The sequence below is a fragment of the Carettochelys insculpta genome, chromosome 9, assembly GCF_033958435.1.
Source record: "Carettochelys insculpta isolate YL-2023 chromosome 9, ASM3395843v1, whole genome shotgun sequence".
Classification (NCBI taxonomy): Eukaryota; Metazoa; Chordata; order Testudines; family Carettochelyidae; genus Carettochelys; species Carettochelys insculpta.
Window position 1 is genome coordinate 33,622,018 of NC_134145.1, and position 229,356 is coordinate 33,851,373.

Below are 229,356 nucleotides of genomic sequence, written 5' to 3' on the forward strand. Positions count from 1 at the left end.
AAAATGTAAATGCACAAAGAAATTGCTCACTTTCTCATTTAATACATCAATTGGACAACAAATATTGTGCTTACCTTTCAGTGTATTATATATGGAGCTGTATAACCAAGTCATTGTCTGCATTAAAATTAATTTGTACTTACTTTGCTAGTGCTTTTTGTGTAGGCTGTTGTAAAACCAGTGAACTGATGTACCCCGGGAAGACCTCAGCGTATCCCCCAGGATACGTGTACCCCTGATTGAGAACCTCTGGGCTAGAACATGTAATCTCTGCTCTGAATAATTGTTGGAGGAGTGAGGAGTTCAAATATGGCTAGATTAAATATCTAGTGGCCTGTTTTTAAAAGAAGTTTTTCTTTTTGAAATCCATCTTGGATTACACCTCGTGGAGGAAGTATGGAGGAGGCACAGGGGGCCAGGGAAGAGGCATGGTTCTGTTGAAGCTGAGCCTGCCCCATAGCATGTAATAATCACCAAAACAATTTAATTAGCATAACCTGGGTAACCCTTTATTTTGCTGTGATTTTCCCCTCTTCATCCCTCCACCCCACAAAAAATAAACCAGCAGCAACCTCTTATCCAAATACCTCTCAAGCTTAACACCACTTCCGTGCCCATCCACTCCCCATCTATCCCTGAACAGAGCCTTGGAGTATGGGCCCAAGATGTCACCTAGCCCACCCAACCATGGAGTCCGTTCCATCTCAGTGTCTAGTTCCTGCTCGTCTGCTCTTTCTGTGTCAAGGTTCTCCACCACGGAAATCAGCAGGTTGAAAAAAACCAACCATTCCACCCCAAGTGTGTCATGCATGAAAATGATGCTTGGTAATGCCTTGAGGATAGAGCCCGGTGCAAGTATTTATAGAAGGGGGCAGGTGGATGGAGAGTTCATGCACATGCCATGGGCATCCATTGCCTTGCAGTCGGCATCCTGAAGGTTTTTTAAATTCCTTTCAGATATGGGCTAGCCATGTATGCAGTCCTCTCCTCCACCAGCCTCTTTTAGATATGTTTATAAGTACATCTTCCAAAATCCTGCTTCTTGATATACTGAAACCAAAGGGCAACCTCTAGTCTGGTGTGATCTTCTGGCCGTCTTGCAGCTCTCTGGATGCCATCTTCTTGTGGAGTTTAGCTGAGCTCTGCAGAAAATGAAGCCAGCTCTGCGGAATCAGGGGGGTTAAGTGCTAACAAATTACATATAAACTGTGGCCTCTGGGTCATGGGAGGCAAGTGAGAAATGAGCAGAGAATAGAACTAGAAAAATACAGCTCCCAAGGAGGCATCTGAGGGTTAGCAGAACTCAAGCAATGCAACGTAGGCTTCAGCTGTGTCTATATACAGGGTAAGAGTTAAAGCGTGCCCTAAAGCAAAACTAGGACTGTAATCCACACCCCCAGAAGAGTGTGTAAGACCAGGTTCACAGCACGTACAGGCCTAGGTTGAGGGCTGTGTGCGTGAATGGTAAGAGAGGCTGAAACCCACTAAGAACCTGGCTTAAGTTTGCAGTGAAGTTATAGTCTGAGAGATGCAACTTTAGGATCACATTTTGCCAATGGCAATAGACTTGCCTCTAGGCCGGGGGTGGGCAAAAGCCAGATCCAGCTGATTAGCAGATACATATTTACAGCCAATTGCGTGTTTTCAGCTGCCCCTCCCCCCAGCTTGTTCCATCTGCAGCTGAGCTGCTCCTAGGATACTCTTGCTAGCTGTGCAGGGGGTGCGGGAGGAGAGGGTCATGCTGAAGTCAGCATGTTCCCCAGTATCCCATCTCTGCACGGTAGGGAGTGGGGAGAACGAGACACAGTGAAGCTGCTCCAGGCTGAAGCATAGATGATAAATGACTCACTCAGGAGTGCAGGACAGATTTCTCTTAGAGACAGAGGGTGGCTTCTCTCAGAAACTTACCCAGCAGCAGCCAGCACACATGCTGTGTGGCACAAGTATTGGAGGGGTAGCCGTGTTAGTCTGGATCTGTAACAGCAACGAAGGGTCCTGTGGCACCTTATAGACTAACAGAAAAGTTTTGAGCATCTGCATCTGATGAAGTGAGTCTGTGCTCACGAAAGCTCATGCTCAAAACTTTTCTGTTAGTCTGTGTGGCACAGTCACACATACCCAGTCTGTGCCACACCCACATAGTCACTGGCACATATGAACTGCAGCACACAATCTATGTCACATACTCTGTCTCTTGCACACAAGGTGTTTCTCTTTCTTATGCTCTCTTTGTATCTCTCTCTGTAGCACCCCCCAGCTCAAACCCTACTGCCCAAGGCCCTGCCCTTTCTAGGGGCCCCAGGTCCAGCCCGCAACAGTAGCCCCTCTGTGAAAATTATTGCCCACCCCTGCTCCAGGCTGTCCGTACCATTTGCTCTTTTATGGAACTTATGCCTTGGTTTTACCAAGTGGTAGCACACAAATATATTTGCTGGTGGTTTTACTGCTATGTGCACTGTTTATTTCAGTACTTGCTTCTGAAAGCGTTTCATACAAGCTTTTTGGACATGTCAGAATAAGCTACAGATTGAGATACTCTGGCAACCAACAAGACCACAGCTTTCTCCCACTTTCCCAGTTCTTGCATGCATAGGCTGATCAATGCCTTGGTTAAAAAGCATCATGCAATGCAGGAGGAAATCTGTCAACAAAAGAATGGATGGGGCAGTGACGAGGTTAAGGCAGTGGTGGGCCATCTGGGATCTGAGGGCTGCCTATGGCCCATCAGGGTTCTATGTGTGCCCCATGAGATATTTTCTTTACTGTTGACCGTGCACAGGGTTACCAGATTCTGGTGGTTGCCAGCTGTGTATGTTCATTCCTACCGGTATTACTAAAGTGACATGCACACAAAGCAAGGACACCTGAAGTGAGGTGCGTGCTCATTGCACACGTCGACTGTCAAAGCAATGTACTCCCTCTGTACCCAATCAAAGCGCCTGGCACACCCCTTCAGATTCTAGGTACACAAGTGCAGTTAGCAAAATTACTCTCCCCTCGGAGTTATGACAATCATGTGGTCCATTGAGATGAAAGAGGGCCACACATGCAGCCACTTGCTAGTGTAGGGTGCCCATCACTGGGCTAACCAACAGGTCTCCTGTGCTGTGAACAAGTAAGTGCAACATTTTAGATTCAAGTGAATCCCTTCAAGATTTATCCTTTTTTCCACTGAATTGATATCAGCCAGTTCTGTCCACCCCCTGCTTAGACATTGCAAATCAAATACACAAGATGGGTTACTTTTAAATAAACAAAAATTCTGCCCATACTGCTGCACCTTGTTGGCCTCAGAGCATACATAGTGCTGTGTGTAGGATGATGCGGCTCAAGACTCTTTACTACACTTGCAACTGGTTTAACAATAACTTTGACAACTACCAAAAAAAAATGCGCCCTGAAACCAAACCCTTGCTGGCATTCAAAGCATCCCTGTCGATCTACTATCACACAGTCTCTGCCCACCCCTGTCTTGACACGCACAGCGTTGCCCATTTTTATGCTGAAGTGCTGCTGCTGTGGTCCCAAATAACCACCTTAGCCTGGCCAGATTGTCCCCAAATGTTTATCCCTAATTGGAGGACCCTTCGGTGAGGACACCCTACTCCAAGCATGCATGCCTCTGCTATGACAGGAGAGAGAACAGTGGCTTTTCATAGCCATGTTAGTTCAGCCTACAACACTACCAAACTGCCATGTCTTCAAATTGCGTGCACCTGCACCTTCATGAGGCATCTCGATCTCGTTAAGCAACCATGTCTGACAAAGCAGTCATGGGCTTGGACACTCCCCTATCAATCATTTCATGAGCTAACCAAAAACAGGCTATTGTTATTCCAACCATGTCCACACAGGGAGCTGCACTGTTATAATTACTGTAGGGTAATTGTACTACTATTGTAATGCCGGTAAATTTCTCCATGTGGCCGAGGACTAATAGAGACCACTCTTGACTATCAATGAAGAAGTTCTGTTGGTCCTGAAAAAAGGACTTCAGTATCATTGTAGGTATGTGTCAATGACTACACCTGCGCTGGGAGTGTCTCCATACAGGTTTCTCAGAGTTTCTGCTCTTTTGCCTTACTGGACAGTATTATTAAGCAGAATAGTTGACCCGCAAAAACAATTTATTTTTTTTTTTGGAGAAGAGCATCAGCCCTTTTTGTCCTGCTGTTCGAACAGCCAGTGCCCCTCTCCTCTTCCCTAGCATGAGTGAGAACCTGGGCCACAGGAGTGAGGAGCGGATGCCACGCCTAGAGTCTGAATCTCCCTGGTCAGTGAGAGTTTTTACTAAAGCAATGTGGAACCACTTCAAGCACAGTCTGACCTTCTGGTTCAGTTATTTTGATGGCTGCCTGTTAGCTCCATGACTACCCCATGAGGGCTTAAAGAAACAACCCACCGCCTTGGAGAGCTGTCTTTGTGGGGAGTTACAACAAGTGGCACACAATGAGGGCGTGTTCTGTAGTGCTCTCATTCTCCATGAGCTTGCAATCCTTACCATTTACTTCAGTGACTCCTTAGAATCATTTAGGAGTATGGTTCCATTCACCGCTGTGCATAGGGTTAGCTGATCTGATTGGCTTAGTGTGTAACTCTAAAATGTCATTCCAAAGGGGACATTAAATATTGAAAACACTGAATCATCTTGTCTTTGGTACGTCTTAAGTTTCCGTCAGTGGCAGATGGTGTATAAGGCAGAGCCAGGCACATTGTAAAACCCTGTCTACTTCTCAGTCAGCATGTCTCTGCCACCTGACAGCCAATCCTTCTCTGCCTTCACTGATTAGAGTCAGAGGAAGTAGGGTGTGCCTTCTGTTGGCAGAGACAAAGTACTAATGCGAGAGAAACTTTTTTCTTTGTGACATTTCCTTTCAAACAGAAGGGTCCTCCTCCCCCCATAAGTAAAGTTCTAGCAGTGGACTTAATATCCCCAACAAAGGTATTGCAAATGCAACCAAGCATTCAACTTTATGCAGCATTTCAGCAGATGTCCTGCACTAAGGACTCTGAAAAGCACCCATCCTGTGATACCATGGTTCTGATGCTGCCTTGTAGGTACTGTCCTTTGCCCTGGAAGCTTCAGGGTTTGTTTTTCCATGAAGTATCGGAGGAGTAGCCATGTTAGTCTGGATCTGTAACAGCAATGAAGGGTCCTGTGGTACCTTATAGACTAACAGAAAAGTTTAACGAAAGCTCATGCTCAAAACTTTTGTGTTAGTCTATAAGGTGCCCCAGGACCCTTCGTTGCTTTTTTCATGAAGTGACACGATATACTATGAAAGCAACTACAGGGCAAACTCCTGTAAAGTCCAAAGCTTGGTAGGGAGCATAGCAATCAACTAGTCTGATAATGTATATGATACACACCACAGAACTTCCCTCTAAATAATCCCAGAGCAGATGGCTTAGAAGAACATCCAATCTTAATTCAAAAATTGCCAGTGATGGAAAATCTGCTGCAACATTTGCAATGTTATTCCATTGGCCAATTACCCTCACTATTAAAAATGTACACCGTATTTCCAGTCTGACTTCGTCTAGCTTCAGCTTCCAGCCACTGGATCACATTACATGTTGCTCTGCGAGACTGAAGAGTAACTTTGGTTCCCCAGGTAAGATCTTTGAGGGCACATTGACACTTCAAAAGAAGACCTGTGACACAGAGTCCTAGAACTGACTTGAGTTCACACTGCAGGGCTGAAAATAACCAAATAGCCATTTGGGCTTAGACTGAAACCTGTGATGGGGAAGGGCATTGGAACCCAGGGCTCTAGCCCAACCATCTACACGGCTACTTTTAGCCCCTCAGCAAGAGCCACCGCTCTGAGACTCTGTCTTGGGGTGTTTTGGTTGGGTTGGGCCTTTCTTAATTTGAAGGGTAATTTACCTATAGGCTAAGCAAGTTACCCCTTCACCTTCTCTTTGTAAAGCTAAATACATTACAGTCCTTGAGTCTGTCACTATAAGGCATGTTTTATAATCTTTAAATCATTGCTAAGGCTTTTCTCTAAACCCCCTTCCACTTTATCACCCTCCTTGAAATGTGAACAACAGAAGCACAGTAGTAGTCACTGCAGCACCAAATATAGAGGTAAAATAACCCTTCAGCTCCTACTTAAGACTGCCTTGTGTGTACTTTCACAAAGTGGCATTATGCTGTTGATCTGAATATCCATGGTGACAGTCACATGTGTCTCAGAACCATTGATTTCCAGCGTATTGTCCCCCATCCTGTCAGTAGGGCCTACATGTGCTGTTCCTTAGGGTTACCATAGAAAAAAAGAGAATACCCCTGAGAGGGAGTATATATGTGTCAGTATTTACCAGCTCACCTTGTATTAAAGTATACATAGTACATCAATACAACATGAGTTGGTAGATACAGATAGAGCTACACTCCTTCTCAGGGGTGTCCTCTTATTTGAAAGGTCAAATATGGTAGCCTTACTGTTCCTAAATATGTACATTCACATTCAACCATATTAAACCATATTTGTTGTCTTCCAGGTCATTGTTAAAGATGTCAAATGGCAAGGGGCCAGGAACTCAACCTTGTGGGACCCAAGTGGAAGCACACCACTTGATGATGATTCTTTTAACAGTTACTTTTTGGGAGGCCTCATGCTTAACCAGCTTTTAATCCTTGTAATGGGTCCCCTATTAATTATATATGTCTGGCTTTTTAATCCAAATATGAGCTACCACGTCAAATGCCTTACAGAAGCTGAAGTGTTTTACATCAACACTATGACCTCTGTAAGTCAAATCTGCATTTGCACCTCTGAGAGAACATACAATTAAAGAATTCTAGTAAAGACCAAAATAAAAGCTCACGTTGCCCCAGAGTTGTTCTGAGGGATATGTGAGCAGGGTAATCACTTGCAGCTATCCCATTCAATAGCTAAAGCCCTTGGGGGACCGGGGCAATAGCACCAGAGTAGCATTTCTAGAGTCCTAGACATAGATTAAATATAAAAGTGACAGGAACTTGCTGAAGAAATTGGCACTCTCCTGCTTGATTGTCTCACATCCACTAAAGACAAGCGAGCTTGGCCAATCTTATTCTATGCCCTTCGGGCTCTTCTGCAGTGAAAAATTAGTGACATTCCCCCATTGGTGCTTTAGCTCTTGTGCAGCCTCACCTATGCTAGCAATGGTTAAGAGCCCTAATGGAGACTGGCCATCAGCATTTTAATTACAATGTTATCTTGACCTAGCAGCCAAGTGCATCCTCCCACCAACTTTGTAACCAGGGCCAAACCTGCAAAAGTCAGCAATATACTTAAGAAAGCTGCTAGTGCAACAAGTGTAACACATGAGGTGCATCTGCATTTTTCCCAATCAGTGTTTTTGGTGCCATGGCTCTGGGCTTGCTGACATCAAGATGTACAGCTCCTGCCGCATGCACCTGAGGCATTTCCTTTGCACGCTTGCTCCTTTATAATAATAAAGTGTCCTTATAACGTGGGTCACTTCACAGTGAAGTGAACACTTAGTCCTTAGAAGTCATTACATTACCCACTCATGTAACTGGCCTTTACGCTTTAAGCAGAAGCTTTGATTATTATGTTTCCAAGTTTTGCCTGATCTCCAGGTGCTGCTCCCTTGGCTCATTACAACCCACAGTGAATCAGAGCCAGCTGTGAAGGTGTTACAAAATTAAATGATATTAGGCTGCATGAAATATGCTGTGACTGGAGTGCCGTAGCAGCAGCTGTCCTGCAATTCCTCCAACTCAGTCAGAACGAATGAACAGCCACAAATGAGAGAATTAGATAAAATCCTATTACTAGGTTTTAACTGCTTCAATCATGATGATCTTTCCCATCATTAATCGTGCCTTTTTGTTCTGCTTAGCTGTTTATGGGAGTGTTTTCAAATCAGGGTGATATAATAAAACAATATAATGGTTAAGAAAAAAAGATTAGTAAAAGTATCTAAGAAGCCAGAGCCACTTTGTTTACAGGTGGCAACTAAGCGCTGATTCATCCAAGGTATTTTATGGCAGCCATATGCTGGGCATGTGTGTATCTCACCTTTCATGTACATATGATAACGTTTCCTAATCAGGGTCTGAGACTAACCAGGATTTTCCGTAAACTTTTCAGTGCAGCAAACACCACCTCACGGTCAGAGGGAAAGCATTTCAGACATTTGTGATTTAACAGTAAAGCACAGAATAAATAGCTATAGTTCAATACCAAGCGTCACACAATAAACTCTTTCATATCCATCATTCTGTCATCTGGAACTCTCAACGAACTGGCATTTTAACCATACATAAATTTTAATTACGTTTTCCATAAGTACAATACAGTGAAAGTAAATAAAATGAAATACAACAAACAGTATAAATTTACAGCATACAATACTACTGTAGTTGGTAAATAAAGTACTCCGCATACATTTCTGTTTTTTCTTAATCTCTAACCTTGTTTTTACGTCGTGTTATGCATTGCTAGGTATACATTCCTATTCTCCAGAATATTTGAATGTCTGGAAACCTCCCAGTCACAGGGTTGCCTGATATGAAACACTTTATTGTTTCAGCAGTGTCAATCTGCTACTCTGTAAGTGTAGAAGTTATACTCTGTCTATATAAATGTGCATAAGAGGTTGTAACCCGGAAGACCCAAGTTGGAAAGTAACCTCAGGATTCCCATGGCTAATGGAGGCTGGAAGGAAGATTCACACTGATGACCTGCTTTGGAAGTAGAAGATTGGTATGTGATGGAGATATTAGGACAACATAATTGTGACCATTGAAAAGTGACCAGTGAACAGTGGTGCGCACACAGTTAGATGTGTAGACCAGGGTGGCCAACACATGGCCCATGCGCCAGAATCCAGCCCATGGAGCCTTTTCATACAGCCTGCAGAGCTGGCAACAGTGCCATTTTGCAAGCCGTCTGGGCAATCTGAGCAACATGTGGCTCTGGATGCTGTCGCTGCTGACTCCTCCTCCAGCTCCCTGCCCTGCCTTCCTGCTCTGAAAGAGTAGAACTCAATGTAATTGGTTTAATGGCTGGCAGGAGGGATCTGGCCATTAAACCAGTTGAATTGAGTCTTGTTATTTCAGTGTGGCAGGGCAGACAGCCACATGCTGTACATGGGGGAAGGGAGGGCTGGGGGAGTTGTGCAGCCATGGTGAGGAGGAGATGGCGGCCTGGTGAAGGTGCACTGTGGGGGCCAGCAGCATGCGGAGCTCCTTTGTGAGGTAAATTAATCCTGGGCTTGGGGCTGCAAGGAGTTAAGCCTGGGGGTCTGGAGGCAGTTTGGTGCTGTGAGGTGTTAAGCCTGGTGATTGCAGGCACAGATTTGGGGCTCAGAGGGTTTAAGCCTTGGGATGCAGTGGGGTTGGGGTTGGGGCTATTTGTGTTCGGACCCTGGAACATGCAAAAACTTGCCATGTGGCCCACCCCCATGAAAAAAGGTTGGCCACCCCGCTGTGTGTGGCCAGAAAAGGAGGGTGAACCTAAAAACTGATGTTCAACATAGATTCATACAAAACATTTGGAAAGGCATTAGATGAAGTCTCTGGTGTATCACAGTGGTTATCTAATAGTAAAATACAGTGCTCTTCTTCTAGAAAAAAAGGTGGTTGAACTCAGGGCCCAAGCTGCCCCCTGTGGGGGACCCAACCATCCCCTGGGGTCTCCAAGCTTCCCCCTGGTGGCTTAATCACCACCAAGGGGGCCCAAATAGCCCCTCTGGTGGCTTAACTGACCCACACACAGAGCTCAAGCCACATATCCCATGCAGGGCCCAAACAGTCCCATGATGGGCCTGAGCTGCCGCCTGGCAGCTTAACCACCCCCCTGGGGGGAGGGGAGCCCAAACGCTCCACAGCAGCTAATCTGCCCACCAGAGGGGCCAAGCTACTCCCCCATGTGGGGCCCAAGCTGTCTCTCCCCCCCAGCAACATAACTGCACCCGGAGGCGGGGTCCAACCTCCTCCCCAGGCTTACCCCTCCTGCAACCCCCAGCTTACCCCGCTGCACAGCCCCTGAGCCACCCTTACCTCTGGTGCCTTGCCCTGCCTCCTTCACATGACTGCCGGCATTTCAGGAGAGGAGGGAGTGGAGGAGTCAGCAAAGGCCACTCTGTCCTGAGCTGCAAATGGCTCTTAAAGAGCCAGCTGAAGTTTGGACACAGCTGCCCAGCCAGCTTCTAAAAAAACGTCCTGGAATACCGTTCCAGGGTGTTCTGGCAGAAGAAAAGCTCTGGTAAAATATACACAAGATGGCAACATGTGGTAACAGCCTGACCTTGTCTGCCTGCAATCCCCACCCTATTGGCAGATGAAGGTCTTGCTGAAAAACAACATTGTGGGGTTTTTTTCTTACTCATTGAGGATTCCAGTGGCCTGTTTCCCAACCTGGGTGTAAGGGAGTGACTCTTTAGAGAGAGGGACTTAGCGTGTGAGCTGACCAGAGCAACCAAACCTGGGCTGGCTTTTATGTTTGATACTGAGCTATGAGTTAACTTTGCCCAGCATAAGGCTTATGCATCATCAAAGTCACACTTAAACCCAATGTGTTAGGTGGCTTTATCTACAGACACAGCTACAGGCCAAGGGTTAGATCCACAAAGGGAGTTAGGCAACTCAGTGCCTGACTTTTAGGTGCCTAGTCACCCAATGGCTTCCACCACCTCAGGTGCTCCAGTTCCCCCAGAATGCACAGGCAGAGATAAGTGCCTAAGAACGGGCAAAGAGGCTGAGTGAAGAGCCATCCAAACTAGCCAATAGGAACTGCTGAGGCAAAGGGTGTGGCTTAGGGTACTTAGCTGCCTAAGTCCAGGCTCCGGAGGGCGGGGGGCACTTACCTAAGCACCTTTTCAAGAACACCAAAGGAGGAGCTGCCTTTTCTACCCCTATATAATTTTGGCTTGGGGGAGGCACATAGACAGGGGCAGAGGCAAAGGGGGGACACTGTCTTGGGGCTCAGTGATTGTAAAGGGCCAAGGGCTCTCAGACATTGCCGCTGCTGCTGCAGCAGTGGCTGGAGCCCCAGGCTCTCCAGATCCCTACCAGAAACCTGGGTCTGTTTCATCAGAAAACCATCAACCAGCATAGTCTGTCAAGCTCTCAGGTGGAACCCTCAAGGAAAACGCAACTGAGGAAGACCTCGGACAATGTGGAGAAGGTCTACTGAGATTGAAGGACAACAACTGGGGTACTCCTGGGGCCAGCTAGAAGTTTTGTCCCAAGGCAGAGTGAAGTGGAGGAGACTTGTAGATGACATAGACTCCACACAGAGTACAAGGGTTAAGTGGTAGTAGTAGTGGATCCCTGGGTTGCCTGGGGGATGCTAACTGGCAAGTCTGTCGGTTCCACTGCCCAGAGGTAAGAGTGTTCACCCAGGATGTGAGAAGCCCACATTCTATAACCTCTCTGCCAGAGTCAGATGAGGCACTTGAGTTTGAGTCTCTGCCTTCCACTGCAAGTAGAATTGCTTCACCATAAGAAATTGAGCAAGGCCCATTCCACAGAGCCCAGGAGCACACATGTGAGAGGTGGCCAACCCAAGGTCAAGAGCCTTTACCACTTCAAGCAGAAGGAGGAATTGAACCCCAGTAACCCACCTCTCCCAGGGAGGGCTCTACCCAACTGGCTCAAAGTTATAAGAAGAGGAGATCATGGCTTCCAGCTGTTTTGTGTAGGTTTAGGCAGACTGACCATGGAGAGAAGTTGGGGGACAGACCACTTCAGGCGTGAGAGGGGCTCCTCAACTTAAGTGGCTGTGTGCATACTCACCACCAGATTTTTAGACATCTTGGGGTCTTTACCAGCAGCAGTGCAGGTGGCAGCTCAGCAATGTTTTAAGGATTTCAGCAGTGCTTAAAAGTTGGACTTAGGCACCTCACTGCCATGCCAGGCCTAAGCTCCTTATGAATCTAGTCACAAGGGTCCTAGGAATGCCCAGGCACTCAGCTACTATAGCAATGAGAACTGACTTCAGTGGACTAACATCATATTTGAAGCCGGCCGTGAAAGTCTAGTCTGTGTTAATTATAAATTCAAGCTCTGCTCTTAGCCAAAGACAATGGCCAAACTCCCCTTGACAAATGAAAACAAGCAGGTGCCCTAAACATATATTTCATTTGGGAATCTTTATTTAACAAGGTGTCTCATCTTTGCCATAAAGAGATTTTTTCAAATAAGGACTTTTCTGTACCCGTTTTTCCCCATAACAACTTCAAATTCTGGATTTACAATGTCTCTAAATGAAAAGTTCAGAGCATTAAGCTGTAATTTGCCTCTTTGTGGCATTTTTGCTTATTATACATTTTCACAAGTTGGAAGTGTCTTACTGTGAGCTGCCGTTTCTGTGGTGAGCATTTCAGAACACTGAAAAGGAGTAACCTTACAGATAGAATATCTTTGAGCAACACTAGGTCATATACATGTCATCTCCGCTAGTTACACATTTTCACAATCCTCCCAAGCTATGCCTTAAAAAAGACAACCAATCTCTGATGTCTCTTGTTTTTCTTCTACAACCACAAACGTGCCCTCTTCAAAAACTCAATCTCAAAATACTAAACAGTCAAGCTGAGCGTCAAACCACATACCCCAAGCAGTGCTGCAAGAAAACAATCACTTTTGAAAGAAGAAAAAAAAGAGAGAAGAAATCAAATTATTTCCAAAGAATGAATCTGAATAATGTTTAGCTTTCAGTGCGTAGCCTTCTGTATTAAGAAAGAGGGACAAGATGAATGAAGTAATGTCTTTTATTGGAGCAACTTCCATTGGTGAAAGAGACAAGCTTTTAAGTTATATTTGGAGCCATGTATAACTTGAAACTGTGTCTCTTTCGCCAACAAAGGTGGATCCATTAAAAGATATTTAAAGGAAACAATTCAGCTACAACACTGTAATAAGGAATTGAGTGAAATTGATAAGACATTTTCCTGCACTTTAACATGGCTTCAACACAATGTATCTATTTCATTTATATGCCCAATGTGCTCTATGCAAACAGAAATAGCCTGAATTTGGCAGAACTGGTTTTTGTCTGTTTGTTTTACTATTTAGGGCCAAAACTGGCACTCACGGAACCCAAGTTCAGAGGGGACAGGCTAGGACTCTTGGTTATAAAACTTTTCATGTGCAGTAACCAATTTTTTGCTTTACTTCATGTATTCTGAGCATTTGTAAGTAAGGCAAATTCCTTCCCATCTTGCAGTTGTGCAGAGCCCCAAGACCCAGCAGAACCTATGTAGTTCTGCTACAATGTGGGGCAGGCAGGACTCCTGATAATCTAACCTGTGCCTGCTTCAATGGAGCTGCCTGTATGCAACTGTCCAGCAACATTTTGGGGAGAAGGGTAGGACATGTGGGAATCCACTGGCTTGTGCTGCACTAGCCTAGCATACAGCTGCTGCGGTAGTCCAACCTCCAGGTGCAGTAGTGGCTATGGAGGGACTAGAGCTCAATGCAAGAAGATTCCTTCCCTCTCTCTGTCCCATACGCCCCACTCAGGGCTTCATCTGTGAAAGTATTTAGGTACCTAAATCTTTGTTTTAGGCTCTCCTGATGGACAAAACATCTGCTGACCCCACAGGTCCCTAAATTAAAAGGGTTAAGAGTCCCCCCTAGATGCCTGTGTTTCCATTTCTGGGCAGGCACGCTGCTACCTTACTCTAGGTATCTAGAACCAGTCTCCCATCTCTATCCCAGAGCAATCTATGCCCTGGGAGAAGGTAGGTGTTTGCAAAGGGGGCCCAATCAGAGGGCCCTTACTAGATGTGGTTCCGCTAAAGTCCAGCGGCTGGAGGTAATGCTGGTAATGTTGTCATCTGTTTTTGTAACTTTTAGGTCAGACTCAGATGGATTGCTGGAGACAGGTTTGAATTGCCTCTGCTGAGTGAGAAGAAGAAAGGATTTAAACAGGGGTCTCTCTCTCTCTCTTCAGAGTTCTGCTGTAAAGTCTGAGCTGGAGGGGTTGTGGAGTCCTCCTTTAATCTCTCCTGCTGAAGCTACAGCCTAGGTCTCCTACTTCCCAGGTGGGTCTATCCTCTACACGTGTTCTGTTGATACTTTTTAAAAGTCTGTGGCATACTTAAAAACAATACTACAAAAATGCACATTTAACAGCCTTGAAAGTTCTGTGTCAATATAAACCATACAGGAGCCTACTACACATATTTTCAAATATGCACTGAAGGAAAGAATCTAATTAACCTTTGACTAATCTGCTAAATCAGGAGAATCATCAATACCTAATATCTCATCAGCCAATAAAAGCTGGGAGCTGATATTTTTGGATATAGCCTTCAGGTTTCATTTGGAACTTCAACTGTTTTTTTCTTACCCTCATGTAATTCACTAATGCTAGTTTCTGGGTGAGCCTAAGCTGTTTCGTTATCATTCATGTTTCATTATCAAAATTCTAAACTAGATTTTATTTCTAGTTCACCCCAAGTTAACAATCACCACTAGGAAAGAGAGAAAGTCCCTGAAATAAAGCTGACAAAGCCACCTGCCTTGCTTTGCAAGCACAGAACAGAGTGCGAGAACAGTTTTAGGCTTATATCTTCACACCCTTACTTCTTCTGAAACCATAGAAAAAGAAGTTCACTAGACACTTGCCACTTGTAACACAAACTCACAGTGTCAAAGCAATCAAGCTAAGCTCCTAATAGCTCCACCAGATTATTTTCAAACTTCACACACCAGCGGTTGTACATCAGAAGTTATACAAATATATAAAGTTTCTTCTTCTGCTACCTAAATTACTATTAAGCTTGTTTTAAGAACAGCTTGGAATCATAACAGATAAAGCAATGCTCCTATTAAAAGCTGGACAATATTTTTGAAATGCATGTTTTTATATCAGAAAAAGAAGAGTCAGTTCATGCAGAAAATTTCACAGGAAAGGGTTGGGTTCGACAAGTTTTTTGACTCAGGATTTTTTTTTAAGTTTTGGAGGTGTCAAAAAGTGTTGACATTGTCTAACTGAAAAATTCTAGTTTAGAGTGACTTTTTCAAAATGTAAGCTAATCATAGTGAAAACTAGCAGAAATGGTTGAAACTCAAAAGAAGCATTTTGATTGACACAAACCCAAAAAAAATAATAAAAAAATGAGGAGCTGGTTTCAGATGAAGTTTGTCCTTATTTGGGATTGGAATTGTTTTTTAAATAATCTTGTATTTTTTATGGAATGGGCAAACTGTTTCCCACCATGTGCTGATATACTTCACCTGCTACATAATCTTATATATTAAATGGGCTTGTTCATAGATTTATTTCAAACCTGTTGCTTTGCAAGATCCAAAGAGATTCTGCCTTTCTGTGCGATATTGTCACCTGGCTTTCCTGCTTTTAATTTTTACATGCAGGAACTTACTTAGCTGGTATTTCCCTCTAACTGTCCAGGAAGTTTCAAAAGCAATTTTTCCTTCAAAAGTTGCAAGTCTATAGTGGTAAATAACAGCTGTACTCTATCACCATTTTGATACTGTGCAGAACGAGTCACTGATACATGTACATTATGCCAGTGTTTTAAGTGTTGCTCTTGCTTAATGCTAATCTCACAGCCTCAGTCAATCATCCTCTAATGACAGTTATTCACCTTCAGCTTAATGAGCTGTTTGAGTTTGGAGAACTGATTTCAAATGCAAATAACGGGTCCTCCTTCTCTTGACAGCTCTCAAAGCATTCTTCAAAGGTGAGCAGTATTGAACCCATGCCACAGAAAAGGAAAGTGAGAGGCAGAATTTAAATGACACATCCAAGCACATGGAGTAAGTCAGAGGTAAAGTCAGATCCCAGGACTCCTGGCTCCCTGACTAATCCTCAGTCTCCTGACTAACCCTGCCTCCCTTCCCTTTAATGAACCTATAAGGGACAGTTTATAGCTGTTGCTAATAACAGAACCTTTTACTTATGTGTTTAGGCATTGAGACTTCACGTGAAAGGTGCATTTAAAGTTCAAAGCATAAAAAGATTTCATTTTGCTGATGTATTCAGATATATTTTCATTAAGATGTGTGTTCAGTTTGAACCAGTTGTATAATGTAATGAACTAGTTCCTATTCTGCCCAGGGTGACAGATAAAACCAGAGGTGCAGCTGGGCACATTGTCTGCTACTGGTGTCAAATAGCTTAGTCTTGATGTCAGTAATTGATATTGTAGGCTTGGTCCTGCACCTAATACAAACGTTGCTTTAGCCAAACTGGGTCAGATTTTCCAACGCACTCAGAGCAAGATTTTCAACAGCTCTGCCCCCACAATTGGTGCTTGGATTTTTGATAGTGCTCAGCTCACAATTAGCCCTATGAACCAGGGCTAGATTTTCAAAAAGTGCCCAGGAGTGAGCAGCCTCTGCCTGATTTTTCACGAGCACTAGGCATGTTTGTACAGAGGCCTTTTGAAAAAGTGGCCTCTTGTTTCAGTGCCTAAATGAAAGCCAACTGCTAGAAAATATAATACTTCGGTCTCTTTGAAATCTGGGCCCCTGTCAATCTCTCTCTGTGTATCTCACTATTTATATAATACGTTTCAATTCTATACAGGTATCTCAGAAAATCAGAGGTAGCACAGAATCATAATACAATGGGTATTCAAGCTGTAGGTTAGAGAATTTTTGGAAAATAACACGTGAAAAGAAATAGTTATTAAATCACAGTGGTCCACTTTTATTTGGCTTTCTGAACTGCAGAGAGTTTGCACAAATGCCAGGATTTGACAATTAACATCATAATGGCTTAAGCATCTGTCCTCTCCTGAGAGCAGCAATAAATAAGCAATAAATAATACAGCCGAAACACAGAACGTCACTTTAGCTCTTTCCAGGACAGAAGCATTGGAAACATGTCTTTTTGACCCAAATGCTTATTCTGAGGTCTTCATTAGTAGGATTTCCAGTAAAATAGCCACAGGCTAAAAAGCACTTAATCTGACTATTGCATTAGGCTTGAGTTCCCCTAAAACCGCATGTAGGCACAGCTTTGAGTGCTAACACAGGAGAAGTTGTCCACATAAACTTCAAGTGGAAATTATATAGGGTGCCATCTAACACTATCTAAGGCTGACTACATCCTGGACTGTAAGACTGTTAAAGCTCTGCTTTAATACTGCCTACAAGATTTGCATGACTATTCTGTTCCACCTGTAAGAGTGTAAAATTCACATGACACAATCCCTCCCTAGAAAGCCATCATTCACTGTAAATTGTCACACCCATAATCAGACTTTGCACTGGTAAAGGTTTTCCACACTTCTGCTAAGTGCATCTTCTCACAGTTGTGAGTTTTACAGCTTACTTTGGAGGTTTCCTCTGTTTGCAGCTGTGGCCATGCCTTCTCTTACTAGAACCAGCTGTAGGCAATGCAGGGCCCATTTAATTCAAGATTCTAGTGCTGCAAAGAACCTCTACAGTGCTAAGTAGCTCTCATGTACACATAGTTGATTAAATCTTTGTAAAGTGACTAAGTGATTAGCAGATTACAAATAACCAAAGATCACATTTGAGACACGGATCTTAAAATAGCCTCTCTGTTACCTGGATGACTTTACTGGAAGACTGTGCATCTCATAATGTTCACAGGCCAAATAGTCCTCTTCTAAAATGGCTTGCACAATTTTCCATTGTTTCCAAATTTTCCACAAATGCACGGCAACTAAGCCTTGATGGGGAAGGACGAGGATGTTTCTCAATGTTTAAATGTGAGTTGGATAGTGGGGAAATTGATCAGGGGCCTCATCCTGCATTTCTTCTTCAATATAACCCTGACTTAGCAAAGCATTTAAAGGTGTGCTTTGTCATTTTAAGTATGCAGGTAGTCCCATCAAAGACAGAGTGCTCGTGTGCTGGGATGAAGAGAGAGAGAGTTGGAATTAATTATCAAAATTGCTGGGTCAGGGACAGGCTTTCCAGAATGGGCCCTAATTGGTTATGACAGCCAGAGATAAGTAAGCATAGCGCTAACCACTCAGATCATGCCCGCTACTTAAACCATCAGCCATGATAAAATCTGCTGCCTTTTTCACTACACGCCTCCCAGCTTCTGGGGAAATAGAAAACAAACCGGGGTTTGTTCTTGCTGTTTTTGTTTTGTTTTTGTTTTACTGTGAAGCCCTGATTCATCTCCAGAGAAGTCCCCTCCTGTACACTGAATAAGACAGGCGATCTGTGGAAAATATAATGTGTGGTCATGTAATTAGAGGCTTGTCACTAGGGGGGGCCTGAATTCTGGCATATCCCAACTTTGAGCACTTAACTTGGCAATCTTAATGATCCATTAACATGGTTTTCACTTAATTTTTGTTTTTAAAAGAGCAAAGGACACATTCCATCATGTGGCATCGTATTGACACCTGCCTAGATCACCAACAAGATGGGACCCTTTAGAGCCACCACCCAACTGTTAGCTCATGTGTGGAGGAGTAGCTGATAACAGCAATAGGTGGATAAGCTCGGTGGGCCAGCATTAGAGCAGAGAATGTTCTCTGGTAGGCTGTGTCACCAGGAGCATTTTAAGATCAGGGCTTCACAACTGTTTCTGCAAATTCTTTGGGGAATATTGACTTGGAAATCCACCGGACTGAAAATATTTGGTTTGTACCAGATGTGTCGCATGTACAGCTTTGAAACATTAGCTAAAGGAGTGATTTGAGAAAATAAAAGTGCACAGCTGACTTGTTTACTTTCCAAAGGTGTTTGCTTTGAGCGGAGTCTGAAAAGTGAACATGGAAGTTTTAACAACTGTGCTGCACAATGAAATGCAGAATGAGCATGTGGAAGGGAAGGGAATGGTTTTTTGGGTGCATAGATCAATAAAGCAGGAAGTCAGTAAATGGGGTGCTCTGTGTAATTACATTGCTATAGCATCTGGCCATTAGTAATAGTGAGGGATACTTTGGACTTTTGAGTGCTTTTGTTTTCCGCATGAACTTGAGCCATGACTCATCCGAGTCTGTACATTTTACTCACTGAAGATCAACTGTCAGATGGTTCAGAAGTTATCTATGCTCACTCTTAGGGTCAGATTTCAAAGAGTGCTCAACACTCACAACTGGAGGGGGGGTTAGTTTTCAAGTGAACTCAGCAGCCCTCAGCTCATTTGGAAACTAGCAGCAGGTTCTTGGTCCTAAATACAATAATTCTTTCAACCACAGCTACAAGCGTTCTCTCCTCTACTTACCTTGCCTGATTTGGGTAAATAGAGGACACAAGACCAGTAATGGTAAAAACCTGTAAATAAGGAACACCCACCCTGTACCAGAGAGAGAAATGGGAAGGAGTGGAAAAGCGGTTTGAGAACTCAAAAGCTGTTTTTAGATGAGTAGCTATTCCCTTGTATCTATTCTCTCCCACCAAGATTATCATTTGAGTGTGGTTTTGGCACCTTTACAATTAGCATTGCATTATGGGGACAGAAGAGGGGGAAAAAACCAACAGGAAATAAGCCAAAAGAAATCAGCTTCAGTTGCATTTGAGAACATAGAGTCAGAGTTGTTGGTTTGTGTGTGGGTGGGTGGGTGGATGCATTCTTTTTGGGGGGGGGGGGGTCTAATTAACTTTTAGGCGGGGTTTGTGTTTCACTGGGGGCAGAAGGCAGACATCTGCAGGAATTTTTTTTTTCACATTCCAGTCAGGCAAGTACTTATGAAATTTGAAAAAAAAGAAAAAACCCGGGGAAGGGGGAGAAGCATGAGTGGGTCATGTCCTGCCTCCCCCCCCCTTCACAGGAAAAGTCCCAACAAGCTCAAAATGTCTTACTTGAGTAAAGGGAGTAGGACTTGGCCCCGTCTAGCGATTAGTTTAAATACTAGCTGGAAGTAAGTTCAAAACAGGACAAACTTAACCCAGAAGGGTAAAAACAAACTAAAACTTCTGTTTTTAAAAACCACCTTTAGAAGAAAACAGAATATTTCCTAAGACTGCTTCCTCATTGAACGACCTCATTAGTAATCTCCTATGAAGTGCTTCAGAAAGTAGAAGAAAGAGACTTAGGCTTAGGTTTTGAAGTAATCACAGATAAATACTTTCGTATCACTGTGATCTGTATCAGATACACCATAGTACACAGCCAAGTATGAGTCCCATCACTTCCAGTGAGATAGGAACCCTTCACCAGAGTGCCACAGACTCTTCCATCCTCGTCAGTTCTGAAGAACTGTGCTGGCAGTTTCAGGTGTTACAGCTTCCCTGTTTATGAGGCATAGCTGTCATCTCCATTTTTTCAACTGAGTTGCAAGAGCTGTCAGCTCCTTGCCCCAAACCTAATACCCAGGCTGGCCAATGGCGGGGATGGGAGGGGCATAGGGAGCAGTTGGGTCCGGGGCTCTGACTGCCACCTCCGCTGCAGCCCAAGCCCTTGAGATTGTCCCGTGGTCCAGCAGTTGGTGTGCTCGAGAGCCCCTTGCCACACACTCTGGCTGGGGTTGGCGCTGAGCTGTCCAGGCAGTGCTGAGGCTGGCTTCTTCAGCTTCCTCTTTCACCAGAGACCACACCTCCTTCAGGGGTGTGGAGCTGGCCTCCCCAAACGCACATTTCCCAGGGGCCCAACAATCCCGTTAGCTGTCCTTCTGACACCTGATGCAGTCACACCATGGGGCTGGCCTTTTCTTCCTAGCCAGTGAAGGAATGCAGCACTGCGTACAATTCAGTCCAGAATGAGCTACATACATCTTGTCAGCTTCAGGCTGTGACTCCAGCAGCTTTTTCTGGAGTCACAATCTAGTGTCTAACTCCTGAAGCCTTTAGCTATAACTTTTACTGGGACTGATCCTGCGAGAGTCACCTGCAGTTCCCACGGAACTCAGAGGGAATTGTGGGTTGACTTGCTTGGGATTTTTGCCCAACCCAGCTGTGAGCAAGGAATTAAAGGTTTGTCCCCTGGAGGCCATGGAACTGTTCTCTTTTCCTAACACAGTCTCTCTATCGTCAGGTTGAGCCAGTCAACAGCAATGTGCAGATTTGCCACCTAGCACTAGAACTAGGGTTTGTTTGCTTTTATGTTGGTGAAGGCTCGTAGCACCTCATAGGTCTGTGAGCCCCAAATTTTTTACAGTCATACCCCCCTTAGCCTTACCCTTATCCCTGCACATACACACATACACGCAGACGCACATGCACACGCACATGCACACACCCTCCTGAGATCGGTCTAGCAGCTGAGCTGGAGCAACCAGTGGGAGAGGACAGCAAAGACAAGGGCCGGAGAGGGGGGGTGCCAAATGCGGGGGAGGGCTTGGAGCTGAGCCGTGGCCAGGGGGTGTGGCAGAGCAGAGTAGAGGACAAAGCTGGGCTGGTCCATACCATCTGCAAAATTTGTAAATATTCTGACCAGACTTTTTCATAGACAATAGTTGTGCAGCATTCAATGTGACTGGACTATGTTTTTATGGCACCAAGACAGAAGATGGTATGAATATTCATTAACCCTTAGTATCGCTACTGCTAAAGAGACACATTTTATTCTATTTATTTTATGCTATTTCGGAGCCGCCCCCCCGCCAAAAAAAATTTTGCAGTACACCGGGCATTAAAAGGAGAATATTTTTGCCCTTTATACATCCAGAGCCATGTAAAACAGCCTTAGTGTAACTGAGAATCAGGCCCATTTCACTCTTGTTTGTGGTGACCAAATATTGTTATGGTGGAAGATGGATAAAGCTTGTTGAAGCTGGTGACCACAAGTGCCACCTATCTGTCAGGATAATTATAAGACGCAGTTAAGTTATTTCTGGTATATGATAGATGAAAGAAGAGGAAACCTCCCCCAAAACCCTGGCTCCATTTCAGGCCAGTTTGGAGCTGGGCCATGTGGACAGAGGTGCTTCACTAGAGGTTGGATACAAATGGAGGCCCTGAGTATAGCTTGGTGAAGCCGTAAGGATGTGAGCAGAAGCAGCCATAGAAAGCACAGAAGCCGAGCTTGCAAGAGAAAGGAAAGGACAACTTGCAGCAAGACCCTGAGGGACAGCTGGGAGAGAAAGCTTTTGGGTAGCATGCTGTCTGGGAAAAGAGGCTTAGAATAGAGAGCTGAGAATCTAGCTGCAGTTGTTTGATTCCTGCTGTGTTCAGGGGAATCAAGACGTTGTACTTTTTTTGTAACCAAGCAGGATTGCATTGAAGAAATCTGATTCCATCACCAACTTCTCTCCAAAATGGTAAGAACCCAGAAGATCCCAGATATAGGCTAATGGCTCAGGTTAAAAGGGTCAGTATTGACACCAAGGGCCTCACTTACACTGGCTGAACACTGGCAGAACTCCTTTGTGTTCAGCTGTATTACTGCCCATTTACACTGGTTTAAATGAGAGGTGAATGAGGCCCAAAGGCCACATAACCTAGCTTACATCTGACGTTTGGTCTATATTTCGTGACCAAATTCATTTGTGAGAATGGCCCCAATAGCTGACATTTTCATAGCAACGGATTCATATTGTATTTATGGCGGTTTCTTAAACAGATACCTCATAATTCATTTAGTCTAAGTCAGGTTACTATCAGTAGATCAAAGTAGCTTCACCCCTATGCTATCAACTGCCAAATCAGGGCATTAGATTGCAAACCCTTTAGGGCAGGAACTGTGTCTTCAACTGGCTTTTTAAGACGCTGACCCCAACAGGGCCATGAGTCTGACTGAGGCCTTTGGCCATCACTGAAATATAAACAAGACTAATACATATGATGTTAAGGTCTGGAAATTAGTAAGAATATCTAGCTGTAAGACACATTCTGGTGGCTACAGCAATTAAACTGTACTGCACGGAAGAATTGCTCAAACCTGACATTTCAACAACTGAACACATATCCAAAATGGCCAGTGGAAAAAAAGCCACAATGAAACCAAACCACAACAATCTCAAAAGGGAGAAGTATTAGCCAGAACACCTCTCTTCTGTGAATTGGGCATTCTGTGAATCAATAAGTTACACCAATCAGAGGTAATCAGAAAATAATGGGCAAAATGATAAGGGACAGAAGTTGCTCCATTGCATGGAATATAGACATAAGGACAAATGTAAGGAAAAATTCCTTCCATGACAGGAAGATGACAATTCTATTCCATTCCCTGCAAGAGTGTGTGATGCAATTTAGATTGGGGAAACTGGGAAGGAAGTGCACATTGGAACATAGCACCACTTAACTGGAATCAAAGAGAGCTAACAAACTGACAACTAAGCAAACACTCTCTCTGCTGGCCACAAAATCAATCCAGAGATTGCCAAACCCATAGGAAACGACATGCAAACGAGTCCCCACACTTTTAACTGTACCCAACTTCTTCTTTAAAACATGCACAAATAAACTGACTCCTACCACAGACTGGCTCACTTGGCCATAAATTTCAAGTGATGAAAAAAAAAGCGCTCAGGAATAGACCTTGTTATATGCAGCTAAAATTAAAATTAAGGTTAAAATAAATCTGCCATGATACCACTACAGGACTATCTGCAGGATGATATGTTGGCACAGCCAAAGCTTTATTTTACTGACTAACAAAATAGCTATAGCTGCTGGCATCACTCATATAATTTGTTATTACAGGTTGAACTTCTCTAATCCAGAATTCTCTTGCCTGACAAACTCAGTAATCCGACATGATTTTAGTTAGCCGAACAACCACTTATCATAGGTGCGGCCGAGTTTCCCATGGTTCCATAAAGTTTGTCCTGCCTCTCCAGTGTCCTGTGCTGCTATTTAGATGTAATTTACCCCTAAATGTCTTCTAAGAGCCCAGTAAGCAGTGAAAGGGTTGGTAATGTGCTAGAAAATATTGACATCCCGTTGTCCAGCAAATTTTTTTGTCAGATAGAGAGGGTGCCGGATGAGAGAGGTTCTACCTGTAGTACTATTATTATTGCCCCCAAAAGTCCTTGACACGATCAGGCCCCATTGTGTTAGATACCGCACAGGTAGGAAGACATTGTTCTCGGCCCTCCACAATGCTCTGTTTAGCTTCAGACTGTAATGCGTCACTTTTGAATACTACCCAGTGTAATATTACCATGCTCTGGCCTAAATTACTTGCCAGACTGCCAGTGTTTATGATAAACATCACGCTACCACGCATAATGCATTGGTTCAAAGAACCCTGTTTGGAACAGGCTACCTGAAGCAGCTTCGTTTTCTTAATTTTCCTCTTCCCCTTATCCCAAACCCTGGGATCGGGTGGTCATGCCAGCATCCACCATCTCTGTCTGTCGAAGGCAGCGCTAAGGTCCACTTGCTTATTTGAGGCAATCCATTCATTGCTTCCTCAGTTTTCCTCTGGGTTTCTTTTCTACCACCCACTGCTGCTGTGATAGCTTCATGAGATGTCTTCAATCAGATTCTGCACATGTCCTAACCAGACATGTCTCATGTCACATGCCTGAAGGCATCAAAGCTAACATCTCTATCAGCCAGGCTTCTGTACCATAGACCATTGCAGGGTGCACACCATTCTTCTGTACACTTAGGCTCTCCAACTCAGTAGCGTATGTTTGTCATACAGAACCCCTGAGATGTCATTCCATACTCTTCCAGCACTCCCCAGTCTAGACGGTATCTCATGTTCAAGGTCGCCATCTGCCATAACTCTCCTATGAAGGTATGTGACTGGATCCACCCACATTAGTCTGACTCCATTAATGTCTATGTCCAGTTTCCTGTGGCACTTTTATTGACCATATGAGCTCCTTGTCATCCTATGCCATCTTAGCTGGTCCCATCGCTAGTTTACTGGTTCTGTCTTACATCATCGGCATATAGCAGTTTCTTGTCTTCTCCCCCTGGGCTCTTCCTACTGATTCAGTTAATGAATGTGACAAAGAGCAGCATACGTAAGGCTCGATGCCTTGCTCTTCAAAGAGCCTTGTCATTCCAAAATACGTTTTGTTCACTATTTTAGGTGAGCTATACAGAATTATTAAAGTATTATTACATAATGAAATAATTATGTATTTAAATAAGTTTACATATTAATAAATTAATAATGAGTTTATAACAATACATTTATGAATAAATAATAATAACTTTAGTATCTGAACTGTTAAATTCCCCAGAGTTATTAAAACCTTAGCTACAACTTGATTTTCTTAATATTCATTCTACTTTTTATATCTTCCTTTCTTCTTGTGGCTCTTTTTCCCCCCCAAGTCCCAAAATAAATACCCCTTTGTTTCAGTTTCAGTTTCAGATGCAGAGACAAAAGACAGAGAAGCAGAGATGACAATGTAACAAGTGCGGGAGTCAACAGGCAAGGATTTAAATGACTTGGAAGATGACGGGCCAGATCCTGAGCTAGTGAAAAATCAGTATGGCCTAACTGGTATATTGACTACTACACTAACTGAGAATATGACCCACACCATCAACTTCACTGATGTCTGAATGTGATTACTTGAATCGTTTCACAGACATGCGTATGCTTTCTTCTAAAGCAGGTGTTTCCAAACCAACAGCCTCAGTTGAGCTTCGCCACTTTTTTCCTCTTTCAGCCACTCAGCAATCTCAGGGTTTTTTTTCCCAAATACATTGGCACCCAGCTGCCCCCTTGTTGCATATCAGTTCCGTTAGGCTATATTTATGGATTTAATCATTGTGAAAACAAATCAAAATGAGAGAAAGAAAAAAATGTAAAAAAAAACCAACTTATATCCTATATCATCCCTGAGAATTGCAATTTCAAAATCTAACTGCTAGCATCAAGGCAACCAGGGCAGTGTGCCAGGTAGGATAGATGACACACAAGTAGATGGTCTGTCTATGTACCATTCACGCGTCAGAAGCTGAGTGAGACAATTTGCAGGGGTGGGGAGTTTAAGAGAGGGAGAATTCATAATGTCCCGCCTTACTTTCTAGCATCTTCCTTCATTTACTTATATTATTGTATCATCTTCATTACAAAACACTAGCTCAGGCAAGACTGAGACTACAGGAACAATCACATACAAAAAATGCTTTGCTTTCACCATTCTGGAAAGATTGTTTGGGTGGTACAGTGGTTTGAGCGTTGGCCTGCTAGCCCTGGGATTATTAGTTCAGTTGGAGATGGGGCCATTTAGGGATCTGGGGCAAATAGATTGTTGAAAAAGGCTGGTGCTTGGTTCTGCCAAGAGGGCAGGGGGCTGGACTTGATGACCTCCCGAGGTCCCTTCCAGTTCTATGAGGCGTGTGTATAACTCCAAGTTAATCTTTGTTAGTCTATGCAATGTAGCTCAAACAAGGTGTGGCAGGCAGTTTTATGATCCTTAAAGCTTTTGTTTCCCCCCACCCCACCAACTTTTATACTCGCATTATTTACATCCAATATATTTTATATACAGCCAGATGCTGTGAGAAAGACCCGTCAGATGAGCTGAGATTTATGGCCTGATTTTTAAAGATATGTGGGCACCTACTGCTGCAGGTAAGCACCCAGTTAGATTTTCAAAAGCATCTGAATTTTTAGGCACCTAAATATCTTTTTAAAATCGAACCCCTTCTCCTTGTGCTGCTTACAGTGCAGTTATTGTAGACAAGGTCTTGTTTGAGTTGTTCTGCTGCTCACATTGACCCAAACGCCTTGCATAACGGGAATAAGGACCATTTGCTTGATGGAAAATGACTAAATTTGCCAATTCTTGACACTCAAAAGCCACCTTACTAAGGATCAAGATTTGTAAGTCACACAGGATTTTGGTCTTACTAGCATCTGACCATGGATCAGGCCTCACTATTGAAAAATCCATCAGGATGTTACTTGTGTGCTCTTCCCCTAGGCAAGTACTTAAGTATGTCATAAATCACATTGACTTGAGAGCAATTTATGCATGTTTGATGCTTAGAGCCCTGCCTGGATACAAAAGTGTGGATCCACATCTGATCCACATCCACGAGGCTCAACTCATCACCTGACCTGCAACCTGGGGACCAGATTTCACTTGCCCCTGCACAGCAAAGCACCTGGAGGAAAGTGGGTCAGGAGCATGGATGATGAGCAAGTAGAGGGCAAGGAAGAGGCAGGCAGCACAAAATCAGAGAGTGGGGTACGAGGCAGTAGGGGGGTGGGACTTGGGGATGGGGAAGAGGCAGCATCATTGCAATCTCCAGCCCCACAAAGCCTGGTGCTCCCCCGCTTGGAGCAGGGCAGCTCACTGCTTTGATGAGAGCACTCCTCCTCGCCCAGGCATGAGACGCCTCCCCCATGCGTGCTCACAACTGTACTAGCCAGCAGCACACTGCAGGTAACACATGTCCCCAAGTGGGACCCAGCGTCAGAGCTCCCGGAGGTCAGTGCTTGCCAGGTGGGGGATGGCAGGGGGGGAAATAGGCAGGGCTAGCACTCGGCCTCTCCTGCAGGGAGATTTAGAGCCTCTTGCATCCCACACCTGCTGGCAGTGCAGGCACCTGCCCGGGCTGTCGTGCGCCTCCTGCTGGTACCTGGCAGAGGAGTGAGGAGTTGGGGAGACCCAACGCTAGCTGCAGTTATGAAGCAGGTGTCCACAGATATGCAGGGCTCTCCTAATGCTTTCCTGAATCACAGCCAAAAGCAGAACCTCGCAGAGACGTTATTTGCTCTTGACCAATTAAATCAAGGCTAAGACCCAACCTCAAAAACAAGGGCCTGATCCATTTCTGGTGTGACTTTATTGCAATCAATGAGGCTATCCCAGGAATGGCTTTGGGCCATACAACTCATAAGGCGTTGTGTTCATGTTTTTCGTATTTTAGAAACTCATTGTCTTAAATCAGGAAGAAACAAAAAAGATGGAGAGCATCAATATATCAGCAGAGTACTGAGCACTCAGCTTTTGTTACTCTAAGCAAAGTTCAACTTTCAAACCTATTGCTACTCAGGTCCTGCAAGGTTTTAATGAGTATTTATTTAGGGAATCCCCAAACCCCTCCCCTCAGCTCAAAAGCAAGTTTTGTTGGAGTCAGGCCCAAGATTTGGAAGAGCTGACCTTCTACTTACATGAGTGAAAATAAAATAAGCCTATTTTCTTCTGTTTTAGCCATACTAGAAAACATAGATGCTGCTTGTGTATTTTAACTTCAAGCTATCGAAGACATCAGGGTGGAACCCAATAAAAGTTTCTTCATTTCCTCCTGAATTAGTTGATCCTGTTAACTGATTTGGTTAAAGCAGTTTAACCTCCAAATAACTTAACACACTTAACTCACTTCACACAGCTTTGGGTGGCTAATTATAAGTCAAATAACTTCCCAGAAATAAGTATTTTTACAGCAGAGGTGGGTTTCTTTTTCACTCAGCTGTTTCGTCCATGTTTTTTAAATCAATCAGATAAATTCACCTTGTTTTTAACGGCTTGAAGCCTGATAGCTCCGCACATTCGATAAGTAATTTAATCATCACTGGTGTGGATGCATACAAACACAAATTAACTCCTGAAAGGCTTAGTTTTCCCTTAGACCGCTCTGTCTTTCCACTTTGATGCAGTCACAGAGCTTCACCAACTGGCTAGCTGGAGGTGTTATTAAAAATTTACAGTGAGTAACAAAGGTGTGCGCTGGTGTCTCCTCTTACCCTTTCTACTGTTACGCAGGCAGACAAAAGGTATGGAACCCGCTTCGTAAATAATAAATCATGTAATATGCATAATACATTTTTAATGGAGGTAATAACATTAAAACAGGTATTTGCAATCTTCACATTTACACTGTAACAGTGTCAGTAATCTGTTCTGATTCCTCACCATTTAGATTAAAACTATTTTTGCCCATTTGTTTCAAATAGCTAACTTTGAAATTGTCATTCTTTATGGAGCTGAGCCTGCACTTCTTTGAAATCAAGAGCAGAGCTCGTACTGGCTTCCCTGGTAAAGGATGTTGCGTTTTTATGCAGAGTAAAGAGGGAATTTGTCACTCTTACTGATCCTGGGTGACCTTGTTCAGTCTGAACTTGGTCTTTCACAGGGAAAACCTGCCCCAGTTTCAGTGGGCAGTACACCTGAGTAAAGACTAAATATGAACTTCTAGATGTGGATCATTGGTTGCTGGAAATTTTAAACAGCAACTTATGTTTAATCAGTTAATTGTGTTTCCTTTTGAAAAGCACCCAACCCCCACCCAGAATTTTCTAGGCCCTTGAGTCTGTCAGAATTGACCTTCTTACTGCTCTACCAGGCTATGCCAGTAGTGGGTCAACACTGGTCCCTTGCTAGCTGTTGTTCAGTTAATGCTCCTGCATGCCAGTTTAACACTGCAGCCTGTTATACAAAACTTCACATTTCCTATCAAGGAAAGTGCTGAAGGTTCAGGCTGCCAGAAGCACTGGGGAGCTCTAAAGTGCTTTAACTGGAGTCAGCTTTCGGGTGATGTGCATCTACTCAGGAGTGAAAAGAACTTGTCTGAAGAGAGGCTCTGTAGCACATTTCTGCTGGATCTGCACTCTGGTATCAGCGAGGGAGTCCTCTCTGGGGATTCCCTCCTCAGTATTCCAGCCTCCAGTCTGCTTATGGTTTTGCCTGTAAAGCCAAATGAAAATATTTCCTTGTCACCTGCCTCCTGCCGACACCTCACCCCTCATAGCCTCATCTCTTACTAGTGATGTCTGTAGCATTCCCTGGACCATGCCCCTAGACCCTGTATGCCATGCGTCTTCTTTTTCTCAGCCTTCAAATGCCTTCCCAAAATGCACTTTTCCTCTAACAATTACCTACTGTCTTGTGCCACACTTACTGAGGATTCCTTCCTACATGAACTACTACCAAAATGTACCATTACAGGGCTTACTGTCAAATCTCTCCCCAGCTCTGCCTGCCATAATGTCTTGCTGTGCTTAATAAAGGCCCTGACCATGAAAGCACTCAGCCCTGTAATTTGATGCACTTGAGCGGGCTCCACTGATTGAGTTCAGTGGGCCTACTCGTATGTAAATTTACTCTCATACAGAAGTGCTTCAGGAGACAGCCTTTATTTGATAGCTCTGTGAGAAAGGGCTCCTGGGTAAAAGTTTCCAAAGTGACTCAGTAACTTAGGTGCCAATTTTTAAAAGTCCTCTGGCATTGCTGCACTCGCTGTTGCAAGGCCCAGGTAACTTAAGAACATTAGTCTCGTGGGACATTAAGTCTCCCATGGGTGCCTAAGTATCTTTGAGGCCATGGGCCTTAGTGCCCGAGTCCCTTTGACTTGGCAATGAGAAGTACACTCCTAAGCCCCTGTCTTTTACGTTCTTCATTCAGTAGGGTACTTTTGTAAATCTGCCCCAGGTGTAAGGTACTCTGCCCTCCTATCACAATACATAGAAAGTTGTATTATAATAAAACAGAGTGGATTTCCCTAACTCTGTTCAGTTCGATCCAGCAATGAAAATAACTGTGTAGCATCCTCAATACTTTATTAATTTAAAACATTATTCCAATAAATATGTATCAATAAAACATCAGACACTCCATAAAATCAAAATAAAGACATTTACAATCCTGCCAACAAAGTGAAAACAGCATATTTTTTTCACTGAGGTACACACAGGGTTATTTAAGGCAAATTCAATCGATTACACGTTCATGATGATTCCTGCCCATCTTAGGCATGGTAGCATTTAAAAATAAAAATTAAAAAAACCTTAATATACAAACAAGTATTTCAGTAAGTTGTTAGCAACTTCCCAGTTATTTATAATCCGAGTGCTGGTGCTGATGGTCGTTCTGGACAGAAAGCCTGTGCCAGTTATTTGGTCCTGTCTTTTTTCAGTCGGGGCAATTAGTTGTTCTAAGGAGTTCCTAGTGCTAAGGCATTACGCTTTACTTTGGCTTTTCCTGTTAAGCCCTTAATAGGCGTCTCCTTCCTCACCTGTTGTAGAGTAAAATCCCAACTTTTGCAACAAGCAACCCCATTCCTAATGTACACACACTCACACCACCTGGCCTTGTCCATACAGACACACAGAGCTGGAAGAACAGGAGACAAGGGCCTGATTCGCTTCTCACACTAGGTTTACAGCAGCGTAAGTCCTGATTTACACCAGCGTGAGATCAGCACCAAGCCCAAGCTGGTCCCGTGGTGCTGGAAGCAGCAAGACATCCAGTCCAGCTCCTTCACTACAAGTTCTTCTGACAGCGAATGGTCAATAAAGCTATTTAACAGTTAAAACTCGACAAAAGCAAGCACGTTTCATAATGTTACCCAAGAGCTCCGTGTGCTTTTCATGTAAACTCTGTTTCCCTGCAAGTTAATTTCAAAAGTTAAAAAAGACAAAAGGATTCATTTTTGCTGTTGGTCGATGGACTTTCCAGCTCACAGATATTTTCTAGCTTATCCACACTTGGAGCTTCAGGTTTGAGGTGGAAACATTTATTTTCCAGTGTTGCGAGAGAGAGAGAGAAAGCCCAGCCTCTCAGAGCGACTTTCAGAGTCCTTCTGGCTGAACTTTCAAAGCTGTGTTCTGTCCTGTCCTCTCTGAGCTCTGATCCCAAAAGTTCTGTGCTAAAGGGCATGGCTCAGAGCCATCAGGGAAGCAAGGGAGTCTGTTCACATAGTGTTGTAGGCGCCTTCTGTATCACAGCTGGGGTCTCATTTCAGACCATGTTGTGTCTCCCGATGTCTCCTTAAATCCACCTTTCTCTGGAAGCCTTTGCCGCACAGGTCACAGCCAAAGGGCTTGAAGCCAGTGTGCTTACGACTGTGAGTGATGAGGTTGGAGCTCTGGCTGAAAGCTTTCCCACACACCTGGCACTTGTGGGGCTTCTCACCTACAAAGAGAAGGCCGTGAAGAAGTCAGGCCCCATGTTAGACAAACAGCGTAGCACATAGGCAGAGTCAGGACAAACTAGTCACAGTCAATGCAATTGAAGCGATTACCGCATTGAATATTGTCATCCCTCAGTGACCACAGAGCACAGCCCACTGAAGTTAATGGCAAAACTCGCACTGCTTTCAGTGAGGACAAGGTTTCAGCCTCTGTCTCACTCCAGTGATGTAAAGGCAAAAGAAATTCAACCCCAAGATACATCTCTGAAGCCAACATTCCTTAAGCCAAATACCTGGCACGGTTGCACAGTGGGAGGTCCATGGAGAAATTCCCCTGTTGATTTCCCTTTTGCCCAATGACAGCAAGATGTGCCCCAGTTGCCAAGGGTACCCACAGGGTTCGAGTTAGCACATTCCTGCTAGGCACACTAAATGGAACCCCAGAAGATAGACCATGGCAGCATCAATCTTCTGCTTAGTGTAGACAAGCTCGATGTTACCAGCTTCTGGTTCAACTTATGTCAGTGTAACTCCAGATCAAATCCATCAGTTGATATAGAATTTGGTCAATAAAGTCCAATTAAAAAAAGAAAAAAACTGATTGTTTTTCTTCTTCTCTGCCCTTCGCCCATTTTACTATTTAAATTGTTCAGCTGAGCCAAATGTTTCAAATTTAGCCAATTTACCATGTTGAGGCTCAATTTGAGGCAAATTCTAAGTCAGTGGTTGTCTCTGGTACTGGAGTAAGTGAGAGCAGCTTTAATATTTGTTTGTTTTTCAAAACCTCTTGTGAGCTCTTAGAAAGTCAGATTTTGACAAAGAGCATTGATTTAATATATGTGTAGTCCGATTACTACAATTTCCTATGATTTAAACACATGATGCCCGCAGTTGGAAAGGGAAGCTTCATTTGTAAAGATCCCTTGGAAAACATGATGCTTCTTTCAATGAAATTCTTAGGGAAAAGAATGGTCACATGGAGTAATTTATCTGCAGCATATTAATTTCCATATCCATAATCACCAACAATGAAACTTGAGAACTGTGCACCTCTCCTCCCAGACTGCAGCCATTTGATTGGAAATCCGGGTGGAAGCCCAATAGAGAGATAATCTCTGAGTAAATATTTGGAATGAGAGTTGGACCCTGGGCCCTTGAGTTTAGTGTTTAATCTAGAGGAGGCGGCTGCTGCTGCTATTGTAAAGTGGCAGGTTCTGCAGATGGAGATGCTGCTGTCAGGTTCACCTGTCATTTTACAAGGGCCCCGGTTCTAAATCAAGGCCATATGACTATATTGCTTTACAAATCATCTTACAGAGAAGCCCTTCTGAATAAACACAGGGCAGATCCTATTAAAGTGGTGCTGATTGGACAGTGAGGCTTTCAGTTTTTAAACAGAGGCTGCGCATGAAAGCAAGCTCAAATTTTCCTTCTTTGCACCTTCGCTGTATTTGAGGTTCCACCCTGTGTGGGGCAAAAGCCCAGTGGAGGGAGCTACACGACCCAGTCTTGCCCAAGATGAGTGGGAAGGAAAAAGCTCCGCTCTGGAATCTATCCTAATGGACTTGGGCTGAAAACCATCTGCTCCAGGGCTCACCTGTGTGAATGAAAGTGTGTTTCTTCATGTCAGATTTCTGGTGGAACCGTTTCCCGCAGTACTGGCAGGGGTAGGGCCTGGTGTCTGAGTGGATGAGCAGGTGGGTGGAAAGGGTGGAGGATCTCTTAAAGCTCTTGCCGCAGATCTTACAATCAAAGCTGCGTTCCTGCAGAGAACACGAAAATACACACATCCCATTAGTCCACTCCCCAGATCTCCTAGCAATGCAGTTGGCCTGTCAGTGCATTACCAAACGTCTCCATGGCAGGAATCACGTCGTCCTCCCCCGGACCCACCAGGCCCAGCGGAGACACTTGGCATTACTTGATTCACGGTGAGATAAAGTCACCTTCCTCCCAGCTCTAACCACCGCTCAGACCTAGCGGTTTAACAGAAGGGCTTTTCCGAAGGAAGACTATGGGTGAAAGTAGCTAATCGGGTGCCCCAGCCATTGCACTACACAGGTGTCATTGCAGGGGGCTCCCAGGAAGCAGCCATAAGACTTTACTGTACAGCCCGATGGTCACAACACAGCAGCGGGGGCACTTGGGTAATGACCTAGGCCAAGGTACAGGACCCCACTGGCCAAGGACTGTGGGAGAGAGAGAGGCACTGAGGAGAACCTTCAGACTAGGTTGAATTCTGTTGGGCAGCTACTGTTTGCTGCTGGTTTTACTCTGCACCATAATTAAGATCAGAGCTTCCTCGGTCTTTAAGATAATAGTCCGTTGGGTTTTTAACACTTTTACAAATCAAAATACATATACTGGACCCACTGGTGCCTCTCTCTCTCTTCCTCTTCTCACCACAGCTTTAGACACGGCACCCCCACGCTGTCCTCCCCCTTTCACATATGCTCCTGTGGTTCCTTGCACCAGCCCAGCACAAAATCCTCTTTGCCTTCTATCTTCTTCCCTTACCACACACCCAGTGCTCACCCTCTCCCTCCAAGGCCTCCCTGTGCTTTTCAGTCTGTATTTGGAAGGCAGTGGTTGCTTATTGTGCTGTCCCCCACAGGCTTCTTCCTCAGGTTTTAACACCCTACATGGCTCTCTTTCCCCCTGTTTAACTGGCAATGTTGCTCTTCCTCAGGGGCCCTGCCGTTGCACCCTCATTCACTTGCAAGCAAAACAGCACAAAAATCTCTCTGTAACTGTCCCCTCCTCAGGCTAACCTGGGGAGAGAAGATTTGCCAGGCCAAGTGGGTGGGGGAAGGGAAAATACGGTACAGTATCAGCCAACGGAAAAAGTTACAAATCCTCCTACCAAAATTACCGACCAAATTCTTCTCGTGTGTGACTCAGATCACGCTGAGGTAGCAGAAGTCTGCTTTCTACATCGGACTGGGGACTCAGGTGCTCCCTGCACACACAGTAACTAAAAAGGAGGGTGGCTTCACTCCTTCAGGGGGAGAGCTGGCAGGGACTTTCTTTAACTGTTGCAAAAGGCCACCATCCTCCCTCAGGGCCCTGACTCTGTGAGAGTGAGATCCAAATTCGGGACACGAATGGCTGTTTCAGTGCAAAGTCCCATTGGTGCCTAGAGCTCATTGCAAAGAGAGGGCCTGGGAAATGCACAGAAAGTTGGATGGTTTTGTATGTTGCTGAGTCCATTACTTAGCGTTTACAGCGCCTGGAGCCCAGATACCCACCTGTCACCATGTTCTCATTCAAGTGTCCTCCTGCCACTGGGCTTCCACCAGCTCCAGCACGTCCCTTCTTCTGACTCCTCCCTCTGAACGCCGTCCCGCACCCGTGCCCACTCACCCCACACGCCCACCGGCTCTCTCCACCTTGCCTCTGCTACCTCTTCAGCACTGCGCCCACGGTCCTGGCTACCTGCCTTGGCGCTGCACCTACCCCAGTCCTGGCTCTTACCTGGGAATGCACCGTCTTGTGCTGCTCCAGGCTGACTGCATGGCCGAACGTCTTGCCACACATGTCGCAGGCAAAGGGTCTGGTGCCGCTGTGCGAGCGGCGCACGTGCACCTCCAGGCCATGTGGGGTGGAGAAGACCTGAGAAGAGAGCACACAAGGGTCAGGCGGGCCAGACGGGGGGGGCAGGGGCTTTGGCAGGGCCCAAGCGGCGGAGGTCAATCCCTACCTTGCTGCACTTGATGCACTTGTAGGAGCCGGTGCTGATCAGCAATGGGCGGCACAGCAGTTCTGACTCCACCTTGATCCCTCCCGGGCCTTTCTCCTGCTGCAGCCCAGACTGGGCCTCTGCATAGACGCCTGCTGTTGCGGCTGGTGGCCGCTCAAAGAGTCCGGGCCTGGGGGAGCTGAAGTCACCGTACAGTCTCAGGGCTGAGCCGCACTCTGCTCTGAAGAGGGCAGACTCCGAGCTGTGCTCACAGAAGAGCCCCAGGGCTGAACTACGCTCCAGAGTCGGGCAGGGCCTGTAGTTCTGCACCAGATGCCTCAGCTCAGAGCTGCCCAAGGTGCTCCATGTGTATGGCTTGAAGGGCACCGAGAAAGGGGGCGCCTCGTCCAAGGAGGGGCAGACAGAACGCTCCGATGCTGCGGAAACAAAAGGGGAGGGAGCAGTTAGGGGCGTTCACAGCCCAGCCACCCGCCATTGGACACACAACGGCACCTCAGAAGCCCCACATGGGTTCCAAAGCCGGCCTCCTGTCAGGGCCGCACACTCACGTGCTTAAGGACTGCCTCCCAACCGCTCACTAAGGTGTCAGCGCAGGGCAGCGGGGGGCGTTGGTACTCTGCATAGTTCACTATGGGCCCTGTGCGTTCATGGCTGCTCTCTGCATGCATCACCAAAGCCACTTTTCAAACACAGCCGCTCCTTTGGCATGCCTCTGTTTCCGGGTGGCCAGGTTCAGTTGTACCTGCATCTCCCATTGACTGTGACTAGAGTTTTGGGTACTCGGCACCATGCCCAATATGTGTCTCCGACTGGGTATCTAACATTAACAGCTGTATTGGAAAAGGTTGACCGCACAGATTAGTCAGTAATGTAAAGCTCACCTAATAAGTAAATACAATAAGCTTATTCATATACCACTATGAACGTGCCAGCCACTGCTCCCCACGGAAAAGTGACTTGTGTTCCGCACTTATAGCAGAACTGAAATCCTTCCTGCTGCAGCGCCTGAAGTGGCTTCCAGATTTGGCACCTCAAGTGTTCAGAGGCATGTTGAACTGGCTCTGAAATGGGCCTCCCTTTTGCAGAGGAAACATTTTAAAACAGCGTCTTGCTGCAAAGTAGCCAGGTTGTGCTCTGATTGCACTGGGTTCCTCTTGCGAAACACGCATGGGATCCACAAACTGAATTTTGCAAACTCAAACCCTCTCAGTCCCATTAGGAGAACCTTGAGCACAAGCCAGATTTAAAATTAAAGACGCCTTCCTAGTGATGACCTGCAGGAGTTACACCGTGACAGATGGCTGGAGGCTCAGTCCATCCCTCACTTCTGGTTTTGCCAACAAAATGAAAACAAAAATGTTTGACGTGTTTTGGGGCTTGGGCTTTGCCAGTATTTTCCAGCCAGCACTAAACCAAGTCAGCAGCTCTGTTCATGCCTCTGGTGCTGGGGGCAGGCAGCAGGGGTATAGAAATTAACTATGAAAAAGAGCTGGTGCTCCGGAGGCACACGAGGAACAAGCAGGAAGAACAGGGCCTGGAGGTATGTGAGTAGTAAAATGAGATTGTAGGAAAACAAGGGAGTTGTCAGAGTTTGAAGGAGCCTGGGAGGTAGCTCAGAGCTAGGACAGGAGCCACACAGGAGTGTTTAATTAGCTTTTCGCACACTGATGCCTCCACACAGAGCCACTGGGCTTCACTGCGTGAACAACCCTGCCACTCCCTCAGCCAAAAACCCCTTCCAGAAAATTTTCTATCCACGATTACTCCCCAGCTCCCCACATGCCTAGTCAATGCCTGGCTTCCAGAGGCAGCCTCACCCCTTCTCAGCTCACACACAAGATGAGTGTGAAGACATGAGGCTCTGTATGCCATAGACGAGGGTGTGGTGATGGACTAGGTTTCAGAGGGAGCTGTAACAGTCTGTTGCAACAAAAAACAAAAATGAATTCGCTGGTACCTTCGGGTATGTCCACACGACAGTGTTAGTCCAAAATAGCTTATGCCAGAGTTCTCATTACAAAATAAACAATTCTGGAATAACACATCTACACTACAGGGAAGCCTCAAAATAAGCAAAAGTTACTCCAAAATAGCCTGTCCACACACAACAGAGCCTATTTCAGATCAGAACCCCTAGGAGCACTGCTACCAGGGGCTCTAATCCAAAATCCTATGTCTACACAGCCGTGTTATTTCAGAGTAAGCCAGTCTGGAATAGTTTATGTCTAAATAGTCCCTATTCCCTGTCTACACAGCCCCCTATTCTGAAATAGCCGCTCCTTGTAGAATTACAGTTGCATTGTGTAGATGCTCACAAAGTTATCTCGGAATAGCGGCCTTTCCTGAGCAGCAGCTCCCTTCAGCGGATGCAAGAAGTCATGCGAGACTGCAGACAGCTGACAAAGTGGGTTGCTACTGACAAAAGTTCATCCCCTAATAAAATTGTTAATCTTGAAGGCGACACCAAATGCCACGTTGCTTTAGAACTGCAAACGAAAACTGAAGGGTGGAGTTGGAGCACTGAGTGACTTGGCTGCTTACTGCCTTGCTTCCCACTTTGTGCTGGTGGGTAGGCACTCTAGTAACCTCACCACAGCATAAGGTAGGGGTTTGTGTAGGAACCCCAATGCTGTCCCTCCCCTGGTTCATTCAAAATGGGTGCGTAATGCTAACATGACGGTGACCACGGCTTGGCCTGTTCTGCGCTGCTTGCACAGAGGCCGCCAGCAGCACATCAGCTGTTGCCCTTCTGCTCAACCCGGGTCATGGTGTTGTCAGCTAGGGCAGTTTTAGCACCAGGCTCCAGCCTGAGCATTTGCTGGTTCTCTTAAAGCCCCGGCTTCCGGAGGGATGTGATTGCATCAGACGTTCAGCTTGCTTTCTGCTAGGAAAGGACTTTGCCGGCTCCCTCAGTGGGATGTAGAGCTCAATAATGGGGCCCCTAAAATGCCCCAGCCCTGGGGGGCAAATCAAAAGGCTGCAACAGCCTTCTTTTTTAAAGCCTTGTGCTTTTCAAGCCAGTCCCTTCATTTTGGAGGGTGAGGGGTGGACGTGCTCTGAGCCCTCAGAATAGGCACTAGGGAGGTGGTCACCCTAGGCAGTGAAGACCTGTCCTGTACAGTGATAGCTTAGTGGTCTGAGCATTAGCCTGCTAAACCCAGGGTTGTGAGCTCAATCCTTGAGGAGGCCATTTAGGGATTGGAGCAAATAGATGCCAGGGACGGTGCTTGGTCCTGCCAAGAAGGGAGGGGACTGGACCAGATGACCTCCCAAGGTCCCTTGCAGCTCTAGGGGATGTGTATCTCCAATTATATATATGTACCCACACACCTGAGGGGTGCAGGGCCAGGGGTGAGGCCCCACACACCCTGCCTCTCCCCCTGGGCTGGATGGAATCACAGAGCCACAACTCTGAGGGGCTGACACTGCTCCTCGCTCAGCAGGTGGCCTCCCAGCACTAAAGGCAATGCAAACTGCTCCCAGCACAGGGCACAGCCATGTCCTCCCTGCTGGGCAGCCTGTTTAGGCTCCTCCAGGCACATGGGTACCACAGCTTTGCCTGGGCCTTTCACAGCTGCAATCAAAGGGCGAGCTCATCCGCCATGACTGCGCAGCACCAGGCCCACTGACAGAGGAGGCAAAGAGGGCAATTGCATAGGAGCCCAATGGATTTGAGGGGGCCTTGAGGTTGTAACTGTGTGAGTGAGCGGGGAGGGGAGAGCTGGGTTGGGAATGGAGGGGGGCAGGCTGGGAAGAAAAGGGGGGAGCTGAGCTCTAGGGTAAAGCCTGGCAATGGGACTGGGGGGGATCGGGCAGGGCAGGGAAAAGAGAGGAGGGGCCAGTGCAGCGGCAGACAGGGAGGCTGGCAGAAAGGGGCAGAGCAGGGGGCACAGGGCGGCTGGTGGGGGAGGGGCTGTGTTGTGGCAGAGGGGAAGGGGGGGACCCCTTCAGGTGGGGGGTGGGGCTGCAAGTAACTAAGGGGGCCCTTTGTTTGAGGGGCGGAGCTCCCCCCCTTGCGCACACGAGCTCTCCGCCCTCCCAGCTAGTCCCGTCCCTGGGGCAAGGCAGCTGCCCCCGCGGGGGGGGCCCGGGAATGGCTCCCTGGCTGGGCGCGCACCGGGCTCTCCTGGCGCGGGCGGGGCGGGCTGCTTCCAACCCAGCCAGTGAGAGGCGCAGCTCCCCGCGCTGGCCATGGCCCGGGCCGGGGCTGAGAGCGGCGGGTTCGCGCCCCTCCTGCCGAGCCCCCGGGCAAAGCTCCCCGCGCTCACTGGGCGGCACTAGCAGGAGCCAGCGAGCCCGATGCCAGGGCCGGCCCGCGGGGGCGAGGCACGGGGCTTTCCCTGCCCAACGGGGCGCTCCGCAGCTGGCACAGAGCCTGGCGGGGGGAGGGCAGCGCCGGTCCGTGGGGCTCATGACCCACCGGCTGCAGCCCGCCCGATGGGCTCCCGCAGCCACCGGCCAAGCCGCAGTGGGGAGGCGCCAGCGTGAGGGGCGACTGTCGGTGGTGGGGCCCTGGGTGGGGGAGGGGCGAGATTACTTCTTATTGTTATTGTTATTGTTGCTCTAGTTATTTATTTATTTATTCTGCATTGTTATCACTATATGTTGTTACTGGTATTGTTGTTGCTGGTATATTAATTATTATTATTATTACTGTATTAAAACACAAAAGCAGCCAAGTAACACTTCAAAGACTAACAAAATAATTATCTCTGGCACTATTTATTAACGATTATTAGTGAATGCACATAACGTTGCAAACGAGCTCAGATTTCACGCACACACGCACACACACGCCCCCCCCTTTTGCCCTGGGTGCGGTTTTCTTTGCTGGTACCAAGCCTCTGGGGACTTTTACACTGGCGGGGACACACACACACACACACACACACACACACACACTACAAGGCTTTGTTATTTTGGGTGTCAAACGGCGCGGTTGTGTTTTTAAAGGCGATAGTGTTGGAGCCAAAGTCAGGGCTGCAACCGCTCCACTGCCCCAGCCACATCAAAGGCGCAGCCAGGGCGCTGGAGACAGGACTGTAGCTGTAAGTGTGAGCTGCCTGGATCTGGGCCGTGTAACTCGGGCTGTCATTACTGCCATGGGGGGCTCAGGAACGCACTTTTAGCCAAGGGAGAAACGCCTCTTTTAGACCAGGAGCAACAAATGACTTGCCCGGGAGGTAGGAAAGCGCCTAGCAGGGAGCGCAACCCCCCAACACACCCCCAACGGGAAGTCCTGGGGCACCTGAGAGACTAACCGGTTTTTGGAGTGTGAGCTTTGGTGGCTCTTGGCCCACAAAGTGGCGAAGCGGGTCTCTGCCCGCTGAACGCTCATGTCCCAATACCGCGAGCTGCCAGCCGCCAGGCCTTCGCCCTGGCTTCGCGGATCGGCTCTAAAGCGCAGAGCCAGAGCTAGACAGAGCCAGTCTCAGCTACCCAGAGCGCGGCGCACAGCCCTGCGCCCCCTGCGCCCTCCTGTGCCCTGCGCCCCGCCCCCCCGTGCCCTGCTCCCTCCGACCCGCGGACGGAAGGATCCTGTGAGCCGCACTCGCCAATCCGCCCAGGCTCTACGCTCAGAGGCTCCCCGTCCCCGCCGGTGGCCCCTCTCCCGCGCGCTAGCAGCCGGTGGGAAGAATCGGAACTCCAGGAGTAAAACGCTCCGTGGCTGCGCGTCTCCAACTGGAGGCGGCCGGTGGGATCAGCGCCGCCCAAAGCCCTGCCCGGGCAGGCGAGGTGGCAGCTGGGTCCTGCCGGACGACGGGCTGGAGAGGGAGCCGGAGCCTCCCACCCTAGGCCAGCCGCGCCGCGGGCCGCCTCCCTCCCCGCCAGAGACCCCAGCTGCCGACGGCGCCCCCGGGCCCTACCTGGCGAGACGGAGGGGGACGGGGGTCTCCAGAAGTCCTCCAGCTCCGAGGCCCTGTCGCAGACGCTGCCCTCGCAGCTGGCGGCCGAGTCGGACGCGCCATCGGCGGCCTCGCTCAGGTGGGAGGCCGGGGAGGAGCGGCCGCGGGGGGGCGGCGGGGCCCGGAGGCCGGCGCTGCACAGACCGGCCTCTCCCGGGATCTGAGTGTCTGCCGGGGCACAGAGACAAGGGCCTCAGCCGGGGAGAGCCGGGGGACAGCCCCGGCCGCTCCGCGGGGCCCTTCCCAGAGCTGGGCTGGGGCCGGCTGCCGGGGTCCCCATTCAAACAACAGGGGATCCCCCGACAGCAGCTCCGCCAGCCGCCTGCGCAGCTCCCGGGCGGCCCTCGCCCTGCACCGGGCGCGCCCCGGGTCGCTGGAGTCCCCTGGCGTCTCCCCACCCCGTGCCCCATTGATCATAGCGCGGCCCCCCACCCCCGCAGCGCTGCCGCCCGGCTTCGCTCCCTCCCCGGGGCGCTGCACTGACCCCCGGCCCGGCCCCTACCTGCACAGATGTGAGCCAGCACGCTGGCCAGGCGCAGGCCGGGCTCCTCGTCCGCGGCGCGGGGCTGGTGGTAGCTGTGCGCCTTCTTGCTCTTCACCAGGAAGGACCTGGGCATGGTGAGGCGTCCCGCGAGGCCGGGCGCCCCGCACAGCCCGAGCCGCCGGCAGCGCCGCCCGTCCGCCGCCTTAAATCCCCGGCCCGGCTGCGCTCTGCGGAGAGATGGGCCGAGCCATTGGTTAGGGCGCTCCTGGGGGACCGGGCACCGGGCCGGGGCGGGGCGGGGCGGGGCCGGGGGCGGAGCCCGGCCAGGCGCTGCTCTCCAGGTGGCGCTCGGACAGGTGGCTGCGCGGCGGGGCTGTCGCCGGGGGGCTCCAGCCGGCTGGAGAACCCGGCCGGGGCGCGGCGCCTCTGCGCCCTCCTTACTCGCCCCGCCGCCCCCCGCGCTCACCGGGCCGGTGGGGAGAGAGGCGCCCGCCAGCCCTGGGACCTCGGCTCCCCCGGGCCGCGCACTGTACAGGCCCCTCGTCCCCCCACGACTGCCCGGCAAACTAGCCGAAGCCCCCGATTTCCAACGGCACCATCGCTGCTGCACCCGCCGCCGGCGGGGCTCTCTGCAGGGCGTCCAACCCCCGCGGGCGCGGAGCATGAGCCGCTCTGGGGCGGGGGGGAGCCCTGCACACGGGAAAGGGGGACCGCGCAGGGAGGGGCCCGGCGGCCGCCCATGGGAGACGAGAAAGTTGACTGGAGCGTCAGGACGAAATCCGAGCTGGGCGCCTGCTGGCTGCTGCTGGAAGGGGAGAGCAGCGGCCTGCGCGGGGCTCCCGCCGGCTGAGCGCTGGATACTGGGGGCGCGCCCCGCAGCCCCCGCCGGACACGTGGCTCGGCTGGACGCTCGCCTGGCATTTGCATTCGGGCAGGGAGCTGAACTGCAGCCCGCGGCGCAGGCCCTCCGGACAAGGGGTGAAGGGGCTTAAGGCGCCTGTGCGCTGGGAAAGCGTCTCTCTCCTGGGCCGGGGGGCTGCGAGGGGCTCCGCGCCCCTCTCCGTGCGCAGGGGCTAATTTGCGCTGGAAGGGGGATGTCATTAAACCAACAGGCGAAACCCAAGAGCCCAGATCCGTCGGGTTTGGAGCGTCCCAGCATCTTCCCGTCCTAGTTCCAGCCGGCAAGGTGGAAACACGTGTGAGCGGTGCGCGAAACCCCCGCTCTCCCCCCAGCCTCGGGCATCTGTGTGCAGGCCCCCAGGGCGCCCCGGTCGGATCGGCTCAGAGCTGGGCGCACGGCGCTTCCCTTCGGCGCTCCGCTGGAGACACACCCCGGGCTCGGACTCTCCTGCGGGCTTATCCTCCAGCAATCCCGGCTCGCAGCCGCACGGGGAGGAGGCAGCCTGCCCTTTGCTGGGACCAGAACGAAAGATGCTGGATCCTGGCAGGTACCGCCCTGCCCTCGAGCTCTCCAGCGGCTTCCGCTCGCCACGGAGAGGTGCCGCCTGATTTCATCGACTCTCGCGGGCCGGGCCCAGAGGCGAACCAATCAACGGGTGTATTTACACGTCCCCCCACCTGGCAGCTCACACCCCCAGCAATCCATCGATTGCCGCCGGCTACTGACCCTGCAGCTTCGCCGCCGCGCCACGGAAAAGATGCCAACGCGCCTCGCAGGTGCTGCGAGTGGAGACGCGTTACGCCCCTGGAGAGCGAAGCAGCCTGTCCCTTTGCAGCCTGGCCCGGAGAGCGCTTGTTCTCCTCGCTGCAGTGTTCTCAGCTCCTCCTGTTTGCTGGAAGCTGATGGGAGAGTTTCCCCTCTGCTCCACCTGTTCCCCGGTTCATCCTTGAGCGGGCGGCGCGGGTAGCTAGGGGAGGCGGAGGGGGGAGAAGCCGGTTGATAAATGTGTGCCTGTGTTTGCTGACGCGCCGCCCGCTATCGATCCGCTCACACCGCAGCCCAGGGGCCGCCAGGATCGTGGAAAATGGCAGCTCGTGGGGTTTTGCCCCCTCCAGGCCAGCGCGCACCGGCGCAACTCAGGAGCGCGCTCCAGGCTCGCCCGTTACGCGCGCAGCGCTGCCCGCCTTGGCAAGGCGAGCGCGCCCGGACGGAGGGGACAGTCCCGCGGCGGCCTTACCCCGGGTGGTGGAGTGACCCCGCTCCCTGTCCACGACAAATCGATGTCCTTATCTGAGCCCCTGGCTGCGGCTGAAATCCGCGCTCGCCGCTGGAAGCCAAGGCCGGCTCTGCTGAGCTAAAATCCCCGCCGGCCAGGGTGGGAACCCGCCTCCCCAAACCCACCTGGCACCGTGCGCCCCACCCCGCAGGGAGCGGAGCAGCTGGCAGGAACTGGGCGGACGTGTAAACACCAGCGCAGGGAAATCAAAGCCCGAGCCGCAGCCCCGGGGATGGTTGGCTCCCGGCCAGCCGGGGCTGCAGTCGGGGCTGCGGCGCTAGCGCGGGCCTGGCTTCCCAGCCGCTGTCGGTTTGGCCCGGCCAGGCCCGGGGGGCGATCCGGGGGGGGGGGGGGGCAGCCGCCACGTGCTTCCCTTTCGGTTTCCCGCCCGGTTCCCAGCCGCCGGAGCCCGCTGGCTGCCCGGGGGGCGCTCGGCCCCTCGCAGGAGGCCGGGGCCACGCCAGTGTCGCTTCCCTGCCCGGCGGGGCGCAGCCGGTAGCCGCTCGGCCGTGCGCTGGAGAGGGCGGTGGCTTTCCCAGCGGCTTGGCCCCGGGGCAGGGCTGGACCCCCCGGGGAGCCGCTAGCTCCGGCGCTGAGCCGCCCCGGCCCGCCTGTCCTTAGCCCCGGGCCGGGCCTCCCCCAGGCGGAGGGGGAAGGAAGCGCCTTACCCTGGGGCGGCGCGCCGGGAGCCGGGCTGAGCTCGCTACGCGCAGCGGCTGCCCCGGGGGCCCCGAGCCGCCGCCTCCCGGCCGGTCTCTGGCACAGCTGCGCCCGGCGCAGTCCCTGCCCCGAGACGCGCACCCGCTCGGGCCGCTCCCGGCACCCGGGCGCCTTACCCGAGTCCGCCCCGCGGCGCGTTCGCTGCCGGCCCGGCTCGCCTCCCTCGGGCGCTGCGCTCCAGCCGCCCAGCCGCGGGCTGAGCTATTCTGGGAGCCGCTGCGACTTCCGCCAGCGCAGGTCCCGGCCTCCCACCCGCACTGAGTCAAAGCCGGCCGGGGCGGGGGGGACAAAACTCGGGGGGAAGTTCAGCCCGGAGCCGGGTGGGGGCCCGAGCCGGGCTGGGCGGGGCCCGGGCAGAGCCCCGGCGGCGGAGAGCTCCCCGGGGCCACGCGCAGCTCCTCGGGGGGACGGCGCCGGCGGCCGGCGCGCTGGGAACCCCTGGGCAGGGCGCTCAGTGGGGCAGACGGGGGGCGACCCCCCGCCCCGCTCCCGCTGCGCTGCCTAGCGGGCAGGACAGCGCCTCCCCCGGGAGCTCGGCGTTGCAGGGGTGTTTCCCCGGCCCGGCCGGGTCAGGGCTGGGGGTGCGGGGACCCGGGTCCTGCGTCCCTCTCCGGGGCTCCCCGAGCGATCCGGGTCTGGCCCTGCCCTCTGGCGCCCCCCTGCGCCCCGGGCCGGGGTTCTAACACCCCGGCTTGGGGTTGGCCTTGCCAGGGACACCACGTCTCTTGAGGCGCACAGCGGTGCCCCCTGGGTGGGAAGCCCGGGCGGCTCCGAGCTTTGACGCGGGAGAGCTCAGTTCCCCAGCCTGCTCGGAGCTCCCCGGGCCGCGCCAGCCCTGGCTGTCGCTGCTCAAGGGAGGTTTGCAGGGAAGGGGGCATGGCTGTGCCCATACTGGCTGCCCTGCAGAGACCCCACGGAAGAACTGAGTCTACCAGCTGGAGAGCTGGGGGAGCTGCTCAGGCTGGGGGAACGCAGGAGCTGGAGTCTCCTGAGCTTCTGCAGGACCTGAGCAAAAACCCAAGGAAATCCCATGGACTTCAACAGCCCCCTAATACTCCGGCTCTCCCCCAGCTGGGACCTGGCCTCTCACTCCCCTCCTCAGGCCCAGAGGCTTCCTGCTGCACTGCCCTGTGCACTGCAGGTATTTCCCTAGGCTCCTGGTGAACTTGTGCAGGTGATAAGGTGGGAGTGAGCAGGCCCACCGACATGGGGGGGACACCAAGTTGGCACTGCTACCTCGGCTACTGTGCTTTAAAAAACTGGCTACTCAAAGGTTTACGCCTATGTTTAGAAACCAGTAGTTAAAAGCCATACAAGCCCACGCCATGGTCTGGGCTCCTGCACAGTTTAAAGCACCCTTACATGTAAATGTGGAAAAGCTTTTCTATCCTTCCAGCCATGTGCTGAAATCCTGGGGAAAAGCCAGGGGACAATGACTGCATTTATAATGTCATCCAGGTCTGTCTGCATTCTGGATTCTCAACTCTTCATGCATTACGTGCCCAGCAGTGGCCTTTTCTGAGACACTCCGGGGTTAGCCTCGGATGGGAAGAAGGAGCTGGAATATAGCTCTTGGCTCCAGAAGATGTGTCAGCACCAGCTCTCATTGACTGTTGTGTTGATTTGCTTCCAGTTATTGCTTCCGGCTTAAATTCAATAGCTCAAGATATTTCAGGCCTCAGCCTTCCCTTAGAATCATAAGGCTGGAAAGGAGCTCAGGTCACCTAATCCAGCCCCCTGCTTCAAGCAGGATCCACCTCAACTAAGTCATCCCAGCCAGGACCTTGTCAAGCCAGGACTTAAAAACCTCCAGGGAAGGAGAATCCACCATCTCCGTAGGCACCTTGTGCAGCTGTTTACATCTGTGCAAGGTGAGTGCAAGGTGCTGCCATTCCAATCTGTTAGGCTGTGTCTACACTTACCAAAAACTTCGAAAGGACCATGCTAATGGCCAGATGGAAGAATAATAATGAGGCTCTGAAATGCATATTCAACCCCTCATCAGCATTAGCATGACTTAGCAGGGGTTGATCCTGCTTGAAGCAGGGGGCTGGACTAGATGACCTCCTGAGGTCCCTTCCAGCCCTATGATTCTGTGATTCTGCATTCCGCTGCCCATGGCACTTCGAAATTGCCACATTTTGCTCCCGCGCGGCTCATCTACACAGGATCCTTTTCAAAAGGCCCTGGCCAGCTTTGAAATCCCCTTATTCCTATCAGCTCATAGGAATAAGGGGATGTCAATCTTGGTGGGGTCCTTTAAAAAGGATCCCGGCGTAGATGAGCTGCGCGGGAGCAAAACATGGCAATTTCGAAGTGCCACAGGCAGGGGTATGCTAATGAGACACTGAATATGCATTTCAGCACCTCATTAGTATTCTTCTGTCTAGCCATTAGCATGGCCATTTCAAAGTTTTTGGTAAGTGTAGATGAAGCCTTAATGTTCCGGGCCCACTTTGCATTGTTACGTGTTTATGAGCGGCAGAGCCTCTACAGGGTCTTCTTAGTGATTTCAGCCTGATTCCCCCAGCCTGACAGAATTATTAGGCTTTTCTGGGGACCCACACTGCAGAAAGACCAGAGACACCTTGAAATTAGACCTAATAGCTGCACTGACGTGCTTTGCAGTGGGAAGATGAGACCTGCAGTTTCACACCTACTGTGGCTCACATGGGGTTGTTGGCGATGGACTGCATTAAAAACAGCAGTGCTATAGAGCAGCGTTTCTTGAACTGTATTCTGCGAACACTGGTGTCCCATGGACAATGCATAGGTGTGCTGCAGGCGTTCCCACTGGTATTAAAACCAGCTGCAATGTTACTACTTCAGTGCTAGGATACCTGATTCGGTTACTTCATTTTGGTTTTGCTTATATGCTGCTTAGGCTGCTGGGGTTTTTTTTTTTGGTCTGACAATTTTTGAAGAAAATTTTCATAGTTGTTCCGCATAAAAAATATTATTGTTTGATGTTCCGTGGTCTCAAAAGGTACAAGAAACAGTGCTGTAGAGCAAGACTGCAAAGCTGCCTGCACCCAAACACTTGCAGGGAGGTAGGAGGTCGTGAGAGAACGATGCACAGAATGACCATACAACTGCTAAGGTTAAAAAGGGCCAGACCTGAAGATTGCCCTGCACTAGCCCCACTGTAGGCAATGAGCTCATAAACTGTAAGGCTGAGTCTACACTGCCCCTCCCTTTCAAAAGGGGCATGCAAACATGGCTGATCAAAATGCAAAGTGCAAGCATATTTGCATATTCAGCGCCTCATTTGCATAACAACAGCCACTTGAGATTTTGGACATGCTGGTTTTGAAATGCAAAGTAGCCACGTAGCTGGGGTTCCTGCGACAGGAAGCCCCTCCCTTTCAAAAATGCCCTTCTCCTTAATTTTTTTTCAGGAAGAAAGGTGCTTGAAAAAGGCAGGGCGGGAGGGCTTCCTTTCGAAGGAACCCTGTCTACACGGCTGCTTTGCATTTCAAAAACAGTACTTCCAGAATGGCGAGGGGCAGACATTATGCAAACGAGTCACTGAATATGCAAATCAGAGAATCATTTGCATTTTTGATCAGCTGCGTTTGCATGCCCCTTTGGAACGTGAGGGTCAGTGTAGAGGCAGCCTAACTATTGGGCGACATGGTCCTACAGTAAGAATAGTCACAAGAAGAGTTTTCTTCCTAACTGGCTCAGGCTGTTGGGCTGACTGGTTTCATCAGTGGGGCAGGGGCAAACCCATCAAAAGGTTTCACCTCAGACAGCAGCAACAACAAACAAGCTATCCTTAGCTATGGACCTGCCGCTTCACAGAGGCTCTTCCCAATTAACTTTCCAAGAGAGATTTTTTTCACAGCGCCTCAACTTCCTGAGAGGCTCTAAGGCCCAGATCCCCAAAGTAGTTCGGCCTCTTACACTGCCATGTAAGCTCAGCATTAGGGGCCTTCAAGTCAGCTGGCCATGTTAGAGAGCCTTGGGCTTAAGCATTAGACACTGATCCTTAACCCCATGTTAAGAAATTTCCAAGCCAGGCTTGACTCTGGGCCTCTGGCAGCCATGCTGAAGCATGAAGACCTGAGGCAAGTCAAGCATATGATTTAATAGCAACCTTCACCTCCGTGACGGGAAGCTCTACCAAGGACAGAGAGAAACTGTTCTTAGTGGTGACAGATGGCAGAACAAGGAGCCATGGTCTGAAGGTACAGAAGAGGAGGAGTAGGTTGGATATTAGGAAAAAAACTACTTCACCAGGAGGGTGGTGAAGCACTGGAATGTGTTGCCGAGAGAGGTGGTGTATTCTCCATACCTAGAGGTTTTTCAGCCCCAGCTTGACAAGGTCCTGGCTAGGATGACTTAGCTGGGGGTTGATCCTGCTTGAAGAAGGGGGTTGGACTAGATGACCTCCTGAGGTCCCTTCCAGTCCTATGATTCTATGAACCACATCCCATACCCCCTCCAAACATAATCATGTTAGGTCTTTGGTCATAGGGTATTCTGGGAAAATTTTACCCCCCCCTCTCGCCCCACCCCCTGTATGGTACAGGAAATTTCAACAACCTATCACTACAGCCTGCCCAACAATATGATGGCGATCCCATTTCAAGCAGTTCTCACCTTTGCACTTTCAGTCTCGTGTCAGGAATTGGGCAGTGAATCCCAAAGGCACAAGTGGATATCTCAGCATCATTTGTCCTACCAAAGGCACTTGATAGAGGTTTTGATGGCACATGAAGCTGTGGCAGGGGCAGTGTAACCTGGCATGGCAGACTAGTACCAGCTGACTTGAACACTGCCCCACGGCTGTCCCTGCTCTAGACTGGAGCTTCTGGCACAGAGCCACAAGCACAGATGTGAGCTCCCATCAACATGCAAACCTACGATGGTCGGCCATGGTCCAGCAGTTCTGCGTGAAGACAGCTATGTCACTGGAGCTTTGTGAGCCACTTGTCCCAACCATGAAGACACACCAGCTTACCCTGCCAGTCCAGGAGCTAGAACCATCTGGCAGCTGACTGCCCCAGACTGCAACGGGTCAGTTGCCAAACAGGTTGGTGTTTGACACTTGCCTGTGGGTAAAGTGGTGGCAGAGGTTACTGAGGCATAACTAATAGTCCTGTGGTGATTGCTGGCTTTGCAAGATGGGTTTCCAGGCTGCAGCAGGGCACTGATGGGACTTGTGTGCCCATGGTTGGCCCGCCTCAAGGAGCATGAGTGCCCAAACCACACTGGTGCTATTCCAGTGTGATGCAAGCCCACGTGGACCACAGAAGGCAATTTGTGCATGTCAGCAGGAGCTGCATTGGCAAAGTTTATGAGGCAGGCGGTTTTGCTGCTCAGGACACTACATGCCCAGGGAGCTGGGTTAGACCACTATGCCCACCAAATTATCTCATTATAAACAAAGCTATTGTCATCATTGTTATTTGGGGAGATCCCACATATCCTCTTTTGCCTTGGCTTGAGAAGCCATACCCTGATTTCAGAAGGCCTGGATCAAGGCAATGTAATTGCAGGCTCAGAAGACACAGAAAGAGCGTCCAAGGTACTTTTGACAGATTGAAGTCCCATGGAAGATGGCTACAGCTCCATTTGATCATTTGGCCAGACCTATGCCGTGCCATCAGTGCTGCGTGCCTCTCTGTGGCGTGCTGCGCTTTTTACAATCTCTGTGAAGCCAGAGGTCAGCCATTTCCTGCCAAATGGCCCCAGAAGGTGCATCTACTGGAGCTGGCTGCACTTAGCCAACAGAGAGGGATGTGTTCCCATATTATGAATGTTCATGGCCTGATGGAAGAGGAGGAAAAGTACCTCTCGAGTATGCTTGTTGGGGATTCAGTGTTCTGGAAGTGGAGAGCCTTGAGTGCCATGCAACATACTTGGGAATGACACAATGAATTAAGAATTGGGAGCTGGCAGGGCTTTAATTCAGCAGAAGCTGCCTGAAGCAAAACTACAGTAAATATTTTCAACCGCCTGAAGTTTGTACAGCATGTTGGGGGCGGGAGGGCTCTGGGAAATATTCTGAGAGAATTTTTAAGCCCCAGGGGAGGGGCAGAGATGATATGAAACAGGGACTGAAGTGTGAATTGCTGTACCTAATCTCCACTACATTGCACCTGACAAAGTGGGTCTTTGCCCCTGAAAGCTTATGCTCCAAAATATCTATTAGCCTGATACCACAGGACTTCTCGTTGTTTGTACCTAACTGCATGGAGGAATAGCCTTTGCTTGGTTGCTCCTGATCATGTGTTTTAGTTCAAACCATGATTGTGTGATGCAATGCAGCGCAAGCAACAAACTTCCTTGATAACATAAAAGGCTTCAATGGTAAATAAGTGTGAAACAGTCACTCACTGCCGGGCAGGCCAGCAGCCATTGCAACATCCAAACACCAGTTACAAAAAACATTTCCAAAAACCGAAATGTGCACTACCCGGAGCGCACATGAGAGAAACCCTTTGAAATGTGCTTGTCGCCTGGCCTCCCATTTCCTTTTCTTGTGTAACTTACCATTTGTAGGCAGTGGGGGCAGCGGTAGTCACAGGGGAGGCAATCAAGAAGAAGGCTGCATGGGGCGTTTGCCCTGTCCAGCCACTCCTGGGCACTAATTGCCTGGGCCACTCACACATGGACTTGTACAGGCTGTTTCTGGACAGAGAATACATTGTAGGAGCATCAGGCAGCAAGTCCCAGTAGGCTCATGACCATGAGAAAGATGACCCACCCACACAGCTCTGTCTGGTGATCTCTGTTCTCCTCTGTGAGGCTCCGTCTACACTACGAGATAAATTCTAACTTATTAATATTGATTTTGTAATACTAGATTTTATAAATTTGAAATTTGATTAGCCTCAGCCCCTTGGCTGCTCCTCCCAAAGTCAACTTATTGTTGCCCCACACAATCAGCAAACATCGACTGTTGCAGCCGTGCATTGTGGGAAACTATCCCACAGTTCCCTCAACCCCATAGCATTCTGGGTATTTTCACTGGTGCATCATGGGACAAAGTGGTTGTTGGTATTTGACAACATTTGCCTTCATTTCCCTCCCATGGCAAGAAACGTCCATTTTTTTCCAGGTGGAAGGAAGGAAAACTAATGCATCAACAAAGTTCGCCAAATTAACAGAAATCTCGTTCTCCTATAACTGAACTGCTTTTTAAAACTGTAGCTGTAACTGAATTATTGAAGATTTTATAAAAAGCAGCAGGTGTCGGAGTCTTGTCAACTGGCCTTCCACCCACTGTCCCTGCTCCTTTCAGTACATCTGATCCCTGAAAATAATACAGGGACAACGCAAAGCTTGAAGACAGAATAGATAATAAATGTTCTGAAAAAAGAAAATTTGAAGAGGGAGGGGTTTTAGCTTCCCAGGTCATTGTACGGCTTCTGTGCATAGTCTGGCTTCTCAACTAGCCCTCCACCCACTTGTCCGTGTGTGAAGGGGTCCAAAATTAGAAGAAAGCTGATAAAGTAAAGGCTAAGAAAAAAGAATTTCAGCTTCCCTCTTTATTACACAGTTATTGCCGACACGGGGGCTGCCGTTGGGGCGGGGGCGGGGGGATGGTAGTTGAGCGGTTGACTGGTTAGTTAACATGGTCTCTGAAATTCTTTTTTTTTGGAAGTAGGGTGCAGGGTCTGTGGCTCGAGGGCCACTTGACCCTATCCCTCTCCCCCCCGCCGGGTGGCAGCCAGGCACAGCAATTTGTAGCTGCTGGCGGGGGTGGGGGGGATTTCTCCCCCAGTGACAGCTGGCCCCCAGTGTCCTTGTTGTGGCCCATGGTGTGGGGAGGGCTACGTGGAGGGCCAGGAGAAGCAGCGTCTCCCGCAGCAGCAAGGCCCCAAGACTCTTAGCTGGCAGGGGAGATTTCTCCCGGGTGGCAGCAAGGCCCTGATAATCTTAGCCACAGGGGGAGCTTTCCCCAGGCAGGTGTAAAAATCCTACCCAACTGTGGAGCCCTCACCACATGCAAACCAGGACATAGTCCTGCCTGGCAGCATGGTCAGCTCCGAACAGCAGGCATGTTCTTTTGTTGGTTCGGGGGGGCGCTAGCTGCCTAATGAGGGTGGGCACAGGAAGGATCCCAACTGTGTGGCACCTGTGGGAGTGAGGGGACCGTGCACAAACATAAACCGCTGAGAAGAAGTTTCTTGGCCTCTCATACAAGTCTGATCCCCACAACAGCCTGGTTGCCACATGGGGAAGTGGGGAAGCGGCTGGTGCCAGGCAGTGCAGAAAAAAATACCAAGTGCTCATCTAGCAGAGGTAGAGATGGACCCACAACCACCATGCTGGGGCTATTTGTAATGGGGAGATGCACTCACAGCACTAATAGCAAAGAAAGACATTTCTCAGCCTTTCGTACAAACATGACTCCGCAGCCACGGGCTTCCTGGTCCTGACCTGAAATGCAGGGTCTTCCTAATTCCTGTGCACCTGGAGAGCAGCAGAGATGGAAGCAGCCAAAGCGGAGCACTGAGGGGCATTGTGGGATACATATGGGACACCTCTGGAGGCCAATGAATTTGATTTTAAGATGTGGCACTTCCACATGGGCCTTTATTCGCACTTGTAAATTCAAACGTGATGCTACACCCAGCTGGTTTCAGCGATGGTATGATATCAAGATCAGTGCTCCCCAAATCGAGCTAATGGTATTTCAGTGAAGACAGTCAGATGGCAACAGAGAGCTAACTGCCTTAAATTCGAATTTCTCTTGAGTGTAGACGCAGCCGTAGCCACTATTGCTGTTCCAGGACCTGTACGGCAAGTGCCTCACTCACAACACCACCCCATCCTCAAACCTCACTAGGCCCTGGGCAATGTCCGGGGGGGGAGCCTTGATGGATGGGGCCTTAGACAGGTGGGGCAGGGCTAGAGGCAGCCAGCCATCAGCACTGCCCAGATTATACCATGTCTCTCCCACCGGGGCCTCAGCACTGCACCACGTGGGCTTCAGCAATGCTTCAAAGGACTGGAACCTGAGGCACTTTTAAATCACTGGGCCCCAGGGCAACTGCCCCTTTCACCCACCCCACCCTCATTGGCAGCGCTAGCTGTGCAGCAAGCTTCAGCCTTTCCTCCAGTCTTTAGCGCCTCTGCTTCTGCACCTGGACCTGCTCGTCAGCTCTCTGAAGTACTTTGACCATAAGGAAGGTAGGTATGTTGGGCAGGGAGGTACAGCAGCCAGTCAAGTTCAAGGGGTCGGAACAGGACAAGACACAAGAGGGTTATTGTCTCAAATAGCACAGGGGGAGGAGCTCAGAATGAATTCTGGTGGAATTTCAAGGCCATAAAAGGTTACATTTCAAAGCTGACCTGTGACACATTATGAAAAGGGTTACTTCAGGCCACAGAATCTCCCTGGATGCAGCCTGGCCAACTGCAGTTCTAGAAGTGCAGAGACAGTGGTAAGTTTAAAATTATAATCCGTTTCTATTTTACAAGGACTGCCTAGCTGTTAGTGTTGCAGGAGGGGTGAGAGGGTAACAGTGGCCTTGCTACAAAACACTTTTCCTATAATTTCACACCTGTCACATTTTGGAAGACATAAATGTTCTTGTGGACCCTGTTGGCAAAGGGAGATGGTATTGCAAGCTGCTCATGGGAAACTCACAGTGTATGCAGCCCAAGTATTCCAATGTATGGTGACTGAATGGCACATCTGTGAGTGGAATGAGCTCATTAGCTGCCAAAGGGATGCTGGAAAATAAGGCCTTCCCAGCAACGTGAATACCTGTCTGGAGTTCCTGATTCAGGAAAAGTTTGACGCTACCAGTGCCTTGGATTGAGTCAGAATCCAAGAGGGAATCAATAAGAGGCCATATGAGCCTCTGCATGGCTTACCCTGTTATGGCTGCACGCAAATACACAGAACACCCAAACGTGTCCACCGCAGGCACATTTCTGCACAATAATTGAAACCCCATTCTCATGTGGGACAAATTGTCACCCCAAGGGCTGCCTGCCACTGCAGGGAACTAGATTTGGACATCAAACACATTCCCCCAAACGCACACAGTTCACTATTTCCAGGCAGCTCGATATGACTGCTGAGTGACCACCAAAGAGCAAAAAAAGCCACAGCAGTGTAATATCATTTTAAAGCAAACAGGAATCACCCTAGCAAAGAAGTGTGCGTTCCCACTAAAAATACCCTTTCCTGTATGCATTTCCCAGTCACCATTTTGAATGCCGAGGGAGGAGCCCCATGTTGGTTGTCCTTTTCAGGTATGATGTTCCACCTGTGCCCTGCAAGGCAGCACTATCAGGAAAAGGAGTCTCTGAAGAGAAGAGCCTGAAGAGCGATGGGGGAAGCTAGACCTGGGGGCACTGAGAGCAGCTGGGAGGAGAGGGGCCAGTGCAGTGAGGAGGGCGGACATGGGAGCAGATGGGGGTAGTGGGTTGGGGAGGGTCCTATGGTGATGGTAGCTGGGGTGGGGGCGAAAGGTGGGGAGGAGGGTCCCAGGGATATGAGGTCATTGCTCCACAGGGAGCTATGATGACTCGTGGTGACAGGGAGGTATGAAGTAGTGAGATCCTTAACCACATTCTCCACACCCCACTGCCTTGTGGGTTATCCTGGGAAGGAGCAAGGCTAAGGGAGTAAACCCTGACAGAAAATCCGGAGTGGAGTCCGAAGGTGGTTCGGTGTCAACTTCTGGCACTGTCCCGGCAACTCCTGCAGCTGAGCTGGTACCAAACGTGGAGGTTATCCTCTCCTTTGGACTATATCAGTAAAGCCGAGAGGGGGACACTGGTGTCTGGGCAGCCCAGAGTCTCCATAATAAGTGCCCAGGCTCACGCCCGGAGAGGTACTCTGGCATCGCTGAACAGCGTTGCATCAACACCGGAGGCAACAGATACTGGTTATAAGCTCTTGCTCGATTGGCGTAGAGAACGAGCGCCAGGGGTTGCCTTCGACGGTGGGAGAGATCCTCGCATCTCACTGGACAGTCACCGACCGCCTCAAGCTGGGCAGCCCCCAGCCAGTCGGGTACTGTCCCGCCACAGTTTACCTGCCTGTCTGGGTGTGTGAGGCTGAAGGTTCCTGAACCTGATAAGTGACTGAAATTTGGGCACCAGGCAAACCAATAAGAAAATCAACAAGAAATGAGAAACATCAATAATTTAAGTTTGCTTGCTGGAATGTGCGGACCATGCTGACCAGCTTGACTGAAGATCTTCAGGCCATCAGTGACACCCAAAAGACCGCTGTCATCAATGAGGAACTGAAGAGGCTCTGAGTTGATATCGCTGCACTGCAAGAGACATGACTCGCAGATTCGGGATCTGTAAAGGAAAAGGACTACACCTTTTTCTGGCAGGGTAAAGCCCAAGAAGAACCCAGAGACCATGGTGTTGGCTTTGCTGTCAGAAACACCCTTCTACAAATGGTGGAATTAGTCATGGGCGGATCAGAAAGACTTTTTCGGATCACGCTTCAAACTTGCACCGGTCCCGTCCCCCTGATCAGCACTTATGCTGCAACGCTGTACGCCACACCAGAAGTAAAAGACAAGTTCTATGACGTGCTTAGTGCTGCTGTAGCGCAAATACCTGCTCGTGAACAACTGTACATCTTGGGTGACTTCAATGCAAGAGTTGGAGCTGATTGGGCCTCATGGCCTTCCTGCTTAGGACACTTCGGTGTGGGAAAAATGAATGACAATGGACAGCGTCTCCTTGAACTGTGCACGTACCACAATCTGTGCATCACAAACACATTCTTCCAAATGAAGCCACAGCACAGAGTGTCGTGGAGACACCCACGCTCGAAGCACTGGCATCAACTAGACGTGGTCATCACTAGACGTAATAACCTCAAAAACGTCCTTCTGACATGCAGCTATCATAGTGCTGACTGTGATACAGATCACTCACTAGTTTCCTCCAAGCTCAAGCTGAGACCCAAGAAGCTGAACCGCTCTAAACCTGCTGGAAGGCCCCGCATTGACGCCAGAAAGACAGCAAACTTGGAGAAAGCTGAAAAGTTCAGAGAGACCCTCCAGGAAAATCTGCACAGCAGCCCTGGAGGCGTCGATGTGACATCCAAATGGCAACATCTGAGGGATACAGTTTACAACATGGCCTTGTTGGTGTTTGGAAGAAGAGCTAGAAACATGAACGACTGGTTCGAAGCTAACTCCGATGAGATGATTCCAGTCATTGAAAAGAAGCGCGCTGCACTCCCGGAGTACAAACGCTCACTGAGCCAGAGTACCCAGCAAGCACTTAGAGCGGCCAGAAGAACAGTACAGCAGACAGCCAGGCGCTGTGCCAACAACCACTGGCTCCAGCTATGCAGCAGCATCCAGACCTGTGCTGACTTTGGTAATCTCAGAGGAATGTACGAGAGCATCAAGAAGGCATTAGGACCCACCCAGAACAAGATGGCACCTCTGAAATCCAAATCTGGTGAAGTCATTCCTGACAAAGCCAAACAGATGGCGTGCTGGGTTGAGCACTACTCCAAGCTGTACTCACGTGAGAACATTGTGGTTGATGCAGTCCTCGATGTCGTCGAGCTCCTACCATTAATGGACGAACTGGATCAAGAACCGACTGTGTATGAACTGAAGAGAGCCATCAACAGCGTTGCAGCAGGAAAGGCCCCTGGCCAGGATGGTATACCACCAGAGGTAATCAAATGTGCCGCAGACACACTCCTGGAACCCCTACATGAGCTACTGTGCCTGTGCTGGAAAGAGGGTGAGGTTCCACAGGATATGCGCGACGCTAACATTGTAACGTTGTATAAGAACAAAGGAGACAGAAGAGACTGCAACAACTACCATGGAATCTCCCTCCTAAACGTCACTGGTAAACTGTTCGCTCACGTCATCCTTGGCAGACTCCAGAAGATTGCTGAGAGGGTGCACCCCGAATCGCAGTGCGGATTCCGCGCAGGAAGGTCTACCGTTGACAAGGTCTTCTCTCTAAGTCAGCTGCAGGAGAAGTGCAGGGAGCAGAAGAAGCCACTCTACATAGCCTTCATTGACCTGACCAAGGCCTTTGACTTGGTCGGCAGGGATGGTCTGTTCAAACTGCTCCACAAGATAGGCTGTCCTCCACGGTTACTCAAGATGATCCTGTCGTTCCACAAAGACATGAGAGGAACCATCCAATATGACGGCGCTTTATCGGATGCTGGCAGAATCAGGAGTGGCATCAAACAAGGATGCGTGCTTACTCCGACATTGTTCGGGAGCTTCTTTGCACTCCTCCTGAAGCATGCCTTTGGATCTTCAGCAGAGGGCATCTTGCTGCACACAAGATCTGATGGGAAACTGTTTAATCTTGCAAGGCTGAAAGCTAAGTCTAAGGTGCGGGAAGTCCTCATCAGAGACATGCTGTTCGCAGACGATGCTGCTGTAGTGTCTCACACAGAAGACCAGCTTCAAAAACTGCTGGATCGGTTCTCCAAAGCGTGCAAGGACTTTGGGCTTACCATCAGCCTAAAGAAGACAAATGTATTCGGTCAGGATGTTGCTGAATCCCCATCAATCAGCATTGACAACTATACATTAGAGGTCATCCATGAGTTCGTTTACCTCGGATCCACCATCACTGACACCCTGTCGTTGGACACTGAGCTAAATAGGAGGACCAGAAAAGCAGCCACAACTCTGTCCAGACTCAGCAAGAGAGTGTGGAATAACAACAAGCTGTACACTCACACCAAAATGCAAGTCTACAGAGCCTGCATCCTCAGCACCCTCCTTTATGGCAGCGAGACTTGGACCCTGTATGCCCTCCAGGAAAAGAGGCTGAACGTCTTCCACTTGCGCTGCCTCAGGCGCATCCTTGGAATATCATGGAAGGACAGAGTGACCAACACCTCCGTCCTCGAGCAAGCTGGAATCCCAACCATGCACACCCTCCTCAGGCAGTGTTGGCTCTGCTGGCTTGGCCACGTCCACAGGATGAATGATGGAAGGATTCCAAAAGACATCCTGTACGGTGAGCTAGCCTCTGGCAAAAGACCTCCCGGACGCCCCCAGTTGCGCTACAAAGATGTCTGCAAGAAAGACCTCAGAGAGGCAGACATCAAGCTGGACAACTGGGAAGAAATAGCAGACGACCGCAGCAGATGGAGGCAGGGGTTACACAAGAGCCTTCAGAAGGGCGAGATGAGGATCAGACAGCTAGCAGAGGAGAAGCGAGCCCACAGAAAGCACACTAAGGACTTGCCAGACACCCACCACATCTGCAAGAGATGAAGCAAGGACTGTCACTCTCATGTGGGTCTTCATAGTCACAGTAGATGCTGTAAATGAAGTCCTCAATTGAAACTATAAATGGCGCGATCCATAGTCTATGCAGATTGAAGGATGCCTACTACTACTATTTTGAATGCCATATGATTGGGAGAGGCCAAGGCACTGGGCTACAATCCACCACTAGTGGCTGTACTCTGGTAGTCAGAGCTGGTAACTTTTCCATTGGTTCTTAGAGCAGAAGTCCTTCCCATTACTGTAGACATCCATTTCCATTGCAGCCACCAGCTTACGCAATGCTGGGGCAGCTTCTGTCTCAGCAGGCTGCTCCGGGGAATGCAATCCAACAGCACCCCCACCCCGAGCATGAGCCCAGACTTTGCTGCAGAGGCTGTACCAAAGCCTGCTCTGGGACTGGTTTCAGCAACAGCCTGGGATGCACTAGCAGCTGGCTTCTGCCAGCAGTTGCCATTCTGGATCGAGGGGCCAATTTCTCAGTCCAGAAGTATTTTGAACATTAGACATCTGGGGGCTAGTTTCTGCCTTCTGAACCTTTGTCATTCTGGGACTATGGGAGAAGAAAATGCCGCCAATGCGAGTAATAATGGCAGAAGGTGACTCTGATTTATTAATGCCATTTGTTAAAGCTGGCATTATTTTGATATATTTTTTCTAAAGCAGATGAACCACAGAATGGGTTTTGTGCATGAAGTGTCAGGTCCTGTGTGTCTTTGAACGCCCGCGAACTGGGTGAATGTGAAAGAAAGAACTGAAGAGTCTACAGGGTACATGGAAAACTAAATTTAAGGACAGGATAAGCCCAAGGCTGAGTTTTTCATCACTTCTTCCAAGATATTTTTGGCAGCATCTCTCACTTCCTCAGATTGTGGAGTAATTTTAAGTTTCATCCCACACAAGTCTCCAGCCCTTCACTTACTACAGAGGACCTGAATCCACACTGCACTGTGCAGCCACACCTCCTTTCACAATCTGCTGGAGTCAGGGGGGCTCAGCCCCTCACCAGGAATTGTGAATGACACTTAACAGTTATTTATCCAAGGTTTGCCTGCAAGGATTGGCCCATAATCTTAAAGCCAGATTGCCTATGCAGGGAAAAACCCTATGCACTGTTAATAGCTATGAGCTAACATGACATCCTGTGGTTTTTAAAAGAAGAGTAACACGGTTGCATATTTCCTGGTGCCAGGCTTGGCTGGCCTGGTTACAGAGGTAACGACTGAGCATATTTTGTTTCTATTTTTCCTTTTCCTCTAGAATTACCATTTCATATATTTTATGGCTACAGCTTTTGGTTTTGCTATTGTTGTTAAAAGTAGTAGGGAAAAATCAGTGGTATCAGTCATATTATATTATAGAAAGTGTCACATACACTGACGCATAGCAAATGTTTTATTCCCTTTGTAGTTCAAGTTAATTTGGTATTTAGTTGGATAATTAATTCCAGAAAAGTAGAAGTGTGTAGTTACAGATTGGGGTGGTCTCTAATTTATCCCCAACCAATGAAAGTAAGGCAATGGCCAACTCTTACCTGAATTAAGCTATATTTTCACTGTTTTAAGAGTCTGTTTAAGAAATTTAATGCCACTCAGATCATGTATTGCACATCACACTGTTGCTGGGTTTGTACGTCTTATGCTGTACCATATGGTCTTTGATGCTATGGGCTATTGGATAAACATATTTCATAACTACTATTTTATATTCTGAACTAGTTTATACCTGGTTCAAAATAAAGATAGAAAAATTCATAGTGTACGTTATATTTGGGATCAAGGATTTCACATATCTTAAAAAGTGTAGAATGTTGCTTTAGATCTAGATATAAATTAACTCAATCCAGAAATCCACAACGACCAACAACTTGCTTTTTAATGAACAGTCTCACTATAGCACTTGAGACCTTGTTATGAAAGTCAGTGAAAAAGCCTTGTGATTACCTAAAAGCTCACCAGACAGAACACAAAAAGAAGCAGAATGGGTGAGAGTTCCCCTCCCAGTATATCCCTTGTTAACTTTGCACCAAGACTTGCCACTTAATGTGGGACTAAAATCTGTTTTGTACATTGTCTGAAGCTAGACTTCAAATCTGGCTGAATGACTCTTGGGTTCCGAGATCTTCCCCTCCTCCTCCATTCACCCACCCTAGCACAGGGCCTTGGACTGCAGGCTCTACTATGTTTTAGACCCTGCAGTTGAAGTCTGCTGAGCCAGCCCTGGGCGCACCACAGGTCTTCTACTGCACTTTAGGTCTTCTGACAGTAGTGAATGCCAGGTGTCCCAGAGGGACCGAACAGAACAGAAGGGTATAAATGAGTGGTATAAAAAGCTACAGACTCCACACCTTTAGCTATGCTGATGTGTTGATTATAACATTAAAGAACATGATGAACACAAGTGACTATTTTTGTCAACAGTTAAGTGTCGTCGCTCATCCAGAAGCTTTAAAAAAATAGTAAACATTTTCTAGTCCCTAAGTTGGAAAGAAAACCTTGAAGAAGTGATCCAGGTGTAACAGAAAGTCTCTCAGACATAAATCCTGGGGGGGGAAAAAAAGATAATGAACAGGTGCTGGATAAAGAGGTTAGCAAAAAAATTAACAGTCACACATTTAAAAAGTAGCTTAAGCCACAGATTTTGCAATGATAAAGCCCTGAGGTAGTTTTGCTCTAACAAGTATGCGATGCCCCAGAGGAGAAAATTTTAAATAGCACTCAGGGCTTTCTGGCCAATCATCAAAAGCTTTAGGCTTCCAAAGTTTGCCAACTTTGGAACAATCATAGACCTGGAAGAGCCCTCAACAGGTCATCTAGTCCAGTCCCTGGCACAGAAGACAGGACCAAGTAGCTCGACCATCGCTGCTAGGTATTAGTCTACCCTGCTCTTAAAACGGTTCAGTGAAGGGTGTTCCATAACCTGCAGTAGGCAAGGCCAGATTATGACTTTGTGAGGCCTATACTTGGAATCTTCTTTTCCCCATATCTCCTTTATCAATCAACCATTTTTTGTATGGATTCAGTTTTTCCTTTTTTTTTTAGAAGTCCTAAATTATAACTATTATCTTATGCCCTAGTCCAGCATTCTCCCTGCACAATTTATTCCCGTGCTTAACCACCATGACAACTAGATCAGTTAATGCCCCCGCTAAATTGCCCAGGCTGCAATTTAAACCTGTTGCTTCTTGTTCTATGCTCAGAAGTTAAGTAAACAATTTTTCTCCCTTCTCCTTGTAACAACCTTTTATGTACTTGGAAATGGTTATCATGTCCCCTCCCAGGTTTCTCTTCTCCAAACTAAACAATCCCCTTATTTCAATCTTCTGTCATGGGTCATGTTTTCTGGACCTTTAAACACATTTGATGCTCTTTTTGGGATGTTCTCTAATTTGTCCACGTCATTTCTGAAATACGGCACTGAGAACTAGACACAATATTCCAACTGAGACCAGCATGGAGTAGAGTAGAAGAATTATTGCTGGTGTCTTGCTTAAAACTAGAGTTGCCAAACCTCCAGGATTAGCCTAGCGTCTCCAGAAATTAAATATTCATTTTTAATTAAAGATTGTCATGTGATGAAATCACCAGGAATACTGTCAAACAAAGCTGGCAACCCTACTTACAACACTCCATAGACTGATGCTTGTTTTTTTTTGTTAAAGTTTTATACTGTTGACTAATACTTAGCTCGTGATCCATGCTGACCCCCCATCCCTTTCCATAGTATTCCTTCCAAGGCCATCATTTTTCTTTTTGTATGTGTGCAATTGATAGTTCCTTCTGAAGCGGAGTACTTTGTGTTTGTTCTTATTGAATTTCATCTTACTTCCGTCTCCTGTTTGTACAGAACATTTTACATTTCAATCCTATCCTCCAAAGGTTTTGCCACCGTTCCCAGCTTGGTATCATCTGCAAACTTGGAAGTATGTATGTTCTGTAAGCCATTATCATTGCTGAAGATATTGCACAGAACAAGACCCAGACCCAATCGCTGAGGGACCCCTCTTGATATGCTCTTCCAGTTTGATTGTGACCCACTGATAACGACTCTCTGGGAATAGCTATGCCATACCTATACAGTGGCTACATCTAGGTTACATGTCCCTAAGTTGTTTGACTTTACATGAGACAGTATCAAAAGCCTTACTAAAGTTAAGTCATACAATGTCTACTGCTTCCCTCTATACACAAGGCTCATTACCCTTAATGGCTGGTTTCACATGATTTGTTCTTGACAAATCCATACTGACTGTTACTTATCAACTTATTATGAGCTAGCTAGATTGCTTACTTAGTTACTCCCTTAGTTTTTTGGGTACTGGAATTAAGTTGACTGGTCTCTAATTCCCCTCTTCATAGCTTGGCTCTGTATTTGCCCTTTTCCAGGCCTTGCAATCTCACCTGTCTTTCAAGATTTTTGTGAAGCTAATTACTAACTGCAGATCACTCCTCATTCAGCGCCTTGAGTATTCTCGGATTTCATCAGCCCCGGTGACTTGCCAACATCTAACTTGTACAAGGAATTTTTAACTTGCTCTTTTCCTATTTCAGCCTCTGATCCTCCCTCATTTTCTCTGTCGCTGCTTCCCCCACCAACTGAATAATAGGTCTATCATGTGTTTTTGGCCTTCCTCTTGGTTCTAATTTATTTGTAGAATGTTGTGTTATATGTTAGGTCTCTAGCTAGTCTGAGCTTGCTTTGTGTGTTGGCCTTTCTAATTTTGTCCCTACATACATGTGCCACTTCTTTATATTCATCCTTTGTGATATGATTCAGTTTCCACTTTTTGTAGGCTTCTTTTTAATTTCAGGTTATTGAGGATAGCTGGTCAAACCAACATGGTCTCTTGACATACTTCCAGTCTTTCCTACACAGTGTAACAGTTTGCTATTGTGCCCTTAATATCGCACTGAAGAATACCAACTCTCAACTGTTTTCCCCCTTAACTTGCTTCCCAAAGGGTCTTACCTACAAAGTCTGAGAATTTGCCTTGCTTTCTTGAAATCCGTTTTCCTTATTGTGCTCATGAGCCCTCTCATCTCATGATCACTTTCACCTATACTGCCTTTCATTTTCAAATGCTCATCCAGTTCTTTGCTATTCAACAAAATCAAATCTAGAACAGCCTGTCCCCAGTGGCTTGTTCCACCTTCTGAAATAAAGTAGTGTCTCCAATATATTCCAAGAACTTGAACTGCTGCTCACAAACAGGGAAGAACTAGTAGGAGAAATAAAAGTGAGTGACAACCTGAGCTGCAGTGATCATGGGATTGTAGACTGCAGAATGCTGACAAAAGGAAGAAATGTGAGCAGTAAAATACAGACTCTTGATTTCAGAAGAGCAGACTTCAACTTCCTGAGAGAACTGATGGGCAGGATCCCTTGGGAAGCTAATATGAAGGGGAAAGGTGTTCAGGAGAACTGGCAGTATTTTAAAGAAATCTTATTGAAGGCACAGGAACAAACCATCCTGATGAGCAGTAAGAAAAGCAAATATGGTAGGCAACCAGCTTGGCTTACAAGGGAAATCCTTGGTGAGCTTAAACTCCAAAAGGATGCATATAAGCAGTGCAAACATGGACAGATGACTAAAAAGGAGAATAAATATATGGTTGGAGAATGCCGGGGGATAATCAAGAAAGTAAAAGCACAATTGGAATTGCAGCTAGCGAGGAATGTGAAAGGCAACAAGAAGGGTTCCTAAAGGCATGTTAACAATAACAGAGTTATCAGAGAGGGCGTGGGACTGTTGCTGGATGAGGGAGGTAACTGATGATGTGGGAAAGGCTGAAGTATTCAATGCTTTTTTTGCTTCAGCCTTCACAGACAAGGTCAGCTCCCAAACTATGGCACTAGGCAATGCAGTACAGGAAGAAAGAGGGCAGCCCTGGACGGGGAAGGAACAGGTTAAGAGCTACTTAGAAAAGCTAGATGGGTTCAGATTGAATACATCACAGGGTACTGAGCGAATTGGCAAATGTCACTACGGAGACTTTGGCTGTTATCTTTGAAAACTCGTGGCGATCATGAAAGATCCTGGATTATTGGAAAAAGAGAAATGTAGAGCTCATCTTTAAAAAAGTAAAGGACAGTCCAGGGTACTATAGACCAGTCAGCCTTATCTCAGTCCCCAGAACAATCATGGAGGGACTCCTCAAGGAATCAATTTTGAAGCATTTGGAAGAGGGGAAAGGGATCAAGAGTAGTCAACAGATTCACCAAGGGCAAGACACACCTGCCCAATCTGATTAGCTTCTATGACATGGTAACTGGTTCTGTGGCAATGGGGAAGTCAATGGCTGTCTTATACCTTGACTTTAGCAAAGCTTTTGATACAGTCTCCCACAACATTCTTGCATATAAGTTAAGGAAGTGTGGATTGGATACATGGACTCTAAGATGGACAGAAAACTGGCTAGATGGTCGGGCCCAACAGGTAGTGATTAATGGCTCAGTGTCTGTTTGGTGGTCAGGTTCAAGGAGTACCCCAAGGATCAGTTCTAGGGCTAGTATTGTTCAACATCTTTATTATGAGGGGATGGATTGCACCCTCAGCAAATTTGCAGATGACATTAAGCTAGGGGGTCAGGTAGATACATTGAACAGTAGAGATAGGGTTCAGAGTGACCTAGATAAATTGGAGGATTGGGCCAAAAGAAATCTGATGAGGTTCAACACATACTAATGCAGAGTCCTGCACTTGGGACGGAACAGCCTGGGGACCAAGTGGCAAAGTAGAAGTGAAGCAGAAAAGGAGCTGGGGATTACAGTGGATGAGAGGCTGGATATGAGTCAACAGCGTGCACTTGTAGTCAAGACGGGTAATGGCACATTGGGGTGCATTAGGAGGAGCATTTCCAGCAGATCCAGAGAAGTTATTATTCCCCTCTATTTGGCACTGGTGAGGCCTCATCTGGAATATTATGTCCAATTCTGGGGCCCGCAGTATAGCAAAGATTTGGATGCACTGCAGCTGGTCCATCTGAGGGCAATGAAAATTATTAGGGATCTGGAGCACATGAGCTATGAGGAAAGGCTGAGGGATTTAGTTTGCAGAAGAGAAGAGTGAGGGGCAATTTATTAGCAGCCTTCAACTTCCTGAAAGGGGGTTCTAAAGAGGATGGAGAGTGGCTGTTCTTAGTAGTGACAGATGGCAGAACAAGGAGCAATGGTCTGAAGTTACAGAGGGAGAAGTGTAGGTTGGATATTAGGAAAAACTGTTTCACTGCTATGTCTATAGCGCAGACATCTTTCAAAAGAAGGCCTTCCAGAAGAGGTCTTCTGAAATAACCTCTTTTGAAAGACTGAGTCTACACACAAAAAAGCAGATCAAAAGAAGTGATCTCCTCTTTTGAAAGTGAGTGTCCACACAGCCCGTGCGCTTTTGAAAGAACGGGCCAGGGATCTTAAAAATCAGGTGCCATGAAGATTGCTCTCTCGAAAGAGGGTCCCTGTGGAACATCTACATGTTTTCTTAGGAAAGAAGGCATTCTTCCTGAAACGGGAGTGGAAGAGTGCTTTCGAAAGGAGCACTGCGTTCTTCCAGTTTACTTTTGAAGAATGCATTTTGTGTGTAGACACAGTGTGGTTTCTCAAAAAAAGCCCCTTCTTTTGAAAGAACTTGCTAGTGTCTAGGAGGGTGGTGAAGCACGGGAATGCTTTACCTGGAGAGGTGCTGGAAGCTCCATCCCTACAGGTTTTTAAGTCCTGGCTTGACAAAGTTCTGGCTGGGATGATTTAGTTAGGGTTGATCCTGCTTCAGGTAGGGGGCTGGACTAGATGACCACCTCAGCTCCCTTCCAGTCCTAGCATTCTATGATAATCTGTGCTCTGCAGTGTTATTTTCACAAAAGATCCCTGGGTAGCTGAAATTCCCCATTACCATCAAAGTTCTATGCTTTGGATGATACTCTTAGTTGTCTAGAAACAGCCACATTTCCCCCTCCCCAGCTCTTAGTTAGGTGATCTACAGACCTCCCTTACAATGACATCTTTTTTTAACCCTTTTCATTCTTAACTGAATACATGCAACATATCTGTCTCCTAGTTCCATTTGAACCTCAGTCCCAGTGCAAACATTCTCGATATTAGAGGCAACAAGTTTTTCCCCTTGTCCACTCTTCCTTAGGAAATTGAACCTTGAATACCAATATTCCCACTCCACGTATCTATCATGCCAACTATGCCACAGTTTTGTTTATTAACTAGCATTTTCAGGTCCGATTATTTCTCATATTAGGAAGCAGATATCTAGGCTACCAATTTCCACACTGTGTTCTCGCAGCTCTGAGCACCAAAGAGGAAACTGGAGTGTTTTCACCCCCAGGTAAGAAATATAACTTAAATAGAACCTGCTGTTCACTAACTCCCTAGCACAGCTTTTCTCTGCACCTGGCTCACTGGCACCCTCTTGCTGCCTAACTACTGGCCTGCTCCTCAGTCTCAAAAGTAAATTTATACACCTGCCTGCCTCACTTAATTACAGTGCTCAGCTTTTCAATTTTGCAATTTAAAGTATGGTAAGATTGTAATTTTAGGATAGGTGTTAACTTCAGATCCTATTGGAAGGTCAGGTAAGCTCATGCACTGTAGTCTCATTAAGGTATTCATGTATTAACATGTAAATGAGTATGTTGCCCACATTGTTGGTCATTTAAAGTACACTTTTTAAATTTAGTACAAAATCCAGACAATTTGGGATTACGGGTTGTACTTCTAAAACTGGGATTCTCTGGTATGGCAGGATCACAGATGTTCCTAGACCAAAGAATTCCAGGCTGGAGCCTCTATCAGCAGGGTCGTGGCTGAGGCCAGAGCCCTTAGCAGCAGGACCAGCACCAAGGCTGCTAGCAGTAGGCTGGGGGCCAGAATCAAGGCAGAGGGTGAGGGGTCAATGGCAGATGACCTCCCCTAGTCCAGCAAAGCCTCTCATTTGGGACCAGCCAGGTCCTGAGGGTGCTGGACATGAGAGCTCTAACCCATATTTCCTCCCACACTCACTGGCTCTGCTACGACATAAGCAACACTGAATGGTCTCCTTGCAACAACAAATGTCGATCACTCTGAAATTCTCTGGAATGATTGCAGAAATTTTGACTCACACATTCTTTGAGGTGGCCTGAGCCTATCCAGAAGGCATCACCTCCTATTTGGCCATGGCGTAGAATTCAGCTGTTTGGTTCAGGCTTACACCTCTCTAGTACGCTTCCACTGATTAAACAATCTGTGCTATTGACATACATAAAAACAAAGTTCAAAAAACTGCCCTTGCCAATTAAGCTCACTCACTATCATTTGGGCAGGCAGGTAGTTACAGAGAGATCATAACACTTTGCTGTTCAAACAAAAAAAAAGATTTTATAACCACCCTCCAACTGAATTTTGCTCCTGTCACTTAGGGCAGAACAGCGTTGCCTTTGAGAGAAACGCAGCTGGTATTAATGATAGGTGATGAACGATTCTTTGCCGATTGACTTGGGTGCCAAGGAACCAGGTGCAAACAAGGTGGACAGATGTGTATTAGGGGAAAATTAGGCAATTGGCACCAAACTAATCGATCATTTCGCTGTGACACATTTTAGCAGGGTTCTGGTGTTAAAATAATGAATCTCATTGGACTAGGGTGACTGCCCACCCTTCCTCCAGACACATGCCATGGTGCAGCTGTGCTTCTGTGGCACTTCAAAAGGGCCTGGAGCTTCAGTCACAGCTGCTGCTACTTTAGCTGGGCCCAGAGGCAACTGCCACCTTTCCCCTCCCTCACCCTGGCAGCAGGCCTGCTCCAGGCAGCTCTCAGGGCTGGCTACAGAGGAGTAGGGCATGGTGCCCTGCACTCCAGGCTGTGCTGAGAGTTGGCTGTCCCAAGCCCCCACCCCTTCCACCCAAGGCCCTGAACCTTCTAGGAGTACCAAAGGCCCCCCCACCACCACTTTGCCTAGGGGTCCCAGCCAATCTCTCGACTTCTTGATGCTCACAAAACTAACTGTAGCAAAGACCAGGAGCTCACATAGCACCTCATTCGAAAAGTGACCATCCATCACATTTTTCCAGGGACAGGTATTTACGCTGTCCCACAGGTCCCGACTTTTTAAAAGAAAATGGGCCAATTGTCCTGTATTTTGTGGGATTCCTGTTCCCTGTCCCTGTGTCTCAGGGCAGCAACACTCACTGCCAGGGAGCTTCTCTGCTGAGTATCTGCCCCATGCCTTGGCAGCCCATAATGGCAGCCCCCCTGCCAATGAGCTCTGCCATGGGGTGGCTGCCCCATTCCCCAGCACAGTAGCCCTCTGCTGCCAGAGATCTCTGCCACAGGGCAGTGGCTGCATTCCCTGCCTCCCAGTAAGTTGACAGCTCCCATCTTCCCCTCCCCCATCAGGAGGCTGCAGAGCCCCCATTCCTCATGCCTCACCGTAGGGCAGCCTTCCCCATGGCTGAAGAGCCCTGATGTGGAACAGCAGCCCCATCCCTGGAGGCTGGTGTCCTGTATTTGCCATAAGGCAGTGTGGTCATCCTACTCATTTCATGGGTGTTGCTGACCCATTTTATGGTCAGTTATTGCCTGGATATTATCTACATATGAGAGATAACATGGCCACAATGCCCAAAGCACACTTCTTTCATGTAGCTGATTTCCTTTAAATTGTCAGGTTCTGTAACTAACCTAATTAGTTAAGTAAAAATTGCTGTATCCGCCTCATTCAAACAAGACCAGAAATCTTCAAAATTGAAAGCCAAGATGTAGGCAGCCCAGGGAGAGTAGGGTTATAGGCGCTTCAGTGGTACTACTAGTGCTTGGAGTTAGGTGTCTGACTGAACTTTAGTATTTTTAGAAGAAACAAGCTTGTGCAATACTGCTGTGTCCTTGCATTCCTTTAAAATCATAAGGAGTCCAGTTGTAATATGAACAGTACATACTTCCATGGAATTTGTAAATGAGGAGAATGGTGGTGGTACATTTATGTCAAAAAATACCCTGGTCTAGGGACATCCCAGAGATTGATGTCTAAAATAGTTATGCAGGATAGAAATAAGTCACTTTGCGCAATGGCCTTGGAAAGGACAGAAAAAATTGAGATCTAATCCAGGCTTCATGTAGGTATAAGGAAAAAGACAGGCATGACCAGTCACCCAGCTTGCCTTCACTGAAGTTACTGCTCCACGTTAAAGCATGTGGCTCTTCATTAAATGTCATAATATTAGCTTTTTGGTTTTCAAGTATTTCTGCAACAGAATTCCTTAGAATAACCTAATATAGGTATCTGTTTTCACTGCACTGAACAATTCTTCACTGGAATGGTAGTTAATTTAAAACCAGATAAAAATATTTTCCCTCTTTATCTGAACTCCCTCTCTGGATACACTATTTAATCAATTACACAATCTCTAGGATAGACAGTTAAGCAGTAAGTGCTACCAATCTTGTTAAATCAAAAATTTATTATCATTTTATATATATATATATGAAGTTAAAAGTTCAGTCAATAGCAATTTTGAACAAGCATTTTAGTCAGAGATGAACCTGCTAGACAGTAGCTAAACAGATTAAATCTAAGATTAGTGTTTTCCTTTATTTCATAACTCATTACCAATATGCACATATACCAAATTCATTTTCCTGTTAGAATGCCAAAACTAGTCATTTTGAAACATTTATATTCCTCATATAACATGTGCAATATACATTTTCAGCTTGCTGCAGAGGAATATAAACATGTACAAAATAAACATTGCAGTTAACAAACTTTGACCAGTGTTTAAGCAAAACATCAAAAGCAGATGCACAAAAATTAAAAGTCAATAATTTTAAAAACCTTTCGGACATTTGCAACCATTAATCTGTATGTATAAAAATAGAAGAAATAAAGGCTTGTGTTGGGAGCCTTTTATGGGTTTCCATTAATTTTCAATTAAAACCAAAAAAAGTCTCAAACAACAAAAAATAAGACATATATCATGACCAGCCAGTCTAACATCCATCTTCATCACAAATGGGTAACAATGTAAAAAGAACACATTTGTTCACTGAGGATAAAATATTGCACAAGAACAGTTTCTTTTGAAGAAAGATTTTTTCCCCAAGTTTATGAACTGCAAAATAGTTATGCATGTAAAGAAATTATACATTTGCATTTTCTAAAACAAGGAACATTCAGTAATACTGTTAAAACGGTCATCCATCAACTTCTTCCCCATCTACTGTATGGTATACATCAGCAATGAAGATTTGGCAAAGGTAGAAGGCAAACAAAGTGTGTGTATCCATATATACATATATTACATACAAAATGTGTCAGACAAGCCACAACAGCTATCTAATTGAAGAGCTGAGAGTCTCTCGTCATTTGACAACCTAACCCTTAAAGAAATCTGAAGTTGTAGATGCTAGTCACAGTGATGATCACACGGTAGTAGAGTAGGATTCCATTCTTTGCTGGTTCTTTCGCTTTGGACTAATCTTGTCCAAATCCCCAGTATCTAGGCCTCCTTCAGTATCACTCTCGCTACTATCTACCACAGCTGGGTCCAAAGCCATCTGTGCAGTCCTTCTGTGTAAATGAAAATGGACCCCACCCTCCTGCATGGAGTTACTTATAAAATCTTCATCAGAAGAATGAAAGGACTCATCATCTCCTATCAAATGGCTGACAATGTGAATCCCGTCAAAAGCGGGTTGGTCTGAGAAGCCTTTCTGGCCTTTTAGGCACCTGATCTGTAGGGGAAAAAAAAAAGAGTTAACATTTAATCACAGGTGAAGAAAGAAGCAAGAGAAAGAAGGCCAACATATTTGGGAAATAAGTATCCCTGACACTGAATGATCTATAAATGCAAGCAGGGCCAAGATTGCCAAGAGTGACTAGAATTTGAATGTCCTATAAGACATTTTAGGAAGATGCGAGCTGAGCGTTCACATTGCACTTTCTGAGATCAGGCTTATCTAAAGTTTCACTTTTGGTACCAAAGAGCAACTAAACATGCTCCTGAAAATTCTGGCTTGTAGGTGCAATTTCCTCTGGTTTTTGAGGCTAATTCTTTTGTCATTGGATATCTCCAGTGAGAATAAATTACAGCTGAGTGCTGTATATTACAGGACAGTCACTATTTTCTATATTATCTCAGGGAGGGTATTTTGTGCCGGTCATCAAATTACAAAGCAAGAAGAAAAGCTTTGTGGGGGGGTATTGCCAATGTTTTGTGGAAGAGCAAGTCAACAGCAACAGAACTGGTTGTCTCCACCTTGAAAGATTATTATTCTTCCCACTCACTCAAACTCCAATAAACCACAGCATGAAGGTTTTAACCTGCATTCTTGCTCTGAAACTTACCATTCCTCACACACATTCCTAGACTTCTCTCCACATTAAAGAATAATGTCTTATAAAATCAATTGGAATGCAAGTAAAATTCACTTAATATCTGCATTTCAAGTACATTCAACTGTAGTGATAAGTCAGCTGCTATGACCAGAGTCTTAAGCTAGTCTGAAGGAAGAAAAAAAAAAAAGTGAGTTGCTCAGCATAACTTAATGAAACTAATCTTACCTGGTAGAAGATGTTTGGGACGTTAGTTCTTAGAATTTTGCCTAGATTAATTTACCTGGCCAATATTCAGGAGTCAATCGCGCTCAGAAAGCATGAGGACAGAGAGAGCATAACTGCTTTGCAGAAACTTTCTGAGGCTATTTTGGAAGTCTAAAAGACTCCCAAAGACATCAAGTCTTGCTCTGCTACATAAATAGTTATTTGTAGCACAAAGGTCACACATGAGAATGGTGGGAGAGGGCAAAAATCTAGACACAGAAGCTCTGATTAGAAAGACTGAACAGTACAGAACGTTTAACAAGCTCACTTTACATTGCAGAGTTCTTGCAGTGTGTGGAATTCACCTCATTGCATTGACCCCACATTTCAGTACAGTGATGCTGCTGGCAAAGAGCAGGGAACTTCTACACTTGTTTGCAAAGGGGATGGTGTCCTCCACAGATACCACAAATATAGTGTCAGCGTAAACAGCGATATACACAGAGCACGGGCACTATACAGGTTATTTGGGAAAAATCATCATTTCACCTACCTAGTTGTTAAAAACTCATTCGTAAAGGACTATCTGCATAAGGGGCAGAATACCATAACATAAAGGCTGTGTCTACGCGCTACAAAAATATCTTCGAAATTGCTTACTTAGAAGTACAACTTCAAAGTAGAGCGTCTACACTCACCCTACTTCGAAGTAGGGCACTACTCCACTCCTGGGAATGGAGTAAGAACTTCAAAGTAAGGGAAAATGTGTGCAAACTCTCTGCTGGCGACGTCGATGTAGTGCCTAACTTCGAAGTTAACTTCAAAGTTCGTTCCTAGTGTAGACACACCCAAACAAACCTAAATGATGGAACAAGGAGAGGCGGGCAGAGAGAAGGGAGGGGTAAAGAAGGAAGGTAAGAAAGGTTTTAAGGAAAGAGGTTTGAAGACTTGGAATATTGTAATAAGGCACATAACACTGGAGCTGCACTGGTAGATCACAGAGGCTTGCTTCAGTTCTATGGCAAGACTGGATGGACTTCTACCACTAACTGCCCTCAAACATCAGAGACATGAATTACCACTAGCTGAACTATGTTTGAAGAAAAGGAACCAAACTTGTGCAGAGGTCAGTCATACATTCTGTTAATACAGTTCAGGTGTTTAATTAGCAGCAACTGCACCTGTGTTTGGGTGACAGCTAATCAGGGTGGTGCAAACCAGCTGGTGGAAAATATAAAAGCAGCCAAAACCATGCTGCAGCCCAAACCCTGAACTCATGGTGGGACAACCAGCCTCTCATTAGGATCATTCTGGTCTCTAATACTAGCCAAACTGAAGCAGTCACTTTGAAACCTAGAAGGTGGATTTCACTATGCAGAACTCAACCTTGCGTCTTGGGGCCGCTATTCTGGATTCACTTCGAATAACAAAAATCGCTACTATTCAAGAGATAACCTTAAGGGTATCCCCGGCCAAAATTAAGGCTGTGCATCACACCAGCACTAAGGGAGTGCTCAGATATTTACTAAGCAGTAGGTTTATGAGCTGCAGGCTTAGAGGTGCTTTGTCAGTGAAATATACATTGCACAGATCCTCCAGTCCTTCTTCCTACCTACTGAATTTGCTATGGACTGAAGGATTATTCAGTATGTGAAGGGGTATTCAGCATTACCTGCATGCGCTCTGTGGAGTGCCAATTTAAGAACTTAATTGTTCGTATATTTTCATTTAAGGAGCAACAGAATATTAAAGCTTTTAACAGATATTATTGAACCAAGGCTCAACATATCTGACACACAAGCTCTACTCTGTTTCATTTTCTCTTATTATAAACTAAAGCAAAACCAAGTGATCTGTCAAGGTCACTAAGTCTGTGCAAGGGCCAAGAATAAAACTTAGGCCTTGTTTACACTAGAGGATAAAATCAAATTTAAGTGGCTTAGGTCCATTTTATAAGGTATCAGTCTTCACTACAAGGCTCATTAGGTCAATTTAAAGGGCTCTAAGGTTGGCTTTTGTAAACATCCTTTCCACGATGAGTAATGCCAAAATCAAATTCCACTGGCCTTAATTCGACTTTGTAAGACAGTATTATTAAAATGGATTTTATTAGTCTCCAGAAGTATCCCACAATGCCCTCAATGTGTCCTTTCTAGTCATCATTTTCACCCTCCGCTGCTCTCCAGGTGAGCCAGAAGTAGGTAAATGAATTCCTTTCCTTTCTGCCCAGCGTGGCTAGCAGGGCTCTTGGGCATACCTCAGCAGCACACCAGGCCATAAGTTCACAGGGTTGCTAAAAAAACCCCAGCATGGATCTACCAGGAGATCCAGGACCTCTTCACTGTGTGTGGAGATGAATCTGTCCTGATGCAGCTCAGAACCAGCAAAAGAAACATGGGCATTTATGCCACGAGTTCACAGGGCATGCACAAAGGGTACACCAGGGATGTGGGACATGTAACAGTGGTGCAAAAATTCATTTGGACATTTGTTTTCAGCGGGAAGGGGGAGTGAGGGCAACGTACTCTGGGATCATGATGACATCCAATGCCCACAAGCACTTGCAGTGATTTTTCTCCCCCCATAAGACACTGTCACAGAAAGCCAGAATGCAAGGAGGCTGCAGGAACTGTGGGATAGGTACCTCCAAGGCACTGCTGCCACAGTCAAACTTAAGTAATTTAATGGAGACACACTAGGTCCACTTTGTGAGGAAGTGCGGACACTCAGCCTTGACTTTATAAAATCTAGTGTTATAAAGTTAACTTTATTAAAGTCACCTATTTCCTAGAGTAGCCACACCCTTAGGTTTTCCAGTACCATCTTTGACTATAAGGTCATTTCCTTTTGCAGGAAATGAGGGTGAGCCCTTCAAGGGCAGCCCAGATTGAGTCAGGGGCTAGAGTTACATCCCTGAGCATAGCACAGCTGTTGCCAGCCAGTAAAGCCCTTATTGTGAGAAAGGCAATGACTGGTTAAGTTCCAGTTCTGTTTTCCAGTGCTAGGATTAGCTTTCCTTCTCATAAAAGGTATTAACAGGCCTCATTTTGACCCCTTTACACTGCTTCTGCAGCATTTATAGGACACTAGGTGGTTTCTTCATGCAGTGGTTCTGCAAGGGGCTCTGACCCTGGGAATACAGCAGGCCTAGTACACCCACAAATGCCATTAATAATTCAGGTGATGGTAGCCTTACCCATACTTTCACTGCTGCCTGGACAGGATGTCTTTAGGAGATATTACAAGATCATAAATTAGTAGCCATGTGACCAAAAACGACCATCTCCAACTTCGCCCCTTCCCTGTCATTCACAAAGCTAGCTGTATCAATGGAATCTCAGTAGCTGACAATATTTGCTGACATAAGCCTTCTCATGTAAAAAGGAATGAATGAGAAACATTCTGAAAAAAGGAATGCATGCTTTGTGTTACTCAATGCAATGCACCACAAAGCCATGATTAAAAACAAGCACTGTTCAAGCCTAATGGAATTTATGTTTCTGAATTCAGAGCTGTTAAAAGAAGACAGGCATATAAGAATTGTGTCACTGAACTTTGGCAAAGCATCCTTACCTGAAGCTGACTGCCTCATCAAGACATGCATGAAAGAAAGAGATAGCAAAGAAATTTTCAGGTTTTAGCACAATTCAAAGTTTTTCTCTATTAAATGTAGCAAATAAAGGACCCTGACAAAAGCTCTTACAGATTGTATTTTGAAGATGCCCACTTTACATATGTTTGAGACAACAATGATTGCATCTATAAACTCTGTTAGGGTGTCATGTTTTAAAATGAAAAAAATGCAATAAAAATGACAGATTAATATTCTGATACTGGTAAGATCGTGATAGAGATTTTGGCATTGAAGGGAAACAGTCATTTTGGTTTCTTTTGAAGCCTTTAGAAACCACAGTCAAGAGCTCTACTTCATGTTACACCTAAAAATGCTTGCCTAGCAGAGTAAAACCACTCAACAGTGATTATTAATGCAGTTCTACAGTCTGGAAAATGGATCAAAGTATGGGCACTTTTCCCACTGAATAATAGTTCAAGGTAGGACAACAGATTTTTCATATTAAATGCACATGGAAAAAATCAATACTGGATTATGCAAATCTTATTATGATGGCAGGAACAATCTGAAGAAAATCAGAGCCCTTTTTTGTTCTGGACTTGAATAAGATTTCCTGATTACAAAACAGACATGATTCAAAAGTAAACTAAAATGTTACTGAAACTATGCTAACCACCACATCTAGTTATAGCAGAGAACGTCATTAACACTAAGTGAATATCATAAGAGAAGCTAACAGAAAGCTACCATCTTAGCAGTCTCATGAGGCAGATTTAAGCATAAAAAAAAGAACAAACAAAAAAATAAAACAGATTCCATTCAATTTCCACAGTGGAAGAAAAATCTGTTATGCAAAAATATAACAGTTATTTAACCCTATATAAGCTAATCATCAGTAAAAAAACAACTTAATCCAAACACATGTAAAATTTTTAAGTTTCCTCAACTGTGATGTCCTATGGTGTCTAATGAGTTGTGGATTCTTAGTCCTCATTTAGTTCGTGACTGTTGGCCTCTGCCCCCTGCTAAAAGTAAAATACTGTTTTAGATGGAGGTCCCAATCCAGAGACCGTCACTGAAGAGCTCCCTATAAAAAGCCTTACCAACTCCTTTATTATACATATTCTTAGCTCAAAGGAAATTATATCTACTGTCTAACCATCAATAAAGAAACAGGCTTTTAAGTCTCAGTTAAAACTGAAGTAGCCCTTACAGGTGAACAATAATGCAAAAATATATTTCCACACCAACATTTTGAAAGGAAATTAAGTTTGCAGGCACATATCAACTCAAACCATACATTTTCCCTTTAAAGAAGGTTAGGCAAAGCAAATAAACCCCAAGATGTTTAGGTTGCACTTCCACAATAAGCCACACTCGCTCTGAAAAACACCACAACCTGAACTCTGCAGCAAGTGAGAAGACAGCTAATATTCATGTCTGCAACTATGAGATTTTGTCTGTCACCTAAAACAGGTCTCTACAAATACAGCAGTTCACAACACAAAGATCCAAATAGGGTTCATTCCACTGCAAATTTAGTTCCCACCTATGTCAGGAAAATTAGGTTTGGATTCTGTCACTGATCTTAAGGAAATAACTTTCACATGAACCTGTTTGCTGCTCCTGGACGTTTGACAAAGCAGAAGGCATGAAAATGGCAATGATGTTAGTTACTTTAAAGGAAATATTTAACTATAATTAGCAGGACCATCACTTTAATACATCTTTCATTTTTACAGTAATTTGCAGACTTTTTTTCACTCCAGCGCAGGATCAAATGCAAAAGATCAAGGACAAATGTTTGAAGAGAGCTGTACAACTGGCTCTCAAACCACAACAGCGCATAAATGAACCCAGTAATGCACAATACACCTTTCCTCTATTAACTGACTATGTAAGGATACCAAATGAACAAATACTCAAAGCCCATTTAAAGGAAATTGTACGGTACTTTGATTCACTACAGACACTACACATTTGCAACTATACTGGACAGAGTTCATGCTGTGGTTTTTATTTCAGTGACTGCATTTCCTGTTTAACTTACTTTTTAGTTAATATTAGCAGCTGCATCCTCAAGCCAGGATATTATGCCTGGAACTTGAACTTTACTCAAAGTTTGTGTGAATGTACCTAGTTTTTAAGATGGCCCTGTGGCCTGTGGGACAGATGTCTTGTTCTTGTGAACTCCAGATGATCTTCAAGAAAGCAGGGCATATTAAGGAGACCATAGGAGATACTGAGGCAAGGGAATTACTCCCCTGCCCCAACTGTTTGCCACAGATGCCTACTTACCATGGTCCTGAAGCATGGTTGTGTGCAGCAGTTCTAATACACCCAGCTCCTAAATGGCTGCAAGACAGGAGTGCTATTCCAGCAAATTTGCAGGTTGTTCTTTTCTCTCTCCAATTTGGAAAGTAGCTGCTGTCCTGTCCCTGTCTAATGTTTGAAGACCTGGAGATCTCTTCCCAAGGTTCACAAGATGCACAGACATGGCTGATAGGAATAGGGAAGAGGGGCAGGTTTCAGCAGAACCTGCCTGCTGCTCCCCAGTCCCCATTTGCACACCCTGTCTGCCCGACAGAAAAGCAGCTGCCCCTTAGGAAGAAACAACCCTAGTAAGGCTTATGGGGACTGAGGGTGGCTCAGAAAAGCCCATGAGCCTTAAATGGTTGAGACAATCTGGTGCCATACAAGCTTTTTATAACTGGAGGCTCATCAGCCTCCTTTATCAAACAATCTGAGGGGTTCTCCTCTTCTGCTGCCTTCCAAAGTACATGAGTGGAAGAGAAAGATGTGGCCACCTGGTATTTTTCCACCACTCACCTCCTGGTTTCACCAATGCCCTACCTAGTCCCAGATTTAAAAGCTGAAGGAACAGAATTAACTGCTTGTGGGCACCTGAGGTCTGAATTGAGGAAAGGTCCCCAGTGAGCCTGAGGAGGCACTAGATCTCTGCTGGAGGAGGAGGGTAGATAGGGTTAGGTTACAGCTCTATTCGTCACTTTCAAACATGCAAAAAATACAGTAGCTCTATTGTTAGGGTGCTCTTAAGGAACAATTTTGAATCACTCTATGTTTTCTACAAAAATTCTGTTTCAGCTCAAGATCTGAGGATGATATGACCATTTCTATCAGGGGCCCAACACAGTTTACAATACAAACTAACTATGGAGTGATGTTGCATACCCTTTGCTACTTCCTGCTCAAGTACGTAACACCCTCTCTTCCTGTCCAGAAACCTAACACAAAATGTGTTATGCAGCAAAGGTAATCTGAACAGAATTCTCTGCATATTGCTGGAGAACTGAAAAGAGATAGCGGTAACTCAAATAGCTAAAACCAGCAATTGTCCCAGCTGTCAATGGATGGGAGAGGAGATGTGGAGTAAAAGAAGGGAAGTGAAAACCAAATATTTGTGCAGTACAACCTCCTCACCCCACCCCCCCAAAAAAAACCCCAAAAAGACCAACTAAGTAAAATATCTGGGGAAACTGAAAAATTGGACTAGGCTATAAACTCTCATAATAGATCAGTTTAAAAGGAAAAAAAAGGTGCAAAATCATTTTCCCTACAGTAATTAACCTTAAACCAAATAAAATAAAAATGATCTGATCCTATTTCTCTCTGTCTCTCTCTCTCTCACACACACACACACACCCCTTATTCTGCAGCACTAAGATTTTTTTCCTTTAACGTGTAGATTCCAGCTATGGGATTGTCTATCATTGACACCATGAACTTCCGTAGTTTTTTAAAAAGGGAAAACTACAATGCAATACACAAAATCCTAATCACAGTAACTAATTAGAGTAGAATGAGTCAGTAAATATCTCCAAAAGCAACGCAAAGTAGAAGCTGCCGCTTCAACAACCTGATAGGCATTGTAGGTTAAAGACAGGAAACACCCTGATCATGTACACAAGCTGTGCAGTAAGAGCCTTTCAAAACTTGCTTTCAAATTTTCAGGGGGTTAACAGTGCTTAACACAGAACTAAACAGTGTTCTGAAAATACAGAGAAGGCATAAATGACATTTCTTGTCTCTGGTAATATTGAACTGGATTTTTTTTTTTTTTGGTGGTGGTATGTCTTAAACTTACTTCCTAGCAGAAGGGTCCGTCTGATGTAATAGTAAAAATGGAAGGTCCCATTGGCCCCCATATAGGCCTTGAAATAGAATTTGGGAATATCTGAACATTTGCCAAGCTTAGCTCTTTAGCTGATTAAAGTTATTTAAAAACTGCAGTCAGGCCCAAAGTAGTACAGTGATCAGTTACTTGTCACACACTGAGAACTAAGCATCATCCACTGGGAATGAGACATTGAGTGACAAGCCTTTCTAAAAACAATGAACATTCATTGTAAAAGGTACTTAGTAAATAACATTGGCTAAACAGCTGGGCACTGACCTTTATGAATAAATACAGACAGCTATATTCTAGTACAGGGGTGAGCAAACTGGTGGGCGGACCCCCTTGGGGGGCATGAAAAGTTGTAAGGGGGGTGTGCAGCATGATTGGCTGCTAGATCTCAGGCTCATTCATCTCATTAAAAATGCTGAAATATGTTACTGTTTTTATGCATTTGTAGTCACATTTATATATCAATTAATAAGGTTTGTACATTTTACATACTTTTTTCTTACCCATGCCAATAGCGTTTCTTTTTCGTATGAACATAACTGAGATTTCCATTGCTTCGGATGACATAAGACAGGTTCAGGGGCCCAGCTAATTGAGGAGAAGAAAAGTGGGGCCCAACATAAAAAAGTCTGTTCATCCCTGTACTAGTATATTCTAGCCCAGGCTTTTATAATGTTGCTACCACCAGAGTACCCAGGCATCTTCCACCTGAAACAGATTAGCAGTTATAAATCAAATGTAGGGCTGGAAGGGACCTTGAGAAGTCACAGTCCACCCCCCACCGGCCGTGATACAGAACCAAGACCAACCCTCATAGATGTCTGTCTAACTTATTCTGAACACCTCCAATAACTAGGATACCACAACCTACCTTAATGAAGGTCTTCAGAGGACTGGATAGGGGGCCTGGCTGTTCACCCTTTTGAGGGGTATAAAATAGTTTCTGGAGTAGACAAGCAGCTCTAGTGCTCTTACTCATTATGGCAGAAAGTTCCCTTCCCTTCCCCACAACAGATAAAGGCTTTATCGTTTCCTGGATGTGGGCAGATGCTGGATTTGTTTATGTCCTGTGTGAAGTTTGTCCCATAAGCAGATCCCCTGGACAAAGAACGTTTTACTCCTAACACTCCCATGCTTCATGCTGGGTTTAGCGTTCCGTACTATCCTAGAGGAACAACTGGCTTACTGGTGCCTAGAATGAAACTCTGTTTTTCCTGTACCTAGGGCATGATCCATTACTTGCTTTGGTAATTAGGACAAAAAAAAAACTGACACAGCAACAAAATGAATGGGGGCTGGTATGACACTAGAGCTTGGGTTGCCATGAACACATCAAGCCAACAACATGGAAGTACCAGGCAACCTGAGGCAGTTGGAGCCTGTGCTCTGTTTCCACATTCGGCTTCATATCAACATGACCAGTTCTCTTTAAAAATGCAAAGATGTTCTGGATTGAGATAATTTCAGTTTACTTGTGAACAGTGGGAGTGAAAAGGGTAACAGTGATAATGAAACTGCAATCATGATGAATGGTAAAGATATGCAGTTAACCCCTTAGACTTGTGACTACCAGTGATAACCACTGCTCACTGCTCAATTCTCCAATTGACGAAGGATCTAAAACCAATTTTCTTCTCTAAACTATTAATTTGAAACAAATACGTAATGTTAACAGCAGCATACAAACTGAAATGCTAAAGCAAATGAACATTGCTGACCATATCATTAGACGGCGTTCAAACCATAGCCATGCGTCATAAGCAAACAGCAAAACAGTAGCAACATGTTTCCAAGATTGAGTCATTTCAGGCTTATTTTTACAGCACCTATTTAGTACATTTTGCCTTTCCATTTTGTATTCTCAGGTTCTAGAAATTATATCCAGTCTTGCAGTAAAAAATGCTTCCCAGTGGCTGAACAAATGGCAGGAATATCTCAATTGTCTGTAAATTAATTAAAACCATGACATTTTACGCCAGTTTTCATGTATTAAAATCTCCTGTACCGCTCTGTATTTCAGACTGGTCTGCATTTGTTTTTACAAATGTGAATAAGAGATTTTTCTTTTTTAAATAGAAAGTGGTTTTACATCTTTAATCAGCAATCAAGGGCTTCAGAGCCAAAAGGAAACAAGATGCTAACTGTGTGCTCTCTATCAGCTTTACCAAAGCCTGGGCTGCTGTATTGTGAACGTGACAAAGATTAAAACTGGTGACAAATGTTCAGACCAGAAGGTTTCCAGTGAATCAGAACAGGAAACCAATAAAGCGATCAATGGGAGGTCATGACTTCTTGATCACTGCACTATGAGGCTGAAAATGATGGTTGTGCTATTGTCATGTAAGACATTTAAACTCTGAAATTCTATAGCAAATATGTGATTGAAATAGTAGCAAAAAAACATTGAGGAAAATACATACAGGTTGACCCGCTCTAATCTGGAAAACCTTGGGACCTGACCGCTGTTGAATGAGGGAATTTCCTGGCCCATCGGAAGTCAACATAGTCTAGCACATTACCAAACACTCCCACTGTTCCTGGGCTCTTAGAAGTCATTTAGGGATAAACTACATCTAAACAACACAGAACACTGAGAGCCAGGACTGGTTGCTGGAAACAAGTTTTATGGGACCACAGGAAACTTGGCCACACCCATGACAAGTGCTATCTGGCTGACTAAAATCATGCCAGATTACAGATGCTGCCGGAAGAGAAAGTTCTGGGATTAGAGAGGTTCAACCTATACCTTACTTTTAAGCTCGTCTTATTAATAAAAAAGAGTATTTGGTCATTATAAATTAGATTTAGTTCGTTCAAGTTATTTTCCTAAAATCCAGAAAATCTGTAATAAAATACAGATTTTTGAAAAGTTTTCAGGTGATCTAGCCATGGGAAGGGGTATAAAGAACTATTTGCTAGGTGGAGGGAAAATTCCCAGAATCATCTCCTACAAAGAGATTCAAATGAAAGTGTTTATGGGACGCAACAATAGGGAAACAATTTCAAAAGCAGCATTTGATCACTCTGAATTCACTGAAAATGACCTTGACATTGTGGCCACTGAACTACCTAGACATCTCTGCTCTGTTTCCCATTACCTACCACCTAGAAATATCATTTCCAAGACCTCAAGCATTAGCCCTAAGGTACTGATTGGCACAAAGGTTGAGTGTATATGTTATGGGCATAGATGATGCTGTTGCAAGAAACTATCCCTTCATGCTTTCACAACTGCTTCCCCCCCACACTACTATCATGGCCAGTTAGAAGATGCTTTGGTCTAGGGGAGCAAGTATGCATTGTTCTGGTGTGTGCGGTCTCACTGCCCCCACAGCTTTTCGCAATCCAGATGTTGGTGCGGGAATGTGTCCAAGTCGACATCTCATGTATCTTTTACAAGGTAAAACTGATCAAATAGTCTAGGGTAACTGGGCCTCCTATGTCCTCTGTCACTAGAATGTTTTGTAGATTCTGGTGAATTTTGAACAGAGAGGTAGCCAACTTAGTCTGTATTTTCGAAAACAACAATCAGTCCCGTGGCACCTTATAGACTAACAGATAGTTTGCAGCATAAGCTTTCGTGGGCAAAGACACGCTTTGCCAGATACATGAGCGGAGGGTTCCAGAGGAACATCACAACTCCACATTAACTAGTGATAATGGGCCACATCCTCCATGACTGAACTGACCTTGTCAACTCTGGCCCTCCTCTTGACTGGGACCCCCTCCTTTTCATAAGCCCATATATTTAAACCCTCCTCTGGAACCCCCAACTCAAGCATATGACAAAGCAGATCTTTGCCCACGAAACCTTATGCTCCATCCTCTCTGTTAGTCTATAAGTTGCCACAGGACTTCTTGTTTATGAAAATGGGAAAGTTCATTGAAAAACACCACCCACTCTGACTCCATACACCCTCCCCCAAAAAATGTATGCGGAAAGGTCAAGCAACTTGACTAAGGCAACCGAAGGAATCAGTATTAATGCTAGTATTAGAATGCAGGACTTGTACATTCTTAGATGCATACTTTGTTCACAAGACCATGTGACTTCATACCATGGAGCTGCCTGTATTTGTAGTCAGAGACCACTCTGGCTGGTTGTGGGAGATGGCTTAGCTGCAGGAGAAATTTTACAGTAGGCCTAATGACAACAGCAGCCTCAGCACTACCAACTCTACCAACCTACACATACAGAAGACTGTTGTGAAAACTAGTGACTAAAAGGCCTAACTCCAGTTGTGAGCTTAATTGATGAAAAGTAAGTAAAGGATCTCAAGTTGTCCCAATGGCATGTCACGAAGAATTGTTTTTAAAAAGGCAATGATTAAAAAAAAGGCAAAAGACAGAATTCAAACAAAAAGAGGTCTAGAGAGATCACTCAAGCAACGTGTTAAGGCCATTCCTCTCAAGAGAGACGTAGAGCCAAAATTCAGGGCTAACTAGTGAACAAAATGATGAGAAGATGGGCTATTCTGCCCATCACTCTTTTGGGGTCCCTAACGAGACTGAGGGGACAAGGGCCAGGAATTCACCCCTACCACAGGCACAGCAAATGCATTGCTAATTGTGACATTAAGATCTTAGTAGACCACCAGCAATACTTGACTACAAGTGCTGCAAGGACCCCAGCCAGACACATGTAAGATCCTGCTCTGGCTTCTCCCTAATGTCACCCTTTCCTCCTCTCCCCTTGCTATTATTTTACTCTGGTCCCTTCTCTGCTGGCTTTTCATCTGATCCCAGTCTTAATTGCACCACATAGCAAGAGCATAGCAAGAGGAAAAAGCCCATCCAGCTCTGTTCAGCCCAAGAAAGGCCAATGATGGACAGAAACCTGATCAGACTAACCAAACATTGCCCCTAACTTGGGAGGTAAGGAAAGGGTCAGGAAAAAAGCTGTCATGGACAGCCTGCCAACCCAAAGCAGTTCTGTGATGGGGTAGCCTGAAATCAACAAAAGGCTCACTACTCCCATCTTGTACTGCCATTTCAAGAAAAACAAACACCAAGAGCAGCAGAAAAGAGAAAGCATGAAATTAATCATTCCTAACTCAAAACTGAACAGAACAAATCCTTTCTTCCCCATCAAGGGCTTCTTGACTGAATTAGAGGGACTGTCAAACTTTCACTCAATTTCAGCTGCAGTGTTTTTGCCTTGTTTTGATTCTTTGCCTTATGTGTCTCAAACACCACACAAAACATTTGACATTCCTAGTTTGTTGTCCATGGTACTAAGCAGGCTAAACGATCTGTACTTTTAATCCTGGATTTGTTTAAAACTGTTAATGCTGAACAGTGATAGGGACGTGTTATCACCTTTGATTGTTTAGGCCCACATGCTTCATCAACAGAGATGAAAACAAAAATGGCCTATGATTTCCATGGATACTAAAACCACATTAGCTAGTACAAAAGAATAACGTGATAATCAAGGGAGTCTAAGAAATTTTAAAACCCATTTATTTATATTAGTTTATATTGCATTCGGATTTCAAGAGTCTTTTTGCATTTTTATATGGTCAACACCATGATACTCCTTCATACTCCTCCACCTTCAGTGTCTTGGATGGGAAGGAATGGTAGGAAGCCATGGGCCCAAATCCCAGATTGGTGTAAAGCCACCACCTATGGTATACTTCACAACTTGTGCCTGTACTTTACAGAGATAGAAAGCAAGTCCTTTTAGTCCCTGCTGAAGGATCAAGTTAGGAAAACCTGAACAGTGATGCTGGAATCTGAGCTGCAGTTCTCTCTCTCACTGGCCCTTCGTTAGGCTTTCCAAAGAAGGAGGAAAATTAGCAGAGTGCTATCTGGCCACATACATTGCTTTTATCTATTCTCACTTGTTCAACCACTGAAGAGGTTTCTTTATCTGTGGATGTTCATTTAAAAAACCATACAAAACCCAAAAAATATTAATAAGAAATACACTTCTCAAATGAGAATCTCAGGTGTTAATGGGCTTGTGAAAAAGTGGGATTTTGTACTTAAGCTACAGCATCCCAAGATCACCTTCAGGGGAGTCTGAGGAGGAAGCAACTGATGTTAAATGGAATAAGATTAAATATTTTAAAAGCAATGTGTACCAAAAAGTTTTACCCGAAGATATTCTACAACCTACATAATAACGACAATTCCTCAGCACTTTTCCTTACTTGTTCAGTCAACAGCTCCATGTTAAATTGATGAGAACCCAGCTTGATGGGTTTTAACAGCATATTTTTTGCATGTACATAATGTCTAGGATGCAGACAAGGACTGCAACATGCACAGGAATTCAGAAGTTTTTTTGACCTGCTAAGATAGTTTTGATAGTCCCACATATACAATACTCAAGGACTGGTGTACTCCCATGCAAGGTGCGCCTAGATTCCTCAGTTCTCACATGTGGCAGACTGAAAATCCTGTGGCAGCTTAATTTCAAAGTTAAAAATACCGATGCTTTTAAAAATAAAATGAGCACTAGTTTTATTACTAAATCCAATCTGAAATTGTCAACAGTGAAACAATTAATGTTGGCACCTGAACTGACATCTTTACATTTCAGTCACACAGATTAACAGGGCAGTCCATACTACTAAAGTACACTCTGCAGACAGCCTGAAATACTCAGGAAGAGAACACACCCCCATCAGTTCACATTGCTTGCATTTGTAGGGTTTTTCTTCAGCCATGACGAATGGAAAGTATTTTTTGTACAGAAAAGTTAAATTCAGGAGCATGATTCTAAGGCAGACTCTCCAGCCGAAGTTCTGTAGTAGAGTCCTGATAATGCCAATGTGTGTTAGTGATAATGTGGACAATGAAGACCACTAACTTCCATAAATACAGTGTCTTAGTTGCACAGTAATGATCTTGTCTCAACTGGTTACATCAAAACCAGACAGGTATTAAAATTCCCAGCCTTAAAATGCATTTCATCAGACAGAATAATAGTTTAATGGTAGAACTATATAATGCTGCTTCTTTATTTTTAGTACTGTTTTGACAGTGACATTTAACTATCAACACTTTCTACCCTGGTAACCATCTTAACTATATAGTTTGTAAAATGTCCCCATTTCTGGAGGACATAAAACTAAAGGGCACAATTACCAAGCAAACTCAACTTTTTAAATGTATTTTTTATACTATACACACACAGCCAAAGCTGCAGCGTTAGATTGGGTGCTTGCAAACCACATGACCTCACGAATGCTATCTTATCACATCACAGGTTCCTCAGACTGACCACAACCACTTAAATCAGACTCCGCCAGCAGAGAGGCTGTATCTTTGACATATATTAGTAAAGCAACAGCATTTTTAGCTGGCCAGCAGGCTTGCAAGAGCTCTGCTTGTGGGAGGGCAAATCTGAAGGTCTCTTGTCCTACTGTGTTTGCAAGATATAGTACAAGAAAAGCACATGATTTATTGCACTATAAACTTCAACCACAAGTTGAAAAACTCACTCTTTGTAAATCTGAGGGCTAACATATTTCCTTTTAGTTGCAGCATTTGTTATCAAGTAGAAAAACATTTAAACACAGGTCACTTATTTTCAAAGCATTAGCCTATAGTAAACAAAAATTCAAATTCAAACAATGAACGTTATATTTAAAAGTAACTGCTTCATGCAAACAAACTTTACTTGGCTTTGTTTAGAAACATTAATAGGAATCTTAAACATAGATAAAAACATTTTAACTGTCCAAACTTAGAAATATAATAATGGATGCAAATTTATAGCTTGCTGAAAACCAAGACATTGAAAAGGAGAGCTGGACCAGTATCACTGTGCCTAGTGAGAGGCAGATAATGTTATGACAATGGCAGTGAGGAAACCAGAACATTAATGTTTTGCCAATCTTGCATCCACTACACATATGTCCCAGGGTGCCCCAAACTACAACCAACCTTGTATTGCACACAAGGCAAATAGTACACCCAACAGTCATCTTCAACAGGAAGGGAGATTCAATTTGTGAGACTGATCATCCAGGCTGACACTCCTGTACAGCAGTACATAAAATCAGAACTTACTATGGGACAACCTTTTAGATTTATTAGGCTTCTTATACAGGCTGGGATGCCAGCATATTGGGCTTTTGTCTCCAAGGTATCTAACAGCCACTGATAAACTAAATCCAATACTAACCCAATAGCAATTGTCTGTGCTGCTTGATCTATCTACAAGCCAAGAAATACACACAAACGATACTCTGAACTTGGCATAAGATGAAATCTTATTCCTAAGAGGTGGCAGTTGTCACTTTTCAAGGCTCAAGATATTCAAGTCTTCATTTAAAAAAGAGAGACATGGGCAGTTAACTTCTATGAATCTACGTAATACTAGATTTTAAGGACAGAAGGACCCCTTGTGTCAGAGGCTATTAAGTTTACCATTGCACCAATAAACAATAGTTTCTTTAAAGTTACAAGATGTCTCCTTATCCACAGCTTTACACCCCAGCCCTGATTACTCCTTTGGTCACATCTTACGCATTATTTAACCCTCCAAAGTAATCACTTAAAAGATCTCAAATTTTATTTACACAACACTGTAATCTCCAACTTTTATATTTGTTTTCATTAAGCCAATCGTCAAAGCATTAGATGAACAGCAACATGATCTGACCAAGAGAGTACCTATATCAGAATGTTACTGGGTGGATTAGGTTTTTAGACTATAATAGCAGATTAAATTTGGGTTTAACTGCATGCAGGTGGAAGCAGAAAGACTACAACTGAAGGGTCACTAGTTCTCCAAAAGAGGCAATTTAAGTTTTGTTTAACTATCTTCACCTGCTTCATTTATTGTAGGGTTTAAAGTACAATTAAAAAGTCTCTCTCAAAAATTATTTTGCCAAGTTATTTTTTAAGAACTCTCTAACCCAGTCTACTCAATTCTGGTTAGAGGAACACTGTTCTAATTGTTCCATGTTTTTCCTGAACACTTTTTTTTCTTCGTAAAATAAAATCTTCCACGCTGGTCTATCTTTCAGTTACAGACAGTTAAAATAGCATGCTTTGTTTTTGTTAATGAGAAGAGAATGCTTGATTTCAAGCTTACTTCTAATATTTTCTTGTCCTAGGTTCTTTCATTTCCACTGAAAGAACCAGCATAGATGAAATATGGAACATTTGCTCTATTGTTGGACAGAATAACAACCTGAACTATTTCCTCCCCCGTAACTTGTCTTAGGTTACTACTTTTCTACAGTGCAGTACATAAATGTGTCGAGTATATACTTTTAACATTTTGGAACTGGATGGCACAAACAGCATGACTTCCATTTTTATGAGTGCACACAGACTGTGTTAAGTACTTTGGAGAACTAGAAGCAAAGCTCTCACCCTTACTTCCTCCTCTCAGCATGTTTTTGCAGGGAGGATGTGCAGCGTACTCCAATTGGGCCAACAGAGTAGCATTCAAAGCTATTCACTTTGGGCCTGGACAGGTTGTAATAATGCGGGACTACACAAAGTGAGGTGGTGAATAATCCTCCATTCTTGGGGACCACATGGGGTTTGCAGAGAATGCCCACCCAATAACTGGAACAAAGCTGAGGAACAGAAAAAAGGTGAAGTGAAGAAACAAACCAATATGTTTAAAAACGATTTACCTTTCCTCAAGTTACCCTCTCTGGCATACCATTTGAGTTTTAAGCTTTGTTTTCAGAAGCTCAATTCTACATTTGTTCAGATTTGTTTTTCCTAGGAATGTCCAAGTCAGAAAATCCCTGTAACCTCTATATTTCCTAGAACAGTGCACTCAGATTTTAGAACGTGGATTTGTCTCCAGTGGCTCCTGTGCACTCCTACAAAAATACACTAGTAGGAGGGCCAGCAAAGTCTTCAGTCTGTGTGCCTTTCCCAGCCTGGGAATAAAGGTCCAAAAGTTCCCTCAACACAACACATACTTTTGCTACCCTATAAGGTTCATGGCTGTCAAGTGACTTCCTGCTTTCAAAAATACAACTGCACTGAAATGTGAGGAAACAAAGCTTTCAAATATGTTTATTTTACAAAAGGTGCAAAAATCCTTTGTAACAAGTAAAACACAAATCAAACTCATTTCAGTAAGTGGTATTCAACTTCTCTCTAATTGAGAGCAAATACTGGATATCTACCAGCCTAAGCAAGCGTGTTTTGTTTCATAAGAAATTCAACATTAATACTCATTATCAACCATAGTAGATGTAACATTGCTAGTGATATTCAGTAACATCCATGAGTCATGAAATGAACATTCAGGGCTGGATTAAAGGATCTGTAGTTTAACCAACTATGTCTAAATTAAACTGTGTGTAGCATATAGGTTAAAAGAGCTACATGACTAACTCAAGAGTTGAACGGTGCCTTTTCAGCAAGAACACAGTGTACCCATTAGTCTTACTGCATAAGCATTTGCATGTGTGCAATTTTGCACAGCACTTTAAAAAAGCCTAGTGCTCATTTGAACATTTCAGGTAATGCATAGGGGGGCAGTGCAGAGCCCCTGGGCATGCAAACACACCATGCCTGCTAACACATCCCTTTATATAGTACAGCTTAGTACCCCATGCAAACAGCCAACTCTGCGAGCCAGTGCAGGTGCAGGGCATGGTCATGCTCTCTGGAACACAATGCACACACAAGGTAGTAGAGACATGACTGATTGGTTCCCCCATGTAAGCTTGCATAAAGACTGGGCATAATCTGCCTCTGTGTGAAAACAACCATAAGAACAAAACCAATTGTTCCATTTAAGATTCTGCACTAAAAGTTAGCATTTTCTACTGTGTAAGAGACTGCATTAATTCAAACAGCAAAATAAAGCACTTGTTCCACTGCATTAGTATAAATTTCTTATGCAGTATTTTTAGCTAACAAAAACTTTCAAAGTTTTAAGCAGCTCAGTCCTAAATCACAAAACCTGTAACACTAGAAACCACTATTCTTAAACCTTGCTTCTGTCTCCAAAGGTATCTTGTGGTCTGTCAGTGTAGTTTGCGGGCAAGCATGTCAATGCTAATCTTTCGTACCACTCCTGTAATCTAGGTAACACATTTAAGCCTTGCAACATCCAACAGGAAGCAGACACAGCAGCTGTGTAATACATACAAAGTGACTGAGTATACACAGGCAGGGCATAAAACACTCCCAGGATTTAGGTAGTTTACAAATCATTTAATTCCATTCAGTTTGAATTAAGAGTGAACAAGAAGCAACAAGAACTATTAAACAACGGTGAATGTAATCTATATGCAATTTTATGCTGGAGTGGATGGACAGCAGTCTGCTCCAGATATTTACTCAGCTCTTGTTTGAGTCTTCACCTTCACTGAGTTGGCTCAGATCAACTTATGATAGCCCACTCTTTCCATGCATCATTCCTTAACAAATGAGCTACTTATATACTATATGCCAGCGAAGACAACAGTTGCAGATACCAGAAAATGTTAGCAAAACCGTAACCTTAGTGTCAGCCCACAGCAATCTTATGGCTCCTACTCAATGAAGAGGTAGCTTCCAAGATACCCATCCCCTTTGTAACTTCACGTTTACATAACGAGACAGACAGAGATCTGTTTATCACCTCCATGTTAGCCTCCTGAGAAGAGGACATTAATTTTGAAATTTTGAGATAGCAACATTTCATTATTAGGGTGTTTTAAAAGGCACTGCTTTTAAAGTTTTAATTCTATTTCTGCTAACCTAACACTGTAATGTTGCCAGAGCTCAGAAGCATATTACTTGTCACGTCATTTCTTTCGGGAGGCAGACCTATGCCTTCACCCCCCACTACCAGGTAAACAAATCTTATTTTGTCCATTGCAGCATAATAGTGATACACGATGCACGACAGAAGATCAAGGATGGAATCTTGCCTTTATCACTCTATATAGTGATAGCTCAGAAAAGAGAAGCTTTTTGCAGAGAGAAGTGGCTTGGATCAAGAAGGAATATAGCAACAGGACTATACTGCTGAACATGGAGATCTAATAGGCAAATCAACAGGATATTAACAGCTCTGAAGAAAGCCCTGTTTAGGCTTCTTGTGTGAGAGGAAAGCGACAGCATCCAAAATGCCTCCAGACTTGTACACTATCCCAGCCTTCAAATCTTTGGAGAAAATTTACCAAACTGGGTGACCAAAGAAGTGACAAACCATAAGGAAGGAAGCATCCCACCGTCAGATATTGTAAATGCAGATGTTCACAGCAACAGTGTTTCAAGAAATTTAATATATTAAAAGTGGAAGCCCTGGAGTCTTGACTATGCAAAGTTCATTCTTTGGGCTATCTTGGCTAGCTAGAAGAGGTAGATAGAACAGAACTGGAAGATAGCTCCAGTACACACTATCACTGTGTTACTGGAATGTAAAGGGGTAACTGTCTGATGCACAGAGTTAATGTTTGGCAATAAGTTTTACTAGAAATATCAAATAAAATTAAGGGAGGAAGCTTTTTAACTTCAGAGATTGGTGAATGATTTCTATACAAGTGAACTCACTTATACTGGTAAAATTTTAATTGTTGTGAAGAAATGAAGGGTGATGTGAACATATATTCAGCCTCTTTATTATAATTAACAGTATTCCATATTTTCAACTATGGAGTCTGTGTGGAGAGAAAGTATACATAGAGTTTTATGGTGGGAGAGCCGGGCATAGAAGAGATGTCCTTAAGAGTGAGTTTGTCTCTAGCGCTCTTTTACTTCTGGTCTCCTCTTATTGGCCTACCTAAAATATCAAAGGCTTCCAATTTAAAAGCCAACTTATTTCAGTGTCTAAAGTGAAGACTATTGGCTGGCTATCTGAAGAAATGCAGGGAGAACTCAGTTTTTATAATCTGCCTAAGTGATTTTTTTTTAAAATAACTTTTACTGTGTTTGAAAGACTAGAGAACAAGATATCAACTTTTTCAATTTATTTACCTCATGCATTTAACAGTAATATGTGTGTATTTCCTATGCATGCTGGCAATTTCCTGAACGTGGGGGTGTTCTGCCCAGCAACAGAGGAGGACAGGCAATTTGAACTTACCACAAATAAATCTTTTCAGTCTAGACTAGAGACCACTTGTGAACTTTTGGTTTCTATGCCCACCTATGTTCCAAAAGCAACTGAACTGCAGCAATAATATGTAAGCCTGGGACTTCACCTCTGCCTCAGCCAAGACACAACTTTATTAGTTCTAGAAAAAGACCAGTTAAAGAACCACGCAGAGGGTAGGTCTACACAGCACTGTAATTTCAAAATAACCAGCCCAGCATCTACACAACAACTGCTATTTTGAAATAAATTTGAAAATAGAGGCAGGTTTATTTCAAAATTGGAAAACCTCATTTCACGAGGATTACCGCCTCTATCAAAATAGGTGCACTAAGAAAGGGAATACGGCCTATTCTGAAATATGCCATAAGTGCATCCAATGGCTCTGTTTCAAAATAGGCTCTATGAGCACCTCTACATTAGCAAGTTCTTTTGCAAAATCAGGCCCTTTTTGGAAAGAACACATGGAGCGTCCACATACAAAATACACTCTTTTGAGCCAAAACCGAAAGAACTTGGCTCTTCTTCCAGAAGCCCTCTTCCACGTCCAGATCAGGGAGAGCACCTCCTTCCGAAAACTTCTTTCAAAAACATGCACGTGTAGATGCTCTGTGGGCCCTTTTTTGGAAAGAGCAATCCACAAGATACCGCATTTTTTGATCCCTGGCCCCTTCTTTCAAAAGAGCAGGGGCTGTGTGGATGCTCTCTATCGAAAGAGCGGGTCAACCTCTCAATCCACTATTTTTTTTTGGTGTGTGGACATGTACCTTCGAAAGAAGATCTTCTAGAAAATCATCTTTTGAAAGACTGGTGTAGTGCAGATGCGGCCCCTGGGTTTATCCACTGTATTTTGAAATAGCTATTTTGAAATGCATTTTTGTGTGTAGCAGCATTATTTCAAAATAAAATATTCCAGAATAAGACTGCTGTGCAGACATACCCTCAGAGATAGAAGAATCCTAAAGTCTGGGTTTAATCCTGTCGTGAGAAGGCTTAAATGCAGTAATTTCAAATAATCCATTCTTACTTACCATAAAGTCTTCTGGTCTAGAGAGACTGTTTGCTTCTTCCAAGCTGTCCTTCTAAAGAAGAAGGTGAAAGGAAGAGCAGAGGGAAGTGAAGCAGCAGGTAAGGGGAGAATGGCAGACTACAGAACCGGGCAAACAAACAGTACTGGAAGATACCGCAAAAAGCTGGTCAGGTTAGGAAAAAGGTCTGTAAGTTGTTAGTTGGATGCTTTGTACATCTCCACATTGGAAGCTTTATTTCTGCTTGAGAGATAGACAGATTTTGTTGTGTGAGCTCATACCTGAGGTTTTCCAGCCTCTACAGCAGACCTGATCCTTCTGGAGATGATGATTTCCATGGATGCCTTGAAGCCCATTTTTTTTAAACCAACATAAGCAATAAGCAAGCATTTAAAAGGTGAATCAGTGGGCTTATGTATTGCACGTACCCTTGACAGACTGCTGTAATGTTGAGTTGTTTCTTCTCTGCCAAAAGGAAGATTCTGGAGGCTACCTATTGCAGAGAACAGCCTCAGGTGGCCTCTGCCAGTTGATGCAATCCTCTGCAATCTTGTCGTCTGATCTCTAACAACGCTCCAAACCCTGAGGTGCATATGTTCCAATTCTGGTCATGGCTAGACCCAAAAGAAACTTTACTTATGGGCTTGTCTACCCTAGAAGTGCTAGAGTGGCACAGTTACACTGCTGTAGCACATCTGGTGAAGACTCCCCATGAAGAAATCTCTCCCGTCAGCATAATTAACCCACTCTCATGAGAAGCGGCAGAAGCCCTCCTGCTGACCTAGTGCTGTCCGTACCAGTGCTTAGGTCAGTGTATACATCACTCAGAGATACGGCCTTTCACATGACTGAGCAACATAAATTATACCAAAGTAAGTGGTAGCATAGACCTGGCCTTAGTGAGGCTCTTATATCTGCACAACTACTACAGGTTTGTTAACGAATAGCCTTAAACCAGGATAAAGAAAGTCTGAAGATGGAAAGACAACATAACTCTTTAAAATATAGCACCACAGTATTTTATCCAGAGTGCCTGAGAGAAAACCACCCTCTTGGAGGGCAGGGGAAGGGTATTCAACCTTTCACTGCTTTTCCTTCAAGAGAAGAAAGAGGAACCTGGACCCTTAAGAGTCCTATATGGTGATGCACCCATTACCCCCTCCAAGGGGCACAGCACAGGACAGAGAAGCTGTATCATGCTGCACGTCTCCCTTGGGATATGTTAGCAGGAGAAAGATCACCAGAGATACCGATACATTTATTCTGATCTGAATCACTATGGGAGGAAGCAGAATTGCTAATTCCTCGGTAGAGGCTTTTAGAGCTTTTTTTTTTTTTGTTTGTTTGTGTTTGTTTATTTGTTTCAAGATCTATTACAAGCCTTATTTTATTAGAAGGGGATGCTAGAGAGGCAATGGCAGGAAGAACAAACAGCTGGCCCATCACAAGACCTGTGGCAGTAATAATAAGGGATAGTTACATTAGTCACTGAACCGTTCAAGCTTCTCACCACTTTTAGGAACACAAGTATGTGGCGGAGTAGTACAACTTAGAAAATAACCCCCAGTCGGCCAGCTATTACCACTCCTCAGTGCCGCGTGGCTGGAGCTGAATAACTAGGAGAGGGTGGGAGAGTTCAACAGCTTGGGAGATTCAAATGGCTCAGGTAGATCCCTTTACCCAAGGTCAGTCCTAGGTTGCCCAGACCCCTTTTTCCCCATGGCCATCCCTCATGAAGCAGAGCCTCTGAAATAAGTAGTTTCTCTGTGGCATAGAGCTCAAATTGGAAAGGTTCAGTTCCAGGGCTTACATGGGAGGAAGAAGTCACACTCCTGGCAATACGGTTCCACTGAAAAAATAGTAAAATATGATAGAACTTTGTATACCTCAGTTCAGCAAGGTACTTAAGAATCTGTCTAAATCACTTAAGTAGTCCTGTGGGAGGCCTAAGTCTCTAAAATTAATTCTCATGCAAGATGTGCAATTTTTATATAAATGTGCTGTTTTGGAGCAAAGATAAATCTTTCAGAACTTCTTCCAGGAACAGTACGGAGACACGCAAGCTTCAGTTTAACATAAGATTTGTTTCATAATCTGATCTATGGAACTGTTCTGTTCTAGACCAATGGTTTTTATTTAAAATAAATCTTTTGCCTAGATTTTCTGATGCACACACTTCCGTATAGACACTAGTGTGTGTTTAGCATTTTTATCCTTACAACAGCAACAAATACTTATGCCCATGCCATTATTCCATGCAGAATCCTGTGAAAACATACAAGGCCAGAGTTTCAGTTAATCTAAATAGGCATAGATTCATTGACTTTGATGAACCTATTGGTACTCTACACCAGCTGAGCAGCTGGTCCTGAATCTCAGTTTTGATATCACATAATTAAAGAAAAAAGATTTAAACCACCCCTACCCCCCAGCATTTGCATTCATGCAAAAGCAGGCTGAAAAATTTACTGAAATGATTTTTTCAAAGAAAAATGGCCTTTTGCAAAACCAAAAAGTTTTCTGTCCCTTCTCCGCCACCCCAAAAAACTGAGGATAAAAACATATATCAAAAAAGTGGGTTTTTTTTGTTTTGTTTTGTTTTTTTTAGGGGAAAGGGACTTCTGTTTTCTAGCTAGCTCTAACTTTGTGCACCTGGTTTAAAGTGATGTAGCTACACTGGATTAAAATGGGGTAATTTCAGATTGATCTCATGAATTCTCCTTAATCCCCAATGAATGTATTTCACATCTGAGCCAGCTAAATGGCTCTGATTAGCAAGTCACGTACAATGCTGCCCTATCTTCAGGAAGATGAATTTGCAGGTTTTGTCTCAACGTTTCTAGAACTTTTGGAGAAGTAGACCAAAGATCAGTTACCTAAGGAGAAAGTTTGTGACCATTGTTAGGCCACAAAGAAAGTACAGTACAGTACAACCTTTTATTAGGATTGGTCCATAGCTGTATAGGTAGCTGCTAAAATATATAAATCCTGAAGAGGAAAAATTCAACACTGAGGACCTGAACCAGGACATTTTTGCTTCATCATTTTGTCAAGACACTCTTGCATTAAGAGCACACATGCACAGAATAAGATTATACATTATATATTAAATGAACAAAAAATTGGATTAATCTAAACTCTTAATCAAATAAATTCATTTCAAATCATCAACTGGTAGAAATTTAAGGCCTGTCCATATGATTTATTAGTCTGCACCAGAAGAGTAAGTTCTAGTTCTAGAAGAGCAAGTAAGTTCTAGTAGAGCAAGGGGCAACCATAAATGGTGAGTGGGCCACGTGAGTGGCCCTCCTTTGCCTCAGTGCGCCGGAGCAACCGGTGGCCCACTGGGGTTCCACCTGTGGTCTCCCTTCACCCACATACCTCTGCTCCTTCCCTACCCTCACAGTATGTTTGAAGGGCTGCAAATCTCCCAATTTGGGATCCATCCCCATACCTCCCTCCTGGAGCTGGAATAGCCACAAACAGCTGATCTGTGGTGTTCCAGTTCTGGGAAGGTGGGGGAGAAGCACAGATGGAGTACAGAGCAGGTGCTTAGCAGCACTCTGAAAGTGCTGGGAGGAAAGGGAAGGAGCCAGGAAGTGCAGGACTCTGGTGCCTCAGTGCCTGAGAGGTGCATGGGGAAGGGAGGCAGTCAAGTGGGTTGCGGGCCACAGATGGAACCCCAGTGGGCCACAGGTTCCCACCACTGCCCCAGTACATACTGTCACATTCCACATCAACTGGCTCAGATGGACTCTGAGTGCACCTGAAAAGCTTCTTAGTGTGCATTAATGTAGTGGAATGGCTTTTTCAAAAGTTTATGCTTAGCCAGCCAACATATTGGACAACAAAAAGTTAAGAACAGTGTTTGAAGTTACCAAGATCATGGTAAAATTCATTGACTTATTTTGCCCCTCTTCAATTTTCCCTGAACTCTGTTCAGCCTCAGTTACAAATTTACCTAAGGAGACACTGCTCCTCAGTTATGCTGAACATTTTTGCAAAAAATAAATGTTCCAAGGATTCTGGAAGTCATTTACCTTCCCTTAAAAAAGAAACAACGCATAAGCAGGTTAACTGCATCCATTTAACACAATACAATTATTTAATACAAGATAGCAGGACACTGATTTTTAAATTTATTTTTAAGTGAGTTTAGTGCTTGCTGAAGGTGCTGCACTGATGGCCCTAGACACTGAAGTCCTTTATCTACACTGCAGGCAGCAGTGCAAGATTCTCCACTATATTGTAATCCTCAAGGAACGGGTCCTAAAAAGGCTGAGCTTTTAAGACTGGTGTTTACCAGAGCAGTTTGTACATTACAAGAACACTAACTGCATCACGGTAAGTCAGTCATGTAATTATTTAATAGAAAGAACACTAGAACAGAAAAGGCAAATAACTGAACTACAGGTTGAACCTCTCTAATCTGGAACACTCTCCTCCAGCAAACTCCATAATGCAGCATGATTTTAGTTACCCAGATGACAATTATGAGTGTGGCCAAATTTCCCATAGTCCCATAACATCTGCTTACAGACACCAGTCCTGGCTCTCAGTATTGTGTGCTGTTATTTAGCTGTAATTTATCCCTAAATGTCTCTTAAGAGCCCAGTAAGCAGTGGAGTGTTGGTAACATGCTTGAGAATACAGACCTCCCGTCATCCGACGAATTCTCTCGTCTGCCGCCGGTCATGTCCTGAGGGTGCCAGACAAGAAAGGTTCAACCTGTACAGGCTGAACGTCTCTTGTTTGGGGCCCACTGGCCCAGCAACATCCTTAGCTGTCAGGACCACAGATGTCGCTGGACCAGGGAGCCCCAGCCAAAGAAGTTGCTAGGAGTTGGGAGCTGCCGCTGGCCCTGGGCAGGATACCACTAAAAGCAAGGAGCCCTGCTGACTGGAGCAGCTTGCCCAGAGTGGCGTGTCTTCCTCTGTCCCAGCAAACTCCCTCATACAGGAAGACTCAGGTCCCAAGGGTGCTGAAGCAGGGAGGTCCAACCTGTAGTTGCATTGCTCTGCAACTTTTAAGATTTCAACCAACTGTACCACAACTGTTTATTTGGAAAATGTGACTAGAAGCAGCCTAAAAATAAGCAAAAGATGAGTAGCTGTTCATGATGCAAAATAGCCACAGGCATATGGCCAGAATGTTAGACAAATGAACTACACACCAGTCATAGTTCTGGTTATACAGGCCTTTTGTGTTTAACATCTTCCAGGGTCTTCAGAGTTAAACAGAAAATAACTAAAATCTTGATCTCAAGAAAGTCTGTCAGGAATTTCATTGGTTCAAGGTTGTGGCAATTTTTAAAACAAAGAAATCTGTTAACTGACATTAAGCAAGCATCCTTTTTTTAGCAATCTCAGTAATACTTCCATGTAAAGACCTTTCCTCTCAACGGTAAATACCACAAACCTGCACACAGGCTACATGCTAGAAAAAGTGCATTTTAGTTTATTTGACCTTAAAAAGTGCAGCAAGTGAAGAATTTGAGTTATTTGAATGCTAACAAGAGCATGTAACACAGTGTAACATCTCAACACATGACCAACCAGTGCTCACTGTACAACCTTCCTAAAAGCTCATGAGAATTTACAAAAAATGCAGGTGACATTTGAGTGGTTCAGTCTTTTTAATATTAATAAAAAGATTGACAAAAGTGTTGATTCCTTATGCTTAAGCCAAAATGCACTAAAATTAGAATAAAACAAAACAGCAGTCATGTAGCACTTTAAGGACTAACAAAATAATTTATTAGGTGATGAGCTTTCGTGGGACAGACCCACAAAAGCTCATCACCTAATAAATTGTTTTGTTAGTCTTTAAAGCATTACACGACTGTTGTTAGAGTACAGACTAACACGGATACCTCCATTAAAATTAGAATGTTATTTTTACAATGTTAGGGAAAATACTGACATGGAGCAATTCAAACATTTAAACTGCAATAGCTACTCATAAATAAGCAAGAATGGCTATGTTGTTACAAGGTATTGGAAGAAAAGATATAAATGAACAAGATGACAGCTTTTTTTCCCTCACTTACCTCATGATTCAGCTCTGCTATCTGATCTTTCAGTTCTCTAATATACTGGTTGGAGTCGGAGCTATTAAGCTGACCTTGAACTTTTCCTTCTTCCTTCTGTTTTTAATAAAGAAAGAAATCTTGTTCAAAACCTTCATGCTTACTCCACATTCAGTCTTATTTCAGGAGACTGATTGGATCAGGAGTTTAAAATGGAGATTTTCCCTTCTAGGTAACTGATTTAAATCTCACAGACTAGTAGCAGTTGAAATATGTGACCCTCTGAAGATGGTAAAATGGCCTTTATGAAATGAAAGAGCTGTCAGTTTCCAGTGAGCGGAAACTATCCTCACACAGGCAAACCTCTATTCTCTGCAGATACTACCACTGAAGGCTTACATGGCATAGACTCAATTAGTCTCCTCAGTATGGGTTTGAGGCACACAGGCAGAGTTCTATGGAGGAGTCTGAAGAATTAAGTTTTACTGCTTGGAAGTCAGCATCTAAACAAAACACAGTGTACGAACAAGAGTTTCATGTAAATCTGAGTGCTCTCTTCAATTCAACTTCAAAATAAGGAACACCAAGTTACAGGACGTTTGTTGGCTGTACCTTAATGCCCATGTTACAGGACTGCACTGATACTGAAAATTCTGCACCATTAGAACTTCCGTTTGCCTTTAACTAACAAGGAAATGTCACATAACATTTACCTGTTTTGTTGGATGTGTATGAGAGATATCACACTTGTCAAACCTTAGCCATTTTTAAATCAAGTTTCTGATTACGAAATTTCATTGTTTAAGCTTAAGACAACTTCACGGCGTATCAAAAGGGACAGGAATGCTCCCAACCCCTATGGAATACAGGGGAATGTAAGTGTTTGAGATGGGGAAGTCGAAGAGCCAAGCGTGTAAGGGAGAGGGTGAGAAAGTGTGTACATTATCTCCATTTTGAGGGTGCCCACGTTCTGGAGAGTGGGAGCCTTTCAATTGCCACATTTACTCCATACCCACCCACAGGTCCTAAAAACAATGGTGTCTGTTGCAGTTTGATATCTGAGAGATCACAGGACTAGAGCCTGTAGCTTTTCTCCAGAGAAGCTTCTTCCACTGCTTCCCAGCTGAGCCTAAGTTTATGGCAGAATTTTTAGTAGTCACAGCATGAGGAAAGGGCCTGCTCCCTGGAGGTAATCTGTGCTTTCAGTCCCGTTAAAATGGTCAGTGACCATTTTCTCTAAAGGGTTAGCATCCCTTACACATTAGCAGCCCTCCTTATTCAGGGCATAAGCATTTTCAATCCTATTATACAGTAAGAGAAATGGCAGAAATTTTGGATATGGAAAAAATGAATAATAGAAGAGACTGGCTTCTTCCTCATTATTACTAACGTTTTGAGACACAAACACATTTACTTTGGAAGGTAACAATTATAACGCTATGTAAAGTTTGAAGGATAAAGCTAGTCATTTTAGAAAAAGTTACCAGAAAAGGGAAAACTCGGACCTTTCTCAAGGTCTCATTTTAAGTATAATGTAAACTAACAGATTTAGTTAAAATGCAATTTTCTAGGTAACCTTTTCTCACAAATCACAGGCTATAAACAGGACAAAGCAACTGAAGCCTTTTTTTAAAAATTAATGAATTAAATTAGGTGGAAAGTCAAAAGGTATTGAAATTTGCTATGCAACTTTAGATTATAGCTTTTAATGAACTAAATTAAATCACTGCTGGTAGCATCTATTTGAATTTTAACAACATATAGAAGAAAAGAACTTAAAATTACAGCCCTGATTCTGAAAATTTAATAAATGAATCTTACTGAATAGGCACGTGCTTAAAGTTAAGCATGTATGTAAAGGTTTACAGCATATGGCTCTAAAGCTATGAAAAACTAATTGCATAAAAACTCTTCAGCGCAAAGTTGATCCTTTGTTAACTATTTTGTTGTGTTTTTTTTTAAAAAAAAAAAACAGGCCAAATTTTTCAAAAATGGTCTAATTTTAGGCTCAACTAGGGCCCTACCAAATTCATGGTTGTGACAAATGCACCAGAGCATGAAAGCTGGTCTTGTGCAATTCTCCCTTACATATAAAGATTTCATAGATGAGACCAGTGTCTCAGATTGTGGGTCTCCAAAAAGGGTGTTGCAGAGCATCCTGGCTTTGGAACCCTTAATCTTTCACTGCCTTCAGAGCTGGGCGGCTGGAGCATTACAGCTGGGTGCCCAGCTCACTGGCAATGCCCCACTAGTGGTGCAGGAATAAGGGTGGCTATACCATCCTATCCTTACTTCTGTGCTTCTGCAGGCAGTACCCGTCTTCAGAGCTGAGCTCCTGGCCTGCAGCTGCCACTCTCCAGCCACTCAGCTCTAAAGGCAATGTTGCTCCCAGCAGCTGTACAAAAGTAAAGGTAGCAGTACTGCAACCCCTGCCCCAACCTTACAATAAGCATCTGACTCCCCATGCCCCATAACCCTTTTTTGGATCAGGACCCCTACAATTACAAACATCCTGAAATTTCAGATTTAAAATAATTGCAATCATGATGTTTACAATTTTATAATCCTAAGACTGTGAAATTGACCAAAGTGGACCCTGAATTTGGTAGGGCCCTACTTATAACTCAGTATTTAGGCGTGAGAAGGTATGACTTTCAAAAAGAACTAAGTGACTCTGGAGCAAAAGTCCCACTGATGTCAAACCTGGGTACAGTATAGTCTACCTGCAAAAAAAAACAAACCAAACCAAAACAAAACACAAAACAAAAACACCACAGCTTTCTTGATTTGTGGAGACGCTCAGTGTGTGATGTTTCCAAATGTAGTGGTGGCTGACTTCTGAGTAGTTATGTATTTGAATTTGTGTTCTCACAGTGAGCATGTTAACAGGGCCTTGGATTTTTATATTATTTAAGCACAGATGACCATTGATAAGTGGGAAGTTTCTTGGAACCATGTTAGATATTATATATCCATTCCTCACTAATCATTACACCCTTAAGGATATAAATCATCCACTCTAGCCATTTAAGATTGTAAAATAAAAATAAAGAATATCTGAATAAAGATCTCATTTAGAAAAGTTAATTTTAAAAATCTAACAAGAGTTAAAAAAAATGCCTACACTGGCTACAAATATAGAATCATAGAACACTAGAACTGGAAGGGACCTTGCAAAGTCATTGAGTGCAGTCCCCTGCCCTCTTGGCAGGACCAACCACTGCCTAGACCTTCCCTAACAGAGGTTTGTCAAACCTGCTCTTAAACATCTCCAGCGATGGAGATTCCACAACCTCCCCAGGCAATTTATTCCAGTGTTTAATCACCCTGACAGTTAGGAAGTTTTTCCTCATGTCCAACCAAAACCTCCCTTGCTGCAGCTTAAGCCCATTGTTTCTTGTCCTATCCTCAGAGGCCAAGGAAAACAATTTTTCCTCCCTTCTTGTAGCCCTCCTTTGGGTACTTGAAAACTGCTATCATGTCCCCTCTAACTCTTCCCTTTTCTAAGCTAAAGAAGCCCAGGTCTTTCAATCTTCACCCATAACTCATGTTCTCTAGACCTTTAATCATTCTTGTTGAACAACTATTACAAATACATGGTGAAGATATAGTATATTTCACACCAGACAAAAATGATTATCTCCCTTCTTTAAGTGGAATAAACTGAACCTATCATTAGAGGTCTGGTAGCACCTCTGAATCAAAAACTACCTGTTGCAAGAGGAGGGCAGAACTGCACGTTTTTATTCAATGCACCACAATCAATCCTCCAGAGTTCAATTTTGTCATGTCTATGAAGACGCAGCAAAAATGATCTCTCTAGGCATGGCCATTGATCCTGGTACTCTACACTACTGCATGGAATAAAGGATGTCGGCACAAGCCACAAGATTCCCGATCTACACCAGGGAACAAAGTTGATCCTGATATGTTGATTCTAGCTACATTAATGGCATAACTAGAATTGTGTATCTGGGATCAACTTTGTTCCCTAGTGTAGACCAGCCCTCAAACATTCATGGAGAGTGCCTTTTAAGACAACGATGAAATATTAAAACCACAATATACGCAAATAGCAGGACATTAAAAGTGAAGACCAGTGTCTTGAGCTCACATCAGTTTACTTTCTTCCAAACCTCTTCATAGCATGAGTTAAGGAAGAAGCCTCAAGATAAAATTCAGTGTAACTTCCATTAGTTTTTGTCAATAATACTGATGGACAGGAGCTATTTCTGGATGTACACACACAATGATACTGTGAAGTATCCACTACAGAATACATTACTAGACTTATCTTCCCACAGAACGAGCAGCCACAGAGCAAGAACATGAAATAAAGGCAGCAACACGAATTCTTTCTGCACCAGTGCAGAGCTCTTTGGAGTTTTTAATGCTTTGGTCAGTCTGGTTTTAGAGGCAACCTAACTGTATCCCATTTTAACAGTGGATTTAAAGAGTTTCAACTATTTCTAGGAAATAGCAGGAAAGGAGAAGGAAAGTTTCAGATTCATACTTTATTTTTTTCTTTAGAGAGGAAGAAGTAAATAAATAGATGGAAAAGATACATCTTAGGTTTTTTTTAGTAATGCCCAACAACATTATTGTTTCACTCCCACTATAAATCAGGAATAATTCATTTGAAATCAGGCCAGCATATTTCAACACTAATTTCTTACAATAGCAGGAGTATGAAGAAACATTACTGAACCACAACCTGTCCTATCTTTTCTGTTTGAAATCCACCGAAAAACAAGTTCAGCAGAAATGCCAGTCTAGCATATAACAATAAAGCACAAGGAAATTACATGGAAACCCAGAGAGGGCTCTGCTTCGAAAAACAGCTGTGTGATCACATGGCACTTGATTCAACCAGACTGCCTACTTCAGTAACTAAGGTGAGATTCTGCTACTTCACTCCCCCTGACATTCCAGAGTAAACTCAGCTGTGACAGAAGGAGCAGGTTCTATTCTTTGGTGGGCAACAGAATTATTTAGTGAGTTCCAATCAGTTATACCTGAAACATAGCACTTACAAAGGATGCAATTTTGCTTGAAGAACCTTCATTAGTGGTGATGCAAGGGAAGGAAAGATTCCAGTTTATCTTTCCAATTTCACAGCATCTGTAGAACTGGAAGCTAGGAAAAATATTCTCATACACTGAGCACATTTGCAATGGAAGGATTTGACACAGGGAATCCCACAAAGTCATTTTCAACAGTGTCACTGTTCAGAGAAAAGTGATGCAACTTCCCCTTGCAACACAAAGCACTAAAAATTTGATGCTGCTGCTCTTAGTGGCTGTAATGAGCAACAGATTAAGTCTAGCTTCAACAGTTTATGAATTGCACAGATGTAGCAAAGCAGAAACAAAGCTGGTCTTAGGACAAGGTACTAGGTCCTTCCTTCAGGACTACACATATTCAGTGCCTCATTAGCATGCAGGTGGCCGCGGCACTTCGAAATTGAAGCGGCTCGCCGCTGCGCGGCTCATCCAGACGGGGATCCTTTTCGAAAGGACCCCAGCTACTTCAAAGTCCCCTTATTCCTATCTGCTCATAGGAATAAGGGGACTTCGAAGTTTACTAATGAAGCGCTGAAATACATATTCAGTGCCTCATTAGCATGTGGGCGGCCACGGCACTTTGAAATTGACGCAGCTTGTCCAGACGGGGACCCTTTTCGAAAGGACCCCAGCTACTTCGAAGTCCCCTTATTCCTATGAGCAGATAGGAATAAGGGGACTTTGAAGTAGCTGGGGTCCTTTCGAAAAGGATCCCCGTCTGGACAAGCCGCGTCAATTTCAAAGTGCCGTGGCCGCCCACATGCTAATGAGGCACTGAATATGTATTTCAGCGCTTCATTAGTAAACTTCGAAATGGCCATTTGCATGGCTATTTCAAAGTTTTTGGCTAGTGTAGACATAGCCCTTCTGTTCTGGTGATTCCTGATACATTCATCTGCTATGCTGATATGGGGAAAAACACTTTTAGCTTACCAAATTGCTACCAACGTAAGGTTGAATTTTTCCACTGAACTGTCCTTTGGCATCAGCAAGTCTCCAAGGAAGATCTTCCATAAATGGTTCAATTGTTTCCACAACTGTGCAGTTGCAGGTGAGGCCTTTAAACCAATCTTAACTGTGGTTTTCTGACAACTCCACCATAGACCCTTAGCATTTGCTATCTGCCCACCTCTCTATACTGCACATATTTGTATCTTGAAAGAAGAGAAAACCACTGCAAGGCTAAGAAGCTCAGTCAGTTTGTCCACGTAGCTTAGGTTTCTGCTTACACAGCGTAGTTTAAGACAACACCATCTTGACTGTGACAGCAATCCAGCTGCCACTGAGAAAGTGAGATTAGTGAAGGGCTGTCACAAGGATAATCAGCCACTCTGATTTTCCAAATATTCATTGACCTGCAGGTGGAAGTTGCACAAAAGCTTTTCCTTTGGGTCTTTACTAAGAAAAAAAAATTGTTTATCAGCTTTGGTTTAACAAAAAGACATTTGGGGGAATTAATTCCAGTCTTTAATAGTGACCTTTCCACTTAGTTCTGAGTCATGCTGAAATTTTGTTTGAGAAGTGGTAGCTATGACACAGACCTGAATTAGTGCCCAACTGAAATAGAGGGATAGGGAACTGATGAAGTTGAAAATGACACAGAAATGGCGCAGGAACTGAAAAAAAAAAGTGGAGCTATAACAAGTACTGAATGGAATTGAAACCAAGTTACAGCTCCTGATAGCAAATTTCATGAAGTGTTACTATGTAGGCTATTCTCCCACACAATCCACAACTTAAATCTATTAGAAGAATTTGATCCCTCAGTCCCTTTACCTGCATCTCTCTCTAAATTAATAAGCAGAGACAGATCTGGATTAAGCACTAGGCTTCAGGTGGCCTTTGTCTAAGGCCCAGGTTGCTTATGGAGGGAAAAGAGGGGCCCAACTATATCATGTGAGGTCACTGTGCAGCTGAAGAAACAGACTGTCATGAGGCTGCATGTTCCTGATGAGGATGCAGCTTCAGAAAAATTAGCAAATGGAAGGCTGCTGCTACCCCTAAGTACTACAAGCAGGGAAGAAAAACATGCCCAGACCTACCTACCCCATATCAACTAGTCCCCCATAGCCCCACGCATAATCTACCACATAACAGAAGTACCTGAAAATGGCATTCTGGCAGTCACCACAGCTTCAGGATGGTGCTCCCACCTACGTTAGGACTGAAGACCTAAGCTACTACACAGCAATTCACAGGGAGAAGAGGACTTTAGCTGGAAAACAATTGCTGCTGCAGTCTCTGGCTTTTACTACTGGGGTGGGGTAGGGTATAAGGGTGACCTTGCCTAGCAGTCTGCACCCCCTACCAGTGCCTTTGCCTCTCTGATGAGCCAAGTTCTCCCTGAGCTGCTGCTGCTAACCTTCATCCCACTCTGGCAGTATGAGATGAGAGGACTGATTAGTTTTCCAGGTGTTTGGCCTCTGGAGACTGAATAGGGCCTAAAAGCCAAGAGTGTATATGGTGCTATCAAGAGTCTGTTTCAAGTCTTTGGGAGAAAGAAATGGGTCAGAGTCTTGTGTCAACAGGATGCAGTCTGTTCCCTTTCCCACATTAAACACTCTGATGGGAATCTGCAGTGGTTGATGGCATTGCAACTACTGATGTCAAAAGAGAACTAGAACACTGACGCTAATGAGGAGAGCAAAAGCATGGTGGCCTACAGTGGGAAGAACAAAAGCCCAGTAACAGCTGTTCTCATCCTTTAGTATAGAATACTAAGGAACTGTATGTGCCTGGTAACAGCTAACCCTGCACTGAACACCTTTCAAAGCAAACACTTTCCAAGTAAGATTCTTTTAATGACTATTTAAATTGGTGCACCTGAGCTGAGGTTGTGATCCAAGCAGTGTCTGACCTTCTGATTTCAGAGAAGGGCTTAGCAAGACCAAGGAAATAAGGAACACTTTTGATGGTTTAGGATATGAAAAAACAGAACACATTAAGAGGTCCTGTGCTTCTTAGGGGGGTTGCATTTGGCACATTTTCTACAGCCAACACACACACACACACACACTGAAATGATGAGACCATGAGAGGGGCCATAATACTGGGTCAGACCAATAGCCCACTCTCCCTTCTGACAGAGGTTAATGCCAGATGCGTACCAGAAAGTGACCAGTATAGGGCATTCAGGAGATTCATGCCTTGTTGCCCAGGCCCAGTTCCCACAAGTAAGAAGTTCAGGGACAAAAAGAAAATGGGATTGCGTCCCTGATGGTATTTGCCAATAGCCAGGGATGATTTACCATCCAGGAACTTCCTAATAACCTTTTGCACCTAATTACGTTTTTGGCCTTCACAGCATCTCTTGGCGATGAGTTCCAGGGATTGACTATATGTACAGTAAAATTCCTTTAATCCAGACTGATGATTAGGAAAGCCTGATGGTCTGGCACCTAGCAAAAACAGTCTCATTATTGAGATAATCCAGCAAAATTTGATGGTCCGTCATATAGCAGTCTCCTGTGATATGCAAGGGTTGGAGCTGGGGCGCACTGGGGTTGTGAAGCAGGAGTGTGGGGGTGAAGCTGGGGATGCATGGGCATGGTGAGCTGCAGCTGGGGATGTGCAGGGGTGGTGAAGAAGCTACAGGAGCACAGGGGTAGTGAGCTGTGATGTGGGGGGACGTTGGGGTTATGGTGACGTCCAGTAGTCCAAAAAATTTGGTAATCCGGCACCTGTCGGTTCCCAGACGTGCCTGATTAAAGGAATTTTACTGTATTGTTAAAAGCACCTACATTTTAAAACTGCTGCCTAATTATCAATTATCGGTATCCCTGTACTGCAGTCATTAGCACTCAGGGTAGTGATCTGACTAGCACTTCTCAGGCTCACAAGAGAGCCCCAGCTTAGATTCTCCACCCCCCGCAGGAGATTCTGGCTATCATTGCCTTTTGGGGGGACCAGTCAGTGGTGAAGAGACTTTAGGTGGCCGAGAGAAACGCAGCCATCTACGATCAGACGGTGTGTGAGACGACCACCTGAGGTTACTCCTGGCACTCTATACAGTGCTGGGTGAAGGTTAAAGAACTCTGTTAGGCCTATCAAAAAGTCCAGGAAACCAACCAGCGTATTCCTCTGTTGTGCTTTTCCTCTCTCATGTCCCTTTACATCCAGTCTGTCTTGGACACTTCTGTCCCATCCTTAATAACCCATGTGTCCTTGAAAAGTATACCTTCACTGATAATACACAGAAAGACCCATTCATTGCACTTCAAAGCACATTATGTCAATTGTATCTTAATTTTGACCTTCATTTTCCACACCTAGTGCCCAGTGTTGCAGAGAAAACCAGGAGACGCAGGAAAGCAAAAGAAGATATGATTATGCAGCACATGCAAGACACTCAGGCAGAGCACAACAACTTGACAAAGGACACTGCTCAGTGACGACACAGTACAGCCGAGTGGCATCAGAGTCAAGTAAACTTTAATTAGGTGATCCCTTCTGTGTGTGCTGTATGAAGTAGTAAACACTGACTCAGCTTCCTCATGCCATTCATGACTTCAAAGACCTCTAGATGTCTACTTCAACAGTCCCTATCTTTTTGATCCCTCCCCATATTGAAGCTGCTTTATGCCCTAGATCATTTTGGCTACGTCTACACGTGAAGCCTACATCGAAATAGCTTATTTCGATGTAGCAACATCAAAATAGGCTATTTCGATGAGTAATGTCTACACGTCCTCCAGGGCTGGCAACGTCGATGTTCAACTTCGATGATGCGCGGCACCACATCGAAATAGGCGCTGCAAGGGAACGTCTACATGCCAAAGTAGCACACATCGAAATAAGGGTGCCAGGAACAGCTGCAGACAGGGTCACAGGGCGGACTCAACAGCAAGCCGCTCCCTTAAAGGGCCCCTCCCAGACACACTTGCACTAAACACCACAAGATACACAGAGCTGACAACTGGTTGCAGACCCTGTGCCTGCAGCATGGATCCCCAGCTGCCGCAGCAGCAGCCAGAAGCCCTGGGCTAAGGGCTGCTGCCCACGGTGACCATAGAGCCCCGCAGGGGCTCGAGAGAGAGCGTCTCTCAACCCCTCAGCTGATGGTCGCCATGGCGGACCCCGCTATTTCGAAGTTGCAGGACACGCAACGACTACACTGTCCCTACTTCGACGTTCAACATCGAAGTAGGGCGCTATTCCTATCCCCTCATGGGGTTAGCGACTTCGACGTCTCGCCGCCTAACGTCGAAGTTAACTTCGAAATAGCGCCCGACGCATGTAGCCGTGACAGGAGCTATTTCGAAGTTAGTGCCGCTACTTCGAAGTAGTGTGCACGTGTAGACACGGCTTTTGTTGCCCTTCTCTTCTGCACATAGTATTCAAGCTGTGTGTGTACTAAGGATTTATCGTAGCATCATAATATATTGTCTTATCACTTTCCTACTGGTTCTGAGCATTGTTAACTGACTGCTACTGCACACTGAGCAGATGTTTTCAGAGAACAATACTCAATGACTCCAAGAGCTCTGAGGTAACAGTTAATTTAGACCCATTGCTGTCTATGTATAGTTGTGATCATGTTTGCCAACGTGCATCACTTTCATTTATCAACAATGTAGCATGCCCAAAAGCCTAGACAGCAGACATTGGTCTTCCATAAATCTAGAAAGAAAAAAAAGGAACAGGGAGGAGAACTGGCTGCTCTAACCACCAGCAAGCCCTTATCTACACATTCAGGGACTTTCTGGCTGTGGGTTGTTCTTGTAATATTTTGATCAAGTTAAGTTTTTCTAGCCTTTACAACTGTAAAGTGTAATTCTCAACTGTGAAAAAGGAACAAACTATTGTCCCCACATGTCTTCACACAACTAAAAGATGTTAACAGATACCATTATATCTCACTAGTGTTAACTCAAACGCAGTTAAGGCCATTTAGAATGTGATTTTTTAAATAGAAAAACAAGGAAGTTAACCAAATTTCAATGGGAGCTGGGCATCTTACTTCCTTCTGCTTCTGTGAGAATCCCAGTCTTGGCTTTGTTTTGTTAGCTACCTCACTAATTAGTTTAGCAGAAACATCCAAGCTAGTGTATTTATCCCCTGTCTCAAACTGCCTGCTACCCAGCTGTGTGAAGATCTAAATTTTCTAATTTACTAAAATGCGTTTCTGATTTGTCAATGCAGAGAGCAGCATATGGCAAAATATTTTAAATTGCGCCCTCAAACTGAATCTGATGGTAACATACAAGAATACTGTTCTTACCGATCATATTATTTTCCAATTTAATTAAAATCCCATTATTTTTACATTTACCTCAAACTACAACAGAACCATTTTTATACCTTCTGACAGAAGTAGTCCCTATGGGTTTTAGATTCGTCTCCTTTTAAGTCCCCACCTTGAAATTCCTATACCGTTATCACAATCTTTGTGGCCAAGAAACTTTTGATGAGGCTTCCTTTAGAAGCCATCGCTGCTTATGAAGCAGCGAAAAGGGAGCATCCACCATCTTGCCTAGTGCTAAATACACCCTAGCTCAGAACTCTCAGTTCAGTTTCCCACAGCTCTCTGCTGAAATGAAGCCACAGTGTTAAATGCTACATGTCGTCTTTTTAAAGGATTTTATTTTTTAAGAGTTTCTAGTGTTATCTGACAAACAATGATCTTCTTTATTACAGGACTGTTTCAGAATTAAGCTTGTGAATTCTAAATGGAATCTTAGCCTCTGTAAGGCAGAGATCACACTGTTAAAGGAAATAACAGAAGCAATTAGTAATCTCTCTCTACCTACCGGTCTCAGAAAATCTAAGGTTATACATAGGATGTGGGTTTTTCTTTGGGAGCTCTCTTACAGAAAATCTGTGATGTTAGCAGAGGTCATGACACAAACCAAAGTGTCCGGTCTCTAAGCAAGTAATGAGTGTTATTTTAAACACGATATATTTATAAGGCTACTGAAGACAAATCTACAAAAGTTATCTACAGCAAACAAACAAAATATGCCAGGGACACAACAGGGTTTAAGAAAATTAGTCAAAACCATATTAGGATTTCAATTTTTTTTTTTTTTTTTTAAGATCAGAATGTATACTCAAATATCAAGTTAAACCAATGCTATGTCAGGAGGCTAGTTGAATGCCAATGAATGACACCCTCTGTCCCCACCCCCTGCATCCTCCCCCCCCCCCACAAAAAAAATTACTATTATGAGTTTCTCAGGAAAATTACCTCTTCATATTCACACTTGAAGGATGCAACCTTCATACTTCCTGGTGCTATTGACCTGGGAGAATTCTAGAAAAACAATGACACTTACAGGAGAGCTAAGAGGCCTCAGCCACTGTAATTCCTTCTGCTAAACATACAGTCCCATTAGCAAGAATCTTAGGTAGGTGTATTTTTCCTCCATTATAATACTGCTAACACTGGGAGGTACTGAACCAATAGTGGAAGTCCCTGTCTGGATGGTCTTTGGCTTCAGACAATATCTGATGCACTTTGGCCAGATTCGTTAGGAGCAGCTAACTGACTAGGTGATTAGAACAGCATAAATAGCCAACAGGTCAAGCTACACTCCTACCTGAAATTATCTGCACCACTGTCAGTCTACAGGTTGTGGAGGCACTAGACCTCGGATGGCCAACCTGCAGCTCTCGAGCCACATGTGGTTCTCTGCTCAGTGAAATGAGATTCCTGCTTGGAATCACACACCTGAACTGCTCACTGCCACTCCGCACATGTGCCCCAGTGCCTGCAGGCAGAAGTGTGTGGCAGCAGCTCTGGTGAATCCCAGGCATTGGGTTGTGGGGCAGGGGGCTGGGAGTGCCTGGCTCTGGGGGGAAGAGGAGGAGGATTGGGTTAGAGTGGAGGAGTTGGCAGTGCCTGGCTCTGGTGGAAGAGTGGGGGAGCTGGGAGAATCTGTCTCTGGGGAAGAGGGAGGGCATTAAACCACATATTATATAAAGATTTTATATAGACAGATATAATATATAATACATGGCACTGTGCACTCTATCCACAGCTATTTTGGCTCTTAGGTTGTGTCCACACTATGAGCTAAATTTGAATTTCAAGGCTTTAGCTTGATATCAAAATATGACTGTCGTCACACACACTACTAACTCCATTTATTGAGCCATAACGCCAATTACAGAATATCAATATTGTGGGAAGGGTATAGCGTCTACCTTGAATTTCAAATCTCAAATCAAGGCTAGTGCAGAAGCACTATGTCCTTAATTTGAATTCGTTAGCCTTCAGAAGTGTCCCATATGTATCCCACAAAGCTATGTGGTCACCTTCCAAGTAAGGCTGCTTCGTTGTGCACTACTGTCAGGTGTGCAGGAAGAAGGTCAAAGTAAGCCTGCAAAGTTTGGATTGAATTTGAATTTAGCAGCCCAGCCCTGCAAAGAAAAAGGGCATCCATTATGGAAAAATCCCTTTGCCCATAGCGTCACACCGCACTGGTAGCCATCGCACTGCATCGGTATCAATTATCGGTATCCCTGAACTGCAGTCATTAGCACTCAGGGTAGTGATCTGACTAGCAATTCTCAGGCTCACAAGAGAGCCCCAGCTTGGATTCTCCACCCCCCGCAGGAGATTCTGGCTATCATTACCTTTTGAGGGGACCAGTCAGTGGTGAAGAGACTTTAGGTGGCCGAGAGAAACGCGGCCATCTACGATCAGACGGTGTGTGAGACGACCACCTGAGGTTACTCCTGGCACTCTATACAGTGCTGGGTGAAGGTTAAAGAACTCTGTTAGGCCTATCAAAAAGTCCAGGAAACCAACCAGTGTATTCCTCTGTTGTGCTTTTCCTCTCTCATGTCCCTTTACATCCAGTCTGTCTTAGACACTTCTGTCGCATCCTTAATAACCCATGTGTCCTTGAAAAGTATACCTTCACTGATAATACACAGAAAGACCGATTCATTGCACTTCAAAGCACATTATGTCAATTGTATCTTAATTTTGACCTTCATTTTCCACACCTAGTGCCCAGTGTTGCAGAGAAAACCAGGAGACGCAGGAAAGCAAAAGAAGATATGATTATGCAGCACATGCAAGACACTCAGGCAGAGCACAACAACTTGACAAAGGACACTGCTCAGTGACGTCACAGTACAGCCGAGTGGCATCAGAGTCAAGTAAACTTTAATGAGCGAATGCTTGACCTTCAGCAGCAGCAATTGTCAAAGATGAATGAAGCCATGGCAAAGCACACTGAGGTCATGGCAAAGCTCATAACAGCCGTTACTAAGCAGATGGAGATCCTGCTCTCCCTGCTTCAGTTGCAGAGGGGCTCCCAAACCAGCCAGGCATTATCTGACACCCAATGGCCAGAGTCCCCTGAGGAAAGGGTGCCCACCCCTGTCGTTAGGTCCCTGCATGCAGTGGGGTGGGGTAGGGGTCAAGGCTACCCTGCTGCTGCAGCCCCAAGACCCACTGCAAAAAGCTATTCAAGCACCCTTGAGAAGGCTTCTTTTCCTGGCCACTTAAAGCTCCCCTAACTCCCAAAATAACATCATTCCTTACAGCGCGGTGTGATTTCTTGTCCTGCGGGGGGAGGGGGGGCACAAATCAAAACGGGTGGGTGGGGGTTAGTGCCACTGAAGTCACAGCCGCTCAGTGAAATTCCCTGGTCCACAGCAGATGCACGCCTGAGGGAACTCCGTGGGGCGGGGGTGGTTGAGTGCTGCTGAAGGCACAGCTGGGCAGTGAAACTCTTGGCCACAGCAGACGTGCAGCTAAGGAACCAAGCAGGTTGGGGCGGGGGGTGTACTGAAGGCACAGCACATTCTATTTACTGCAACTTAACCCCCTCCCACCAAAAAAGAGCATTCATTCATTATGGCATGGTTGATTTATTGGTGTTATGGCAGAGACATAACACCAATGTGTGTTACGGATCAGTCATAAAGCTATTTTTTAAATTGTCCCTTATTGCTGCACCCTGAGCATGGCTACTGGTGGATGGCAGTGTAGATGGCTGTGAGTAAGCCCTGCCCATTGCTTTCGCTTCAGAGTGCCATATAGAGGGGAGTCTCCCGCCTTGATTCACATATGCTGTGCAAAACAGAGCACACTGTAATAATGGTGGGGACACTAGCTTCAGAAGTGTCCAAATGGGTCAATAAACATCTGAACCTCACTTTCAAATGTCCAAAGGCACACTCCATGATCATTCTGCACCTGCTCAATCTGTAATTCAAGTTTTCCTTGCTGAGGTCCAAGGCTCCTGTGTTGGGTTTCATCAGGCAGGGAAGCAGAGGGTAAGCAGGGTCGCCCAGGATAACAATGGGCATCTCCACGGCGCCTATCTTGCTTTTCCAATCAGGGAAAAAAGTCCCATCCAGGAGCTTTCAGTACAGTCCGATGTTTAGGAATATGCGCGCGTCGTGAACCCTCCCTGGCCAGAAAACTTTGATGTCGGTAAAACGACCTTTGTGATCTACCAACCCCTGCATGACCATGAAGTACCCCTTTTGATTAATATACTCCAAGGCTAGGTGGGCCAGAGCCACGATGGGGATGTGTGCGCCATCTACTGCCTCACCGCAGTTAGGAAAGCCCTGGGAAGCAAAGCCATCCACTATGGCTTGTACATCTCCCAGGGTCGCAGTCTTCAGGAGAAGACGCCACAGATTGTACGGGCCACCTCCATCACCACAGACCCCACTGTAGATCTGCCAACCCCAAACTGATTTGCCATGGACCAGTAACTGTCGGGGGTTGCAAATGCCCACAGTGAAATTGCCACTCGCTTCTATGCTGCTAAAGCCTGCCTCATTTTGATGTTGCTGTGCTTCAGGGCAAGTGCCAGCACACCAGAGTTCCATAAAGGTGGACTTGCACATGTGAAAGTTTCGCACCCAACGCTGGTCGTCCCAGGACTCCAAAAGGATGCGATCCCACCAGTGTGCGCTGGTCTCTGGAGTTCAAAACCATCACTCCACTATCATCAATGCATTCACGGCAGCCACCAACAGTGTGTTCTTGGACCACCACCGGCACAACTGCTGTTCCAAACCACCATCCTCAGCAGCAGCAGCAGAAACACCAGCACCACCACCACCAGTAGTATATCCAAGTGTTATGGAGCTTTGGAATTGATGGACAAATTGCATGACAGATGCTGTGGTTGCTGAAACGATGTGTGCTATGAGTTGGAGCGTTCATGGATCCATGCTTGCGCTGGAATGCTGCAGCAGGAAATGGTGCTATCTCCAGTTCTTTTTTCATGCAGTTAGTGATGCAGTGAATTCTGGGATAGGGCTTGGAATTCTGGGATTCCAATAGGAAACACCCACAAGCAAATGGGGCTAAGGAGCTGTGGGATAGGTACCCAAAATGCAGCGCTCACTCTGACAAACTTGCAAGGGGCAATGGGGACACAGAGGTTCCACACTGAGAAAAGGTGGGTCAAATTTCAAGAAGCTTTGTGGACACTTGATTTGAATTCATAATATCAAGATTAAGTATTCAAATTTATTATATAATCCATTTTCATCTCATAGCGTAGACGCAGCCTGTCTCTAAAATGATTGGCACCCCTGCCATAGACATAAAAGGAGGCTGCTGGAGCAGTGTTCTCTTGGGGCTCACTTTTTAAATTCTTCACCCAGACCTCCCAATTTGAAATGGTCATCATTTAATCCACACCAGGGTTCTTTGAATATTTAGGCCCACAGTGAAGGGCTCCTTGAAAGCTGGATTCTGCCTCAGCACAGAAAGTTCTGGCACTGAGAGGCTCACTTCTCAGACACACTATTGAAGCCTCTGAGCCCACCCCGACCTAGACTGGGTTTCACAGCTGAACTATCACAGATATCACTGATTTGCTTGTCTTTCAAGTTGAAGGTGTCTTTTCTTGATCTTTCCCAAGGACAAGTAACAAATCATATGTTGGATCCTGTGACCAGTATGGTGGGGAAGGCACATTAGATCCTACTGCCTGTTAGTGAGGATTCAAGGATTCCACCGCCCAAATAATAATAATCCAGATAATGGACTTTCCCCAGGCAGAACAGAAATACAAGAATCAAAGAGCATTTTGCAGGGCATTTACATACACCCATAGCTCCATTCCATAAAGGACCCATTATAGGTCATGACCATGAAGAAGGAACCTGGTATAAACACACACTGTGCTCAATAGGAAAAACTGCCTAAACATGTGTTGTTACCTTGTCTTAGAAAAAGTGAACTCTGAAAATTGCTCTGAACTTGGAAGTATCCGATAGCCCACAGCTAGCCACTGAAAGGAAGCAAGTGAGAGAGGAGGCCATGCAGACTCAATCTGAGGTTCAGGTATTAGGTGCAGTAACAGCACATAATATTTTTCAGAAGGCTGTAGAAGGTAAAGGACACAGGGTATAGTGTGTGCACTGCACAAGTACAAATATGCAGAGACCCCCTTGAAGAGTATAAGCAAGCTTCCTCTTTTGTGCCATTGAAATCTACAAGTTTAAGAAAAAAATGTTGCAGAGGGTCGGTGTGTTAGTCTGTATCTGCAAAAAATATAAGCAGTCCTGTAGCACCTTAAAGACTAAACACACTTACTGAATAAATTTGCTAGCCTTTATGAAAACATGGTTTATATAGCTATCTCTGACCTCATCAGAACACTACCACTCCTCTGATCACTGTCTGAGAAACTACTGAATCAATAGCAGCCAAAAAGAAAGGCCTTCTAAAATGTCTTAACTGATGTACTGCTATGTAGACAGTTCTAATCTGCCTCATCCTGACTTTCACAATCACCTCCAGCGGCTTTTTAAACTCTTGCTGTGTGGTGAAGATACTTTGCATCAGAAAATGTAAATGAAGTTTATTCAAAAGGGTAAATGTGGTGAGTAGTGGCCTTCCAGTGACTTCAAGATGACTCATTCTAGACTTTCAAAAAACACATCACAAACATGCACCGCTATTGATAAGAGTAAAAAAAAAGTTTCCTGTAATTTGAAAAAGATGGAAAAAATTTTGTTACTTAAGTCAGTACTTTGAAAAGTTGTTAAACAGAGGTCACAGAAAGGCTTAATTCCAAAGAAACCATGTTACAAGTATAGACTGCAGAGGAGAGCTAGCACAATCATGGACTTCCTTTATGATTGTTCTCAGCTGAGTTTTTACATAGATGGGTCAGGATAGATGCAACCATATTATCTGAATTTGCCTAGAAGTGAGCTAGGAGGAAGTGATGTTACCCACTATCCAGATCAACCTGAAGGATGAGAATGGATTCTGACCACTATTTTTTTAAAACTCCCACTCAAGCCAAATTTTTTTTCTTATTTTTCTAAAACTCACAAGTATGGTAGATTCCTCACAGAACATGTCATGATTTCTTCCCTGAAGACTATCATCTAAATTTAAACTGACAAGCGGGCATCAAGCATAAGAGAGGAAGCAGAGATCGGAAGAGTGGTCAAGGTGACAAAGTCATTCATTTACTGGTATGAACCTTGTAGATTTGCTTTTTTAGTCATTTCTTGGATTTAAGTTCACACTGATGGACAAATTTTATATTTGTTTTCAGTTCTCTTTAAAAATTGAGTTCTCTGAGTTACACGGAAATGAAACAAGGAACGGGTTTCTATGTCTTTTGCTGAGGAATCTCTTTTGCACTCAAATACATTCACTCAGACAATAACCCTCGAAGCCTATGAATATAAGGAATTAATGCCTTGCATGATCAGGGAAAGAATGGCATACAACATATCAAAAATAGTTTGTTGGTTATGATGAAATATCCCATGTTTATGGAGAAAAAGAAAAGCTAATTTGTTAGACTAAGACATTCATTGTTAACTGTTAGAACTCAGTTTCTTTTTTATCTATCACTGTGTTTAACCTAAACTAAAAGTGATCCAAAACAGTGATTTAAATTTAGTATCTGTATATGTAAAGTCAAATCAGTATTAGCGTGGGTGTAGTGATACTTCATAGCTATCAAAATTTAAAACACCAAGTGTCTTGCACTTGCACCTATGAAAATTTTCACAGAAAACTGCATGATTTATGTTAAACATGCAGGTCTGACACTTAACCTCTAGAGCTTCTAAGAAAAGCAAACCTCCCCGCTCAAAAGGAAGAGCATGTGGTAATTTGACTTCCCTCCCCTTAACATTTATCAGCCCTACAACACGGCCATAAGCATAGCCATTTGTGATGCTCCAAGTTAAGTGTAATCACTTAGTTTGAGAGTCAGACACAGACATTTCATAAATGCCAGTTATCCAAAGTGCACTTTGAGACATTACTTCTTGGGTTTCAAATCTCCAAGCAAGTCCTAAAGGGTGCTCTTGCGGTCCTGGGCTAGGTCACAGCAATTATGACAAGCTTAGAAATGATCATGCAATAAAACAATCTTAAGATGACACAAGGAGGCAGATCTTCCTCCACAGAGGATTCACATCCTTCTATTGTAAGCGGGGCAGTAGTGCTGTTTAGCACTGAAGCTGCCTGACACTTCCAGTTGTAAGGCCCTGTTTTTGTACACTTATAAAAACTAACAGACATCAACTGCCTGGAAAGAAATTTTCTAAGTGGGTGTCTGCCTCAGACAGGATTTATTCTGGAACATTTTCAGCCAAAACAGTCCAGCAATTAAGGACAAGACTATGGAAAATTTCCAGCTTTTCCAGCATTAAAATTCTGGAGCCCGAAGCTCTAAAGCAAAGTCACCACAGAGCAAGGATCTATAATTTGGAAGGGAGTAGCTTGTGCGTCAGGGATGTGCCTTTTTTCATCCGTGTAAAAAGCCACGGAGATTAGGCCAGTGTACCAGATTTTGAGGAAACCGCAGTCCACACATGCTCAGTGGAGATTTGTTAGAGGTACACATCTGATCTCAGAGGATTCTCCATTCCCTCACAGCCACTCATGCTAATTACATTGTGTGCACCATATTCACAGAGCAAATGGCCAGGCATTGAAACTGAAGCAGGTCCAGGTGCCAGAACTGAGCTGGTGGTCTGTCTTCCCTGTATTCTCCATGATCCACCCCCCTCCAGGCACCTAGGCACTGTGGAAGAGGAAGCCACTTGTCTCAAACAGATAGAGAACAAAGAGCCAGACCTAGGATATTATGGAAGGAGCAGATTAGCATGAGCCTAGGACAAAAGAAAAACTATCAGGGCAAAAAGACACAAACTTGGAACCAGTTGGGAGGAGTGACTGGAGATCTGACAAGGAGTCAGGATTAGCATTGGGGCTGGATAGGCAGAGACTGGAACAGAGAGCAAGTGGAGGCAAGAAAAACTGGACAAGAAGATCAGAAGGGATGGGGATGGGGTGCTGCAGCTGCTTGCCAGGGAGTTAGAGTTAGATAGTCAAGGTGACTGGTGACAAGGAACAAGGAGGCGGAAGACTGACAGCTGGTCAAGAAGATTGGAATGGGGAGTATGGGGAGGTAATATTAGGATTTACTAGGCCAGAAAATTGGGACTGACTGCATGAGGATCAAAGAATGGTCTGAGGAGCCCAGGACTGAGAGAAACAGGAACAGGTTGGAGAGAAAGTTCAAACTTTGTGTAAAGTGGTAGACTAGTCTGTGCCCATTAGGCAGTGCCTCAAACTTGAAATCAAATCCAAGAGTCTTTAGTCACCATTCCTGTTAGCAAATATCCATCAAACTCACTAGCAATATCTTGTCCTCCTCTAGTGCTGGTCCTGTAGTGGGGGGACTGAACTTCCAGGGTCCCTGGGCAAAGTATAGGGGGTAAAGGAGGCAGGAGTGCAGGCATACAACCTTCTGTGCTGCCTGGAGCACAGTGTTGCTAGCCCCTTCCCCAGCCCTGAGAGCCATATGGAGCAGGCACTGCAATGTTCCAGCAGCAATTTAAAGGGCCTGGGGCTCCGGACGCCATGGCTGCCGCAGCAGCAGTCATAACAGCTGGAGCTCCTTGACCCTTTTGTATTGCCAGGCCTCAGGTTAACTGCACCCAGCCCTTCCTCATAGGCCTGTTCTCTAGTGCTGTTAGTTCCAGTACCAGACGTCTGTATAGTAGACCTAAAGGTTCCTACCCTGCTGATTAAACCATAGGGGTGTCAATATGATGCCACATGACTAAATCTGCCTTTTCCTATTTGCTTTTTTAATAAGCAAGGAAAGTACATCCAAACTATTTTAATGTTCATTTAAAGTTGTAAAATCAAGCACTCAAAAGTTAAGAAATAAGTAAGTAAAGTAAACAGAGACTGCATCATCTTGCATATGCACAAAGAGGCCAAATTAAGTTTATGTATGCAGCCATAACTCTGACATTCCCGACCTCATGAGTGCTTGACTTTGCAACCTTCATGTTTACATAGGGGTTCTCTAAGTAATATAAAGGCTGATCTGCAGCTTCCGAAAGGCACAAATTCTGTCTGTGTTTCATTTGAGGCTGCATGTTCTATAGTTCACTAGCTCTAGGGAAAAAACATTTATTACCCATTACTATTATATTTCTGGTTAAGGTGTTCTGAAGCCTTTGGGTATGTGCTGTAAGTTTTGTAACCTGTGGGTTGGCTTTAAAATTTAAAAACTTAAGTATCATCTTTAAGCTAAATGTGGCTGTAACAGTGTTGGTCCCAGAATATTAAACAAGGAGGAGAAGAGAATATATTCTACGGGTCAACGGGCACAAAACAGACAACAAAACACTCCAGATCCACAAACCAGTTAGTCAACATTTTAATGGAATGGGGCATTCTGTCAATGACCTCAAGGTATGTGTGTTACTGAAAAGAAATTATCGCTCCTTTGTAGAAAGGGAAGTGGACGAACTGACATTTATATTCAAATTCGGAACATTAACACATGGTTTAAATCGTGATGTGAACTTTCTGAGTCACTATAGAGGATCGTCTGCATACTTAATCTAATTCTTGATCTTCCCCCCCACCCCTCCACTCTCTGATTTGCTCACCTTGATTATCTTTTTCTGATTTGTCCTCCTTGCTTACTGTTTTTGGTTCTCTGTGTCTTAAATATTGAGTCTGTTCTGGTCTGGATATGGTCTGAAGAAGTGGGTCTGTCCCACGAAAGCTCACCTAATAAACTATTTTGCTAGTCTTGAAAGTGTTACTTGACTGCTTTTTGTTTTGATACAAATTTCTGTTAGTGAGAAAAGTTTTTGAGCTACACAGACCTGAAGAAGAGCTCAAACACTTACTTCACTCACCACCAGAAGCTGGTCCATTAGAGTATATTACCTCATCTACCTTTTCTCTAATATCTTTAAGAGACGTTATCTGCTCACAAAACTTCCTATGCTGAAAACTCCAGCACAATCTAGTGAAGTGCCAGTATGTATTTTAAGATGTCTTTATATCCTCTATTTATGTATGTGAAATTAACATTTTGACTTAAAGAAAACAAACTCAAAATTAAAAAGTGATTGGTTTGTAATTCATGAGGATATGATAAAACATTGGTAAAATACTGAAAGTTGTATTTTATATTTTAGCAGACTGATGTAAAATTCATTATTAGGATCAATAGCACAAAGAAAAATGAACACAGCAATCTTGAAAAATTAGCAACTCTAGGAGTCAGCCATACTGAATGACTTCCTACCATAAGTGGATTACAAGCAAAAGAGGACATCCACTTCCCTTATTTCTGAAAAAAAAGCGAATGTATCTCATTGAAACAAGCTACAGAACACTAATAGTAAACACCTAGTAGGCCTGCTAAAACAAGTTCAGTAACAAGTATTTTAATACAACCAAATGCAAAGTGGCTCATCTAGGAATAAAGAATACAATGCCATACCTACAGCGTAGGTAACTGTAACTTAGAAAGCAGGGAGCTTGAGGAGAACTTCGGGTGAGAGGGGACAAACAACTCAACATCAGCTCTCAACATGATGCTGTGGCAAAAATGAGGATGGGTAAATAGGAGATGACGGACTGTATACCAGAACTCTGCATATAGTTCTGTGTCTGTATCTCTCGAGGATATTGGAACATTAGAGAGGAGATAGGAAAGAACCACAAAAGTGGCCTGAGCAATAGAGAAAATACCTTACCATGAGACTTAGAGAGCTTAATCTATTTATCTTATCAAAAAGAAATTGAAAGGTGCCTTGATGATGTTGTACATAAATTACATAAAGTACTTTCTCTGGGAGAAACCACCACTAGACACTGAACTCTTTAGTCTTAGGGAGAAAAGCCAACAAGAGCAACAACTGGAAGTTACAGCCAGACAATTCAAATTAGATATACAGCAGAAGTTGAACTACTGGAACAACCAACCAATGGAGATGGTGAATTCTCCACCTCCTTAAGTCTTCAAATTAAGACCAGATACCTTTCTCGAAGATCTACTTCAGTCAAATGCAGGTTATCTGGCTCAATACAAGGGCAACTGTGAAACCGCAGAGCCTGTGCTATCCACGACGACTAGTCCAACTGAACAATTCCTGAACACATGCACATGTGCAGCCCACGTGCTCTACAAAATGACATTCTCCAGGAAATGACCTCCCATGCACTGCACACAAGTTCATGGTGCACAGAAGATACCATTTTATTTCCATATGCAATCTGCAGTGGGATCGCACAGCTATGCATGCAACCCAGGTCACTGACTGAAAGGTCCCTTATTGCCTTAAAAATCTATTTTAAAAAGTGTACTTGTTAGTAACTACTTTTTAAATAAAATGTTCACATTACTACAAATGAAGTGTACATATAAGAAGAGATTGACCAAAACTCAGCTATTTTCTTGCTATCTTGCTTCAGAGATAAGTAAAATAAGTATTTAAGTAAGATTGCTTATCTACGCATTTCAAAAGGTACCTATCACTCTAGTATTTAAGCACATTGTGATAAAACAGATGATTGCTTTATCCTTTAATCTTTTTTGTGCCTACTGTGCTTGAGGAGAAATATATTCATGGCAAAGGATGCTTCATATAAAAGCTCTGACAAAATTTATTTGTACACAGCAGCCTATAATGCAAGCATCAGTGCTGCAAAGAAAACAAACAGATGCTGTATAGGTTTCTGATATGGACAGCACCTCAAGAGTGTAGTGAAGGAATAGGTTGGAACTTTAAAAAGACGAAGAGTGATTTATGCAAGTATGGCTAAGGGGAAAGGAAAAGATAAAGTAGTTGAAGGATCAAAAGGAAGAGAAAAAAGCTTGGCCACAATAAACTAAAGAGAAACATTTTGAAGACAACGTATCAGCAGACACAGTTGCGTCAATTTGGGAAGTTTGCCTATACAACTAGGATATTATGAAGCTGGTGCTACGAAAGTGTAGCATCACTCTATGGAAATATGGACTCCACTATTGGCTGGTGGGGTTGTGTTACATCTCTACCAGCTCAGGGACAACAGTGACTTGCTAGAATGTAATGGTCACCTATCCAGGTGGAAACATCTGAAGGCAGAAGCTTTTTCTCCCCATTTGTTTGCAGGGATGGCAGAAACAGAGAAGATGGAAAGTTACCAGCTGTGTGGCACAAAGAAAAGAAAAGGAAGGGGTTAAAAAGGACTCACCGGGGAAAAGATCAGCATAAAGAAAGGGAAGAGGACAGACTGGCCAAAGCCAGAGAATGCGACCTGGAGGAAAACAACATTCCAGAACACCAGCCTGTTCAGCTCAGAAAATTCTTACTCTATCCCAAAGTATACATTGAAGTTTGTTGCGGAAACTGAGGCAGGGAAATACAAATAGGGATTCTTTTAAATAAATCAATGTGTATCATGCAATTAAATAAAGAGCAATGGTTTTAGAATCCTGTGCAAAATATCAGTGAATTTCATGCATTATGCCAACCACACAAGCCTGGGAAGTAATAAACTGTAGATTGACACCACCACCTGGCTGGAGTTTTTAAGCTGGACAGTCCAGGAGGAGAGTTTGAAGACCCTGCACTGGTTACAGAGACTGGGCAATGGGGTGTATGGCCAGTCAGTCAAACAGAACATGTCTACAGACTCAGGACAGGAGCAGAGCCAGGACTTTGTTCAGACTCTGGAGGCTTAGAACATCAAGGGGTTCAGCGACCTGATTTCCTCACAGTGACCCTGTGAGTAGGCAAGAGGAAACACTTGACTGGAGCTCTGACAACAACTCAGAGGGAAGGAAGATGTCCCAGTGAGGACAGAAGTTGATATATTCACCTATTAGAAGATGCAAGGACAATGAAAATTGACAAAGCAGAGTTAAAACAGGGGAACTGTAGGTGAAACATGGGGTCAGATTTTGGAAAGCAAAGACGACTCTGAAGCGTACATGACGGTCACTGACGATCTCTAGAGCTAGCAAGTTGTCAGGTCATGGAATAAAACAGACTCCAGATCTACATATTGAGCGAGGCAGTTGAAACAAAGGCCTAAGAAGGCGCACTCAGGTACTTCTAGCGATGGGGAGTGCAAGCCTGTGATAGGAGAGGTTAAGCAGTATCAGACCTGCTGACAAGAAGGGGCAAAGAGGACCATTGCCCCGGGTTCCAGTGAGTCAAAGAAGCAGCAGCAGCAGCCAGAGCACCAGACCCTTTAAAGCCTGACAGAGAGCCACACAATGTGCTCCATAAAACACTGAGCGCTGGCTGCCCCCGTCCCTCCCCTTCCGCCTGAAGTCCCACCTCTTCCAGGAGTGCGGAGCCAAGCCCCACGACCTTGCCCAGGGGGCTGGCAAATCTGCCAGCTCCCCAGGCAATATACAGCACTTAGACAATTGAAATTTGGGTTTAGGACAATGCCTACATGTCTGGGCCTGGCAACAGAATTGGTCCAAACAGTAAAGGTGACTGGACTCAAACATTCAGTGGTAGAACAAAAAAGCAATCAAGTAGCACTTTGAAGACTAACAAAATAATTTGCCTGTTCTCTCCTACAGACAACCTCCCAACCTTTTGAAAATCCTCACCAACAGCCACAGTCTATACTCCAGGAGCACCAGTCCTGGAACCTTTTCTTGCAACAAAGCCCGCTGCCAGCTTTGTCCACATCTCTTTTCTGGCAATACCATCACTGAACCTAACCAGGTTATTCACAGAATCCCGGGCACATTCTCATGTTCCTCAACTAACATCATATATGTCATCATGTGCCAACCATGCCCAGTTGCTTTGTACATTGGACAGACTTCTAACTCCCTTAGACAAAGAGTTAATGGGCACAAAACAAACAAAAACACTCCAGATCCACAAACTGGTTAGTCAACATTTTAATGGAGTGGGCCATTCTGTTAATGACTTAAGAGTTTGTGTGTTACTGAAGAAAAATTTTCACACCACTATTGAAAGGGAGGAGGCTGACCTGTCTTTTATATTCCAATTCGGCACATTAACACATGGTTTCAACCGGGATGGGCATTTTCTGAGTCACTATAGGGGCTCGTCTGCCTCCTTGGCTTAAACTAATTCTTGATCTTCCCCCTCCCACTTCTACTCTCTGATTTGCTCACCTTGATCTTTTTTTTTTTCTGATTTGTCCTCCTTGATTACTGTTTTTAGTTCTCTGTCCCTTAAATATTGAGTCTGTTCTGGTCTGGCTATGGTCTGAAGTAGTGGGTCTGTCCCACGAAAGCTCACCTATAAATTATTTTGTTAGTCTTTAAAGTGCTACTTGACTGCTTTTTTGTTTTGATAGTATATAGACTAGCACGGCTCCCCTCTGTTACTATTCAGCGGTAGTTTACATTTACATTACATTGAGAAAGTCAGGAAAGGCAAACCTGCAAGTCAGATGTCAAGAGGAAATGTGTGGCAGCAGTAATTAACCTCCCAGAAAAGTACCTGGGAAACACAAGGTCTTTATTTATAAAAAAATATTCAAAGGTGCAGCCTTACCCGACATTACAGCAGCATGGCCTGGTGCTTAGGTGAGAAGGAAAAGGGAGCAAACAAAAGTGATAATGTGAAATAAGGAGGGGACCAGTGCTTCATTACTCTTTCAGCATTTACAAGTATCATTTGTTACCTGGATTTCTAGTTCAGCAATACGCTGCTGGAGTTCTGCCACTGCTGCTATGCTGTCCGCTTCCCGGAGTCTTACTGCCATCACCTCCTCCTTGCTCTGAAAAAGAGTTGAACAGGGCTATGTTGTAAAATCAAGAGAACTTTCTGGTATTTTTGGTTTGCGAAGGGACGGGGGAAAGGCTCCCAGAGTCCAGCCTGAGTCTGAATAGTTACATAGAATAATATTACAACCCTGCAGCCTGAGCCCTGTAAGCCTAAGTCAGCTGTCGTGGGCCAGCCATGGTTGTTCTACTGCAGTGTAGCTATAACTTGATTTATACCTAGCAAATCAAATGAGAGATGTCACTCTTCCTCCATGCCCTGCCTCCTTCCTTTCCCATTCCTCAACTCTTGTTTTTTGTCTTCCCTTTATTTTGGGAGTGAGGGAAGGAATGATTTGAATACGCAGAAAAAGAACTAGATTAAGAGCACAGGTGAAGTCTTCTCTTCATACGCAGAAGAATGCAGCATGGACAGTAACATTGCAAACCTCAACTCTTTGGCATATAAAGCACAACCTTATCTGTGAAAAGCTTAGTCTCCATAGCAATTATAACATTGGTTTTCCAGTGCTAACAAGGCAGTCCTTTGACAGACGCATGCCCACTCACCTGACTCATTTCACATAAGGCAACTGGTAACGTTACCACCAAGCTGGATTATCTGCACGAATGACAAACCAGTAGAATTAAATCCTTTTAATCAAGCATCCAAGTCATACACCTATCGCCCAGTGGTGTTTAAAGTGTACAACTCTCTAGATTATAGCCGCTTGACCTTCAAGTTAATCAAAAAATTAAATTTAAACAATCTTTCCGCTAAAACATAATGGAATGGTAATGAAAGTTAGTTCAGACCACAAAAGTTCTATAGAGGGATATTGTGTGAAATATCTTTAGAAGTCTACAAAATAAGTTACCTTAAATTCAGAGACTCTCTTCTATTAGAGTTTACTGCTTGATGTTTTTCAGTGTTTTTGCAACATACTAACTTCACTCTAGCTCTATTTTAGTTAAGATGTGTAAAAGTAGTATCAAAGTCAAACCTAATTACATTTTGAACTGTTTTATTCCAGAAGAGTTATTACAGTAATTTTGAATTGGACCTTGTTATGTGAAGCCTGTAAACAATACAGATCAGTTGTCTCCCATCACTCATGGACTCAGATTTTCCTCATTACTTGACTATAAACTTTACAGTCAGCAATCCAACTAAATTTCGGATTTTGTTACTAGAAGATCGCTCATTTTTCTAGTCTTTATACTCCCTCCTGCTTCTGATGTAATAAAAGGATATATTTCTAAATTCTTACACAGGAACTGTGCACCAGTGCTACTACATTAGCTACCTGTATTTGTCAGAGTGATGAAAACTGTAGCATTAACAAATGTAATAATGTTACTTAGTCCAACTATACATCTAATTTAGGCTGAGTGCCATATTCTGCCCTCCCTTTCACCCAGGCAACTCAATGTGTGCTGAGTTACCTTAAAGCAGAAAATAGCCCTACCAGTAACTAGATTATTTTTAATCTGACTGTGCTGATTACAAACAATTCTAGATTACTCATCATACAGCCCATGATCCGCTGATCAGATACAACAGGAGGAACACGCTGACAGGCATTTCAAGTTCTTGATAAAGTTTGAAGTGCTCAGAATAAGTCTGTATCTGCTGTTAGCTAAAGTGAGAAGTATGGTCACTTATTCATAATGAGACCAATACACTGATTGTACGCAGCAATGGACAGTTTCATGACAAATAACTGAGGAACGAACAACGAACCAGCTAATTTCTGAGAACCAGAAGATGCTGCTTGTTTCACTTCAGCAATGGGAAGAGTACCAATAAAAACCTTAGCTCTCTTCATGGAGAAGCCTCATCCTAGTCAAATAGATCTTTGCTCAGTAGGATTCATACCTGGGGTTGTGGTGGGGGGGGAGCGTAAAATCAAGGAATTAAACTGTACATCAATAGCAGGCAACAAGGTTGTAACACTACAAAGGAGCTTTTCATTCCCGCCTGACAGGAGACTGACAATCAGTCTAGGAGACAACAAAGTTTTTGGGGGATCAAGGCTGTTCAAGAAAGTTTATTCTGACTTTGTATATAGTTGAAGTACTTCACATTTACTCAGATATACCCTTCTCTTAATTAATCCTGATATTGCACATTTCAGATGCAGTAAGTTTTAGACAAGAGGATAGGATCCCAGAGAGGTGTGCACAGCTGAACAACTTACAGGCAGGAGCATTGACTTTGTGAAATATATGGAAGGGAGGTCTAACCAGGGAGCTCTTCACACTGGACGCAGGTCCATAAAGGAAGAGATCAACCCTGAATAGTGAGCACTACTCAGTGGTCGCCCACTGGAACATCTGACCCACCATTTAACAGTCACAGTGAGCTGGTTTCCAGTTTTCAGGAGAGTTATGCTGATGTAGCCCAAATACAAAAATCTTTCAGGTAGCACTTCGCTACATTTCAAAGTGTCTACTGTCAAATTTTCATTTGGGAAATGATGATCCATCACCATTTCAGGTACGAGACTTGACATAGTCCTTGAGGACTTTCTATAGTCTCTACTGTTCCTCTCCCCCTGGCCCTAACACTCACATATGTCCTTTCTAAATATTGAGTTTTTGGTGCTATGTATCATAGAATACTAGGACTGGAAGGGACCTCAAATGGTCATCGAGTCCAGTCCCCTGCCCTCATGGCAGGACCAAGTACCGTCAAGACCATCCCTGAGAGACATTTATCTAACCTGTTCTTAGAAATCTCCAGAGGTGGAGATTCTACAACAATTACAATTAACACTGTTGTGGTCATCATTCCCAAACACTGATACAGAATTTTTGTACCTTCTCGTTTCCAATGCTGCCATCTTTCCTTTGGCTCAAAGCATTTCTGCTTGAACCAAATTTAAAAGACCTCACCTACACTTTTAGCTGATGTAAAATGAAATAGTTCAGATCATGTGTGAAACTAGCAGCCCTGATACCACAATGGAAAAAAGACAAGTTACCTGTTCTGTAACTGGTGTTCGACATGTGTTGCTCATGTCCATTCCAAGTTGGGTGTGTGCGGGCACGCGCCCAGTCGCCAGAAGCTTTTTGCTCTGGCCAGGAGCCACAGGGTCAGTGTGGTACCCTCTGGAGTACCAATATGGCAACAAATAAATGCACCGCCCAACTCCCCTGCTGTAAATATAGGAACTGAGGATCAGGTGGTTGCCCTACAGATGTCCTGGATAGGCACCTCTGACAAATACACCACAGACGATGCCTGCGCTCTCAATGGAGTGTGCCCTAAACGGCAGGGGAGGAACCCCTGTGGATCTTGCAACTCTCCTTGATGCACACCATTATCCAGGAGGAAATCTGCTGGGGGGAGACCGGATGGCCTGGCAGGGAAATGTCTTGATTAACATGAAACGCAGAGACCACCTTGGGTAAAAATGCGGGGTGAGGTCTCAGCCTAAACACTGTGTTCAAGGGGTCCACTGAAAGTGCCCTCAACTCAGATACCCTCCTGACTGAGGTGATTGCCACCAAAAACGCTGTTTTGTAACTCAGAAAAGCAGGGAACAGGTAGCCAGGAGTTCAAAGGGGGCCCCCATAAGCTTGGCTAACACCAAATTGAGACCCCCACGGGGACAGTGGTGCCCAAACCTGGGGCCTGATTCTTTCTAAACCCTTCAGAAACCTTTTGACTAAGGAGTCTGAGAACACGGAAGACGTTCCACGATGGGGGTGAAAGGCAGAGACAGCAGCTAGGTGCACCTTAACCGAGGATAGGGACAAGCCCTCCTGTACCAGGCCCCATAGGTAATCTAAAATCAACAGGATGGGGGCTTGCGAGGGAGAGAACCCTCTGTGAGGCACCCACACCGAAAACCTTTTCCACTTAGCCAAATAAGTCACCCTTGTGGATTGTTTTCTACTATTTAACAATACTTCCTTTATGGGATCTGAACAGGCCAGCTCCCAGTCCCTCAGCCATGGAGCGTCCACGCTGTGAGGTGCAGCGACTGGAGATTGGGATGTTGCAGCCTCTCCTCTTGCTGCATCAGGAGATCCGTCCAGATTGGCAGCAACATAGTCTTGCGGATCGACAGGTGCTGGAGGGTCAAGTACCAGTGCTGACGGGCCTGTTCCAGTGCCACCAAGATGAACAATGCCCCTTCTAAGTGAATCTTGAGGAGGACCTTGCAAACTAGTAGGATTGGAGGGAAGGCATACATCAGCCTGCCCGACCAGGGGACAATGAAGATGTCTACGTAGGACCCCAGGCTCCGATTGTGGTAGGAGCAAAATGTCCCACATTTCACATTGAGGTGGGAGGCAAACAGGTCTACCTGGGGATACCCCCACCTCCAGAAACTAGAATGAACGACCTCTGGGTGGAGAGACCACTCGTGACCCATAAAGGACCTGCTGAGTTGGTCCGCCAGTGAATTAAGCACATCTGGCAGGAAAGGGGCCTGCAGCATGAAGAGCTGTATGCAGAAGTCCCAGAGCATCATGGCCTCGTGACACAGGGCAGAGGAAAGTGCATTCCCATTTGTTGATATAGCACATTGCTGTCATGTTGCATGTCAGTCACTACAGACAATGTCCTGTCAGATTGGCCTTGAAAGTTCCACATGCTAGTCTGATGGCCGTGAGCTCCCCCACATTTAGGTATCCTAAACTGTCTCTTACAGGGCAATATACTGGCGACAGCCATAGGTGTAGAGGGTGCATCCTTAACTTCGTGTGCTGTACCATGAAGGTGCACGCTGCCATGTGACACAGCAAACACATGCAGCACCTGGCCGGCATGGTGAGAACTGCCAGGATGTCTCGGATGAGGGCCCCCAATTGACCTGAACCTGACGTTTGGCAGGAACATCCTGGCACACCTGGCATCCAGTCATACCCCTACAAACTCTATTGGTTGAGATGGGACCAATGCTGACTTTGCCTCCTGGAGCAAGACACCGAGGCTTACAAAGGTCTGACAGATCGACTGTACATTCAGAATCAGCTGCTCCCTGGAACGACCCTTGACTAGACAGTCATCCAGCTACAGGAACAGCTGCGCCCCCGCCTGCATAGGTGCACTGCTACTACTGCCAGGCATTTGGTGAAGACCCTTGGAGCCACAGACAGACCAAAAGGCAGGACTGTGAACTGATAATGGTTTCCACCTGCCCTAAACCTGAGAAACCTCCTGGGAAGAGGGTTGACTGAAATATGGATCTGTGTATCCTGTAAGTCAACAGCCACAAACCAATCCCCCTGCTCCAACATAGGGAGTAGGAGACCCAGGCATGTGATGTCAAATTTCATCTTTTTCATGAACTTGTTGAGACCTCTGAGGTCCAGGATGGGTATCAAGCCCCCCTTTGGTTTCTCAGTTAGGAAATACCAGGAATAAAACCCATCCCCTGAACCTGGGAGGAACGTCTTCTATGGCCCTGGAACCCGTGAGGGATTGCAATTCTATGGCCCTGGAACCCGTGAGGGATTGCAATCCCTGCCGCAGTAGGGTCTCACGAGAGGGGTCCCTGAAAAGGGACAGGGAAGGGAGTTGAGAAGGGGGTAGGAAGAGAACTGGATCTCCTCTCTACCACACACTGGACCCAACAGTTTGCGGTGATGCTGCATCACACACAGTAAAAGGGGGACAGGCGGAACAAAAAACGCAGGGATGCTGGAGTGGGAGAGATCGATTCGACGTTTCCAACTGTGCCATCAAAACTGTGGCTTGGGTCCCTGTGGGCCCTTCTGGTGGCCCTGAGGCTGTTGGCCTGAACAGCGCCTGCCCATCCTGTTCCGCCTTCTACTGCCATCCCTTTGCAGCTGCAGAAACCGTCTTTGCCGAGGACGGGGGTTAAGATGCCTGTGTTGGTTGGCAGGTGTATGTAGGCCCAAGGAGCAGAGAACAGCTCTAGAGTCTTTCAGACTATGCAGTCTTTTCTCTGTCTGATCTGAAAATAAGAGTAGGGCCATCAAAGGGGAGGCCCTGGATCGTCTGCTGGACCTCATGAGGCAGACCAGAAACCTGCAACCCAGCCTCCCTGAGCGTTGCCACTTCAGAGGCAACAACCCTTGTGGCAGCACTTGCAGCATCCAATGTTGCCTACAGGGCCGCCCTTGAACCAGTTTGTTCTCCTCCACCACAGCTATGAAGATGATGTAGGAAAAGCTGAATTACTCAATGCTTTTTTTGCCTCAGTCTTCACGGACAAAGTCAACTCCCACACAATGGTCCTAGACAATGCAATATGGGACGGTGGAAGGCAGCCATCTGTGGAGAAGGAACAAGTTCTGAGCCATCTAGAAAAACTAGATGTACAAAAATCCATGGGTCTGGATTTAATGCACCCAAGAGCACTGAGGGAATTGGCAGATGTCATTGCTGAACCTTTGGCCATTATCTTTGAAGACTCTTGGAGACCAGGGGAGATACCGGATGACTGAAAAAAGGCAACCATAGCGCCCCTCTTTAGGGAAGGAAAGAAGGACAATCCAGGAAACTACAGACCAGTCAGCCTAACCTCAATCCCTGGGAAAATAATGAGGAGATCCTCAAGGAATCCATTTTGGAGCACTTGGAAGAGGGGAAAATGATCAAAAAGTAGCCAACATGGATTCACCAGGGGCAAGTCCCGCCTGACCAACCTGATTAGCTTCTATGACGAGGTAACAGGCTCTGTGGACATGGGGAAGTCAGTGGATGTGATATACCTTGACTTCAGCAAAGCTTTTGATATAGTCTCCCACAACATTCTTGCCTATAAGTTAAGGAAATATGGCTTGGATCCTTGGACTATAAGATGGGTAGAAAGCTGGCTTGATGGTCAGGCCCAAAGGGTAGTGGTCAATGGCTCAATATCTGGATGGTGGTCAGTTTCAAGCAGAGTGCCACAAGGCTCGGTTCTGGGGCCAGTGTTGTTCAACATCTTTATTAACGACCTGGGTGAGGGACTGGATTGCACCCTTAGCAAGTCTGCAGATGACACAAAACTAGGGGGAGAGATAGATACATTGGAGGGTAGAGAGAGAATACAGAGTGACCTTTTTAAATTGGAGGACTGGGCCAAAAGAAATATGAGGAGGTTCAACAAGGAGAAGTGTAGAGTCCTGCACCTGGGGCGGAAGAATCCCAAGCATTTTGTTATAGGCTGGAGACTGACTGGCTCAGCTGCAGTACAACAGAAAGGGACCTGGGGTTTTGGTGGATGAAAGACTGGATATGAGTATACAGTGTGCCCTTGTAACCAAGAAGGCTAACAGCATACTAGGATGCATTAGGAGGAGCATTTTGAGCAGAATTAGAGAAGTAGTTATTCCCCTCTATTTGGCACTGGTGAGGCCATATCTGGAATATTGTGTTCGGTTTTGGGCCCACCAGTGTAAAAAGGATGTGGATATACTGGAGTGGAGGGCAACAAAAATGATTAAGGGCTGGAGTACAAGACCTATGACGACAGAATGAGGAATTTGGGCTTGTTTAGTTTACAGAAGAGAGAACTTAGGGGTGATTTAATAGCAGCCTTCAACTTCCTGAAGGGGAGCTCTAAAGAGAAGGGTGAGAAACTGTTCTCAGTGGTGTCATATGACAGAACAAGGAGTAACGGTCTGAAGTTGAAGAGGGAAGAGGTGTAGGTTAGATATTAGGAAAAAGTACCTCACCAGGAGGGTGGTGAAGCACGGGAATGCATTGCCTAGAGTCCTAGAGAGGTGGTGGATTCTCCATCCCAGGAGGTTTCACGTCCCGGCTTGACAAGGTCCTGGATGACGACCTGGTGGGGGTTGATCCTGCTTGATTCAGGGGGCTGGACTAGGTGACCTCCTGAGGTTCTTTCCAGCCCTATGATTCTATGAAGTCCTGCTTGGCTTCGGGTGGCACCATTTCAGAGAACCTAGACTGGGTGCTGACTGTATTATAGGCATACGTGCCAACCAGAGCCTGCTGGTTAGCAATTCTTAATTGCAACCTCCCCCACACCTCCCCACTGAATAGACCTTCCTCCCACAGAGGTCCAACTGTTTATTTTATTCTCTATTTTTCAGGGAGAGACCCTGGAACCCTTGGTGCTCTCTATGGTTAGCAGCATCTGGGGGTGCGTGAACAAATGTTCATTGCCCTGGGATGGCAAAGTACTGTCTCTCATTCCTATGGGCTGTAGGAAGGGCAGAAGCAGGGGTCTGCTGGACAGTCTTAGCCATAGTGGCAACTGTTTTGATTATGGGCAGAGCCACCCTGGTGGGGCCTGCAGAGGACAAAACGTCCATAACAGGGTCCATTTCATCCTGTACCTTCTCTGCTTGCACCCCCAAATTTTGGGCCACTCTCCTAAGGAGCTGTTGAAAAGCCCTGCCATCCTCCAAAATGGGCGAGGCCTATGGGCCCACCATCACCTCTCCCGGAGCAGAAGATGATAGCCCTTGCGCCTCCATTTGGAGGGGAAGGGCAGTAGAGACCTGTTCAGGCACTTTGCCCCCCTTGGAAATTATGGGCAAACCAGGGGGCACCATAGGCAGAGCTAACATAGGCACTGGCTGGCCCAAAAACCCCGCCATGGGAGGCGCAGACAGCACTGTTATTGCTCCCTGCAGTTGGGCTGGTGCTGGTGCCTGCCCCATCAGCCCCAGAGGTACAATTACAGATGGCGCCAGCACCAAAGGGGTCCAGTCCCGCTGCAATGGTGCCAACAATGGTGCCGAGGTCTATGACAACGAGGTAGAAGCAGGCGGCTCCACTTTGATCGACACTTCCTGTCTTTGCTCCAGTGGTGGGGCGCCCAGTGATGCCAACAGTGTTGAGCATGGGATTGGCAAGGCCCCCAGCACTGTTAAAGGCACTCCACTGCTGAGTCGCCTGCAAAGCTGGTGGCCAACCCGTATCGTCTGAGTGATGACTATGGTGTGACCTTCTCAAGCACCCACTCCATCTGAAGCTCGAGTAGAAAGAGTCCAACTCTGACAACCACAGCAGGGTCATCGGAGTCAGCGCTGATGTCATGCGTGCTGGGGATGGTGCCGATGCCGTACTACAGGGCACCTGAAACTGGGCCACCATCTATCAGGTAGGCACCAGAGCACTTCGCACCTAATAAGTTAATATTCAAGAAATATTTACATTACAATAGGCTACTAGCTAAAGATTTGAGCAGAGAAAGCAAGTGCTCCAATGACCAGCAGCATGGAGAGCAGGAACTGAGCAGTGGGCGTGAAGTGGTGGTGTTGGGCAGTGCATATATTGTTTGCCATGTCTACTGGCTAGGACAAAAAGCTTCCAGCACACACGCACATACCCAATTTGGAATGAACATGAGCAATCACTCAAAAAACCACCTCTCGTTCTATTCCAATGGGGTTATCGTTGATGACCAGGTTGTGCTAGTAAGGAAACTCCCAGATTTAGATTATATAAAGTCATGAGGTTTTTCTGGTTACCATGTAGCAATTATTTTAAGATTGCTTTGCTTGGTTGAAAAAGTCATTGGACATGCCTGTCCCTCCAGAAATTCAAGAAAACTGCTTCTGTACACAGCAACCCCTTCAATTCTCACCTGAAAGAATGAAGATTGAGGCTTGAGAACATGTTCGGGTATTAGTGGGGGTAAAAAATGGGAGGGGGCAGGGGGAAAAAAAAAAAAAAAAAAAAAAAAAAAAAAAATCGGTGCTCTCCCCACAACAGGTAATGTGAATATGAAAAAAGACATTGCTCGGAGACCTTGCAAAAAATTTCACTCTCTGTGTGCATTAAGTTTTATAATTGAGCAGGAAACATACTGGAAAATGTAACAGCAGCATGTAGCTTATAAACTTATTCTAAGAAGCTTTCTGCTACAAAATACTGACTTAAAAAACTTTGTACTTTTTGTTACCACTCAGACTTTGGCTTCCAATCTAAAACAAACACATGCTGTTTGAGGAAGAGGAATGCAATCAAGATTATATAAATTGAACACATGATGCATATTTTTAAAGATAACTACACTGAACTTCCCTTCAACCTATGCATTACTACTCAACAGCATAAATATGGAGATGGCGGATCTTGGAGGAATGCAAGAAGTCAACGTTTGCTCTTTAAGCTCAGTTCAGGCAGGGGACTCCAATATAAGGCTGCGTGAAATAGAAAAGGATGGTTGGAAATATAGGCACAGGTGGTAGTGAAAGGGGGTATTGCTGGCAGAGCAAGTGACAAGCAGAACAGAGTTGTGAATAGTCTTGACTAAAAGCTGTGGAAAAGTGGGAGCAAACAGAGGCCCCCCAGAAAGGTGTTTACAACAGAAGATAAGGAAGATTCTACCAGCTGTTTTGTGAATAGAATGGAAATGGATGATGATGTTATTAGGGAGGTCACTGGAATCACTGAGTTCGGAGATGAGGAACTGAACAAAAGGTTTAGCTGTATGAACCAAAAGGGAAGGCACACACAAACATGTTACAGAATGCTCTACATGTGGCCTGGATATGTGGAACAAAGCAGGAGTCAAACATCTAGGCTTATGGGCATTCGGCTCCTCATTTGATGAGAAATGATGGAGCACTCTGATCTTCTTGATGTTGAGCATGAGACCAAGCCATGTGCAAGCATCAGCAAACACATTCAAGATAGTCTGAAGATCCCTCTCAGAAGCAAAAAACTGCATTGCCATCAGCATACTGAAGCTCCATGACTGATGTTGTGGAAATCTTACTCTGAGCTTTCAGCCTAAGCCTGAACAGCTTTCCATCCATTTCATAAATTCCCAGCAATTAGGTAAAGAATGAAGGCAATAAAAACCACAAATATGGTTGGCACGAAGATGCAGCCCTGACCGATTCCTGTTTGTACTTTGAAAGATTCACTCTGGGAGCCAGTACTACTCTCAAAAGTCGCTTTCATGTTGTTGTGAAGCAACTTTAGGACATGGATATATTTATCAGGTCATCCCATCTTTGAAAGTACAATCCAGAGGACATGGCAATTCACTGAATCAAAGGCTTTAGTTAGATCAATGAAAGCCATCTACAGTGCTGAGGTTTGCTCCCAACACTTATCTTGCAGCTTCCATGCTGTGAAGATCACATCCGCAGTCCACAACAAGGTCAGAAACCACTTTGGAACTCTGGTAAAGTTGCTTCTGACAAGGGTAAAACGCAAGTTGCAAGGAACTGTGCCACAACCTTGCCTGCTTTGACAAGGAGGGAGATATCATGAGAGTTTCCACAGTCCACTTTATCCCCCTTCTCAAAGAGGGTAATAATCAGGGTGTCCCTCATTTCACTGGGCATCTCCTCCTTTATCCAGCTTTTAAGGGTGAACAGGTAAAGCTGCCGAATTGGCTCTGGTCCACCACCAAGATTTCAGCTAGACCAGATGCCTCTTCTTGTTTTTCACCTCTTAATGGCATTAGTAACAGAGAGGAAGCCGTGCTAGTCTATATACTATCAAAACAAAAAGCAGTCAAGTAGCACTTTAAAGACTAGCAAAATAGTTTATTAGGTGAGCTTTCGTGGGACAGACCCACTTCTTCAGACCATAGCCAGACCAGAATAGCTGTTCTGGTCTGGCTATGGTCTGAAGAAGTGGGTCTGTCCCACGAAAGCTCACCTAATAAACTATTTTGCTAATCTTTGAAGTGCTACTTGACTGCTTTTTGTTTTCTTAATGGCATTGTGTACTTTATGCGAATTGGGAGGGTCTCAACTCCTCTCTAGGAGGTCATTTGGGGATTAGCTCAAGGACTTCATTTGCAACCATGGGAGTTAATTAAGAAGATCTTCAAAATGTTCTTTCAGATAAAAACCGATGGCTTCATTGTCCTTCAAAAGTAGGGCTCCCTCCTTAGAGCAAAGGGGATTCACACCACAAGTTGGCTCGTAGACTGCCTTAATGGCACTGAAGAAACCACATCTGTTATGGATGTCCACAAAATGTTGGAGTTCCACATGGGGTAACAAATGAGGTAACACATGCTCCATCTATTAAAATAAATGGAGAAGTACTGGAGAATGTTGACCATTTCCTCTATCTTGGAAGTCATCTCTCATCCAAGGCACATATTGATATAGAAATCCAACACTGTCTGAGCTGTGCCATGCAGCCTTTGCTCATTTATGGCACAGGGCTTTTGAAGATCATGACAGTCAAACAGATACCAAACTTGATCATCAAGGTGTTATTCTCCCAACATTGTTGTACAGGTCTGAAACCTGGACAGCCCACAGACGTCACTTGAAAGTCCTTGAGAAGTATCACAAATGCTGCCTCCGCCAAGATCCTGAGGATCAAATTGGAAGACAGACGCACCAACATTAATATTCTGGAAGAAGTAAAGACCACTAGTATCAAGACAATGATCATCCATCAGTAACTCCATTGGACTGCTCACACAGTCCAGATGCCAGACCATCACCTCCCAAAACAGGTCCTATTCTTTCAGCTAAAAGAAGGGTACTGTAACACAGGAGGCCAATCTAAGTGTTATAAATACTTGAAGGATAACTTAAAGAAGTGTAATATTGACATTGACACTTGGGAGGCACTCACCCAGGATCACTCAAAATGGAGAGACGTTGTACACAATGGTATCTTGCATTTGACCACTGACAAGTGATGCAGGAGGAAGGAGAGACTGGTTTTCAGCCATGGTCAATTGCCTCCTGCCATGCCTAGAAAGAGCTGTCCTCACTGTAACAGAGCTTGTGGTTCAAGGATAGGTACAGTGACCATCCATTACACAGCTGAAGGCAGAAGTCATTACCTCAAGCCTTGGGGATGCAAGGGGGAGCCTGGGCAGCTACTGCTTGCCCAGCGGGGAGGGGAGCACCAGGGGTTGCCACTTGCCCTGGGCCCCAGGGAAGCTGGCAGCTGCCACCTCTTTCCCAGCTCCCCAGGGCTTGACAGAGATGGGAGGAGCTGCCCCTCACCCCATATCTCCCTGTCCTGTATTTGGGATGGGAAGATATGGTCGCCTTAAGGCTAGGCCTTATCAGTCACCTGGGGACTTACAACTTCCATGGAAGATTATCTTACTTGGCAATGAGCAATAGACATCATCATGGGAAGTAAGAAACGTGAGGGTATTGTCAACAGTAAAATAAAGCAAAAGTAGGGAAGATATGGACTGTAAAGATACGGAACTCAGTTTGGACCACATTATGTTTAAATTTGTAGTGCAACATCCAAGATGTCAGACAGGCAGGCTCAGGTGTGGGATGGGTTGGAAGGAACTGACTAAGAGCAGACAGAACTCTCAAACCTACCAACATACCAGTGGTAGCTGAAGTAATGCAAGAAGCCAGAATAAGGTGTAAAACAAGAAGTTGGTCAAAGGAAGGAGCCAGCATGCTGCCTGTAAAATAGGAGGATCCACTGAGAAACAATGAAAAAGTGATCAAAAGGGTAGAAGAGCCAGCAGAGAACAAATACCCAAGGAAGGGCAAGATGTCAAGAAAGAGCAAGCAGCCTGTTTTATAAGCAGAGAAGAAGGATTAAGAACAGAGCCAGACATTTTGGCCAAGACAGGAGTGAGAGATTGTAGTCAGACTAATTTCAGTGGAATGAAGGGTCCAAGTAGAGCTTGATAAACATTATTGGCAAATGGTGCTGGAGTTTAGAGATTAAAGAAACAGATGAAGTAGTTGGAAAATAGAGTAAAGCGACTGCTTCTTGAGGTAAAGAAACACAGCATTTTTTTATCGAAAGGAAGAAGCAAGAGGCAAATCAGGGTTTTGGGACAACAGGAAAGAGATATGAATGACATGATAAAGCAGAAAGGAAAGGATTTTGGAGCACAGGAAAAAGGAGGTAAAGTTACATTAGGACTGCCCTACTTCAGCAAGTTAATCACAAATGTATATTAATATAATTTGCAAAATAAACTTGTATATTGACATTCATACACCACATTCTACTCAAAAACTCAGATATGGGCCCTGTTTCAAGCTTACATTCAATGTAATGGTTCAGATAAAGCACCAGAATACTGAACAGATTCAATGCATTTGCACCAAACTGAGATCAGCTTAATGTTAACATTATTGTGACAAATCTCAGATTACAAGTGTCCGTTTGTGAAGCAAGTCATGATGCTAACTTCATATACCTCTCAAGGACTAATGGTTATAATCCAAAATCCAGGATCTATCCCAGACTGTAGTCCGTGTTTCCCTCTCAGGTCACTTCCCACAAGACTTACACAGGTTCCACCTCAAAACCAGTACTCTCTCATCTGGCAACATCTGTTCTCCATAACGACCTCAGATGTTGCCAGATGAGGGAGTAGGCAGTGGGAGCAGGAGCCGCAGTCAGGGAAGGAGGCTGATGTGGGTTGGGAACTAGAGTCTCCAGCAGCAGGGGCCAGGAGCTGGAGACCACACCTACACCACAGCAGTACAGAGCAGGCCCCTGAGCCCCATTGCTTGCTGCACAGCAGCAGAGACCAGAATGCTGCTGTGGGGCTGGGAACCAGAGCCCCTCAGCAGCAGGGGTCAGGAGTTGGAGCCCCTGCGTGCACCACAGCAGCCCAGGTTTGGAACCTGAGCCCTCCCACTTTGCCCTGCAGCAGGGTGGGCTGGGAAGTTGCTGCAGGGCCAGGAGTTGAAGCCCCTGCCTGCTCTATGGCAGTGGGGGCTAAGACCCTGTGTGCTCATTCGTTTTGCAGTAGTGGGGGCTGGGAAGTGGAGCCCTCTTGCAGTGAGGTGCTAAGAACTGGAGTCACCGAGTGCCCTGCAGCAACGGGAGGCAGAATCCCCACCTGTCCTTCAGTGGGAGGACAGGGGCTATCTGGAGCCCCGTGGCAGACTCTGGGAGTTCATGCTAGGTCCAGAACCCCAGGGAAATGAGGCTGGTGACTGAGGACAGTCTGGCACTTTCCCTTATTTGGTAAAATTCTCTTGTTCAGGACCTGACAGATCCCAAACACGCTGGATAAGGGAGGTACAACCTGTAGTTGACAACCTGCTTGCATTGAGCATCCATCAGCCTCTGATCCCAGCGTATTTCAGAGGAAGGTTTTCCATGCCAATTATCCAGATGAGGATAAATACAAAAATCTTAATGCAGAATATGGATTAAAGGACACTCAAAATGTGTTCCTGTTTTATGAAAAGGATACCCCAGATCTCTGTATTATTATTTAGTAAAAACCTAGTATGACTAGTACTATTAAACCTCATGGAACAAAGAATTTACAAGTGGGGAAGTGGCACTTCTTAGTGTATAAATGACAATATATAGAGCACTTGTGAACACCAAGTAAGGAGACATATGGAAAGCAATAACTGATTCAGTAACAGAAACCAATTCTTATCACACAGAATAAACTGTGAATTTTAGTCAGGAAAACACAGATCTGACATTTAATATGCATTGACTTGTCAAATTCCACTGCACCTTAATACACAATTACACTTAATTTTAGGTCGTATTAGAAAAGACAAAGGTTAGCAATAGTACAATGTGAACATTAGGAAAAATGAAAATCCTCCTAAAGAGTTGTTAAATTTCCTAGAGGAGAATGATTAAAGAATAGTTAAGAGAAATGGTTAGCACTTTAAAACCAAATGAAGCTGCATAAAAATTTCCTCATTTGCAGAATGAAGTTAATTAGGAGATCGGTTAAGAGACAGAACTGGTGAACACACTGCACCTCAGATTTGGATGATTAAAAGCTAGGTCAGCACAGTTTAGTGTCCAGCTGAATTGGCTAATTTCTGTATTATCCTGAAGAGATCACACTGAAACATGCATACATTTCAGTATTTTCCCCTTTGTGTGATATTGTAAGGAAACTATACATATTAACAAGGATGTAATTTCATCTCTGGGATTTAGTGACAGTGATAAACCACTCAAACTTCACTCCTGGTTTATACTGTCATCAAAAACCTTTGATGGAATTACAGCCTTATGTAGACTTGGGTACACATTATTTCTTCCTGTAAGTACACGTTTTAATTAAATGGCGTTTTCTTGAAGTTTTTTTCCACTTTGCCCTGGATGAATCCATCTGGGACTTAAGCATAAACATAACCCATTTATACTTGATAATGAAAATCCATATTAATAGATACATTTGAAGGTGGTGCCGTATGTGAAAACAGTGTACAACTGACGGTTGATGTTAGTTTGATTAGTGGTATGCTGCTTATGCTATTCTTTTGGATAATACTACAAACTGCCATAAAAGAGATATTAATACATTCAGTATTTTAGTTTACTAACAGAATCCTACCACCCAGGTGTACTTAAAACTAATTCGAGTCAAGACCCATCTTTAACTTTTATTTTCAGCTTCTGACATGGAAAAATTTTCACACACAATCTAGAATAACTTGTGGTTTAAACGGTCTCAGTTTTAGGTGAGGAGTAATGATAATTTTTAAATATGGTTTTAGAAGGAAGTAACTAAAAGCACCTCACAGGATTCCATGTTTATTGTGTGTGTAATTTTGGTATGGCAGTTTAAAAAGATCGCTATTTTTTCCTTCTGAAGTATGAACACTGCAAACTGAACCTGAAATTAAACAAAAACAAAACACAAAACAAAAGAAAGCCTTTTTTTATTCTGGTGAATTGCCCATAACAAAAAAGCTCTGTATTATCTTAGCCTTCTTCAACACAGATTGACCAACAGGGTACACCTGAAAGAAAGACAGACTGCCACTGGACAATAAGTATAGTCACTTATACCCTGAAGACATGTTCTTTCTGCTCTAATTGTACCCACGTGACCCTTCACACTGCTATAACCGAGTCTGTTAAATCAGAATGAAGGTACCACAAACTTGTTTGTCATGTAAGCAATCAGATATGTCTGAGTAAACCACTTTCAGAATCTGTTGTGTAAGCCAGTGCCTTTCCCACAGAATAGCTTACTTTCAAGTGTGGTTCCACTCAAAAAAGTTAGCCTTCACAGGTCCACGAATTACAGGACATCTGGCAAAACAATGGTCTTTTCAGTAAATGATGAATCCAAGATGGTACTAGCTCACTGAACATAAAATTTTGATTTTGTTAAGTTTCATTGTCTAAATAAAGCTGGACATATAGATCTCTTGTGGAAAGGAAGACCGAAGAATGTGAATATATATTTTACACATGAATTGTGCGTACATGATGCTCGTTACCTTGCACTCAGACTCTGCTTGTTTACGTTTTGCTTCACTTAGCTGAGCGAGAAGTCCTTTGTTCTGTGCAGAAAGATACTGAACTCTTCCTTGTAGATTGATGACCTCTTGCTCTGCCCTTCGTAAATGGTTGCTGTTGATCTGGTTCTGAAATTTTTGAAAAGAAGTTAAATTAGTGAGTCTGAAAAGGTCTTACCATACCCTATGTAACTAGGCAACAAAAGCATTTATTTCTTCCCCTAGACTTCTTAAAGAGATTTTCTAATCAGTTTTAGTTACAAATTCAGTAACTCAAAAGTGTGTGTTTTGGACCAAGAAGCGTTCTGAGATATGTTGAAATTAAAAATGTTCATCTTAAATGAGAAAATAATGCAACTACACTTTGATAACTATGACCCAAAGCGTATGCAAAATTTGAGGTATTCTAATATATATATATAACACTAAGATTAGTAACTTGTTTGATGCCAAGGTGAATAAAATTCAATGTTTTTAAAATTATAAATAGATTTTTATTTAAATCAGATTTGATGTTTAAAAAATTCTATACTAAAATTCTCATGTAAAAATTACAGTTATAATTCTATCTAATCAGAAACATGCTACATATACACTTAGTCTCCAAAATGAATGAATCAATCAATGGCTCTTGTTTGTCTAGTCTAGAAAACAGTTACATGCTCTGTTACTGGTGTTCTTTGAGATGTGTTGCTCATATCCATTCCAAGTTGGGTGTGCGTGGGCGCATGTCCAGTTGCTGGAAGCTTTTTGCCCTAGCCAGTAGCCATAAAGGTCAGTGCGGCGCCTCCTGGATTGGCGCCAAGATGACGACCAATATATGCACAGCCCGACAAACACCTCCCAGCCCGCTGCTCAGCTCCTTCTTGCTGGCTACTCTGACAGTAGGGAAGGCAAGAGGGTTTTGGAATGAACATAAGCAGCACATCTTGAAGAACACCAGTTACAGAACAGGTAACTGTCTTTTCTGCTTCGAGTGATTGCTCATGTCCACTCTAAGTTGGGTGAATACAAGCCAATGCCTAGGAGGTGGACTCGGAGCAGGACAGCACTGCCCACCGCAGCATCTTCCCGTGCGTGCTGCGTCAAAGCATAACGTGCTGTAAATGTATGAACTGAGAATCAGGTGGCCGCGCTACCGATGTCCTGGATAGGCACCTGAGCCAAATAAGCCACAGATGATGTCTGCACTCTCACAGAGTGTGCCCTAACCGGCTGGGGAGGAACCCCTGCAATTTTGTAACACTCCTTCATGCACATCACTGTCCGGGAGGAAATCCAGTGGGAGGAGACTGGAAGGCCTTTCATCCTATCAGCAACTGCCACAAAGAGTTGCTGCATTCTTGTAAAGGGCCTAGTCCTATCCATATAAAAGGCCAGTGCCCTTCTGATGTCCAAGGTATGCTGCATCAGCAGGTACAGCTGGATCGGCAATGTCATCAGCTTGTGAATGGACAGGTGCAGGAGGGTCGAGCACCGGTGCTGACGGACCCACTCCAACGCCACCAAGATGATCAATGCATTGAGGTGGAAGGCAAACAGGTCCACCTGGGGATACCCCCACTTCTGGAAAATAGAATGAACCACCTCCAGGTGAGAGACCACTCAATCCATAAAGGACCTGCTGAGTTGGTCCACCAGTGAATTGTGCACACCTGGCAGGTAAAGGGACTGCAGCATGATGATGTGCTGTATGCAGTCCCAGAGCATCATGGCCTCGTGACACAGGGAAGACAAATGTGCATCCTCGTTTGTTGATATAGTACATTGCTGTCATGTGACTGACACGCAATGTCCTGCTAGCCTGGCCTTGAAAGTCCCACATGCCAGTCTGATGGCCCTGAGCTCCCTCACAGTTATGTGGAGCCAAAAGTCTGACACGCTCCAAAGAGCCTGGGTTCACAGCTGACCCAGATGCACTCCCTACCCCTGGTCCGAAACATCCGTTACTAGGGAAAGTGAGGGTTGCTGAGCGACAAAGGGGTCTCCTATGAGGACGAGCCCTCATCTAACCACCAGTGCTGGGTCAACAAAGTCCATTTCAGCACCATGACCACCAAGTCTAAACTGTCTCTTCAAGTGTGATACACTGATGACAGCCATATCTGTAGACAGCGCATCCTTAACCTGGCATGCTGTACCATGAAGGTGCATGCTGCTATGTGACCCAGCAAAAGCTGGCAGCACCTGGCCGTTGTGGTGGGAACTCCGAGGATGTCTCAGATGATGGACCCCAATGGACCTGAGCCTGATGTCCAGCAGGAATGCCCTGGCACACCTGGCATACAGTCATGCCCCTACAGACTCTACTGAGTGAGACAGAACCAGCATCAACTTTGCCTCATTGATCAAGAGACCGAGGCTTACAAGATTTTGATGCATCAACTCTACATGCTGAATCACCTGCTCCTGGGAACGTCCCTTGACTAGTATGGGAACAGCTGCACCCCTTGCCTGCGTAGGTGCACTGCTACTACTGCTAGGTGTTTGGTGAAGATCCGTAGGGCTGCAGACAGACTGAAAGGCAGGACTGCGAACTGATGATGGCTTCCCTCTGCCATAAACCTGAGAAACCTCCTCTGAGGAGGGCAGATAGAAATATGCATCCTGCAATTCGAGAACCATGAACCAATCCCCCTGTTATAGCATCGGGAGTATGAGACCCAGGGATATCATACGAAGTTTTATCTTTTTCCACGAACTTGTTGAGACCTCTTAGGTCCAGGATGGGTATCAAGCTCCACTTTGGTTTTGGAATTAGGAAATACTGAACCTGGGAGGAACTACTTCTATGGCCCCGGAACCCAGGAGGGACTGCAATTCCTCCTGTAACAGGATCTTTTGAGAGCTGTCCCTGAAGAGGGACAGGGAACAGAGTTGGGAAGTGGGGTAGGAAGAGAACTGAATGGCATATCCCCTCTCTACCATACACTGGACCCACCAGTCTGTGGTGATGCTACACCACATATGGTAAAAGGGGATAGGTGGAATGAAAAGAGTGGGGATGCTGGAGTGGGTGTGATCAATTTGACATTCCTGACCATGCCATCAAAACTGCAGCTTGGGTCCCTGTGGATCCTTCTGGTGGCCCTGAGGCTGTTGGCCTGAACGTCATCTGCCTGTTCTGTTCCGCCTTCTAGTACCGTCTCTTTGCGGCTGCGGAAACTGTCTTTGCTGAGGAGGTGGGTTAAAATGCCTGCATTGGTTGGCCGGTGTATGAAGGCCCAGTGAGCGCAGGTTGGCCCTAGAGTCTTTCAGCCTATGTAGTCTCTTACCTGTCTTGTCTGCGAACAGGGTAGGGCCGTTGAAGGGGAGGTCCTGGATTGTTTGCTGAACCTCATGTGGCAGGCCCAAAAACTGCAACCATGCCCCCCTGCGCATCGCCACTCCAGAAGCCATAACCCTTGTGGCAGCATCCAGAGCACCTAGTGCCGCCTGCAGGGCTACCCTTGATACCAGTTTGTTCTCCTCTACCACGGCTGTGAAGTCTGGCTTGGCTTCGGGTGGTACCCGTTCGATGAACCTGGATAGAGCACTGACTTTGTTGTATGCATAGCTGCTAACCAGGGCCTGCTGGTTAGCAATCCTCAGTTGTAACCCTCCTGTTGAGTAAACCTTCCTCCCACAGAGGTCCAAACACTTGGTGTCTTTATTTTTTTGGGGAGGTACCATAAAACCCTTGGTGCTCTCTGTGGTTTGCAGCATCCACTGACAGGGAGTCGGGAGGGGGTGAGTAAACAGATGTTCATTGCCCTGGGACAGAACAAAGTACCGTCTCATTCCTACAGGCCTTAGGAAGCGTGGAAGCAGGGGTGTGCCAAACCATTTTAGCCGTAGTGGCAATTGTTTTGATTATGGGCAGAGCCATCCTAGTGGGCCCCACACAGGACAAAATGTTTATGTCAGGATCCATCTGATCCTGGACTTCCTCTGCCTGCATCCCAAGCTTTGGGCCACTCTCCTGAGTAGCTGCTGAAATGCCCTACCATCCTCCCACACCAGTGAGGCTGATAAGCCCACCACCACCTCATCCCGGGAGGAAGAGGATGATACTCCTTGCACCTCCATCTGGAGGGAAAGGGCAGCAGGGACGTGTTCCATCAACTGGCCCCCCCATAGGAATTATGGGGTAACCGGGAGGCACTGAGGGTGGAGCAGGCACTGGTACCGGCTGACCAAAAAAAACCAACAGGAGGTACCAATGGTACTGGTATCACTCCCTGTACTTGAACCAGCACTGGTGCCGGGGCTGGTACCTGTCCTATCGGCACTGGGGGTACAATCACTGACTGCGTCAGCACAATTGAGGTCCAGTCACATTGCGATGGTGCCAACATCGATGCTGATGAAATCAGCACTGGTGGCTCTAATTCCCATAGCTTCCTGCTGAAGCTCCAGTAGCAGTGTGCCCAGCGACGCTGACAGTGCCAAGTGCAGGATCACTGGGACTCCCAGCATCACTGAAGTTATGCCCACACTCTTGCCCTCCACCTTGCGAAATGTCCATGAAGTCCATAAAGGCCACTGATGCATCGCCTGAGAAGCCAGCAGCCAACTCACATAGTCCGAACAACGACTACAGTGCCTGTGACAGCTACGGCATGACCTCTGGAGTTCCTACTGAGCCCAGAGCTCAAGTGAAACAAGTCTGATTCGGACACCTATTCAGAAGCCGATGTCCACGGCAGGGCCACCTGAGTCGGCACTGATGACTGTGGGCAACTAAAATGATTAAGGGTTTGGAACGGGTCCCATATAAGGAGAGGCTAGAGAGACTGGGACTTTTCAGTCTAGAAAAGAGGAGACTGAAGGGCGATATGATAGAGGTAAATAAAATCATGAATGGTGTGGAGAAAGTGAATACAGAAAAGTTATTTACTTGTTCCCATAATATAAGAACTAGAGAACACCAAATGAAATTCCTGGATAGCAGGTTCAAAACTAATAAAAGGAAGCTTGTCTTCACACAGCGCACAGTCAACCTGTGGAACTCCTTACCAGAAGACGCTGTGAAGACCAGGACTCTAACAGAGTTTAAATAAGAGCTTGATAAATATTTGGAGGTTAGGTCCATAGATGGCTATTAGCAAGGGGTAAGGTATGATGACTAGCCTTTTGTCGAAGGCGGGAGATGGATGGCAGGAGACAAATCACTTGATCACTGTCTTCAGTTCACCTCCTCTGGAGCACCTGGCATTGGCTACTGTCAGCAGACAGGATACTGGGCTAGATGGACCTTTGGTCTGACCCAGTATGGCCGTTCTTATGCCAGCACTGGAGCAAAGGGCATCTGAAACTGGCCCACATTCACTCCCTGATGAGTCAGCACTGGAGAGCTCGGCACCAAGTACGGTGTCAATGTGAGTGTGGGGGTTGGCACTGGAGTAACATTCATAGGCCCCAACCGCTCAGTCTTGATGCTACGATGCTGGTCCTGTACCGTCATTTGAAGAAGGCCTTGCGCTGGTCAAAATGCCTCTGGTGTTAAGGGTAAGTCCAGCGCCTGCGGGCTCTGCTCCACGCTAGCTGCAATGTGCACGTCTCCTCCCCTTTCACAGTGCATGCTGGAGCCTTGAACTTCTTGCCACCATGCTTGGACATTAGCAACCTATGCCTCTCTTGCCTCCTCCTCTTTGGCACTGGAGATTGACTCCTACAGCTCCAAGACGGCGAAGGTGCTTGTGCCTGCTCCTGGTGCCAAAGTCTCCTTGGACAGCACTGTGGTAGACAGTGCTGGTGCACTTTGCACCAAAGAGGCTCCACTCTCTGCTCCTGCTGAGGACTCCTCAGGTTTAAGAGCTGCCTCCATTAGCAGGACTTTAAAAGATAGCGCCCAACACCTTCAAGTTCTGAGCTTAAATGCCTTACAAATAGAGCAGTAGTAAAGCAAGTGCCCTTCCCCCAAGCAAATCAGACAAGCTGAATGAGGGTCACTCTTGGGCATATGTTTGCCACACTGAACGAGTCTTAAAGCCTGGGGATCCAGGCATTCCTCAGTGCCGAGGGGGACAGACAGCCCCCCCTTGGCTATTAGTGAAGACACGAACAACTAACTATTAAACTCAAACTATTTACACCACTTTAAGAACTATTTACACTACAATAGGTTATAGCTACTTATTTAGCAAGGAGAAAGCAAGAGCTCCAACAACCAGAAGCGTGGCGTGAAAAAACTGAGCAGGGGCGGGTGGTGCACAAATTGGTCACCATATTGGTGCCACACCCATTCTATGGGTACTGGCTAGAGCAAAAAGCTTCCTGCCACTGGGCGTGCTCCCACACACCCCCAACTTGGAATGGACATGAGCAATCACTTGAAGAAGAACTACTAGCTCTTGCTTCTTGCAACTTCTGGGCTTTCAATTTGTTTCTCTACAGACTAAAAAGTAACATGTGCAAAGAAACACAAGCTGGATGGGACTGTTTTTGTTCTGTGCTTATGTGGTGGTGAACCTTGGCCAAGCATGGCAGAGAAGTTAGTTAAGACATGTTAAAAACAGAGAGACAACATATAGGAAAGGAACAGTGGAGTGGACTGAAAAGAAAAAGGGAAGATATTATTCAGCCCACACACAAACTTCCTATATTCCCCCCACATGCTTGCCAAAGAAAAACGGTCATGGCTTCTGGGTGTAAGAGACCTTATCAGGGAATCTTTTGAATAAATTTGTTCCTGGGTAAAAAGGGAAAACGTATCATGTGTAAACAGTACAAGAAGATGCCGGAAGGCCTAACTGCAAGATCAATCATCATAAGGATAACTGCTGTTGGAGAAAATTACATGGATATGGCTGAGTGGATCAGAAAGTTAGTAACTTAAATAATTCATTTTGTAATGCTCCATTCTTCAAGGCTCTCTCTCTATATGCCTTTTAGTATAAGTGTGATTTGAAAACTCAATTCCCAACCTGTTTGTTGTGGTGAATGTTGCTGGGGGGAAAAGAAAAAAACCCTTTAGCATAGATAAGCCTTATAGCGTCTTTAATTAGTTAACTAGATATAGAATCTATCACTCAAGTATACAGAATAGAAAGCTGAAGTACGACAACTCCAGAGCTGCTAGCTGCCATTGAGTGTCATTTTCTTACATTATATAATAGATACCTTTTACTTTGGAATGACAGGGCCATAGACCATACTGGTGATGCCAAAAGTCTACTTTCTTTTTTATTTCAGTATAACTCAGCTTTTCAAAGGCAACACCATGCTATGGTTTGTTTTCTCAAAAAACAGAAGTGCCAGCAAGTTCAACAGAGCTTTCTGCAAACTTAAGTGCACTCTCAGCACAGTTCAGTTTCGCTTTTTCGATAATGATTAAATCGCCAAAACAATCATTGATTTAAAACTGAGATTTAAATCAATCCACCTGTTAGACATTAATTTTTTTTTTCATTTATATGTTTACATATGAAATGATATGAACCAAAAGTATTGCTCAATTTGAAGATAACAGCATACATCTTTAGAGAAGCATTCAGGATTGTGATTGTTAGCAAGTGGCATATGATAAAACAGGATCATTGTGCCCCCTGCTGACTGAAGGTAAAAATAGATTAACTGAAAAAAAAAAATTGACATTGCTGATCAGCAACCCTAATGAAAATGTTAAAATATCTCAGTCACATTAATTAATGAAGCTTTTACATAATCAGTGGCATGTCACAAATTCTACCTGGTGACTCTAGGCCAAATGGTAGGTGCACAGTCAGTTTTTTACACCACACTGTCCTGTGTCCTATCTCCTGCTTCCTGGGACAACAGGATGGGAATAGTAGGCTAAAGCAAATTTTACCTTTTGAATGCACGAGGTTCCTTCATATCAACTATGTTTGAAATTTTTTCCAAGAGAGAATTTCTCAAAGGCTATTGCAAAGTCTTCAGTCCTCACCTCATTTTATCACTATGCTGCAGCATCAATAGAAATTTCAGGAACAATCAATCATTTGGATAAATGCATACAGTAAAGGTTTGTTTGCCAAGTGATGCTCTTATTCCTTGGGTATAGCAGAATTTAAATGGGTAAACAAGTTAGTCTTCTCTCTTCATAAATGCCATGTGGCAGGTGTTTCACAACTGAATGGGCAAAATGTTGGTGTAAACACTTTAAGGCATGGCAGCACACAGCTGGGCTGCAAGGATCGACTAGCCAATTCAGGAGCCAGACTCCTGGGTTAAGAACGAAGGTCACGATCTGGTAAAACAGGGGCAATTCCCCAGGGGAAGGAAAGGAGTAGATAGCAGACAAAAATTTAAATAGGCCCTTAGTGTTAACAGCCGATTTAAAAACCACACACATTGATGTACCGAACTAAAACTGTAAAATAACTGAGATTCATGCATATTCACCCACAAGAGAGCGCTCACTGCCTAATGTAAAAGGCAGGAGAAGAGGGTTTCATATATTGCAAGTCATTGAAAAGCCAAAGGGAATAAAATTGGAGTCTCATTCTTAACCAATCTAACAGCACAAAGCGCATAAGAGTGTTGTACTGTCTTATTAAGCTACTGTCATTGGTAAGGGATATCCCTCAGCACTCCGAGGTGCCAGCAGTCAGTTTGGTACATAGTAACTCTCAGCTCTGCCATCTCAGTACTCATTTTCAATAACATACCTGTGTTTCCATCTCCATCATTCTTTGTTTCATCTCTTTCAGATCTGCCTGACTTTCCGCTTCTCTCAACCGGATTGTCATCAATTCATCTTGAAGTTCATTCACAGTGTTCTTTCTGGGAGGGTCTTTCCATCTTCCACCAGTGCGAGCTAGATGACGCTAAGGTCATTTTAGAATGATTTTCTTTAAGATTATAATTCAGGACCCTCCTGAAATACTATTATCTCGTTTGCTAAAGAATGAGGAGCTTCCCACCAAAACAACTTTTAAGAGTCAAACAGAAGGTTTATATAGCATTACAGTTCACCATACAAACTGCAAGTGGCCACAAGGTTGAATACAGTGTCAAGAATTGAGATACAGTGGCTTGGAGGCAGGAATTTTCTATTGGGGAGATCATAAAACTGAAAACATTCTTAAACACTAGGGCTCTCTCTACACCAAAGAGTTTTGTTGACAAAACTCAAAGCATCTACACACAAAATGTGGAGACACTCCAGGGCTAGGGGGAGCATCTGTCAAAAGAGCGGATCAAAACATCGATCTGCTTTATGTGGAGATGTGATCTGTTGACAGAAGTTTTGTCGGAACATCTCTTCCGACAGTAACTTCTGTAGACAGATGCTTCTAGTGTATTCATAGCCTAGAAGTTTGAGTATTTCAAAACACTTGAATGACAAGATTTTGCTAAGTTCCAGCCTCTACTTGCATTCACTAACGTAGGAGCCTAACTTTCACTTTACGCTTTTATAGCTTCTAGCAGAACAATTGTTTTAGTTTGTAGCATGATGTAGAAAGCCCTAAGCTAAATATTTAAAGTAAACTTACTGTGGCTCCCACATTTTACAGTACACTCTTTCGTATCTGGCAGCCACAGGACCATAAGGTTGTCAAGATATTCAAATATTCTGGATAATAGAGAGGTATACCTAGCAATGCATAGCACTAAAGAAAACAACTTATACTGAATTTCCTGTATTTAGTTGTATTTACTTTCACTGTACTGTACTTATGGAAAACGTAACTAAAATTTACTTGTGGATAAAATGCCCCCCACTTTTTTTTTGAGAGTTCCAGATGATAGAATGCCAGTTAAGACACAGTTTACTTTATCTGCCATTTCTGTATAGCTCTACTTGCCACTCTATTTGACCCCATTTTTCAGATTTACATGTTCAATTGTCCTTTATTCAAATAATTTAAGTTTAATAAAAGGATTATATCCATACCTGCCAGTGTTCTTCCAAATCCCTGACTTGCTGTCTAAGTTGTTTTAGGCCCATTAAAGCTTCTGCTTCTCTCAACTTCACAGCAATCAGTTCTTCTTGGAGTCTGGCAACATTATTCTCATCAGGTAAAGAACTGTTCCTCTGTAGCAAAGAAGACCCTCAGACATTTAATTGGAGAAGTGTGCATTTAGGAAGTTTTCTTCCAAGATCACATGGAGTGATCATTATTCCTGATTAAGAGTTATGAATGATGCATCTTAAGATGAAATGACATGCTTTAAAGCTAAATCTGAGACTGCAGACAGAATAAAATATGGTTTTAAGTTAGACAGATAATTTTTAAGTATGAACTAAAATTATATACTAAGATATCAGACTACCTGGCTTCTAGATTTTTCATGCTGGAGTTGATGGCATCATTAAAAAGTAGGGCAGGGAGTTAGCTAGCTTATGCGTTTTTAGTACTAATTATGCCAACAAAAATGTATGGAAAACAAAAACAGATTTGAAAGCCTTTAGGTTTGTTAAGAAAGTAAAAGTGTAGATTTGATACCATTGAGATCATTTTTGCCATTTGAGCCTACACAAGTCTAATTAATGAATGAGATTTCAGACTAATTTTGGAAAGTCTGTTCATCTTTGAAAAAGACAGAAGAAAGGAATTTTGTAAAAGGCGGGGTTAATGAATGACAGCTGGACAAGGAAACAGATAAAACAACAGAGAAGCAGAACTCTAGCAGAAGGGGAGGGGAAAAGGGAACTAGTCTGAGGGAAACTAACCAGAAAGAAAGTTAGACAAGAATAACTTGGAAAGAGTTAAATATGTTAACATGGAAGTAACATGTTTTAATAATTCCATGATAACAAGCAAAATGTGGCAGGGAAATTTAAAAAAAGAAATCTACCTCAACAGGATAATTCTGCTAACATTACAGTTACGGCCCTACCAAATTCACAGCTATGGGAAAAAGGCATCAAGGACTGCGAAATCAGGCTACTATGACGAGGCCATGGTATTCTGGATTTTCTAGGTCAGGAGCTAAAATAAAAGGTTTAAGTATATGAAACCATGAAATTCAGGATTTTTATTTAATGCTCCTACCGTGAAATTTAACAAATGAATTTTGGTAGGGCCCTATAGAGTATTTATTTAAAAGGCTGGGATTCAATAGCACTGTCAGAATTAACAGATAAACACACATTCCCTTTAACAATTTCAGAAAGGTCTCAGACTAAGGGGTATGGCTATTTACAAGTGTGAATATCTTTCTGGGCTCCTGACCTATTAGTGCATCATTGCAGATCTTGGATAATAAATAGCTTATTTCCCAGCCTATACAGTCTAAAGATAGTAGACTTCAGTAATCACAGAAACTTTTGGTTATTTTACATTCTCTCATCCACCCAAGTATACTTGCTCCAGTCCAGAAACACTGTACCATTATAAAACTTATATTTGTTCTAGTTGTAACTCCCTTTCCAGGTATACCTCGAATATTTAATTCAAAGAATATCATGTCTATGTTTGAAAATGTTTAAATATAGGGCAGATTTGGTGAATTCATAGTGAATTTTGGGGTAGTACCATCATATCTTGAATTCTTATTTGGATACATTAAATTTAACTTACAGTTATTGCCCTAATGTTTTACGTATCTTATTCTATCTACCACACACCTGATGAGCCTTTCAGATAATTTGATTCATCTCCCAAAAGTCAAGATTTTACTTTTAAAAACAAAAATGTTCCAGATCTTACTTTGCCTAACATATAAGTTTTGATCAAAGTCCTTGTAACTGGGTAAGTCTGTCTACCAGCTTGGGGACAAATAGTTATAGCCACCTCTATTTTAGCCTTCTGTGTAAGCTTTTATACTTGTGCCACACAAATGCAAGGTATATGGAAAAGTATCAAAAAAAAGAGCTAGTCCTGACCAATGATCCCTGTGCATTTTTCATCCATGTGCCTTTTTTTTCCATCCATGTATGGGGCAGGGGGAATCATCTGTGCACCAAGGCATATGTGAAAATACACCTCTCTTAGAAACAAAAAAGTAGCTATTGGCTCTGTGCTAATCAGCTGGGCTGCATTTGAATCTCTCTCCTGAGCAGCCCCACAAACACATAGATTACAGGGAATAGTGGTCCTGAACTGGCCTGATACTGCAGGACCCTTTATACCCTACTAACTCAAGAGTCACGTCCTCTCTTAACCTCAGAGGGACCACAGGACCTACCCAGCCTTTGGCAGCCTTCTATTGCTAGACAGGGAAACATCAGTCTCCCTCCTGTTTCCCCACCCTTGCAGAGCCGTATCTTCACTTACATCCTCTGGCTGGGCATTAGTCAGTCAATCTGATTGAGAGGTTCCCAATTCCTGCCTGCTGGGCTTCTCCTTAGCTCACAGCTTGCTGGTCCCAGGTTCAACGAACCCTTTGAGGGGCAGGCTGATATATACTACAGCATTGTATAAATGGGACTACCTACCCCTCAACCACTTCAACATTATCTCAGTTATACCACTGGAAATTGTTCCATCTTATTCTCCAAACTTTGGAAGTGCTGCAGATTTTTGTTCTGCAAAGGAAGCTCGGCATTTTAACAGCTGGTTAGAGGACTGCTGTAACTTGGTACTGTGAGGAAGAAGCAGCTTTTTCCTTCCCATTTCAGAAACCTTCCTGACCAACAAGCACTTGAATTTTGGAAGAAGAATTTAAGTTCCCTTTTTCCCATTTCACATATTTGTCAGTACCTATGCCCCGCATTAATGTATCTACCAGCAGTCCAAGCATCAGATGGATGTGTTATCTTGGGGTTTGATAAATCAACAATGAAATAAAATGTTTATACAACCCACCACCAGACTTAAAACTGATTTCATTTCAATGTGATCAAATGGAACAGTTCAGCGATTGCTACATCTATAAAGGCTCAAGAACACATCTTTGCTTTAGTTACATTAATCTCAGAATATGAAGGGTTTTTTGCAATCATGAGCTAGAAACCTCACAAGATAGATTTGGGAGCACATTCATGCAGCTAAACTGTTGGGACTTGTGTGGGTATGTATACCGCTACTTTACACTGAGGATCCTGGTTTTGATTTACCTTTTCCATCTCTAGAACCTTATCTTGCATCTCCTTCAGAGCACAATGGGATTCCGCTTCACTTAGTCTGGCTTGGACCAACTCTTTTTCCAGCTGTAGCACAAATTCTTCACTGTAGCGGGAACTGCACTTATGCTATAAAGTTTGCAAATATACATTACAAAATAAGAACATTAGTGTGCAAAAATTCTCACACGTTAATCAACCTATAAACGTGTGCTCATGACAGCTGAAGACCAAAAATATGTACTGCACCTTTCTGCACAATAGCTCTAATACACTTCCATCCAGACTTGCAGAATCAGACACCCCAAGTGCTGTGTCAAGCAACCAGAAATGCTCTGAAAGGCTACATCTAAACAGCAGTGTTATTTCAGAATAAGCTATTCTGAAAGAGATTTTCCAGAATAGCTTATTTCAAAATAGCATGTCTACACGCAAAATGCTTATTGAAACAGTGCGCTCAGCTATTTCGAAATAGGATCTATTGTCTGTGGATGCTCTATTTCGGATTAGAGCCCCTGGCAACACTAGCTTATTTCGAAAAAGCCTCTATTCCCTGTCTACGCAGCCGCTATTCCAACATATCAGTTTTGGAATAGGTGCTATTCCTTGTAGAATGAGGCTTACAAAACTCAAAATAAGCCGTCTGCTACTCCGAAATTTCAAAATAGCAGTTTTGCTAAACAGACTCTCGCAAACTTACTTCAGAATAGTGGACATGATTCTGTAAACACACCCTAAGTGCCCCCAAATATACAGGGCCATGATGTAAGCTCCTCATTTCCATTGAACTACTAACATTTTTAGCCTCAGTGAAATCAATAGGAATATTTGTTACAGTAGCTGATCACTGATGTGAATAAGGGGTTAAATCTAGTGCAGTGATTTTGTGATGTGCAAAACCAAGAGTTTTATGCAATGACTAATAGCTGTCCTAGTTTCAGCAAGCCTGTTAAACTGAAACCCTTCTCCAATCCTAGTTACAGTCTTCTTATTAGTCAAATTTTCAGCAACCTTTTAACCCTGAAAGATCACCATAGCTCTTAGATCACAAATCATTGCTTACTTTAGTGATACAACTAATATTGTTCCAGTGGAACAGCCATGTTAATCTGTTTCAGCAAGAACAAGGCCTGTGACACCTAAAACTAACAAATTTGTTTGGGCATAAGCTTCTGTGGGCTGGAATCTGCTTCTTCTTATGCATCTGACAAAGTGGGATCCAGCCCACAAAAGCTTATGCACAAGAACTGTGATACCTTGGGAATCCCTCTCCTGCTACTCCCTTCAACAGTCTTAATTCACCACACAATAGCCTATCCAGCTCCAGAAACAAAAGGCCTTCCTTCCATCCCCCTCATCTCTGCACCAGCATATTTTTGTGATAAAGAAACCACTTCCAGCAAGGAGGGAAAAAAAGTTAGACTTGACTGAGAACTTGCAACTAGGCAGGAAGTTAGCTCATTGCTGTCCTATTTCACTTCTTGCGACAATCACGTTATGAACATGCACTTCTATCAAGATGGCTTCAGCAGTGCAACAAAGAACTTTGTTAATCTTCCTCTAGCTTTACAGTGGCAACAATCACATAGGCCGCTGCAGAAGCTGCTCGAAAGGCAACACCCACCTCCAACCTCAGAAGCTAAGAAGTTATGATTGTGTCACTTGGAAAAGATGGTTAAGTCTCCGAGAAAGCAGTGGTCTCTGTGAGTTCTTAAACACGTAAGGGTTATCAAAGCCTGCTGAATGTAGTAAATGGTACTATACAAGAGAAACTAGAACGTGTCTTGAATTAAGATTTTGTATATCCATTTGTTTTACACAATCATTAATACAACATTAGAACTGTTAGTTTTTATACACACAAACAAAAACACTTCCCACTTGGCTTATGTTTTTCTCTAACAATTTAGTTTCTGGATTAAATAGACTTTGCAAAGTTACTGAAAACAATTATATACTATGGTAGCACTCTACACGTGGACTAGGCACAGTACAGAAATAGGAAGACATCCCCCACTTTGAAGAAGACGCAGACTATAACAAGACAGATGCAGTACAAGGCGAGCATATGCCACATATAAGAAAAGGGGCCATGGTGGTGATTGTTATCCATTCTTAGGTTTATTATTATGCATTAATTAAATTTCTGAGAGTTACACCAGGGCCTTTAAATTTAGGGTCTACAATTACCCCAGCAAATAGTTTATGGCAGCATATAATTCAAATTATATGCCTACAAATCAACAGAATATATTGCTGCAAGGAGGGGCTGTATATAAGCCTCAAAGACAAAACCCTACATGGTTTACTTATGCAAGTGGTGCCATTAGTTTCAGGGCGACTACTTGTTTATTACAAGCAGGTGCTGGCCCTCTACAATTATTACAGAACGAGTATGCATTGTAATGTTTAGGGAACATCACGTTTGTGGTGATCATCCGTTTTCCTTTATGATCACACTAGTTGAACGTGTCACTTCTCCAAATGTACATCTTTAAGTCTCGTCGTCAGCTTCCTTCAAAAATATAAGTCCTGTGTAACATCTTAAAAAGGACACTTGAAAAAGAAACCTATAACACAATGCCAGACTTGCTCCAAAATTCTGTTTAACATAAGACAAGCAAATGCATTATTGCTCCTGTAGGTTGAAATTCTCATTTAACTTCATAATAAGTGTTAGTTTACAATAATATACTTTCTGAAGGGAAAATGCAGACTTGAAGAGCTACTTAAAATAGTAATTATTTCTTTAAGGACAATGATTTATTTAAAGAAAAGAGTCCAAAAAAGTAGCTACTTTCATTAAGCATCTTGTTCCTTATTATTTAGAAAGTTTCTTTTCCTTTCATACAGTCCCTAGTATCAATATGATCCAGGATATGCACCATCTACTCTGATGTGCATGTTTTCTGATTAGTATTTTGTTCCTTATTGTTGTGTTATCACAACAGTAACTGAATGCCAGTTCATATGTCAACACTCTATTGTATTTCCTCTTGGTTTGCAAGTCACGAATGTTCCTACAACCAACCTGGCCTTGGTACTGATTGCCCAGCACAGTCAGAATAATTAGATGCAGATTCTTGCAGAGTTTGGGACTGCAGCTACTTGCTTTTCAGATCATCCAGTAGGTATGAAGAGATTATACTTTCTGTTCTACATAATGAATTACCAGAATGGGCACAATTTTAGATGATAAACACTTACGATCTACTTAAAGGTATGACTTTAAATTGAAAATTTAGCAATATCAGCACAACTTTGTTTTTAGAGGCCAGCAACTTCCCCCACATCCAGGGGGCTCACAGCCTTGCCGGGCCCCTGGGCAAGACGGAGAAAGGCCTGGTTCCATGCTCCCAAAAGGGGCAGGGCTGAGGCAGCTGGCCCTCGGTGCTGTTTGGAGTGTGCCACGCTCCCTCATTCAGGCAGTCCTTAGCGCTGCCTCACAGCACTGTCACTTTTTTCTCCTCTCCCACTGCCAGCCCTTATCACTGCCTACAGCGTATTGTGCTGTGCTCTGGCAGTGATTTAAAGGACCCCGTGCTCTGGCCATCACCATTGCTACAGTAGTCCTGGGACCTTTCGAATTTTCAGGCCTTGAGGCAACTGTCCCTTCTCCTCACCTCTCTTGCCCTCCTTTCCCCTTCCAACTTAAAGTGATTTTCATCACATAAAGGGTTTACATAGTAGTGGGGGTGTTTAGAACCATTGAACCATACAAATTATTCCAGCATCTATGAAGGCCAATCTCAAGTACTTTCCTCATTTCTCTTCACAAACGGATACATTATCTGAGTAACCCATTCAGATGTTAACAACTCAGGAACTGAATTTCACCCATTATGAAATGTCTTTGGCAGCTGCCAGATTGTCAAACATGGCCACATTCCCCAGGAAATGCCTTTGCAGCACTCTGAAGTTAAGACTGAATTTCTTGGCTCACTGAAATCCAGAGATGCTCACAAAGTTGCTCTTAGCCAGCAGCTATACACACTGTGCCCAATTTCACAATCAAGTCTATAGGACTTTACCAAATTACTGAGTCTTGGATTCTCCTTGGGCAAGTTAAACTCCGTTTCATGAGTCTTTAATCAAGCTAAAGAGTTTGCCATTACAAACACTCAGTATTAAAATGCTTTTGTGAATTAATCTGGATTTCCTTGGTCAACACTATGGTTTTCAGTATCGCATATTTTGGCAGGTGTTCTTTGGGGAGGGGGGGATCCATCCTGCACTCTACAAAGTTGTAAACCTAACTAATGTATTTGCATTAGCCACCTTTCAGGAAGCATCACTATCCAAAATGGGGCATTTATTCCTTTAAAATGTCTGCTACACCCGAAATATAGACATTGTGAGCTTCACAAAAGAGACCTGAACCCTTTTTTCCCCGTCTGCACAGCCATAAAAGAGTAAATTTATTCAAATCAAAGTTAGATTTAATTCTAAGATACATGAGTTTGTGGTGGGAAGGAGGACAACGCTGAATATGCATTTTACAGTCTAATTCAATTAGGCTATGTAATGCATAACAAACTTGCAAGCCAAAGGAATATTAAAAAGATCCTTTGCTTTCCCATAAGGTTCAAGTTACAGAGCTGAGTACAACAAGGTTTGAGAGATTCTCTAAAGTGATCCCCAGCTTTTGAAATATAAAAAAATAAAATAAATACTGAAGCATTCATATTTTTGGTTTGCACGTAAAATCAGAAATTGCCTCATGGGATAGTCTGTTTACGAGCAATTTGTTACAATGAAAGTGCAACACTTAAGAATTCCTTTACAAATTATTACATTCTCAAAACAAACTGACTTTTAAATTTTGATCATAAATTTCCTGCATGCTCCCCACTACATTCTAGTAAATTTATGCACAACAGTCCCTTGAGGTTACCAAATGTTTTCAGACAATTGAGACAAGATACTAATTTTTTTATTCTTTGAAATATATTGATGAGAACCCATGAAAATATAAAAACGGTTACAATTGTCTTCAGGTATCTTCCAGACAGTTGTACCAAAGGTGTTGGCTCGCTTTTAAAATTATGCTGCATGTGGTGCAAATATTGTTTATAATCTTTTATTTCAAAATATGGCTACCTTTACAATGCATTTGCTCCACTTCCCCTCCTTGCAATCTAAGTAAATGAACTGCCTAACAGTCACCCTATATTAGGGGAGAGAGTTCAGCATCTGGAACAAAAAATTATAGCTCACTCAAATTCTTATACTTTAATATAATCTGCTATACAAAGGTATCATTATCCTACCTATGCAGAAACATTGCACCTGACAATATTTTAAATGAGCAAGATTTTTCCTGCATATGAAGTCAGTAGTAGTAGTAGTTTCAATTCAGTGCCTGAGGTGAGTTTTAAGTTTTCCCTCCTTGCACAGAGAAGCAAAAAAGTCTATAAAAACTGCCCCCAAAAAGAGGTAGTGTCAATTTGCAAAAGTCATTTATTTTTACCTTCTAATTCCCTACAAATACTCAGACTACACATTTAAAAACAAACTCAAGGCTACATACAAGTCAGGGTTCTGGTGCCAATAGGACTTTCAAGTAACACACAAGATTGTGTGCATTTGCAGTTCCGCTGAGCAGTTTTGCAGAAGAAACTTGAGACAAAATATTTTACAGAGAATCTTAAAACGTGAAATGGCTAAAGGCCCCCCATGAGCTTGCAATCTCAGATTTCTCATAGAAAATCAAATCTGGGTAAGATTTGAACATGAGCCAGTTGTGCTTTTTACATCAGCCTTGCTTACAATTTGGGCAACACAGTCTTCCTCTCTAAATCTGCTCCAATTGTTTCACCTAGAAAGGAAAGCAACCCTCTCTAAAGTCCATGACATCGAATAGAGACACCTGTACGATACTTTCACTATTCCCCTTTTTTTATCCTTACGTTCAGTATCTAGCCAATTAAGGCCCCAATCCTGCAAGTCATGGCATTCAGATGCAGATATGCACCACACAGAGTCAACTGCAGCACAAGGGACTCATTCTAAAATACTGACAGCAGGGGCTGTACTTTCACAATTTATGCAAGTTATACAAGGCAAATATTTATTAGCATTTTGTGTCAGTCACTAACTTAAAGATCAGCAGCAGCGTTCCGTCTAATTTTTTTCAATCCATGGATGGAATAAGTGTTTTGTGCACGAAGGCATGTGTGGAGGTGCAACACCAACAGAAACATACGCTGCCCGCTGTGGAAAGAGGGAAGTGTTCTGCTAATCAGCTGGGTGCTCAAGGAGCTCAGCTTACAGGGAACAACGATCAATAGTAACATTTATGAAACCTTCAGGATGAAGGGCAATAAACTAAGGAAGTTATCAGACTCTACTGATATCAAGGTGTGTTAATACCCCCCATGAGTGAAGCCACAGTAGTAAGCAACTGCCTCAAAGTTTTCCTGTCAAAATTAGATTTCTTTGAACTTCAGATTTTAATTTTATTAACTACCGCCAGGTGGTGTCCTCCACACATTCACATCTTTTGCAGCCAGCCTACCTATTCCCCATGTAAAAACACAAACAAAAAAAACTTCACTATGTAAATCCCATAAAATGGAGTAATTAAAAAAAAATCCAGAAAATGCCTTTAATTAATGGGATGATTGGATGCTAAGGCTGCACGAACAAGTGCCTCCAACATATGGCCAGCAACAACCTATTCACAAAGCACCATCTTAATTCCACCCATGGATGGATCAACAGTCTCTGCAGATGCACTCAGGCACTTACAGTCTTGTGCATTATTTATATAAGTGAAAGAATATGGCTGGAATCAAAGTTGTGAGGGTGTTTATTTTTAGTACATTCCTCTCTCATTCCCAGGTCTCCCCATCCATACAATATCCATCCTTATCCTCAGCCTACAAGCAGACAATCCTATGTGTTTGGCCTCCCAAGGTGCTCCTGCCAGCTGTTCTGAGAGACTGATGGGGGTGAAAGCAGTGATGCCAGGGCTCTGAACAAAGGCTATCCGGAGGGGCACAAGTGGGGGTGTCTTCAGTGCTTAATATTCTTGAAGGAGTCCTCCTCTCTTCCTTTCTGCCTAGTACACCAGAAAGCAGATGTGCCAACAAGGGCCTTTAACAGAGATTTAGAGAGGGCTAGCTGAAGTGCCCGTCTGACTAGAAAAGTAACCAAATAATTGAATTCACTTGGCCCATGCACAATCAGTGAATTTGGCCCTCACATTTAACATAGTGAATTGCTAAAGATGCATTTTAATCCAACTCTAATTACAAATTTAAATGCAACACCAACTTTGGAGATGCTAGGTCACATCCAGAAACATGTATCAGAGAGGCAGCCGAGTTAGTTTGTGTCTTCAAAAACAACAAGAAGTCCGGTGGCACCTGATAGACTAACAGATATTTTGGAGCATAAGCTTTTGTGGGCAAAGACCAACTTCGTCAGACGCATGAGTTAAGTTTTCAGTTGCTCCACATTAGCAACTGACAACAGGCCACATCCCCCTAACTGAACTGACTTGATTTCTTCGCTCCTCCCTTGAAGTTCACAACTCCATGTTAACTGCCAATAATGGGTCACATCCACTCTGACCAAACAGACCTTGTCACCTCTGGCCCTCCCCTTTACTGAGAGCCCCCTTTTTAAATCCTCCTCTGACCCCCCCCCCAACTCATGCATCTGAAAAAGTGTGTCTTTGCCCACAAAAGCTTATAGACTAAAACATTTTGGAGCATGAGGTGCCACAGGACTTCTTGTTTTATCCAGAAACACATTCATACACACACGAATTCATTCATACAAAACACACATTCAGAAATGCATTCCTGGTTTCCTATCTGCATAAAAGATGTATTTTTGAAAACTTAACAAATGGCTGTGTGCATTTCATTGAAGAGGTACTTACTGGAATGTTTTAAGTTAAAAAAGCCACAAGAATTTCACCAGTCTCAGGATCCATTTCATTATTGTTTCTTAATGGGACACTTGCTACAAATTAAGCAACTGGTGATGTTACATTTCCATTAGTCTAAAGCTCTCTTTATGATCTATTCTGACTACCTTTTTTTTTTTTTAATAAATTATAGCTACTCTGAAATGCAGTATTTGGGTATTACATATAGATACTGCATATGCACAAAATGCTTCAATTTCTAATCATGTGCATTCCAGCTGTATTTAAGGGATACAGATTTACCTTGGTCAAAATTAGAGAAATCTTTCCAGGAAACAGTTGCTAGTATTTCCTGAGCTTTGGCGAAGGAATGGTGCAGTGAAGAATGGTATTTGAAGGGAGGACCTAGATTTCCATTTGATAGTTTTCTTGTTGCTAGCATCTGGTTGTACAACTGTTTCAGATGTGTGTCAAAAATGGCCAACAGCTCAGGACAAGCACTTTGTGTCACACAGTCTAAAGTGTCGTAAGAGTTAGCCAGTATCTAACTTTTTATTAAACGCAAATTAAGACTGCAGAGGCACATCTATATACTACAGAAGAAAAACCTCTCATTTCGGTGAACAGCTTAGAGCAAAATGACACTCCAAATCCATTTTGTATCAATGGCCACTTAATATAACCTTCTTATTCTACACAAGCTTACCTACAGTATACACAACTACACTTCTGAATATAATTAGCCAAAAAAGGCTGAAGTGTAGTTAATCGTCCCCATTTAGTAACATGCGTTTTGATACAGCATAAATTCTTACTAGGACAGTAGAAGCCTAGAAATGACATTCTACCAACAAAGTTCATCTCATGGAAAAACAAAATGTTTAGGTAGAAAAATTAAAATCTTTCCATGTTAAATTCTAGCAAGAGGCTAATCAAAGGTGTTATGCATCAATTTTCATGTCAATTACTGAAGAAAAAATTGTTTGTGTGCAAGAGATAGTAAATTAAACTTATTTACAAGCATCAATAAATCCACAAACCATGCCATTAAATGGCTTATAATTCTTGCAAGTTGGATTTCATATAATTTCATGAATGTACATAGTATGACTCACAAAATATTTACCTGGGCATCATAGATATATTCCCATGACCAGTAGGAGTAAACACAAGTCAATGAGAAAGATTAGATGAAGTGCTACCAGGCTCCTTACCCATTGCTGTTGCTGCTGGAGCTCCCTGATGGTATTCTCAGCTTGCTCCAGTTTAGTAATGGCCTCATCATTCTGCTGTTTGATGGTGGCTAGCTCCCGTTTTATGAGGTAGTTTTCCTCTGCCTCCTGGGCCCTTGTCACTTGTCCCTTAGGACATAATTTTCTTTTTAAAGCAATTGAGGACAGATCCAAGAAAGACTACCTTTGTGATGCTTAGCCATTTACTTTGCAATATTCAAATCTCAAAACACCACAGCACTTAATTACAATTGATAACAGTTTTAATAAAATGTAGCAGTTTAGTACTGCTCTAATTTGTCAAATTACACTTGTCATCTTTTAGCAAGTTCAGTTGTGTACTTGCATTCAGTAAAATTCAGTTCATGCAAATGTTAACTCTGTTAAACATGCACCAGTTGCTAAGAGCTTCCAGCGTTCTGTTTAAGGCTAAGTGTTAATACAATGCCACAGAATCCATGGATTACCAAATTGCACTAAGAATTTCATGTTAGAAAAATATTAAAACGTGCATATGTCAGAATTGTCTATTTTTAGCACAAAAAAATTAACAAAATTCTAATAAAGAATTAGCTAAATATTGTATGTCCAAATTATGTATGTAGGGTTAAAATTTCAAAATAAATGCATGTAATTATCCATGCATTAAATACAGAAGTCTCTGTTTTGAAGGTGGAGGGAAGATATAAGGTAAAATACTCAAGGACTATACCTGTATCAATCTATCTGCCAAGGAAGCACTTTCCTACAAAAGGAAAAAATTTAAGATAGGAATATAAGGGAAAAGAAAAACAGAGGAGAAGCAAGAGTGACAAATTAAGATCTAAGAAAAAGAAAGTCAAATTCTTCCCATTTTCCATGGGGACAGTAATCTTTAGTGACTGACTCTTCATACAAACGAATACAACTTATGTTTGAAAGTCACAGCAAAGATGACTATCAACCTACAACATCCCATCTTAGTAGTCAATGTAAAGAGGTCCTCAAAGTCAAACTAGGATGGATATTTTAATCAACTTTTTTTAAGTTTACACTAGATAATAATTCACTATCTGAAATATTCTGAATACTAACATGACTGTAGAGTACTTGACCTATGGGTTATACCACCAAAGGGAGGCACAACCTGAGCATATTTAAAACTCAGGTAAATGCAAACACGTTTGTGCAACACAGAGGCCCAAGAGGTAAAAACGAAGGAAGTTAAACTGTAAGAGGGGTCAAGCATGAAGAGCCGGTGACTAATTCTAAAACAGCTTTAGAAGCTATAGTTTCATTAGTAGAGTCTTTCATTAACTAGTTTAACACAGCCTGCTCATGTTCTGCAATAGAAATCTAACATTTCTATTCAAAGCACTTTAGTTTTGCCAAAGAACCCATTGAACCTTTCAGGCAAGTGCCATTTGAAGTCTCTTCTTCTCTTATGCGCTTATACGTTTTTCAGATTCTCTGCAATTAAGTATACAGCTACATGCAAATTACTACTTCCAAATAAAGCATATAGCTAAACTATCAAAGAAAGTTCAGTCACATTAAGAGAACTGCAGTTTAATACAGGTAACAAATATTACTTAGCTGTTTAAATTAGGTTCAAATACTCCTCATGACGTCACAGTAAAATCATCTATATTATGATTATTAGAGTTTGAGAAATCAAAACAAATTAAGTGGTGAGTGATGGCAAACATCCAAGCATCTTTCCCCCTCATATGCGCAGTTAACTTTCTTGTTTGTTTACAATATATTACTGCTGTATAGCTATTTCTCTATTAACAGAGAATCACTCCCAAACTAATAGAATTGTTAAAAAATGAAAGACACAAGAGCAACCACTTATATTTGTGTACCCTGAAGATGAAATGCTGCAACTATTGCCTGAAATACACAAAGGCTCTAATGTTTGAGTATTCAGGAAGCTTTGTGTTTAATAAACTTGTATTCAAATCATTCAAAAGATTTCTTGTACTTATGTGTAAAATTGCCATATTTAATAATGGAAATTCACTTTCAAACATACTGAGTGATTACAATCAGCCTCTAACAGTCTCAAGAAGATTCTTCACTTTTCATGCAAGCTTTACCACTGTGCTAGCAACACTGGCACAGAAAAAATTACCAGCCTTTTCTTTAAATATTTTTTCACCCAACTTTGCTTCCTCTATGTTGCACTCATATATAGCGTGGTTTCTTGAAAGTTAATGTTCTCTCTTGCTATACCAAATTAGAATTTGATACACACAGTTGACATCATCTGTCAAAGGAACTGTCACATTGATTTACCATTTGAAATGGAGTCTCTCTCTGGGGGCACGAAAAGCCCAAGGAAATTACTAGTGCACAAAGACTGCTATATGCCATACATGCGTCTGATATAATCTGGGAAATGAACAATTAAATATTGTAAGATAAAAGGAAAAACACTTTGATTTCTGAATCTACCACCAGATCATAGATACAGATTTACAACCAGAAGTATGATTCAGAACATGGACAGAAAAGTTATCCAAGAGCAGTACATCCATACTCGTTTACTTTATAATATGATGTATTTACAAAAAAGTAAAATGAAATCTACAGCATTGTACGGAAGTTCAAGAGTTGCAATCTAAACTGTTTAGACATACCAGAAAGCATACCAAGTCTTTCCTGTCTTGGGGACAATTTTGTATTGTAATCCAGGTCCATCTAAGAGTTCAAAGTACCAGCCATCAAGCTTCCCAGACAAAATTACACTGGGAGGGCTGAAACAGCTTTTGGAAGTACAGACACTGGTAGAACCCCTCATTCATCTCTATCTGCTCCGACTAGTTCATAGTGAACATTTGCTGCCTCTTCATTCATCCCTCAACTGCAGCACCTAGAAACATAGGACTTTCGATAGTTGAGGATCTCCAAAACTTCCTATGAACCCTAATCTTTCTCTATTTTGCAGAAGCCCTTTTGACACAGGGAATGCAATTCCCTCCAAGCTGAAGTTGGGCTTTTTAAGTTATACAAAATTCTATCCATTTCATATAACCCAAAACACAAATATTTTAAACCTTTTCAGGAACACTGTGTTTGTAAGCAGCATCCATATCACTATATTACTGTCATACAAGTCAACTACGCAGTTAACCAATACTGGAAAAAATAATTATGAACAGGTGACAGTTATGAGGTATCCATAGCATATCTTCAAGTTCATGCCAATTGTATAGTAAAGATGCAGGCTGAATCCAGTCACTCACATACTCACTTTTTCTAGTGTTTCAATGCGCTGCTTTAAGAGCCTGTTTTCTGTTCGTAATCTCTGTAAAATAAGAAAAATAGTTTTAAGTGGGCGGGGGGAGACGATATGAACTAAAACCAGACAAATCAAGTGGTGAGTGATGGCAAATACCCAAGCTTAATAATTTGTGCAATTATATATATATATATATATATATATATATAATCACCGCACTGTTTGGCACCTATGAAACACATTCTAAGCGAGTAGAAAAAGCAGGCAGTCACAAATGTTCCTTTTACCCCTTTCCCTGAACTGGCATGTCATAGAAAATATGGAATCTGAATTTGTTAAAGATAGCAAAGCTGAGACCAAACTCATATACTAACAGAGGGTAGAAACTATTAGACAAGCTGTAAGCCACAGGAACTGTCTATGTAACATTTTAGGAAAAAGGCTAGTGAAGCTTCCATGGTAAGCAACACTAGCTTTATAAAATTAGACTACACAATTCACACGAGGCCAGATGAAAACCAGCTAGATAGACTTCACGAAGATTAGTGTTGTCCTGCAAAATACTTTCCTTTGTCCCAAAAGGAAAAACAGCCCCATCACTTAGAGAGAGAGAGAGAGAGACAAAAGAAAGAATGTGTTTGTGTTGGGGGAGGCAATATTTCATCACAAAAACTACTAGTGCCAGCTTTAGAAGGGATTTCATCATTTTACAAAAATGGTCTACAATGGGTTTTCTAAACTTGCCTACCACAAGCACAAGTGCGAGTTTGCTCATGCAGTTGTTACAACTGTGCATGAAGCAGATGTGGGTATTTCAATATCACTTACACATGCAATCATGATAATTAACTACATACAAATTAAGCATGTATCCACCCATTTGTTCAAAACTGCACAGAATAAAGCCAAGCTCAGAGTAAGTAAGTAAACAATCTTCACATTGCTAAAGATTACAGTTACTATACTGGGAATCCAAAATGTTTGCTTGCTGTGTTATTTTAGTTGTTATGCTATTGACAAACATCTTCCAGCATGCCCAACAGGCAAGCAGGCTTAAATTTTCTCAAGTATCTAGATACAGAGTGACAATTTTTGGGTGCTCATCTTGACACCATCTTAAAGAGAACTTGTTTTTAGGAAACACTGAGCACCCACCCTCTCAAAGTCAGAATCCTATAAAGAATCTAATATCATATGCCCAAATACTCAATCTCCAGTCACCTGAAAGTTTAGGACAAGATTCATAACAACAATGCACTTGAGTTTTGCTTTTTATCAAAAGCCCCTGCACCCCTTTCCATACAAAAAGGCATAAAAAGTGACTAGCAAAAACTGCAAGAGTCTACAACAACACTAGAATTAAAACCCAGATCTCCCAGTCCTGCACTTTAATCGCAAAACCCAATGCTCCTTGCTACCTTTAACTGTTCTAAGTCCCTGAAAGAGAAACATCTTGGTATCTATTTTGTTCTCCCATGTAAACCAGCATCCTGTCTGTGATACAGATCTGGATTTTAGAGAGTTTGACAAACCAGAACAGCTGAGCTAGCCATTACTGTTTGTGCATTTTACTGGTATGTGAAAATGATTAAGAGTATTACACTCTTCATTTTAGAAATGGAGCAGCATTGACTCTGCCTATTCAGTGAATGCTTAGGCAGCCTCTGAAGCACGCACACCTGCAGTGGTAAGAATGAAGTCTGCAATGAATACCATACATACATCGAGAAGAAAGGATTCAACAGATTAATACAACAAACAAATGGGAGTTTCACCTCTTTTTCCAAACAGAAGCCTTGTTGGAAGCTGCACGATGGATGCCTACCACAGAAGTGATGACTTTTTAAAAGATACTTTATTTTTTTTAAAATAAATGTCAGAACTGTTTTATTCATGCTCAGTCTTTTGTCCTATTTTGTAAAGGACATATTACCCAAAACAGAAGTTAAAAATAAATTAAGACTGGGAAGCAATCTTAAACAGTTTCAATATATTTAATTCTGAATATCCTACTATAACCCAGGATAGCAAATGTATTCTACACCCCATGGCCGCGTCTACACGTGCCGGCGACTTCGAAGTAGCCGCGCCAACTTTGAAATAGCGCCCGTCACGGCTACATGTGGCAGGCGCTATTTCGAAGTTGACATCGACGTAAGGCGGCGAGATGTCGAAGTCACTACCCCCATCAGGAGATGGGAATAGCGCCCTACTTCGACATTCAACGTCGAAGTAGGGAACGTGTAGCTGTTGCACATCCCGCAACATCAAAATAGTGGGGTCTGCCATGACGGCCATCAGCTGAGGGGTTGAGAGATGCTTTCTCCAGCCCCTGAGCTCGATGGTCGCCGCGTGCAGCAGCCCCTTAAAGCTCCCCGCCCCCTGCCTTCCTGTGCAGGAAACTGAGAGCGCGTGCAGGCGGCAGCCCAGCCACACGGCCAGCCTGCACTCTCCTCTGCAGCCAGAACAGCCGCCCACTGCTGCGAAGGCTGCCCCCCAGCCCCCAAAGCGCCCCCAGGGCAACCCCACAAGGGGAGCCAGGGCTCCCAGACCAGCAGCCAGGCTGGGAAGCGGCAGCAGGGCCCCTCCTGGACGGAGGCCGAGCTTCGGGACCTGCTGGGGCTCGAGTGAGGAGGAGGTGCTCCAGGTAATGGGGAGCAAGAGGCGGGACGCGGATGCATTCGCTCGGCTGGCCGAGGGCCTGGCCACCCTGCCCGCACTCTGGATCATGTCTGCAGTAAAGTGAAGGAACTGCGGCAGGGTTACGCCCAGGCCCGGGATGTGGCCAGCCGATCTGGGGCCGCCCCTGTCACTTGCCCCTTTTACAGGGAACTCAGGGACATGCTGGGCCCCCGGCACACCTCCTCCCCTCCAGCCACGCTTGATGCATCAGCTAATGAGCCCCAGCAGGCCCCAGAGACGGAGTCCGCCCTGGAGGTAAGCCCTGCACCCCGGGGGCCCCCCCAGGAGCCCACCCCTGGGGCACTGGAGGAGGAGGAAGGGGCGTCCTCCTGCAGTGATGGGGGGCTGCGGATTATGTTGACCTCGAGGAGCTCCAGCTGGGCGTCCACCCACCGGGTGTTCCCCGACCGTGGGAGCGGACCATCAGATATGTACCCCCCTGGTGCGCACCCCTGGGGTTGAGGGGCAGGGGGAACAGATATGACCAGGGCCCCCCACATGCCCAGATGACCATGGCCCCAAGGACAGCAGCGGCATGTCCCTCAGAAGAGTGCATCAGCTCCTGCCCCCCAGCACGACAGTGCCATGCCCCATCCCCGGGGTTGGGGGGAGCGGAACCTAGGGTACCCCAGGGGGAGGGGGTGGGACACCCATCAGCAGCAGCAGCAGCAGCAGCATCTCCTGGGGACGGGGAACCTGCAACAGAGGGGTGGGGGGACAAGGGCCACAGCTCGGGGCCCACACTAACGGCTGTCTCCACTCTTCTTCCACCCCGTGTTCCACAGCTGCACCATCGGAAGGACCGGAGAGGTGTCAGTGGTCCCGGAGAGCCCACCAGGGTCATCACTCCAGGCCAGCCCCTCGGCGGAGGACCGACCAGCCCCACGGCAGGGATGACGGCGGACGCAGCACCACCAGCCGACGGCGACGGAGCCCCAGCTGCTGGCCCTCCACCATCGGCAGCTGGAGGTCGCCGAGCAGCATCTGCGGGTGGAGGAGCGGCACCTTGAACTGCAGGAGTGGGCGCTGGCCTGGCGCCAGGAGGCATGGGGGGCCTTCATGCATACGTTCCAGCGTATCGTGGACTACCTAGCCCCCCATGCCGCGCCAGCCGCCACTCTGCCCGCCCTGCCTGCTCCACCTGCTGCTCCATCCGCCGTCGCACCGCCACCTGCCACCGAGGGCCCTTCTGCCGAGGGGGACCTGGGGCCAGCTGACACCAGCCGGCCTTATCTCCCGGTCCGCCCGGCCTCCAGCCAGGGCTGAGGCCGAGGTGCAGATCACGGCCGCCCACCCCCAGCGCTGGACATTAGGGGGTGTGGGGCCCAGGACGTTCCCCCCCCCCTTTGTATATATTCCCCTCAGTTTTATGTTCGTTTGTAAATAGTTTCTATTAGACCCCTGTTGTTATGTTGTTGTTATGATGCTGATACCTGCCCCCCCATGTACATAGTTGTCCCCTTCCTTGTCATCCCCTTTTTCTCTTTCATCTTATCGGACTTATAATATATATATATGTAATATTTATGCGGCCTGTAAATAGTTAGTTAAGATATTAATAAGGGGAGTTCAACATAGATCTGGTTTTACAAACAAATGTCTGTTTTTATTTTCAAGAAAGGTGGGGGGGGCGTTCTTGGGTGCTCTGTGGTGTGTGCATCGGGGCAGGGAGTGTTGTGGAGGATGGGGGGGGCAGTGGGGGGCCTGCCAGCGTTCACCCTGTGGCCTCATCGAAATGAGCCCGCAGGGCCTCCCGGACCCAGGTCCCTTCGGGGTCCACCTGGCGACTGGGGGCAGTGGGTGGCTGCACATCGGCCCTGCCAGCCTCCACAGCCCAGCCCTGAAAGAATGCCTCCCCCTTGCTCTCGACAAGGTTGTGGAGGGCGCTGCACGCGCCCACAATCTGGGGGATGTTGGTGGGGCCCGCATCAAGGCGGGTGAGGAGGCACCTCCAGCGCCCTTTGAGGCACCCAAATGTGCGCTCCACCACCTGGCGCGCGTGCTTCAGGCACATGTTGAAGCGCTCCTGGCTGGCTGACAGATGGCCCGTGTAAGGGTGCATGAGCCAGGGCCGGAGTGGGTATGCCGCATCTGCGATGACGCAGAGGGGCATGGTGGTGTCCCCCACAGGGATCTCCCGCTGGGGGATGTAGGTCCCCGCCTCCAGCCAGCGGCACAGGCCCAAGTTCCAGAATACCCGGGCGTCGTGGGTGCTGCCAGGCCAGCCCACATAAATGTCCAGGAAACGGCCCCAGCTGTCCACCAAGGCCTGGAGGACCACTGAGTGGTAGCCCTTCCTGTTTAAGTAGCGTCCTCCACTGTGCTCTGGGGCGCAGATGGGGATGTGGGTCCCATCCAGAGCCCCCCGAAGCAATTGGGGAAGCCCAGGGTGGCAAAGCCCACGATGGCGGCATCCGGGTCCCCAAGCCTCATGAGCCTGTGGAGGAGCAGGGCGTTGATGGCGTGGACGACCTGCAGGGGAAGCACATGGGAGAGCACCAATGAGGGGTGTGCAGGGTGTGTGTGGCCCTCCCCTGCCAGGGCCCCCTTCCCCTCCCCCCATGGGTCCTCTTACCTCCATGAGGACAGCCCCGACGGTGGCCCTGCTCACACCAAACTGCTGGCCCACGGATCGGTAGCTGTCTGGAGTGGCCAGCTTCCAGACAGCGATGCCGACCCGTTTCTCCACAGGGAGGGCACGCCGCATGGCGGTGTCCTGGCGCCTGAGTGCGGGGGTGAGCCACTGGCACAGCTCCATAAATGTCTGCCGGCTCATCCTAAAGTTCCTGAGCCAGCGGTCGTCGTCCCACTCCTCAAGCACCAGCCGCTCCCACCAGTCGTTGCTGGTGGGGTAGCTCCACAGCCGGCGGCGTATGAGGCAGGGGTGGGGGGGCAGGGTGCTGCAGGGTTGGGGGTTGCGTCCTCCTCCCCTGTGGGCAGCTCCTCCTCTGTGGCAAGGATGTGCTCAGCTGCCTCCTGCATGGCATGGAGCAGGGCGAGCACTGCTCCCACAGGGGCGGCTGGGTGGACCTCTGGCTGCTGCTGCTGCTGGGGGTCCATGACTGCGTCGCTCGAGGTGTGCGTGCCTATGGCTCTGCAGACCGCGCGCTGTGCAGGCTGCGTGTGTCTGGGAGGGGCCCTTTAAGGGAGCGGCTAGCTGTTGCCCTGGAAGCGCTAGTCCGCCCTGTGACCCTGTCTGCAGCTGTTCCTGGCACCCTTATTTCGATGTGTGCTACTTTGGCGTGTAGACGTTCCCTCGCAGCGCCTATTTCGATGTGGTGCTGCCCAACGTTGACGTTGAATGTCGACGGCACCAGCCCTGGAGGACATGTAGACGCTATTCCTCAAAATAGCCTATTTCGATGTAGCGTTCACGTGTAGACGTAGCCCATGACATCTCCCATCACTACTGGCATTGTTCCCTATCAGGATACTGGAGGATATTTTTTCCCCCTCAAAAAGCAACCAGTGGTGAATGTCATGTTAACAGAGCTTTTAGTAACCGGGGGAGAGGGACATGGATCAAACACAACCCTAACATGAAACTCTACTAAATGAAAGTTTAAAGCTTGATTTTGTCATTGATTTTTACATCTGCATATGGAGCTGTACTTAAATATCTGATCTTGGCAAGGCTAAGGACCCGACTTTCTTTTTACATACAGATGTGCGCACACTTTTGAAATCCAACAATCAGAAGACGTCAATATTCCAAGTACCTCACCATGTTTTTAAAACATCTTTAACTATGAGGGTTGCTAAATTAGCGACAAGCAATAAAAATGTGCCATAAACATGGAGAAACTGTGCATATACCTGGATAGATAAGCTACTAGGAAATGAAACAAGGGTTTGTGATGCCATGTGATTGGAAATTAACATATTAGACACCCATGAAAGAATAGAATCTAGCTCAAACTCTGTACTACACTATACAGCCAAAAAGATTAAAAGGAAAAAAAAAAAAGCAAACAGAATAAATGAATTCGCACAGGAAACTGGGCGATTATAAATAGGGTGCCATGTTTGCAAAGACTTTTCAGAGCAGAACTGTACATTTATCCTGCTTGAAGCAGGGTGCTGGACTAGATGACCTCTGGAGGCCCCTTCCAGCCCTATGACTCTGTGATTAAGGCTCCCTTTTTAATGTTATATATGTTAATTCCAGAGACTCAACAATGAAAACTGTCTCAGCACATATTTGTCAATATTTTGCTTTCAATCTCAGGCATCAATGCTTAAGAAATGCAACGTCTCACCACCAAATGATGCATTACTCATCTATCTCACTTCTTTTTTAAATGAAGGCTAAGCTTCTTCCCTATTATTCACATTTATTCTTTCAGAAGATGTTCCCCAAGAAAACCACATCTAGATCAGCATGTTAGACTTGTTTGTAGCCATGCTTTCATTATCAAAAAAGCAGCATTTCATAGCACTTCTATACTTCTCATTTGTGATTTTCCATTATTTCATCTGTTTCCAACAGGACTCTAATGAAAGGGTGGAATACCAGCCTCCTCTTCAAACCCACAGTCCCAGCACAACTACTGTAATTCTAGTTGCTCGTGAAATCCACCACTGCAGATATTCCACACCAGACTAGTATTCCACTCACAAGCCAACTCCTCTCCATAGAGACATTTACTTTGCTGCTTCATACTTACTTTAATTTCAACTTGTTCTTCCATTTCTTTAGTTTTTATTGTAGTGTATTCCTTTTCTAACCTAAAAATAAAAATAGTAAGTACCTATTAGAAGAAATATTACAAGAGATTTACTCCCTGGTAAACAGATATATCCAACAAGCAAACCTCTTTGTGTAAATGGATTCTTCAGCTCTAGAAAAATCTAAGTCACAAGTATGACTCCAAAACTAATTAACATTTTTCAGAGTGCTTTCTTATTTTAGTTTCTATGCACTATTTACAAAAGTCTGAGTAATTTATGTAACCCTTGAATCTTTTCAAGAAGTATTTTAGATTACTTGTTTTTTCTTTAAGATGTGACCATTTTAGTTATCGTAACCAGCAAAAAGCAGCAAGTATACTCATCCCTCGCTATATGACCGCAATTGGTTCCCAACTTTCTGCTCATAGGTGAAAACTTGTAAGAGGGACATTAAATTACCATTAAAATACATGTAAAAGTCTTGGATTGCTTCCTAGTGCTCCTAATTTGGGGAAGGAGTGGCAGCATGTGGCACTGCTTTTGAAAGGTAAGTGAACCTTGGGTGGGAGCGGGGGTTGCGGAGCGTTAAAGGCTGGGGGCAGTTTGGGGCCATGAGTGGGAGGGAGGGTTAAAACATGGAGGCGGCTCCGGTGGAGGAGGTGGTGGCTTGTTCCTCTGGGTTGCAGCAGCGGTACTGGGGGGGGGGGGAGGCAGCAGCAGGCCAGGGGGGTCAAGGACCAGGCCAGGGTGGGTGTTGGGAGTGGGCTGGGCATGTGTGGAGCTGCCACAGGGGGAAGTGTTGGGAGCAGGCCAGGCTGGGGCTGCAGATCTCCCCGCTCCCTAGCCAGGGACCCCGCAGGCTGGAGTGTGCCAGCCATGGGGCTGAGGGCCTCTGCACCTCTCAACCAGGGACCCTGCAGCTGGCTTATATAAGCGGGGGAAGTTCACTCACACAGTGAACAAAGGTAAGTATGTGTGTCCCTCATTTTAGCGAGTACTCGTAAGTCAAGTACTCAAACGAGGGATGAGTGTACTAGTTTTAGAAAAATTATTATGTTGATAAAACTTTGTACATGTTATGCACTGGAATGAACATATTTATCACATAACATACTAGAACCACCAAACAGGGAAAGCTTCATCTAAAACACTACGTAAGTATCTTTATGGATTCACAAATCAGACATTCTTGGCAAAACCTCAAAAAGCAGCACCTACTTTTTCATCTTTTTTGCATTGTATTTGACCTGGTAAGATGCTTGGATTAGTTTATCAGGGCCACTATCAAACTGATGAGGAATGACCTTTTGAAAGTGCTAAAAAGCAATTCAGAGAACAAAAGTAATTAGTATTGCTAAACGCATGTATTCATGATTTTCAGATGAGCTTTTAGTATTAAATTTTGATTACCTGTAACATCCCCTCCATGTCAAGTTGCATTAATTCTGCTTGATTCATCTGCAGAACAGCTAAACCTACTCGAAATACTATTTCTAAGCCCTGGGGAAAAAAAAGTTTTATAAAAATAAATTCCAACAGTTCTTTAAGGTACTGTCAATCATATAGAATAACCACCATCTTACGTGTGGGGACAAAGTGCTAGCCCAGCACCTGGACAAAATGCAGAGTAAGTCATGAAAATATGCCTTTCTAAAATCCCACTACAGTTACAATTTGCCGTGCATTCTTTATCTCACTTTATATTTCGGCAGTGAGGATTTAACACTGCTGAAAAGCTACCATACTCACCTCAAAAGTGGCAGTCTTTCTGGGCTTACTTCACTAACCACTTTCAGATAAAGAGTATTAAGGGTTGCATATGTGAAAGTCTTTTATGAGCTATTTGGTAAAAACAGTGCACCTCTTGCAGAAAAGATAAAACACGGCTAAAATAAAAACACCATTTCTGAAATAATTCATGTTGCCATGTAAGTAGTGCTTTGTAGCTACAAGGGAAAGTTTGACATGTTTACAGCATTGATACGTTGTGCCTTGACACCCAATGGCTCTAAGGGCTTGTCTACACTACCACCTTCCTTCGAAGGAAGGATGGTAATTAGGGTGTTGAGTTTACTAATGAAGTGCTGCCACACATAGGCAGCACTTCATTAAGCAAATTTCCCCCTGTGGCAGCTTCGAAGTTTTAAACTCTGAAGTACTGGCATGCGTCTAGCCTCGCGGGGCTCACCCGCTGGTACTTCAAAGTGCCCGGTCAACTCTGAAGTCCCCTTAAACCTCAAAATTTTGTTCCTCTGGGCTGGGCTCCTCAAAATTTTGAGGAGTAAGGGGATTTCAAAGTTGCCCCGGCACTTCAAAGTACCGGCATGTGAGCTGCAGCTAGACACGTGCCGGTACTTCGAAGTTTAAAACTTCGAAGCTGCCGCGGGGAAGAATTTGCTTAATGAAGTGCTGCATATGCACGGCTGCACTTTATTAGCAAACTCCCAACACCGTAATTACCATCCTTTCTTTGAAGGAAGGTGGCAGTGTAGACAGGTCCTAAAAAAATGTGACTGTGGAGAAGCAGAGTTTAAATGAGAAAAATGTTACAAACTGAAGCCTATGAGCTTTAATGTTTTAATTTTGAATTTATGCAAGGTACTAGACTGACAGTCCTGCAGAATAATTCCACTGTGTATCCACAAGATGAATCACCACCAGGCAGCTGCACAGCAGGTTTCCAACACTTCTCTTCTGCCTCCTTTATATTGTTCTCAGGCTCTCTCCAATTTGGACCAGAATGCAGCATTTTTGCCATTGAACTCCATGTCTTTACCGAAAGAGTCTGATGTTCTAGCTGTGAGGTGGACACTTGTCTACTACAAACCAGTGCTGCTCACTTTATCCAAAACACATGTCAGAGTTGGTTAACACTCCCGTGCTCCCCACCCCCATAACAGTTCTGACATTGTGATATAAGTTCATGCAAAATAGATTAGCTTTTCCTTCACAACAGACACATTAAAAGAGAGAGACTGGTTTTCTAACGAACTAATGACAGAAAATATGGTTACTTTCAAGTCTATATGCAAGGCCCCCCCAGAAAAGTAGAATTTATACCACTATCTAATGGACAGCATTTAACAGCTCTTGTTGCAGTTAAACTATTATAGATATTTTCTTACCTCAGACATAAAAATATCAAATATTCTTGTTGCAATTGGTAGTGGAAAAGTTGTAAGAAAGATAGTTAAAAACCAGGATGAAGCATACATAGACGTATGGAAACTCTGAGACTGAAAGTGCAGATGAAGCTCTGGTAGTTGCTCCTGGCAGAGAAGATGAGAAAAATATATTAAACAAGACCTAATGTCACTTCTGTGATGGGATTTCTTGCATCTTCCTCTGACACTTCTTTCCCTCCTTTCTCTGTTACTGCCCATTGGCTATGTCTACACTAGCCCCCACCTTTCAAAAGGGAGATTGCTAAGGACACACTTCAGCAGATACTAATGAGGCACTGCCATGAATATGCAGTGCCTCATTAGCATAATGCCAGCCACAGCAATTGTGTACCACCTGGGTAGATGGGGATCTTTTGAACGGATCCCCCAGTCTTCAAAAGTCCCTTATTCCTAAAACAAAATAGGAATAAGGGGCTTTCAAAGACTGGGGGATCCTTTTGAAAGGCCCGTCCCGTCCCCCCCATCTACATGGGTGGTGCGCAATTCGAAAGCAGCACTTTTGACTCACAGCAGGCAGTATTATGCTAATGAGGTGCTGCATACTCATCACAGCGCCTCATTAGCATTCCCCCATTCGAAAGGCAGGGGCACTTAGACATAGCCACTGTCAGAGAGGGTAAACAAATAGACTAGTCTGATCTATTATGGTCAATTTTATAGTCCTAAATACTAATAATTCCCATCCTCCTGGCCCTATTCAGTACAAGTTCCTCTTACAATTTTAATCTGATTTAACATCTGCTTATGAGCAAAGATTTTGCCCAATATCTGAAAAAATAATTTTGTATTCAAGTACACAACTGAAGTAGGCTAATAAATTAATGTATCTTTTCTTATATATTCATATATAACCAATCTTAAAAGTTACCTGTATCATGCATTCAAATTGGTACATACAGAGGCCCAGCTCAGCCATACTTGGTTTAAAAAGTTCTCGAAGTCTGTAATCTTGCATTAATTTGACAAACACACAAAATGCTTCTTCTTCAGGCATCTATATTATAAATAAAGTCACAGTGAAAGCTTAGCGACAAGCCAACACATGCTTAGTTTTTTTAAAAACTTTTCAAGAGATCTGTAACAACTGATTGTGGTTTACCCAGAAGTACACTGACTAATTTAGGGTTCATGCTGTAGTTCTTGAAAGGAAACGGAGGTCCCTGTTCTGAGAATGTAACTTAGAAAAGAATCTACGTAGGGAACACATATTTACTAACGGGCTCTTCAATCTACTGGAGAAAGTCTGAAAGAGGATCCAATGGCTGGAATAAGAAATAAGGCATACATTTTCCAAAAGTGAGAATAATTACCTACAGGAACAATTTAACAAGGGTTACAATGGTTTCTCCAACACAGATTATTTTAAAATCAAGATGAAGTTTTTCTAAAACATATGGCTCTAGGAATTATTTTGGAGATACTCTATGATTAAAATAGGCGGTCAGATGAGATAATCACAGTGGCCCCTTCTGTCCTTAGAATCTATGCAACCTGTTCTCATCTAGAGGCACTATGGCTCTAAGAATGAAAAACAGAAAACTCTGAAGTTTGGCACATTATTAATTTGAAGAAACTTCATCATTACCCAGTAATGAAGTTGAAATGAGTAAGAGCTAAGTGGAGAACACTGAAGTGAAATAACTCTCAAAAACCATGAAAAATAAAGTGTTCCTCTGAACTGAGAAAGGTCACCTTTTATTATAGAGAGAGAAGGATAAACCCAAGGAAAGCCAAAAAAAAATCTGTAAAGTAAAACTAAATGTCATTGACTAGAAATATTTGGTATTCATTATGGAAAGGGAAATTCACGGAAAAAAATAAAAAAAGATTCATGGCACAGAGTTTTGCATTCTAGGTACTACACATTTGATGTAATACTATTTACCTGCATAAGCAGCAGCCCAACTATAAAAGCACTTCCTTGACAGTATCCAACCTCACGATCCACTAAAGAATAAGCCTAGAAAATAAAAATCTTTAAGATTTTTAAAATCAACAATTAAGACATTTTCACATTGGTTGCTGTGTTTCTGCTTGTTTGTAGCTGCTAAAAGACACGTCAACTTTCATATTAGCTTTTCATTGGGCAGAAGCTTAAAATGCCAAGAAAAATAACTCGTACTTAAACTTAACGTAACAGTCAACTGGTGAACCTCTGAAATAAAACAGGCACTCTCCTTCCTGTTAGAATAGTCATCTGACAACTGAAGCTATTTTTGAATTGGTATCTAAAAAGCAACCTCCCAAGGGCAGATTAAAGATCTGACATACTTTCATTTTGGAATGAGTATTTTGAACATTGACCATACTTAAATAAGCACTTCTAAAGGTAAACTAAACAGCTTTTAAGCTTTGAAATCCTAATGCAAGTCCTTAATGGTTGTCAGCAAAGCAAGACTGTGCAACTCCTATGTCAACCATACAGCTACTATATTTATAAAGTTAAGAATTGTATATGGAAATAGCCACACAGAACTCTGCTCTTTGTCAGCCATTAGATTTCTATCCTCAAGTGGGTTAAGAATAGGGGACAAAGAATCCTCTGCTAAGCCATTTTAAGAAATCTAAACTAACATTCTACTTATGAAGTTAATGGAACAAAGCTTCATGTTTGCCAGGCTGTTATCTTGTTAACTGCTCTGTTCAAGGCCAGTTTACAATCATCATTTTTCCTTTGGCTCCCTTACTTGACACCACTGGCTGGAATGACTTCCTCTCACTACTTTGCCTAAAACAAATCCTGATAACAAGGAAGCAACACTAATGCTATCATAGCCCCAGCAAACATTTCAACAACTCTGGCTTTCAGAGCACCCTTACTTCTCTGAATTCCTAATACACTACAGAATTTCTATTTAGATGTCAAATGATCTTGTGCAGCATTCTGTTTCAGAGGACTGTGCTGAATGCCACGTTCCCTACATCAGCAGAGAGTACAGTTGCATTTCCTGCTATTTCTGTGACTCCCTTTTCAAAGGCATACATGTGGTCTTCAACCAGAGGAATTCTAAGAAGATACTAGGGAAAATCTGAGCAACAAGGCCGCACAATGTCACCACCTCTTCTCACCCAGTCTGTCACCCCCAATGCCCACACTTCCAGTCAACTAGTCTGGCCTGCAGAGGGAGTAATTCCTGCCTACAACATAGCTGTAGGGGGTGATTTCATTGAACAGTAAATGCTATGGAGTTAAGAAGTGGACAGAAAATTCATGAACACTTTCTTTTGGCTCTTTTGCTTTTAATTACAGAAGCTGAGGTTTATTGGGGTATGGGATTTGACAGCAGGCCAATCTGTTTGCAGAATGAAGACTGCAAGGAACTTTGAGGTCTGGAAAAATATGTTCTAAATTAAGCACTAAAATAATTAAGTCAACTAATCAATGCCAGGAAATTCTAACTTCTGGATAAACTATTACCCTGAAGCCAACCTGAGCTTCAGCAATACAGCCATCTCAGATGAGTCTGGATGTTTCCTTTACTTCATGCTACAACACATAGGTGCAACATGACTGAGGAATGAATGGCACTACTAATATCCACAGTGTTGTTCCTATTAACTGTCACAATATCAGTGTCTGTTTTGCTTTTTTGCACAAGGTATTTCCATTAGGCTGTTAGCATTTAGTATTTATTTTACCTTAAAGATAATCAAGTAAATATTTTCTACCATTGCTAAGTGAAGTTATTCCTACAGCTAAAAATCCAAGATATCTTGAAGCCATCTTTTAAAGAGCTTTCAAGAGGTAAAACCATTTTTATACTATTTTACAGCCCATGTCTTAGTGCAAAAATCTAGACACTCTCAAAGATCATGTAAGTTTAACCTATTTAACCTACATTATTCAAGTTTCAGTGTTCCAGTACCATATATGCAAAAAGAACCATTATTAACTTACCTTCATAACATTAAATAAAACCTCCTGCCCAAGACTGTCTTTTTCTTTAAAAAAATCATGTTCAGGATATGTTCTAGCAATGTCCCTTCTTATCAGTTTTTCACAAGGAGAAGTCATTTTCAAAAGCTCTGAATATTGATCCTTTATAGGCATGCTTTGAGCAGAGCATAAAAGCTGCCAAACTATTGCTCTAAAATGGTGGGGTATCCCTTTTCGAACAAGCTCCTGAAGCATAAAGAAAAAGGAAAGGAAACTAATTAATGGTTCCTACAGTATAAATACATTTCTAAATTTCTGTACATTTCTAAAACAAACTAAACAAAGATTTAAAATATAATTTCTCTGAAGGAAGCGTCTCATGACTTTAGTGGGTTTACAAAGGAAAAGTAAAATATAAAACAGTTACATAACCCCCAATATACAGTTGAGAGATGGGTGTTTATATGATGATGCAACCAAACAGCTTTGTTTTCATGTACTAGCAAAAAAGAAAGGAGCATTGACCAAGAAGATGCCCCCAGAGTATGATTAATAAACACCTGTTATGCATAGTTTCAGGAGGGTAGAAAGAATGTAATTACTTATTAAATTAGGGTCCCTATTTATTGAGCATCTAACCAGTTGCACATACTTTCAATTACCACCACGACTGTGCTACCATTCCCCAGAACTTAACTCATGCATTTATTTTAATATTTCACAAAAATACCTTTAAGAGACAAACAGCTTGTTGCATTTGTAACCTTTGACTCAGAAATGAGAAGGCACTGACTGTAATACAGTCATACCCCAAGATACGCCCATTCGGGTTACGAGAATTCAAACTTACGAGGAGTTAGACTTAAAACCTCTACTTCGTTTTACAAGGCTTTTCCTCGAATTTACAAGGACCAATGCATCTCTCTGCAGCGCCCAATGGCGGTTTCCCTGAGCCCCCGGCCCAGCCTTTACCTGTGGCTGGTCTGGGTCTCCGCCTCTGTGCTGCAGGAGCAACGTGCCCTGGCCCAGCTGGCGGCCGCCGGCTCCCAGGTGCTCCCGCGAGATGTGGCTGCTGGGCACGCAGCCCATCCTGGCCCCGCCCCTGCCACTCGCCCCCCGGACGGCTGGGGGCCGCTGCCGCCCACCCTGTGCAGCTGTGCCTCAGGCGCCGCTTGCCGCCTGTGGCGTTCCTTTGCATTTAGCACCTCAGCCGCCGCCGGCGTGGCCTCTCGGCCATGCAGCCCTGCATGAGTAAGGCATCGCCCCTTGCCAACCGGAGGCCCCCTGTACCTGCCTAGCTCCCCGCGCGGCCAGTCTCTGGCACTGCCCCCTCCCCGCTTAACCTAAGCTGCGCTCAGGCCAGGCTGCCTCCCCGTGTCCTGCTCTGCCCTGCCCGCCCCCTTGCACCAGCCCCACTTCTGCAGCCACCCGGCTTTGCGCCCCCCCTCCCAGGCGCTCTTTGATTTCTGTTCCCCAGTCTCTGCACCTGGGACAGTCCCCCGGCCCCAGGCTCTGCTCCCCAGGCTGCACTACCTATAGTTCTTAAGTTTACTGTGTGTAATAGCTGCAAAAGAGCTTAATGAGAGCAGGTAAACAGAGATATTATAGAGTAATTAATGAAGGGAAAATGCCTTGTTATGTTGTGTTATGATAACTAATGTTAACTACTGAAGTAATTGTGTTCATTTTAATGGGATTTGGTGGCGTTTTAGCGTAAATGGGTGTAAATTTTGGGGCTCAGGAATGCATAACATTTTTTGCCATTGAAATTAAATGGTAATTACATTTTCTACTTACAAGAATTCGCCCTAAGAGGAGTTTTTCAGGAACGAATCACCCTCGTAAGGTAGGGGAAGATTGTAATCCTCAAAGAGCTAGAATTTAAGAAGTGTAATTTACACCAAACAAAATGGTTACACAGTACTGATATCTGCCATTTTAGGAATGTTTACTTTTTTTTTTTAAAAAACATTTTAGGAATGTTCAGCTACAATGTCAATTGGTACAACAAATGTCTTACTTTTATTTTATTCACATAAGAGATCTGCTTGGCTCGAGACTACATCTACAAGAAATTCTTGATTTTCTTTTCATTAATTTCAGAGATGACAGTGCTTCAAATTTTTTTTTAAATCTATTTGAACATGAATTCAGAAACTAAAGGCATACCAAGGCGGTTATATGTTCTGACTTCTTTTGGTTCCATGTTATCAAACACACACAAATTCTCTCAAAAGCTACAGACAGCTATTACAACCATACCAACCTATCCTGAATAAATTGGTGTACAAGGAACGAATGACAGGTACCCTAACAACCTGCTCATGTATTCAGTCTCATTCTAGGGATGCGCTAGTATGCTTTTTGTATTTCCTGATGAAGTTTAGCTCAGAAAGTTTAAGAATCATGAGGACAACCAACCAACCACAAACCCAGTCCCTCAACAACGCAATAGTTCCTGCCCTATGCGTTTTCTAGCCTTTCAATCTAATAACCTGTTTTGTGAAAGTTAATTTTTTTTTACTTCTGTATTTCTTTCACTAAGAAAATATAAAAAAGCTGAAATGGAAAAAATAACTGGTAGCTGCCATTGCTTTAAGTTACTAAATAAGACTAACTCTGAAGAAGCAGTAAACTAGCCATGCTTAAGTATGAAACCATGACTTCAAAATACTGATTTCAAACACCCTTGCAAGTAATGCCCTACTAATTTACAGAATTGTGTTGGCAAGTATCATTTGTCTAAGTCTTGTAAAAGTTGAGTAGGTACTTTTATTTTCAAGGCCTTCACGTTAGCATCAAACTGAATTTTGAAGACAGTTTGTCCAAAACGGACTAACACATAAATTCACTCTCAGCACAGTCTCTGCTGGAAGTTTCCAAGGACAAGGACAACATTTTAAAAGTAACAATTTTTAAGCAATTACAGTTCCTTGGTGAAGTTAACAAGGAAAGGAATGTAATTAACCAAGAATATCCCCTATTATGAGAACTGTTCTATAGCAGGGTCTCAAACTCCCACTTGTGCACCTGCTGGCCCAGGGGGCAGAGGAGGAAGGGATTGTGGGGGTGTAGCAAGAAGGGGAGGGAGGGATGGGCAGTGCACCCAGACTCGCCCATGCACATGGCTACTGGCAGCCCCCTGCGCCCGTATAGTCCCAGCCACAAAGGGACTAGCCTAGCAGGCTGCCTCTGCCATAACGTGAATTGTACTGGCCAGGGAGCCGCCTGAGCTGATGTGCTTCTGCAGCTAGCAGGCCACAGCCAGTAGGTATCGCTTTTGGTTAACCTTGGTGGGGAAGGGGGAATCACAGACTGAGGACATAGATGTTAGCTGGGCAAGGAGGCAACCCGGCATGAGGACATGGGGATGTTTGGGTTAAGGCTCAGTTTCATGTCTTTTGTAGAATCCTGGTTTCCGTCTGAGTGCATATACTCTATTGCCCACCCCAAGAATTCAAAATTCATAAATCTGCCCCTCCACTCCTCAAAGACAGACTCGCTTCTTGAAATAATAGATAAGATCCAGAAGTGTATTTTTCATTTGGCATCTGGTGTACGAGGTCTTTGGCTGAACAGCATTTTTCAAGGTTTTCTCCACAAACCATGAGACCTAAAGTCTTTAAGAAGAAAGAAAAGAAAAGAAAAAGAAAAAGAAAAAAAGACAGGCACTCTCTCCTAATCTTATGCACCAACAAACTATCACAACTGATGGCAGTACATGAGGCATCAGGTAGTGAAGTTCTCAGATCTGGCTTAATTCTAATAACGTGGCTAGAGCTCTTCATGGAAAAAATAAATTAAAAGCCCCAACGATAAGGAGGCTTGTAATCAAATCAGGAGAGTTGGCATCACTGATATCTAGTCAGTTTCACAAAATGAGTTCCTAGTCTCACAGCTTACACACTTCAACTCTGCACACACCACCCCCAGGCCACAGTGATGTTCCAGCAGCAGTAAGGAGCCAGCAGCAGGAAGCCACTCTCGCCCTGCTGTGCTGTCTGTGGTGGCAATGTGGGCTCCTGGTGGGCTAGCAGGAACACAAATAGGGGGGCATGCACAGGCCAGCAGGTGGGGCCAGGAGAGACGGGGGGGTGGAATGCAAAGACCCCTGCTATTGCATCCCATCTAGAGCCCTGCCAGAGGGAGTGCTCACTGGCCTGCTAGAAGGATTTGAGGATTGGAACTGGCTACGGTGCACTGAGTTTGAGACCCCTGCTTTATAGCAATGAACTCAGCCCCTTTATCTCCCCAGTAGAGTCAGGACTTTCCATAGCTCAACTTTACAAAATCTTTGCAGCTCTGCACTGATGATCCCTTACTGAGCTTTAACTCTCTAAGCCAGCTTGATCCCATCAACACACAGAAGCTCTTATTATACACCCTCCCAACCCTGCTCCAATGTGGTAAGCATGCCCCTAAAACCCTTCCATAGCTGCTTCCACGTACTGCTTCCCAACAACTTACCACCAGATCTCCCAGTCCCTTAGCACCTCACACTCTTAACGTGGCAGAGAAGGGTTATCTCCCCATGTCCCTTTGAATTAAGTTACCTATGTACATACTTTATGGTAGAGTAACAAAGAGGTTCACAGACCTAAAGAAACAGAAGTGATACCTGGATTATATGACATGTAAAATACTGCACATGACAACAGGCAGAGCATTTTTCTCTATGCACACTAGGGATATTGAAAGATGGAACTCCTAAGGTCACCTTTCAGGGGCACATCCAGGTCCATGCTTTGAAGATGTGTCAAGAATGGAACAGTGGTCAACCTGCCTAAATAACAACACACCCTATCTTTATGTACAATTCTGTTCAGCCTCAAAAATGTATCCAGGTCTACAAGCACAAAAGCTGCCTTACTTGTCAAGTCTACGATAACTCTGCAACCAAACAACACCCATTGACACTAATGAGAAGCTGTTAAACACAGTACATAATAGTATGCAATTGTAACAAAAGAACACTATCCAATTTGTTGTCCTTTTAAGAAGTATAACTCAACTAGGAGATCTGGCTTAACAGCAAAGGACAGCTCACTGGAAAAATATTCCAGTAACACTCACTGAATATGAACAAAAAAGTAGTCATCTAGCACTTTAAAGACCAACACATTTTGGTCGTCTTTAAAATGCTACATGACTGCTTTTTTGTTTTGCCAGAATACAGACTAACATAGATCTCTCTCTGTCACTCATTAAATTTGTTAGCTATGTTCTCCAAACAGCGTTTTCCACTAGTTTTACAGCTAGTGAAAATACAGTAAACTCTATCATATCCAGCATTCTATTACCTGGAACTTTCAAATAACCAGCATTTTAACCATAAGTAAATTTTAGTAAGGTTTTCCATAAGTACAGTATAGTGAAATACAAATACAGAAAATACAGTATGAGTTTACATTGTACAATACTACTCTTGTTGGTCAATAAAGTACTCTGCATACATTTGCCTGTTTCTTAATACCTATTCTTGTCTTTCTTGTATCCCCATGTCCTCATGCCGGGTTGCCTCCTCGCTCAGCTATCTTGTATCTTAATACCTACTCTTGTATACTGATGCACTGCTAAGTATACCTCTGTTTTACTCAGAATAGCTGACTACCCAGATATGAAAGAGTTTACTGTACCACAAAAACTACTTGACATCCAAGTGTTTGACGCTCACATATTTTCACTGAATCCTACTCAGATGCCCAACTTACTACATTCTCTTCCTTTTGTGCTCTTGACTTCACATCAGTGTCTTTCCTAGTTTTATTATAGGTGTCTTTTTATAAGGGGTCTTTACTGTGTGACCAAAAACAGTCTGTTTCCTCTTTTCCCTGATCTCAGATCTTTCACTTTCCATGTTCTCCCTTTCTTCACAGCTGCCTCCCCAAAGAAATGACACACAGATAACATATTTCAAATACTCTGTCCCCCTATAACCCAGGTATCACAAACTCTCAACCACTCCCATGGAGCTCAGAAGTTACTCAACATCTAGCAGAAGTAAGCCTACCTTCCACATCAATTTCTGGCTTGATTTAATTGTCCTAGACCAAGGCATAGTCAATAGTTATCTCCTGCACATTCCACTTCAAGTCCTGGGAAAGGTACTGTTTCCAAATCCTACAAAGTAAGGAGCTCCTGACTGTCAGATATCTACTACATAGAAATTAACACATCCCTCCTTTTCCCAAAACATTTTGACCACTTGAAAATAGGAAAGCCATCTCTCGTCCACTGCACAAATAGTAGGGGTAAGGCATTTCAAGCTACTCTGTCCCACGCCCACAGACCTCTTGTGAGTTCTCCACACTGAAGGGACCCAACAGACAAGTGCTGTGTAGCAGAGATCAAACATCAGTGGAATAAAACTGACCTGATTCACATCAGTTTTGCTACTCTATACAGGGCTCTGTAGAACTGCACCAAAACTGGCAAGACTCAGGTGAGTTCTCCCTGGGAAGACAGCATTACATTGGTTTATGTTGGTCTTACCTGGAAGGTTGTATTTGCACTTACAAGGTTCTAGAAACCTAATTTAGAGTCAGCAAAACTAATTGCATTTGCCAGAAGATTCTTACCTGTCATAGATAAGTGGGCTTCCTAGTCTAGTTTCTGATATATTTGAAGTATTCTCATCGGCACAAATGATGCTGGCACACAACGGCCGCGTCTACACATGCACGCTACTTCAAAGTAGCGGCGCCAACTTCGAAATAGCGCCCGTCACAGCTACACGTGTTGGGCGCTACTTCGAAGTTGAAATCGACGTTAGGCAGCGAGACGTCCAAGTCGCTAACCCCATGAGGGGATGGGAATAGCGCCCTACTTCGAAGTTGAACGTCGAAGTAGGGCACGTGTAGATGATCCGCGTCCCACAACATTGAAATAGCGGGGTCCGCCATGGCGGCCATCAGCTGAGGGGTTGAGACACGCTCTCTCGCCAGCCCCTGCGGGGCTCTATGGTCACCGTGGGCAGCAGCCCTTAGCCCAGGGCTTCTGGCTGCTGCTGCTGCAGCTGGGGATCCATGCTGCATGCACAGGGTCTGCAACCAGTTGTCGGCTCTGTGGATCTTGTGTTGTTTAGCGCAACTGTGTCTGGGAGGGGCCCTTTAAGGGAGCGGCTTGCTGTTGAGTCCTCCCTGTGACCCTGTCTGCAGCTGTTCCTGGCACCCTTATTTCGATGCGTGCTACTTTGGCGTGTAGACGTTCCCTCGTAGCGCCTATTTCGATGTGGTGCTGCCCAAAGTTGAAGTTGAACGTCGACATTGCCAGCCCTGGAGGACGTGTAGACGTTATTCATCGAAAGAGACTATTTCGATGTCGCTACAGAGAAATAAGCTATTTCGATGTAGCGTGCACGTGTAGACGTAGCCATCCTTACCTAAGTAACCAGGGCTCTAAATATGAAGTATGTTTGCTGTTCACAAATGAGAGCTTAAGAACATAATTAGGAATCCTGTCTCCTTTTCAGTCTATTGCCAATTGAAAATGCTCAGTGTTCTAGACATACTTGAGTATATCTGGCATCACATAAGGATAGACTGGGCATACAAGTGTGATACTTACATAAATAGGATTGATGTTCAGAATGAAAGTACGATAAAAACCATGCTAAATGACACGAGGGGCCAGCTGCAAGGGGGCTGCCCCCCGGCCGGAGCAGCAGAGAGGGGCTGGCTGCGCTGCTGGGGTTGACACTAGTGGTGTGACCCCTCCCACCTGAGCCCCCCCTCCCCTCAGAGTCAGCCAAATGGGGCCACTGGCCCCACTCAACTAACTATAAAATTTGATTATCTAGCAACCCTTTTTCCCCACGAATGATGGATAAAAAAAAAAAAAAATCAAGCTTCTACTGTAGATTCAGTTAGAAGTTCATATCACTTGTTTTCCCTAAAACCATGGAAGACCAACTGAAGAATAAACAAAACAGAACCAGTAGTTTTGTACTATGAAAGCGTCCTACAGTATTAACTAAATACCTTAATTTGCTTTTCTTTCTTTTTGTGTACATCTTCCCATTCATTTACAATTCTTCCCCAGAGAATCCAGGAATCTTCTTCGAGATGGCTGAGGTTGCTAGAAGCTGAAGAACTAGATACAAGAGAGGAACCACTGTTTCTTCTTGATCCATTAACTGAACGCAAGGATTTGCTGTCTGTCTCCAACAGTCTGCAAAACACAAAGCCAGTTGCAAATATTTCTAATGATATTTGAGTGCATGTTTATTGATAACGGGATTGTTTAAAGAGGCATGTCAACTCTTCCGCCTTCTCTGGATAGAGTGTATCTAACCAATCCATCCACGTGAAGTGTTTTATTGTTATTACTATGTAATAAAATTAAAAATAAAGTGACAACGACAGCCACTCGCAAGGTTAGCATGGTTAAGCCACCAGGCGCTCTCACCTGTCAGCTTAAGAGTGGCTACATTAGGGAGCTTACAGCAGCACGCCTGCACTGATGCAGCCGTGGCACTGCAAACTCTGTTGTAACCATTCCCTTAGTCTTTCCCAGTCTAGCAGAAAACACAGGGATAACTACTGAGCTTAGATTCATCCCTTGCTTCCTCTTGGCTACTGATCCTGTGAAAAGCTCAGGGACAGAGGGCACTATCTTCCAAGCTACCTATCTTTAAGTAAAAACGAGCCATATAAAAAATGAATCCATTTTCTTCAGTTTAGGTATTGGGTAATAAGTAAGATCCGACTAAGTCTATGCTGGTCTAGGAGACTGCATACCATGTTCCGTTTTCACTTAGCATTGAAGCTGTATTTATAAGAAAAAGCAGCTGGTGCGAAAGCAAAGGTGTGACGAGTCAAGTAAATACAGCTGTCTGGTGCTACAAAAGTGAACACCCAATCATCATATGGGTGAGGTTGAGACATTAATTATTTCAGGAAATCCTAACCTCTTGGCAGTGTTGACCACATATATGCATAAATCTCAGTGCAACTACACATCCAGGCTCTCAGCTAGACCAAATATTTAGTAGATATTTCCACTGTTTTTCCCCTTCTCTCCTCCTGTCAATTCATATATGCACAAATATGCTAAATATCGTGTCAACAAGGCACATATCAGAATGAGATTTAATCCCTCAAAAAAGCAGCATCTTACAAGTGCGATCCTTGCAGTAATATTATTTTCAGTTATAACTTTCGAACAAAAGAAACAGTACTGAGTCCCTGTAACCTCAATAATTCCAGAAGTTTAAATCTGAATTTAGTCCCAAATAAGTGAGATGAAATCCTAAGATCTGTGAAAAATGAGAAAGTGAGGTGAACAAAATCACTAGCCAGTTGCTTTGTGTACATAAGTCTGTAGTGGAACTCGGTAGGTTAGGTTCACAGAGCTTTGAACGACAATGCACTTTTAAACTTCTACAAATCTAACCTGCCATGTTCAACCGCACACTTAAAAACCAGAATTTCTCTCTCAGCATGCACCATGCTAACACAATCAGACTCCAGATAACAGAGGTAAAAGCTACATATATTTCTGAAGCACAGAATATTTTAAGATTGTCAAAATTTTAGGTTTTTGCAATCCATATTTTATTTTTCCTTAGTTTCTAAGAAGTTCTATTACACTTTCATTACAATTTGAACCTTACCTTACCGAAGCCATTGCCATCAGATTCGTAACATGTCGTTTCTTTATATTTTAAGTAGTCACTAGACACAGAACACAATTGCTTAGATTCCTGTAAAACCCTATCAATGATTTACTATCCACAAACAGATCCTTTGGCACTCTGGACTGCACCATTCCAATAAATTTCTGAGATACCTGCTATAAAAAGAAGATAGCTTTGCTAATTTAAGAGGTTAAACCATATAATTTGGTGGCAGAAAGTTTAAGTTTCCTTGTGTCTCATTTCTCCTTTGGGTTCTTTCACTGTAACTTGAACCGTTTAATCTATATCCCCCGTCTTCATACATCAGTTTCTCTGCCACACAGACATGGAAATCTAAATTTTTAAAGATATCACCCACAGCCATCTGTCTGGTGAGCAGAAACAAGTATCACTTCCTGGGTTCAGAGTTCATAGCTTCACTTCCAAAGTGCAGTTATGTTTTTTTCTTTTTAAAAAGCAGATTCAAAGTTGTGTGACTATCCACAGAAGCTTTCAAGATAGGTGCATCAACTCTCTCTTTGAAAGTTAATCTTGATGTGAAAAAAAACAGTTTTGGCATGAACTGTTTGAAGAAAGATAAGCCATGGGGCTTCCTTATCGCCTACTGTGTGTGTCATAACCAATATATATAAACTTTACTATAGCTAAAATAAAAGTGACCAGTTTTCAAGAGAAGGGGGAAATTCTCCAATCCAACTTGTGAAAACAAGATGCACGGGGGATAAGAGATTATTCCATCTATGGCAAGATTTGAAAACTGTCTGAAAACTGTTTGCTAAAATTAATTTGTCCAGACTTTAATATCCACGGCTTTATACCAAATGCTATTGTATGGACTTCAATGAAAAATGTGTTCTTAAAACGCCAGATTTACTGTAACAGGTGGTCTGGAACTCTGACCATAATCCACAGTTCATGAGAAAAATTGATTGCAGAAAGGTTTATCAGAAGGTCTGACAAAAATCAGATAATCAGACAACTTGGTCGGAGGTGCTACTGATTACATTATAAAGTCTTTGTAACCTGGCTTATTTGGAGGCTTCTCTGGACAAGCCCCCAGTGAGCAGGGGAAAATGATAAAACTAGAGTGCTTAGTAGTCACAAGTCTGTATCCTTTCACATAGGTTTAAAAACCAGCATTAGTATAATCACAAAACAAGGAACAGGTCACGTGAAAGTTTTGGGATCTGAGACACTCCTCTTTAAACCATATTCTAGAAGTTGATGGGTTCCAGCATGAGCTGTCAGTTAAATTCTAGAAACCATGTTTAATGATTTCAATAAAACTGGAAAGGTACAATAAAGGTAACAAATGTTTGAGGCTCTGCAAAAAGAGACACTTATTAAAATCTCAGACTAAAAATGTTTAAAAAGCACATTCTTGTCCCTACAGCAGCAGTTTTAAATTGAGTCAAATATTGGTCTGGGAAAAAACCTTACTATCCTTTTAAGAGGTTCTCTGCTGTACTTTCAGTAAGTCTATTTCAGCTCTTATTTTACAGTTACCAGAGAAAATATTAAATCCAGATTTCCCTCCTCACCTGTTCTGTTCCTCTAGTTTAGCCAATAATTCCAAGTCATCTGGACTCAACCTTGTTGGTGAGGATGGAGATAGTGCGGGAGTAGAAAGAGTGGTAGAGGAGGATGTAGTGTGTGAGGAGGCAGATGGACTTGCCACCTGACTGGCCATTTGACTGACAGTATGTGACACAGTGTTCTTCACCCATGAGAGAGTAGAACTCAGCTTTCCTGCAACCTTGTCTGTCGCCACCTGCAAATTACAAAAGGAAAAGAAGAGGACGTGTCATTTTTGTAGCCTTTGATCAGCAGGCCCACAAATAAGTGGCAAAGGTAATTTTAATGGGATAGCTATATTCTACAAAAACAAGTGTTTGTCATGTATTTTGCACCTTGTAAAGAATATGACTCAAGGTTATCCTATTTCCCAGCATTCCCAAAGTTGTCAGAAACAGCCCAAGAGAAAGGCACGGAATTATGTTAAGATGAGAGAACTAATGCAGAAAGTATGCTGCAAATTCACCAAAAGGAAGCTACCCAAAGATCCTACAGGGCTAGTCTTTTCTATATAGTGTCTCTAGATCCAGAACCAGCTTGTACCTCTGACACATAAGTAGTGAGATCCTCTCAATATCTCCTGATAAAAATGATACAGAAATCAAAAGGACAAGTAAAATGCCACAGATATTTTACCTGAGGACTGACATTCACAGAAAATGATTTTGAGTAAGTACCACGGATGTTACTTTGGCTTGCTCTCAGTATTCTCTCCAATCTCAAACAGGGACTGGCTGGAAGGTTTGCTAAAGTCAACAAGAACTGGCTGAACATTAAAGATAAAAAGATCTTGTGATCTCCAACAGTGTGGAATGAAGTAGTCATTTTTAAGTGAATCTAAATTCTAGAATATAAGTCTACTCCCACAAGTGGGCCAGGGAAGCATGGATGGCCACCACTTCCATTAGCTCATATTGGCCAGGAACGACAAACCACGGTCACTGGGAGCCATGCCTGTGGATGGTCAATGTCAACAAAATGTCTGAGGGCCTGCCAGTTAATTACCCTGATGGGCTGTGTGCTGAAGGCTGCCGACCCCTGGTCTAATCTAAGACCTTCCTGGAAGCAATACCACTGAAGGAATGCAAGAAGCTTAGATTATCTTCTTCAGAAGTACATCTCCTCCGCCACAGAATATCTAGACTACTGGTAAAAAGAGCCGTAACCCAAGTTGTCCACCAGAAGAAAACTTGGGCCATATCCAAATCAGGAGAAAGATGGCTGACAAGTCAAGGTCTGCCAAGGGGAATACTAGACTGAAGAAAAAAATTTCCTTCTGGTCACACTGCCGAAAACTACCTATTCTGAAATAAGTAGAATCTCTAATGTTGTCGGGTTGGCATGAACAAATCCTGCAATATACAGCTTGTAGCAAACACAAAGAGTTAGAACACTTTCCTTGCGGTTCTATCCCCCTCTGTGAGCATTTCAGTTCAAATGTAGGTTAAACAGACAACTTCCATTTCACCTGTTGGATGACAAATAAAGCCACGTTTTAAGGTGGGCTTTAGACTTTTCAGGTTTACCAGTAGTTGACAAGCAGCACAATCCTCCAAAGGCTGGGAGGGTAAACTGGAAAAACTGTACAACGTCAAACAGTGTTTCTTCTGCCAAATACCATATTTCAAACCATTATATGTGGAGCTGTGCCCTCTTGTCTACACAGCCATTGTGGAGACATTCAGTGCTCCAAGGCTCATCCTTTGTAATTTTACTGTAGTACACGGTTCAGCATGTTCAGTGTTGGTAATTAAACAAAAGTTATGAGACATACTACACCCTGTATTTGTTCTAACAGCTTCCTCTCCTCCCCCACCTTCCTTGGAATGGATCACAGTGTCTTTGACACGGTTGTTAGTGTCTTCTCTTTTCCGTCTCTGCCCTGCTTCCTTACATTACTCATCTACATTATGTTCTCTGACTCTCTAAAGACCTCATATGTACCTGCCATGAATTAACGCCTGTAAAGAGTTAAACCCAGAGATGGTGGGTTCTGTGTTGGCAAGCAGCCAGGTGAGCCAACAAGAAGAGAGGAGGATTTTTTAATTGAAGCAGTTACCTGCTGAGAGAGTCTTTTGTGTGTGGCCAGAGGAGAGATACAGAGATGAATTAAGACTGAAACCAGGGTTGGAAGATTTCAATATCATCTGTGTCTCGAGAGCAACTGTGGAATGCAGACATGTAAGCAGGAAAAAAAAATGTTTAGTCAAATGTAATCAGGGTTTTTTTTATTTTGGGTTTGGTGTGGGACTTCTCAGGCTAGCAGATGTACCCCCCCCCCACCCCCATACACTGTAACCTTTAAACTGAATCCCAGTGAAAGAATTCTGTTTTAATCTATCTTTCTGTGTTGTTTTCTAACACCTAGCAACCAAATTTGCTTTATCAAATATCTTTTTGTTTTGTTAATAAATCACCTTTTTTAAGGCATTGATTGGATTCCTGTGTCCTAGAGAATGGTCTGTGTATATGCATGCCTAAGACTGAAAGGTCAGCTACCAGAGATTGCAGGTTTTTTTCCCTTCTTCTTTCCTCTTTGTTTTCTCAATCTATCTTAAAGGAGGGTTGAGAGCTTGGAGCCATCCCTCAGGGAGACATCCTAAGTGTCTTCATGGGTTCTAAATAGGGATTTTCTCATTTGGGTGGTGGCAGCTACCTCCCAAGGTCAGGAAATCTGTGACCTTGAAAAGCTTTTAAGCATGGTATTTTTAAGGTCTCTTGCTGGCCCCCACCTTCTGCACTCAGAGTGTCAGAGTGGGGGAGGGTCTTGACAACACTACATTTTCGTCTTCTACCTTTTCTGTAACAGGCTTTCCTTCTTCCCCTGAACCACTTCAGTACTGTACTTGGAAATTGTACTGATATCCAGAAGCCATACAACTCTAAACCTGCTAGGCAAAGAGTGATCCAGAAGACTGGGTTCTCCAAGAACTGGACCAACAAGCTTTTGCTGCAGTTGTGGGAAAGGTGAAGGATAAATATTTCTATAAAGGAATCCCATTTCTCCCACCTCCCCCTACAGCATCTTCAGGCAGCTCTGCTGAGCCCAATACCAATATCTTTTGATCCTCCCACTCACCTCTGCTGCAGCCTGAGAGAAAAGCTGAGTGAAACTGACTTGATTGTTAGTTTCAGTGATTACTGCCCCTAGGGCTCCTAGCAGTGGGTTTGAAAATTGAGGGGGAAAAATGGTAGATTCTCACTCTTGCAGCTTAGGAAAGCTGAGCAGCACAGTCAGTCTTCAGTCTCTCAAAGGTAATGGTACATTACTTACACTCATATGATGACCCAGAAGGGATATAAATGTAATTTAATAAAAATTTCTATTATGCAGATACTCATGGAATTTGACTAGTAAAGAGTTTATTTAACCTTCCCTGAGATACAAAGATAGGTTAGACCGGAGGACTTGATAAGGGAAATGCAGCATAACACCTGTGCTTGAAGTATGGAGTGATCTTTTACCACAGATGCATCCACCTCTATCAAAAGATGACTGGAAGTCCTTCAGTCTCCTCTTTGGATACTAAAGCAAGCATGGAGACAGACCAGGAGACAATGAGGGTAATAAAGGTCCAATGGAGATATTGCTATTGCAGTGCAGGGAGTTGCAAGAGTAAGCTATCTGGACTCAAAAGCACCAAATGCTTGTCTCAATTGCTAATTGTTGCCTGTGAATTTAACAGCAATTCCAAGCTCGTAGAAATCCATGCTAGACCTTTAAATTTAACATTATTTTTCCAAAATTTCTCTCCCATCTGTAAGACCCCAAACTCTTGAAAATCTATCCGAAGCTTTACTCTACAATTCTTTGTCAAAAAGCAAATTAACAAAGAGAAGAATTAATGTCTAGTGAAGAATGGGAAACATCAGGACTAGATTCTATAGTTGAAGACTGACTGTGGCAAGTTATTTAACCTCAGTTTCAATATCCTCCTTTTTAGGAATGTGCAATATAAATGTACTTTTGAATATCATACTTAAGGTTTTATAGTAATGGCCAACCATATTTGTACATAGGAAGCAAATATAAACAAGCTAAGCATCTGAATTTTCACATAGAACACACACATACGTATGTACAGTCTAGAACACCAACATAATTATTTTCATATTTAAATATGTATGCCAAGTTTCGTACCTATAAACTTACCCCCAAACAAATCATTTAAAATCAGAAAAGTCAATCACAGCCACAATAAAAAAATTGTTGTTGTGTTTTTTTTTGTTTTTAAAACTATACAGTGACACTGTGAAATCCACCCACAAAGCAAAGTTGGCCACATTTCAGTGCATCTCCAGGCACTCATAAATTTCCATGCAGAAAAGTGATTCAAGCTTCAGTATTGCTATCCTTGCTAGGAAAATGTTAGATCATAACAAAATGTTATATTAATAAACTAGAGAGAAAACATATGAAGCTATTTTCATTATTTTAAGCCATTACTTGTTACCTAATGAGAAAATTGGACACCTTATTTCAACAAAATGTCATTAAGTATCATTGAAGAGCTCCGCTTTGCCTTAATCAGGAAAAGCAAACTGAATTAGCTAGGAACACTACACTAATTCTCTGATCAACCTCTTGTTCCTGTTCAGGGCCAGAATCCGTTATCAAACCAATTAAACCTAGCAAAATTTGAATGCATCCAAGTTTAGAGACTTAAAGTAACTTAGCTCTAAAATCCAAGCAGTTTAAATTAAACGTTTGGAGAGTACTGTTCCAGACAATGGTTCCTATCAGTGGTCCACACAGTACTTGTCAGTCATACGTTGATGATGAATCATACTAACATCTGCAAATACAATATTCCTCATAAATGATTTGTCTAATGACCACATCACTGTGAGGCTACCGTGAATGAGAAGGTAGATGGTCCATGAGATGTGGTCCAGTAACAAAAGAAATTTGAGAACCCCAGGCTTGAGGAACTGGAGTAATTCCTTGATGAAGGTCCTCAAACCAAGCCCAGCTCAAGTCAGTTGTTCCTAGGAGACTATGACTAGCTAAATGGAATAACCCAGCATTTTCAGTCCAGTTTGAACCACCCACACCACAAAAACTGCAGTCATCACTGACACAAAACTACCACCTTAGCCTCAAGAAGGGTCAAAATTGCAAGGTTAAGGGTCTGTCCAGCCTACTTCTCCCCAGAAGTGCACCACCTACGCTAGTGTTTCCCAAAGTGTGGTCCATGGCCCAGTACCAGTCCTTGGGAAAAAATACCATTTCTTAGAAAATATACCAATTATCATTATGTACTATTATTATTGTGAATAAATAATAAACAGTGAAAAATTATTCATTTTACTTTTTTTTTTTTTTTTTTAAAACATGTGTTTATGTTTTTGGGCTGCAAAAAAAGGTACTGAAAAAAACCGGGTCCCAGCTATATAAATTTTGGGAAGCCCTGATCTATGCAAACAGCATGGCATACTGACAGGACACTACAGCACTACTTTGACAATCTCTCTCTTCTGTGGATGTGACCTCATTCTCAAAAGACATCAACCTTACATCTCTAAAAAAGGCTTCATTTAGTACTTAGACTCCTAAACTAAACTGTTTAAAATAAAGGCGTAAGGATGCTAATCTCTAACTCTGAACTGTATATGTTTGAGTGCAAAAGCAATTCAGCATTCAGGGCTGATCATTTTTCACCTACTTTACTTTTTTAAAATTGCATTCATTCAATTGCATTTTAATTCTACCAAAATGTAAAGAAACAAGTTACAGTTCAACTGTGGAGGGAAAAAGTTGCTAAAGTAAAATGCAAAGCTACATTTCCATCTTCCTATTTCAGTTAGACTTCAAACTAGAAGAAACCATAATGTGCATTTTGTGAAAACTACAACATTAAGTAAAGTCAGTGCTTTCACAGCAGGTTAAAGTGCATGTCTAAAAACTGCAAAGTTATTTCATGTCAGCCTTAAACCTCTGACTACCTTTTTAAGTCAAGCTTTACATTAAAAGCTTTTAGATTCTAAGCAAAGGAATTCTGTTTAGCCCAAAAATATAAAATCAAGTCAACATGCTAGAAGTTATGAACTTCATTTTGCTGTCCGTTGGGCTAATATTAAAGGAAATCTTCCATGTAAACAGTGATCTATTGAATGAGCATATTTCATTGCAACAGTTCACTAACTGCAGAAATTGCTGAACCTCTGCTTGGAGAGCTGAACTGGAGAACTAAAGACCCACATTCAATGTTCAACTCTGATTGTGACTTTGGATATGTCATTTAAGTTTCACGTGCTCCAGTTCAGCCATCTGTAAACTGAGGATAATATTTACCAGACTTCTGTAAAACACTGAGATTGTGACATGAAAGATGAAGTGCAACAAAACAGAGAATACACGAAACTAGGAAAACCAATTTACGTAAATACCTTAATGCAGCCCATGATTTTTTCCGTCTTACCCTTTACTACCATTGTCACATTCATGCATGGAGATACACACCTCACAGAACTGGAAGGGACCTCAAGAGGTCATCGAGTCCAGTACCCTGCCCTCTTGGCAGGACCAAGCACCATCCCTGACATTTTTTTTTTTAAATCTATTTGCCCCAGATCCCTAAATGAGCTCCTCAAGGATTGAACTCACAACACTGGGTTTAGCTGGCCAACGCTCAGACAACTGAGCTACCCCTCCCCTGTATTCTGCATCAATTAAATACTTCTTATAAATAAATGGTAACATTCCAGCAACCGATTTTTATTATTTTACAAGCTCTACTAACAGGACTTGAAAAGATTATTACTGACAAAATATACAAATCGAAGAACATTAATGCTCAAAACACTTTATAACTGGCAGCATACAATTAAAATGTTATTTTAATTGCAGATTGATCTTCATAAGGATATTATTGTACTTGTCCACATGAATGATGTCAAAAACAGCTTTAGCTATTTGGACTCTCAAGGCTCCACCTAGTGAAGTAGACAAGTACCAGCGGTAGACAAGTAGTAGACAAGTATCAGTTAGTCTTTACCTGCAAAAGCAACGAGAAGTCCTGTAACACCTTACAGACTAACAGATATATTGGAGCATCTCTCTCTCTCTCACACACACACACACACACACACACACACACTCCACCCCCTCCCCGGGGGCCTTTGCCCACAAAAGCTTATGCTCCAGTATATCTGTTAGTCTATGAGGTGCCAAAGGTCTTCTCATTCCAATGAAATAGAGTTAAACTACATTCCACTGATGCTTTATTATTTGAATCAACACTACACACAAATCATTGAATTCATTCTCTAAACTTCAAAGCTGGGGCCTCTTTTAGGGCTGTAGTCAACACTAATTTTAGGTCCACATGTATGTGCACAATATCAAAATAGCTAACGGAATCATGAGTTCTCAACTTTTATCACATTACCATTTTCCCTTTTCTTCTACGCTTTTATGTATTTGTCTCATGTTAAGTCTATGCCTACCTACTATAAATGGAAACATATTCAAAGGAAGGTTTTTACTGCTTATTGCTTTTGCCATTTCACCTCACTTAACGCTCATTAAAGAATGCGACTGGCAAGAAAAGCATTTAATAAAACCAAGGTCTTAGAGTTTTGATATCTGTAACAAAAGATGAAACAAGAACAATGATAGCATTGATGTGAACTTAAAATATTGCTAACTCCTGTGGAAGGAAACTATTCAACCATACAGACCTGTAAAGTTGGTTTCAAGTGGCATTTAGGTGATCCTAACCCAGAATGGAAACCGATATCTATTTCAAGCTATATCACACTGGCAAAGGAAGCTGTGTTTACTACTAACAGCTCAGAAATCACACAGAACAAGCAGCATGCCAACAAGCATGTTTAGAGAAAATGACTAGTTCAGGTAGTGTAGTGAATTTCACTCTGTAAATGTTACAAGATCAGTAACGAGATTAAAAATAAAAACAAATATTCTTTTGAGGAAGCAAGGCTCTAAGACAAGACATATGCCTGGCACCCTCTGTAAGGCCTACAGAAGGTGAGGGGAACTGCCTCGTTAGTCCTATCTTTTCTATAGGAAAAATTATCAGGAGGAAGAAAGTGGCCCCCTCCTATATATCCTACCCTTCAGGAAAACTAATTAATAGGACAAGTGTCAGAGGCGTAGCCATCTTAATCTGCGAAAAAACAAAAAGTCCCATGGCACCTCATAGACGAACAGATTTTTTGGAGCATAAGCTTCTGTGGACAAAGACCCGTTTCGTCAGATGCAAACACCCACTCTGTCAGATGCATCTGACGAAGCGGGTCTTTGCCCACAGAAGCTTATGCTCCAAAAAATCTGTTCATCTATGAGGTACCACAGGACTTCTCTTTGTTTTATTAATAGGCCAGTGGACCATGTATGGTATGGGTGTATCAAGCAGCTGAATTCTACGTTTCTTCTGTCCTGTTTCAAAGGCTACAGCCAATAGTATTCTCATCTTTTCTCTTCCTTCTCACCAGTCCTTCTTTGGCGCTTCCAGTCTGATGTTGTATCAGTGCATGGCAAAGGAGCCAAAATGGGAGTCCAGTGTGGCTCCACCTGGAATTGACGCAAGTTTGTAGTAAGTAATCCACCTAAGTCAGCTCTTATGTTGGACTCTCCGCTACAGTATCTGAGCACCTGAGGTTGAGCTGATTGCCAGCCTTAGGCTGCATCTACACTACAAGATAAATTCAAGTTTAAGGCAGTTAGGTCGATATTACCATGTGACTGTCTTCACTGAAAACAGCATTAGTTCGATTTAGGGCACACTAATCTCAAGATTACAAAATCGCAGTTACCAGATGGGGAGCAGGGAGTAAACCCTTCCATTTAAAGGGCTATGGGGAAGAATGGGCAGACCTATTAGTCCACTAAATGGAGGGTTTACTGTACTAGCAGGAGAGGGGAAATTCACCGCAGCTGCTGCACTGTCAGTTTCTCAGGTCCCTCAAGCTGCTGGGCCCAGGAAACTGACAGTCCTGCTGCTGCTTCTTGACCAGAATGCAGGGCTGAGGGAACTGTGGGATAGGGTCCCACAATGCACTGCTGCAACAGTCAGTGTTTGGTGATTTCAGTCCGGAAGCAATGTGTCGCATTTGTTGGGAGCCTGTGGGATGAGAGGATACTAAAAAGTGAATTTTGAAAAAACAGCATTATAAAATCAATTTTAATAAATGTGAATTTATCTTGTAGTCTAGACATAGCCTTAGAACCAACCAACTCCTCAGGAACAGAAGTGTGGATTAGAGGAAGTGTTGGGGCTCTTGAAGTAAAAGACCAGAAAGAGAGATCCAATAGTAAGGGAAATACTGGCTGGGTTATCTATCAACAGGAAATGAATCTGGGCTTTGCTGGATTATATCACTCAGTAGAAGATAGGTTTCTTAGTCCTGAAATTCCCTCAGTTTGCTCTAGAGAAATTTATTACCAAGCGTCCAAGACTTAAAAGGGTTCTCTACAAACGGTCACAAAGCCTGTACACTGACTTGAGTCAAATGCTGGGAATGTGGGACCTGAACAAGATCTGTGTCAGCTCAAAAGTTTGACATTCACCATGAGACGAAAACATATCAAATCACCTCATCCACCACATCTCAGAAATGTGTGTCTGTCAGGTTAAGATAATACACAGACAAGCTCACTTACATAACTCACAATGATGTGATTATTGCTGGATTTGAGTCGCATTTTGCATTTCATATTGAGAAAAAAGGTTTGCTGAATGCTATGAGGCAGCAGGAGATGGCTATTTGAGGCCTCACCCAAAAGGGAAGAATGCACATTTGTATCCATCCTCAAAGCGTGTAGATCTCCTCCTACAGCGTGCTCTCAATCCCCTACTTTCACAAGCAAGACACTCATTCCAAAAACCTGAAAAGATCCTGCTGAGCCCCACAAGATCTCCAAGGGTAGAAGCGCCAGGGTGGGGATAATAGGGTACATATGGGAACAGTAAGATCTTAACTTCAGCTTGAAAAATGGTTAAAACTGGTTTACCTTAACTAAATTTGTCCGCCCACTTCTAGTTCAGAGGTCTCCAAATATAATGATCCTTTATTTAAAGATCAGCTTTTTAAAAAAGGCTGTCTGCTTCAGTATCAGCATTTGGATAGCATCTTTCATGAAAAAAAATGATATGCTAAATGGGGTTCTGAAGACTCAAAACACATATGCCTGTATTACACCAGTAACATCCTCTATGTTCTCCTGCAGTGAAGGCATAAATTACTGCCACTTCAGTTTAAATAAAGAGCATTACTATAAAGATGAAAAATGTACTTCAGAGGATGTTGTAGAAAATGATTAGTTTGTCAAAGACTTACAGCTGCTTTAAAAATGTTAAGTATTGCAATTTATTCACATATAAATATACTCGGGCTAACCTTAAAGAAAAGTACTGCTCATATGAGCACAACATAAAGGGAGTCTAGTAATGTTGCCAGGTAACATTTCTAAAGCAAGCAAACACATCAGAAAAATCTTGGCTTAGAAGGATGTGCTCCAAGTGCCTGAATGAAGAACAAGAAGAGGAAAGATGTAATCACCTTTTTGGGAGATGAAAAAATTGCATGGAGATCAGTTTCATCTATTTAAAGTCAAAAGAAAATAAAGCCAATATTACATCAATACAATCAAAAGATCCAAACTGGAGGTACCAGGAACCCTAATTTTACTCTAATATTCATTGAATACCTCACTTTAACAACCATATATAAAATATGAAATAGAATTTAAAGAGAAGTTTAACTCTCGCTAACTCCCTATTCCTGCCATCGTCTATCATCAAACCTTCAATTAAAAATTAAACAAAATCCCAAAGCATGCAATAAAACTCAGTTTGTCGTTCGATTTGATTCCAATGAAAAATTGTCCTTTCCACTGTTTCTGTCCAAGATTGTATGAACGTCCCGCTCAGGGAGATTGTATGTGTGTTTATGCTAATTATGGTCGTCACACATTTATACTGTAAACATTTTATACATTTGCAGAAGATACTAGAAGTTTGGCAATAAAGAAAAAGAACAGAAGCCTTTTTTTAAGCAAGATTAGAAGCTGAGGATAGCATGGTGTTAACAGTTTACTTCAATTTTTATGACTTAGCAAGACTTCTGGATGCATTCCCTTCTCACCCCAACATATATGGTAACTACGGTCTGAGAAGGAACACAATCTCTAGTCTGAAAGAGCTGGAAGTCAAACCCAGGTCTCTGCCCTGACAGAATCAAGCCTCATCCACTTAGCCACGTTGTTAATGGAAGGATAACAAAGCCTAATCTTTTAAAAATGTAGATACTTCTCCAGTATCCACTCTAAAGCATCAAGACACAAATTAATGGTAATGCTTAATTAAATCTGTAGTAGTATCACACTGGCATCAAAGATCTTTAGTCGTGGACCAGGACCTCTTTGCAGTACTGTACAAACAGAACAAAAAGTCAATCCCCCTTAAAATACCCATTTTAGGTATCCTTTAACAGACCTTAATTCCCACGCACCAGATCAAGGAATGAGGTGCACAAGTGGTGTTCTCGTCTATCCTCTCTGTAGAAGGAAGGGGTCCGTGTAGGGATCGTCGAATCACAGAGGTAAATGCGTGGTTGCGTAGGTGGTGTAGCAGGCAAGGATTTGGTTTCTTTGACCATGGGATTCTCTTTCGTGAACAGGGATTGCTGGGAAGAGATGGGATCCACCTCACAAAGAGAGGAAAGAGCATCTTTGCAGGCAGGCTTGCAAACCTAGTGAGGAGGGCTTTAAACTAGGTTCCTCAGGGGAACATGACATAAGCCCTGGGGTAAGCGGGGAAGGAGGAGGGAACAATCAAGTGGGTTTCCCGGGTGAAGAGGACAAAGTGGGCCAATTGGCCCCTTCTCTAAGATGCTTGTACACTAATGCCAGAAGCCTGGGGAACAAACAGAAAGAAGTGGAGGCCCTGGCACAGTCAAAGTAGTAAGATCAATAACGGAATAACGGAGACTTGGTGGGACAATTCGCATAACTGGAGCACAGTCATGGAAGGTTATGAACTGTTTAGGAAGGACAGACGGGATAAAAGGAGGAGAAGTTGCGCTCTGTGTGAGGAAGCAGTATGAGGAAGGAGAAAACCTAGTTGAGCGTCTTTGGGTTAAGCTTAGAGGCAGAAGTAACAGAGGTGATGTTGGAATTGGTGTCTGCTATACCGCCAGATCAGGGAGATGAGATAGATGAGGCTTCTCTTCAGGCAGCTAAGTGAAGCTTCCAAAATCACAGGCCCTGTTTCTCATGGGAGACCTTAATCATCCGGACATTTGTTGGGAGACCGATACATCAGCACACAGACAATCCAGGAAGTTTTTGCAGAATGTTGGAGATAACTTCTCGGTACAAGTACTGAAGTAACTGACGAGGGGCTGTGCGCAACTTGACCTGCTGCTCACAAACAGGGAAGAACTAGTAGGAGAAATAGAAGTGGGAAGAAACCTGGGCGGCAGCAACCATGAGATCGTAGATTTCAGGATCCGGACAAAAGGAAGAAAGGTGAGCAGTAACATACACACCCTTGATTTCAGAAAAGCAGACTTCAATTCCCTGAGACAACAAATGAGCAGGGATCCCTTGGGAAACAAAGAGGAACAGGAAAAGAGTTCAAGAGAACTGGCAGTATTTTAAAGAAGTCTTACTGAAGGCACAGGAACAAAACATCCCACTGCATAGTAGGAAATGCAAAAATGGTAGGCAGCCAGCTTGGCTTAACAGGGAAATCCTTAGTCAGCTAAACTCAAAAAGGATGCATACAAGAAATGGAAACATGGACAGCTGACTAAGGAGGAGTAAAAACATATGGCTGGAGAACGCCGGGCAGTAATCAGGACAGCAAAAGCACAATTGGAACTGCAGCTGGCAAGGGACGTGAAGAGTAACAAGAAGGGTTTCTACATGCATGTTAACAATAAACAGGTTATCAGAGAAGGTGTGGGGCTGTTACTCGATGAGGGAGGAAACCTAGGGACGGATGATATAAGAAAAGCTGAATTACTCAATGCTTTTTTTGCCTCAGTCTTCATGGACAAAGTCAACTTCCACACGACAGTCCTAGACAATGCAGCATGGGAAGGTAGAGGGCAGCCATCTGTGGGGAAAGAACAAGTTCTGAGCCATCTAGAAAAACTAGATGTACACAAATCCATGGGTCTGGATTTAATGTACCTGAGGGTACTGAGGGAATTGGCAGAGGTCATCACTGAACCTTTGACCACTATCTCTGAAGACTCTTGGAGATCGGGGGAGATACTGGATGACTGGAAAAAGGCAAACATAGTGCCCATCTTTAAAAAAGGAAAGAAGGACAATCCAGGAAACTACACATTGGTCAGCCTCACCTCAATCCCTGGGAAAATAATGGAGGAGATCCTCAAGGAATCCGTTTTGGAGCACTTGGAAGAGGGGAAAGTGATCAAAAAGTAGCCAACATGGATTCACCAGGGGCAAGTCCTGCCTGACCAATCTGATTAGCTTCTATGACGAGGTAACAACCTCTGTGGACACGGGGAAGTCAGTGGATGTGATATACCTTGACTTCAGCAAAGCTTTTGATATGGTCTCCCACAGCATTCTTGTCCATAAGTTAAGGAAATATGGCTTGGATCCTTGGACAATAAAAAGGATAGAAAGCTGGCTTGATGGTCGGGCCCAACGGATAGTGGTCAATGGCTCAATCTCTGGATGGAGGATGGTTTCTAGAGGAGTGCCACAAGGCTTGATTCTGGGGCCGGTGTTATTCAACGTCTTTATTAAAGAGCTGGATGAAGGACTGGATTGCACCCTCAGCAAGTTTGCAGATGACACAAAACTAGGGGGAGAGCTAGATACGTTGCAGCATAGAGAGAGAATCCAGAGTGACCTGGATAAATTGGAGGACTGGGCCAAAAGAAATCTGATGCGGTTCAACAAGGAGAAGTTTAGAGTCCTGCACCTGGGGTCGAAGAATCCCAAGCATTTTGTTATAGGCTGGGGACCAACTGGCTAAGCAGCAGTATGATGGAAAGTGACCTAGGGGTTATGGTGGATGAAAGGCTGGATATGAGTTAACAGTGTGCCCTTGTAGCCAAGAAGGTTAATGGCATACTAGGGTGCATTAGGACGAGCACTTCGAGCAGATCTAGGGAAGTAGTTATTCCCCTCTATTTGGCACTAGTGAGGCCACATCTTGAATACTGTGTCCAGTTTTGGGCCCCCCAGTATAAAAAGGATGTGGATGTGCTGCAGCAGGTTCAGCAGAGGGTAACAAAATGACTAAGGGGCTGGAGCACAAGACCTATGAGGACAGGCTGAGGGATTTGTGATTGTTTAGTTTACAGAAGAGAAAAGTTACAGGTGATTTAACAACAGCCTTCAAGTTCCTGAAGGGGAGCTCTAAAGAGGAGGGTGAGAAACTGTTCCCAGTGGTGCCAGATGGCAGAACAAGGAGTAATAGTCTGAAGTTGAAGAGGGAGACATATAGGTTAGATATCAGGAAAAACTACTTCACCACGAGGGTGGTGAAGCACTGGAATGCATTGCCTAGAGAGGTGGTGGATTCTTCAGCCTCGAGGTTTTTAAGTCCCAGCTTGACAAGGTCCAGGCTGGGATGACTTAGTGGGGGTGATCCTGCTTGGAGAAGGGGGCTGGACTAGATGACCTCCTGAGTTCCCTTCCAGCCCTATGATTCTGTGAGATCCATCACTTTCATTCCAAGACTCAGAACTCATACATCTCTATGGGAAAACACCCCATATATGTGTCTAACAGACAGGTTTGTTAACAGCGCTGAAGTCAGAATTAAGGTTTTGTAATCTAGCATATGCATTAGGTATGTGCTATTTGTATTGTTACTGTTTGTAATAAGGGTGAACAGGACTGTATAGAAGGGTAGAGTCTGCAAGTGAAAGTGGTGTATGGGAATTAAAGGACAACATCAAGTCAGAGTAAGGATTTTGTGTGGGTGCATCTCCCCCTTACGCAACCATAACTAGTTTTAATGAACTTTCTTTGGGAAAATACATGTCATCTTTACATATCTGAAAGCTACTCTCTTCCTCAGTATGGAATTCATTCAGTCATCTTAAAGATCAAGACTTTTTCAGCCATGTCATTGAGGATCATGTTAGTAAGTTTGAGCTTTTTGGAAGTCTGATACCAGAAATGATGGATGTGGTATTCAAATGTCTACTAAATGCAATTTTCTTTTCACTAATGAGATGTAGCTACAAGGTTTCATAGTAATCACTTAACGTGATTATGCCTCCATTACAATTCTATGAAATTATCAGCTATGATTACAGAAGAAACTGAGGAATCACAAGAATATATCAACTCTTGGTATCACAGTGTGCTCTCAACTACCATAAAGTTCTGTATATATTCAACTAAGATGTAAAAGATGTGTGTTATACATATCATGCAAAAAGGTAGATTCTCCAAACAAGTTATGCTGAGTCGTGTAATTTATGTCGCTTTGAGTTAAAATACCATCAGTTAATTGATACTGTTTTATTACACATATAATAGGGGATATAAAGTTTAGGTTACAGTAAACCCTCACTTTACGCATCTTCGGATTGTGCAAAACTTGCTTTAACTCACATTTCACACAACTTGAAGACGCATGGCTGTCAGCCTGCCTAGCTTGCCACAGCTGTGTGCAGCTAGGCAGGCTAAGGAGCCTCTTCTCCCTGCCTCCCCAGTGTGGCCTTAGGCACCGCTTTTAGTTCGCTTAGCTGCCTGCCACTGTGGGCAGCCAGGCAGGCTAAAACCCACTTCCCAGAGCAGTGCCGCTGTCAAGCTGACAGCATTCCCCCCACAGGAAAGTAGGGAGAAGGGTTTTAGCCCTCTAGCCGCCCGCTGCTGCAGGCAGCTCTTGGAGCTAAAACCCCTTTCCCCACAGATTCAGGCCACCCTCTGAGACCTCAGCTCAGCCCCAACCCACACGTGGGGCTCCCAGCCCCCAGAGCACTATAGCCCCACACGGGGCTCAGGCTCCAGCCCCCAGTGCGGCACACAGAGCTGTATTGGAGTTTCTAATAAAGTAATCTAGAGAAGGAAACGCATAGTAAAGGTTTAAAGAAAGAGGAATTCCAGAAGGAAACCAACACTGCACAGATTACATACAATTACAAGAATTTTTTTCCCTATGAACATTTCTGGCCTGCGTATTATTTTTTACATAAAATCCAGAGCATCTTATTGTTGCAATTAACCATTTGTCTATATTTTTCCATTTGTTAAACAGAGGGTATTCATGCAACAGGTTTATTCTTAGATATTCCTAATTATACCTGTACCAAACAATGTTTTTAAGTTAATCAATTCCCCATTTCACTGAACTGAGTGAGAATTCTGTGTGTCTTTTGGCAATTAAACAGCACTACTGAATGGCCTCAAGTTCTTTACTACTAATGTCAGCTACTCAGAGCACATTTCATTTTAAGGTGAACAGCAAAACATTTAAAAATACTACAAATACTCTATGCTATGTAGTCTTTTCATCTCAACCTTAAAAAAAAGCAAAAATTACAGTTCCTCAGTGATACAATTAAGGAATTTAGCTAAATTCGCATACTTGTCTTTTACAGACTTAGGCAAATCCTTAAATATTTTGTGCTAACTTTTCCACAGACAGAAGAACAGCTGCTGTTCTACTAACTGCAGTTTGGACCCACTTTGCAGCCTGATACAAAAAGTTAGATGGAATGGCGAAGGGAAGGTTACAAGCCATAACAAAATAAATGGGAACTTTACTATGGCCTTTGATTCTTTGCACTTTGGACTTCAATCCAGAAAACGTTTGTGCTCAAACTTCAGTCTTGTCAGTCTGTTTGCAGGCCTGGGGTCTTTCTTAAAGTAGAGAATGTGGAAGAACGAGTCTATCAGTGATGACCAATGACAGTCCTGCAAAATCTTTAAACAGATTGCAAGACATTGCAGTGCTAATGAATACAACTAAATCTTATTTGAATTTCTGACAATGACTGAAGTCTTATCCATGCCCAAAGACTTATGTAAATCATGAGGACAGTCAATCTTTATCATTAACATATTTACAGAAATATAGTTTCTTCCCACTTCTCACTCAACCACTAACTTCCACAGTCACGCTTCTAGTCACTTTATTTTGGGGATGGATGAGAGAAAAGTTACTAAGGAAATCAAGAATGAAGAAAGATATTGTTAAAGAACCCTAGCAAGTCTTGCACGTAAGCCTCAATTACGTACTGTAAAAATGGGAAAATACCACCAACTCATACAGTTAGATGTTCTAAGAAAAATTCATTAAAGCAGAAGATAAAGTATAACAGTAATTGAAGGTGATTTTTTTAAAATCAAAACAAGCATTAATAAACCAGGAATTCCACTGGTAAGTTTAAAAACTAATACTTGGCAACATGGAAACACAGCTACAGAACCCAAACACCTCCGTTTTATTTACACACTGTTCAGACTCCCACGAAGCATGAATCTTTACAAGATTTGATCTGCAAGTCACAATTTAGAGTCTGAAATTAGACGTCTTACCATCCTACTGCTAAAGTGTACATGTTTCTACTTCAAAAGTAGAGTGAATTCCACTCACTGCCTCTCTAGGGGAAAGCCAACAGTTTATTTACTAAGAGAAGCAGGAATTTAAATACAGGCTGAGCACAGTGCAGTAGACATAATGTATAGAGCTCCTTTGGTCTTTCTGTACTTCACTAGAATTTAAAATTTACCCATCAAAGCATTTACAACATTCATGATCTATCGCCATAAGCATGTATAGTACAATGATTAAGAGAAAAGACCTGCACTGAGGTTAACACAACATCTATGTTGCTCTATGAAAGTCTTACTCTTGTCCCACTTCAGTCCATGACCAAATTAAACTTTGACTAGAACATCTAATGAAGGAAATTAACATTTTGGCCATTTGGCTGAACGAGAAAAGAAGATTTTATTTTTAAGAAAGCCACACAGAGGCCTACTCGTGTTCCAACAACACTGAAATGTCATTTGGCTAGTAAATTTTGTGCACTCATTTTAGAATAAGATTCACATATTCAAAGAACCTACTAAAAGAGTAATTAATGGAGAATAGCAAGAAATATCTCAGGGAGGCAGTAAAGCTGATTTATACTACTTTTTCAGTAGAACTGATTTTTTAAAAAAATTACTTAAACAAAATTACCCAGTATTCAGGCCCCATAGCCTACAAATTCTGTAATACAAAATTCCATGTGTAGCGTACAATCTGCTGGAAGTTTTTGTGTGTTTGTTTTAAACAGCAAAGATTGCCCTATCTTATTTGTTTTGCCACAGGCTTTCACCCCCATATCTAAAAAATATCTTGCCTTCCCCATTCCTAGAACAACATTCATTCTAATTTTCATTGATATTTTAAGTTTAACTCACAAAATTAAAAGTTAAATTTATTGATTTCTGGATTTTCATTGCTCAGAGTATTATTTTTCAAGTCCCCTCATAGCTTCATTATTCTCTAAATATCCTCCAGGGAAGGTAGGCATCTTTAACAAGCAACACAACTTGCTGAACACCATAAGACATTAACTTCCATATGTTTTACTAACAAACAAGATCATATTAAACTGTTTCTGCCAGGCCATCTTACCACATAAAAGACAAAAGACCTTTGATGGAACTTGAGACAATAGCAATCCATTTTAGAGGGATTATTACTGTACACTGGAGAAAATTATGCAGCAAATATAATTATACTAATCTGGTATCTTATGCGATTTTTGTAATACTTAGAATAACTGATCAAATATCTTTTACAACATTGCCAAATCAGCCTCATATTACCCCAATTCACATGATGCCATCACACATTGTCCAGAAGGCCATATTTAAAAGACTGAGGTGTTTTAAAAATTCATATGATTTTAAACTGAGCATTTCATTTTAGACTGAATAGCAGAGCTTCTGTGCAAGTACATTGTATTTTATGATTATCAAAATACTTAACTTTCATTCACTTTTCTGAAAATGTCAGCTATGAAAATAAGCCACGTAACAAAAAGATTAGATAAAATGTAGGTTTTAACAATGAAAGCTATCAGAACTGACTCACATGCACTGAGAAATCAGAAATGATCACAATTTAGGTGGTGTCCTGATTGCTTTCCAAATTAAAACCAGTGTGCATGGAAGAGGAATTAGTACATAGATTAAATAACTGACTGAAATAAGTCTGCAGAGCCAGAAACAGTATGCAGAATGGAACCGACTGCTGGTCTGTTGCCTTAACCACAAAATTATTCCCAGTGCACTAGTGGAAAGGACTGTCACAAGAGATCAGATAAAGTGGCCCGGTTTTAAAGGGGCACAAATAGTCAGCATTTGCAACTACGCAAACCAAAACTATATAAATGTATTCAAACTTCAATAGCAGCATAATATGATCATCTTCAAGGACGGGGAACAAACACCTCCTTCCTTTACATGGAGGCGAGGCACAAGAAGATGGGCACTTCATAACATCCTCTCTGAAATACAGATAGAGGCCACCGCCATATAAATGACCTCTGCGTGGAACTGTCTCTTCCATTATAGCAGTTAAGTTCTCTGGGGTGGAACACTTCAAAAACAGTTAAGTATTTAGGCAGGTCAGACAAGCTGGCCATCTGAGTCAAACACGTTGACAGCAAATTTTACACTAAGTCTGTAAGTTGCCTGTAGGAAGGTTTAAACAAGAGGGAAAAAAATAAAAAAACAAAAATTTCCTCACAGTACGTTTGACAATGGAGCGAAGGCTGAGAACAGCCACTGAAACATCAAAAACAATGTTTTAAAGGTATTAAGTAACAGTTACATAAGGAATTACCTGCACTAGACATTAGCCTTCACCTAAAATGTCCCTTCTCCCTTCCAGATATAGCTTCTGAAAAGGAAATACACATGCTTACGAAATACAGAAACCATTCCCTCAAGCTTCCCTATACATTGTTCCAACTTCTCTTCTCTCTTCTATTCTGTTTTGTTCTCCCAAAAAGGCAGAAAGATGAACACTACTCTGTGCTGTAGCCAACTTCCCCAAGAGCTTATGTTGGGAAAATTAATGAGGTTTCATCATAAACTAAAATAAATTGGTAAAAAATGTATTAACTCAGTGTGCCATCTTTAAGCCAGTGTACTACATTTTCACAGTAGAGAATACGCCTAACAAATATATTTTTCATACTTACTTTAGGAGAAGTTGAGACGTAAGCTGTTCAGTTTGGATATGTGGTACACAATATATATTGTTTTACTAGGGCTCCAAGAAGTTGGCCAATTAAAGCGAAATCTAGAGTGCTATTTAGTGTAGGCTATTTTAGTAAGGAGGGTTTATAATTATGATTTGTTATGCTTAATGTACATGTGCTCAGAGGGCTGGATGCAAGAGCATTTCAAAAAAAATAAGCATGCATTTTAAGTGTGAAACATCTAAGGAAAAAAAATCTCTGCATCTGAATGTCTACTAACAATTAGGAAACTACTGAAGGAACTAAAGAAGTGAGGACAGAACATCCCTTTTACAACTGAAGACTATAAAATGGGAAGAACAAACAAGCAATATCCAATAGAAACTTCATTAAATAAGATTGTTTTGAATTTCTTTAAATCATGACTAATCTCTGCACTAGCAGGACAGAAGCTTGCTTCCCCATGAAGGTGGCTTTTCAGGGGAAAATCCCACTGCAGCGATTTTTCCTCCCAGTTTCATTTTGCTACAGGTTTTTTTTTTGGTTTGGTTTGGTTTTTTTGCCCCCCCCCTTTTCCCCCCCCACAACCACTGTTCATTGGATGACCACTAAGCAACTCACACTTTGTGTTAAGCCAAAGTTCAAATATTTTTCTTCTTCTCTAGTCTTCTGGGTCTTCGGCATCTCTCCCCTCCACCCCCCAAACACACACCTCCCCTTCCTACATGTCAACTTTTCTATTTCTCTACCACAGTCTGCTTCCTGTTTAAAGAGCTTCATATTTCCAACACCAGCAGCATAGCCTCAAGACACTTAGTCCCCTGCTTGTGTAACTTCAACACTACTGCCTCATTCATCACACCTCCTTCCAGACTCCTCCCGCACTATATTTCCGCTACCAACCCATGCTTGATGCAGGAGCCTTGATCTGTAAAAACATAAAGCAGGCTGCAATGACAGAGAAGAAAAGGGAAATGGAAAAGAAAATATGGCACTGTAGGGGACATATTCCTAGGCAGAAAATTTCTGCTGCACTGTGCTATAGATTAGTAACGGAAACCTCACGCTCTCTGTTGTCAAGCATAAACCTTTGCCTACTGCCCCCAAGCAACGTATAAAATGTATGTGGGCTTTACACTTGCTAGTTCATTCTTGCTCCATGATTCCTTGGATAAACTCAACGGGGCAAGCATTCTCCTTTCTTTCCTTCTCACCCTCTCAACATTCCATTGGCTCAATTTTATCATATTTTAATAAAGAGCATCACAAATGGTATTATTTCGAGCCTGTAACTTTATTTTCCACCCTAATCTCCACTCACATACCCCAAACCATTTTGGGGATACACAAAACATCTGATTTTTTGGAAGAGCGAGCATGTAAGTTTTCAGAACAAGATTTCAAGCTTTTATCTGAGCTTCCTTTTTGGGGGAAAAAAGCCAGATCCTAGGATTTCTTCAAGTGTATAAATATTGGTAAGATTGCTCTTTTTGGATATTTGGGGGAATGAAAACTGAGATAATGGAAAATTAGTTTAAAAGTTAACCATGAAATAGCTCCCTCTGTTTCACAATAAAGAACAGCAGGAATTATTTGCAAATCAAATGTGATAAGGGCAACAAAAGTTGAAATGCAGGAAAAAAAACTGTTAAAGATGCTAAGCTTATCAACCATCATTAAGAGACTTCTAAAGTTTCAATTTTGCAATCTATATCGTGCAACCAAAACAGGACAGACCATGTTTAAAGAATTTATAATGAATGAAATATTTCAAGAACTAAACCAAACCCTTAAAAAATGAAACTCCCAAACCTTTTTAGTTTAAATATGTCAACTCCATTTTACCAAGCAAACTGCTCTGCATCGAGATCTCTTGTGGATAAAAGACAAAAGCTCTCTTCACCTCTCCAGAGAGTTGACATTTTTATGTGGGCGCTATTTCGTTTGAAACGGTCAGCAAGCCACTTCCACTTCGATTTAAACCCGCACCATTCGCCACCTGCACAGATCCCCTGATCCAAACGAACTGACACTCACCAGCAGTCACTTCGCAGCCCCTATAACCAGCTGAACATGTCACAGCAGAACGCGCTGTGATTATGCCGCAGTGGAATCTCCTCCTTACATGACTGGCGGAGGCGTCACTGTGATGAAGTCCCGGGGCTCGCCCGGAGTATCCCACCCCCGGGGCTCTGCAACGCCTTCGCACGGGGCAGGGAGGGGGCTGGGAACTTCGCGCACTTCCTGCCGTCGGGAAGGACCAAGCGCCCCATAGATTTACACTGAGCCCCAAGCGATCGCAGCAGGGAACCACCGCAGCGCCACCGCTTCCCGCCGCCCAGGGGAGCCCCGGCAGGTCACCCGGGGGCTGCCCCGCAGTTGGTTCCCCGCCCGGAACCGAGGCGCCGCTCCCAGCCCCACACGGGGCGAACCCCAGCTCGCCGCAGCAACCGCCACCGCTGCCCACGCTCCGGCGAGAGCAGGGCGCGGAGGCGGGTCCCCTTCACGGCTAGCAGCCGAGAGCCGCGCCGGCCCCGGGAAGGGAGGGACTGGCGCGTGGAATCCGGAAGGGAGAGGGGCGGGCACGTCCCCGGCCCGGCTCGTGCCCCTCGGGGGTCCCCAAGCGCTTAGGCCCGGCGGCTGGGCCCGCCCGCCCCTCACCTTGGAAGCGTCGGCCGGGGGGCCGGGGTGCGAACATCGGCTTCCCGCGCAGTCCGGCCCGTAGCCGCCGCCGCCTCTTTGCAGCTTCTCGCCCAGCCCCCGAGCTGGCCGCACTGCTCCAGCCCCAGGCAGCCGGGCCACGTCCCTGCGAGAGCCCGGCGCGCAGGCGCACACTCCCCACCCAGCCCGCCGCCCGCGGGACAGCTCCCTCGGCCGGGCAGCAGAGCGCGCCCGCGTCCCCGCCGCTGGGCGGGGGGCAGCACCCCTGCGGGAGCGGGGCGGCTCCGGGCAAGGCCTGCGGGCCCGGCCGGAGGCGGGAAGGGGCCGGGCGCCCCCTGAGGGCAGGAGGCTCGAGCCCTGCGCCGGCGGCTGGACCCCACTGCAGGGCTGAGCCTTGGCAGCGCTGCCCGGTTCCTTTGTGGCGTCCGCCCAGGCCGGCCCCCGCTGTCCCGGGGCAACTCAGGGGCTGAAAGGGCCGCAGCTGGCCCAGCAGTGCGGCTCCTGGGGGGGGTGCCCGCGCTTTGCCCGCCTTCCAGGCCAGCTCTCGGGCTGGGCTTGGTGGCGGCTGGTCTAAGCTCACTGAGCCCGGCTGTCAGGCGTCAGGCTCAAACTAGCTGGCTGTCCTGGGCCTGCCCTCGCTGCACTGGGGGGTTATTGCCATCGCTGCGGTCCCCAGAAAGCCTCGGCCCTCGTGCCCCTCAGCTGCTGGTTGGTGCCTTCGCCATTGCTAACACTTCCAGTGGACTCCTGCTGGAGACCACAGCAACTGCAGAATGCAGTGTCATTTCTCCTTCTATAGAAGGCAGTAAGTAGATCCTGCTGTCACCCTTAGCACAGGGGCTCTTCTGCCCAGTACCCTGCATATTGCCTTTATTTTCTGGTAGTAGCCAAAGGCTTCATTCAAGAGTGGAGTCTCTTTGTATGTAGCATAACCAGCTCAGGGGGCATTGGCTCTAGGCAGCATACAAACAGCTAAGGGACCATCTCTGCCCCTAGTGTACCAGTGAAGTACCTTCACAGTTGTGCTAGATACCATACAAATGTAGAAAGCTTTCATGTTATTTGCAACACTTTCTCATATAAAGCATCACAAGAAGCACTGTAAGCATTTAGGCTGACCCCACACGTCTGTGTAAGTATGCTAAAGGGAGGGACAGAGTTGTGTGTAAAGCAGCAGCTAAATGCACACTTCAGTTTTAACAAAGCATATACATACAAAAAGACTAAAAAAAGGCTAAGGAATTGTTTCAAAAAAGATAGTCCCTACTGTAAGGTCATACCCTAGTTACCATTGTGACTTTCAGCTGCAATTATAGCAAAGACAGAAGTAGAAGAATCAAATAATGATTATATGATTTAATGCAATTGTATGAAAGTTCCCTGGATATGGATCATAGCCCCTTATTACTAAGCTCTCTACAAACACATACCAAAGAGACAATCCTATTTTAAAAATGATTAAGCAATAATTACATCACTGAAACAGGTTTCCCTCCAGATATAGGAAAGGCATTTCCATTAAGGATTCATGCACCTTGTTCCACACGGCATAAAGCTGAAGAAAAACACCTCTAAAAATCCAGCACAGAAACAGAAGCGTTGATGGTGGTAAAAGCTGCAAAGAGTAACCAAACTTAGAGAGAAACCTTTTTCTAATTATATGGTATTTCCTTCAGGAAGCGGTTTTTTTTATTACAAAATTAAACATTTTCATTTTTACCTGCTTGAAACCATAGCCTCTAGGGATAGCAGTCATCTTGGCAACAAGCATTTTAGATAAAGAAAAATTGACCAAAACCATTTGGCCTGAATTTATAGATGACTCAGAGTGGGTGTGGCCAATGACTCCACCTAGATATCTACCCATGGTGTAACTCTGTTCTGTTCCATTAATAATGGGGATGTAATAGGTAATATTGAGACACAGTAGATGCAAAAAGACTCTATGGGAAGAGGAGAAGGGGCACTAAGTCATTCTTTCTTGTGTAATGTTGGTTGGGCTATTTCTAACCACAGATATTTATATAAAAATTAAAAGACCCATGTGAGAATTCTTATTAGCATTTGTTTAGAGCTGCATACTGTAAAAGAAACAAGTACTTAGCCATGAATGGTTTCTTCCTGTGACAAGGAAAATGCGGGGAATTTTGAACCCTCTAAAGCTGTAATCTATGTATGGTTAAACTATTTCTGTAATTAGCAAATCACAGAGGCATAGTACTGCCTGCTTGATATAAGACAATATTATAACTCTGAGAGGCATTTTTTATTTTGTCATTTCTTGTATTGAATAATTGTTGTTATAGAGTGACTTGGGAAGTTTGCTTTTAATAAAAGTGTGGTTTTGAATATAGATATTTACAGATATAATCATCATTAAATATACAGTAGTAACTCCATAGTGAGTGCTGAGTTTTGCTTTTTCAGTAAGCTCTTTCATATCTGGCAGCCCCAGGACCAGGAGGTTGCCGGATATTCAGATATTCTGCTTGTTAGAGAGGTATACCTAACAATTCATAACACTAAAGAAAAAACAACACAAGATATTAAGAAACAAACAAAACTGTATGCAGAGTACTTTATTTACCACCAACAGGAGTATTGTATGCTGTAAACTTATACTGTATTTGCTGTATTTATTTCTATTTACTTTCACTACGCTTTACCTATGGAAATATAATTAAAATTCACTTCTGGTTAAAGTAATGGTTATTTGAGAGTTCTGGATAGTAGAATGCTGGATATGAAAGCGTTTCCTGTAAAATAGGAATTCGGACTCTTACCTCTTTGGAAAAATAAAGCCTGTCCTTCTAAAAATTGCAGCGACTGTTTTTGAATGCATGATGAATTTGCTGAAAATTTACAAATAAAGCTGTTTAATTAGTTCAGGAATAAAAAATGGATCCTTAAAAAAAATTTATCATTCACTGTTAAATGTTTTATGTGACCCTAATGACTGCAATACACATACAACACATACTCTTCAAACTTACCAAAGGGTTAAAGCTCACACAATTCTTGTGTGTAAACTGTTTTTGAATAATTTAATTTAGGATTAATCAGGGCTTTTTTTTTTCTGCAGAATGCTGCAGCACAGTATTCTTCCACCTTTTTTTTTTTTTGCTGGCACTGCCATTTTATGCAGCTGGGCAGCTCTGAGCCGTATGTGGCTCTTTAGGTTTCAGGTAAAGTCCTTCACAGGCCAGATGTCTCTTGGCCTGGATCCAGCACTTCTTCCTTCCCTTTCAGTTTCAGACCTTTTTTAAAATAAGGCATTTTCAAGTATCTGTTTGGGGTAGGGAGGCTGAGGTAAAGCAAGCTGAAGACAATTGTTGTTTTACTCCCTGCCTTATTAGCTGGGAAACCTTCCTTTGATTCCCTGCATCCATCTGTGAAACAGTTCATCAGACCAAGGAGTTGGTCAGTAGCAGGTGATATGTTACAGGGTCAGTGAGTCACTAGCAGTCTGGAGCATTCCCAGGAAGGCCTAACCTGTTCGTTGTTCTAGCTGATGGGCCATCAGCTCTGTTTAGCTTTCCCATAGTGGTACATGAAGTGTCTTGCAGTAAAAATGACCAAAAGCAGCAAATATGAAATACAGACACAGGTCAATATTTCTAACTTCATCTACAAAAGTGATACATGCATACAAATGGGATAATCATATTCAGTAAATCACACCCCTTCCAATGATAACTCACTTGAGCCATCTTGTACAAAGCATACTTCAGTTATGTCATATTCATATCTTAGTCATATTTTCATAATGCATAAGGAATACCATGTCAAAAGCAGCTGTAGTCTTGAATCCTGGACAACCGCAGTAGGATTCCCTGAATATGAGTACAGTACATAGACCTTTGCGCTGAAGTAAGCTGTTGTTCCCTGTCTGAGCTTGGGTATCAGTCAACTGGAGATAAAAGTTAGTTACTTTCACCTATCACAGTTCTCCAAGTAGTACTTTAATAGCATCTTGTTGAAGGTCTGGTTGAGCTGGGTGCAGTAGCACACAAGGACTGGAAGTTCAAAGAGCCAGCAAAAATACAAGTAGCTTATTTCAGCTCTGTGTCAACGAACTGAGTGTGTCAACTGCACTCCTGGACTGCAGAGCAGCATTCAGCTGAAGCAAACGTGAGAGCTAAGTCTGAAGGATCTGATCCCCAGGGACATCCCAGCAGTTTCCATAGCAGGGTGTTATGGGAAGGGATTTTTATTTTCATGCTCACTGTGAGGCTGGTGTGTCAGGCTGTGGTTGAGTTTTATTTCCATGTATGTGACAATGAGATTAGAAGATTATTGAAGTAGCTGAATTTCAGCAACAGAGCAAGATGGAAGGGAAGTTCCCGGCTTCCCTGGGCTTGCAGGAGCTAGGAAACTAACTAGCCTGCCAGTTTCCTGGCTACCAGAGTGGCAGGGAGCTGGGAACCAAGAGTAGCCTGTTCCTCTCTCCATGCTGCTTGCGGGACCCCAGAAACACCAGCCATGAACTATATGGTGAGATGATGAACAATGGTGAGAAGTTATTATTTGTAACCAGTTTCTAGTGAATCTAGCTTAGATTGTGCACTTTGTATTATTTTCATGGTTACCTGCTTTGCTCTGTTTGCTACTCTTTGACCATGTAAGAGCCACATTTTGTTAGGACATGTCTACACTACCAAGTTCTGTTGAGGAGGCTAATGTCGATGCACCAAAATCTACAGTGGGAAAATCTCCAGTTCATGTTCACACTTGCTGCTTCTATGAACAAACTGCATTCACATTGAGAGCCTCACTGTCGACAATGGGAGCAATTCACTGTGAGTCTGTATCCTGCAGTGTCTGATGACCCATCTGTTGGTAGGTGTTGTGGGGCCACGGAACAGAGCGTAGGTCATCTTGGAACCATGCAAAACATCCAGTCAGGCACTGCTTTGTTCAGGGGTTTCCAGCATCCTTTTGCACCTTTCTTCTACCTGTCATTCTTTGCTACCCACTGTCATCTGCAGGGAGAAAGAATGGATCCTGCACGTCTCTCACATGCTCTGTTAAGTATTGTGAGGACCTCGCACCTGGCAGTGAAAATCATCTTGAAATTACTGAATGAGGAAGAAGATTTTGTGGAGCCTGACAGTGTGCATGATATGAACAGCAGCAACCTGTCATTGGATTTGGGAGTCACCAAGCTACCGTACAAAATAGAGCAGCACTTTTGGACCAGGGAAATCAGTACTGAATGTTGGGATCACATCATCGTGCAATTGTAGGATAAAGACCAGAGGCTACTGAATATTAGGATGCATGAAGCAACCTTCCTCGAGCTGTGTGCTGTGCTGGCCCCTCTTCTGGGGCACAAAGACACCAGAATGAGAGCTGCCCTCTTGGTTGAGAAGCATGTGGCAATTGCTCTGTGCAAGCTGGAGACTCCTAAATGCTACCAGTCAGTTACAAATCAGTTCAGACTGGGGAAGTGTACCATAGGTGCTGTACTGTTGCAAGTGCGCAAGGCAATAAATCACATTCTGCTGCAGAGGACAAGTACTTTGGGAAATGTGCTTGACATAGCACCTGGCTTTGCAGACACGGGATTTCCCAACTGGTGGGGGAGGTACAGATGGCACACATACAGTAAACTCTTTCATATCTGACATTCTATCATCCAGAACTCTCAAATAACTGGCACTTTAATCATACATACATTTTAGCTATGTTTTCCATAAGTACAGTATAGTGAAAGCAAATACAAATAAATGCAGTAAATACAGTGTAAGTTTACAGCATACAATACTACTGTTGTTGGTAAATAAACTACTCTTCATACAATTTTGTTTGCTTCTTAACCTCTATTCTTGTTTTTCTTGAGTGTTTTGCATTGCTTGCTACACCTCTCTATTATCCAGAATATTTGAATATCCAGCAACTTTCTGGTCCCAGGGCTGCCAGCCTATGAAAGAGTTTACTGTATTTCTATTTGAGTGCCAGACCACCTTTCCAAGGAGTACGTAAACAAGAAGGACTACTTCTTTATGGCATTGAAGGTGCTTATGGATCTCTGTGGGTGTTTTACAGATATCATATGGGATAATCTGGAAAGGCGCATGATGCACACATCTTCAGGAACACTGGCCTATATAGAAAGCTGCCGACAAGGACTTTCTTTCCAGACCATGGAAATGCGCACTTTGATCATGGAAACTTTTCTTAGACCTTGCAGCCCAGCTCATGAAATGTTATACAGAGTACCTGCCTAACAGTAAGTACCATTTTAACAACAGGCTGAGAAGGTGCCACGTGCTGATCAAATGTGCCTTTGGGAGACTGAAGGCAAGATGGAGGTGTCTCTGTGACAGACTAGACCTCACTGAGGATAATACTCCCATAGTTACCTCAGCATGTTGCATTTTGCCTAATTTGTGTGACTCTAAGGGGGAATTGTTTGCTCAGGGGTTTGAGCAGCCAGACACTACAGACGTTAGAGGAGCTGAAAGGGCTGATGTTAACATCAGCATTAGAGGTGCTTCCAGGCTGCATGTTCCCGCACCCTCTACCCCGCATCAATGCAGCACACAGCCAGGAACATGCCTGTCAGACCTACAACTGGGATTACAGTGATTGATCTGTGAGATTGTTAAACAGTAAATAGAAGTGTTGAACTGCTATGAAAGTATGCCTTCACTCATGAGAAAACAGGACACTGAAGTGCAATAAAGCAGCCCTGACAGCTGGTAAGGGAGACGCTGGCAAAAAGTTTGCAACTCACATATGTGTGTAGGTCCAGGTATCATAATCAAAGCTGGGAAAGAGGGTGGAGTGCATGGGAAAATGAGGGCTTCTGGAGAGTGGAAAGGAATGTGAGGGCTTAGAGTGGGGGCTGCTGGACACGGAATGTTGAATCTGCTGCAGGGGGATGGACCCATATTGTCTCACTGTGCTGGTTTATAAGGATCTCCCTGATCATGTGTTCTGTGGCCTGCCTGGTGAAGGCCTGGTTGCGCTTGTGGTTCCACAGCCCCTCTCCAAACATTGTTCACAACAGCGACGCTTAGTCGCTAATTGACCTAGCACTTCACAAATCAAATCCTCCCTGTTTCTTTTAGGGTGCCTATCTGTTGCAGCCTCTCCAATGAGGTCTGTGATGGAACCATCAAGCTCTCTGCTCTTCAGCACCATGCACAAAAAGGAGTCTGTTAACATCAAGTCTACGTTGTAACATTTCATTTACAAATCCCTTTTCCAACATTTCCACTCACTTTCCCACTGACACTAGTCAGGAATGGCTCTTGGCAAGCACTGCAACCATATTGAATCATGGTGAATGGATGGCAGTTGTGCATATGGGCAAAAGAAATTCCAGACAGGACTAGAAAATTCCCTTTGAAGTAACATAGTTCTAGAGGTGGAAAAAGTACCCCAAAAGTTACTGAAGTACAAGTACAGCTGCACTGGTGGGTGGGGGAGAATGTACTTACGTACAAGTCACCAGTGTCCCTGTGAAAAAAAGTACACACACACACACCACATCTAAATTGTACTAAGTATCCAGAAGTGAAAGCAGCTGCACTTTTACTCAAGTAACTTTTGGGGTACTTTTTTCACCTGTGCATAATTCTCATTAGGCCATACTTCACAGGCAGGTATCAGCCTGGCAGACATTCCCTGCTCAGGCTAAGCAAGGAAACCAAGACACAACTTCTCCAGGTTTGAGACTTTTCACCCTGCTCCCTATGTAGCTCACCTATTTTCTGCTTTGATTCCTGCACAAGTGATTGGTGAACTATATGGACTAGTGTCCTACAATGAAGGAGAGGAAAAAGCTCACTGCCATGGAATTTGTAGCAGAAAATGAATAAGTAGTTCATTAAAAGTTTTGCTTGCCTCTCTCTGCAGGATTCTACTGAGATCAGAGCAAGCATCAACATTCAGCTTGGCCATATGGATTACCTACACAGGGATATGTGCAGCTCACAGAACCACAGCCAGGCTCCAACTTTTCCATGTCCTCAGTCCTGCACTCCGCAAACCACAGCCACTTGCCACGTGTCTCATCCCCTTCATCCTGGTCCCCAGGTGGCAGCTGCTTAGACTGGCTGTGTCTGTCAGCAGTAGAGAGTTTCTGGCAGTCAGACACACTCAGCGACTCTGAGGGAGGGCCCCAGTTATCATTTACTTCAACCTCTTCATCTACTATTTCATCCTGTGGGTTAGGTCCTCCATGTACTGCCTCCATCACCTCCAAAGTGTTCACAGCGCTGGTAGTGGTGGAGATGGGCTTACCACCGAGGATAGCATCCAGCTTCTTAGAGAAACAGCAGGTCTTCGGTGAAGCACCAGAGCATCAAGTCTTTTCAAGGGCCCTTTTCACACAAGGATTGAGAAATGTGTCTGTATGTGTCCCAATTCCTACAGGTTACTCACAGCAGGGACTGAACAGACTTCTCTCCCTACGCACTGATCAGATCCAACAGCTCTGCAGAGGTTCAAGCTGGGGAGTGTTTGATGCAGTAGCCAGGCACAGGTACCTGGTAAGACATCATGAGACCACTGCACACAGAGCCAGCTCAAGGGGGAGGGTCCAGGTGACCAGGCTAGGTAGGGCACCATGATTTGTAAGGTCAGCCCTGTGTGCCAGACCTCATGCATTGCATTAAATGCTTAAACAACCATGTAGATAAAACAAGATGATCACTATCCTCTCCAATGAGCTCTCACAGAAAAGCCATCCAGCAGGAAATGGGAATTAAATTTCATGGGGCTTGGAATGGTGCGGTTAGCTGGTCATCTGGCTGCAGGACAGTGGAATTCAAAGTGCTGATCAGAGGAGCTGATCTGGAAATGTAGGCCACTTCCTGGAGCAAAAAAAAGCCTTGAGGTGTCTACACTGAGTGTTTGTGGACAACACAGGGAGGGGGAAAATACAAAAGTCCCTGGTGGAGCTTGAAGTTTTATGTCAATGAAAATGGCCTTTTTTCCCAACAACATCATGTTGCAGTGTGAATGCTCACACAGTCGTGTTGACAAAAGACACTTTTCCTCAACAAAACTTACTAGTATAGACAAACCTCAGTTACTAAAATTATATCTGGTTTATAATATAACCCAGTTTATGTAATTTCTAATGGGGCAGGGGAGGACATGAGAGGGTGTGTATACCTTACTTCACATCAAGGAAGGAGGCGAATGTCATACAATGTTGGGTCTGTACCCCCAGGACAGATGAATGTCTGAGTGCCGGAATAAATTCCTTAAACTGAGTCCTCCCAGGGCTGAGCCCAGTGTCCATATCTGAAGTGGAGTGTGGCTTTGCCTGTGGGTTTGCTAGAGGTGGCTGGAGAGCCTGGCTCAGCAAGATCAGGTAAAAGGGGACCAAGGCTGACAGAGAAGGGGGCACTCAGTGGTGTCGAAGCACCTCAGGTGACATCCTGGGGTCCTGACCTGTCACACTGGTCTCTCAACACCCTTTTGCCGCAGCAGCTCATGTAGTCTTGGATGAGAGTGTGCTACTGCCCTTTTCCCATGCTTGGGTGATGAACATTGTCAAAGAAATGAAATTTATGTCCTCATAGAGTGGAAGCATTACTGGAAAACAGCCTAAATTCTGAAGTCTGGAGTAGCATCGTAGATAATAACTCATATGGTGGAACTAGTGCTCACCCAAACATCTGGAGGGCAGCCTGTAGTGCCTGAGCTCCCTTGATACATTGATGCCTGGCCTAGACAACATGTTTAGGTTGATATTCACCATGTTAGATTGATCTTATAAACCAGTGGTTCCCAAATTTTCAGCATCACGCCCCCCTTTTGATTTTTGAGAAACCCCCGCACTTCTTCTTTACCGCCTTCCAACCCCACTTTTAACAAAAACTCAATATGTAATTTAGAATAAACACAAAACCTTGATATAAAAATGTTATTTAAAATTAAAAATAATTACAAATAGATTTTCTTGGCCCCTTGTGGGTGGGCCCCATGCCAGCCATCAGAGCTGCCTGTGCCAGCTGCCCACCTGCCTGAGCCTTGCGCTGCCAGAGCCACCCATCTAAGCCGACCAAGCCCTGCACTGCTGGGGCCAGCTGCCCACCCGCTCACCAGCCAATGGGGCCCCGTGCTGCCGGGACCACCTGCCCGCCTGCCAGCCACTGTTGCTGCTGCTGCAGGCCAGCTGCCTGCCCACCAGCTGCCTGAGTCCCACGCTGCCAGAGCTAGGCTCCCGCCCACCAACCCAAGCCACCCAAGCACTGTGATGCTGGGGTCAGCCGCCCGAGCCCCACAAGACCCCCCTGCCTGAGACCCTCCCCTCCCCCAAAGCCAGGCACCACCAGCTCCCCACTCTCACCCCATCTCCCTCCCCTGACCCAGGCACCCCCAGTCCCCCATCGAAACCCATCCTCCTCCTCCTCCCCTCCCCCAGCCCATGCTCACTCACCCTTGTGGGAGGCAGTCAGTTCCACATGGGTCTTCACTGGCTGCCTACTTTTTACAGCAGTTGCACCGGGTGCCCCACATAAGAGGCAGGGGCTGAGAGCCAGAACCAAAGGCCAGCTTTTTGTTCAGGTTGGGAGAATGACAGGGGAAGCTGAGTTGCATCGCGCCCTCCTGGAATGTCTTCACCCACACCCAATTTGGGAAACTATGTTATAAACAGACAGCCCACGTCACCAAACCCCTCCTGGCAACTTTACAAGCATGTAAAGTTGATTTCTGTACTCCTTCTTGATGAGTGGAGTAGTGCTAAATTTGACCTTGCATAGTTGATTTTAAGATAGTACCTGCAGACGCAGTACTGGTAAGGTTGATGTTCTAGGATGCCATGAGGTGTCCCATAGTGCCCCATTGTGACCACTCTGGCCAGCACTTTCAACTCTGCTGCACACACAAGTACACAGGAAAAGCCCTGGGAAAGTTTGAATTTAACTTCCTATTTGGCCATTGCAACAAGCCCAATAGCACACCAGACCATGATTGCCAAGGGTTGCAAACAAGCTCCAGCATGGAGCATGCAGGAGATCCTGGATCTGATTACTGCGTGGGGAGAGGAATCTGTACAGGCAAAACTCTGAAGCAGCAGATGAAATGTTGATATCTGTGCCAAAATTGCAAAGGGCATGGTGGAAAAAGCATACAGCAGGGGCACCCAACAGTGCCACACGAAAGTAAAGGCACTTAGGCAAACCTTCCAGAAGACAAAGGAGGCAAAAGGTCTGCCTGGGTCAGAGCCTCAAACAACGCTGCTTCTATGAGCATCTTCATAGGATTCGAGGGGAAGACCCAATCACTGTCCCAAAGCTGTCTCTGGAAACCTCCCAAGTGACTGTTCCA

At 44.1% G+C, this 229,356-nt stretch overlaps 2 protein-coding genes across 12 annotated transcripts; both read right to left on the reverse strand.

The window, feature by feature from the left end:
• Window positions 1-30,380: 30,380 nt before the first annotated feature.
• Window positions 30,381-42,922, reverse strand: GFI1 (growth factor independent 1 transcriptional repressor). The gene is made up of 7 exons (XM_075002813.1): window positions 42,846-42,922; window positions 41,754-41,962; window positions 41,213-41,419; window positions 35,346-35,761; window positions 35,120-35,257; window positions 33,243-33,408; window positions 30,381-31,647 (listed from the first exon to the last, which is right to left on the reverse strand). Exons 2-7 carry the CDS (start codon window positions 41,866-41,868, stop codon window positions 31,469-31,471), a joined length of 1,221 nt encoding a protein of 406 aa, XP_074858914.1. The 5' UTR covers window positions 41,869-41,962; window positions 42,846-42,922; the 3' UTR covers window positions 30,381-31,468.
• Window positions 42,923-70,283: 27,361 nt separating this feature from the next.
• EVI5 (ecotropic viral integration site 5) lies at window positions 70,284-218,221 on the reverse strand. Of its 11 annotated transcripts, none has more exons than XM_075003385.1 (22): window positions 218,062-218,190; window positions 195,192-195,421; window positions 191,993-192,182; window positions 184,035-184,259; window positions 182,022-182,096; window positions 181,005-181,130; window positions 180,077-180,220; window positions 178,362-178,451; window positions 178,170-178,267; window positions 176,948-177,008; window positions 169,611-169,664; window positions 167,085-167,117; window positions 166,355-166,501; window positions 157,256-157,390; window positions 154,148-154,288; window positions 152,919-153,077; window positions 144,289-144,435; window positions 127,128-127,223; window positions 100,194-100,289; window positions 94,148-94,198; window positions 73,073-73,232; window positions 71,448-71,566 (listed from the first exon to the last, which is right to left on the reverse strand). In XM_075003385.1, the coding sequence occupies exons 2-21, from the start codon at window positions 195,338-195,340 to the stop codon at window positions 73,092-73,094; spliced, it is 2,358 nt and encodes a 785-aa protein (XP_074859486.1). In that variant the 5' UTR covers window positions 195,341-195,421; window positions 218,062-218,190; the 3' UTR covers window positions 71,448-71,566; window positions 73,073-73,091. The 11 variants fall into 11 exon arrangements, with proteins under 11 accessions (XP_074859487.1, XP_074859483.1, XP_074859489.1 ...); XM_075003383.1 differs by lacking the exon at window positions 73,073-73,232 and adding an exon at window positions 89,435-89,643 and having other exon boundaries at window positions 71,471-71,566; XM_075003386.1 differs by lacking the exon at window positions 73,073-73,232 and having other exon boundaries at window positions 70,284-71,566; window positions 218,062-218,220.
• Window positions 218,222-229,356: the final 11,135 nt, after the last annotated feature.

Bases quoted from the DNA above. Each gene is read 5' to 3' on its own strand.
- GFI1 (XM_075002813.1), bottom strand. From the start codon at position 41,868: ATGCCCAGGTCCTTCCTGGTGAAGAGCAAGAAGGCGCACAGCTACCAC. The intron at 41,420-41,753 runs GTAGGGGCCGGG...GTGCCCCGGCAG, and splicing joins GCTGGCTCACATCTGTGCAG to ACACTCAGATCCCGGGAGAG. The intron at 35,762-41,212 runs GTAGGGCCCGGG...TTGTTTCCGCAG, and splicing joins GTCCCCCTCCGTCTCGCCAG to CATCGGAGCGTTCTGTCTGC.
- EVI5 (XM_075003386.1), bottom strand. From the start codon at position 195,340: ATGGCCAGTCAGGTGGCAAGTCCATCTGCCTCCTCACACACTACATCC. The intron at 167,118-169,610 runs GTGAGTATGTGA...TTCCTTTTGTAG, and splicing joins GCATTGAAACACTAGAAAAA to GAAAGTGCTTCCTTGGCAGA. The intron at 94,199-100,193 runs GTAAGTGAGGGA...CTTCTTCTTTAG, and splicing joins TAGCAGAGCTGAATCATGAG to AAGGACAGCTTGGAAGAAGC.